Source organism: Anolis carolinensis, chromosome 4, assembly GCF_035594765.1.
Source record: "Anolis carolinensis isolate JA03-04 chromosome 4, rAnoCar3.1.pri, whole genome shotgun sequence".
Lineage (NCBI taxonomy): Eukaryota > Metazoa > Chordata > Lepidosauria > Squamata > Dactyloidae > Anolis > Anolis carolinensis.
Window position 1 is genome coordinate 225,951,734 of NC_085844.1, and position 288,358 is coordinate 226,240,091.

Here is a 288,358-nt window from a genome sequence, read left to right on the forward strand (position 1 = left end):
CATGGTTTCTTTCCCATGGGCGAGCAGATGGCATATGCTCTGTATCAAAAACTAGAGCTGATATGGGGAAACTGGTGTAATTTTTGGAATCAGGAGGATAGATATACTCAGAATCAGGGCTAACATTTGAGGCACCAAAATGTGTGTTGGCCAGTGTAATATACAAAACCAGTACCAAGTCAGCATTTACAAGAAAAGCACAGAAAAGTGCATCTGGAAATGATGTGATGTGTATTCATTTTCCTGATCTGGGAAGGAACTAGGACTGATTCCATAATAGTGTCATGGTCTAATTGTGTAATTGCAAACTTAAGACTTCTTGGATTTTTTAAAGAACCAGTTATGGAATACAAGGTCACACTAACCTCGACTGGAAATGTGTTGATAATAATGAAATGAAAACCTGCAGTCGTTCATAAATATTGCCCTAATTGCAGGCTTGTGATGTTATGATGAAAAACAGAGGCTGCTTTAACTCCTGAAAATCTCTTTAATGAATAGAAAACAAACAAAATGTGTAGGGATTATATAAAAGATATATTTTATGTAATTATATGTTACATTTTAAAGTTTAAATCAATACCTTTTAATACAATTTGACTGTTTTTAGTATTTTGGTGTTATAGTTTGTGATTAGATTTTAAGTTGTTTACTATACTGAATTTTAGGCACAAACCTGTTAAATCCTATTTGGGAAGAAGGATCCACCACTCCATACACTAAAAAGTGGCTTTTGACGTGACTTCATAGTTCAAAATATAGTAGGAGGCAAAAAGGGCCAAGAAGGGGTTGAATTTACATGGAGTTTTTTTTTTTTAAGAATGACTATTTCAAAGAAGGAACCCTTTGTTCTTAATGGCTTTTGCATGGTTCAGAAGGGACAGGGATTTAGTTAATCAGTATAGAACCACAGCCTAATTTTATTATGTTATACTGTACTAATGGGCAATACAAGGATGATATTCTCTGGCTATTGGAATCACTGTTCAACATGTATACTGGTAATTAGATTTATTATTCTTTATCTTCCAATAAGGATTGCCATTTTGCAGATATTATAATATCTGTATTTTCATAATGTCAATTTTTGTTTTAATCATGCAATAATGTATAAACTGTTATAACTGATAATTGTATTATACTGCAATATACCATTGCATATGATTCTTGCAATGTTTCTTTGTTTTATTTTGGTCAGGGATTATTTCCGTTTGTTCTCTTGGTCACACACACAAAGATATTTGCATCTGACATTTCAGTGCAATGTTTTGGGTGCATAAAAGATAAACACAATGACTATTCAGAACAGCCATAAATGGTAGCAGTAAGCACATCGTCTTGCTTTGCTGTTAATGAAACAGCCCTCATGGTTTTACCGCCTCTATGTGGGACAACCTTTTTCCCCTGTGTCAGGAGTGACTTGAGAAACTGCAAGTTGCTTCTGGTGTGAGAGACGTTGCACAGGGGACACCCAGATGTTTTGCTATCCTGTGGCAGGCTTCTCTCATGTCACTGCAGGGAAGCTGGAGCTGACAGACAGGAGCTCACCCCGCTCCCCGAATTCGAACCGCCGAGTTTCTGGTCAGCAGACTCAGTTTAACCCATTACGCCACTGGGGGCTGTGGGACAACTGAAACAGCCATACTGAGTGTTTTTGTTTTGTTTGTTTTATTTTGGAATGTGAAGAAATATGTAACTACTGTACCTATGTACCAACCAAATCAAAACATAACTTTTAAATTTCTTGAAGTATGTGTAAGATTGCCACAGATATTCTTTTAGCAGTGGTCATTATGAGACAGCATTTCCCTAATTAGGTTATATAAAGCACAGAATGTCCCGTTCTCATAGGAATATGGCTGCAGAACTTGTGTTCTCTGAGCAGAATCCTGAGGATTATAATCTAATGCCTTTAAATAATCAGTTGTGATTTTTCTTGACTGACTCATGCAGAGAAATTTTATAATGTACATTTTTCCCCTGGGGTTAGGCAATTTAAAATCACTTAATGCAGAGCTAATGCATTGCCTCTATCTCCACCCAGGTTAGGGCCGTGAATAATTCAAACACACACCATTCATCCTGCTATATTTTGGAATCACAGGGGTAGAAAACTTATGACTTTCCTGATATTTCAGGATGGCAACTCCTATCAAGCTCCAGCCAAGTAGCTTAGTGGGTAGGAATCATGAGCGTTATGAATTCCAACAACATCTGGAGGACAACTAATGTGCAAACTTTAAAAAATTACAGAATTTTGTATTAAGTTGTGTAACCTGAATCAATGCCCAACCATAGGTATCTAGTGTCCTCCACATTTGCTAGGGCTAGAAATGTGGGACCTCCACAAAAGTGGGAAAACTGCTAATAAAATCCCCACTATTTTTTTAATCTGAGAAAACATATCTCTAGAAATCTCTAGGTCCCCCATCATGACTCCACGGTCAACTTCAAGCACAGAATTTAGTGATTCCTAGAAAGAACGTTTTAATAAAATCTGCAAAGGCCTGCAAATATTGAAGGCTGACTGAATATTTCTGGTAGGCCAAAGCAAGCAGCACATCTTTCATAGCTTTTTAGAGAGGCCTGTCCTTTTGTAACTTCTATTTTTCAAGGCGCCGACAATACCTGTCAAGTTGTCTTGGATGTCAAAGCATAAAAGGACTGAACGGCTGGAGCAAGTTGCTCATTCCGAGTTCAGCTTTCCTTATCTCAGGACCAAAAGAGCAAACCTTTCTTTCTTGCATTCACCTTAGTTGTGCTGATATGCAGTATGTTCCACGGGATAGAAACCTGTTCTTTCTTTGTTCCATGCAAGGTATCCAACTCATCAACTGGGAGCAGGAAGGAAAAAGCAAAAAGAACCAAAAAAAAAGGAACCAATCCCTTGCCATGCAGAAATATAGAACTAGACCTCTAAAGCAGAGAAATCTAGTTGTATAATATAATATATTGTATGTATATATACTTGTAAACCGCCCTGAGTCCCCTTCGGGGTGAGAAGGGCGGTATATAAATGTCGCAAATAAATAAATAAATAAATAAATAATAAATCACCTTGCGGCAGTCTATTCTGCTGTTAAACAACTTGCGCTGCAAAGTCTACCTTTTCGTATTTAGGAGCAATCTCTTTGGTTGTAATTCAACTCATTGTCTTAGGATGTCCTACACTGTAGAATTAATGCAGTTGGATGCCACTTTAGCTGCCATAAGACCCTGGAAGTTGAACTTTGGAGGGATACCAGCACACTAGGGAAGAGAAGGCTGAAGTCCTTGTAAAACTGCAACTCCCAGAATTCCAAAGTATTGAGCCATGATGGTAAACATGGCATCAAATGGCATTAATTCTACACTACAGATGCACCTTTAGTCTTTGGAGCAGCAAATACTAAGTCACTCCAAAACCACAGGAAGAACACAGCTGTAGATATCTAGCTTTATTGTGTGAAGTCTTCTCCACCCACATCTCCCTTTTCTATCGTCAACAACACGTTTCCGTATTTGTTATCAGCAGCTAATGTTTAGCTGTAGCTTTTCTAATCAACGGGCAGAATTATTAAACAGATCCAAGATAGTGTGCTGTTTGACAAGATCAGTTTCAATGCTCAGGAACAGTATGCTAAAAACAGTGGAGCCTGAGCTGCACCAAACGTAAGTCGTAAAAATTTTTAAAGTTAATGTCAAAAACAACAAGAAGCTACAAAAGGCCTTTTTTCACTCTTTCTCTATCCATTTACATTTTCCCCAAAGGCAAAGATTTTTTAAAAGATCTTTCCTGCCTTTTCTTAATGGCATCACTCAGTCTTACCTGAATAGGCCCACCCTATACATCATCATTACATTTTGTATTTTTAAAACAAATCCAACAAAAAGCAGTACAGAGTGTCTTGTTCCTCCTCTACCTGCTGGTATTTCAAGATAATCATGGCAAAAACAGGTCTGCAGTGCTCCCCTGCTGTGGACAAAGAGGTCATAGAAGCAAGGCAAAGGGAAGGTTGGGGTTCCTTGCAGTTGCAATAGTATATTCAGTTGTTGGCACCAGACTCATAGGGAGTCTGACCAAGCACGGGATAGAGCTTATTTAAAAGCCTATTCCGGGGCAATGGAAGCAGCAGAAAGAATGTACATAACTGCCAACATTGCATCCGTAAAGAACCACCCGTCCGAGTTGTTCCGAGTGGTGTGGGGTCTTCTGCACTTGTCACTGAGTGGGATGATCTCTGACCTCTTGGTAGCTCATTGTGAGGAATTTGCATGGCACTTTGCGGATAAAGTCGCTTGGATCCGTTCTGAGCTGGATTCCAGTTTAAATACAATAACACTGAATGTGACTCAGGCACCGACTTGTCCTTGTTCAATCCAAGGATGTGGACAGGATCCTTGGAGGAGTGAGAGTCACCACGTGTATCCTAGACCCTTGTCCTTCATGGCTGATAAAACTTGCCAAAGGGGGACTGGCCGAGTGGGTCAAAATGGTGGTCAACGCTTCATTGGCCCAAGATGTAATTCCAACTAGCCTGAAAGAGGCCATAGTAAGGCCCATTTTTAAAAAGCCATCACTTGACCATTCAGACATGAACAACTTCAGGCCAGTGTCAAATCTTCCCTTTCTGGGTAAGGTTCTGGAGCGTGTGGTGGCCTCACAACTCCAGGGATTCCTGGATGACACTGATTATCTTGATCCATCGCAGTCTGGTTTCAGGCCTGGCTATGGGACTGAGACAGCATTGGTCGCCTTGGTAGATGATCTATGTAGACAGCTAGATAGGGGGAGTGTGTCCCTTCTGGTTTCCTTAGACCTCTCAGCGGCGTTTGATACCATCGACCATGGTATCCTTCTGGACCGCCTCGCCAAAATTGGAGGCACTGTTTTGCAGTGGTTCCAGTCATTCCTAGAGGGTCGGGTCCAGAAGGTGGTGATGGGGAACTCCTGCTCGACCCCATGGCCTTTGTCCTGTGGGGTCCCGCAGGGTTCAATTCTGTCCCCCATGTTACTTAACTTCTACATGAAACTGCTGGGAGAGATCATCTGGACTTTGGAGTTCAGTGCCATCTGTACTCAGATGACGCTCAACTCTACTACTCTTTTCACCTGATGCCAAGGATGCCATCCTGACCTTGAACCGGTGCCTGTCAGCTGTGATGGACTGGATGAAGTTGAACAGGTTGAAATTGAATCCAGACAAGATGGAAGTACTCCTGGTCAGCCATAGGGCTGATCAGGGTATTGGGTTGCAACCTGTGCTGGATGGGGTCAAACTCCCCCTGAAGGCACAGGTTCGCAGTCTGGGGGTCCTCCTGGACTCAGCACTGACCCTGGAGACCCAGTGTCGGAGGTGGCCAGGAGGGCTTTTGCACAGTTAAAACCCGTGCGCTAGCTGTGCCCATATCTTGAGAAACCCAATCTGGCCGTGGTAGTACACGCCCTAGTCACATCCAGGCTAGATTACTGTAGCGCACTCTGTGTGGAGCTGCCCCAGAAGAGTGTTTGGAAACTTCAAAGGTCAGCTGCTAGACTGCTCATGGGAGCAGGATAGAAAACTACTCCGCTCCTGAAGCAGCTACACTGGCTTCCGGTTTGTTTCCAGGCGCAATTCAATTTAGCCTACAAAGCCCTATACGGTTTGGGCCCAGCCTACTTGAGGGACCCTATCTTCTTCTGCCAACCCACTCGAGCCAAGATCCGCAGGAGAGGCCCTTCTCTCGATCCTACCACCATCGCAGGCACGTTTAGTAGGAATAAGAGAGAGGGCATTTTCGGTGGTGGCCCCGCGGCTCTGGAACTCCCTCCCTAATGAGGTACGATCAGCCCCCTCCTTAATGGCCTTTCGTTCACAAATTAAAACCTTTCTGTGGAGCCAGGCTTTCCCAGACAAATGAAAATAGGCACTGCCAGTCTGATAATTTTTTGATAATACTTGACAAATAACTTCAGTGGCCAGAGGTTTTAGATGTCTTTAATAGGATGCTTGTTGTAAGTTTTAAACTTGTTTTATTTGATATCTCAATTGGATTTTAATTGGGATATGATGTTTTAATTGATTATGTATTGCTGTTCAATGTATTTGTAGGAATTTTATGTTATATGCCGCTTTGAATCCCACCCACAAGAGAAAAGCGGGATAGAAATGAATTAATAATAATAATAATAATAATAATAATAATAATAATAATAATAGTTCTGGCAATAGTATATTCAAGACTGGCTGGCCTTAAACAAGGGAAAACAAGACAACTTCCTCAGTAGCTGTCCTCCAGATGCATGGAACCACAACTGCCATCATTCCCATCAAGCATTTTCATATATTGTAGAAGGCTGTCTCACAGCAGGGATGAGAGAATATGTCTGTCCACATGTTATATCATTCAGAGCAGGCCTGAACAACTTGCAACCCTCCAGCTGTTTTGGCCTCCAACTCCCAGAAGTCCTAGCCAGCTTGTTCAATGGAGGTCAAAACAGCTGGATAGCTGCAGGTTGTGCAGACCTGATCCAGAGGAACCATCAGTTCCCAAGTCTGTTTTGAATGTGGCCAGCTGATATAATTTAATGTTTGATGTGAAGTAGATCAGACGTCTGAAAGACTGGGAGTATGCCATGTAAATGAGAACCAGCATGGTGTCTGATTTGAGTGTTGGGCTGTAGCTCTAGAGATCAAAGTTATGTCCTGAGTTATATTGAGAAAGACACATTCTCTCAGCTTCAAAGGAAAACAGAGACAAATCCCTTTGAACAGGAAAACCCCACAATAGGTTTCCCTTAGGGTTGCCATAAGTTGGAACAAAAGCCATGACAATTTATGTAAATCAATTCCTGGAAGAAAGGTGGGACTAAAGGACAGCTGGATGCTATGACAAACTTGTATCTCTCTTTTCTATTCAAATTAAATTCTAGAGCAACATACAATGCCTGTTCAAAAAACATATAAAATATTACTTTACTTAGGCGATCCCTCGTTGCTCAAGTATGATGGCTTTCCAAGTGTAGTGTCTTGGCGGTGGATACGCAGGTGACTGTGGAGCCTTATTCTTGACCTGCATGTTCTTCCACCGTTGGGACATCGGTTTCCAGATAGAAGGTGGTCCTACGTAGTCAGGGTTGGCTTGATGCGCCTGTCTCTTGACACATATCTCCCTTTCACCCTCCATTCAAGCCTCTTTGAATTCCACAGCACTGCTGGTCACGACTGACCTCCAGTTAGAATGCTCAAGGGCAAGGGCTTCCCATTTCTCGGTATCTATGCCACAGTTTTTAAGGTTAGCTTTAAGCTCATCTTTAAATCTCTTTTCCTGTCCACCAATATTCCGTTTTCTGTTCTTGATCTGAGGGTATAATAATTGCTTTGGGAGACAGTGATCAGACATTCGGACAAGGTGGTGAGGACAGCAGAGTTGATGGCGTAGGAGCCTTGATTCAATGATGGTGGTTTTTGCTTCTTCAAGCATGCTTACATTTGTCCACCTGTCTTCCCAAGAGATTTGCAGGATTTTTCGGAGGCAATTCTGGTGGAATCATTCCAGGAGTTGAGTGTGACTTCTGTAGACAGTCCACGTTTCTCAGGCATATAACAGGGTTGGGAGGACAATAGCCTTGGTATCCCTACGGGTGTCCCAATCCTCAAACACTCTCTTCTTCATTCGGGAAAATGCTGCACTTGCAGAGCTCAGGTGGTATTGTATTTCAGTGTCAATGTATACAATATTAAGATGTTTCTGAATAAAAAACTAATTTAAAATTAGTACTAAAAAGAGCATTAAAAATGAAAGTTAAGCCAACAGAGAATAATATACCATTAACTCTTTCCAAGATATGGGAAATCATGCTGTTCTCCAGAAACTGTCGTGCTACAAGTCCCAGCAGTCCTAGCTAAAATAACAATAATACAGGGTGCTATAAATTGCAGCTCAACAAATTTGGAGAGATGAATGACCTTTGATATGCTCCAGTCCAAATGCTCTCTGATGCAAACATATCTTTGGAAGTACTGAGAGAGCTCCTCATATTATATCTGGGTTTAACAGCCAAAACATCTACTAGTCAGAAACTATTTAATCAAAAAGTCCCTGAAGACACAACGTTTTATCTTTTGTACTCAACAACTGGCATCCTGCCCAGTCCACAGAATTAAGGAAACTGGACAACATCACACAGTGCATTGCTCCTCATAAGCCCGAGTCTCTTGCAATTCAATTTCTGAAAAATCAGACATCCTCTCTTCCCATTAAGCTCTTTTCCATGCCAGCAATTATCTGCTTTCAAAACAAAGGTTAAAGAGACTAGAAGGCACAGCATGTCCCTCCCATAACTCCAGATTTTTGTTCCAACTTCACAAGAGTTGGACCCACTTTCCATCAATTTCTTTCCATCTAGCAAAGTGGGACAGAGAAACCAGTTGCTTTTTTGGGGTCAACAGAAATCAGTTGCAGGATTGGAAAATGCCCTCCATCTTCTCCTACCTATTCTATCAGCCATTTTTACAAAGAAAACTGTGTTTCGTTTTCTAAAACCACCACCAACAATAATGACAAACAATGTGGCCAACTTCCCCGCCTCTTTTCCACAGAACAAGTCTATCTCAGTTATCAAAGTAGATACATTTCTGCATATTCCTTATTTAGCAGAAAATTTAGTACAAGAGTCAGAAATAATGTGGAAATAATTAGAATAGCTTCTTACATTCCAACAAGAACAGTTTAACGTGCCAAGTGAAGCTATTACTCATAACAAACAACATGCACATGTGAAACGAAACAATCAGGTCATTAAGTTGACAAAAACATATTGAATCTTCTAGTGACCATTTGAATGCATCTTTCAAAATGCAACCAAGGGCGAATTTTTCTTTCACCAGCCTCTACTTTTCTTATGATTTCCATTTCCATTATAAGTCTGTGCTTCTTTAACATGCTGGGGTACCTGGTGATGCAAGTTTATTTGCTGTCTCGTTTTTGCTGTTGCTGTATATTCAGTAAGATATTCTGGAGGAAGTTGGTATCTATCTTGCCTGTTGAAGGCAGGCACACACAGCTACAGTATACCAGCTAGAGCAGAATCCCATTCTTCATCACCTTGAGTTTTATTGCACTGTAACAGACTCATTCCTCATATCGGCCGCTGAAAGTTTTGTCTTTCTCCAGCCTTCTTTTATCATCATCCGAATACCAATACTGATTTAAAAAAACCTCCAGATACAGAGGACAGGGGTCTGAGTGAACATAAAAGATTTTGGAGGAAAAAAGTTTATTTGTTAAACAAGGTATGCATGTATTTAGCATTTCCATAAAGAGAAAGAAGTAAACACAAAATAAATAAAAAATAAGAAAACTGGTATCAACATTTAGAAAATTAAGCAAGATAAAAATTAAGAGCAATAACAAAAAATAGAGCAATAAAATAACAATAAAGACATCTCATTTTAGCCAGAAATTGATCCATAATATCTTAAAGACAGCAGTAAAAACAAGAATAATAAAGCCATAACATTTTAAATCGAAAGCAGATGGTCAGGGTGGGGGGATGGACATGTGTAGAAGGCCAGCGTGTATGAAATTTAGTGCTAAATTACACTGGCAAGTGTTTATTCTCTTTTTCCTTCTATCTCTTTCTGCAAATACTAAATATCCATTTAACAAAGGCACTGACAAATACATTCCTTTTTTTCTTTTTCTTTTTTTTTACAAAGGCACAGCCTTGAATTTTTGCAAGACTCAAGCAGGACTGAAGATGACCGGGATCTTGTTTCTATTGCCACTGGACAATGAAGGACCAAAGTTCTATCTACTGGATCTGTATTAATGATAGCACCCAAGAAAGAGCAAATTCGAGCCATTTTATCTGCAAATGTTCAAAATGGCCTGTTGAATGTGAAAAGGCCAAACCACTCAAAAATGGCTCTGCTGGCCAGCTCCCTGCAGACGCAACTGGGAGAAAGAAGAACAGTAAGCACTGCAACTTGCTGGGATAAGAGCCCCTATGAAAAACCATGAATTAATTTTTTTTTTACCTGAGACAACACTCTCTAGCAATGTCTAGGTTCTCCTGCACAACTCTATGGCCAACTTCTGCCAGACATCGACCACTGGAGAACCCAAAGATTCCTGGAGAGATTTCATGACTTTCATAGGGTTTTCTTGTGCAAGGAATACTCAGATGTTTTTGTCAGTTCCTTACTCTGAAATTTAGCCTACAGCACTTGGCATTTGTTGGCAGTTTCTATTCAAGAACCAACCAGGGCTGATGTTGCTTCGTTTTCAAGATCATATAGGTTATAGTGCCTTTAGGATATTCAGGCCACAAAGCCTACTGCTTCTAAAACACATAGATGTAAGCTTTGACATAAAACTTTGTCCATGTGAAACTGCTGTGTATAAGTAATGCCACAACTCAAATTAATTAGATGACTGTTTCATGGAATGGGAGATGGAAACAAGGGGATTTTTTTTATAATTTGCCTCATTTTAAGTAGTGGCATTTTAATTCATATGCCTTGTCCTAAAAGGCAGAGATACTAATGTGGTTCACAGTCAGAGCGGAGACTGATAACATATTATATACTTGACCGTTGCTTAAAATATAATTAATATTATATTTGTGTTGTCAAAGGTACAGCATAGTCTATCCTTTATATAGCTCACATACTTTATATAGCTTTATATAGCTTTACATACTAGATTGTTCAACAAGTATTCTGACAAATCACACACTTATATACTGTAATGTGCTCAGTGTCATAAATGCATTACTTTCTTCCTCCCTCTAAGACCTTATGAAAAGTTGTGGATGTTTCATAATTACCGAAACAGAAACAACTGAAAAATAGATTTAGATGCTATGATGTGAGGATTTCATAACTGAAAATTCAGTTTTGCACCTGGCTATTTCAGACAGGATTATCATCTTTCTTTTTTAAGGGAAAACACCAAATACCTTATAACAGAAATTCATTTCAATTTATTCATGGTGTGCAGCTATAAAGAGATATGAGCTTCATAAAAAGATCATAATTCCATTTTATTTCATTTTTCCTGCCTATATGTAGTACCCACTGTATTTATTTGTTTCCCTCTAAAGCAAAAGTAGGGCTGTGGTCTTCAACCCTTTCTTAATGCTAATGTACCTACATTTTCTGTTTCCCAAAAGTGATTCCCATACACCTATCAGAGAAAGAACATCTGCAGGGAGTTTACTTGCCCCTCCTTTGTCAGAAACAATACTTACGAGGACTTTATAGGTACCTAATAGATGCATTTGCTTTATTTTACTTGTATCCTCCTGCCACCCAAATCTGTTTCTCCATGTGACGTTTAGGTGACCAGATGCTATGTGAAATGCCAGCAGGAGTTTCTCAAAAACAAGTACTGTAATGCCAAACAAATCTTTTACAAATAAAATGAAAAGCTTGGCGTTGCACTCTGGCCTTGAGACACCTTTTCATCCAACATCACAACAGAGTCCAGTAGTACTAACTACAGCAATTTATTAAGAAAAGCATGTACAAAGGGGGGAAAGGGCATTTTCCAAATGAGCAGTAGAAAAGGAGCTATAAAATAGCAGTAGTCCAAACATGTAATTAAAGATGCCAAGATCCCAGGCATAGCATAAAAGCAGAATTTTCTCAAGGCAAAATTCTTCCATGAATATAGGAACCTGAAGCTTTAGGCAACAATTTTTGCTCTGGGAGACACCAGTAACCAATATTTAATTTAAGCCCAAGCCCAACCAAGAAGCCATGAGATCATGCCTGACACATCTGGGTTTCAAGGACTTCCCACTGAGTCCTTCTGAACGCCTAATTAATCTATCCTTCACTCCCTCCATGTGGAGACCTAATCCGATATTGCGGAAAAACTCCTCATCAATTGAAGGCCGATTCCCAAGCGAAATGGACCTTTCACTAGTTTCTCTTTTCTCTGGTGTTGCTAAGGAATGAGCATAGGAATCCAAAACATCCTGTCTGCACTTTTCTCTGATGTAAAGCCTGCAATTCACCCTGATCATACACAGACTCCTCAGTAGGAAACCCATCATCCCACTCGTCATCTGAGAAATCCCCAGCATCTTTCTGAGCCTCAACACTTAGTAGATCTAGGGAATGCTGCTACTTTTAACAAAGACCAATAATATAGCAAGACCCTCAGAGGCATGAGGGATATGTTTCTGGCCAGACCATGTTTACATGAAAAAGTGGATATGACCAAGGGAGGAGGTGAAAAAGGGGAAATATAAAGGAGGAGAGGAGGAGGGAGAAGGGCAGAAAGAAGAGGAAGGAGGAAGAAAGTGGACCAGAGGAAAAAGAGAAGGAGGAAGATGACAAAGTCCCCATCTGCACTGTCCTGTAGTGGCCAACTTTAAAAACTGTGGCACAGACGCTGAGAACTGGGAAGCCTTAGCCCTTGAAAGTTCTATCTGGAAGTTAGCTGTGACCAACAGTGCTGTGGAATTTGAAGAGGCACGAATTGGGGGGGGGGGGGGAGAGAAAGGGAGATTTTCACTTATCCAAGGTTCTGCCGGCCTGTTTATCTTGGATAAGTGAGACTCTACTGTCCTTTCAAAACTACTGTAATTATATTTGTGAAACGCCTTTTGTAGGTTTCTTTCCAGAACAAGATCATAGTGTCGACTCATATAATGCAGACTGAACTGCATTGAACAAGGTTATGAGTCTACACTTCCCTATAACCTAGTTCATCTGAGCCCTGAAGCTTCATTATAGGGCAGTGTAGATGGGACCAAAGAAGAGGTAGAAGAGGAAGGGAGAGAAGAGGAGGGGTGTTGTATTGTCGAAGGCTTTCATGGGCAGAACCACTGGGTTGTTGTGAGTTTTTTGGGCTGTATGGTCATATTCCAGAAGGATTATCTCCTGACGTTCCACCCACATCTATGGCAGGCATCCTCAGAGGTTGTGATGTTTGTTGGTAACTAGGCAAGTGGGGTTTATATATCTGTGGAACAATGTCCAGGGTGAGAGAAAGAACTCTTGTCTGTTTGAGGGAAGTGTGAATGTGGCAATTAATCACCTTGATTAGCATTGAATAGCCTTGCAGCTTCAAAGCTTGGCTGCTTCCTGCCTGGGAGAATCCTTTGCTGGGAGGTGATTAGTTAGCCCTGATTGTTTCTTGTCTGGAATTCCCCTATTTTTGAGTGTTGTTATTTATTTATTGTCCTGATTTTAGAGTTTTTAAATACTGGTAGCCAGATTTTGTTCATTTTCATGGTTTCCTCCTTTCTGTTGAAATTGTCCACATGCTTGTGGATTTCAATGGCTTCTCAGTGTAGTCTGACATGCTTGTCTTGAAGACAAGAAACAATCAGGGCCAGCTAATCACCTCCCAACAAAGGATTCCCCCAGGAAGGAAGCAGCCAAGCTTTGAAGCTGCAAACCTATTCAATGCGAATCAATTCCCCTGCCTGGGGGAATCCTTTGTTGGGAGGCGATTAGCTGGTCCTGATTGTTACTTGTCTGGAATTCCCTTGTTTTCAGAGTGTTGTTCTTTATTTACTATCCTGATTTTAGAGGTTTTTTAAATACTGGTAGCCAGATTACAGACTCTTTCAACCAGAGAAGTCAGCCATAGCAGAGCACCTGAGGAACCAACCTGGACACAGCATATTATCCGAGAACACAGAAATGCTGGACCACTCTAACAACCACCTTGTCAGACTACACAAAGAAGCCATTGAAATCCACAAGCATGTGGACAATTTCAACAGAAAGGAGGAAACAATGAAAATGAACAAAATCTGGCTACCAGTATTTAAAAACTCTAAAATCAGAACCGTAAATCAAGAACAACACTCAGAAGACAGGGGAATTCCAAACAAGAAACAATCATGGCCAGCTAATCACCTCCCAACAAAGGATTCCCCCAGGCAGGAAGCAGCCAAGCTTTGAAGCTGCAAAGCTATTCAATGTGAATCAATTCCCCTGCCTGGGGGAATCCTTTGTTGGGAGGTGATTAGCTGGCCATGACTGTCTCTTGTCTTCAAGACACTGGCCCTGATTGTAGCTTGTCTGGAATTCCCTTGTTTTCAGAGTGTTGTTCTTTATTTACTATCCTGATTTTAGAGGGTTTTTTTATACTTATAGCCAGATTTTTTTCATTTTCTACATGCTTGTGGATTTCAATGGCTTCTCTGTGTAGTCTGATATGGATTCCCCCAGGCAGGAAGCAGCCAAGCTTTGAAGCTGCAAAACTATTCAATGCTAATCAAGGTGACCCACTGCAACATTCACACTTGCCTCAAACATTCCAAAACAGATATATAAACCTCACTTGTTTAGTTTCCAACAGACCTCACAACCTCTGAGGATGCCTGCCATAGATGAAATAAACGTCAGAAGAGAATGCTTCTGGAACAGGAGGGGTTGTTGTTTTGTTGTTCTAGAGCAGGGGTCCCCAAACTAAGGCCCGGGGGCCGGATGCGGCCCATCGAAGCCATTTATCCGGCCCCCATGGCACAAGGGCAGAAGGGGGTTAGACTAAATGACCCAAGGGGTCTCTTCTTCTCTTACAACCATTATTATTATTATTATTATTATTATTATTATTATATTTTATGACACAGCAAACAAAATAGATATGCTGGATTTCATATCACAAAATCACATTATTATTATTATTATTATTATTATTATTATTATTATTATTAACGTTGAGGCTGGGTGGCCATCTGTCAGGTGCTTTGCTAGTGCTTTTGATGCACAAAGGCAGAAGGGGATTGGACTCAATGGCCCAAAGGGTCTCTTCCAACCCTCTTTTTTATTATTATTATTATTATTATTATTATTATTATTATTATTATTATTATTAACATTGAGGCTGGGTGGCCATCTGTCAGAGGTGCTTTGCTTGTGCTTTCGGTGCACAAAGGCAGAAGGGGATTGGACTCAGTGGCCCAAAGGGTCTCTTCCAACCCTTTTTTTATTGTTGTTGTTGTTGTTGTTGTTATTTTATTGTATGACACAGCAAACAAGATAGATATGCTGGAATTATTATTATTATTATTATTATTATTATTATTATTATTATTATTATTATTATTTCTCGGTGGCCAACTATAGTCCGGCCCTCCAACAGTCCGAAGGATCGTGAACCGGCCCCCTGTTTAAAAAGTTTGGGGACCCTTGTTCTAGAGCTCCCAACCTTTGGCCCTGCAGATCTTTGCACTTCACCTCCCAGGATCCCTGACCATTGCATGAACAAACAGGAGGAAATACCTGCAGGAGGTGCAAAAAAAAAAAAGCTTCCAAGGTGGGATGAGCTGTATTATAATGGGTTCCTCTGTGCAAAACGTTGGCGCGGGAACTTCCCGCCTGAGCTGCATGCAATACATACATAGAGAGAGAGACTCACTCCAAAGGGCCAGTCCCAGCAGAGCCGCGGGGCGGAGCCAGCTTTGCAGCAGCAATAAGGCGGGTCGGCGGCTACAAAAGTGCTGTGCTGCTGGCAAAGAGCAGCAAGAGCTCGAGGAGGAGGAATAGACGGCGGCAGCATGGAGAAGGATCCGCCGGTGTTCAACAAGCCGAAGGTGAGCCAGGCAGCAGACGGAGCCTTTGGCCATCCAGGGAGGGAGAGATCTTTGGGCGCGCCTGCCAGGCATGGGCAAACTTCGGCCCTCCCTCCAGGTGTTTTGGACTCCAACTCCCACAATTCCTCACAGCCGGTAGGCTGTGAGGAATTGTGGGAGTTGGAGTCCAAAACACCTGGAGGGAGGGCCGAAGTTTGCCCCATACGTGAGCCCATTCTCCTTGCCAAAGTAAGTGTCTCAGGATATTCTTGTGCCTGAAACGCTGGAAACAACATGCAGCCCTTCCAAAGTTTTATCATTTGTACTATGTTTATTATTTATACCCCACTTCTTCTCTCCACAAAAGGGGCTCGAAGCGCCTTACAGGAAAAGCATTTCATTACTATTTGAAATCCAAAAATGTACAAACATTAAAAAAGAGGATTAAACATCAATGGGGATCAATAAAAAATTAACATGCTGTCGAAGGCAGATGTGATGTTGCAGAATTGTCGAAGGCTTTCATGGCCGGAATCACTGGGTTGCTGTGAGTTTTCCTGTCTGTGTGGCCATATGTTTCAGAAGCATTCTCTCCTGACGTTTCACCCACATCTGTGGCAGGCATCCTCAAGGGTTGTTGAGGTTTGTTGGAGACGAGGCAAGTGAGGTTTCTATATGGAAGGTCCAGGGTGGGAGAAAGAACTCCAGTCTGTTGGAGGCAAGTGTGAACGTTGCAATTAATCATCTTGATTAGCATTGAATTTGTTGTGACTCTGAATTTGCACATCATACTTTTGTGCATTCTCACCTTTTATTTGCGCTGTTACTTTTGTAGCATTGTGAGCCGCCCCGAGTCCCCACGGGGAGATGGTGGCGGGGTATAAAGTTTTATTATTATTATTATTAATTATTATTGCATTTTCAAAGCCTGGCTGATTCCTGCCTGGGGGAGTCCTTTTTTGAGAGATGTTAGCTGGCCCTGATTGCTTCATGTCTAAAATCCCTGTTTTCAGTGTGGTTTTCTTTATTTACTGCCCTGATTTTAGAGTTTAAAAAAAATATTTGGTTCATTTTCAAAAAATTAACAGTTCAAATCCTTAAAACAATTCAAGGCTTAAACCACTAGGCTATGGGCTGCCATTTTAATGATGCTTAAGAAAATCCTATGAAATTACCATTTTAAAAGGTGATTCAAAAGCACATATAGGTGTTTTATATACATAGTAAAAGTAAAGGTTTTCCCCTGGCATGAAGTCTAGTCATGTCCAACTCTGGGGGTTGGTGCTCATCTCCATTTCTAAGCCAAAGAGCCGGCGTTGACCTCCAAGGTCATGTGGTCAGTATGACTGCATGGAGCGCCGTGACCTTCCCGCAGAAGTGGTTCCTGTTGATCTACTCACATTTACATGTTTTCAAACTGCTAGGTTGGCAGAAGCTGGGGCTAATAGCGGGAGCTCATTCCACTCCCCGGATTCAAACTGCCAACCTTTTGGTCAGCCAAGTTCAGCAGCTCAGCGGTTTAACCCGCTGCGCCACTGTATACATACACTGTATAAAATATAGAGCTGTGTGAGAGAGGTGGGTAACAAATAATCATAATAATGATAATGATAATTATAATGGTTGGAGGTGAACTTTCCTAAGCTGACTTTTTAAATATATATATTTCATCTTTCCCGCTTTAGTGGTCCCTCCTAGAGAAGGAGAAAAAGCTTCACCTCTTCTTGCAATTGCTTTTTTCTTGCCTCAGTTAAATTTCATTTTGCTTGCCTCAGACTTCCATCCTGTTCTCAGTTAGTTTCCATTTCAAACTTCTTATCTGCCAAGGTATTATGTCTCCATTGTACCTCTGTAGACCTGTTATAAATTGCTTCCCTACTTTCCCATCATATTCTGTCAGTGCTCCTGTGCACAAGCTTTCCTTTTACGTCACGGCTTTTATAGGATTCCAACTTAAGCATCCAAGCTGAAAAGGGATTTCCCGCTTCCTCCAAGGGTTTCTTTATATTTTCAATCAATCTGAGGTTCCCCCAGACATGCTAATACTTCCCTTTTGTGCATAGATGGCGTGTTTTCACAATAAAGACAATAAGAGCTTGTTGTTACTATACAGAGTTACAAGCAATATGTTTTCCCAGCCCTGTCTGCTAATTTAATTTTTGGTCTTGTCAGTAATTTAGTAAAAGGTAAAGGTTTCCCCCCGGTATTGTCTTGTTGTGTCCGACTCTGGGGGTTGGAACTCATTTCACTTTCTAAGGCGAAGAGCCAGTGTTGTCCATAGAAGCCTCCAAGGTTATGTGGCCAACATGACTGCATGGAGTGCCGTTCCCTTCCCGCCTGAGCGGTACCTATTGATCTACTCATATTTGCATGTTTTCAAACTGCTAGATTGGCAGAAGCAGGGCCTAATAACAGGAGCTGACCCGGATTCGAACCACCGACTTTTCGGTCAGTAAGTTCAGCAGCTCAGCTGAACTTGCTGACTGAAATTAAACAAACAAAAAGTGGCTGAAATTAGAAGAAACATGGGAAATGCCATTTTGAAGACTGGCTAACTGCTTTTGAGCAGGGATATTAACTAAGGCCCCTTCCACACTTGCTCTATATCCCAGGATTTGATCCCAGATTATCTTCTCATCCCAGAATGTCTGGCAATGGAGACTCATATAATCTATTATTGTTGTTGAACTTGAACTTCCAGAAGTTCTAGCCAAAGTAGCTAAAACGTTTCTGCAAAGTCCAACACCTGGAGCATCATTGGTTGACAGCCCCTTCTCTAGATCACTGTTTCTTAAACTGTGGGTCACGACCCTAAATGGAGTGCCCTTCTCTCAATGTTAGGGCCATGAAAATTTTGGCAACAGCAAAAGCCATTTACACTAATCTATTAGCAGTATTTACAGTGGCCTCTACAGGAAATGCTTCAGCTGCGCTATACAAGAAGGAAAATCAGCCTGTTTAGCAAGCCTTACAAATGCTGATTTATTTTCACTAAATGTTTGATCTTTATACCTATAGCAGTTCGAAAACATGCCAATGTGAGTAGATCAATAGGTACCGCTCCGGCGGGAAGGTAACGGCGCTCCATGCAGTCATGCCGGCCACATGACCTTGGAGGTGTCTACGGACAACTCTGGCTCTTCGGCTTAGAAATGGAGATGAGCACCAACCCCCAGAGTCAGACATGACTAGACTTAACGTCAGGGGAAACCTTTACCTTACTACAGTGGCCTCTACAGGAAATGCTTCAGCTGCGCTTTACAAGAAGGAAAATCAACCTGTTTAGCAGGCCTTACAAATGCTGATTTATTTTCACTTAATGTTTGATTTTTATACCTATTTTATATACCTTGGGTCACGTAAAAATTTCTCAGGTGGAAAGGGGTTGCAAGTGAAAAAGGTTTAAGAAGCTGTGCTCTAGACCAGAGCTTCTTACACTTTTCCCCCTTTCCTTCTGGCCTGAGAAATTTGTGTGACCCTGCGTATGTAAAATTATTTATTTTAAAAAATCGCATTTGCAAGACTTACTAAACAGGCTGATTTTCCTTTTTATGAAGTACAGCTCAGGCATTTTTTACAGAGTCCTCTGTAAACACTGCACAATAGATTCATGGAAATGTCTAAAACAGCCACTCAGTGATGTTCAGAAAAATTTTGGGGAATCCAACATTGAGCTAAAGAGTACCATTTGGGGTCAAGACCCATAGTCTAAGAAGCCCTACTCTTGAGAAACATTCCCCATATTGATTAAAACATCAATATCATGACTGTGGGAGTACATAAGGTTTCAGCAGTGGATGGAGTTCAGAACATTTTGGAGGATGCCAGGCTACGCTTGGTTTGAGGTACACTTGGCTTGTTATTGTGTGCCTTCAAACAGCTTACAGTTTATGGCAACCCAGAGGTGATTCTATCACAGAGTTTTCTGAGGCTAAGATTATGTGACTTGCCCAGCGTCATCTACTGGGGTTTCATGGTAGAGTAGGGTTTTGAAGCCTGGTTTCCTGAGTCAATGACCACACCACAGTGGGGTTAAATCTGTATTCAGATTATGAACATCCACATTCTGTACTTTGACGTGAGTAGGTGGGAATTATGCTAAAATGACATTGTCCTTTTTGTATACTTAAGCAGCTTCTGTTGCATCACACAAAAATATAAGCAATCAACTTTGTATATATAATTTAATGAAATAGTGCAGTATGTGTACTCTATGTGATATATACTCTTCTGTTTAGCACCAGTGACCCTGCTCTATTAAACAATAGCGGTGATTAAACAGACAAACCCTCAGAGTTAAACCCTGTCAGTCTGATTCACAGATGGCAAATATACAGTCTTTTAGATCAGAGCTTTCCAAACATTTCATGTTATTGACACATCTTGTTATTGACACATCTTTTAGATATGCATAATTTCATAACACAGTAATGCAGAGGTCAGACCAATCCCTTAAAAGAGATGCGGATACGTACTTAAATTCTAATCATGAAATGTATGGGGACACAATGTATCTCATAAAAACCTTTATTTATAATTTAAAGAATATTTGATTTGTAAGATAATAACATATATTTACAAGAGTTTTGTCATTTTTCGTTACGTGTGACACACCTACCCACTTCAGACGACTCACTGTTGCAACACAGTTTTAGATCAATGCTTTCAGTTCCAGTCATTCGTGATTATGGATATTGGAAGTTATACTCCAACAATAATATATGGAAAGCCACAATTGCTTTATAGATGGCCTAATCAATAATTGCATGGGTTAAATAACTGATTTGTTTGTTGTTGGACATTGATGTGACAACAAATCTTACCAGTCGTAAGTTTCAAATGTTGGCATGAGAAAGTTAAATATTTAATGCTGACTTAAAAGAATAAAAATTGTGGTAAGGATGTTTGAGTTTCATTTCCTTTAAGAAGCAATGGATCTTCAAGTTTCTACACAAATTGCTGGTTTTGTGTGGGGATACTGATTTATAATTAAAACTGCAGTTATCCTAGTAAGTGGCATAAGTGATGGTATGCTTAGTGTACACAGTTAAACTGCGTGTTTTGTTATAAAAATGAGCAGAAGTGGGACTGTATTCAGATAGTTTACTTCATTCCTGTGATGGATTGTTTCTCTGTCTAAGTGTGAAGTCTGTCTACTACATTTAAACCATATAATCTACAAAAAAAAATGAAACTAATGGAACTTAAATGAAGTATAGTATCATCGATTAAGCAACCGTGTTACTCAATTCCTAAAGGCAGCAGACATCAAAGCCTTTAAATGGCTGTAATAAAGCATGCTGAATGAGCACCCCTTATCTGGAATTCAGAAATATATCAAACTGTGAAATGGTACACATGGGTGGCTGTGGTAGTGTGACCCTTGCTAGCTGATAGTGCAGTGTATACACCCATTGCTTCATGCACAAAATTATGAAAAATATAGCTCTGTATTTAGATTTAATAGTAAATATGTTTTTGTACAGTTGTCAAACTACTATTCATGTTATGTTAAATGAATACATATCCCATGGGAGGCAGAGAGATTCAAGCCTTCTCTTGCTATCCATGAGTTCCCGTAGAATTAGTCCCCACTCAGTTATTGATTTTAAAAAAAATGCTAGTGTATAAAAACTATGTGTTTAGCTGCCTATTTGCTTACTTGGAAGTGTTTGCAAATTAAATGGCAGTTGGCCATATTCACCGGATGCACTAGCTCTTTGTGCTGGCACACAAACTATGGGTGGGATTCCTTGCTGTCCACTCGTGAGTGCCAAGGCCCTGGGTTTAAAGCCAGCAAGTGCACATAGCATCCTGACAACATACTATTGTTGGATTCCTTTTCAAATTAACCGAGGCTCTGTGAGGTAGGCTACGGATGTAATTCTAGTTAAATTGTGCAGTGATTTTTCAGAAACTAGATTATTAGCTGCCTGTGCTCTGGATAACCTAGATAGGTAATGTAAGGAGAAAACACAGAGAAAACATCAAAATATTGTGGAGTACAAGATCTGAAATAACAGACTCTTAGGACATCACATTAGGAAATGATCTGTTTCTCTCAGTATGCATTAAGGTTGTGCATTTGTATGAAATTACTTACAGTTTTTGTTTGTTCCATTCGTATGGCCCCATTTCCATTTCCATCCGCCGCTGATGGAAATGGGCACCTATACAAATGGGCTTTTCCGTCCAAGGTACAAAAAAATATATTCAGGCCTTGGGAAGCAAAATGGCAGCTGTGCGTGCCGGGCCTACGAGCCATTAGGAGTTTGATGGTTCGTAGGCCCAACTCGTAGGGCCTACAGTCAAGCGCTCGATGTCTCATCGGCCTGGATTATACGGCCTTCAAGCATCAAAAGCCTGAAGCTTGGCTGAAGGCCCTGTGAGCCTTATGCATGAAGTTGACTTGCGTAAAATACTTCTGTCTTTTAGAATAGGGCTGGATCTACACTGCTATATAAAATCCAGATTATCTGCTTTGAGTATATGAATATACACTCATATAATCCAGTTCCAGATTTATTTATTTATTTCATGTCAGAAGCATTGCATAATGTTGTAAAGCAATCCTTTTGGGTTGGAAGGATTAGCCCTTTACAAGAAACGTTGCCCAGGACATGCCTGACTGTATTTACTCAGTTTTTGAGGAGGCTCTTTCCGTGTCCCGCAGTTCAAGATAATGTGGGTTATTTGCTTTGATAATTTGGATTATATGACAGTGTAGAAGGGATCTAAGAAAGCACTTATATCGTGTGTTGTTTGTATAAGTCTCAATATTGACGTCACAAAACTGAGGAGGAATCATCTGCTTTCTCCTGATACTGCTCACAGACTGAGTGAATAGTGTTTGAAATGTTTGTGGTCAGTAATGTTCATAAGCAAGAAATTTCCATTATCAGATCTCGGTTATTCCCCACTGCATTTATATACGTGATCTTCTGAATGAGTTTATAAAATTAATCTGATGTCATGATAATCATATGTGATTTCAATTTTATGGAAATAGGCATTTGTTTAGCCAAGAAAATTTAAACAAGAATGTCCTTGCTACTCTTAAAAGTAATTATGTAATATTTTTGAAATTCCTTTTGTGGGTTTCTTTCCAGAACAATATCATAGTTTGAACTAGGAGAAAAAATATATTGTGTGTACTTCAAAACTAAAAGTAAAATAGCCTCTCTTTCACTGTTGTTGTAGTGTGCATATCTTTTTATGAGTATTATTTTTATTTACACCTTTCCTTGGCAAATTATAATTGGTATGTGGCTCTACATCGTTATGAGTTCGTGTATATATCTTTGATGGAAAACAGATAATACTTAAAATGTTTTCAGTCTGAAATCTTGGCTTGTATTACTCTTGTCTGTTAAAAGGGTTTTTACTTCATGTTTAATCTGTATAATATTAATCATACAAACCTTTTAATTTAAATTATGTAGTAGTAGTGTGTATGTATAAAGTGATATGCTGTTTTTTAATCCTTTACTGGAAAGTGTGTTTTAAGCATGTAGTGTGTTTAAGCTTCTTTTAACCATATTTTACAAATGATATTGTTATTTAATATTTTTTAAAAAAACTTTTAGAAACTAATGTTTTAGTTTAATCTTTCAAAAATTATTGAATCCAATCTTAGGAGAAAAGTAGAATATTCATATTCTCTGTATGAATTGTGTAATAAAAACCAACATAGCAATAATGAAACCAGTGCACTCAAGTATCCCTGGTGTTTACATTTTTTCTTGGTAAAGAAAGTAATTAAAAACATTTGTCTTTTCAAAAAACCCTTCTCTAGCACAGAGTGTTTATACTTAGGATTTAACTGTCTATATGTCTGGGAGTGAAGCCAGAATAATCAAGAGCTCTATACATTTGTAATATAGGCAGTCCCAGAGTTATAAACATCTGGCTTACAAACAACTCATAGTTGAGAATGGGACTGAGACAATGGGAAAGGAGAGAGATCTACTCCTAGGAAGGGAAATTCACTCCTGAATGAGTTTTCATCGGGAAAAGGTGTCCACTGAAACTTTATCACCAATCCTCATTTCCACAATAAGCCAAAATGTACAAAATCCTGTTATCACAGGGAAAGAAGGTGAGATGAAATCTTCTGAACAGGGACACAGACAAAACAACCACCACAGGGGTGTTAACACTTCCCTATGCTTGCTTTGGCTGGAAGTTATACTTTAAAAATATACCTGTTCTCTCAGGTCCCTGGCTGCTGGGCACCAATAACCTTACATAGAGGCCAGTCTCTATCTAATATCTTTATTAAAAAAATATATAAAATCAATAAAAACAAGTGAAGAATATAGTTCAGAAGCAGACGTTTCAAATGAGGTCAAATATAGTCCAAAAATGTATTGTCCAATAAATGATATTAGAGTTCAAAGTTTTAATCCACTTGACCGAAACACACACTTTGCCAAGCAATAGTGTGGGGAAATAACAGAGTCTTAGAGTCCAATGAAGCTTGACAACAAGGCTGGAAATAATTGCCACATCAGAGGCATCAGCCTGCACAACAAAAGGGGTTTTAGGATCAGGGTGCTGTAGAATTGGCTGGGTCGTGAATAATTGCTTTAGCTGGTGGAATCCCCTTTCAGCTTGTTCTGTCCAACGGAAAGGTTGTTTCCCTCGGATGCAGCTGGTGATTGGGTCAGACCAGCAAGCGAAGTCTGGGATGAACTTGCGGTAGTAGTTTGCAAACCCCAAGAAGCGCTGCACTTCCTTTTTGTTAGTAGGCGCCCGCCATTCCAATACGGCCGAAACCTTTGCCGGGTCCATGGATAGTCCTAGTGGCGAGACGCGGTATCCCAGGAAGTCTACCTCTTGCAAATCAAAGGCGCATTTTTCTAACTTGGCATATAGTCCATGATCCCGCAATTGTTGTCGCACCATTCTGATGTGCTGGTCGTGTTCCGTCTGTGATCTAGAATACACCAAAAAATCGTCCAAATATATTATCAAGAACCGATCTAGATAGTCTTGAAAGATATCGTTGACAAAATGTTGAAATGTTGCGGGGGCTCCAGATAATCTGTAATTCATGACTAGGGACTCGAATAATCCGAATTTGGTCTGGAAGGCGGTTTTCCATTCGTCCCCTTCTCTTATTTGAACTAGATTGTAAGCCCCGCGAAGATCCAATTTGGTGTAAACCTTGGCCCCTCGGAGTCGGTCCAATAGGTCTGAGATCAATGGCAATGGGCAGCGGTTCCGCTTTGTGATGTTGTTCAATGCCCGATAGTCCACAACCAAACGTAGGTCCCCTGACTTCTTTTTCACAAACATCACTGGAGAAGCGGCTGGGGATTGAGAGGGTCTGATGAACCCCTTGCGAAGGTTTGACTCTATAAACTCCCTGAGAGCTTCTTGCTCTGGTTCAGTCAGGGAGTAGAGATGTCCTCGCGGAATTGGGGCCCCCTCCACCAGGTCAATGGCACAGTCATAGGGTCTATGTGGGGGTAGTTTCTCGGCTTCCTTTTCATTGAAAACATCCCAAAAGTCCGAGTATTTCTTGGGCAAGGTGATGATGGGCTCTGCGTCCGAGGCATGGCAAACCTTGGCTACTAGACAATGATTTTGGCAATACCTTGAGGCGAACTGCAGTTCTCTGTTAGTCCAGGAGATGTTTGGGTCGTGGAGTGTCAGCCATGGGATACCCAAAATCACGGGGAAGTGGGGAATCTCGGTAACGAAAAAGGAGATTTCCTCCATGTGTTCTCTTATCCACATTCTGGTGGGCTCGGTCCATTGGCTTACTGGACCTGTCTTCAGGGGTCGGCCGTCTATGGCTTGCACCACCCGGGCGTTCTTGAAATCATGATATTGTAGTCCTAGAGAGTCAGCATAGTCCTTATCGATGAAGTTGTTTGTTGCCCCTGAGTCTATCATGGCATGGATCATGACGGGTCCTTTTTTCACTGACCACAGCGTGACCACTAGGAGAAATAGGACCCCCGTTTGCGGCTCTTGAGTGGAGTTTTTGACCGGGTTGGCGAGCCCTCCTACGCCCGGTCGCTGGCTTCCCCCGCCGGTTTGGTTCCAGCCGCATCGACTGCCTCCGCCTCCGCGGAGGACGCCGCCGCCAGACGAGCGGCGGGCTTCTTCTTTGCTGGACACTCCCTGGCGAAGTGGCCCCCATTACCACAGTACCAACACAGATTCAAGCGTTGGCGACGAGCCTTTTCCGCTACGTCCAGCTTGGGGCGCACATTGCCCAACTGCATCGGTTCCTCCTCGCTTCCCATGGGGCTAGGGGCTGGCGGTGGGCATCTCCATACTGGACGTGGCTGGACACTGGCAGAAGCGGGGGGTTTCACTCCGGCTCTTCCACTCTGGCCTCGGAGCCACTGTTTTTTGTTGGCAAGCAGAACTTCAGCCCGTAAACACTGGTTGATGAGTCTTTCCAGAGTCCCTGGGGGGTCCACCTTAGAGATTTCTTCCTGCATCTCGATGTTGAGGCCCTCGCGAAACTGTCCTTTGAGGGCTATGTCGTTCCAGCCGGTGTTCTGAGCCAGCACCCGGAACTCTGCTATATACCGGGACAACGGTCTGTCCCCTTGGAAGAGGCGTCGGAGTTTATGGCCGGCCGCCTCCTCGTCGTCCTCGATCCCCCAGGTTTTTCTAAGGTGGTTCAAGAATTGTTGCGCGGTGTTTAGATGCGTGGAACCCGCATCTTATAGCGCCGTCGCCCAAGTGGCCGCAGGCCCATCTAGGAGACTGAAGATCCACGCCACTTTGACATCTTCTTGGGGAAACTCGGCTTGGCGGGCTTCTAAGTACGCCTGGCACTGGCGACGGAAAACATGAACCTTGGAGGCTTCTCCAGAAAACTTGGTTGGTAGCGCTAGGGCAGGGAGATGGGCTCTGCGTTCCTTCAAGTCCCGTATTTTTCCCTCCTGCGTTCGGAGTGTGTCCCGGATCCGATTGAATTCATCTTGGGAAATGGTGTAACTGGGTGGTTGAGCTGGGACGTCCGCTCCGGTTCCTGTAGACATTCTGGCCTTAGGTTGTTTGGTGCTGTGGGTGGCGGAGTCAAACTGTCAGGTCCCTGGCTGCTGGGCACCAATAACCTTACACAGAGGCCAGTCTCTATCTAATATCTTTATTAAAGAAATATATAAAATCAATAAAAACAAGTGAAGAATATAGTTCAGAAGCAGACCTTTCAAATGAGGTCAAATATAGTCCAAAAATGTATTGTCCAATAAATGATATTAGAGTTCAAAGTTTTAATCCACTTGACCGAAACACACACTTTGCCAAGCAATAGTGTGGGGAAATAACAGAGTCTTAGAGTCCAATGAAGCTTGACAACAAGGCTGGAAATAAACTTGATTCTTGACTAGGTCTGTGACTGGAGACAAGGCAAAACATGAAGCATGAAGCAGGGTCCGTGGTAAAACCGCGAGGCAGGGCAAGGCTTGAAGCTTGATCCGGGAAACAAGGAACTGGGGTACGAAGTCCACACACGATCTCTCTCCTGAAGGTGATCAATTGACTCCGCAAAGAATCCCTCGCGCCAAACACCTATATTGGGTCTCGTTTTCCCGCCAACAGAACTCTTTCCCTAGAGAACGAGAAGCGAAACCCAACTCTGTCCAGATGTGTGACTCCTTAGAATTTCCCAAGGGAAGCAGGCCTAATCAGCTTGATGTTTGGCAGCTATGCGTAAACTCCTCCGTTGGGCTTCTCTGACTCCCCTTTCTCTAGAATAAGATTCCTTCCTGGGAAACGGAGGGGAGTTCTGCCCAAGGCCTGTTTGGCTGAATTCTTGAGGGCAAACATCAACATCCTGCAGGTGAAGGGACTCCGGCTCTTGCTGAACCGGCGAAAACCCCATGTTTTCCTCTTCGTCTGCCACAATAGTACTAGGAACAGGACTACAAGGCCCATGAGTCATCACATGTTCTGACTTAGAAATAAATTCAGCTTAAGAAGAAGAAACCTACAGAACCTATCTTGTTCATAACTTGGGGACTGCCTATAGTGGAGATATGTTCAACCTGTCTTTCTTCCATATTTCTGATTGTCATTTCAATGGGCTTCAAAGTGGGAATTTCAACACATTTTTGTTCACTGTTAGCTTCCTCCTTGCTAGAAGCTTCAAAGGTGCAGAGTGTCAAGTTCAGAGAAGCAAACATTGTTGGACTGGTTTGATAAGGTTATAATGATCTTGGATTGCCTCATTTGTGATGAGATGTAATGGATGCAAATGAAGCCATAGCTGTCTTCTTTCAGCCATCAGGTTTCAGGGAGAGCTCTCAATCTAGTATAAGTGTTCCAATTCTTTATGATTACTCAGAAATGACTCAACATTGCCTGTGGATTACTCTTAAGTAAATATGTACAGAATTTTAAGTTCAAATGTGGTCACCTCTCCTCTCTCCAGTAAGAAGACAGGATTAAATTATCTAAGTGGTTAGTACTAGGATGGGAGCCTACCAACAATAACAGATGATATAGGCTGCATTTCAGAGGATGGAGCTGACATAGACCATCTCTTAGTATGTTTTTCCTAAGAAAAACTTAGTGAAGTCACTAGAAATGGTTAGGTGACTTGAAGGTGTAAACACACATTTCATTTATCAGACATTCAGGGAACCATGTCATTCAGATAATCACAATAAAAGGCAGCTTATTTTTTTCCTGTCAGGTGAAGGCAGAAGAACTATATCCTGTACAGAAGCTTAAAACAATATTGTATTGAAAGTCATGTCCAAACAGGCCTAAGGCGAGGGAAAGATGGACAGCATTTTTCCAGACTTGACACTGCTCCTTTAGAGCCAGTGTGAACACGCCAGGTGTAATAAATGGAACTGGTTGAATGGGAGAGCATTCTAGGCTAATAACAGTGTGAACTGATTTGTATAATAAAAGCTTGCAGGCAAAGTAGCAATCTGTTCACATTATAATAGTTAGGGCACTACATTAGAATTATTATCTTGCAGGTTTGTGAAGATGCATTGCGGCTTCTTCAAGCTACACCCTTATATTTCTAAAGCAGGTAGAGTTACTGTCTACATGCTCTATTAGTGCAATAAAAGAATGTTAATTGCAGTGTCTCGTAAGATACAGGTTAATTGTTGTGTACCTCAGAGCCATTTCCAAGTTATGACAACTCTATTACAGTATTTTCCTGGCAACATTTGTTTAGAGGAGGGATTGCCATTTTCTGAAGCTGAGAGAATGTGATATGCCCAAATTCACCTAGTAGGGAATTCCACTCTGGACTCCGAGATATCCAATCCAGTCCTTAAATCACTACACCACACTAGCTTAGGAGATATAAGTTATATTTTGTATGAACTCAATATAACTCTTTCCAGTGGCACAATTTAGGACAATAGGTCCCTTGATGTTAGTTTAGTCCCCAGGATGTCAGCAATATAAGCAAGGTAAAGAGATAGCTTACCCCAGGTTGACCTGCTTTCTTGGTTGTATGAGTCATTAAGTGCATAGATCTGTTGTCTTCCTTGATTGTGCAACATCCTAACCTATTTTTTTTTTTGTGAAAAAGCCTGTTGAGCAGGGAATGATGACAGGATCTTTTTATTACTTTCTATACCTATACCTTTATTTAATCATTCAAAGAGCTATGCAACTACAGTATTAGACACAAGTGGACTTCACATGAACATAAGAAGCTGGCTTCTACTGAGTGAGAGAAATGGCCCCTCTAGCCCAGCAGTTCTCAAAGTGTACTTGGGGAGCTGCAAAGCATATTGAGGGGCTCCATGGTCCCCTCTTCCCCCTCCAAGCATTTCTTGGGGCTCCACAAGAAACTTCTGCTTCAAAAAGGGCTCTACGGCTGAAAAAGTTTGATAACCCCTGTTCTAGCCTAATAACGTCAGATCTGTCCAGCAGTGGACCTCTAAGGTTACATTAGATTCTTCCCAAGCTGAACCTGGAGATCCCTGACCAGGACCAGATTAAGACCTTTAGATGCCTTAAGCACTTTTTAAAAAATTGGTGTCCCCATATATACCTACTTCAAAAAATAAACAGTAGCTGCATTCTGCCCTCAACATGTCCTTCACAAACATCTAAATTGGGGGGGAAAGGCCTGCTCTCTTATCTGAGCACCTTTGTTCTATCTACAACATTCCAGAATAATATCAAAAAGCTATTGTTTATTAGATGCCCACAGAATCTATTTTTCCTGACAAAGGATGTGTCTGGAAGCTTTACTCACAAACTATTACGTAAGTTTCTCTTGTGGCCTCATTATAACCCCCAATTCATTCTATTTACAACACGTTTGGAAGGAGGATTTTGCCCCAGGTGTTTACAGGAACTTGCTAGCACATTGGCAGTGAGTTGTGCAGTTTTGCTATACAAAATTAAATGACTCTAATGACAAGTACTTTCTGGTAGAACAGAAACATTAATCTGACCAGCAGTAAGAATCGAATATGTTTGCGGTTTCCTTCTTTTTCTGAGACCTCTATACATTCCCGGATCAAATTGTTTACTTTGAATTCTTTTTGTTTACTTTTTGCTATGTAAGCCAGTTTTTATACAGAGATATCAGATAGTGCCTGCTTTGAAATAAAAGAGTTATTCAGTTAGAAGTTGATAATGATCAGTGAATACTTGGTTAGTTTTGTAAACAATGACATAGGCACATTCCGTAAGCTAAGTGCAAATAAATGCTTTGTGAGGGGTTTTCTTGACTCCAAACCAAAAAACATAATTTAATCATATGCTGTATTAGATCTATACCCATCTGACTGTATCCTATGTCACTGGAGATCAGTAGGGTTTCCAGACACCAGATGATGGATCTCAGAGCTGAAAGGTATAGGGAGAAATCTCAGAGTGACTGCTAACTTATATAATAATACAGTAATAATAGTAGGGATAATAATGATACTCTCTGCTACTTCTGCTTTAAGATGCATCCAGCATGGCCACCTTCTTCCCGTCTGAAATTGTCTAAACAATGGCAACTGACACCAGGGCTTGGTAAGAGAGAGACATCTTTGCTGTATGCACTACAGTAACTTTCATAGTAATGAAATAATAACTTTATGTTTATACCCCACCACCATCTCCCTGAAGGGACTAATGGCAGCTTACATATTGTGATGTCCCATGGGACCCCGGGCTGTGAACCTGACTCCATTGTGGACAATAGCAATGAGGAAACAGGTTTAGTGCCAATTCAGCAAGACTCTGCCCCGTTCCAGATGTTCCCTATTGACAATTCCAGTTCAGTGCTCATTAAAAAGGACCTTGGAACGTAGTCTTCTCTTCCCAGCTCTCCCCCCTTTGATCGGAAAATGTTTGTGCAAACGGACAGACAGGAGAGAGCGGGACAAAGACGAAGTGCGAGATTAGCAGCAAGGGAATCTCTTGATTAGCCTATTTTCCCCTGAGAACTCTCGGGGAGGATCGCATCTGGTGGAGATGTTTGCTTTAGCTCTTTTCCCTTGGGAAAAGAGTAGTTGGTCACCTGCTCTGTGCAGAGATTTGAAGTTCCTTAAAAGTTCTGTGCGCTTGTTAGTCAGCGCGGAGTCAACAAGTCAGTTCGAAGGGTTAGCTTCGTTTCAGCCAAGTGTGGACTGCGTTTAAGTCCGCTGCCTTCCAGTCTTGTCGTGCCTAGCCTTGCCGTGTTCCTTGTCTTGTTTCTCCGTGTTCCCAGCCTTGCATCATCGTGTCGAGTATCCAGTTTTGTCTTCAATTCCTTGCCTTGGACTTACTTTGAACTCTAGTAAAATCTTGGACGTTTTCCCCACTCAAACTGCTTGGAAGCTTGAGTGTGTTTCGGTTTTGGATTATAACTTTGAACTCTAATATTATATACTGGACAATATATTACTGGGCTATATTTGACCTTCCCTGAAAAGTCTATTGATGAACTATATTTTCTGCTATTTTTTGTTCTAATTTACTAGTTCCTTAATAAAGATATTAGACTGTTATTGGCCTCAGTGTATTGGTTTCCAGTGCTCTCGCTGCCAGGGGCGTGACACATATGGGACAGAAAATCCAACATACATAAAAGCAACAATCCATTAAAACAAAACCACAAGTAAAATAAAATAAGAACACAGTAAAATAAAACAATCCGTATAAAACTCAATTAACATAAAAGAAAAACAGCAGCATTGAGGCTCCATCAGGACGTGTCCAACAAAAACCAATGACCATGATTATAAAATAGGCGTGACCAAACCATAAAAGGGCCGTGTTCATCAAAAACCAATGACCATGATTACAAAATAAGTGTGACTAGGCCATAAAAGGGATAAATTTCATCGCAAAGTCCTCATGAAAATAGAAAACATCAAGGTTTTTGTGACCCAGTATGTGTATTTGTCTTTGTAGCTGCAACGGAGAGTTTATACTTTTCCAAAAGCAAATGGTCTATTAAAAGCAGGCTCAGCTCGGTTAGTACTTGGATGGGAGACCAGATGTGGCAGGATATATTTCAGTAGGAATTAACTGGCAAGCCACTCCGAGTATTCATTGCCTAAGAAAACCTTATGAAATTCAAGGGGTCAGAATTAGTCAATAGGCAATGTGAAGGCACATACATACATGTACACACAGAGAGAGAGCCAAAGTTCCTGAGAAATTGAGAGGGAATTATTTAATCTGCTAGATCTGGGAACACCTCTTTTTAGCTAAGGTCTCTGTCTTGATTTCCAACCAGAAAATAATGTTTTCTCATTTGTTAGTACTTTTATTTATATATATATATATACACACACACACACACACACACACACACACATACACACACACACACACACACACACACACACTCTGAACAACTGTGGTTGTTGCATAACGATATTACAATAGGTTGTGCCTTGGTCTCAGGTTTTGGCTCTGAAATATAGGAGCCTGGGATACTCCTGACCTACGTAGCCCTAATCTCAAGTGTCTGCTTGCTAGGGTTCCAGCTGCTTTCTTCCCTTTCCTCAGATGTTAGGCCTTGTTCTGGACATGACAGCTCTCCCAATACATCTGCCAACTTCCAGTTCTGTAGAAGTTTCAGATAGCAACTGACCTCTAATCCTGGTGATTTTCCAAAATAAGCATGATTTATTCTCAAGAACTTCTTGAGAATACCTCCCTCTTTGGAGACCGTACTTGATGGACGAGAGGATTCTTTTCTTATATTGCGTCCAGATTGTAGTATGTATTTTTATTAAAGTTGTTATCAGTTCCTATCAGTCTGAAATTTTCATCTTCATTTCAATTCTTTTAAAGGCAGTCATAGTGATGATAATTAGCCTCGGTTTTCAAAACGATCAATGTTTGCATCATCTTGCTTTTCTTTTTTAATTTTATCTTACTGCTTTTTATTATGTAGATGGTAATAAAAATACTGTTGGATTTAACTTACGTAGGTATATTACTTCCTTCGCCAAAAATTTTCCAAGACAAATATTCACAATATTATTTTGAATATAAATATAGGGAAACAGTGTATGATTTCTTGAATTCCTTCAAGAGGAATTTTAAGATAATACTGTGATAAATAAAACAATAATAAAGTAAAATTGGTGGAAAACTATATAAACTTTGGGTACAGAAGGGTCCACAATATTTACCCATTCTTGAGAGAGTAAAATCTACATTATAAGTAGTTTTCATGTAAAAAGGTGCCATGGGGAGCCATGTAGGCAAATTTATGTTTATTCATGAAATAGTTTTCTCCCTCTTTCCCCTTTTGTTTGGACTGGATAGTTCTTTATGCTGATGCCCAAGCTGATGTTAAGCTTCGTCAGTTTTCAGATATTACCTTTTTGTTTGCAGGATGGGGAAAGGACAGCACTTTACTTGCAAAATAAATGTGTTTTCTTCCCTTATGGCAATAGTTAAGATATGTGAAAACTATTTTATAAATACATATATATTTCCAACTCTGTTGCAGGTAGAACTTCATGTCCACCTGGATGGGGCCATTAAACCCGAAACTATTTTATACTTTGCCAAGTGAGTAAACCGTGTTGGGTATGAGTTTTCTCCTCTCTTTTTTCCTTGTAACCATTATACATCAGTCAGTCTTTATTTACAAAATCTTCCTTATTGATTATGAGTCTGTTTCCAGTAGAGCATCATATTTATTTTTTTTCTAATTGTTATAAAGGAAATGTGATTTCATTAGCATCGCTATCATATACTGTACATGTTTACTCAGAACAATGCTTCATTATATTCAATGGCTCTTGTTCCCCAAAAAGTCTGTTTAACATTGCAAACTGAAAACCTCTAAGTCATAATTATGACATGGCTCTTACACCAGCATGCTCTTTATAACCAGTAAGCCAGAGTTCTTGCATTCTCTGATCCATTATATTCTCATAATGATGTATGATTGTTCTAAAACATTTTCCAGATGTGAGGATTCATTTGCAAATGCCAACAGCATATCTATTGGATTGCATTCCACTATTATAGCAAAATCCAAATATCATTCATCTGAGAGAGGGCAGGGAGTACAAGGGTCATGCCCTAGTAAATTGCATAATAAAGCAGTGGAAATTAGTCAGTATATTTTACGTAATAAAGTTCCTTGTTCAGTGGAAAAATATTCTGTCATAACTCCAAGAATGAGGAATGCCTATTCACAAAGGAGGACTTCTCAAGTAAGATGGCTTTGTTTATGGAGACATGGTTTCTATAGCCCAATCAAAGTGGATGATGAAACTACAAGAAAGAGTAAGGACATACTGGCATGAACGAGTATATGTAAATTATCAATAAAGCTACTCCAAGAAAGAAAATTTCTATCTCATTTCACAAAGATGACAATTAAGTTTATTTGTTAATGATGACATGTAATCTATGCTAAAAATTCCCAGTATTTCTGAACAAAAAGCCATACTCTTATCCATGTTTTACTTATGTGCCTTCGTGTGATTCAGTATTTGCACAATGCTAGATTTACTTCTCTGTACAGTTTATGTGTATTTAAACTGCCACTTCTCCCTACACTTTACCAATTGAAGATTAATTCTTATTGTTTAAATAGGGATGAGCAATTTGACCAGGTCATGCGGAGCAGATATGGAAAAACACTAAGTGTTATAAACCTGTCGTCAGGCTGTTAAAAACATTTCCTTTAACATGAGGCCAAGAAATGTTATTTTGTGTTACAAAAGTTAAGCTAAATAGGGATCCTGTACAATGGTTAGAATTATATGCTCCAAACCCTACTTATAGACTTCTTTGCTCATGAGATGGAGACAGAGGATGCAGGTACACTATAGAATTAATTCAGTTGGACAACATCTGAACCACCATGGCACCATGCAATGGAATCCTGGGAGCTGCAGTTTGGTGAGGCACCACCTCTTTGGCAGAGAAAGCTAAAGATCTTGGGAAACTACAAGTCCTGTGATTCCATAGCATTGAGCCTTGACAGTTAAAGTAGTGTCAAACTGCATTAATTGTACAAGATAAATGCACTCAATGAGAATGTTTGTAGATCAAGGAAGTTCCACAAGCTGAATCAGGGACTGCGTGGCACGTTATCTAGGGCTCTACTTCTATCATTTCTCTTCTCAGCACACCAAATAAACCTTTGCCAACTGAAATGTTTGCTTAGATTTTATGCTATTATATAATTTTGTTTGACTACATCTAGTTTCATTCATTGATGTTAGATTTAATTTACTGATGTTAAGTTTTTAATGTTATTTTCATATGCGGGGTTTCTTTGGGATTTTATGTCAGTATTAGTTTGTTTTATGGAGGCATTGAATTTTTGCCATTGTATGTTGGAATCCGCCCTGAGTCCCCTCTGGAAGATAGGGCGGAATACAAATAAAGATTTTTTATTATTATTATTATTATTATTATTAGTGTGTATTTTCAAAAACTTCTAGGAAAAGAGGAATACACCTTAATGTGGATACCGTAAAAGACCTGGAGGAATCTATTCGCTGCAAAGAGCCATACAGTCTCACAGAGTTCCTAACCAAGTTTTCTATCTACATGCCAGCAATTGCGTAAGTAAAGTAACTTGCTCCATTTTCAATTTGTCAAACTCAAAACTTTGCTTAGCCTCTTAGAAAACTTATTGGTGATGCTGCCAGGTTGGGGATTGGTTATGTTCTGTCTCCCCTGTTGTCTTCCTTGTTAGGTGTTGGATTAAAAAATGCACAACAGATACTTTCTGGCTTCATGTAGTGTCTTTTTACATGACACAGGGGTCAAATCAATCTCTGTATGTGTTGATTTAGATATAACAGCATTCTCCGCCACTACTTCATAATTTACTTCTGAACACTTGGTAAACTATATTACTGTTTCATCTATTCAGACAAATCATGGATCATGCAAAGCATACCTTGACCATGGACTTAATTTGATCTTGTTTTGTGATCTTGGTTTGGATACAAATTATTGTGTAAATTGGATTAAAAGGCTGAACTGAGAGCAGATTTAAGAAAGCACTGAAAATGAAAGGTAAAGGAACTATGTTGTGTGTGTGTGTGTGTCAGGAATGACTTGAGAAACTGCAAGTAAATTCTGGTGTGAGAGAATTGGCCGTCTGCAGGGACGTTGCCCAGAGGATGCCCGGATGTCTTGCCATGCTTGTGTGAGGCTTCTCTCGTGTCCCCGCACGGATTGCTGGAGCTGACAGAGGAAACCCATCTGCGCTCTCCCTGGATTTGAACTGGCAACTTTCAGGTCAGCAACCTAACCTTCAAGTCAGCAGTCCTGCCGGCACAAGGGTTTAACACATTGTGCCACTGAAGGAACTATGTGAGATGGCCTCATTACATCTGAATTAATATAATTTGCGAATTCTAGTAAGTAATTGGTATAAAGATAGGAACAGATTGATGCTCTGTTTGAGCCCATTGACATGAGATATGATGCCTGCTTTGATAGTGTTAGTCCATTTTGTTATTTTTCTGAGGTCATAAATTAGAACAAGTGTATAACTTAGTGGTACAATTTCTAGAATTTAGATACTCTTAAATAACATGCATGACAGATTTTGATTAATAGTAGGGGAAGTTTGACAAGTAGAAGTACTCTTAATTTCAAAACAAAATTGATGCAAGCTGCATATCCTTTTCTTCTTGTATTCTTGCCTGCCTATTTCCCTGTTTACATTGCTAGATCCAAGCTCTATTATTTTTTCAGTTCCTACAAGCATACTAGTTGTGCAGGAGGTGGACTGAAACTAGTTGTTCCAACACACAGAATGCCAATTGATTCGAAGATTTCCTGCTTCAGTTAATTGCAATTTTCACATTAAACGGAGCACACATAGTTCAAGTTCAAATAGAGAAAAATGTTTTCCTGTTCTGTGTATCACAAGCATGACCGTCACATTTGGGGATGATTGTTTTTTGTATATAATTTAAATTGTTGTAGGCTATCTAAAACATATATGGGGAGCCAAATTATCACTGTACTTAAATACCCTTTTTCTTGAATCTGCAGTCAATATTCTAAATCCATCCAGGCTTTATTGTCTCAGTGATTCTTCAAACCTGAGCTGCAGCAAAGTTCATGTTTTGCTTGCTCTCTTAAGTGTAGATTGTCTGCAACTATTATAACTCATGCTGTCTTGCATTTACAGGGGTGACCGTGAGGCTATAAGAAGAATTGCTTATGAGTTTGTGGAAATGAAAGCAAAGGAGGGTATAATCTATGTGGAGGCCAGATACAGCCCTCATTTCCTTGCCAACTGTGGAGTGCATCCTATCCCCTGGGGACAGAAAAAGTGAGTAACACTTTAAATATGTGGAAGAGCACACATCAATTTAATGCTCACAATAGGGGCAAATACCTGATGAAGTGCACTGACTGGCAGCAGATCACAAAGAGTTTCAGACAAGAAACAATCAGGGCCAGATAACACCTCCCAACAAAGGATTTCCCAGGCAGGAAGCAGCCAGACTCTGAAACTGCCAGGCTATTCAGTTATAATCAAGCTGGCCAATTGAAGCATTCACACTTGCCTTGGGTGGACAGGGGGTTCTTTCTCCCATCTTGAACATTCCACAGATATGTAAACCCCACTTGCCTAGTTTCCAACACCTCACAACCTCTGAGGACGCCTGCCATAGATGTGGGCAAAACGTCAGGAGAGAATGCTTTTGGAACATGGCCATACAGCCTGGAAAACTCACAGCAACCCAGTGATTCCGGCCATGAAAGCCTTAGACAACACAAATATTATATTGCTAGTACTGTAATTCAATTCTGCAATATCACATCTGCATCTGAGTACATTACTAGTGGCACCGTTAGTGTTTAACTCTTTTTCTTGTGACTAAGATCTAAACTACATGTCACAAAGTTGAATTTCTTATTTTTGTACAAGTAAGGCTGGACCTATTCTGCCCTATATCCCAAGATCTGATCCCAGGTTATCTGGCAGTGTAGACTCATATAATCCAGTTCAAAACACATGTGGGATCAGATCCTGGGATATAGGACAGTGTAGATCCAACTTAAGTAACCTTCTGATATGAGATTGGAGCCTCCTGTGGATAAAGGAGGCTAAAACCTTTACCCTTAGCTGCTATATTCCTAACCCCCCCCCCCCCCCACACACACACACACACACACACAAATGTAGGAATCTTTAGAAGGGGAGAAAACTTCATGGAATAAAATCACAATGGGATGAGTAAATATATACTGGATTCCGCAGTTAAAAGTTCTTTTAGTGTAATTGGAAGAGGATTGGAAATTGCCTAGTTCTTCATTAATGATAATCGTACTCAAATATTTTAACTTTGATTGGATTATAGCATGCTGCAGATGAAAACAATACTGTAGGGTAGTGCCATTCAGAGTGATGATAGCTGGACCAGTAGTAATCTGTGAGTAATTGGTTGTCAGTCTGCAGCATGTTTGTAGGAAATCCTGTGGACACAATAATAATTTGGCACAATCATTTTAGGATGTATTTACATCCTAAAATTAATGCCACCACTTTAACTGCCTTGGCCTAATCCTATGGAATTTGTAGTTTGGTGAGGCACCAGCATTCTTTGGCAAAGAAGGCTAAAGACCTTGCAAACTACAATTCCCATGATTCCATAGTATAAGCAATGGCTATTAAAATGGTGTCAAAATGCATTAATTCTATAGTGCAGATTTACCCCTAGTATATACGACTGTATTTTATTTACAAAGGACATGGAGCTACCTGCATTTATTCTTCCCTTCTGAAAAGGCTAGCCATGTAACTAGTCCATCCTATTTCTTCCCCCATCTTTTCCATGGCCAGTTTCCTGAAAAAGGTTCCATGTCAAAGGGACCTCTTGCCCCGAGTGCGTCATCCGTCTTTCCTGTGTGAAGCAGCTGTAAGGGCTATTGGCAGAAGTGACTTTGTTCAAGAAAGAAACCAGAGTAGAAACATATGCATTTTCTTCCTCAGTAACTTTTAAAAACAACCAAAAGAGTTTTGGCTTTATAGCTGCTGGGTTGAGACCCTGCAGGTGATCTTTTTAGCTCTTAATTCTTTCAGAAGGAATTGTAGCTTTGTTCGACATTACATTGCTAATTTATATTTTGTAGGGAAGCTTCAGGAAGGGAGGCTTACTGCTGGCTGTAATTCCTCCCAGGATAGCATGGAGCATGTTAATTAGATGCTTGAAGTCTGGGGAGTACCATTTTGGTTAACAAAATATTTAAAGAAGTACATGTTGATATAGTATGGACCATACACTAACCACTGATAGCTCTATCTGATCTCCTAAAGAAGGTGTGCATTGTTGCTATTTGCTTTCTGAAGAAATAGTAAAATGCTGAAAGTTTTGTCTGTATGAGTTTAATTTGAATAAGAAATATTACACCTAAGCTTTGTTTCTGGTATGCCCATAAAGCAGACATGGGCAAACTTTGGACCTCCAGGTGTTTTGGACTTCAGCTCTCACAATTTCCTAACAGCCAGTAGGCTATTAGGAATTGTGGGAGTTGAAGTCCAAAACACCTGGAGGTCCAAAGTTTGCCCATGACTACTGTAAAGGCTTAAGTAACGTTTTGGAATCAATTGAATTTGAACAGAGGTCTCATCTTGCCCTGAGTTTGACTGATTATCTATCTATCATATTACTGTCTATCTTGATAGTCAGAGACTTTCCAGGATCTCCAGTAGAAGTCTTTTCTAGATCTTTAGATGGTCATCTGGAGATCCTAGAATTAGACTTGGAATCTGCCATTAAACTTGGTTCTTTATGGAGCAGGTGTATTACTCTGATACCAAGCAACGATGGTAGGGAACAATGATTTACTGATGTCTATATTTGTTTTATTCAGGGGAGATGTCACTCCGGATGAAGTGGTTAGCCTTGTTAATCGAGGGTTAAAAGATGGAGAGAAGGATTTCCACATCAAAGCCAGGTCTATTCTATGCTGCATGCGCCACATGCCAAGTAATGTATTACAACCCAACCATAGCTCTGTACCCTAATTTGCCAACTACTTCTTGTTCCTCCCCTTTCTGGCCAAACACATTGAATCTGAAGATTTGAGTTCTTTGTAGTTTTAGTTGTTCAGTTATCACATAAATTAATAAACAGTCCAACTGAAAAATAGGATCAGGGAATAGATGTAAACATATAAACAGATCATGCCTAACTGAACATTTTACCATATAGTAATTATAGCAATTTCACCGGCTTGCTAATACGGGGGCTATCCACAAAGTAGGTTACGTTTTGGAATTAAAAATGAACAAAGTATAGGAGAAAATATTTACCATATGCAGTTGAAAGCCACACCCAAATACCACATCTCACGTAGTCACCATTCAAATCTAGGCACTTACCATAGCAATGAAATAGCTTTGCAAATCCTTCTCCACTAAATTCTGCCACTTGCGCCCTCAACCACTTGTTTCCAACAATGGGGGCGTGGCTAGCAACACAGCGTTTTGGCGACGCTGCGCATCTGCGGAAAGCGCTGACTGGCTGGTTGAGGGTGCAGGCGGCAGAATTTAGTGGGGAAGGATTTGCAAAGCTATTTCATCACTATGGTAAGTGCCTAGATATGAATGCCGACTACATGAGATGTGGTATTTGGGTGTGGCTTTCAACTGCATATAGTAAATGTTTTCTCCTATACTTTGTTCATTTTTAATTCCAAAACGTAACCTACTTTGTGGTTAACCCTCGTAATTTCAGCAAAAGAAGTTTGGTTGTTTTTTCTAGTTACAGAATTAGTTGAAGGTTGTTGACAAATGCAACCCTTTCTACATTGCCATATACTCCAGATTATCAAAGCAGATGATGTCTACTCTACAATATAATCCAGTCAAAAACAGATAATCTCAATTTTATGTGGCAGTGTAGAAGGGGCCCTAGCTGTGTATTGAAAGTAGTCTGCTTCATCAAAACTTGTTTCTACGTTAGTGTGATCCTCTGGAATCATCACCCCCAGTCACCCATTTTCAGCAAGAAACAGAATGGTATAATTGATCAAATAATAATAATAATAATAATAATAATAATAATAATAATAATAATAATAATACATCACACAGTCCTAGACACTTGGGAAGTGTCAGACGTGTGATCCAATGCAACAACCAGCAGAGTGTCTGCTGTGGACTCATCTTGTTGTGTTTCAAATAATAATAATAATATTTCTTACCCACTGCTCCCCACGGCTTGAGGCAGGTCACAGCTCAATTAAAAACACACAAATACTATATAAACATTCTACAAACACACATTAAAATTCTTCTATGTGGCCTTCCATGTCTTTCAGATCTGATTTCTTACCTTTTTTTAATAAAATGCTCACTATACCAACATCTATGACAACCATACACTATTTAGATTTTTAAGGGTTATTATGCTTTGTACCTAGTACTTCCCAAACATATATTCCCCACATATAGTGTGGTGAATTGTTGATAATTTTTCCAGTGATCATTCCTGTACTATTGTTTCCTATCAGGGATAATTCATCACCTACCTTCTATTTCCACTTAACAACAAAAAACAACCCAATATGACTATGACCCCCCTCCACACAGATGTATAAAATCTACATTGAACAGTATTATATGGCAGTGTGGACTCAGATAATCCAGTTCAAAGCAAATATTGTGGATTATCTGCCTTAATATTCTGAGTTATATGACTGTGTTGAAGATCCTGTAAAGATTGTATTAATCAAATTTGCAAACCCACAAATGGAGAGGGCTAACTGCATTGTGTGAATTCTAAGTTGGAAAGCAGGGCTCAGCAACTCCTTAGAACTTTAGTATAGACGTATCCTAAGTAAAAATCAAAGCAATACATTTAACATAGGAATAGTGTAGCTAAACTTATTTTATCATAGAAAAAAACTGTAGTATACATTACTACAAAATATTTTAAGAATTGTTCAAGTATTCTTTATATCTAATTCCTCGCTTATCTTTAAAACACTAAGTTTGTATTGTTGAAAATGATCTATAGAGGTAAAGGTAAAGGGTTTCCCCTGACATTAAGTTTAGTCATGTCCGACTCTGAGGGTTCATGCTCATCTCCACTGCTAAGCCTAAGAACCGGCATTCTCCAGAGACACCTCCAAGGTCATGTGGCCAGCATGATGCATGGAGCGCCGTTACCTTCTCACCAGATTGATCTATTCACATTTGCATGTTTTTGAACTGTTGGGTTGACAGAAGCTGGGGCTAACAGCAGGAGCTCATCCTGCTCCCTGGATTCGAACTGCTGATATTTTGGTCAGCAAGTTCAGAAGATCAGTGGTTTAACACTACATTGAAATGCCAATTACAGTAGAGTCTCACTTATCCAATCTTGGCTTATCCAAGATTCTGTATTATCCAATACAGTCAATGTTTTTGTAGTCAATATTTTCAATATATTGCAATGTTTTGGTGCTAAATTCGTAAATACAGTAATTACTACATAACATTACCATGACTTGAACTGCTTTTTCTATTGATTTTTTTGTAAAACTTGATGTTTTGGTGCTTAATTTGTAAAATCATAACGTAAGTTGATGTTTAATAGGCTTTTCCTTAATCCCTCCTTATTATCCAACATTTTCGCTTATCCAATGTTCTGCCAGCCCGTTTATGTTGGATAAGTGAGACTCTACTGTATTTTAAAATTCACACCCTATTCTGAAGACATCTAAAATTGTGATCTTGGAGCTGTTTTAGAAGAAAGATGGTCACAGTGTAGCATCTTATATTACCTTTTTAAAAACCATTATTTATAACTATCTATATATATAAAATGATAAAGTTGTTTGCGCAGTGACTATAACAACAAAACTAAACATCCCAGAAATACGAAATTTGGCAACACAATGCAAAAGGCTTGCCTCCACGTTACAACAACACAACCACACCACAAAACCACAATCCAGACCCACAAAACTCACAACAACGCATCATGCGATAACAACACAACTAAACGCCCCAGAAATACAAAACTTGGCAACACAATGCAAAAGCCTTGCCTCCCAGTTGTAACAACACAACCACACCACAAAACCACACAGGACCCACAAAACTCACAACAACGCATCGTGACTATGACAACACAACTAAACGCCCCGTAAATACAAAACTTGGCAACACAACGCAAAAGCCTTCCCTTCAGGTTGTAACAACACAACCACACCAAAAAACCACAATTCGGACCCATAAAACTCACAACAATGCATCGTGACTATAACAACACAACTAAATGCCCCAGAAATACGAAACTTGGCACACAACTAAACGCCCCAGAAATATAAAACTTAACAACACAACGCAAAAGCCTTGCCTCCCGGTTGTAACAACACAACCACACCACAAAACTACAATCCGGATCCACAAAACTCACAACAATGCATCGTGACTATAACAACACAACTAAACGTCCCAGAAATACGAAACTTGGCACACAACTAAACGCCCCAGAAATATAAAACTTGACAACACAACGCAAAAACCTTGCCTCCCGGTTGTAACAACACAACCACACCACAAAACCACAATCCGGACCCACAAAACTCACAACAATGCATCGTGACTATAACAACACAACTAAACGTCCCAGAAATACGAAACTTGGCACACAACTAAACGCCCCAGAAATATAAAACTTGACAACACAACGCAAAAACCTTGCCTCCCGGTTGTAACAACACAACCACACCACAAAACCACAATCCGGACCCACAAAACTCACAACAATGCATTGTGACTATAACAACACAACTAAACGCCCCAGAAATACGAAACTTGGCACACAACTAAATGCCCCAGAAATACAAAACTTGACAACACAACACAAAAGCCTTTTCTCCCAGTTGTAACAACACAACTACACCACAAAACCACAATCCGGACCCACAAAACTCACAACAACGCATCGTGACTATAACACAACAAAACGCTCCAGAAATACAAAATTTGACAACACAACGCAAAAGCCTTGCCTCCCAGTTGTAAGAACACAACCACAACACAAAACCACAATCTGGACCCACAAAACTCACAACAACGCATCATGACTATAACAACACAACTAAACGCCCCAGAAATACAAAACTTGGCAAAACAATGCAAAAGCCTTGCCTCCCGGTTGTAACAACACAACCACACCACAAAACCACACCGGACCCACAAAACTCACAACAACGCATCATGACTATAACAACACAACTAAACGCCCCAGAAATACGAAACTGGGCAACACAACACAAAAGCATTCCCTCCCGATTGTAACAACACAACCACACCAAAAAACCACAATCCGGACCCACAAAACTCACAACAATGCATTGTGACTATAACAACACAACTAAACGCCCCAGAAATACGAAACTTGGCACACAACTAAATGCCCCAGAAATACAAAACTTGACAACACAACACAAAAGCCTTTTCTCCCGGTTGTAACAACACAACTACACCACAAAACCACAATCCGGACCCACAAAACTCACAACAACGCATCGTGACTATAACACAACAAAACGCTCCAGAAATACAAAATTTGACAACACAACGCAAAAGCCTTGCCTCCCAGTTGTAAGAACACAACCACAACACAAAACCACAATCTGGACCCACAAAACTCACAACAACGCATCATGACTATAACAACACAACTAAACGCCCCAGAAATACAAAACTTGGCAAAACAATGCAAAAGCCTTGCCTCCCGGTTGTAACAACACAACCACACCACAAAACCACACCGGACCCACAAAACTCACAACAACGCATCATGACTATAACAACACAACTAAACGCCCCAGAAATACGAAACTGGGCAACACAACACAAAAGCATTCCCTCCCGATTGTAACAACACAACCACACCAAAAAACCACAATCCGGACCCACAAAACTCACAACAATGCATTGTGACTATAACAACACAACTAAACGCCCCAGAAATACGAAACTTGGCACACAACTAAATGCCCCAGAAATACAAAACTTGACAACACAACACAAAAGCCTTTTCTCCCGGTTGTAACAACACAACTACACCACAAAACCACAATCCGGACCCACAAAACTCACAACAACGCATCGTGACTATAACACAACAAAACGCTCCAGAAACTCATCCACCTCCCCAATCCCTACATTCACACTTGGCCTCCAAAAAAACAATTACAATAATAACAATGACAACAACAACAACAATAAGAATCAACACCATCACAGGCAAGAAAGAGCCAGGCACTGAGGCTGAGAGGCCAGTCAGTGCTACACTGGGCCTCCAAAAAACAATACAGTAGCATCTAACTTATCCAACCTTCATAATCACTACAAGAACAATAATAATAAACACCTACACAGGCAAAACAAAAAAAAGACTATTGTACCACAATAAAAATATAAACCGCACTCAGCAGAATCAGACATTACAATTAACAACAAACCAAAGACAACAGGGATCTCAAGCAATTATCAATCAACACAAAAATTGAAGAAGGTAACAGACTTCAAATACTACTACTAATGTGAGTATAAAGAAGGGTGGAGGTCACAGCATCAATACAACCTAATGTAGACTGACCAACACCACCAGACTAAGCCACAGCAACGCGTGGCCGGGCACAGCTAGTTCTTAATATAATTTTATCATGTTGGAAATAAAATACTTATACTAAGACATGAAAATTCATCTAATTTTTGGCTATATGCAAACTATAAGAAACAAGTTTCAGCTGTTGTTCTAACTTTGTATACATAGCTATTCAATCATGCAAATAAGTACTTTGTATTTATTATAGCTACCTAAAACTTTACTGTGCTGTTTACAATGGGCTTACACACTTACTTACATATGTACAGTTGGCCCTCTACGTCCATGGATTCAACCAAAAAAATCCATACATAAAATTGATTTTGCCATTTTATATAAGGGACACCATTTTACTACACCAGGGGTCCCCAAACTACGGCCCGCGGGCCACATGCGGCCCATCGGAGCCATTTATCCGGCCCGCACGCCTTTTCCTCCCCCCGTGGGCAGCTTTCCCACTGCTGCCGCTAAGGAAGATTCACAGGGGGTGAATAAAAGGCTTGCACCATTCCTCCCTCCCCCCCGGGGGCAGCTTTCCCACCGCTGCCACTAAGGAAGGCAGCGGGAAAGATGCGTGCTGGGAGAGGGAGGAGAGAAAGGTGCATGCCTTTTCCTAACCCCGCGGGCAGCTTTCCCTCTGCTGCTGCCGAGGAGACAAGCAGGGAGACAAGGCAAGACAAGCAGGGAGTCCGCATGTGCCTCTCTCCCTCCTCAGTCATTCCAATGTGAATAACTGAAAGAATACTCTGCAGCCCTGTTGTGGATTCATTTTTCTTGAAGGCTAGCAATCTTCCAACGGTGATTGTTGTTGTTGTTGTTGTTGTTGGTCAGGGGTTCTTTATGTTTTGGTGCACAAAAGCAGAAGGGGGGTTGGATTAGATGGCTGAAGGACCATGCTAATTCCAACCATGTTAATTGCAGTATTATTATTATTATTATTGTTATTATTATTATTATTATTATTATTGGATGGCTATCTGTCAGGGGTGCTTTGATTATGGTGTGGTGCACAAAAGCAGAAGGGGGTGGAGTAGATGACCCAAGGGGGTCTCTTCCAACCCTCATTATTTTTATGATGATGATGATGATTATTATTATTAACATTGAGGCTTTATTTGTTCCTTTTTGTTTGTTTTTTACTTCAAAATAAGATATATGCAGTGTGCAAAGGAATTTGTTCATAATTTAAAGAAAAACTATAATCCGGCCCTCCAATGGTCTGAGGGACCGTGAACTGGCCCCCTGTTTAAAAAGTTTGGGGGCCCCTGTACTACACTATAGTGTATAATGGTATCTGATCATCCACAAATTTGGCCTCGATGGTGGATCCTAGTACCAAAGCCCAGAGGATACTGAGGACCTACTGTATTTGATTATGCGCTGTCTCATGAAAATAGGTCTTCAAATTGAAATTTTTGATTTAGGATTACAAGAACTTATCAGGCATCCAACCCTTTGCTTCCTGAATACTTTATGAAACAAGATACTTTCGGTGGTAAACTAATGATAACAAACTTTCTAAAACTTAGGAAATAATGTACTGAGTTTTAATTGATATGTATTGCTTTTGTATAAAAGACAAAAAGTGACATCTGAGAGACTAGTTTGTTAGGGTGTATGGAAGTAGTGTATATCCATTGAGTATATTTACAGACATTTAATGACAAATCTGGCCCTATCTTTGGTTTAGAGGAGCATGTACAGTAAGTCTAAGTTAATTATTAATTTTCTATCTTATCTCTGTCTCTTGCTTTCCGCAAAGACTAAGTGTACCATTGCTTTAGGATTAATCATGTCCTAACCCATGTTCTGCATTCCATCTTAATCATAGATCGTTTCAGGCTAATGAGAATTTTTTGCCTCTGAGTTCAGTGAATATAGGAGTAAATTAGAAATAGTGTTAATGAAACTTTGCCCATGCAGTGAGACCTTAGCAGATACTGATCTTTGTGGGATTTGAAAATACTATCTTGCACCTAGAATGATCTCTTTACACTACAGTACTTGGCATGCAGTTTAGTTAACAGTGCCAAGTTGTGATAGAATTTCTGCTCAGGACTTCATTATTTAAGAAAATATGCATCTTAAAGCTATCTTAGTATGCTATCTGGGGGGCAGGTGATGGGTGGGAGCTTCTAGGTGGAATCAAGTTGAGAATCATGTTTAGCTCTTGAACATGGTTTTGAGCTCAATATTACTTCTAAAATCCCAGGTACACCAGCTGTTTTCACTGCTGACAGTGATTGCTCTAGTGACTTCCAGATAGACGACTGAATTGTGCTATATGATGCTGACCTTGACATTCTGGAAATGTAAAGGGGTTCAAAATAAAGCTGACCTTCCTGGGTCTTTCTAATCTGAGGGAGCATCATATTCTCTCTGAAACCTCTTCTAGGCACCAAGGTAACTGATGCCTTATGTTAGGTTCAAGTCACCTGTCAACATATGGTGACTTCATACATTTCATAGGGTTTTCTTAGGCAAGGAATAATCAGAACAGGTTTGCCAGTGCCTTCCTCTGAAATATCGCCTTCAGCACCTGGTATTCATTGCTGGGCCTCCATCCAAGTACCAACCAAGGCTGAAACTACTTAGCTTCCAAGATCAGGGTGCCTTTAGAGTATTTGGAACATAGGGCTATGTTTTTCTACTACACACTACAAGCTAAACTTTAAAAGGTATTTGAAGCTGTTTTGAGTTTTGTTAAGATTTAAGAGAAGTAATCCCATTTCTGAATTTGGAGAAGAAGCAGAACTTCATTACCAGTTTTTTATGGAGAGAAGTCTAAAATCTCTGATGCTATGATTAGCTCAGTTGTTGGAGGAAAACTAGTCGGTGGACCAACTCCAATCTGAAAAGCAAAGTACAGTCCAGCAGAGCAAATAATAATTAACTCAAAACAAATTTACTAATGAATATTAGTACAGCTTTCAAGTCAGCAATAGAATTTTGTGATGAAAAGCATGTGTAATAACTAATTATTTATTTTAAAATGTCAACTTGAGGGTAGGCCCTTTAATGAAGTATAGTCCAAATAAATCAGAATTGCAATTATAGCATGGTTTTGTAATGTGGCTTTCTATCGGAACTTAACTTTCTTTGTGTTGCTAGTAGGTTGCCTAATGATTGAACCTCTTTCATGAGTAATTAGTTTTCCATAGTAGAAGATTTTTATAGGAATATATTGATTAAAAATTGTGAAGCATATCTTTTGTTCTGTAATAAACTGGTTTTGCCTGAGAATTATTGATTTCTGAGGAATGTAATTGTACCATTGTTTTGCTTTCTGCTGACCTAGGAATATGCGAAAAGAACCTTTGCAACTAGAGATTAGATAATGAAATAAGCACTCCCTTGTTCTTTCAAAAGTCAATTATTTTTATGTATGTATATGCATACACACACACACACACATGGATTTTGCATCATATAGATATAATGCACAGCTGGAAAACCATATATGCTTTGTTACATGAGCATTTGTAGTTTTTCTTTAAAACAGAAGAACTTCTTGTTGACTATATATTCTGATTGGCCATCAGATATAGGCAAAAATATGTTGTTGTTTTTTCTGGTTGATCCCTTTTTGGTTTTTAAGGGCCTGTCAAAACCTAGGCACTGTTTCAGCTGTTAATTGATATCCTCTACTGCAGAGACAGAATAGCTAGTTTTAATGTATTTTTTATTTCATTGGCATTGGTATTGTTTGGATAATCTTAATTGTAACAAAAATTGATAATTGTATTGCATGTGAAAATGTTTATTCATTTTCCATAGTAAAGGAGATTCTATGGTTTTACCTATACCACAAAGGGCTACACTAAAGCAGCTTGAGGAACAAGTGGCTCTCTGGACATGACTGACCTACAGTTCCCATTAAACCTATAAAATATAACCAATGATAAGAATCAGTACGAGTTGCAAACTGGTAACATCCAAGTTTATGCACTTTCTGTTTCTGTCTCAGGCTGCAGTTTTGAAGTACATATCTGAGAAATGTCTATAATAAGGAGTCAAAGGTGGGAGCTCCTCCTGGTTGTGTCATAGTCTTCTCTAAACATTAGATTGGCATGCTTTTACAAGGACTCTTTCCTGTCTATTCCAGTGACTAATTTTTAAAGAGATTAAAGATAATTTTAAATGTTCTTTGTCTGGAGGACCAGTTCACTGGAAAGTAGAAGTTACAACCAGTAAGAAGTTGAATTGGTGCAATTTACTAAGAAAATAATGTTATTGTGAAACTTCATAGAAAGTTAAGATCAAATTTTGAGGTCTGTGTACATAATGCTGACAGTTACAGTTTTGCTGAGCAGATTATATGAAAACATAGTTTTTATGCATTCAGAAGGATTTTGTTAAATATCGTTGGTAACTATCATCAGTGTATACTCTACTAAATGCAGTGGAAGAATAAAACAAACAGACCTTTCGTTTTCAGTAGACCAACTGCAGAAACCCAAGGGAAAATTTGTTCTAAAGAAGTTTTTGGTATGAACAAAACAATGTTACTGATGAATCTTAGAAATTAGGAATTTGCATATTAGGAAAAAAAGGAGTGGTTTTGCATTAGACCATGGGCTTGGCCAAATTATAGGCCTGGTTGTCTCCATGATCTAGCCCAGTAAAAGTCTTGCTTAGCCTTAAAGGCAGAATGCAATAATGTTTGTTGCGATCAATGGAAGGTGTTCTCCCAATCAGTTCTGAGGTAAGGGTAAGCTGCTCGTCCCTTTGTTTTTCTAGAGAACTCACATGCACCCACACTCCCCACTTCAGTTTTTTGGGGAGAGGTGTTTACTTTTTGGGCAGCAACAAATAGCCAGAGACATGAAAAATGGCTTCATGGACTTCATAGTGGTTTTTTTTCCATGCTGTAAGCCTTCTAAAGCTCTTCTAACAAGAACTTTATTTTGTGTTGTCAAAGGCTTTCATGGCTAGAATCACTGGGTTGCTGTGAGTTTTCGGGGCTGTATGGCCATGTTCCAGAAGCATTCTCTACTGACGTTTCACCCACATCTATATATAGCAGGCATCCTCAGAAGTTGTGAGGTCTGTTGGAAACTAGGCAAGTGGGTGGAAGGTTCAGGGTGGGGAAAAACTAATGTCTGTTTCATAGAATCATAGTTTCCTCATGTTTGAGGAAATTGTGAATATTGCAATTGACCACCTTGATTAGCATTGAATGGGCTTGCAACTTCAAAGCCTGGCTGCTTCCTGCCTAGGGGAATTCTTTGTTGGGAGGTGATTAGCTGGCCCTGATTTTTTTCTTGTCTGGAATTCCCCTATTTTCTGAGTGTTGTTCTTTATTTACTGTTCTGATTTTAGAGTTTTTAAATACTGGTAGCCAGATTTTGTTCATTTTCATTGTTTCCTCCTTTCTGTTGAAATTGTCCACATGCTTGTGAATTTCAATGGCTTCTTTGTGTAGTCTGACAAGGTGGCTGTTAGAGTGGTCCACCATTTCTGTGTTCTCAGATAATATGCTGTGTCCAGGTTGGTTCCTCGGGTGCTCTGTTATGGCTGACTTCTCTGGTTGAAATAGTCTTTAGTGCCTTTCATGTTCCTTGATTTGTGTTTGGGCGCAGTTTCTGATTGCATGCCCAGAGCTGAAGTCAAGTGAATCATCTTCCTTAGGTTTTTGGGAAGCTAATGCAATAGTTTTGTTGTCTTCTTAATTATAATGGCAAATTTAAAGCACCTCTCAATTGGGCACTTTCCACTGTCAAACAGACTTCTAGAAACTAGACAGGAAATACTTTACAATTTACTTTCATATCTATTTCCCCTAAAGAAAAAAAATCCTCTTTTGTATATTACACTCCTTATAAAGATAAATGACCTCTGAATTGGTTCATTAAGGAATGTCATAATGAAGGGAAGCCAAAGATAGGTGTCTCAACTTGAAGCCCTTTAGTTTGTTTAGCATAGCAGCACATGAAGGTTGGACAGCAGCCAGGGGCACTTGCCAGAACACTTGCCTCCATTGTCCTAATGCCAACCTTTAATGAAAACCATGTGTTTAACACACAGCTTCCTAATGTTCATTTGAGTGATTAGAAGGATAGACCCATAAAAGCCAAAGCAACCATTTTTCATTCTTCACTCTCTGTTAAATGTATATGGCCTACAAGAACCCATACAGAAACAGTACAACGATGTAGAAGAGAAGAATGTCCAATGAAATATGTTGTAGTCTGTTTTAGTTTCTTTGCACGCCGATGTTGTTGGCTTGGATTCAAAGCTCGCCTTTCATGGACAGAAGGGCTCTGCTCACAAAAGATGCCTTTTCCTGATATTCAAGGATATCTCTCTCACACACCACTTCTGTACCACAGTTTACTCCATTAATTTATCCCAGTTGGTCTGTGTAGTATTCTCAGATGGCTGTTCTATGGAAGAGGAAGCAAGAAGCTCACCTTCTGCCAATCCAGCTCCATATGCTTAAATTGGATCCAATGAAAACATAGTTTGTGTTTCTAAAAACCAAGCAGTAAGAGTATTATGAAAGAAATTTCCTGGAGAAAGTTTTTCCAACATTGTACCCTAACAAGACCTGCCAAAGTATTTTAGGATAATTTTTTGTACTTTCCACTCCATGTATTCCCTATTTGATCTGGCAACCTATTGCTTTCATAACAAGATTCCCTGAACCACTCAGCTCTTAACATTTCAACTCTTTCCTCTTGTAAAAATTAGTTCTCTAAAGGTTTATGCTTAACACCATGCGTTGCTATTTTTAAAACATTTCCTTGTGTCATAAGGAATTGTTTTAAAGTTTGTTTTGTTGTTGGATTCTGCATAAGTAAATGATGGTATGTATAAAGTACTGATAGACTATTTTACAATTCCTGTAAAATGGAAAGAATATTTTTCAACTTGTCTGTTTCTGTGCTTTTCCTCTGCACATTGCATTAGATGTCAGTCCTTATTGTCTTAGCATTGGGAAAAGTCAACAAAATATTGTAAAAGAACAACAATTAAAAACCAGCTGACCATGAATATATCACACACTCTCAGCCTCAGAGGAAGGCAAATCCTAACCCTCTCTGAACAAATGTTGCCAAGAAAAGCCCTTTGCCTTAAGCTCACCATATGTAGGTGCAAACAGAGTTCATACTACTTGATCTCACTGATCTCAATGGCATGACTCAGTGCTGTGGAATCCTGTAAGTTATTATTTGGTGAGGCACTAGCGAAGGCCCTCACCTCACCAAACTACAACTCAAAGGATTACACAGCATTGAGCCATGGCAGTTAAAGTGGTGTAAACTGCATTAATTCTACCATATGGATCAGGCATGGGAAAACTTTGTCTCTCCAGGTGATTTGGTCTTCCAACTCCTAGAGAGCCCAGCCAGCTTTCCGGGTGTTAGGAATTGTAGGAGCTGAAGTCCAAAACACTTGGAGGGCCGACGTTTGCCCATGCCTGATATAAATGCATCCCTTGAAGGCAAAGAACAACAGTGCAAGTTGTTCAGATTTAACTTCTACCAAAAGGTATTTATGTAGACAATGTACAACATTTCACTTCATTGGGATTGAAAGTGAAAAAGTAACTGCATGACTACATTACCATGCAAATAAACTTGATGTGCTTCCAAGGTCATATATTGGGCTTATTCACACAACCTCTGAGTTTATAATTCACTGCTTGTTTGTTTATGTGGACTGATTCCGATGGACAGAAACTGTGTTCTGTCCCAGTTGGGTCAGAGGTGGGACCAGACTTTGATTTGGCCTGCTCCATTTAAAATTCTTCATATGCATTGATTGCAATTTGTGTTTGTGCTGAGAGTGCTTTGCCTTGGCTTACCCGAAATCTGGCACAGATAGATGCAGCAAAGGATTGTATGGGTTAGCATTGAGTCAATCCTGAAAGAGGAAAGGGGAGGAGGGAGAGATTCTTAATTTGTGACTTCAACTCTTGCATGTGAGTGCTTCTTTATTACCTTCAAAGTTCAATGTTCATTTCCTAGCATCTACAAGGGCTCTTGCCTGAGAGCCAGGATAAGTCTTTCTGGTCACTGTTTACTGCAGCATTTACATAGAACAGCCTGGAATGATTATCTACTTACAGACATTTCGCCTTGCTGTGTGTGCGTATCTAATTGGTATAGCAGTGGATTTACAGAGATATAATCACATTTCATGTGTCAAATGAAATAGACTCTTTGCTATTTAGTAAGTCCATGAAAATAGACTTTTTCATTTATAAACCAGGATGTTTAAGGCTTATACAGTAGAGTCTCACTTATCCAACACTCGCTTACCCAACGTTCTGGATTATCCAACGCATTTTTGTAGTCAATGTTTTCAATATATCGTGATATTTTGGTGCTAAATTCGTAAATACAGTAATTACTACATAGCATTAATATGTAATGAACTACTTTTTCTGTCAAATTAGTTATATAACATGATGTTGTGGTGCTTAATTTGTAAAATCATAACCTATTTTGATGTTTAATAGGTTTTTTCTTAATCTCTCCTTATTATCCAACATATTCACTTATCCAACGTTCTGCCGGCCCGTTTATGTTGGATAAGTGAGACTCTACTGTACTATAAATCTGTCAATATCTGACATCCTTTAAACAGAGCAGGGAAGTTATAGCTAGGATAATATTTTGCAGTATGTGTAGGTACCCCAAACATAAATATACACCTTGTAATTCACGTCTGGAAATTTAATTAACCCATAGCTGGAGTGTTTTATGTCCAGAAACAAGCTCACTTATAGTTTCTGGGCAGTATTCAACATTTGTCAAATTTTGAAAGCCCTTTTCAGAAGGAAAAGCCTGGGAAAACAACATGATGTTTTTGTATGACAGCTGTTTTCCTGTGAATGACACATGTAATTCAAGTGAGACTTTGGGTGTTTCTGGGGAAAATCTCATCCTTATCGGGTTTTTCCTTTCTTTCCAGGCTGGTCACCAGAAGTAGTAGAATTGTGTAAGAAGTATCAGAATGATTCAGTGGTTGGTATAGACTTAGCTGGGGACGAGTCAATATGTGCCGAAACCTGCTCAGAACATCGAAAAGCTTATGAGGTTAGTTCAGTTGAGTCAATGTCAATCAAGTATCACTGTTGTGTGGCTGGAGAATATTGGCATACGGCCTCCCTTCTAACATTGAAACCAAAGGCAAAAAGCACAATAAACTACCTCTTTACATTTTAATGCAATAATTATGCAAAAAATCAACAAGGAAATTGGGGCATTTGGGCTACAGACCATGTCATTAGGCTGTTTTTCAGAGCCCTGGGCTCTGACACTCCATCTCCACATTTTTCATTCACCCTGTCTGGGCCTAAAATGAGGTTCCCTGAGCTCCCTGTTGGGGGCCTGAAAAATTTGGCAACAGTAAATGTTTTCTGAACATTACCTAGTGGTTGTTTTAGACATTTGCACTAATTTGTTGTGCTGTGTTTACAATGGTCTCTGCAGTCGTTGCTTCAGCTGTACTTTCCAACAAAGGAAATCAACCTGTTTAGCAAGCCTCGCAAATGCAGATTTTTTCATTAAATGTTTGATTTTTATACCTATTTCATATATTCACGTATATACCCAGGTCACGTAAATATTTCTCAGACCAAAAGGGGTCCTAAGTGGAAAAGTTTAAGAAACCCTGAATGTACCAATAGTGGCGGGTTTATTGTAGGTAAAACTGCCTAACTTTGCATCAGTAACAGAGAAAAGTTCAGATTATCCTAGGGTGGCTTGTTTTTCATACTAAAGACGAGAAATTGGTATCTTTTGCTTTGAATATATTTTAATATCTATTCTGATAAAAATAGCAATGCTAGGCATTTTATTAATTTATATGAGCTAATTTTTTCTAAATTCAACAGCAATGAAAAAGGAAGTTTGCAAATTCCAATTTTAACTGTGTTAATGCCTCTCTGACAGCAGTCAGTTACTTCAAATCTCCTGTTCTGTTCTGTTCAGGAAGCTGAACGATGCGGCATTCATCGGACTGTTCATGCTGGTGAAGTTGGAGCTCCCCAGGTCATCAAAGAGGTAAGAAACTGTATTGAAGAGCAATAAAACTAGGTATTTTCAGGAATGCTGCTGATTGACAATGATATCGAAGATGAAGACACCACAAGGGCCATCCAATCCAGCCTTCTGTCCTGCAGGAATCAAAGCAGTCCTGACAGATGCCCACCCTACCTTGGTTTAAAACTTTCCAAAGATGGAGACTCCACCATGCTCCAAGGCAACACATTTCACTGTTTATCAGCTCTTTCACTGTATGATTTCATTAGGTCAGATCCAAAAAGTTGTGTGAAGTCTTCTGGATGAGCCAGGTATTTCTCTGCGCTTACTCCAAAGTTAGTAAGGCCTGGGCTGTGGCGCAGGCGGGAGAGCAGGCCAGCTGCAATTAATTGCAATGAATCACTCTGACCAGGAGGTCATGAGTTCGAGGCCCGCTCGGAGCTATGTTTGTTTGTCTTTGTCTGTGATGACTCATGGGCCATGTAGTCCCGTTCCTAGTACTAATGTGGCAGATGAAGAGGAAAACTTGGGTTTCCCACCGTTTCAGCCAGAATTGGAGCCTTTGCAGCTGCAGGATGTTTGCCTTCCAGAAGTCAGCCAAACAAGCCTTGGGCAGAAATCTCCCCCGTTCTCTCGCTGGGATAATTATAATCGAGATAGAGGCGCTAGGGAGGCGAATCGCCGAAGCGCCAGGATCGCTGCCAGACAATTAGCTGATTAAGCCTGTTTCCCTTGGGAAATCTTAAGGAGTCATGCATCTGGACATAGTATGGGTTTCACTTCTTGTTCCCCAGGGAAAGTGTTCCTTGGCGGGAAAACAAGATCCTATATAGGTGTTTACCCGCAAGGAGATCCTTGCGGAGTCAATTCGTCAGCTTCAGGAGTGAGATCGTGTGTGGACTACGTTACTCCAGTTCCTTGTTTCCAGGACCTTGCCACGGACCTTGTTCTAGTTCCAAGCCTGCCTTGTTCCCCGGACCTCGCCACGGACCTCGCCACGGACCCTGTTCTTGCTTATTGCTTCTTGTTGCCTCGTATCAAGCCTTGTTTGCCAAGAATCCAGTTTGTTTCCAGCCTTGTTGTCAAGTTCTATGGACTAAAGGACCTTGTCATTTCCCCACACTTTGCAAGGCAAAGTGTGTGTTTCGGTTATTGGATTATAACCTTGGACTCTAATATCTCATATTGGACATTGATTTCCTGGACTATATTTGACCTTTCCTAAAAGGTCTACTTCTGAACTATATTCTTCACTTGTTTTTATTGACTTTATATATTCCTTTAATAAAGATATTAGATAGATTCTGGTCTCTGCATGGTTATTGGTGCTCTGCAGCCTGGGTCCTGACATTGTCCTATGTTAAAAGGCATTGAATGTTTGCCTATATGTGTAATGTGATCCGCCCTGAGTCCCCCTTCAGGGTGAGAAGGGCGGAATATAAATGCTGTAAATAAATAAATAAATATTGGGGGTTTCTTTTGAGAAACATTGTATTAATTTTGAAGAGTTGTTATTAGAAAGAACAATTGGGGTGGACATGTGTGTTTAGTTTCCATCCCATCTTTATCCTTATAAGAAACCTTAATTTAAATACAAACTACAACTGAAACAATGCAGAATACAATAGTTTAAAAATAACGCAACAATACTATTAAAAATTAATTTACATGTTCATTTAAAAGCATTAAAAAGATAAACTATGACACAGCCTATTTCAGTTAAAAGTTAAAGACCTGCCAATATATATAAAATATTTGCCTGCTGATGAAAGAGAGCATAGAGACTTTTGTAACCATACAAAAGTGTGTTGTGTCTTCACATAGGCCTTTTTTAAATCCTTGTTTTATTCTGCAAAATGTATTTTTTCCAAATACCTGTGCATTTTTGGTTGTAGAATTCAGATACTTCATGGCAAAGGTATAGACACTTTGGAAGCTATGCTCATTTTTAAATGGGATATTGTTACTATAACAAAAACATGGGACAGCAGTGGCAAACTATCAGGCAGATATACTTAGATTCTTGGATCTGATTTTACTTATTACTGTGGACATTGGGGACTTGCTGTTCAGACTGCCCTTGAAAGATTGATTCAAAAGTAGTTTTGGACTTACGATGATCCTAAAACCTATCACAGGATATTTTTTTAGGGCAGTGAGTATGTGACTCATCCAAGGTCACCCAGTGGATTTCCATGGCTAAGCAGAGATTTAATCTTGACTCTCCACAATGGCAGTTCAGTGCTCAAACTGCTACACCACACTGGCTCTCATAATTTGAAATTACATGAGCAAGCATCAAACCCAGACATAATCTGAGGTTCTTGTTTGGAGTGCAAACAATAGAGTTTGCAATCCCAGAAGTAAGGAAAACTGGTTTGTAGCCTAAAAAAAAAAAGAGGTATGGGAAACCACACAGAAGAGAAATAATGTGCAAACTCAGTACTTATTCATACAATGCCAACCCATTATTTCTTCTATTAACCTGGAAATAACCCTAGGTATGTCCAAGAGGCCTGTGCCAAGTATAGTCGAGCTGTATTTCAAGCTTTTCACCAGCACTTGAAAAAGTTAGATAACAACAACTGCAATTTTGTAACCCTGAAAACTGCAATCTTTTAATCCCGCAATTTTATAAGTCTTAAAAGTTTTCCAGGCTTTGTATTTTCACATATTATGATTCATATTTATTAAAAATTACATTTTTAGTTCTGGATCTATTAATGAAGTTTCGCTAAGTTTCATTTTGTTGTTGCTGTGCTAAGTGCATAATTCATATCAACCTGGTTTGCTAATCTTCATACTTCACCCCCATCCTATGAACCTTTACAGGCCATCAATATCCTGAAGGCAGAACGAATTGGCCATGGCTACCATGTCTTTGAAGACGAAAGTCTATATCAACAGCTTTTGAAAGATGCTATGCATTTCGAGGTAATGAAATATGTTACACCTAGAATCTTTCTAGAAATTATTTTGCATAAGTTATGGTTCACAGGAAGCTGCCTTATAACAGCCAAAGTACTGATTCTTCTAGGTCTTTAATATTTATAACTGGAATGGGTAGTTGGTTGGGGTGGAGTGAAAGTCTTTTTAAACTCTTCTCTGACCAACAATGACACTGAAGCATTTGAGAAAGTTTTTTTCTGCGCTATCTGAAAATGCCAGGGATTGAATTCATGATCTTTGCATGTAAGACACGTGTTCTTGTTGCTAAAATGCAGCTATGGGAATTCTGTGGCAGCAGAACATTTTGGAATAAACAAATTAGACTCATATTAAGAGTCTAATGTTTAGTGAAATCACAAGATTTAGTTATGTTAAGTTTGACTAGATTTGATTCCCCACAACTAACCAGCAGATATAGGATATACATGATGCAGTCTGTTTCTTAATAGTTAATATTAAATATATGAAATATATATATGTTTCCCTGCATATATATGGTTAACTGCTATCTGGTGGCCAAGGGGGTAAAAACCTTGTGACTTGAAGGTTGGGTTGCTGACCTGAAGGCTGCCAGGTTCGAATCCCACCCAGGGAGAGCGTGGATGAGCTCCCTCTATCAGCTCCAGCTCCATGCGGGGACATGAGAGAAGCCTCCCACAAGGATGGTAAAACATCAAAACATCCGGACGTCCCCTGGGCAACTTCCTTGCAGACGGCCAATTCTCTCACTCCAGAAGCAACTCCGGTTGCTCCTCACACGAATAAAAAAACTGCCTGCTCAACCTTTTAAGAAATAATTACCTGTACTGCTGACATTTACTGTTTTATATTTTGTTCTGGTAATCACTGAGACAGCCCAAGACCTACTGTATAGTAATAATAATAATAATAATAATAATAATAATAATAATAATAATAATAATAATAATAATAATTTTATTCTTATACCCCGCCCCATCTCCCTAAAGGGACTCGGGGTGGCTTACATGGGGCCATGCCCAACAACAACAATAAAACAACAACAGCAAAACAATAAAAACAAATATCTCAACAATAAAACATCAACATCAATAACACAGTCATAAAGTCAATATACAGTATAAAATCTTAAAAACAGAAGACGAATGCATGGGTCTGGGCCAAAGTGCAGAATAAGTGCTTAAATAATTCTGAGAAGGCATCACCGGTGGGGCTATTTTTAAGTAGGCAGATAATAATAATAATAACAACAACTTTATTTTTATACCCCGCCTCCATCTCTCCGAAGGACTCAGGGCAGCTTACATGGGGCCAGGGCCAGGTGGTTACAGACAATGTAAAAGACACAACAATATATAAACAATTCAAGAAAACATATAAGAATCACATTTACAATAAAACATAGTTAGATAAAAATCTGGGTCGGCTCCTAAAAATGAACTGGGCCAGAGAAAGTGCATATAGTGAAGAATGTAAACTGAGGGAGAGGTAAATATACTCATGTAGTAGTCAAGGGCAAGTTTGGGACCAAAATTATGGATTTTAATATGGCCCATTGATGTATAAAGGGGTATTTTGCGGATAAAACACTGCCCTTCACCACCACTGCCACCCTTTTCCTGCATAGGTATTGAGAAAAGCCTTTGACTACTCAGAGAAGGAGATGGTATGTTATTTGTGGTAAAGGTTAAGATACTGTATTATGTGCAATAAAATAAAATTAAAGGAACCATCTTTTTGGAGTAGAATGGAGAAAGGGAGAGCTTAATGAACCTAACAAGCACTAACCAGTTCCACTGTCTTGGTGCTCCTTTGAGGGGAAATGTCCTCCCCAACTCACTGAAGAGCAAATCCCAAATTCAGTATAGGACTGTATTTATCTTTGTCCTCATTCCCCTCTCCCCCATAATACAACTCCTCCACTCAACATAAACTTCGTTAAAGAAACAAGTTTGGTTCCTTGATTTTATCCTAATGAGCATGAAATCTTTACAACAGCTATAGAAAGATGTATTGCGATGTTGCGTGTATGTCATCATCTTCATGTGCTACACATACACTCAAATATAATGTCTGTGTTGTCACAGTCTCGCCAGTTCATCTTTGTTTAAAGGGCTTCAATTTATCTCAGTGCTTTTCTGTCCTAATTTTGCCGGATTAATTGTGCTAATATTAATATTTACTTTTCAAAAATGTTTCATTATGTTTGTACTGTAAACAACCACTGTCTTCACAAGCACATTGTTTCACATTGGAGGTAAAGAGATGGACTATTAGTACTGGAAAAATAAGAATGCAGTTGCCATGTGATAGCAGCTTATGTATAAGAACTGACCTATGCATCTGGCACAGTATTGTTTGTGTGTGTGTTTGCAAAACAGAAGCATTTTTATAGGAATCTATATTGATTTCTGTCTTGTGTTCTTCTTTTTAAAAAATAATAAACATACAGCTCTGCCCTTGGTCTAGCTATCTCACTGGTGCATGTAAAATGGAGTTCAGCAATCATCCATGTATAAGGTATGCTTGATTTTCCTTTTATATATTGTAATTTCAGAGTAAGTACTGTAAGACCGCTCTGAGTCCCCTTCAGGGTGAAAAAGGTGGGGTAAAAATATGATAAAAATATAAAGTAATCATTCCATATTTCATTTCATTTCAGCTTCTTTATTTTTGAGTACTTGAAGCAAATTCTCCACTCAGTTAATCAAATATCTTGGGTTTTTTCTCTCTTTACCACTGAAATTGATTATTAGCAGTTCAGGAAATATGCTTCGCCTGTTTGGTTTGCAATAAGATGGTCTTTGTTCCACCTTGTCAAATCTGACTGTCAAAAATAGACTTAAGACCCAAGTTTTGTCTCTTTCTTTGCACTACCCTTCATTTCTGCCCAGAGGATGTTTGGAAGCTGTTTGCCTTTTTAACTCATTGACAAAAAAACATTGCCTGTAACTGTGACACCGAGACAATAGCCTTGGTAAACATGAAGTTGAATACTGATGAGTCGGAAACCTAGATTTCTACCCGTAAGAAAATGCAGAATGGCAACCTCTTAAAAATTGTTTCATATCTGATTTTCCAGGTTTATGAAAGATCGTGCAAATTATTCCTTGAACACAGATGACCCGCTCATTTTCTGCTCCTCAATTCACACTGATTATAAAATAGCTCGGGACTCAATGGGCTTCACTGAAGAAGAATTCAAGAGAATTGTAAGCTGATCTTTTTGATCCACCACCATTTGGATTAGGTTGTTTGCTCTTTAACTGCAAACAAATGGAAATCTAGGGACATGTTGAGATTTTTACCATAGCATAGTACTTGCTATTTGGTGAAGTACAGGGGTTAATTACCTTCCGCCATGATTAGAAAACATTATAAGAATATGGCTGGATAAATAACCACCAGCACTTACTTCTTTACTGTATTTCTTCTATTCTAAAAGGCCATTGAATGTAAGATGCACACTAATTTCATTACCACCAACAAGAAAAGTGTGTGTGTGTGTGTGTGTACACATTTCTACAATTGTAAGACACACTCAATTTTTAGAGCTTTTACATGGGGGGGAGTGTATCTTAGAACTGAAGTACAATAGCTTCACAGTCAAACGTAGTGTTGAAAACTGATGCACCTTTCTGATTGTTTTACTCTGGACCTTTTATATTTGAAGTAACTAGGAAGTAGTGTTTCGTTCAAGGAATTGGTGACAATCAATTCAGTAGTATGCAAAATTATTCCATTATTGAGCCCTTAAAATATTTGAAGTTGAATTTCTTTTTATGTGTCCATTCAATCTTTCTCCATTATAAGTGCTGAGATTTTCTATCTAGTTCTGTAATTGTTAAATGTGTATTTGTGTGTTGTCACTGTAGGAAATCATGTTGATTTGAAATAGGAGATGATTATTATTATTATTATTATTATTATTATTATTATTATTATTATTTTATTTCTTACCTGCCTCTTCTCATGTCTCGAGCCAGGTTACAAAACAGTTAAAGTACAGCAAAAACGCTACAACTACACACACTAAAACATACCTCCATAAAAATTACACTTCAAAATGTATCTCTACAAAATACATACTAAAACACACAAAACAGATCAAAGGGCACATAATGTTCATGTTTAAAGACTGTCTGGGTAAGTCTGCTGGAAGAGATAGGTTTTTACATGGTTTTTAAATTCAGACATCTCTTTTTGCTGTTGGAGCTCTTCTGGCTAGTCGTTCCACAGCTTTGGGGTGGCTGATGAAAAGGTCCTCTGGATGGTCGTTGGCCAGTCGGGTTCTGGCTGGTTGGTGCAGACGTCCCCAGAAGACCAAAGTGTGTGGGCGGATTGTATGGGAGAAGGAGATCCTATAGGTAACCTGGACTCAAACCATGTAGGGCTTTAAAGGTCAAAACAAAGACCTTGTACTTTGCCTGGAAACTAGTTGGCAGCCAGTGGAGTGATTATGGAATTGGTGTGATATGCTCTCTCCTAGAAGTTCCTGTAACTAATCTGGCTGCTGTATTTTGAATCAACTGGAGTTTCTGAACTTGGTACAAGGGTAGCCCAATGTAAAGCACATTGTAGAAGGTCAACCTTGAGGTTACCAGTGCATGCACTACCATCTTCATATAATGGTGTAAATAAACACAACTTAATCTATAGAAACAAAACATATATGTTTACAGTGGGTCCTTTGTATCTACAGATTCTGGGTTATCCATTGATATCCATGGATTCAATCATCCAAAGCTTGAAAATATTAAAAAAATCCAAAAAGCGTACTTTGATTTTGCCGTTTTATATAAGGAACCAACTTTATTATTCCAGTCTATCTCTATGGGATTGGAATATCCATGAATTTTGGTATCCATGTGGGGTCCTGAAACCAAACCCCAACAAATACCGCAGGCTGTATATAAAACCATGAAAACTAATTCTCATGAAAAAACCGCAAATCAGTGAATTCTTCTTTCTTCTGGATTTGTAATTAAACAATTTCATCTTGGAGAAATGCTGAATCATCATGTTGGCTCACAAAGAAAGGAATAAATGCTGGGTCATCTTGTAGCCAATTCGTGAGTCAGTTGCTATTTTAGAACTATTTTGCACACTCTAAATTTAGAAGGCAGGAGAAAGCCAGAGACTTACCCAGTCTGGTCACCTGAAATGACTTGTAGCACTTGGTCCAATGGAGCAGGATCTAGGTGAATAGTACCAAGTCAATAGAACTTAATGGGACTTAGGCTGAGGTATTTATAGTTGTATAACGATTTTAACGATTGTTTTTATTGATGTTTTACTGGTATAATTGTTTTATAGTCGTGTTACTGATATTGATTGTTTTATCGGGCTAGGCCCCATGTAAGCCGCCCCGAGTCCCTTCGGGGAGATGGGGCGGGGTATAAAAATAAAGTTATTATTATTATTATCAACACAACGACGTTGTATGGCACAGCAAACAAGATAGATATGCTGGATTTCGTTTCGCAAAACCACAAGTCGAACACTTCCCAAGTGTCTAGGACTGTGTGATGTATTTTCTGATGATGTGTGCAGATCCCGCAGGTGCCACCTTGACGTGGTGGGGGGGCTTAGCTGCTCCAATGATGACTGAGGGCTGTGCTGGCGGTAGTGTAACTACCGGCAGGTCCAACCAAGCCAGAGAGGCCTCAGCTGAGGAGCACAACCAAGAGCACCTAACCCATTAGCATTATGGAGAATCAAACCCAAACGAAGTCTATACTGGCTCGGTCGTCGCCCAGGATAAAAAGGACCGCGGTGGATGCTGCTGATTCTGGACATCCATCGACAAGTGGGCTACGGAATCATCAAAACCCAAATGAACAGTCACAGAAGCGGCAGAAATACACAATGCCAGAAAACCGCACTATTATTATTATTATTATTATTATTATTATTATTATTATTATTATTATTATTATTATTATTATTATTATATAGTTGTAGCAAAACCTGTTTTATAAAGCTTTTCTTCCCTTTTTTAAAAAAAGGGCTAAAATACAGAATTGGGGGAAAAAACACTTCCAACTATTCATTGGTTCTACCTAAGTTTGTTTAGCCGTTCATAGAATAGTAGCAAAATCTTAAATTTTTGCTGTGATTGAATCAACTTTTTTCCATGTTCATTTTTCCTTTTGCAGAATATCAATGCAGCCAAGTCCTGCTTCCTGCCAGAGAAAGAGAAGAAGGAGCTTCTCTACAAATTGTATGAAGCATATGATATGGTAAAAAGCACAGAGTTCTAATCTCTTCTGTGCTAAACAGCTGTGCCCTCTTGTATGCACTTTTCTGACCTCTGTTTTGTTTCTTGGAAGATGACACACAGTGTTATTATTGTGTTTACTATTCTCTACAGGGTGGGGAATCCACTAGGTAAAAAGAACAGTATTTCTATGATGTTTGTCTCATATCTACCTGTAACATGATTCTATAGGTAGAATGTGGAACGTAAGTTAACCCTATTCATATTTTAGATTGAAACAGTTGTTTTAGAGAGGCCTGAAGTTTCAAAGCTGGATTGATACTCATTGAGGCTACATTCATCTCATTTTCCACTCTATTATATACATTTAACCAAATATAATAGTGGGGTAAAATACACACAAGAGAAACAAAAACTTTCTCAATTAGTTTTCTCTCTTAAAAATGGAAGATTTTACTCTGACCTTAAACATTTTAATTCACCTATGACCTTACAGATTGTCCCCTATAATTGGTCTACATTCTTTGTGCCCACATATGTGAACGAGAGGATAAAATCACACACTTCCAACTGAACATTGTCTAAGAGTTCTGATCTACCTACTAAAGATAGAATCGTGTACAAGTCAAAGCATTTCTATTTTGCACTAACTCAACATTATTTTAATATCAGATTGTATAGAATTCTTATCTAAAGATAGAAAAGTTTTGACTTGTACATGATTCTGTTTAGCCTTAGCACTAGCTCAACATTTTTCATAGCATCAAAATGTACAGAGTTCCTATCTAAAGCTAGGGCTTCAGTCCAAAGATAGATAGTTGTATGCACATGGAAGACTGAATTTAAGAAGCCTGGGAAAGTATTATTGTCCAGCTGCACATTTGCATTTGATTTCTGGACATAGGTCCCTGTGTACAAAGGATTCATGTATGAAATGGCTGTATTTAGTCCCAGCTTCAGCATTTGCCTTTCAAAAACCAACTCCCTTAAGATGTCTTAAGGAACTGTACCTGCATTTTAAAACTAATAGATTTAAACTGATTTTAAAGAAGAACTGACCTTTTAAACATTGTCTAGTATATTTGCTGACACAGTTGCCTTGTCCCCCTACCTGTAATATAGAAATAGCTCTGTTAGACTTCTAGTTCTGACTTAAGTTGCTCTCAATCTTTTTTTTGTTTAACTTAACATCTAAAGATGCTAGGTCAGTGTATGTTAACTGTGAGTAAGGGCTTAATAGTCTAATACACAAACTAATAGTGCTGAACGACTAGAACCAAACTAGAACTTCTATTGATTTCTTTTGCAGTGGAATAAGCGTAGTTGAAATGCGAGTACTTTAAATATACTTTATATTATGCAAAGTAGTTTAAGTAACATAGTATTTCAAATAATAATATGGCTTCAGAATTCTGTTTTGGGCAGGAACATTGAATTATCAAAAAGCAAAAAGCATACATTAAATGTAAAGGTGCCTCATTCTAATATAAATATGTGATGCTTTCTTCAGTTATTGCGAAAATGTAATATTCATGAACATACCATTGTTCCCAGACTAGTGCTTTTCCTTCTCTTCTTACCACTACATTTTTTCAGCAGCCACTTATGTCTTTGAAAATTTGCTCCTTGGAGTTCAGGGACTCTTAAAAATAGCAAGAAATATGATGTGAAAAGTTACAGGTGTTAAGAAGCAATTGGTAGGAATTTACTTAACCTGTTTATCAACAGAGAAGAAAGCATGGCATTCAAGCTGCTTTGTTTTTTTTATTAATTTTTTTCTAGTTTCTTGATGTGGAATTCACATTTTTATACCACTGGGGAATATACCTCATATTATGCCTATTTTAAAAATCTATTAAAATAGCCTAGTTCTTCCTCTTATTTCTTTCATGGTTTAATGTTGAAAACAGTGACTGAGGTCCCAAGGAAACTTGTTGTCGAAGGCTTTCATGGCTGGGATCACAGGGATGTTGTATGTTCCGGGCTGTATGGCCATGTTCCAGAAGTATTCTCTCCTGACGTTTCGCCCACATATATGGCAGGCATCCTCAGAGGTTGTGAGGAAATGTCAGGAGAGAATACTTCTGGAACATGGCCATACAGCCCAGAAAACATAGAACAATCCTAAGGAAACGTTATAGTAAGTGCATAGCTCCTGCAAATCACACAGTAATTCCTCCTCCCTAACATCAAAAACATCCCTACTGGGATTATAATGTTTTCTATTTCTCTGCTAACAGCACAATAGTGAAGGATATGAAATGGGCAACAAGCACAAGTTCAGTTCTTCTAGGTGTTGTCAAAGCTATTTGTTTTTTGTCATTGCAGTTGTCCATTTTGCTCAACATCTAGTTTAAGCATGACATTCTAACCCAAGAAAATGGATCCATACAATCCTTTTTCCCTATCAACAAAATCTGATGATCCTGGTTCAATCTCTTTAGATCCTGTGATTTCACAACCTGTTTAACTCGTAGTCAATACATTAAACTCAATATTATGATTTTCTAATATACATTGTTTGGATAGTTAATTAAAGACTTGAAAAAAAATGAATGTTACTCTAGCAGTACTGTGAAACACTTGATTTGGAATACTCCAAATTCAGCAAGATAACCTCAAAATGTAAATGTGTTATTCAAATTCCTAGTCTTTTTATCATTTGGTGGTTGTCTTAATGTAAAGCAGGAATTATTGTTGTTAGACTACAGTTCCCGGCATTCCTCACCATTGGTTTTGTTCATTATGGCTAAAAGTCCAAAGAGCTCTTGGAAAGGCTCATGGTTTTCACTCATGTCCTAAAGGTAGTGTAGATCATAAACTGCTATTTGTTTTTAGAGAAGGCATGGCAAACTTCAACCTTCCAGGTGTTTTGGACTTCAATTCCCACAATTCCTAACAGCTGGTAGGCTGTTAGGAATTGTGGAAGTTGAAGTCCAAAACACCTGGAGGGCTGAAGTTTGCCCATGCCTGTTTTAGAGGAATTACAATGCTGGAGGTTCATTATATACCTTTGTGGAGGCTGAACCTCAGTCTGAGGCCCTATAGGATACTTGTTACTATTATTGGAAGTAATATTTTTCAAGGAGCCAGACTTGCTTTAACAGCGTCAACTACAGTAAAGTTCGCAGGCTTGATCTCGTGTTTCATGTCTCCACTGGCTCTGAGTCCTGCTTAAGAATGCTTTCCTCTTTTCTGCTTAAATCTAATTGTAAAGCCTTAGTGTTTTTGAACGCACACAGTTTGGGCTGTTTTAACTGCTACAAACATGAATCACAACACTTCTGGTTTCCTTGCAAATCAAACGGCTTATTCCAGATCATGAGTATATCCTCAAGCTGCTTTCTATGGTGCTTATTGTCATAGGAAATCTGTGACACAAATCTTTTGAGTCATCTTGACCCAGGCTCTGTCAAAATACACTCTGATTGTCTGTTGCTATGTTATGTATATTGAAAAGTTTGTGGTTATTTTTTTTTTATAATTTGTCAAATGTTCTATAAAGTTGTAAAAATTGTTGTGGAAATCATATAAGCTGGTGCTTTCACATTTCATGTGGTTGTAAAGTCTGGTATTACAAAACTTCAAACACCAAAATCCGTGCTTAATGACTGACTTTGACATCAGTGTCGTATGCAGGGATAGAAGACTGAAGGCCCTTCCACACAGCCATATAACCCAGAATATCAAGGCAGAAAATCCCACAGTATCTGCTTTGAACTGGAATATATGGCAGTGTGGACTCAGCCCAGTTCAAAGCAGATATTGTGGGATTTTCTGCCTTTATATCCTGGGTTAGATGGCTGTGTGAAAGATCCCTGAGTCTTGGCACCATCTACATAACCATATCATGCAGTGTCAGATTGCATTATATGTTCAGTGTGAACCATGAGGTAGTTTAAGTGCATTGAACTGCATTATATGAATCTTCACTAACTTCATACCACATTATATGGCACTGTAGATGGGGCCTTGCATAGCACTTATCTTAGAAAACAGTGAGCCAATGAATAAACAGCTTGTAGAAGTGAAAAATGTTTTTAATGTAAATGCAAATGTCTGTCATATAGATAACTTCCAGGGCTATGTGTAGAGGAATTCTGTTATTTTTGTAATGCTAATGAACATTATCTTGTTTGTCAATGCTTTTTAAGCAATCATCAACTTCTTGTTTTGTGATGACTTTTCATAATTTCGTTTTGAGGAGACAGTTCACCTCCTGAGGAACAAAATATGTTAGGTCTCTTCATTTCATAAAATAAAGTCAATTTTAACTTCATGAGTATTTCTTTCTTTTTTTTGACCATGTCAGGAGAAAAAATCCAAATTGATACACGAGGAGGTGCAAAGGGATCATAATGTGTTTGTTAATACCATAAACTAAGGCAGGGGAGGGCAAATTGCTATGCTTTACCTGGGCTCTAGTGATTAAAAAGTGGGGCTCCTGAATGGGTGAAATAAATCAACAAAATGGGGCAGGGGACAAAGTGAAATAGAGGAGATTGCTGCTTAGAATGCCAATGCTACAGGAAATGGGGACCAAATTAGATGTGATACATTAGTATGTCATTTTCAGAAAGCAATTTGCATTTCTTGGCTAGCTGCACATTTTAGTGGTATCACTGGGTCTTCATAATGCTTTCCTTTCCTCAACTTTGCACAGAATCGCCTCTTCCTAGTAACTGCTCCCGTTATATCTTTTCGCCAGTGAAACAGAGTGAATGGACTGAGAAAGAGAGAGGAAAGGGTTAAACCATACCCCACATCATTCTTACATAATTGCAGCCACTCCGGACTTTTTCCACCAAAAAACAAACAATGGTAGTAGGGAATAACCCTGGCATATTTAGTTCAAAGACTGAGGAGTAATTAATGGGAAAGATCATTTTCTGGCAAAGACTTAATCTCTACTGACAGGAAGCCACGAGAAGGATTCATTTGACTCAACGTAAGTAGTGTGGGGACAAACAGGGAAAATACCCTCAAAGATGTCTTGTGGTTAGACTATAGCAAGGACCACCGAATTATTAGAGGAATTCAGTATTGAGTTTTAGGCCATTTAATAATGGCTCAGTTCTCTGCATCAGGAAAAAAGAATATACGATAATTGATCTTTCAGTACTACCGGTAATTGCATTTAACATGTTCACTTTACCAATGAAACTGCACATTGACCTGTATAGCTTGTAACCAGCTCACAAGGGGATTTTGCTAAATATAATCCCTCGTGCAGGCATACTTAACAGCCTAGAAGCACTAAGTTTAGAATGTCACCTATGATACTACAGTTACCAACAAACATTCGACTGTCTTGACCTTTTTGCATGTATGTAGGAAATGGAAAAAAGAACACTCCTTTTTGAAAATAGAACAGTTACTGATGGTTAATGCTTTACAAAATGCATCATTAAATAGGTTCTCAAACCTACTCCAGTTTTTGAAAGAAGGTTAGAGAGCAGAAGACATAAAGAGGGATTCAAAAGTGGCAGAGAAATATATAACTTTAATAGAGAAGATAAGCAAAAGGAAACTTACCTCTTGAGAAGGGACACTGTTTCCTTTCTAGGAGAGAGAAAGTAAAGCTGAATGGTTCTCCAAGAGGGGAGGGATAAGAACAGGACTGGTTTCTCACTATCAGCTTTGTCAAAATAAGTTAATGTCACAACATTAGAACACCTACTTGAAAAAAATATATTCCTGATTCTTGGGAGCACCAGGTTTTCTCAGCCAGACTTGTTGCCATAGGTCTACTTACTTCATTTATGTGATGAAAGTTATTTTAGTTGCTAGTGTGTTGTTTCCAATTTTGTATTATTTCTGCGTAGTGATGTTGACATACTGTAGACCTTAAGATGATCAATGGAATAATGGGATGAGCATGAAACCTTGGGTGAATCAGTAACTAAGGTTATGAAAGCCATGCTTGATAAGCTCAAAGGACTATCGAGTGCAGAGTATCAGCCCTGGGAAGTCCCCAGGCGGGCAATTAATACAATGCCCACCAGTAACCAAGGCACTTGTTGAAACTGAGTAGCAGAAAGTAGGAATTAGTGGCCAGTTCTCATAATGTGGATTCTCCAAGCTGCTGTATTGGGACCCAAGCTTTTGCTATACAGGTGTCTCCACATTTGTGATTTTGATTATTCACAGATTTGATTTCTAGGAATCTCTACATCAGTAGTTATCAGCCTGTGAGTCCCCAGATGTTTTGGCCTTCAACTCCCAAAATTCCTAACCAGTTGGTCATGTGGCTGGGATTTCTGGGAGTTATAGGCCAAAACACCTGGGGACCCACAGGTTGAGAACCACGGCTCTACATCCTCCGGTGTGATTCTATGGTCAACTTTCTTTGTTCATGCTGGAGGACTTTGAGGTTTCTAGAGAAAATACATCTCTAGGAATCTTGAGGTCCTTTAGTGGAATTAACCAGACCTATGCCTGAAATCCTAGAATTTCCAAAATCCTAAAATTTCCTATTTCCAAGTTCAGGTAGAACAATAGCAAATTTGTTGTGTGTTTTTTCCATTTTCACTAGATTCCCATGGCTCTAACCCCAATGAGGGTGGACTACAGATGATTTGGATTTGGAGTGAGTGGTGAAGTGACCATGAATGCTGACAAATTATCCAAAGTAGTAAAAGCAAAAAGGGGTCATGAGCTCCTAAAGCAGTGGTTCTCAACCCCAGATGTTTTGGCCTTTTAACTCCCAGAAATCCTAACAGCTGGTAAACTGGCTGGGATTTCTGAGACTTGTAGGCCAAAGCACCTGGGGACTCACTACTATCCTAAAGGATATCTAAAATCATGATAGATGGGCAAAAAAATGGCACTTATGTTTCAATGTGTGTGTAAAGTGAACCAGCTTGGAGGAAATGTGTGTGTATCTTTGGAAAGATTTACAAATTATTTTTGTGGACAGGGAAGGCAAGTAAGTTAGGAGATAAGATACTTTAATACAATTATGCCATGGTGGAGAAAGTAGGCAGGAAGCATTTTTCACTCATAAACCCATGTAACTAAATCTGAATAGACAAAAGGAAATGAAGATAATACGTCAGTGCATGCTTATTTTTTTTCTTTAAATTTGTGTCTACCTTTAAAAATGTTTTATGGCTGGATGGCCATCTGTCAGGAATGCTTTGATTGTGCAAGAGGTTGGATTAAATGGCCCTTGTCGTTTCTGCCAAATCTGATTCAATGATATTCTACTTTTTGTTGTTTTGGAAGTCACTCTGTGTCCTACTCTGGAAGAAAGGTAGCATACTATTGCATAACTTAATAACCACTACCATGTAGGGGTGAAGTTTCCACTCCAATTGTATATCAACTGGTTTATTATGTCCTCCACAATCAAGGTTGCGAACTGGACTCTATTTCATGCATAGATGAGGGTGATTATTCCTAAAAGTTCGTTTCCACACCAGTAATTCAGAACTTTTACATAAGACTAACACTGAAACTTCCAAGCCTAGAGATAAAGTGGCAAGGGAAAGAGAAAAGGTATCAACAGCAACCAAAAAAACTTAATTTGCTTTTAATTGTTGAAAAAACAAGTTTACAAATTTGCATGCAAATTTCAACACAAGTTATATCTGTTAACAATAGGCACAAAACCTTGCTAGGCAGTTGAATGCTATAGAACTTAATGAGTTAGTTTGAAGATGGGCTGCCTTCCATTTGTATTATTAAAACAATTTTCAAAATGCACCTCATAAGCAATGCTGAACCATTTGTTATGGATGGTGGATATCTATAAACCTCAATCCTTTATTCTGTGCCAGAGAAGAAAATTACTAAATTGTTGAATTAGAAATAGGTGAATGGGTACATCAATGGGGAAATTTCTGTTGCAACCCCTAGTTACTGCATTGGAGTTTCCTGCGAGCATGGCTACTCTTATGTATCTTCCAGTGGCTTCAGTATCTTCATCCTGGAGAAGCATCTAGTGAATTATATCCTATAATCCCCATGTCCACAGCCACCAAATATTAGCTGTGTCACGTGCATGGAGAACGGGAACAGAGAAATAATTTAGGGGTGTAGGAATAAATATCTTGTATTTACTATATGAGCAAAATGTACCTTTTACAATAAAATCTGAAGTGTATATATTATTACTAATGTGTTTTCCTGTACAGGAAAATAACTGCTAAAGGTTACTGACTCAAGTCATTGGAGTAGATCTTCCTTTGCTGTTACAGAAAGAGAGTTCTTTGAAGGTACCGGCTGCTTTGCCACAGAAAGTCATAGTTAAGATCCAGATGTTCATGGCAGAGACCTTTAAGTGAGAGCCTCCTTGTTGCAGGTTGACTTCTTGCAGATGGAAGAGTCCCAACTTTTTGCAGATCAGAAAACTTACAAAGTTGGGCTTCTGTCTTGAATCTTAGGAGTCATTCCAGGTTTTTTCTCAGAATCATCTGTTACTTGAGTTTCTGTGGAAGAAATAGTTAAATGGGCGTGGAGGAAAGTACTACATTGAATCCAATAAAATGTATTTCTTTGGCAAGGACAAAACAAAACCGACAAAACAATATATTAGGCCTAGGTGGTTGGCTCCATGGCTTCTTTGTATGGACAGAAATGAGATGGAAAGAAAGATCTTTGAACAAACTGAAGTGCAAAGCATACTGAAATATGCCATGAATCTACTATTCTATGATTCTATGAATGTTTTTTAGTTCTCTAGGTCCTAGGACTTTAGCAAAAGACAGTATTTTTACTCACACAAATAGGTTGATCTTGAAATTTCCATAGGAATCCTTTTGAATAATATTGGAAAACCAAAAAAATATGTATTCCAGTGGTCCCAGTGATATTTAAAGAGGAAGAATCCTATATTGTGATACCTGTTCCTGGAAAATGGCTATCTTTCTCTTTTTTGCTTTTGGATGAAACCATGTTTGTACTTGTTACCAGGGCTGTTGTTAATTGAGTTTTGGCTCCTTTCCTAGAGTCGCTACAAAAAATCTCTATTGTATATATCTTGTTTTTAGTGTACACCCAGATAAATGCTTATCCACACATGTATTGAGGCTATTGCGCAGTTCAAAGTGAGCCATTTTGTGTAGTATTGAACTTTTGAGAGCTTGGCCATGAAATCAAAAATCTGGAGAGATGGGCATCAATCTTGGGAGTGAAAAAAGTGTGTTAGAAACATGTCCCTTGGTTATCTGTGAAATGTTGGTGGATATAGCACTTCTCAATAGATATATCATGGGGATACACTTTCATGAACATTCAAATCAACTCCCATGTAAATTATGCAAAACATTTCCATGTGACCTTCCTGAATTACCTTGACTACCTTCCAGGTTTCAGTTTGTCTGGGGTGCAGACTAACTCACCTTCCGCAAGGGCAATATCATCCATGGTGCTTGCCAGTTTCTCCATTTTAAGGGCAGCTGAATCTCCTTGAAGATCAGGGATTGCATTTCTTCGGCCACTTCGGTCACAACCGATGAACTCAGAGTAATCTGCCTCAGAATCCATATCACTTGCATTCTTTGCAACAGTATCCCTGTGTAACAGAGACATGAATGGTTGAGAGCGTATCAAGGGCCACAGGATATATTCTCATTAAAAATCTATGTTGATCATCTGAAACTGTTGAACCTGATCACCATTAATAAGGAATTATTGCAGTAGCTCGGGTTAATAGATGATATAAAAGCAGACAGATGTGCACTGTGAGGCAAAGAGTCCAATAATTTGGTAGAAAATGATACCTTATGAAAAAGAAAATGTCTCATTTAAGATATTAAATAAAGCAAATCCAGTTCTGTACATTGGAGCAGAAAATTGGCATTTCTAGGATTTGCTTCTTAACATTTCTCTCCTAATGAAAATCACCCAGCAAATTTAAAGAAGCTGCCAACAAAATTAAATTACTGGTAAATGAAACACTTTAAAAAGAAATCCAGTCTCCAGTTTAATTGTTTGTGTCTTGTCACTGAAGAAAGGATTATTTTCCAAATATATATATATATTGTTTATTTCACCTTTTCATTCCATGACACAATATCTCAGGCTGAAATATGTGCCATGTGAAGAGATATAGTAACAAGAGAGAAGGTAATTAATAAAGCTGTTACCTAAAGGTTTGTCCTTTGAAATGTTCTTGTGTTGCACCTTTATTCTTTTATGTAGAGAAATAGATTTACAGTATGGCTTATTGTCTGATTAGGCTTCTCCATTAGGGTGGTGCAAAAGGCAGGTGGAAATGGTTTGGAGAAAAGGCTTTATTTTGCAGTTATGAACGTGTAGAAAGTAAAACTAAAACCAATATTAGCTCGTGCTTAAGTAGTTATGTGGTGGTTACATTACACAGCCCTTCTACTGCAATGTACAATCAATTGCACTATCTGCAAAAGTTTCTTCATTCTCCATAGTGATACACTAATGGCACTTATGCACACCAAGAATGCAGAACTCCATATGGAACAATTAGACTAATGAAACTTTGCATATGCCATTATGAACCAAATATACATGGCCAATAAAGTGCAACCCCTTCTGTACGGAAATGTATGTACATGTACATATATGACTATCAGGATGCTAACATTACATTTTTATTTCATCTGGTAGCTGTGTGGATTGGTGGTTCTTGGATCTAAGAATTGGGTAAACAGCCTGTTTTGGATGGGGTTGCACTCACTCTGAAGGGACACATGCATAGCTTGAGAGTTTTTTAGATCTATGCCTACCACTAGAGTAGGAGACACTGTTCTATAGTAGTTTTGCTATTACCTGCACCCAGTGGTTCAGAGTGCTTGGCAACAGTTTTGACTGGTGTGCTAGCTACAGCCTTTCTTGGACAGAGATATCCCAGCCATAATAGTCCATGCCCTGGTAACCTCCCGATTTGAATATTGTAATGCATCCTACTTGGAGTTGTCCTTAAAGAAGACTCGAAAGCTGCAGCAAAATGTCATAGCTTGAATGCAGACTGGAATATGATATAAACAGCATGTAATGCCAGCCTTAAGAGATGTACACTGGTTGCCAATACCTTTCCGGCCTTATTTCAAAGTGCTTGTGGTGACATTGAAAGCCCTAAACAACTTGGAACCTCGGTATTTGGGGGAGTACCTCTCCTTATATGTGCTTGTCAGGCGTTTAAGATCTGTTTTCTCAACCGAGCCATCTCCCTTTGAAGGCCTAACAATCATGTCAAACAGATGCCAAATTAAAATTTGGCTGTTCACTAAAGTGATTAATTCAACTCAAAGACTGTTACATGCCATTATAAAAACTTGTACATTTTCAAAAACGGTTTTTATCTCATATTGTTTAATATATTAGCATTTAATTATCTATCTTTTTCAACCTGTTTTAATGCTAGTTCTAAGCCACCCTGAGATGTCTTGATATTGTGCAGGATGCACATATTATATAAGTTCTGTTCTTACAAAGGTAAAGGTAAAAGTTTCTCCTGACGTTAAGTTCAATCTTGGCCAACTCTGGGGGTTGGTGCTCATCTCCATTTTTAAGCCGAAGAGCCAGTGTTGTCCATAGACACCTCCAAGGTCATGTGGCTCTCATGACTGCATGGAGTGCCATTACCTTCCTGCTGGAGTGGTACCTATTGATCTATTCACATTGGCATGTTTTCGAACTGCTAGGTTGGCAGGAGCTGGGGCTAACAGTGAGCGTTCATTCCGCTCCCAGGATTTGAACCTGGGACCTTTTGGTCCGCAAGTTCAGCAGCTCAGCGCTTTAACACACTGCCACCAGGGGCCCCCTGACATTAAGAGCCAAACTAGTCTCTGGAAGATTTTTTTTTATAATCAAGCCACCCAGAAAATGGTGCTTTAAGCTTTAAGACATCTATTGGAATGTGAGACTATTAATATACATCAGGTTCTACCACTATATTTGTAAACAAATGCAAACACTACAAAAAGCTAGTGAGTCTCCAGTGAAAGAAATCAAAGGAAAGGTCAGCACTGGAGCCCTGAAATCTTGCTTAAGTGAACACAACAATATTCAATGTACATGTATATGAACAAGTGCTGTGCAGAAAACTGCTTGTAAACTCAGATGCTTTGTCTTTACATCTTCATTATTTACAAAGTGTAGCACAAATATAATGTTCGGATCAGAGAAACTAGGACTGCCACTCTATTCTACTGTCATTTGGTCAAACCTCACTATGTCCAGTTGTGGCCATCTCAATTCAAGAAAGATACCATATTAGAAAGCTGGACATATCCAGAGGAGAATAACAAAGATAGTAAAAGGTCTGGAAATCAAGGGCTATGAGGAATGACTTGGGGAACAGGGTATGTTTAGTGTAGAAAAAAGAAGATTGAGATGATATAATAGCTACTTTCAACTGTCTGAAGGGAAATCATGTAGAAGGGGCCCAAATTGCAAGAAAGAGCTTTCACCTAAACACTGGGAAGAATTGCTTAAGAGCTGTTCAACAATGGAATGTACTGCCTTGGACTTTGGTGGACTTTGCTGCTCTGAAGAACTTTAAGCAGAGATAGGATTGGGTGTGATTTAGTTGTGTATTTCTACATAACAGAAGGTTTGACTACATGGTCCTTGTGGCCTCTTCCATCTCTAAGATCATATGATTTTATGAGGGCTCAGTTGACAACTCTCACAGGGCACATGATGCAGCTGATTATTCTTCTAAAATGCACAAAATAGCAAGAGAGCCTTCAGTTCATGTCAAAATATGCTTGTTTCCTTTCTCCTTTTACTCATAAATCTGGAACCCTGCCCTTTAGCAATGAACTCCAGAAGACGGGTGAATCCCTTTTGCACAGATGTGCAAAGTCAGACTAGCAACTTCTAGGCATCAGCTGTATTCTACTTTCCCGTTTAACAGATTGGCTACAAAACTATTCCCTTTTCTTGGCCATGACAATCTCTCTCCCCTCCAATCTCTTATCAACACATCTACAAAGTCCCATGATTGATGAGGTGCTAAAGAAATTCAATGCTAAAAACTGTTCACCCTTGAGAAACATTTTCACCTTCTGCACTGTAAAGATACCCCTTCCTCCAGCTGGACAATTCGTCTTCTCAAGAACTGTCCTCTATTAACAATTCAGAGACAACCATATTGTAAAATAAAATTACACAGAAAATAGTATGGCTTTTTTTTTGTAACACAGAGAAATTACAAGATTTCAGCCTGGAAGGGGGTGTCTATTTAGAGCAGACATGGGCAAACTTTGGCCCTCCAGGTGTTTTGAAGTTCAGTTCCCACAATTCCTAACAGCCTTCCAGCTGTTAGGAATTGTGGGAGTTGAAGTCCAAAGCAACCAGTGGAACGAAGTTTGCCCATGCCTGATTTAGAGGCCTGCTAACCAAAACAAACGCAGAAATAGTGACCAAAAGGGAGAGAGACATGCAAAATAGTGGCTCAGGATGGAACAAATTTCTTTGCACAACCACACACATCAGGAGCCTGAAAGATAAGTATACATTTAATAGATCAGGGATTTACAACAGCTAACTCAAAAACTGACAAGTTATGCGGAGTTAAATTGGCAACCAATTAATATATTTTGCAGATAAGGAACTCTGAAATGAATTAATAAAGATCTCTTATGGTAGGGGGTTTTATTTTTGTAGCAGTAATTTTCCTTAGTTTATAAACCTGTGGAAATCAGAAACCCTTGGAGAACTGCAAGTAGATCCATGGCTACGGTACATCTATCCCTTTAATGCCGTGGTTCTCAAAGTGTGCTCCGCAGAGCCCTTGCGGTTTTGTGAAGCATACTGAGGGGCTCCACAATCCCTTCCTCCTCCTCTTTCCTCCCCTCCAAAATTTCCCTCCTGTTTCCTGTTCCTCCACCGCCTCCCTTCGCCAAAAGCCTTTTCCCCTCACCTTCCTTGCTTCCGAAACCCTATTTCCCTCCCACTACTCCGGAGGTGCTTTGAGTATGCTTTTCCTGCATGGCAGAAGGGAGTTGAACTGGATGGCCCCTGTGATTGCTCCTATTACTATTATTATTATTGCAAAGGCTGGATGGACATCTGTTGGGGGTGCTTTGATTGTGTTTTTCCTGTATAGCAGAAGGCGGTTGGACTGGATGGCCCCTGGAGCCTTCTACTGAAATACTGTTAAATTTATGTTGGTTAAAATTGTTCTTCAAAAGTTTTGCCATGCCTGATATATGTATATTGTATATAATATAATACAATATAATAACATTTCTTGGGGCTTCACAAGAAACTTTTGCTTCAAAAAGGGTTCCGGGGCTGAAAATGTTTGAGAACCCCTGCTCTAATGTATACTGTTGAGAGAAAGAAAAGGTTTTGCTTCTGCTTTTCTTGCCAGATACATTGACAGGATTCTGTGTTGCATTGGGGGATGCATTTATGAAATATTCGGTATAATAGTAGCAGGACAGAGAAGCCTCTAATCTGAAATCCTGGCTATAATTTTAAAACTGCTCAAGGGAGTGTCTGGTGTGCTGGATTCACAACTTTGTCAACCAGTAGATGGAGCCCTTAAGTTTTGTAACTTGCCCAACACAATGTGCTATGCCCCAAGCAACATAGCTGACTTGGCTGAACTGCATGGGAAACACGTTTATATACAGATTCCAACATGAAATGATGCCCATGTGTTTTTGTTTTTGAAGCATTTGATGTATTAATCAGGACTGGTGACGTCAAGATGCCAAGAAAGCACCAGTGTGTCTTGTTCTTCTGTGGTATCATCTGACCACTGGAAGCATTGCAGGAAAAGTTATTCTTTAGTTAGATAGTTAGATAGTTAGATAGATAGATAGATAGATAGATAGATAGATAGATAGATAGATAGATAGATTTTGTAACTTTTGTGTGTGTGTGTGTGTGTGTGTGTGTGTGTATGTGTGTATATATATATATATATATATATACACACACACACACACACACACACACACACACACACACACACATATACACACCCTGAGGTCAGAGGTAGTAACACATAGTATTGGAATGTAGAGATAATGACAAGTTGGTCTTAGAGAATGAAAAATAAAAAGTAAGCATAATGGTTTATTTTCACTCATGGTTTTGCCGCTAAAAGATAATATGACTGCCGTGTTTATTTCTTTTATGAAGTCCAGAAAGGAAGTTGCAACTTCATTTTTCTACTGAGAAATAATCTTTGTCAGTAGAATAGTGATCAGAGATTAAACCTTTGCCTGTATAGCCAAGGTAGGTGTGAGCTCTTGTCAGAACATCCTTTCAACTATGCATGACTATACAGATATGGACAAACCAACAATGTTTTGAAGAGAAAAAACTTAGACATTTTTAGAGAAGAATGGAGTTTAGTGATTGAATATATGAAGAATAAGTGGGGCCTGGCATTAACATTAGTCTTTGATTAAATTAAGCAGCTGTGCTTATATGCAGAAGTAATACTTAAAAGTAGAAATATCAGTGTTATAAACATTTGTTTTTTTTATAACGGCACAGTAGAAGGAGTTAGTATATTATATATACAGTAGTCACAATCTGGTAAACTGGAAGCAACCTATATGGTTTTTGTGTTTATTTTTGTATAGTTATTGTAGACATATTGTATCAGTTGTACTATATGCATATCTATGTAAATTTTTGTTTATGTTTTGTATCTTAATCCATATCTTGCTGTTCTACCTTGCCTTACCTGTTGTCTTTCTGCTTCTTTTGCTGCTCCTGTACTGCCTCAGCTTTGCAACGAGGACACACACCTTGTGCATCTAACATGTCTCCATTCATGTCGACATGGCATTTCTGACACTCTTTGAGATAGGTTCCCTTTCTGCTCTCAGACATTTCTAAATGTTAAACTCGCCAGCTCAGCAGTCCTGGACTTAACTGTAATGAAGGGGAATTTGAAAAGCAATAACAGCTTTACCTTAGGGCTTGTAGCAGTACGGTATTTCTAGCCAAACCACCCATTTCACGTTTTAATAGTAAGGCACAGCAAACCATTACAGTTCACCAAGCTTCTCCCTGCGACAAAACCAAGAGTGCCACAGCGCCACATCTGAAGCACTGGCTTTGCAATCCAGTGACATTTTTCTCCTCAAATCGTCCCTTTTGGAGGGATTCATTCAGCTTAACAATATCTATAAATAGCACAGGCCAACAAGAAAAAAGGTTTTATTTGCTGTCTTGGTTTTTAGGACTGTTCTTGGGGTTATTTGGGGTGCAGATTCAAAAAAATAAATTAGATAGACCACATGAGCTTTAGTTTCTTAGATATGGTTATTATGATTTTTATGGCCATGCATAAGAAGACTGGTATATGGCATATGTTTTGTATCTCCAAAACTAAAACTGATAGGTAGAAACTGTTGCCATTTTTTTGAATCAGCAGGTCAAATACACCTGAAACCAGGTCTAGCATTGGAGGGATCAAAATGTGTGTTGGCCAGTGTAATCCTACAAGGTAGATCAGTATTATGAACTGCATATTTCAGCAGCTGGGTTGCTTAGGTTAAAAGACCTATAGCAGGCTATATCTCTTATACTGTAAAATTTGAAATAAAAATGGAAAACTTAAAATTAAAATCAGAAGTTACATTTAGACACAGTTGCTTCTTTCCTCCTTTAGTCAGCCAATGGATGTATGCCTGTGTAAAAGAGGCTCAAACCCTTGTACACTTCATATATTAAAACACAGATGCCCTTGTAACAGCTGCTTTTTTAAAGTAAGGGCTACTGCCTAAATAGCCTTCCCTCCCATCAGTTGTTTAAAACTACACCTTGCATGTAATCTATAAATCCTGCAATAATTGCCATAAAATATTTCAGAACAGACCCTCAGCAAATGAGCCTCTTCAGTGAGTGACTTTGGCATCTTATGGTTTCTAGGCATCCATTTACCTTTACATGTGCACAAGGGAAAATGTATTCCCCCTGGAACTGTGAAAGAAGACTAAGGGAAGAGAATAAACAAGGTCTGGTGCAATTGGCTAACATAGAAACAGAATAAAGGAGCCCCTGTTGTGTTCAAACATTACCCAGCTATTAATGTACAGCCTTTTTATTCAGCTCCTAGACCTGAGTCCAACTGGAATACCTTTCCTATAAAAAATCTTGCTTGCTTTCTTCTCCCACCTCCAGTCTTTACCAAGGTTGTGTATGCAAACCAACTATTTGTAGATGCTCTCCTACAAAAGAAAATGTTGCGGCAATTTTTCAAAGAAGCAACGGCTGCAAGACTCAAAATATATAACTACCATTGACTTCTTAGCAACTGAATATCTGAAGAAGCGGTATTCAGGCCTGTAGCCGGGGGTGGTGATGGTTAGGGATTCACCCCCCGCCCCTCCCAAATTTTTCAGATTTAAAAAAAAACCTGGTTTACTCATGAATTTTAACTGGTTAACCAAATCCCCATGCTAAGTCTATGAGACGCAAAGAATTAAGAGTCCCTCCAGGCACTATCTCAAGCAGATATTGACAGGCCTGTAGCTGGGGGGGGGGGGGGGAGGGTTGGGGTTCAACCTCCCCCCCCCCATTTTTAAAACTCCTCCTGAAATTTTTTTCTGGCTACGGCCCTGGCCGTATTAGTTCCTAGAATTCAGTCCTCCTTTACCTAATTTTGGCCAGAGAACAAGAACCCCCCTCCCATTTCCCGATGTCACACGAAACCATTTAAAATGACCTGGCAGTTAGGATCCAACAGCATCAACTGTGACACTGTCTGAGGTACAAGTTCCTCTCGCATTGGAAGTTCTGAATGGAATCCTTCACCATCTCATCTTGACAGTGGCATCTACTGGCACCCAATCAGCAAAGTGGTGAATCTGCTTTTAGTTCTGGTCAGATTTGTCAAGGAACTCTCCAAGGTGGTGACTCTGTCCTACAAACAGGTACATCACTTTAGATTGCTCCTTTAAAATTCTGACTAAAATATGGAACAGATTGTCCACTAACATGAGAGGGACCACCACCTATATCAAAGGAAAGTCTGAGGACAAGGGATTGTGTGATCTCCAAAGCAAGATAAGTGTTATGAGGGAGAAGTAATAAAGCAATGTACCTATCCATTTGTGAGCTGTCTTCATGTGAAGAGTAGAGGTTATCCAAAAATGATTCTAAAATGTCAATTCTATGTACATTTGAAATTCTAAAGACAATTTCTGGACACCTTATACTTGCCCTGTACAGTTACAAATTTTAAGTGTCATGGATCCATGTTACAGAATCCTGGGAACTGTAATTTTATATGGTACTTAGAATTCTCTGTTAGACAATTGTATTGCACTCTTCAGAACTACCAGAGGATGAACAAAAGATTAAATCAGGAGACCTTAGAAAACATAGTTCAGGGGAGTACAGTCAATCTATTAAGCGGAGAATTCTAAATCTAAACTAAGTCTAAATTTAGGACCCCATCAAATTGATGCAGTCTCACAGGGTGATTTGCCAGCCTCCGAAGTGAATCAGCAGGGCAGCAGGACAATCCCAGTGCCCCGTGCCCTGCCTCACCAGCAACGACACTTCCCCATCACACACTGGCCCTGTTGTTTCCAATGGAACATGGGAAGCCTTGCCAGAAGTAAGCATGTGTCATGTAATGGGTGGCATGGAGCTCCATGGATCAACTCGGGCAAAAGCGTCCTATGATGCTGGCGAAGACACATATGATGAAGTCCTAAGTCTAAGTCTATATCAAAGTAAAAATCCCAGGATCCCTTAAGGTTGAAAACTTATAGTTTAAATGGTATGCTATGCGAGTTTCCTAAGAGTGAGGACAGTTGCAAAATTACTATGAAAGGTATTTTTCCTCCCTAACATATGTTGTTTCCAGTCAAAACTTCTAATATTTAATTGCATTGGTTCAAGAGGTTTTCATGACCGTGTTCTCAACTTACAGCCTCCTTGAGTTTTCCCATTTCACCCCTCACCCTTTACCCTTTTTTTTGGTCTTTATGCTGTTTAGGCTTTTGCTGAAACTTCTTGTCAGACTAAAAGCCAAAACCCTTGTAAAGAATGCCACAGAGGTTTTAAATGTTTTAAAAGTAAAGATTATTTCTGAGGTCTTATTTGACAGTAGAGTACAACATGAACATTTTTGGCTTTTCCCTTGTGGCCACTGTGAACATCCCCTGCTATTATGCAAAGCAGAGAGGCATATGGGCCTGGTTTCAAGAATTTCTTGGAACTGTTAACAGAATTGCCATAAATTTTCCTCCATCATTTTGTAAGAAATGAGAAATCTCAACTTAAGCTCTGGGAGTCCTACACAAACACATGAAAATCCTCTGCTGGACAAAATTTTGCAGAGATGTTAAGGATTTCTGCTTGTAACGGGGGAAAAAAAGAAGAGTAGGAGGATGGAATGGACAAAATAGTGAAAGAATAAAACTAGATCAGTGTTGCTCGCTGATGTCCAGGGAAAGCTCACAAACAGGACCTTAGAAGAGTAACTCTTGCACACCTTATTCATTGAAACATAGAGATGAGAAGAGCCATATGGTCCATCAGGTGCAACCCTCTGCTCAGTGCAGCACCGACAACAGGTAGCCTCTTTTTGAAGACATTCAGAGAAGGAAACCTCATCACCACTCTAGGCAATTGATTTAATTGCCAGACTGCTCTCCTTGTCAAGAACTTGCTTCTAACATTCAATTGAAATCTACCCTCCTGTAACTATAATTAGACCTAGTTCTACCCTCTTTCACTAGTATTTCCCAGCAATTGGTATTCAGAGGCATATTGTGTGTGGTGGTGTACGTTATGAATAGCTTATGAGACTGATGGTAGATAAAGATGTTGCTTCAGTTGTTTCCACTTTATCGGACAACTTAAAAGAGCAAGGTTGTATCTTGGTTTTGCTTGCAGGACAGGAGTCTTCACAGAGAGAAGAAAGGAAAATGAAAGGAAAATGCCCCATAATGCTACTCGAAGATTCTCTAGATTTGGGGGTCTTTTTGCCCTACAAAATTAGAGTACTGGGTAGCAGCTCTAGATATGAAATTCTACAGCAGTGGTTCTCAACTTGGGGTCCCCAGATGTTTTTGGCCTTCAACTCTCAGAAATCCTAACAGCTGGTAAACTGGCTGTGCTTTCTAGGAGCTGTAGGCCAAAAACATCTGGGGACCCCAAGTTGAGAACCACTGTCCTACAGTTTGTAATCTGATAAGGCAAAGGGCTCTCTGGCTGACAAATACAAGGCTTATTTCTAATCTGGAAATCCCAAGATTTCCACAGCAGTTAAAGTGGAACCATGTTTCTATAATTGTGTAGGATGAAGACAAAACACTTGTGTACAGTCTGTAGTCTTTATACTAGAAACATGGGCAATGCAGATATTTTGTTTGATACCTATTCTACCCCCCAATAAATGTGTTTCTGTGAATGTTTTGCCATTTTAAAGGAAATTTGTTTTTAAATTGTAAAACGACTCCAAGAGATTGTGGAGAAAGGGTGTCTTGGTAACTTTGGACACATCAGATTTGCAGAATTGTTTTCTTCTCCACGATTTGATCTGGGAGAGGAGCAGTACAGCTAGAAAAAATAAGGGGTGGGTCCCTTCCTGAATTGCCCCTCTGTGCTAAAAGCACCATGTCTTTCCTGCCACTCCTTCAGAACACACCCCATAACTCTTAGCTGAAGGCAAGCAAACAGACTTGTCTTTGAGATCGCTGCATGCATAATTTGGCTTGCAGACTAGATCTTATATTCTTTTGTGGGAGTTACTTGCAGCTTACCAACAGTATATAGGCAGTCCCAGAGTTACAAACACCCAACTTACAAACAACTCATAGTTAAGAACTGGAGTGAGACAACAGGAAATGAGAGAATCATAGAATTATATAATCACAGAGTTGGAAGAGACCTCATGGGCCATCCAGTCCAACCCCCCACTAAGAAGCAGGAAATCTCATTCAAAGCACTCCCGACAGATGGCCATCCAGCCTCTGCTTAAAAGCCTCCAAAGAAGGAGCTCCACCACACTCCGGGGCAGAGAGAGAGTTCCAGTGCCGAACAGCTCTCGCAGTGAGGAAGTTCTTCCTAATGTTCAGGTGGAATCTCCTTTCCTGTAGTTTGAAGCCATTGTTCTGTGTTCTAGTCATCAAGACAGACTCCTCCCTATGACTTCCTCTCACATATTTATACATGGCTATCATGTCTCCTCTCACCTTCTCTTCTACAGGCTAAACATGCCCAGCTCTTTAAGCCGCTCTTCATAGGGCTCCAGACCCTTAATCATTTTAGTCGCATTCCTCTGGACACTTTCCAGCTTGTCAACATCTCCCTTCAATTGTGGCACCCAGAATTGGACACAGTATTCCAGGTGTGGTCTGATCAAGGCAGAATAGAGGGGTAGCATGACTTCCCTGAATCTAGACACTATGCACCTATTTATGCAGGCCAAAATCCCATTGGCTTTTTCTGCTGCCACATCACATTGTAGGATCATGTTTAACTTGTTGTCCACGAGGACTCCAAGATCTTTTTCGCACGTACTGCTATAGAGCCAGGCATCCCCCATTCTGTAACTTTGCATTCCATTTTTTCTGCCTAAGTGGAGTATCTTGCATTTGTCCCTGTTGAACTTCATTCAGCCCATCTTTCTAATCTGTTAAGATCGTTTTCTTGAGTATTGGCTATCCCTCCCAATTTGGTGTCATCTGCAAACTTGATGATCATGCCTTCTAACCCTTCACTAAGTCATTAATAAAGATGTTGAACAGAACAGGGCCCAGGACAATGAAATCTACCTCCTTGTAAGGGAAATTTACTCCTGAAAGAGTTAATGCCTGCATTTAGTTTTGCATGGAAAGTGAATTTGACAGTAGCACAGCAGGAAACTCCTTTCACCCTCTACAACTCTCTGTAAACAGAAATAAGATAGGACCCAAGAGGATATCACTAAGGAACAGGTTATTGTTGAATGGCAGCAGGGACATTTCTTTTCCCCCAAAGCAATATTGTTTATATTCTTCCATTTTATTTGCGGTATTTCATTAAAAAGAACAGCAAAACAATGCCTTTTCTTTTGTTTGTTTTTGAAGTAGCTGGGTGCTTCCCAATTCTTTTCTTGGGACATGCAGTTAGAAAGTCCTCCAAAGGCAGTACTGTTGATATTCACGGCAGGAATGCAATTTGATCCCAATCTTGGAGAGGCTAGATCCAATTACTCCAGTCTTGCCACATCACATAGTAGACTATTCATGAGGCAGAGAATTCAGTGCTATATTTAGACACTTAGCTTCCTTTCTGTTAATGGGGTAGAACTGTTTGAAGCATTAGGAAAGAAAGGATAGGCTATTTATTTTGTTTGTTTTGAAGCATCTTTTAACATACCTTGGTGCCAAATCAAACTGAGGGCACATACCACACCTTGCTAAGAATAGAGTAGTCGGTAGATACGGATCCTATTGCAACTAAATTGAGAACCCTTGCCTTGCTTCAGTCTTGAGCCCATGGCTTGGGCCAAGATAGAATGAGAAAATGAAGGGCTGATCAAGAAGTGCCTCAGCTAAAGCAATGACTGTTCTGTAAAAACAGCAGTGCTTTATCTTGTAAAACATTTACAGGTTGAGTATCCCTTATCCAAAATATTTGGGACCAGAAGTGTTTGGTTGTTTTTTTTTGGGGGGGGGCATTTTTGAATACCTGTATTTGCAAATATGTACTGTACATATCTTGGAGATAATTTTGCGCATAAAACAAAGTTTGGCTACATTGAACCATCAGGAAGAAAAGGTGTCCCTAAGCAACCTATGTGGACAATTTTGGGTTTTGTAGTACTTCAGAATTCTGGATAATGGATGCTCAGTATTACCTTTCCTTTCTATTGTGTCATTCATCCTATATGAAGGGTAGTCTCCCCTCTGGGAGATAGGGTGGGGTAGAAATAAAGTAGTAGTAGTAGTAGTAGTAGTAGTAGTTGTTGTTGTTGTTATTATTATTATTATTATTATTATTATTATTATCTGATTCACAAAATTAGTAATATCCAAGACAACTAGAGATCCTGATCCAAAGATGTAAATAACCCATGTTGTTATTTAAGCCATTTTTATTATTAAACATTACAAAAACACTTAGGAAGATCATAGAAGATGCCAACATTATACCTCAAGGACTTGTTCTTATAATAACTATATCTACAACAACACATACATTAGGTTGCTGTGAATTTTCTGGGCTATATGGCCATGTTCCAGATATATAACCCTACTTGCTTTGTTTTCAACAGACCTCACAACTTGCCTGCCATAGATGTGGGTGAAACGTCAGGAGAGAGAATGTTTCTGGAACATGACCATACCAGCCTGGAAAACTCACAGCAACCCAGTGATTCTGGCCATGAAAGCCTTCGACTACACATTAACACATACATGATACAGTAGAGTCTCACTTATCCAACATTCTGGATTATCCAATGTATTTTTGTAGTGAATGTTTTCAATACATTGTGATATTTTGGTGCTAAATTCGTAAATACAGTAATTACTACATAGCATTACTGCGTATTGAACTACTTTTTCTGTCAAATTTGTTGTATAACATGATGTTTTGGTGCTTAATTTGTAAAATCATAACCTAATTTGATGTTTAATAGGCTTCTCCTTAATCCCTCCTTATTATCCAACATATTCGCTTATCCAACATTCTGCCGGCCTGTTTATGTTGGATAAGTGAGACTCTACTGTATTATATTGTTAGATGCAGCCACTGACTGCTGAAAATTGTCATTTATAAAGTTATAATTTAAGTAGCTCACATAAAGAAAACATTTACTTGCACTTGAAAATGTATTGCTGTTGGTTTGTATTTGTATGAAGTAAGAAAGTTAAGCAGCCATGAATGGGAGGTTAATTGTCCCATTTTATTTATTTTATTTATTTACAGCATTTATATTCCGCCCTTCTCACCCCGAAGGGGACTCAGGGCGGATCATATTACACATATAGGCAAACATTCAATGCCTTTTAACATAGAACAAAGACAAGACAAACATAGGCTCCGAGTGGGCCTCGAACTCATGACCTCCTGGTCAGAGTGATTAATTGCAGCTGGTTACATATATCACCTTTGGAAGCCTCCCCTCCCTGGCCCCAGAGGACTGCTTGCAAAATGCAGCCCATATTTTGCACAAACCTGTCCCACCAGATACTTATAAACAAGCTTGGCACCTCTCTATTTGTTTGACTACAACCTATCTCACAATCAGTAAATAGTGTGTCATAATTGTCTATAACATCACAATACAGTGTGCGTAAGTAACACAGTGGTTTTATATGGTTTTGTATGCATACACTGTACATTGAAATGCTCTAATCTGTCCCAAGCAAGAGTCCCCAGGTAAGTCTCAGACCATTCACCTACAGTTTCAGTTTTCTACTATTCCATACAAATGGACTATCCAGGGTTTGTCTGCAAAGACTAAAAAAATATGCTCGCTTTGTAGACACTGCAATTCTGACATATTACATTCTTGACAATTTGCTTGGAATGCTGTTTTTATTCCAGAAATACCAGGGGTTTTTCATACGTAAGGTTGGTTTTTCAAAATAATAATAATAATAATAATAATAATAATAATAATAATAATAATAATAATATAATAACTTTATTTTTATACCCCGCCCCATCTCCCCGAAGGGACTTGGGGCAGCTTACATGGGGCCTTGCCCGATAAAACAATCAAATATCAAAACACAGCAATAAAACAGTTATCCAATAAAAACATCAATTACAGTAAAAACAATTGTTAAAATCAACATAAAACATACAATATTAACACTGGAGACTAATTCATAGAACCCAGGCAAAGTGCAACATGTGCCGAAATGGGGAAGGTAATTTCACAGTTGAAATGGACAAAGTGCAATATAGCATTGGCAACACCTCGAGAATGGGGCTATTATAAAATGGGCAGATAGATCAGTCCGACACCAAATTAAGTATCAAAGGCCTTTTGAAAGAGCCAGGTTTTTAAGCTCCTACGGAAGGAGAGGAGGGTAGGGGCCTGCCTGATCTCTCTAGGGAGCGAGGCAACATTGTAATGCTGTGTAGTTTTGGGGAAGTGTTAGTGATAGGCAGAATAGGTTGATGAGAAGTAATATGTGCTAGGCAGTTAACTGATTCGCGAGGAACTGGTTCCTTCAAGTTATGATTTAAAAAAAAATATTTGAGGAGGAGAGTGTGTGCAGATATTTGCATATCAGTATTAGTGCACTCCCACTTAATAGGAAATAGGCATATTCAGACACAAGGGAGGGGAGGAAGCGGAGCACCCAAGGCCGTGCCATTGAAAACAATACAAAGGATTGGAGATTGTGTGGCCAGTTATGGCAATCCCACCACAATATATATGATGAGTGTTAAGTAAAAGGGATTACTTTAGGATCAATGCAGATTAGGAAGTTGTTGTTTTTCAGCAGTGTAGACAAGCCTTCAGTTTCCTTGCAACTAGCTGCATCTGCATGAGTTTTTTCCTTACCATGCTATGTGCATCATTATACCTTTGTAGTACAGCTCTTCCACACAAGCAAAAGCACTACAGATGCCCTGATGGCAATCACTGGATCGGACGAAGCCAATCAGTTCCATTCTGACAAACCCCAACTGTATAGCACCCAATCTTTTTACTGTAGCATCTTGTGCATCTGGGTCATTTTTACTTTATTCCAAAGAAACCCCAACCAATCTGCTATATACCATCACCATGGAAACAAACAAAAACTGAGATGCCCTAGATTATATTATTGAGGAAACAGCTACAGCAATAATTTAACACCTACCTGACTTAATTTATTGCCCTTCTGTGCAAGATGGTTCATAGGCATCCATATATGAAAAGGCACCAAGTGGTTCTGGGAAGTGAGGAAGGAAAGGAAGAGATAAGCATGATTTTTAAAAAGTGTCTGGTCCTTAATTTGCTTTTTTTCTTCTGGGTTCTTTAGATTTTTGGTGAAGACAAAAGGTAAATGAGGCTTCATTTTAAATGGCAAGTGTGTAAAGTAAGGTTTAAATCAGTGTTGGCAAAGTACAGCCTGCTGAGCCCAAATGTGCATCCCATGAAGATCCCACACCATGATACTGTATTTACTTCTCCAATCTGCAAAATAAGTCAAAACCAATGTAAATCAATATCTCAAACTGCCCCAACTTATCTCAAAATATGGGGGAAACCACTAAAAATTGAACTGAAAGTAAAGAGATCCCACTCAGCCACCCCCCACCCCCCTCCAATGGAATAACATGCTTACTGTCATGCCAGGCATTCTAGTGTGGCCCATTGATGGCTTATGAGAGGGCAAAATGCCCTATGCTTCTTTCACAGTTGCCTACTTCTGGTTTAAAACAAACATCATTAAATTGACTGGAATCTTATAATTTAGAAAACTATTTCTGCAGACTGGTAAAATAAATGTTTATTTTATTTGTTGCCTTCCTTGTCCCATGTAAGTCCAAGACTATTGGTTTATCTAGCTCAGTTTTATCTACAATGTCTTAGCTGAAGCAGATACTCAAGCTCTTTGGTAGCAATTTAAAAAAAAACTGTAGGTGATATGGCTTGAAACTGGATCTTTTTTCATATAAAGCATTGAACCATAGCCCTTGCACACAAATTTGTATGCACTGTATATCAGGTGTGAGAATCACATACATTTATTCCTCCCTCTGTCTAATGCTTAATATATATAGTAGTATCTATTCCCACTTATCACCTAATCAGTTGATATGTATGTATTGTCGAAGGTTTTCATGACTGGACTAACTGGAGCGTTGTGTGGTTTCTAGGCTGTATGTCCATGGTCTAGCAGCATTTTCTCCTGACATTTCACCTGCACCAGTGGTTGGCATCCTCTGAAGATGCCAGCCACAGAGGCAGGCAAAATGTCAGGAGAAAATGCTGCTAGAACACGGCCATACAACCTGGAAGCCACACAAGTAAAGGTAAAGGTTTCCCCTGACGTTAAGTCCAGTCGTGACCGACTCTAGGGGTTGGTGCTCATCTCAATTTCTAAGCCAAAGAGCTGGCGTTGTCCAGACACCTCCAAGGTCACGTGGCAAGGTCATGACTGCATGGAGCGCCGTTACCTTCCCGCCGGAGCGGTACCTATTGATCTACTCACATTTGCATGTTTTCAAACTGCTAGGTTGGCAGGAGCTGGGGTTAACAGCGGGCGCTCATTCCGCTCCTGGGATTTGAACCTGGGACCTTTCGCTCCGCAAGTTCAGCAGCTCAGCGCTTTAACACACTGCGCCACCGGAGGCCCCGGAAGCCACACAACACTCCAGTTAATATATATTTTAAAGGAATATGTAACAAAAAAGACATTCTTGTTTTCTTCACCATAGCATTAACTTAATTGTATATTGCCAGAGAGAGAAAGGCACCCTCTTTATCACTGTGCTTACTGAAACAAGGGAAAGCAGAACGTATTTTACCTTAGGCTGGATCTACACTGCCCTATAACACATAAGAATGCAGATTAACTGGATTGAACTCAATTATATGAGTCTACACTGCCATCTAATCCAGTTCAATGTAGTTAATCTGCATTCTTTGGCTGCATTATATGGCAGTGTATCTCCAGCCCCAGAGAACACACCCTTAAGTCTTCCTCACTCTGGTAATGTATTGTTCTATATAATTTGTGCGCGTGTGTTTTGCTTCTTTATTGCTCTACTTCAGCCTCTGGGTTTATTTACAATTGACATTGACTTGTATTCTAGGGAGTGGAGAAACTGCAGATAAGTTGAAAATGAATCAGCAGCTCTAGGCAAGACCAAAGACCCTTGACTCAGAAGACACAGCGTATAATTCGACAAAGAAATGCTGAACAGTAAAGACCCCTGATGGTTTACAAGAGTGTATAACCTTCTAACATTCCTGCTGATATAGATAGCAGTTGCTATCTCAAGATAACAAGCCTACATTCATAACCTGTGGGAAATGTGTGAATCTGTATTGTACGGTATGTGTAAGCCCTAAGGTTCTGCTTACACCGATCTCTTGCTCCGCCATCGATTTCTGTAGGGCTGCTCTCAAATGAAAAGTTGGAAGCAGGGTTACATTCACTCTACTTGCAGCCAACAACTTGCAGCCAACACCTACTAGCATAGTTCTTGCTTATCTGAGCGCTTTTGCAGAGTGCAGTATAGTAAGATGGTATAGTAAATTATAGAAATGTTGTGAATACTGTTCAGAATGTCAATGCTCAGCCTCCCCTGGGTGTTCCGCATGAATTTTACTATAACCTCCATCACCTCATACAACCCATTCATTTGGATTGATGACGGTTAGAATTGTAGTGAAACACATTGGGAGGTCATCCAATTGGGGAAGGCTGGTCCCTGTGGCATCATTAATATAAAGACACCAAGGAATGGAAGGAATATTCATAATTATTTGTTTTCTTGCCTTGAAAGTCATTAATGTTGGCTTAAAGGGGGGCTTCTCTTCTCTCAATTATACAATTTAGCCTTATCAAGTGATTCTCAAGCTTTGGGTCCCCAGATGTTTTGGCCTTCAACCCCCAGAAATCCTAACAGCTGGTAAACTAGCTGGGATTTCTGGGAACTGTAGGCCAAAACACCTAGGGACCCACAGGTTGAGAACCACTGGTCTAATTTGGCACAGCTAAAAAATGATCTTCCACAGGTAAAGTTTGCACATATGCAGAAAGGAGGCCCTGTTTTTGGAACTACTCCTGGATCCCAACCATCCCAATCTAGGCTTCTCCCTATGCCAAGCTTTCACCATTTGATTATTTTAAAAAGAAAAATATTTGGAAATGGCATATTCCCTCACTGTATATAACTACTGCATTTGCCCTGCCAGAGAGAAAAAAGGACAGCAACATTAACAAAGGATTATTCTTTTTACTTTACAGTTGTTCTGCTCTAAGTCTTTGACGTCTGTGCACTCCTCCTCTCCAGTACAGAGCAAATATATTTAATTATCATCCCATCTTGCATCATTATACCTATTTTTTTCCTGCTTTTAAACCAATGACCTCAGGGCAGATGTTCCATTCAACAAATGCAGTGTAGACAATTTGTTCTGCAGAGGAAATCCTCTTGTCTTACATGCCAAGGCAAAGGCAGTTGTTGGAGATAATATCTCTTGTTATTATTGAGCAAACCATAGGAGCCAGGCTCCCCACTCAGCCATGGAAACCCACTGGATGATAGTGGGCAAGTTACACTCTTGCAGCCTTAGAGGTAGGCAATGGCAAAACTCTAGAATAAGTTAGAGTTGACTTCAAAGCACATAACAAGAACAGACATGGTTTTCTGCAACAGCTATACCCTCTCATTTGGGATCTTTGGAAGATGTAATAGAAAATCCTCACTCTCATCCCTCCAATGAACCAACATTATTTATGCATTTATTTGGCTTATCCCCCTGGTTTTCTCCCAGAAGTAGGCCTCAATGCAACTTACAAGACTGAAAATTACAGTTCCCAGCATTCTTTTAGGAGAGCCAGAGATGGAACCAATACAAGTTTATACAGAAATCCTGTAGAAAGGTGGTTATCGGTCACATGGCACTTCTATCAATGGTGGTAGCCCAGAAGCAGTTTCTGCTGGATGCAGGCTTTCGATAATAATTCATAATAATTACTTTAAAATGCACTCTCAGTACCACATTGCCATCCAAATGCGATATGCTGGTTCCTACCTACCCTTTCAGCCATAGATTATCTATCAGCAACCTTTTTGCATGCAAGTAGTAACACTGGACATTCAGCCTTCCTCCTAATCCTACTTACCAACTTGCCATAAGTGATACATAAAATAACAGAAAGTCTGCAAACATACTAGTGTCATTCCCAGAAGAAGTATGGATGTTCTCTTATTATAGTGGGACTCTTGGTAGAATGATCTATAAGGGTAATGGCTGCTACTATGCCTTTCTGATTGTAATGTTAATTGGTCCAGTTATTTAACAGACTTGCAGATGCATGCAGGAAATTACACAGAAAACTGCTGAAATATTAGACTTGAGTCTAGTACTCACAATGAACAGGTAGTGTGATCCCATATGCATCATCAAAAAAGGACACAAAAAGCTAACTGTTAACATAACCATTATCTTTGCTATTTTAGATGTTTCGAAACAAAATTAGATACAAACATTACAATATAAATAGAAACACAATACATCTCACTATCATGAAGGCTATGAACCAGTGACTTACATGATTGATCAGTCTACTCTTTATGTGCTTCTAATGTATAGTGGGCTACTTTAAGAAATGTTCTCTCTGCTTACGGTTCTGTCTTTAAATCAGCCCTGGGCTGGACTGTTTTGAATAGAGGACATCTGGAGATTGCCCCTTAACAACCCTTCAAACAGAGGACTGCTTTCTGTAACTTAAAAAACATTGCTGCAGGTCAGGACTATAGTTTCATGGCAAACTACATGCTGTGTATGATTAAAATTTCAAGTTAAATGCCAGGAAGTTAAGAACATCTCAGATTGAAAGGTTGGGAAGAACCTCCATATGAGAGCTTGGTTGTTGCTGCCACACAGAGATGGATCAATGCCATAAGTATGATGGTTGAATGAAAGGTAATGCCTCCACCTTCGTAACTCCTCAACAGATGGCAGTACTGGTGTGTGGCAGGTACTGGCTTGTTCAGTAGACTCTCCTCTACAGTTCCATCTGGGAGGAAGCCTTAGCATTGAACGGTTGTGTTGTTAAAGTGCGAAGTATGAAACCCTGCACAGACGGTCGGTCAATGCGACTTAAACAACGTGCAGTCATTGATTTCTTGACGAAGGAGTTACGAAGGTGGAGGCATTACTTTTCATTCAACCCTTGTATGATAGAATCTATGTCCATATATGAAAATGTTGTCATTGGAGGCTGAGATTGTGCATTGGGGAAATGTAGCATAATGTTCCGAAACTAGAGAACCAATGTGGCATAGTGGTTTGAATGCTAGACTAGGACTTTGGAGTCCAGGGTCCAATTCTCTACACAGGCATGGAAATCCACTGGGTGACCAAGGATGAGTAACACATTCTTAGCACCAGAAAACACAATGATATATTTGTCCAAGAGTTATTCTAACCAAAAAATGATTTGCAGACACACAACAAAAACATGAAACTATGCTGCAGTTTCTGTCCTTCCCCACCCTCCTGAAAAGCCACATTTTCCATGCTGCATCCCCCTCCACCCCAGTGAAATGGCCATGTACTGGCCAACAGAAAAGAGGGTGAATCTGAGAAATGACTGCATATGCACCTGCCTGTTTATCTATAGTCAGACATGCAATGGTGAAAGTAATATCCATGACTTCTGAAACACTCAAGCTGGTGTCCTGTAATTGATATATACAGATGTAAGTCCCAATTATGTTCACATATGTTGTTCTTGTAGCAGAGATTGGACATTTCTACTGCTCTCATGCAATGACTCGCCTCCCTGAAAACCCACCTTCTTCATATTGTTCTCCCAACATGGCCATGCACTGGCTGGTGAGAGAAAGGGGAGAGTTCAGAAGATATAACCAACCAATTGACCTTTAGGAGAGAATTCCATAGTGTATGTGCCACCACTGAGAAGACTTGTTATCTCTAGTGCCTGTCAATCTTATAAAACCTGGCTGGACGGTCTCCAAAACAGGATATCCAAAGATGATGGGCAGGTATGGCCCTTCAGATACCTTTGACCCAAGCCTTTAATAGATTTAAGCAGCAAGCTGAATTGGACATACAAGTGAAGCTAATATAGGATTGGTATAGCATAGCATAGCATGACACTATGTAACAACATTTTGAAAAAAAAATAGGTTCCTGGTTTGAAAGTGTTATTTCTTGTTTAATTGTGCAGTAGTTTGAAAATGGTTAGTCTACTCTAGAAACTTCATTTTTGTGGCTTTTTTGTGTGTCAGGGGTGACTTGAGAAACTGCAAGTTGCTTCTGGTGTGAGAGAATTGGCCATCTGCAAGGGTGTTGCCCAGGGGATGCCTTGGATGTTTTACCATGCTGTGGGAAGTTTCTCTCATGTCCTCACATGGGAAGCTGGAGCTGACAGATGGGAGCTCACCCCACTTCCTGGATTCGAGCCACCAATCTTCAAATCAGCAGTCCTGCTGGCACAAGGGTTTAACCCATTGAGCTACTGGGAGCTCCAGGGCTTTTTTGACTGCCACAAGCTATGCTGAATTATTGAAGACACTATGAGATATTCATTGAAAACTATGTTGTTGTTGTTGTTGTTGTTGTTGGTATGTTTATTTATACCCCACTTTCTCTCTCCTGGAGGAGACTTGAAGCAGCTTATAATTAAAAGTATGACCACATAATTTAAAATATACAAATATGCAAACATTAAAACACAATTAAACACAACAGTATTACAATTCAGTTAAAAACCATGAAAAACATATCCAAAGCTAAATGTGCTGTAAGATGTCCCGCGTAAACAAAGTTTTTGTAGTTTAATAAGCCTTTTCCATGTTTTTAATTAGGAAATTACATTTATAACACAGGAACAAAAATAATGTTGCCTAGTGCAATCAGCCCTCTACCCCCCATGAAGACTCCAGCAATTGCATTCTGTGCCATCTGAAATTTTTCAAGTCATCTCACCAAAGCCTGGCCTGCTGTGATGGACAGTACTTTGAAATCAGTCCTTAGCAAATGTACTCCACTTGACCTCAAACTATCAAAATGTTGTTTAATACTGTAAGAAACATCATCTCGAGTCCAGTACAAACATCATGCTCTCTCTGTGTGTGCAATCAATCCTTAATTAAAATATAAATTAAGCAGTGCATTTGGAATATTTATAAGATGTGAATCAGTTTAACAGTCAACCATGTTAATAGTCATAAAGTTGAGTAGCTCCTGTTTCTCTAAGTCCTCCAGCTACCAAAAACATGAAGAAGCATTGTGTTAAATGCAATGGCCAGCTTATAATACTGAAAATACTGTAATAATGAAACAGGTATCTAGCAACGCTAATAGTTGCTGCATTCAGGTTATATAAAAACAATTCTTTTTATTTGTCTTTGATGGCTTCCAGTAGATTTTTCATCTTTTATGTGAAAATTGTCCTCCTAACTTAATTACTAGTTAAGAAGTTGCCATTCTTTACGGTAGAAGTAATAAATAATTTATAGGTGAGGGTGAAAGCCCACAATATATATACATTTACAACAAATATATTTTCACATTTCCATGCAACTGCTCCAATCTGCCTTTATTTGGAGCAAGTTGGTCCATCATAACTGTGTACATTTTGTGGCTTAGTGCTCTTTGCCATGCAAAACTTTACTTACGGAATATGGATCCAACAAGTGGGTGGACCTGGGCTGCTAAAATTCAAGGCTCCAGTCTGGCTCGAACTCACATTCACCCAAAGCTATGTGGGTTTGGAATGGCAAACAGCCAAAGTGGTCAGCTGAGTCAAACTTTCGGACACCCAGTTTCCTTGCCTGAACAGCAGATAAATGAAGTTGCGCTCCTCCAAGGGCTCGGGAGGCGGTTCCCCCACTCCCTTGCCAAGTAAGTCCCTGCTTGTTGTAATCCAATGCTCAGCCTTAGTGATGTCAAAGAGCTACTTGCTTGGCTCCCATCTCACTGTGCACTATACACAAGAGAGATCTGTTTCCTTTCCTTCCTTTTGTTTAGCTTCACTTGTAACCTCATCTCCTGGCAGCTGTGCTCATCAAATACATCCTTCCTCTTGTTTTTCTGTTGTTCCAAAGAGGCTTCCTACTTTAACGGCAGCCCACCTGTTTTTTAGGTGCAGCAGGCGGACAAGAAGTTTCCTGCAAACTAGACTGCTGTGTGTTGTGTGAGAGTGTTGAGGATGTACGTGAGTCACACAATTTAGTGTGGCAGGAATTCGGCTCAGACGTTGGGTGATGTGATTATTGCTCGGAATCCTTCCAAGGGGAATTCCTGCCTTGCTCTTCTCACTCCCTCACCGAGTAACAAAATCCAAAGCAATGCTACAACAACTGTGGCGAGCCCAACGTCCCATGGAAAATGTGCTGAGGCTAGCCCCTTGCCACATGGCCACAAAGCCTACTGCTCCCCACATGTGATTTCTTTGGATAGCCTCTATTTGGTTGCAATCTCTTCATGAAATGAATATTTAAACTAAATGTTTCACATGACTAGCAAACAGATGGAGTTCAGCCTTGGCTGCGCTCCAGCTGCATAACTGGCTCCCAAATACAGCTAGAATCTAAAAGTAGTAAGTTAGCCGAGATCATATTGCAGTTAATTGTTCTAAGCTTTTTGTGTGAGAGCTGGTATAGCAAGGAGATGACAAATGAAAACGAGTGGGGTTCAAATCTCACCTGAGAAGCTTTTATCTCCCTGCTTTTCATCTGTGCTATAGCAGACATAATTCTTCTTCTTATTTATTTATGTATTTATTTGCAGATTTTATATACCGCCCTTCTCAATCCCGAAGGGGACTCAGGGCAGTTCTGTTACTGCTTATACATTGCTAAATGCATATACAGTAGAGACTTGCTTATCCGACATAAACGGGCCGGCAGAATGTTGGATAAGCGAAAATGTTGGATAATAAGAAGGGGATAAGGAAAAGCCTATAAAAATCAAATTACTTTATGATTTTACAAATTATGCACCAAAACATCATGTTTTTCAACAAATTGACAGAAAAGTACACAGTAACGTTATGTAGTAATTACTGTATTTACAAATTTAGCACCAAAACATTGTAATGTATTGAAAACATTGACTACAAAAACATTGACTACTAAAAGGCACACTGCGTTGGATAATACAGAACGTTGGATAAGTGAGACTCTACTGTATTTGAAATGCTAATCCTGCTCTCAAACTACTATATGTATAATCATTTAAAGACCTATAAACAGCAGATAGGCAGCATATTATGCTTCTTTACAAACACGATTTAACCCTCTTTAATGCAGCTTTGCCTATATCTATATCTGTCTATAGCTTAAAGGCTTAAAGAGTTCCACATAGTTAAGACATTGATATACTTTGTATATCATAGTTTGTGTTTTCTATGTTCAAGTCAACTTTTGAGTTTTAGTGACCCCATCGTATTATCTCCTAGCCTGCCAGTGTTGCTGGACTGCAAAGTGAAGTTTCACATGTAACCAGAACAATTTTTAGAAGAAAGCATAGCCCATGCTGTAATCTGCTGCTGTTGTTTTTGTGGTGGTGGTTGTGTGCCTTCATAAAATCATAGAATCATAGAGTTGGAAGAGACCCAAGGGCTATCCATTCCTACCCTATTCTGGCAGGCAGGAACACTCAATCAAAGCACTTTAAACAAAGGATATGGAGCCTCTGTTTAAAAAATCTCCAGAGAAGGAGACTCCACCACACTTCAAATTAACTCCAAATTATTACTGCCATTATTTGGCGGGTGGGGGTTGTTACAGATTGTTGATGATAAATGGAAGCTCTTACGTGTGCCCGCGATCCAGAGTCACCCGCAGAACAATAACATGCCATTCAGGTTTGCAGAACAAAAACACAGGAACTTTACTGATTCCAAGAGATCAAAACAGTATTTACAATGGTCCCTCTGATCACTTGCAGAAGTCCACAATTATAAATAGTCCTTTCTCAGTCCACAAATCTGCTTCAGAGAAGAATACAGTCCTGGTTCTTCCTCTTTTCTCAGCAGCAAACAGGCCTCAAAATAGCAAGGCCTCTCTGAGTACACAGCTCTCTCACCAGCAGTACTCAGTCAGCACTGAAAACTTATCCAAACTGGTTCTGCAGCAGCAGAAGAGAAAAAGTATCAAATCAATCCCCAGGTCTTTGCAGGTTCAGCCAACTGGCTTCATGCACTTCATTTTCCAGTTAACACACACAGCACAGTGCCTTTGCAAACCATGATAGGGGTAATTCTGCTTCTCCCCATTGTTAAACAATAAAGTCAGAAATCTTTGCTGATCACCGTGACATTTGCCTTCCACCTATTCTTTTATTTATAGCTCACCTTTCCCCCAAATTGGATTTACAAATTACAGAGATTTACAAGTAAAGCACATATAGTTAAGACACCTGCAAAGTTGTGATTAAAATAGTCTGTTTTGATCTGCTTTCAGCCCACCGTTGCCCCATGGAGAGTCCTCCAGTATGATAATAAAAATGCCTTTAAGGGGCACACTATCTCAGTCACTGGATTTGCAGCTTTTAATGAGGATGTGTGGACGTGTTAGGAGAAAAGACCCTCGCTTTGTATGGCACTGCAGTACAAAGCAAAGCATACCCCTCAAAATGTTTACTCCCAAAGAGCTATAAATAGCATGAGCAATCACTGCTGAGATAATAAAGCCGGGGATGGAGATGAGAGAATGGCTTTTCTTTCCGTCTCTGGGATTTCAATCTATAAATGCCTCCCAGCTATTTCCAAATGTGAGCCTTACTATGTTTACAAAGCATGATCCTAAAATGTTAAAAGAGAGAACAAACTTCATTAGTCTCTCTTTTTCTGTATCATTCTCTCACATTTGAAACACCACCATGCTTCATGAATTTCAGTATTTACGAAATGTATGTATAATTTCTCTCTGTAAAGGAGTATAACATGAGACGGTTTATGCAAAACCCTTCTACATGCTTTTAAATATATCTTTAATTCAAATGCAGTATTTTTCCAAACATGGGATCCAAAGCAGTTTCTAATATGTGTTAAAACCAAAAAAACTAGAAATATAAAGGTAAAGGTAAAGGCCTTCCCCTGACATTAAGTCTAGTCGTGTCCAACTCTGGGGTTTGGTGCTTATCTCAATTTCTAAACCGAACAGCCAGCGTTGTCCGTAGACACCTCCTAGGTCATGTAGCCGGAATGACTTCATGGAGTGCCGTTACCTTCCCGCTGAAGCTGTGCCTATTGATCTACTCACATTTGCATGTTTTTTAACTGCTAGGTTGGCAGAAGCTGGGGCTAAAAGCAGGACCTCATCCTGCTTCCTGGATTAGAAATGGAGATGAGCACCAACCCCCAGAGTCAGACATGACTGGACTTAAAATCAGGGGAAAACCTTACCTACCATTTATTTATGTATTTATTTATTATCCTACCTTTTGCTTATCACAAGGCTCACGGCATCAAGTTAAAACAAAACTAGATAAAATATACACTTTCTATTTGAAGCAAAACATATGTGCTATTTGCTGCCTGCTTTATAGTTTCAGCCTCATCAGTTTCCCATTGGTTTTACATGAGTAACCAAAGTATTTTTAAATGGCTCATTTGTCCTTCAGTCCAGAAAATACAATGTTTGTATAACCTAAATAAATTCTATGAATGTGCTTTTCACATTTTGAACATGGAGAGCAACAGGAAATTACAGTTATACAGTACTTAATGTTGCTCAGTTTTGTACCCCACAGATGGGAGAAGGTTTGAGGAATGCACATAGGTAGGATACTGTATATACCAGGTATGGGCAAACCTCAGCCCTACTAGCTGTTAGGATTTGTGGGAGTTGGAGTCCAAAACACTTGGAGGGCCCAAGTTTGCCCATGCCTAGTATATACTTATGCATAAGTCTAGAATTTTGAGTCAAAAAAGTCCCCCCAAAAAAGGAGGAAATAGTGTGTAAATGTAAATGTCAACAGAAGAACCAATCAAGTAATACAAATAAGAACAAAAATGTGTTCTATATTGGTTAGCACTAAACTGCAGTTTGGGAATAAAATCCCTGCCCAGCTCATTTTTGCTTAAAGTATCCCGTATCAGGCTAGATGTGCTAGAGGGCAGTGAAAACCATCCTCTAGCATCAGGTTCATAGTGCAATACTTTAGCAATTACTACTATTAGTAAATTCCCTTTCTAATTAAGAGTCTATTTGCTAATTACAATCATTCTATTTGCTTCCAGTTAAGAGTAATTTCCTATCTAGGTAGGAACAGCAAATAAAGTGAGGAGGGTGGAAGATATACATTTTAAACAAATGTTGCAAGTCCCTTCTGGTTGTGAGAGAATTAGCTGTCTACAAAGATATTGCCCAGGGGACGCCCAGATGTGTTACGAATCCTGCAGGGAGGCTTCTCTCATGTCTCCCATGAGAGGCTAAAACCCAGAACCTCAAGCCATGGCTGATACCGAATGAGAGACTCCCTCCTGGGTACACAGAAGACTGGGTGACTTGGAAGATGCTGAACAGACTACACTCTGGCACCATGAGATGCAGAGCTAACCTTAAGAAATGGGGCCATAAAGCGGAGTCCATGAAATGCAAGTGTGGAGAACAGCAAACCACAGACCTCCTAGTACAATGCAGTTTGAGCCCTGCCATATGCACAACGGAGGACCTTCTTATAGCAACACCAGAGGCATTCCAAGTGGCCAGCTACTGGTCAAAGGACATTTAGTATAATGCCAAGATTTTCACTTTGTTCGTGTTTTTAAAAAATACATTACAACTGTACCCTTGGTTCCCTTCTGACACAATAAATAAATACATTTTAAAAAATTAAACTTTGGGAGATGGAGATGAAGAAAAAAGGTGTTCAGCAGTTGTCCTGTTTTTGTACTGATAGGATACAGAACAATATTTTAGTCATTTAGTTGGAATTAGATCCAGGGACAAGTGTTTTGTCCCAAAGATATATGTATTAAAATTTCTAGAAGTTTCTAAATAAAAGAACTAAGGGAAAAGGCAACCACTTAAGTTAGTTTATGACTCTTTTCTCTGACAGATATGTTACATTTACCAATTAAAAAACAGGAAGAGATTTTTTTCATGGCAAAGATCATGTGAAACTATTTTTGAATTAGGGGGAAGGGGGAACCAGCTTAGATGGAGGACTCATTTGAAACACTGTAAACAACATAAAATGTTCCCTAACATTCCTATAAAAATCTGGAATCTATCTAAAACATCAGATGTGATGCCAGAAAGAATGTACAGGATTAGATTAAACAAACAAACAAATAAACAAATTACCAGTGGGGAGGAAGGGGAAAAGGAGCACAGTGGAATAGCAAACAAAAGAGCTTGACTGTCAAGGAGCAATGGCAATCAATGAGCCGTATCCAAAGTATGTTAATCTCACTTTAATTCCCTTGGAATCAGGCATGACTAATTTGTCTCATAGTTTTCAGTACAATTTAAGTATGATTGACTTTGGCCCCATCTACACTGCCTTGTAAAATCTAGATTGTCTGCTTTGAACTGAATTGTATGGCAGTCAGGATCAATGCCAGAAAAAAAAATTCTGTGCGGAGGGTGGGGATGTGTGAAACTTTAGCAAATCATGAAGAGTAGTTTCATAACGCAAAGTAATTTAGAAATCAGGCTCCATCGATACATTTCAGTGGACACTCAAGACATAAACTTCAGTGGACAGTCATGGAGATTTAGTTAATCAGTTAAAATTCATGACTAAACCTGGTTTAAAAAAACGGAAAAATTTCGGGAGGGGGGGTTTGAACCCCTAACCCCCCTCCCCAAGGCTACAGCCCTGATGGCAGTGTAGACTCACATAATCCAGTTCAAAGCAGATAGTGTGGATTATCTGATTATATAATCAGAATTATATGGCAGTGTAGAAGGAGCCATAGATTTACAACTGCTACGAGAACTAGACCAAAGGTTGTTATGTTGATTATATTGTGAACTGGATTGCATATGTTTATTTTTAGGAGCTACAAAAAGGGGGATTAGTACACATTTTTGTTTAGTATTTACGTACGAAAATGGGAAGGGAATTAGCACTTGTTGGATCCCATTGGACAGGAGGGTGTGATCGAGGTGACCACCCTCCCCCCCCCCCCCAGGACTTTGTAAAAGATAGTTCAAAAGTCAAGAATTTATGTTCTATATTCCATATATTTATAGTAGAAGGTGATTGAGACTTTTTTACTGGAGTTTACTGTGGATTATCCCTGCACTCTGAGGCAAGAGATAATAACTTCATGAATTGTGAAATCATGCTGCTAGAACTCCACTCCTATGACTTTCCATATTGGGTTCCCCAGATGTTGTGAACTTCGTTCTTATCAAATGTTTTCAATTGTTTATATCATTCATGATTCCCCTTTATGCAATGTAACCCACCTTTATGGATTCTCCCTTGCTTCCTTGAAATCTATCTATCTGCCTATATGTATTTGTACTCTTTGGGATCCCCGGAAAATATGTGTTTTTCCCAGCTGGGTTTATGTTCCAACTTTATTTTAATTTTCATTCTATTTCATATAATTGTCAAATCATGAAATCAAATGGGAAATATTTTGACCCCAACATGAACCCCTGCTCCTATGACCCAGGCTTCCTTTCCCAAAAAAACAAAAGGATAATCTGCCACAGCTTAACCCAATCTAATTCAGATTGCATGGACAATATAAGGCTTGAGTCACCAAATTCGGAGTATAGTCCTAAAGGTGATTCAGCCCCCAGAGCAAACATTGTCATATCCCAGGAAATTCCAGGACACCTCAGGAAGGCGCCCTGTGGCTCATCAACACCCATCACCACTTCCCCTCTGACACCCCAAGGCATATCTAAAATCTGTGAACGTGACAGGAACCCGGACATCCTTGATGGGTGCCATTAATTCCTTTAGAAATCGGTCTGGCAGGAGTTAATCTGATATTTCCTGCCCTGGCACTTCATTGTTTCAATAGCTCCCGCCTCCTCCTCTCTGATTGGCCCGAGTGGGGACAAAAAGCGGCTCCCCATTGGGCCAGCAGAGCAAGGCGGGAAACGAAAGCCCGCCTCGTTCAGCCTTCTAGCCTATCCGCGATCAGATGGGCGGGGGAGCGGGGCGGGAAATTCAAAGGGCTGTCAGACTGAAATTTTGTATAAATATGGCTGTATTTTGATTATATGGTACGCTAGTAGACTGAATGATCGCTACTAGTGTCCTTTTCAGCTGAATCGCTCAATAAAGACTCCTTGGCGGATTTTCCTTCATCTTTGGCGGACCTTCTTCATTTCGGCTCCAGGTTGTATTGCGGCTCATATTCTCTTATTGGCTCCGCCAAGGTCCGTTCTCTCAGGACCGGATCGGCTCTCTCCTTAAGGGGCCCGATCCCCTAGAAACGCGGTCGACAACATAATTTGGCTTTACCACGAAGGGACTTGCTTGGAAGTTCCAAAGATCAATTTCTAGGCTAAAATTCCAAGCGGCGACCTTGGTCCAGATATTCTGGAACAGGTTGGGGAGAGAAACGGCTGCAAGGAGGGCCCTCCGACCAACAATTTGACCTCATTTCACATCTAAATTTCTCTGGCAGTCCCTTTCTCTCTCTAGATCTGATTCAGGGTACTGAACAAAGGAGCCAGATAGGAGGAAGCAGATTTTTAGCTCCTCGAAGGAAAGGCGCCAACGTGAAACAGGGGACGCCCTGAAAAAAAGGGAACTGGCTCCGTTGTTGAGACCCAGGTGGGCGGAGCTCTGGAGGTATTGCACTTCGGATCAGGGCTCGGTAACAAATTCCTGGTGAAACGCGGGAACATCTGGCACCTGGAGGCGTGTGAGAACAGTCTGGCTTGCAGATTACAGGTTCAAGGATCGTGGGGTAGGGGAACGGTTGTGTTCCCGGGGCACCTGCGGATTCCACGAACGCCAGCCATTCAGCCTTGGTGGAAGGAACTCTTGGAAGGACGAGCTGCATCTGGCCGGTTGGGTGAGTCTATACTCCATTAACTGTCAGTGTAGGCAGGGGCTGAGCCAAGGATGGGTGTTTGTTCAGCACGACTAGGGTGTCCCACCCCAGCAGACATCCCCAGGGATTCTCCATTGGGCAAGATCCTGGCCAATTGGGGTGGGCTTGCATCGAAAAGCATGGTGCAGGCCAGGTTGGGCTAACTCAGCGCGCATAAGTGGCCCCTTGTGGCCCTTGAAGGGGGAACAGCTTGCCCCCCCCCCGCTTGAGTCGCCGAATTCGGAGTGTTGACCTAAGGTGACTCGCCATGGGGAAGGCAGGTGGTTCCAGCTTGCTTATGCCGCAATGTTCATGGCCCTAAAGCCAGGGAGAGAATTGGAGGGGGGAGGGGGTCCACGTCTTCCCATGCAGAGATTTGGACTCCAAAAACAACCCCCCCAAAGATTCCTCTCTAGACCCTTTCCCCTTACCCCCTCCTCCAGAGGATTTTCTGGACACATTTGCTTGCCCTCTCCCCCACCCCATCAACCCCCCCCCCCCCAAGAAATTCCCCTCCAGAGAGTTCAGCCCAGACTAACGTGGAGGAGGGCTCCCAGCTCCCTCCCCTCGCATCCCAAAAACACACTCGATCCAAAACACTGTTCCTCTTCTCAACACACACACACTCAACTATTCTTCGCCTCTCCACCCCCCCCCCCCAACCGAATCCCTCTAAGCCTTTTCCCATTCCAAGACTCCTTCCCCCTTGCGGCCCCCCTCCCTTAATCTCTCCCTCTCTTCCTCTCGCTCGTCCTTTTGGCCAGAGGAACAGGGGGAAAGGAGGGGCCGTGGGGGGGATGAGGACCATCAGGGGAAGGAGGAATTGACTGTTCAGAGACCATAAAACATCCATTGCCATCCTCTGTTTTATCTGAAGCCTGAATATTGGGTCAATAGTTTTCCAAAGAATTATTTTCCCCTCTCTCCCTCCTTTTCAAAGCAATCTGCTTCTGAATTTTTGAGTCACAGTTCAATCCCCTTTTTCCCTCTTCTTTTCTGTTTGTTTTCAAAACATTACCCATAACTCCAGAAACTCCCCAAAGATCCCAGAGGAACATAAATTTTTGGACTGTCAATTTGCATTTTTGTTGGTTACAAATTGCAAGTGGGACCTTTGATCTGGCATTCTTTCAAAATCGTCAGGTCACATCTTGAAATTAGCACAAACTAAAGGATCCTGTGTCCCCAAAGACTCCTTTCCCTTTTTCTCTTTTTTTTACCTAATCCCTTTGGGCAACCCTGCAAAACCCCTCCCCTTTTTGAACGCTCTCTCTCAGCCTCACCCCCCTCCACTCCCCAACCTTCTACTCTCTCAGCCTCATCTCTCTCTGGGGGTTATTGTGTATTTATGGAAAACCTTCCATCTTCAGGGACTGGCTGAGTCCTGCCGGGGGCTCCCCTGTTCTCTGAGTAATATTCTTTGTTTGTTGTCCTGATTTTGGAATTTGCCTGTCTTTTAAATGTTGGGAGCCAAGTTTGGTTCCTTTTCATGGTTTTCTTCCTTGATCTATCTTTTCTGTTCCTGTCTCTCTCTCTCTCTCAGCCCCCATCCCAGCCGTTCCATTGAAGCCTGATGCCCCCCCCCCCAAAATTGTATCTGCCCCTGCCACTCAACTCCTGCCACATTCAGAGTTTTCCTCAGATTGGAAGAATCGCCCCACCATCCCCCTCCTTCTCTTGCCCCCACCGGGCTCTCTCTCTCTCTCTCTCTCTCTCTCTGCGCTCATTCCTCTCTTGGAGAGAGAGGAGAAGGAGGGGCCGCGGGGAGATTGTGCAAAGAGGACACTTTTTTTTCTCTTCCTGTTTTTGGAGGGGCAAAAGGGGGGAGAAGATTCAGTCCTGAAGCCTGCCACCAAGATCTATAGTTCTCCAAGGATCGCTTCCTTCTTTCAAATCAAATCTTCTCAAACTTGATATTCTGCCTTGCCTACCCTCAAATTGTACCCTTTTTTTCTTTTCTCTCTCTCTCTCTTCCCCGGCCTGAGTGAAAATCTCTCTCTCTCTCTCAAATCTCAAATCCATTTCTCCTCTCCTTCCTCTCTTCTCACCTTTTAAAATCCCTTATTTCCCTTTGTTCCCATTTTCTAGACACTATCCCTAAGATTTTACCTCAGTGTTGTCTTATATTTCCTTTGGTCCTTACAAAAGGGGGGAGGGGGGCCATTCCTTTAGCCGCTTCTGTTTCTTAATTTCCCCTTTTCTTTCTCTCCCATCTGGGAAGCATGGCAAAGGATTTGGGTGGGGGAGGGGGACTCCCAGAAAAGTGTTGGTTAAATTTTGTGTGTTTATGTAATGTGTTGGCTGTAAACTCTTCTCTACTCATCCCTTTCCCTTAAAAGCCACCAGTGATATATAGTTTTCTGGGAAGGAGGGCTGGAATGGACTAGCTTAGTGCTATGCTCTCTCTCTCTCTCTCCCTTTTCTTCTGTGCCATCTCACCTCCCTATTTTCAAAGGTTCAAGCCCTAATATTTTGTGACCCCCCCCCCCCAGAGAAATCCTGCTGCTTCTGTGGTTTTAACTTTTTCTTGTCTCTCTCTCTTCTCAAACCTCCCTTATCTTAGGGACAAAGGGGGGTGGAAGAATGCATGTATTTTTCTATATGTGAGTTTTTTTTTCTCTCTCTCTCCCTTCCACTTCATGTTTTCCTAGGCCAAAATGCACTTCAACATTCTCCTTTTTCAAAGCTTTCTCTCCCCCCTTCCTTCCCCTGTGAAGGGAACTCCCAGCATCCCCATTTCTCCTTATAAACATACAGTCAAAATCCTGGTTTACTTTTATAGTAAAGGCACTCTTTCACTCTCTGCAGTTCCCCAACAATCTCTTTTCTTCCTTTCGGGTCCTTCTCCCTCCCTTTCCCTGAGTGCATGCGTGTGAATGTTTTAAAAATCCCTCTAACTGCCTTTAAAATATGAGGAGGGCATTAGAAGTCCAGGGGACCTTCCAGGCACAGCTGAAGAGATCCAGAGGACCGGACCCAACCACCTGACTGAGGACATCAGACCAGACTGCAAGACCCATAATCCATACCTGCCACCATGAACAGTTCTAAGACCTGGGTAAGGGCTCTCGGAGTGCGCTGTGGATTTCATGCAGCAGCTAGAACCCGGAGGCCATTGGAGATGGTCCTGTGAGGGTAAGCCCGGACCCCCAGTCACCCAGAAGAGACAGCCCCACCTGTGGCTGATCTGAGACCCCTACGGGGGAAGCAGCCCCATCTGCCTGGCTCAGGGGCTAGAGACTAAGACACTGCTGAAAGGATTCTTGCGCATGGCAGGCTTTTATGGCCAGACCACCGTATGGTGCCCTCCAGCTGGCCTGGTTCTGCCCTGGCAAAGGGCTACTGAGTGCAGGTCTGCCTTTGACGCTGCCAAGGAGGCCCTCATGACATCACCAGGGGACAGAATTGGCCGCCATGGCAGAAGATGTCCCAGAAGAAATGAACAGGATTCTACCAGTGACCACCATGAGGGAAGGATGTTCCACTTTCACCAGAGCTGTGCCAAAGAAGGACCCCAGGACTGCTGGAGCCCTCACAAGGTATGAGTGACTTCCCTGACTAACCCCACCAGGGGAGGGAGGGGGGCTTATAATCTGTCCTTAGTTTCCCTAGGCACTCTCTCCTTTCTGTCTCCTCTGTTGGAGTGCTGGACCTGCCTGCAGTCACCAGGAGGCGCCGTGCTGTGAGGCGCAGAAGCTGTGCCCAGTTGCCCCCAGCTGCCAACTACAAAGGGGGGCCCAAGCTGCAGCCAAGAAAAGGCAGCCAAATGGGAGTACTGCATCACAGCCTCCATCATCCCCAGCCCTCACCACCTCCACCTTCATGCTCCATTTCCCATGACTCCAGACCAAGGGACATCTGCTTCAACACCATAGGATCACCCACCACTGACTGAACCTCAGCTTTCACCTCTTCAAGCTCCTGCCCTCCAACAAAAAGGCACAACCTGATCTACCAAGGCAGAGGCCCTGCATGCAGTGAAATGTCGGGGCTTTGGGAAATGTTCATAGCCATTTCCAAGCCCCGAAGGGGGGAAAATGTGATCGAGGTGACCACCCTCCCCCCCCCCCCCAGGACTTTGTAAAAGATAGTTCAAAAGTCAAGAATTTATGTTCTATATTCCATATATTTATAGTAGAAGGTGATTGAGACTTTTTTACTGGAGTTTACTGTGGATTATCCCTGCACTCTGAGGCAAGAGATAATAACTTCATGAATTGTGAAATCATGCTGCTAGAACTCCACTCCTATGACTTTCCATATTGGGTTCCCCAGATGTTGTGAACTTCGTTCTTATCAAATGTTTTCAATTGTTTATATCATTCATGATTCCCCTTTATGCAATGTAACCCACCTTTATGGATTCTCCCTTGCTTCCTTGAAATCTATCTATCTGCCTATATGTATTTGTACTCTTTGGGATCCCCGGAAAATATGTGTTTTTCCCAGCTGGGTTTATGTTCCAACTTTATTTTAATTTTCATTCTATTTCATATAATTGTCAAATCATGAAATCAAATGGGAAATATTTTGACCCCAACATGAACCCCTGCTCCTATGACCCAGGCTTCCTTTCCCAAAAAAACAAAAGGATAATCTGCCACAGCTTAACCCAATCTAATTCAGATTGCATGGACAATATAAGGCTTGAGTCACCAAATTCGGAGTATAGTCCTAAAGGTGATTCAGCCCCCAGAGCAAACATTGTCATATCCCAGGAAATTCCAGGACACCTCAGGAAGGCGCCCTGTGGCTCATCAACACCCATCACCACTTCCCCTCTGACACCCCAAGGCATATCTAAAATCTGTGAACGTGACAGGAACCCGGACATCCTTGATGGGTGCCATTAATTCCTTTAGAAATCGGTCTGGCAGGAGTTAATCTGATATTTCCTGCCCTGGCACTTCATTGTTTCAATAGCTCCCGCCTCCTCCTCTCTGATTGGCCCGAGTGGGGACAAAAAGCGGCTCCCCATTGGGCCAGCAGAGCAAGGCGGGAAACGAAAGCCCGCCTCGTTCAGCCTTCTAGCCTATCCGCGATCAGATGGGCGGGGGAGCGGGGCGGGAAATTCAAAGGGCTGTCAGACTGAAATTTTGTATAAATATGGCTGTATTTTGATTATATGGTACGCTAGTAGACTGAATGATCGCTACTAGTGTCCTTTTCAGCTGAATCGCTCAATAAAGACTCCTTGGCGGATTTTCCTTCATCTTTGGCGGACCTTCTTCATTTCGGCTCCAGGTTGTATTGCGGCTCATATTCTCTTATTGGCTCCGCCAAGGTCCGTTCTCTCAGGACCGGATCGGCTCTCTCCTTAAGGGGCCCGATCCCCTAGAAACGCGGTCGACAACAAGGGGGTTTAGGAACAAGAGTTTCTTAAGATCTCCTTGTGGCTTTTCAGCTCCTATTGCTTCAGTATTAAATGTACTTGCCATTATGACTAAACAATTAAAGCTAATAATTGCCCCCTTTCCACACAAATATTTTTCAGGAACTGACTCACATATAAATAGAAGGCTAAATCCAAAATTAGTTTTATGTAAGACCAATATATTGAAATGAATGTGGTTTATGAGTTCCCATTAATGTCACGATTTTAACGGATTTACAGCAGGTAGGACTAATGCTGGATTTAATTTATGGCATGTACTTTTCTTTATTTACATTTTGCTATTTGCAAAGTGCATGCTGCCTAATAATTATAATAATGTAACATTCTTTCTTTGAGCAACATATCTTATACATGTATTACATTAAAACTAATTCCTCTTAAGAAGAGCAGTGCACTTTTTTTGGTTAAAGTGAGAGGGATACAACAAGTGCTAATTCTGCATGGTACAGATTCATCCAGTTTCTCATTCAAGTAATTTCACACCATGATAACCATGTGACGGAACAGGATCTTCCATGGATCATGGGGCTATGCTTACCATGGGATTTCTCCACACCATTTTCTAACTTCCTAGGCAGATAGACTGGGCAAAAAAGTGCTGTGAGGTTATCATGTGGCTTATGATACAGTTTTGAGCAGGCTATTCAATATCTGTCTTCCTATCCAAAATTCAACTACCCTGGAAGTCCTCAATAACATATTTTGAATACACTTTGATGCAAAAATTGGTATATATTCAATTCTTTTCAAATGCACTAGCTACATCCAATACAGATTTCAAGGCAATAGAAGAATAGTGGTAGACAATTCCAATGTTTCTACAGATACTATGGATTGCTGTTAATTTCATTTTGTCAAGGGGGATTTGCAACTGACAAGCTATTTATTGCAGCCTGAGCTGATTGGGATAACCTCTGGCACTCTCTGTTTCTTTTCCCAGAACAGTCAGGGAGCTGATTTCACCCTTATCTTGAAGCCCTTGTGGTTTAAGATGATGCTAAACAGAATCACAATGCTTCATGTTGGGAAAAAATTCCACCAAATGTCTCTTGTAACACATCCAGACAAATGAATTATGTTATCTGTGCAAGTAACTTCCTTTAAGCCATTCCATTCAAGCATTTTACAAAAATATTTCAAATTTCCAAATACATTATGAGACACGATTAATCTTGTATCTCTCTGCTCAGAAAGACAAATGGAATCTTGACTAGTAGGAGTGTGGTTTGGGAATCACGGTGGCAGTGAATGTGATGGGCATTGTAGTGCATTGCTGTGTTTCTCTTCCCATTCGCAGAACTCTCCACAGTTTCAGTGGAATTCAGAAAGGGCAGGAAGGCTGGCCAATGCTGGCTATATGTTTAAATTCCTTTTTGGTGACTTTACCCATTTTCCATTTCTTGTACATGCCTCTTGTAAACCTTAACTCATTTGCAAGTCCATTAGTGATATATTTGGGCTACTTTAGACACTTTCAATTTTTCTTCCTCATTGTAACTGTCAGAAGTTGTGCCTCCAATATCTCACTGTTCAGAAACTCCCATCTATCATGAAATCCTTTCTCTTTTAGTATTCCTGCCTGTGGAATCACACCTAGTACTTTCCTAAGTTTAGTAAAATTACATTTCTTAAAGTCTAGAGCAGGGGTCCCCAAACTTTTTAAGCAGAGGGCTGTGGAGGGGCCAAATTATCATATGAAAAAAAAATACAAACAAATTCCTATGCATACCGCACATGTCTTATTTGTAGTGCAACAACAACAACAATGAAAGAACAATACAATATCTAAAAATGAAAACAATTTTAACCAACATAAACCTATTAGGTTTTCAATGGAAAGTGTGGGCCTGCTACTGGCCAAGTTATTTAGGATTGTTGTTGTTGTGTGCCTTCAAGTCATGTCAGACTTTGGGCGAACCTAAGTCCAAAATTATTTATTCATTCATTTACTACATTTATTTACTACATTTATATCCCACCCTTCTCACCCCGAAGGGGACTCAGAGCAGCTGTATGTACATACAATATATTATATTATATTATATTATATTATATTATATTATATTATTATAACACAATATTAGCATTATATATTACTATATTGAACGATACCACTATACTGTAATATTATATGTAATATATAACATATAATTAATATTATATGGTATTATTATTAATATTATGTTGTATAACATATTATTATCAATATTATATGTATATACAATATATTATATTATTAAAACTGATATAAAAATATTATATTATAAAACTGAGGGCGGGGGCCAGGTTAATGACCTTGGAGGGCCGCATCCGGCCCCCAGGCCTTAGTTTGGGGACCCCTGGTCTAGAGTGTGTGTGTGACTAGGCTTGATTTCTCCTTTTCACTGTATAACAAACTCAGGGAGAGCATGGTCACTCCCACCTGAGGATCCCACCATTTCTGTCCCATTAGCCAGTTCATTACTGTTGTTTGGATCAGATCTAAAATAGCCGAACCCTTTGTCGTCTCTTCCGTCTTCTGGATATGAACATGTGTTTTTATATAATAATGCCCTGCCCAGATAAGAGTTGGCATACCGATCGGATTTCATCATCATGAGCAATCTCAATTGGGCAATATTAATAGTTTATTTATATTCACTGCCATTATTAAACATGACACACACAATTTTACAACAAACAGGGGGAAAATTCTTACAATTTCCTATCCAACATTCTTACTGCATAAAATATATGACAATGACAACAGAGAGGGGTCAGGCCACAATATAGGAATAAAAGAACAAATTAAGTTACTTGCACTTTAGCTTGAGATAATTTCAGAGTGAACGCAAGGCTACGCTACAGGGAGGCAAATAAGTGGCTTGTTTATATTGCTGAAATTCCATATCTATTTTTAATTTCATGATTCATGGAAAAAGTTTCTGACTCCCAGTAACTGGACAAAGGCAGATACAAAAAGTAGTCTATTTTACTGTCAGAATAAGAAGCTGAAATCAGTTATGTACCAGGGGAAAGAAAGCAGGAGTGGAACTGAATTTGTATTTTTTTCCTTAAACCTTGAACATAACTTTCCAGGCTCCAACATTTTCATCCACTGGTTCACCTTCTCTTCTGCATATCATTTCAGAGAATGGAACCTAGGATTTTTAGCAGAACTGAACTGAAAGAAGAGAATCATAAATAGAAATATAGAAGACAATACAGTAGACTTACAGTAAATTGGCATCCATGGGGTTGGGAGATGGCAGATAAATGTAATTTCTGGCTGCTTGAAAGCAAGCTAGTAGCTAGAAAAAAATGCCGGGGGGGGGGGGGGGAGGTTGAATTTTTTTTTAGCAAATCATGAAACAAAACATAAACAAAACAATTTTAATTATATGATTCATTCTATATTTTATATACTTACAGTAGAGTCTCACCTATCCAACACTCGCTTATCCAACGTTCTGGATTATCCAACGCATTTTTGTAGTCAATGTTTTCAATATATCATGATATTTTGGTGCTAAATTCGTAAATACACTAATTACTACATAGCATTACTGTGTATTGAACTATTTTTTCTGTCAAATTTGTTGTATAACATGATGTTTTGTTGCTTAATTTGTAAAATCATAACCTAATTTAATGTTTAATGGGCTTTTCCTTAATCTCTCCTTATTATCCAACATATTCGCTTATCCAACGTTCTGCTGGCCCGTTTACGTTGGATAAGCGAGACTCTACTGTACTTAAATCAAATTTCAATTTTATTTACAAAAATCCAAGTCTTTAAAAAATGAAAATTACTCTTAATTGGTAATTTATGGTTACAAAAAATACCACAATGTCTGTTGGAAACACTTGGAAACTGTCAATACACTTTTGACAGAAGTCAGGCTCTGTCGATAAACTTCAGTGGGCACTCTTGATGTTTATTAGTTCATTTTGTATTTGAGGATTAGTATATTGGGCATTCATAGCTGGAGTTTTGGAATGACTTTTCAGGTCAGTGTCTCCTAATCTGGCATGAGATCTCAACAAGGCCCTGAAATTACCATCAATGTGCAAAGGTTCTTCACAGGTAATAAGTCCTGAATCATTTCTCCCTCTTAAAGCCAGTTCTTGTTAGCCACAAAGGACAGTAGTTTCCACAATAGGCAGAAGTTTCTTTCTGCTTTCTTCTGCTTTCCTTTATTGTGATGACGGGTTACATCAGGACATTTTCCACTGTGAATTGGCAAGAAGCTTTCAGTCAAGCACAAGTTGTTGTAATGATACTGTTTTTGGTGTCCATTGAAGACTTTTATTGCATCTTTCCATCACACAAATGGTTTAGCAACCAATGTACCAAGCTACTGATGGCCACCTTTACCCCCAACTTCTCCTAGAAACACAACACAGTACTTACAGAGTGCACTTGTAGATGAAATGAGTAGGCTAACCAAGGAAATCTGTTGATCCATTTGGGTTGAAAACTTAGATGCTTCTTCTTATCCACAGGAAATACATATCCTGGCAATGGAGTTTGTGGATTTTGCACTAATTGAGCATTCATGTGGTCATTAGAAACAGTCCTGTTCATATAAATTTCAAGGTCAATGACATAGCTTCTTGTCTTTGCTCCTGTTCCAAGGTTTCTTTGGCAGGGCTTGGATTACATGAGCCAGTTTCCAGTTTCCTCAGTTTTCACCTGCAGTTCAAGTGTGCAAGTTCTGGGGTCTTCATCAGTACCAGCTGCTGCAACGGTTCCAAACCTGCTGTCTTCTTGATCTTCAATATTTGAGTTTTTCTTTTTTGCCATGAACTCAAAAACATTCAGTTGCTTTGATAGACGTTTAGGCATCTTCTAGAGTCAGGTGGATGACAGGAAACACTAATAGCAGCTAAGGAATAACCCACAGCTGCTTTGAAGAAGGTAGACATAAGAGAGCTCTGAAAGGGGGAAGAGCAAGAGAGCTCTTATATGTGACTAATTTCATGTGCTTTTAAAAAATAATATTTTGAAAACTATTAAAGATAATTCCATGGGTAACTACATAATAAAATTTATAACTGTGTTCAAATTTCACAAAAAATGTTGATTAGTATAAGAGATAAATAATTTTGAAATATGGCATATATATGTATGTATATACTGATATTAACTTTAAATTGACATATCTAAAAATCAAGAGCAATGATCCATACATATTATCAATTTTTTCAGAACCTACATAAAATACCTTTAATCTGGTACCAAATTATTCAAAAAATACTTGATAGATTAGAAGAAATTAAATTATAAACTTTTAAAGCAAGCACAAATGATCGTAGTTGTTATATGCCTGGACACATCATACATTGCATTTTTTTCGTGTCAGGAGCAACCGGAGTTGCTTCTGAAGTGAGAAAATTGGCCGTCTGCAAGGACGTTGCCCAGGGGACACCCGGATGTTTTGATGTTTTACCATCCTTGTGGGAGGCTTCTCTCATGTCCCTGCATGGAGCTGGAGCTGACAGAGGGAGCTCATCCGCGCTCTCCCTGGGTGGGATTCGAACCTGGCAGCCTTCAGGTCAGCAACCCAGCCTTCAAGTCACGAGGCTTTTATCCCCTAGGCCATCGGAGGTTCCTATAAATTGCATTTAAACTTAAGTTTTTCTTATGGAATGTTTTGGGATTACAATCCCACAAATGGATGAGGCTTGGCATAAGACAAAACACAGCTCTGAAAACACTGCCAGGATATTCATCATGATGAATATAAGTACAGTAGAGTCTCACTTATCCAACACTCGCTTATCCAACATTCTGGATTATCCAACGCATTTTTGTAGACAATGTTTTCAATACATCATGATATTTTGGTACTAAATTTTTAAATACAGTAATTACGACATAGCATTACCATGAATTGAACTACTTTTTCTGTCAAATTTGTTGTATAACATGATGTTTTGGTGCTTAAATTGTAAAATCATAACCTAATTTGATGTTTAATAGGCTTTTCCTTAATCCCTCCTTATTATCCAACATATTTGCTTATCCAACGTTCTGCTGGCCCGTTTATGTTGGATAAGTGAGACTCTACTGTAATATATATTGAAGATTTATATTCAATCTGAGTATGCGTACCTTACTCAATGGTTGAGAGATTGTGATGGCTTAACTTCTGTGTCTTTCAGGGGGCTAGACTATGAGCCTGAGCAAGCAGGACCTGGCAGCTCTTCTCAAACACTGTAGAAAATGGCACTTCCTGTGGCAACAAAGCAAACAGCCTCTTCCAGGAAGGGCCCAATATGCAGCCTAACGTGAGGTGAAAATACAGTCTTGAAGGCCACAGTCACAGACACAGGGGAAGACGACACCACCTCTTCCAGAATGGCCCCATCCTGGGGCAGCAACAAAATTCCCAAAGGCATGAAGCCAGTCAACTGCCCCCACCAAGTCTGGTCTCCTTCATGGGGGCCTTCAATTCCCCATTGCGCTTTAGGCTTTGCTTGCCAGATGTGGGTGGGCCAACTCGGTTGCTTCCACTATATTGGCTCTTGCTATGTAAATTGGTGGAAAGGTAGGTAATGTCAGTGTGAGTAAATTGTCAAAATTTGGTTGAGATAGTGCTTGCAGTTCTGGAGAGATTCTTAATTTTTGCTTCTCATAGACATAGAATGGGTATTTGGTTAAGCAGTGAAAATTTATGAGTAATCTGAAAAATGGATGGGTAGTAGTGGTGGTGGTGGTGGTGGGGTTGAACAGCACTCTCAGCCAATCAGGGGAAGGAGCAGGAGTTTTGAATACCTGTCAAACTATTTAAGATGTCTTTCCTTCTCAGTATGTTTTATGCTTGTACACTTTAAAGTTTTAAAAGCGTATGGCACTTTATCACTGTTACTCATTTCCATGATACAGCACTTTATGAAACCTGTCCCTGCTGGTTTGCTTTTAATTACTCTGATTTTATCTGCTTGGATTTTAATGTGTTGTCCATTATTTTATTTTGTGTATCGTTGGAATGTTTTAAGTTTTTGTCAAATATGTTGTGTTGTTGTTTCAGGCTTGTCCCTGTTGTGAGCCGCCCCGAGTCCCTTTGGGGAGATGGGGCGGGATATAAAAATAAAGTTTATTATTATTATTATTATTTAAAGCTTGTACTAGCATTCCTTTTGGCCATATCGAATAAACTTCTGTGGCTTGTCTTCAACCTGGTGAGTGCTTCTTGATCTTGGCCCATTCGGTTCAGCTTGCACTTGCTGGTCACGGCTCCTTTTATCTGCAGTCCTAATTATCCACGGTAATTTGACTATGACTCTGGAGACCAGTGTTCAAATCCCTGCTTGGCCACTGAAAGCCACCAGGCGACCTTGGATGAGTCACAATCGCAGCCCTAGAAAACCCATGGTAGGGACACCTTAGGGTCACACTTGAAGTCACACAACAGCAAGGTGAAGAAGCAACTAGAAAGCCAGAGTGGTGTAGTGCTTTGAGCACTGAACTATGACTCTGGAGACCAGGATTCTAATCCCTGCTCAAGTCACACTCTCTCAGCCTCAGAAAACCACAGAAGACCGCAGCTGAAGAAATCTGCATAGTAAAACATTTGTATAGGATGTCAGGCCCTTTCCACACAGCTGAATAAAATCTCACATTTTCTGCTTTGAATTGGAATATATAATATAATATAATATATTGTATATAAATATAATGTTGATAATAATATTATAATGTAATACAATATAATACTAATAATAATACAATATAATAATATTAATTATATATTTTATATTATATGTAATATTACTAATAATATTACAGCTTGATGGTATAGTACAATATAGCAATATATAATGCTAATATTATGCTATGCTAATAATATAATATATTGTATGTACATATAATTTGTAAGCCGCAATGAGTCCCCTTTGGGGTGAGAAGGGCGGGATATAAATGTAGTAAATAAATAAATAATAAATAAATATATGGCAGTGTGGATTCAGATAACCCAGCTCAAAGCAAATATTGTGGGTTATTCTGCCTTGATATTCTGGATTATATGTCTGTGTGGAAGGGCCCTGGGTCCACACTGCCATATAACCCAGTTCAAAAAAGATAATATGGGATTTTATTAAGCTGTGTGGAAGGGGCCTCATAGGCTCTCCTCTCAGGAGGCTGTTCCCATAGCAACTATTTACCTTAGGAAAACTACGGGCGGAACCCTTCTTGTTTGTCCCGCCCCCTCAAAGAGATCCGGCTCTGCAATTGGTCTGACCCGGACAATAGCCCTGTCGCTTCAAAATATTTCATCCAATCAGCGTCCTCAGTGGCTGCTTGCGTCACAGTTTTGGCTCCTCTCGGAGAGCAAGGGCTTTTTCGTTTTCCGGTTGAGGGCGAGGCCGTCCAATTGGTCGGCTGGGGAAACCCCGCCCCCCTTTTCCCCATGGCAGCCTGAAGCGGGGACCAATCAGGGCGGCGTCGCAGGGCAGAGACAACAACAGCTAGAGAGCCGAGGCAGAAGGGGAGCGGAAGTGGTCTTGGGGGGAGCCGAGCTCTTGCGGTCGCTGCCATCGCCATGGGGGCCGTGTTGGGCGTCTGTTCCCTGGCTAGCTGGGTGAGTGGCGGCGGGGAGAGGGCTTTCCGAGGCGAGGTCTGGCCTTTGGGGCCTCCCAGATGGCGCCACGCATCTTTCGCTTTCTACGGACGTCGCTAAGCCTCTACACCAGGCAGGGGCAAACTTGGGCCTTCCCTCCAGATGTTTTGGACTTCAACTCCCACAATTCCTAACAGCCGATAGGCTGTTAGGAATTGTGGGAGTTGGAGTCCAAAACACCTGGAGGGGCCAAGTTATAATACAATATAAATAATATATAATAATAATAGTGTAATATAATACTAATATATTTAATACAATACTACTGATAATATAATTTATAATGACACACTGTTTTATTGTTGTGAACTTATGCTGACCCCATGGATTTCTTCGGATTTCAGAGGCGGTTTTGCCTGCCCCTTCCTCTGAAATTTAGGGCCCTTCCACACAGCCATATAACCCAGAATATCAAGGCAGAAATCCCACATTATCTGAGTGTAGACTCAAATAACCCAGTTCAAAGCAGATATTGTGAGATTTTCTGCCTTGATATTCTGGGATGTAGGGCTGTATTGAAGGGCCCTGGGTTATCCGAGCCCACACTGCCATATATTCCAGTTCAAAGCAGAAAATGTGGGATTTTATTCAGCTGTGTGGAAGGGGCCCTAGACTATAGCCCTAATATGTATTGGTGAATTCCTATCTAAATACTAACTTTACAGTATTGTAATTCTTGTTGTTGTGTGCCCTCAGGGTGTTTCCAAACTATAGCACCCCTATCACAGGATTTCCTTGGCAAGATTTATTCATGAAGATGTTTTCCATTGTTTTCCTCTGAGGCCTCCTTCACAACATTTTCTGCTTTGAACTGGGCTATATGGCAGTGTGGACTCAGATAACCCAGTTCAAAGTAGATATTGTGGGACTTTCTGCCTTGATAATTCTGGGTGATATTGCTGTGTGGAAGGGCCCTGTGTCTTAGAGAGTGTGATTTGCCAAGGTGATCCAGTGGGTTTCATAGCCAAGTGGGGATTTGAACCCTAGTCTCCAGAATTGTAGTTAGGGGGTCAAACCACTTCATTATAGTATACTGTATCCCTACCCACAATGTCTTACTACCCTGTTTCCCCTAAAATAAGATATCCCCAGAAAATAAGACCTAGTAGAGGTTTTGCTGAATTGCTAAATATAAGGCCTCCCCGAAAGTAAGACCTAGCAAAGTTTTTGTTTGGAAGCATGCCCGCCAAAGAGAACACCAGAGCATGCAGGATTGGTAAATGTACGTACCATAAAGTGTTGTACATGGAAATATTGGTAGTAATAAGAAATTCTTGATAGGATTCACAGTTTGTCTGGTTATGCTGGTTTATGATGACAACTACTGTACTGTATATAATAAATGTTCATTTTTTTGTTCAACAATTAATGTGAATAATTCTTCATGGAAAAATAAGACATCCCCTGAAAATAAGACCTAGAGCATCTTTGGCAGCAAAAATTAATATAAGACATTGTCTTATTTTCGGGGAAACACGGTAGTTAAACTTAGTTGCATATTTCTCATGTCTTTCACCTGTTGCTATTTAGCTTTTTTTTTTACTGGATAATATAATAATTAAAAATTTTAACCCGCCCTTTCTCCCTGAAGGGACTCAGGGCAGGTTCCAAAAAACAAGAATAAAAAAACATTCAATGCTATATACAATTATCTAAATAAAGCATAAATTTACATTTACACATGCCTCTGTGCTTGCAATCCTAAACATAGAATTACTTTCGCTTTTAATGTTTTGCCCAGTTTTTATGAATGATGCATCCAAAATTGAGAACGTTGCTCTCTTTGGGGTTGTTGTATGTCTTTCGGGCTGTGTGGCCATGTTCCAGAAGTATTCTCTCCTGACGTTTCGCCCACATCTATGGCAGGCATCCTCATACTTCTGGAACATGGCCACACAGCCCGAAAGACATACAACAACCCTGTGATCCCGGCCATGAAAGCCTTCGACAACATGTTGCTCTCTTTCCTTCATGTTTCTAGGGCTTGTGGTTTCGTTTTTAGGAATGTTTTTCTTCAGGCAGGAAGTGACTGCTGAGTCGCTCATACCCTTGGCACTCCAGTTATTCCATCCAAGTTTATCTGTAATTACCATTCACAAGTATTACAAACCAAATCTTAAATGGCAGTCCTTTTGTTTTATCCCTATTGCGCTAACCATTGTGGTTTTCTGAATATGCTTATGACTTCATGGAAGAAAGAAAAAACAGACTGCTTGGATTTGGAATGATTTTGAGCATTTTAAAGCTGTGGCATGTTCTGAAATAATCTGCATTTATTTCTCTTTTATGACCTTGAGGCATTTAGGGCAAGAGAGCTTAGTTCAGATTAGATGGCAACAGAACTGGCTATCTCTCTTTAAATGGAGGAGTTAATGAAACAAAGAGAGCTTTCATATTTTTACTCTTCAGAGTAGGCATAGTGTTTCAGAGTAACACTTAAGGTGTTCTGGGCTTGTTGGTTTATCTGCTTGAATATTTACAGAGTGCTTGTGCCATGTTTTTTTTTAGCCAAAATCCTTTTATTGATATGACTTTTCACTAGCATGGTTTCTTTTATAATAAATAAAATTTGTCATGTGACCATGCTACAGTTTATGAAGGAATTTTAAAATTTTATAATGAAACGTCACCACATTCCTTTGGGTAAAATTTTGAGAATGATTTGTTGTTCTCTCTTTTTGAAAACTTGTCAGCTGTTGCATGTTTATGATACTTTTATGTTCCTTTTTTGTTTGCTTGCTCCAAGCCCAGAAATTTTTGTCTTTCAAAAAGAAATGAAGCTTGCTTTGAGGAGCTGATGGCTACAAGGTGTTTCTGTATGTGTATATATGTATATGTTTATAAAAAGATAAAATCAAAACAGTTAACATAAAATCTTACCGCTTGACCCCTTTCTTTTGCAGATTCCCTGCCTGTGTGGTGGTGCATCATGTTTGCTGTGTCGCTGTTGTCCCAACAGCAAGAATTCTATGGTGACTCGGCTTATTTATGCCTTCCTTCTCCTCCTCAGTACTCTTGTTGCTTGCATCATGCTGGCACCAGGAATGGAGAAGCAGCTGAAAAAGGTACTGAGAGGTTTCATAATTCTGTCTGTGTACTGATTCACCATCTTAATATGTAGCATGCAAAAAAGACTGGAAGCAATAGCATGCTACTTCTGTTTTCCTTAAAATACGTTAGAGGGAAGAGAGAAACTTTGTTTTATGGGGTTCATTCTTCTGAGTGCTATCTCATCCTCACAATTTCTACAGAACTCTTCTCCAGCAACACATTTCTTCTTACCTTATTTCTTGTTCAGCTTTCACAGCTGTATGTAAAAATTAGAAATATGATAGCACAGACAGTCCTAGCTTTAGTGCTCAATAATACATCTGTACACTTCAAGATCTTAGATGATTCCTTCATAGCTGCCCTCCCAAGGCTTCTAATTTCTTGATTGCAGTCGCCATCCTGATTAATAACTGACCCAAATTTCATTTATTCACTGCCACAGCCTTAGCATCCAAGATCAGCGTTGGACCCAGAAAAATCCCCAAACTGTGAGCCCTTCAAGAGAAGTGCCACTCCACCAAATATAGATGGCATCCCAGTTCATCTGGACAGGGTTAAAGCATTTCTCTTGGATTTGTTATCCCACTTCCAATCTGTTAATAGTCCACAGAACTCTAGGGAATTTGCAGCTTTTGGGAAATGATATCAAAAGGAGAGAGCACTGAATGTCATTTCCATATTACTCATACTGAATTACCACATTCAAATAATCTCCCTTAATGGTTTCATAGATGTTTTGAGTGGCACAAAGGACAAGGTTGAACCCGGAGGAAACCCTAAAAGTTAATACTTAAGTGAATGAGCAAGCATTTTTACCATCACCTCATCTAGGAAGAATTTTAACTACTGTAACAACAGGGCCCTAAGTCTTATACTTGAAAAGCAAGTTAATCCAGAAAAAATATGCTGGTCTGTGTTATTAAACTTCTGAGATGTCCAACAGAACTATGAGTGATGTACTTCCTCATCTATATAGATCCTTCACCAATTTTCTCTTGATCTCTAAACGAGGCCTAAAGCTAGATCAAAGTAGAACTAACTTTCCCACAAAGAAGCACCTATCACTCCTGTTACCTACTTGACCAGTCTATCTCCGGCTCCTTTTATTAGCCAGAATGAGTAAGGTTCCATTATGCATGTAATTAGTTTTATCTCTTAAAAATGATATCCACTTCTACAGAGAGTGCAAATAGAAACACACCTGCATTAACTGGACAAGTTGTCAAAGATACACCTACTGTACTGTGATAAATGTTGCTTCTGTGTTGGTAGCAAATGAGTGAGCTTATCTGTAAAATACCTCATAGAATAGTTGTAGTGGATTACTATTATTTTCTTTCAGTGCACCTTTCCTCTGTGTGGTGGTTAGACTGGGAGGTGGTTTGATTCTGAGGCCTGTACTTGCTAATTCTGTTATTCTTGTATCCAAATACACACATCTGTTTGATGAACTTTGTCACTGCCTCATAAAACCTTGTCTGCCTGACTTAACTCACAATGTGTGAGCTCCAAATACTGGTGTTGCCTAGCTCAATATTGATACAAAAACCTTCAGCTTTCAGTTTTCATTTAAATTCATATCTGTTAAATCTGAATATCTTGAAAGATACTTTAAAATGTTATGGAAACTAATTTTGACTGTTATGTAAAAAAACATTAATGTTCACTTATTGTGATTTCCCCATTCATAACGGTTGTCTTAAGTTTTTGTCATTTGGCTGATGGGTTCCACATTTCCTTGCAGCAAGTGATAGAAATGTTTTTCAAACTTTTATCAAATATTTTCAAATATTCTTTCCATCTGTAGAGGGCAGTGAGGAGAAGGGATGTACAGGGAGAACATTTTGGAACTTAAATCTGTGATGTATCATGGGCCTTGTAGTCCCGTTCCTAGTACTATGGTGGCAGACGAAGAGGAAAACATGGGATTTACACCGTTTCAGCCAGAAACGGAGCCCCTGCACCTGCAGGATGTTTGCCCTCAAGAAGTTAGTCAAACAAGCCTTGGGCAGAATTCTCCCCCGTTTTCTCGAAAAGACAATTATAATAAAGATAGAGGCGCTAGGGAGGCGAATCGCCAAAGCGCCAGGATCGCAGCCAAACAATTAGCTGATTAGGTCTGCTTCCCTTGGGAAATTCTAAGGAGTCATGCATCTGGACAGAGTTGAGTTTCATTTCTAGTTCTCCAGGGAAAATGTTATTCTGGCGGGAAGCGAGACCCTATTTAGGTGTTTTCCCGCGAAGGAAACCTCGCGGAGTCAATTCGTCAGCTTGAGGAGTGAGATCGTGTGTAGACTTCGTACTCCAGTTCCCTGTTTCCCGGACCAAGTTTCAAGCCGCCTTGTTTCACGGACCTTGCCACGGACCTAGTTCTTGTTCTTGTTGCCTCGTATCAAGTTTTACTTAGCCAAGTATCTAGTTGTTTTCCAGCCTTGTTGTCAAGCCTCCATGGACTAAAGACCTTGTCATCTCCCCACACTTTGCTTGGCAAAGTGTGTGTTTCGGTTATTGGATTATAACTTTGGACTCTAATATCTCAAATTGGACATTGTTTTCCTGGACTATATTTGACCTTTCCTGAAAGGTCTACTTCTGAACTATATTCTTCACTTGTTTTTATTGACTTTATATATTTCCTTAATAAAGATATTAGATAGATTCTGGTCTCTGCGCATGGTTATTGGTGCTCCGCAGCCTGGGTCCTGACAGTTTGACTCCGCCATCCTAAGCACCAATTAACCTAAGGCCAGAATGTCTACAGGAACCGGGGCGGAAGCCCAGCCACTCAGCTACACCATTTCCAGGGAAGAATTCGACAGGATCCGTGATACCCTCCGGACACAGGAGGGAGAAATACGGGGCTTAAAGGAACGCGGTGTCCGGCTCCCTGGCTTAGCGCTTCCAACCAAGTTTTCTGGAGAAGCCTCCAAGGTCCATGTTTTCCGTCGCCAATGCCAGGCGTACATAGAGGCCCGCCAAGCCGAGTTTCCCCAAGAAGAAATCAAGGTGGCGTGGATTTACAGCCTCCTAGAAGGGCCTGCGGCCAATTGGGCGACGGCGCTGTTTGATGCGGCTTCCATGCACCTAAGTTCCGCACAAAACTTCTTGAATCACCTTAGAGCGACCTGGGGGATCGAGGACAACGAGGAGGCGGCCGGCCATAAACTCCGGCGCCTCTTCCAAGGGGACAGGCCGTTGTCCCAGTACATAGCCGAGTTCCGGGTGCTGGCCCAAAACACCGGCTGGAACGATATAGCCCTCAGAGGACAGTTTCGTGAGGGTCTCAACATCGAGATGCAGGAAGAAATCTCCAAGGTGGATCCTCCAAATTCTCTTGAGAGACTTATCAATCATTGTTTATGAGCCGAAGTCCTGCTTGCCAACAAAAAACAGTGGCTCCGAGGCCAGAGTGGAAGAGCAGGAGTGAAACCCCCTGCTTCTGCCAGTATTCAGCCACGTCCAGTGTGGAGACCCCCACCACCAGCCCCATACCCCAGGGGAAGCGAGGAGGAGCCGATGCAGCTGGGCAATGTGCGCCCCAGAATAGATGTAGCCGAAAAGGCCCGCCGCCAACATTTAAACCTCTGCTGGTACTGCGGGAACGGGGGCCACTTCGCCAGAGAATGTCCAGCCAAGAGAAAGCCCGCCGCTCGCCTGGCGGCAGCGTCCCCCACGGAGACGGCCGAGGCGGCTGGAGCCAAGCCGGCGGGGGAAGCCAGCGACCGGGCGTAGAGAGGCTCGCCAACCCGGTCAAAAACCCCACTCAAGAGCCGCAAACCGGGGTTCTATTTCTCCTAGTGGTCACGTTGTGGTCAGCGAAAAAAGGACCCGTCATGATCCATGCCATGATAGACTCAGGAGCAACAAACAATTTCATCGATAGAGAGTATGCCGACTCTCTGGGATTACAATATCACGATTTCAAGAACGCCCGGGTGGTGCAGGCTATAGATGGCCGTCCCCTAAAGACAGGCCCAGTAAGCCAATGGTCTGAGCCCACCAGAATGTGGATATGGGAACACATGGAAGAGATTTCCTTTTTCGTTACCGAGGTCCCCCACTTCCCTGTGATTTTGGGAATTCCATGGCTGACACTCCACGACCCAAACATCTCCTGGTCCAACAGAGAACTACAGTTTGCTTCTAAATATTGCCAAAACCATTGTCTAGTAGCCAAGGTCTGCCATGCCACAGACGCTGAGCCCATCATCACCTTGCCCAAGAAATATTCAGACTTTTGGGATGTTTTCAATGAAAAGGAAGCCGAGAAACTACCCCCGCATAGACCCTACGACTGTGCCATTGACTTGGTGGAGGGGGCCCCGATTCCGCGAGGACACCTCTATTCCCTGACTAAACCAGAGCAAGAAGCTCTCAGGGAGTTCATAGAGTCAAATCTTCGCAAGGGATTCATCAGACCCTCTCAATCCCCAGCTGCTTCCCCGGTGATGTTTGTAAAAAAGAAGTCAGGGGACTTACGCTTGGTTGTGGACTATAGAGCATTGAACAATATCACGAAGCGGAACCGCTACCCCCTGCCTTTGATCTCGGACCTATTAGACCGGCTTCGAGGGGCCAAGGTTTACACCAAGCTGGATCTCCGGGGGGCTTACAATCTAGTTCGCATCAGGGAGGGGGACGAATGGAAAACCGCTTTCCAGACCAAATTCGGATTATTCGAGTCCCTAGTCATGAATTACGGATTATCCGGAGCTCCCGCAACGTTCCAACATTTTGTCAACTATATCTTCCAGGATTATCTAGATCGGTTCTTGATCATATACTTGGACGATTTTTTGGTGTTTTCTAGATCACAATCGGAGCACGAGAAACACGTCAGGATGGTGCTACAACGATTACGGGATCATGGACTATATGCCAAGTTAGAAAAATGCGCCTTTGATCTGCAAGAAGTAGACTTCCTGGGGTACCGCGTCTCGCCACAAGGACTCTCCATGGACCTGGCAAAGGTTTCAGCAGTATTGGAATGGCGGGTGCCAACCAACAAGAAGGAAGTGCAACGCTTCTTGGGGTTCGCGAACTACTACCGCAAATTCATCCCAGACTTTGCCCGCTGGTCTGACCCAATCACCAGCTGCATCCGTGGGAAACAGCCCTTCTGCTGGACGGAGCAAGCAGAGAAAGGGTTCCAGCAACTAAAGAAGTTATTCACGACCCAGCCAATTCTACAGCACCCTGATCCTAAAACCCCTTTTGTTGTGCAGGCTGACGCCTCAGATGTGGCAATTGGGGCTATACTCATGCAACCAGTGGGAGAGCATCTCCATCCTTGTGCCTATTACTCCCATCAACTAACAGCCCCAGAGAGAAATTACACTATTTGGGAGAAAGAACTTTTGGCCATAAAGGCAGCCTTTGAAAATTGGAGACATTGGTTAGAAGGGGCCAAATTCCCCATTGAGGTTCACACTGATCATCGAAATTTGGAACACCTAAGGACCGCACGAAAGCTAAATCAAAGGCAACAGCGCTGGGCTTTATTCTTTGAACGTTTCGACTTCCAGATCCATTATGTGACCCCGGCTCAGACCAAACAGGCAGATGCCTTATCACGGAAACCCGAGTATGCTGCAGGACGCAGAGAGACCTTCGAATCTCGATTGCTGCAGCCCAAGAACTTTGCCACGCTCACAGTGGGAAACACCAAATCCACTCCAATTGAACCAACTCCTTCTAACCCAGAACCCCTTTGCGCTCAAGAGATTAGAGCCAGTCAGCAGGCAGATGCCTGGGCTCAAGAACAGATTCGCCAAGGACTACGTTTCCCTTTTTCACTTAAGGATGGGCTACTGTGCTACAGGAATCATGTTTACATCCCTCCAGGCCCCGGCAGAGAAAAGACACTTCGTCTGTGCCATGACAGCAAGCCAGCAGGGCATTTTGGACTTTTTAAAACCATGCACTTGATTCTACGAGATTTCTGGTGGCCCAAGATCCGCAAGGATGTAGAAAAATATGTCAATACCTGCCCTGTATGTCAGCACTCCAAGGCACGAAGGGAGAAGCCGACAGGGCTACTGCATCCCCTTCCCACTCCTTCTCGCCCATGGGAGATAATTTCCATGGGAGATTTTATCACTGACCTACCACCTTCCCTTGGATTCACCACGATCCTAGTGGTGGTGGACCTTTTTACCAAGTTGGCCCATTTCATTCCCTGCGATGGTCTCCCCACGGCCAAAGAGACTGCAGATTTATTCCTTCAGCATGTTTTCAGACTACATGGATTGCCCAAGAGTTTAGTCACGGACCGTGGATCTCAATTCACCTCTCGTTTTTGGAGGGCACTACAGAAACTATTGGGCATAGACTCGTTCATCTTCAGCTCATCATCCCCAAACGGATGGACAAACTGAGCGCACCAATGCCACTTTGGAACAATACCTTCGCTGTTATGTAAATTACCAGCAAGACAATTGGGCTTCCCTGTTATCTCTATCAGAATTTGCTTACAACAATGGTGTCCAAGCTTCAACTAAAGAAACCCCGTTCTTTGCAAACTATGGTTTCCATCCACGTTTCTTCCCTTCTGTCATTGAAACCTCAGAAGTCCCTGCAGCGGAGGACTGGCTGCAAGAACTCACAGCGGTGCAACAACTCTTGCACCAGCAACTGGATCAAGCCAAGGAGGACTATAAACGCCACGCTGACGGTCATCGCCAGCCCGGCCCTGAGATCAAGGTAGGAGATCGGGTTCTATTGTCCACTCGCTTTTTGCCCTCCCACCGTCCCTGCCGGAAGCTAGATGCAAGTTTCATTGGTCCCTATCCAGTGGTGGCGCAACTTAACCCCGTGACTTTCAAGCTCCAACTTCCGCGCTCCATACGCATTCATCCAGTGTTTCATCGTTCCCTGCTCCTTCCGGCGGATGGGGTACGCCCCGATGTGGACCAGCCGGCCCCCGCCCCTGTTTTGGTGGACGGGGAGGAGGAATTCGAGGTTCAGGACATTTTGGATTCTCGCTTTCATCGCCGCCGCCTTCAGTATCTCATTGACTGGGTGGGTTTTGGGCCCGAAGAACGCTCTTGGGAAGACGCTTCCACAGTCCATGCCCCCGATTTAGTCCGCCACTTCCATCAGGCCTACCCTGCCAAGCCGCGGCCCCGCTCCTCGGGAAGAGGGCCCATTTTTGAGAGGGGCCTTGAGGAGGGGGATAGTGTGATGTATCATGGGCCTTGTAGTCCCGTTCCTAGTACTATGGTGGCAGATGAAGAGGAAAACATGGGATTTACACCGTTTCAGCCAGAAACGGAGCCCCTGCACCTGCAGGATGTTTGCCCTCAAGAAGTTAGTCAAACAAGCCTTGGGCAGAATTCTCCCCCGTTTTCTCGAAAAGACAATTATAATAAAGATAGAGGCGCTAGGGAGGCGAATCGCCGAAGCGCCAGGATCGCAGCCAAACAATTAGCTGATTAGGTCTGCTTCCCTTGGGAAATTCTAAGGAGTCATGCATCTGGACAGAGTTGAGTTTCATTTCTAGTTCTCCAGGGAAAATGTTATTCTGGTGGGAAGCGAGACCCTATTTAGGTGTTTTCCCGCGAAGGAAACCTTGCGGAGTCAATTCGTCAGCTTGAGGAGTGAGATCGTGTGTAGACTTCGTACTCCAGTTCCCTGTTTCCCGGACCAAGTTTCAAGCCGCCTTGTTTCACAGACCTTGCCACGGACCTAGTTCTTGTTCTTGTTGCCTCGTATCAAGTTTTACTTAGCCAAGTATCTAGTTGTTTTCCAGCCTTGTTGTCAAGCCTCCATGGACTAAAGACCTTGTCATCTCCCCACACTTTGCTTGGCAAAGTGTGTGTTTCGGTTATTGGATTATAACTTTGGACTCTAATATCTCAAATTGGACATTGTTTTCCTGGACTATATTTGACCTTTCCTGAAAGGTCTACTTCTGAACTATATTCTTCACTTGTTTTTATTGACTTTATATATTTCCTTAATAAAGATATTAGATAGATTCTGGTCTCTGCGCATGGTTATTGGTGCTCCGCAGCCTGGGTCCTGACAAAATCAGAAAACTGTTCTGTAACACAAATCCAGCTCCATATGGGAAAGAAGAAAAAAGTCTTAGAATGAAATAAGAATGGGATGCTGCCTTATTTCGCAGAAGCCCAAGACTCCCAAACAGCCAAGGTCTTTTCAGAATGTTGTCCTATATAGAATGGACCTGTGTAGAAGAAAGGTGTATGGGACTTTCTGGGGTTAAGGAGGAATGCCTTGTGAGACTCAGTAGTAATATCTCCTATGCTTTTGTATTCCAGACTGGTTTCTATTGTGTGTTGCAGTATAATATTAAATTATTATATATCATACTGACAAGATTGTAAAAGACATAACCTGGAGCAATGATATTGTTTTTGATAGAACCAAGATAAATGCACTGCCTTCCGATGCTCTAAGCTTGCACAATAGAGCATAAAAAAAGATGTGGATATGATGTGATCCATACATCTCTGACAAAGTTTTGGGAAATTTGTATGTATTCTCTTTCAGGTGCCTGGGTTTTGTGATAACGTTGTTGACTGTGAAGCTTTGGTTGGATATAGAGCAGTCTACCGAATCAGTTTTGCCATGGCTGTATTCTTCCTCCTCTTTGCCCTTCTTATGATACAAGTGAAATCAAGTAAAGATCCAAGGGCTGCTGTACATAATGGGTAGGCTATTTATTCTACCTTGATTATATAATCCAGATGTATTGGAGCAGGTGCTTTCATTTTTAGTGATGTGTCTTAAGTTGGATATAGAAATGTCTTCGTAGTTGCAGACTTGTATAACTATGTTCCCATGGGCAAAATGAAAAAAACAACCACTAATTTCAGCTTCTAACTATGTTCAGAATTATTTTTTTCCATTAGCTGTGGAAGAATTTCATGAACTTCCAACCCATTGGTTAAAACTGTGTGGAAAATGAATAGCTTGCTCTAACCCCGAGTTAATGAATAATAATCCTTTTTCAAATTCTGTACTGAAAACTTATAAAGTTTGTGTTTTTAAAAATAAAATAATTTATTATGTAATAAGAATTAAATGTTGTGCTACAAATAAAACATTGGAAAACCTGCTTGCTTATAAATACCATCTTCGGCTGGAGTTAATCTTTGAATGCTTTTCCTGTCTATCTAGTCTTGAGCCCAAGGTAAAGAGGTTTAGCATATACAGTGTTCCCTCACTTATTGCTGGGGTTACGTTCCAGGACCACCCGCAGTAAGTGAAAATCCATGAAGTAGGGACACTATATTTATTTTAATATTTATACATTATTTTAGTAATTATACACTATTTTAAGTCTTTATCAACCAATTGTGTGTTGATAAATCGCCTCCTTTTCCTCCTGTTGCCACTTGGGCCTCTTTTCTCTCTTCGGCTCCTCCTTCCTCCCTTCCTTAGGCTGTAAATTGTATTTTTTTATGATTTATAATAGTATTTTAGAGTTTATTGAAAAACTGCAAAACACCGAATCCATGAAAAGTGAACCGCGAAGTAGTGAGGGAACACTGTATACTAGATCTGTACTCAGCATATCTAATTGCCAAGTTTTGAGTTTTCTTTTATTTTAAAGGACTACAGTATAGTGCAAAGACTTTCATATATTCATGTGTCAATTTTTTCATTAAATCAGACTTGTTTTGTTGAGATCCTTTCCTATAAAGTGTTTTTTTCCTTTCAATTGCTGCTTAGTTTGATGCAAATGCACATAATTGTTAAGGGCCAGTAATTACAGCCAACTCTTCACATTCACTGTACTTAAAAGCACAGGACTTATGTGAAAATGAAAAACACTAATTTTCTAAATGGCTATTTTTAAAATTTGAGAATATACCTCTTTAGGAATTTCTAGATATTCCAGCACTAATCTAAGCTGGCACTAAAATAGGACTAGAATAGAGATCCCTAGAATGAAGGTTATAATCCAATCCATAAATAATCAAATCCACAATAGTCAAATCTTCTGACTGTACTATATTCAGATGTAAAAGTAAGCCATGGATTACTAATATAAGCACAAGCAGCTGTGTGACAATTCAAATGATTGAGAATAAGACTGCAAGCTAAGAAAGTGCGTATGCATTTTTAACCTATAACTGTTAGATAATCTTAACACTTAGCTTTGTTAGGTTTAGAGGATTTATTGTAGAAAAAAAATACTAATAAGTCAACTTTTGTTTTTTAAAATAGATTTTGGTTCTTCAAGATAGCTGCAATTGTTGGCATCATGGTTGGAGCATTTTACATTCCAGAAGGGCCTTTCACAACAGGTACGATCTCATGGATAAGGAAATAAAATCATTTTTGAAAAATTGAAATCATGTTTGTGTGTGAATGTGTGGCTTTTTTTCTTCATAGACGGCATTCAATTGATGCCATCCTTTTGCCCTCTGGAAAGATGTCATTAAATCTCTACTAAAGGTGAAATCAGATGACTGTTAGCCACATGGTGGTGGCTTCTAAACTCTTCCTAAGTTCCACCATGACTGTATCTTAACTGCATGGCAAGGCAAAATGTAACCATGCACTTGCTGAATTGCATGTTTAATGAGATGAGGTGGGGAAGATGTAGTGGCATAGGCTTCAAAAGGCCTAATTTCCCAGTTGTGTACTGCAGATGACCTCTCCTCCACCCACAAAATTGTTTAAAAGCTATTTCCTGCATGTTGTCAATCATTAACTTTAAAGCCAATGTGATGCAGGTGGAAGTTCAGGATGTCAGTTCAGGATGGCAGATGGAAGAGACCACATGGGCCATCAGTCTAACTCCCTGCTATGTAGGAAAAGCACAATCAAAGTACCCTTGACAGGTGGCCATCCTGCTTCTGTTTAAAAGCCTACATAAACTACATCTCTTGGTGATTTCTCACAATTGATTATGCTGGCTATGGCTTCTGGGATTTGCAGTCCCACTACATATGGGGGACCCCTGATCTTTGACATGAGAAGTAGGGTTTTTTTTATTTTGCTTAATCCTAACTGTGAAACACAGTGGATGTATTAGAGCTAGTCACCATTTGTCAGCCTAACTAAACTCACAGAATTATGAAAGCAAAGAGAATGGAGTAAAGCTACTATATGATTGAGGGAAGAGTGAGGCAATTATGTAATAACTAAATGGATGAGATATTCAAAGTAAAGTTATTAAGACATCTGCAAAGTTGTTGTCTTGTTTGCCTTTTGGTTCATTTGTTTGGTGCCTGGGCATGCAGTAATCCAATGTGTGTTTTGTGCAAAAAGGAAATGATATATATATTCTGTTTGAAGCTTTTGGTTTTGACTAAACCCAACATAGCTACCACTCTGGAATGTGTGCAGATCTATTTATGAATGAATTGATGGGTGTAGGAAAGTGACAGGAGACAGGCATGCACAGGCACATACAGTGGGGGGAAAAGGTATTTAGTCAGATACCAATTGTACAAGTTCTCCCACTTAAAAAGATGAGAGAGGCTGTAATTGACATCATAGGTAGACCTCAACTATGAGAGAAAACATGAGAAAACACATGACTAAATACTTTTCCCCCCACTGTACACATTCATACATACTTATTTTGCTGATCAAGAATCAGTCACTTTCCTACTTGATTTAAATATATTCAGCCAGAGGCTGTCAAATTCTAAAGGCTTTTGCTTTAACTCTCTCTTCTTCTTCCCTCTAGTGTTATTTGTAATTGGCACCTGTGGTGCCTTCTTCTTCATTCTCATCCAACTGATTCTGCTTGTTGATTTTGCTCATTCCTGGAATGAATCTTGGGTCGAACGAATGGAAGAGGGAAACCCCAGGTGCTGGTATGCAGGTAAGTGGTGTTTATTTGGTGAGCAGTGCAAGAGGCAGGAAGCATATTGTGTTCTGCTTCAGTAGAAAACTGTGCCTGAGATCTTTCATTGGGAGTTGTAGCTACATCAGTGTCTTCCAGTGCTACCCTTTAAAACTCTATCTTAGAAGGTTTGCATCCCCCTCCTTGAATACAACCATTTCTGAGATTCTATAAAGTGGAGGAGTGAGTAATGACATACCCAGCCCTCTTGCAACCACAACATACTCAAGTAGATGACTGAAGACGGGTGAATGACCTTCTCATAATTCTATCACAGCTGCCTGTTTCAGTGCTCTCTGAAACTGGGAGAAGGCTGGGAATATCATTACTTATAATCCCATTCTTCAGCACTTCACGAATAGCTGGGTTGGAGTACGGTGCTGTTAAGCTTCAGAGGAATATCTTGGGGGATACATTTTTATCATAATAGTGCAGAGTGCATTAATGTGCTATGGAATGATTGACATGTCATAAGCTAGGCTTTGCTATTGCTGTGTGTCCTCAGATTGTTTCCGATTTAAGGCAAGCCTGGGTTTTCTTGACAGGATTTGTTCAGAGGCAGAGAAGGGTAACCACTGAGAAAACAAAGCAGGGTCTTGAACCCTGGTCTCCTAGAGTTCACCACACTGGCTCTCAAGCCAGGCTTTAGCTGAACAGAAAGCCAGCCCCTGTGTTAGACCAGCTCATTGTTGTAGTGACAATCAGTTTATGTTTAGTAATTGAAATATGATTGCATAGCATCTGAAGCTACCATTGCTGAAATACCACAACTGCAGGAATGAATCTTGATTTTCAATATGGAGAAGTTGGAAATGCAGCCATATAAGTATGAATTTTATCCAGTAATTTACTTGTAGCTTAAGTAGACGTTTTAGAGTAGAAACCCAAGATCTCCCTTCTAAAAATTAATAAGTCTTAATAGGTGCTCCAGAAATCTGAGTAAAAAAGATATTGTGTATAATATGTTTCATTTTGTAATTGAGATATGCTTTTTCTTCAGCTCTGCTGTCCTGCACTTGCTTGAACTATATCCTGTCGTTCATTGCCATTGTGCTCTTCTATGTCTTCTACACAAAACCCGAGGGTTGTGTTGAGAACAAGTTTTTCATCAGCTTTAATATGATTTTGTGCATTGCTGTATCTATCACATCAATCCTTCCTAAAATCCAGGTATGAAGATTTTTTTCAATGTGGTTCTTGTGTGGGATACAAAGGAGAGAAGTCACTGATTTGCTTGGGCTTGTACATTACTAGATGACAACTTTGTCTACATTGATATGATACTTATCTTCCAAATACATGGGTAGTGTCTTCTGCTTTTTGTAGTAAACCTAGTTGCAAACTATTATTTTCACTATGACTGTACCAATGTGATGTACAAGGCATTTAGATTTAGTGGTCATACAGTCTGCTATTTCACTGAAATATGAATAGCTAAAATTCAATACAATTTTAACAGAATATGGATTCTAAAATAATAATAATAATAATAATAATAATAATAATAATACTTCTTTATTTATTTTGTTTATAAATTAACAAAAATAGCAAACATTCAATGCCCAAAAACAAATAGACAGTCAAAGCAAAACATAAGATAACATGAACTCAATATAATTGATAAACAACCAAAACAAAGGATTAAACTAAATAAACGTAATAGACACAAAAAATCAAACCAATTAATACAAAATACATTATAAGGATACTGTAATATAACAAGCTGAGGTAAATTGTTGATGCTCAGATGTAGCATGACAGCAGATGTTGGATTTAGTTGTGTGAGGAGGGCATGGCACAAAGGAAACAAGTGGTTAGACAGTAGTTGTTCTGGTCAGGGTAGGGATTACTAAATAAAAGGAAAGCAGATCTGAGGATTTTGAAAGAGCAATTTTTTGCATGCATTAAAATATATAGGATTAATATTTATTTATTTACCCTATTTATATCCCGCCTTTCTCTACCCCGAAGGGGACTCAAGGTGGCTTACATATGGCAATTATTCAATGCCTTAAAAACACATACAAAACATAAGTTTAAAATATTTAAATTAAAAATTAACACATACAGTAGAGTATCACTTATCCAACATAAACGGGCCGGCAGAATGTTGGATAAGTGAATATGTTGGATAATGAGAGATTAAGGAGAAGCCTATTAAACATCAAATTAGGTTATGAATTTACAAATTAAGCACCAATACAGCATGTTATACAACAAATTTGACAGAAAAAGTAGTTCAATATGCAGTAATGCTATGTAGTAATTACTGTATTTACGCACCAAAATATCACGATTTATTGAAAATATTGACTACAAAAATGCATTGGATAATCCAGAACGTTGGATAAGCAAATGTTGGATAAGTGAGACTCTACTGTATTTACATTTAAAACATTGCATTCAATTAAAATCACGCCATCCAAAAATTGTAGTCTGTAGACGTTCTGTAGTCATTGCACATAATTCCACATCCATTATTGCACTGTGCTATTATCTGAAAGCCTGATCCCAGAGCCAGGATTTTACTTTCCTTCTGAAGGCTAGGAGGGAGGGGGGATCATCTAATGTCGCTAGGGAGTTCACCTATTTGTGAGCCATAGGTGAACTTAATGTTTGCACACTGCTCATAAATTCCCCAATATTGTTTTATGTTTCTTTTCCCCCCACATAGAACTAAAGTTGCAGTAGAACTGAAATATTTCCAATCAAGTTTTTAAATGTTAAACTGTTGAGAAACACTGGGACTTATATTAAACCACTTATTATGATGCTTTCATTTGATTGCCTTAATAGGAAAATCAGCCTCATTCTGGCCTCCTCCAGTCTTCTATCATTACTCTCTACACAATGTACCTCACTTGGTCTGCCATGTCCAATGAGCCTGGTAAGCTTTCCCATATGTAAAAATATGTGTATTCAAAATAGTAGGTCCAGTGGAGATAAGGAAGGATCAAAAAAGGACCCTTTAAATGGTTTTGAGAACTGGAGCAGGACATGCTTCGCAAACTTTCACAGTTCATAGCAAAGTATGAGATTAGTACTTCTCTAGATAATTACAAACTACTTGCACATTGGTAGATTAGGGACTTGAAGTAGTTGTCTTGGAAGAACATAGGTATTTGTAGATCAGGTGTGGGGAAAATGACTATGCCTAAAGGATTTCTCATCTTCTTATGAGCTGTTTTCTCTTTCATCTATATTCAGCAATGAACATAAGGGAATATTTTCAGAATATTTACATTAATCTCCTTCAGTAGGCAGGTAAAGATCTGAACTGTGCTTTGCATGTTGCTCTGTACCTTCAAATCCTTTCCAACTTACGTTGACCCTATCATGAGTTTTTCTCAGCAAGATTTGTTCAAAGGGGTTCGACTTTGCCTTCCTATGGTTGAGAGAGTGTGACTCACCTGCAATCACTCAGTGGGTTTCCTCGACTGAGCAGGGCTTTGAACCCCGATCTCCAGAGCTCAGTGCTGAAATGATTACACCACATTGGCTCTCTGACAGTGTTGCAATATACTTCTGAAGCCATTCTCAAATGGGAATTTAGATCCTAGCTTGAAGATTTCCTCACTCACATTGTTAGAGGGCATTTGCTATGACAAACATAGCAATCCTTAGTCTATTCCCAAGCAAAAAATGATTGTTTATAGAGATGGTTTTGTTTTATGCGTGGTATGTGGAATTATTTTCCAGACCGCCACTGTAATCCAAGTCTTCTGAACATCATCAGCCAAATAGCTACACCTACTGCTCTCCCAGTGAATGCCACTGCTATACCTGTCACTCCCTCTCCTGCACCACTGAAATCCCCACAGTGGTGGGACGCACAGAGCATTGTTGGGCTGATTATCTTCGTACTTTGTCTCCTGTATTCCAGGTAAGATCTGAGATTGGTATTTACTATTAGCAAGTGGCCACACATGATTCATCCCTAATTTAAGTGAATATCAAATTGTGTAATGCATGATTGCAGAATTAGTGTAGGACATAACTTTAATGGCAATGATAATGCAGTTGAGTGAGATTTCAAATTCTAACTGCATTTTAGTTTAACAAGTGTATCAATGCAAATAATTTTGTCCAGTAGCCTTATTCATTTCCACTGTTGGTAAAAAAAATGATTGTTCTAAAGGTTTGTTTGAAATGCTCTTGTTCCACTTGTAATCTATGTTTCCCTTGAAGAACTCAAAGTAGCTTACATCCGGTTTACAGCAGTCTTTTTGCCAAGCAGCTTATATGGTCAGGGCCAGTTTGGCTTGGCTGGTAAAATAATATTGTGCTCATGAAAAATTGGGGCATAGTATATTTTGGAATGCTGATGAAGCTAAGCAACTCTGGTTAATTACAGCTTTTTGCAGTTCGAACATTTTGAAAGCTCTGTTGAATGTTTTGCAGCATCCGCTCTTCTAGCAACAGTCAAGTAAACAAGTTGACCCTGTCTGTAAGTGACAGCGTCATTCTGGATGACACTCCTGGTGCAGCTGGAGGTGATGTGGAAGATGGTGAAATCCGAAGGGTATTGGACAACGAAAAGGATGCTGTCCAGTATAGCTATTCCGTCTTCCACCTCATGTTGTTTCTTGCTTCCCTGTATATCATGATGACACTTACCAACTGGTACAGGTAAGAAGGTTGTGGGGGCATTTTAATTGGAGATTGTTGTCTTATCACGAGTACATTGGTCTGTGGCATCCATTTACATGTGGTGGAAATGTGTTGCGTAGTAAGTCCTTTTAAAACTTACCCTATTAAAAAAACTGTAGCCATCCAGATGTTAGGCACAGCAAGCTGCAAGCAAAATTAATTGCCACAACCAAGGCACAAATCTAGAACAAAACATTGCCACTTTGGAGAAAATTGAATAATATTGGAATCTGAGGCGCCTCAGTCCAAAGCCTTTGATCTGTCTTAAAATGTTGTTTTCTAAGTAATTATACTTTGGGATTTCTCTACAACTCTGGTGTAGAGTGGTTTCATTCTATGATTGATAACTTCACTTTTTCATCCAGCACACCATGTTTGCAAGGGAAGTAGCTCTGAGTTGGGTGGAGACTGCAGCTCCTGGTTGGCAGTGTCTTGCAAGGCAGCCTGAAGTGAACATGGCTCCACTCCTTATTCTTATTTGTGGATGAATTAATCTCATTTTTAATAAAAAGTTCTCACTACCCTCAGCAATTATTTTGTCAGAGGGAGTTCATCCAATTCAGTCAAAAAAATTATTAGACTTGTCCCCCCTTTGTCTATTGTCGATAAATAGTGGGAGACATCAGAGCGTTCATAAAACAAAGCAACCCTTTGCGTCAGATTAATTCTAAAGTCCCAGGTCTTCCCAAATTAAAGACCTAGGAGGAGACCCTGCAGCAGAGTCACAATGTCACAGCTATACTCCAGCTCTCAAACTGACCCTCAAAGCCCTTCTTAAAATTTAGCCAGCTGCACTTGAGGGCAAGTGGGACACTGAAGCATGGCACACCCTCCTCTGAGCAGCAATGAGGTGCCAGTAAAAAATAAGGGTCCCTGTAGGGTCCAATTGTAAGTCATTGGTGCACTTGCAATAACTGTGACAGGGACTGGTGCTCACCAGTGCAGCAGAACTTCATCCCTTGTGATGTCTGGCTGGATTTTAAGATGTATTTGGGAGCATTCAGTATTATTAACAATAATAACTCAAAGTGGCTAAAAATAAAAACCATAATAATGTATAGATTGCACATGTGACTAGGAAAGAATTATGAGGACTCAAGTCTAATAGGATGCCAGTTACGTGTCTTAAGATTTTTTTCAGTGTAGAGTTCCAGTGCTTTACAAATAGCAGCCCTAAAATTAGACACCTGTGTAATTTTAAAATCAATTACTACCTTTTACCTTTTCCATTGTGCAAAAAAAGAGGCAGTTTTTCTTTTGTGTTAATGAGGTTTCCAGCTATAGGTTTATACATTTACTACTTTTATTCATTATGCAGCCCTGATTCTGAAACCAAAATTCTGACAAGTAAATGGCCGGCTGTCTGGGTGAAGATCTCCTCAAGCTGGGTTTGTCTCCTCCTTTACCTCTGGAGCTTAGTGGCACCTCTCGTCCTAACCAACCGGGACTTCAGTTAAATGATTTCTCTGAAAGCATGGAAACATGACGTTTCACCCTGCTGAAAGCCAAATGTTCTGTATTGCTTCTTGGAGCAAAGACTCCAGTCGTCTCTCCTGCAACATACAGATGAATAGAAAGCTGCTCGCATATTTCATGCTTAATGCAAGATCTAAAACGTGTACATCTTGATATGTTTAAATCAAAGCTAGCCTTTACTATTAATTATCTATTACAGCTTTGCTGTTTAAAGTTTTGTAAATGCCTATACTGTAAACACCAGACATATTATTATTATTATTGGAAGAAGTCTTGAGCTGCAAAGTAATATATTTTAAAAGTTCTAATGCTTCAGTATATGGACATGAAAGACAAGCTGCAAGTGTACATTCCACTCCAGGAAGTGTGTCTAAGAGTGCTCTTTTTAGTGGGTAAAATTTGCTTTTCTCAATAGAGAACAGTGTGTTCAATGTTGTGAGTTAGAAATAGCAATTTTAAATCACTGTAAGAAACAAACTGTCCTATCTGCCAGTTGATTTCATTGTATTCAGTATGCTTTAAACAAATTATTGAAATGAAGTTTCTTGAAGTGCTGTTTTCTAATACGACCAATGCTTGTAAAAGACAGTGACCATTTGTCCATCTTGACATTTAATATTTGCACTATAAACATGTTTGATTAAATTGTATTCAGTAGTGTTTTTTTAAAGTTATACTTTCCTTTTGCCCGCTACCTCATTAAGAGTAATACATAACAAAATGTATGTGCTGTCAAGCTCCATCAGGCAAATACGTTAAACAGTACGTTCCTCTATGCTACATTGAGCCTGTTCCTGTTGTTACTATTCTTGTATATAGTTTTGGGGGCTGAGCTGGAACTCCATGATTTCTTTTTGTTACTCTCACTCCAACCCCATTATTTCCTTGGGAAGGGTTTACATCTAGTCCTTAATGTGCTATGTTTACCATTTTCTAAAAGCAACAGTGAATAGCGCTAACAATTTTGGATATCTTATATTGTGCTTATTGCTACATTTTTGCCAAAATCAAAAATGTGTTTGCTTACATAACTTAGTGTTGTATGAGAGTACTGAGGAAAGGGGTATTTGATACCTCCTACCAAAATGCCCTGGCCACTAGCTGAAAGGCAGCTTGCAAGACCTGGAGCGCACTTCCTTCACCATTTAATCTCTGGGTGAGAAGGCCACAACTAGCTGGAATGCTACAGCTCTCCAGCAACTACGAACATGTAACAGCCATCAGAAGGTGCCTGCTGCCATGGGGAGAAAACAGCTGAAACTGACTGTGCAAGTGAACCACTTGCCCTCTGCCCACGCCTTGCAGGGTCACATTCTTGGAATGTAAAGCTGATGAAATGAAGGAGCACCAAATGTTCCTTTGAAGCCACTGGACAGAAACGGCTTCACGGTAGAATTGTTTAATATCCACACATGCATACAGTTACACTGAGAACAATAATTGTATAAAGTGCAATATAAAAATAAATTCTCAAAAGGTGTCTGCTTCAACCAAACATCTGAATTCTACATACTGCAAAAGACGAAACCAAATTTATACGGAATAATTACTGAGAAATATGCCAAAGCTGACTGACCAGTAGAAACAAAGGACCTCAACAACCTCTGGAAAAACATCCGGCTTTAGCTGCTAGTCCAATCCACAGTATAAATTCAAGTATTTTATTTATAGTATTCTTGTTTATATTTCCTAAGTTAATACACTTAGAAGGCAATTTGACAATTATGGTTAGTTATCAATGTCTCTTGCTTAAGGCCTGGTATTCCTTCCAATACCCTTGCTGTGCTTGGAATGGTTTTTTTTTTTTTTTTTTTTAGAAATTTCAATACTATCAAAGAATCTTTAAATCAAGGATCCAGAGGATGCATATGATATGTTCAATCTTGCAGTACACCTTTAAAATAAGTGTGCCTTAATTGTAAAACACCTAAGCATTTGTTTTATAAGTTTATCCTAACATGTCTAAGCTAATGAATATTCCCAAGGGTAACTTGTATATTAGATACTACTGAAGTCAGTTAAAACTTCTCTGACTTCTGTCAGAAGCGCTGGGAGGACATTGTATGTACTGCAGAAAAGAGCCCACTGGAAACTATTTCTATGACTTTACAAATGATTAGTCCAGCCATGATAGGAAAATACAAGAGGAAAAAAGTGAGAAATGTAAATCTCAAAACTAGCAACTTAGAAGTTTGTTTTTGTTGAATACAACTCATCAGAAATTCCACATATTTCTACCTGAGAGCATCTGCAGTGGATCATCTATTGAAGATTTAAGAGTGCATGAAATGTAACATACTTTTTTCTCTTTTGCACATGAACAACCTTTGCCATTCAGTACTATTTGAAGCTTTCTCATTCCCAAAAGAAATGGCTCAATAGAAGTGTCTAAAGCAGTCTCCAAAATACAGGAAGCAGCTGGGAAAAGCTTGTTACAACTATTCAGGTAGGCTAGAGAACCCCAACCTGATTTCTAGAACTTCTGACGAGTGAAACCTCATTACAGAACAGTACACTAATTTTTAGAACTATGATTCATAATGGCTATTTTAAACAGTACACTTCAATCACAGCCATGAAATTCTATATAGATATTACTTCACTACAAAGCATATACGGCAGTTTAAGGCAACATGTAGCTTTTCAGATTACTGACTACAATTGCCATTAGCCATGTCTAGAGACTGGGAACTGTATGCTCTAAAACACATCTTTCTCAACTGAAAATGATACACAGATGGAAACGAAAGCAATGTGCCCCCCTCCAGTTGTGTTAGGCCAAGATTCAATAAATACATTGGCAAACCTTAAGTTTCCACCAGTTCACTATTGCTTGGGAGTGGAAGATGTTCTTTTCTCCACTTCTTCCCCAGCTGCATAACAGAGAAAAAGCTCTTGGGTGCAGTTCCATCACGCCAGCCCATGTCTAGCTGGTTCCTGGATATATTCAGCATGACTAGTGTACCCTGGAAAGACAGTGGGCAAGTGAACCTGCTGAGCACACATCTGCAGCCCCTATGTAAATGTGTATATATGTGGAAGGGGAAGATGGAGCTATACCAGCAGTTGCTGCACAGCTGGGACGGGATCTTGTGCAAGGAAGTACGAAATACCTTCATGTGGAATACCCCCCAACATATACATTGCAGAGTAACTAAATATTATGCCCCTTGCATGATTCTAGCCTTGGACTGCAATCCTTACAATTCTTGTAATCGTTACAATTTTATGCGCCTCTAAGAAGTCTTATTCCACCAAGTATCTCTCGGGTAAATTATTTTTCCTAAGTATATCCATGTAGTACTATGCAGTGCAGGTGTATGAAGCATGGAAAATATATACGGTTTCCATTCAACCAATACAATGGAGACCTGTAGTGGGAATTAAGAAATAGGATTCATGGCCTTCTGGATAGTTACAATACCATACAAAACACCTATTCAAAGGGGTATTATACTTCAATGTAGCAGTCCTTTAGGTTTGGCAATACAGAGGCAGGTGGTTGTTATTAAAAATAATAATACAAGTTTGGCACTGATAATACAACGGTACATCTTCTGAAGACCTTAATATTTCATATTTACAATAAGCACCAGTTTCTGGTCATAGTTGGCACCAAGCTAAAAACCTCTACAAATAGCTCCAGCTGTTTAAAAAGTGATATAAAATCTCATTTTGTTCAGTGCTGACTTGTTCCAGTATTGGCATTGGAACAATAGACAACATGTGTAGGTTTCCAATCCCCATCAAAGTTTCACCCTTTCCAATCCCCACCAAAGTTTCACTGGAAGCATGGAAAGAAAGGGGTCAAATGCTTCATCTGTAACTTGAGAGGATGAAGTGGGGATGAACATTCAACTGTGAACATAGAACACACCTTGAAACTAAACCAACAATAAAGGAAGATGCATGGGACTTCAGAAACAAAATAGAAAGATTACCAAGACCAAAACAACATGAACAAAATATTGCACAACGAATGTAAAATATTGCCATTTACAAATCGCAAATTGTGCTTGTACAACACCCTGTCTACATTTGGTTTGCGCAGAGATTCCAAAAATGCTATCTCCCAAAAATAAAGGTATCTAAGCAATTATATTTTCTCTTATGGGACAGATATCTAGAACTATTTACAATTTCTCTGTCCTTCCACCAAGATGTAAATTTAACAAAGGGGTACAAACTGACAGCTGAACAATTATGCAAAATTATCTATTTTCCTTTCAATTAATTTCCTATCTATTTTACAAGTTCAAGTATGGGTATTAAATACAGCCATAGACTGCCTGATGCTTTCTTTTATGCAAAATGAGCATGTGCTTCCATTCAGTCATAGTAACAACCATTGCATCTGCCAATTGCAAGATTCAAGTAAAGGTAATATGGGATACCATATTAGAAACAAAAATCTATTATGTTTGTATGTGGAGGGAATGTATAAGGAAGCATTGCAACCAATATAAAAGGATGACAGTCCAAAAAGTATCTCTCGGATTAGAAGCTTAACTGGCATCAAATAACTAACTAGCCTTATATATTACATTTGTGCCTTTCTCCACAGAAAGAGGGGCAATATGAAAGGGGAGGACAAGTGTAACCCCCTCAGTTGTTTTTCATCTGCAGCTCCCATAATCTCTTGACATTGGATAGTCTATTGCTTGATGGGACTGCTAGACCAAAACACTCTCATTGCACAGCCTGGCCCAGTCCCAAGATATTCCCTCAACGGTAAACCATTTCTTCCACTTTCACTTTGAGCTTTTTGATCCTAACAATATCTATTTGGAAATGCATTCCTTTAATTTTAGTGTTTCTTGCTTTCAAGTAATTGTGCTTCGAACCTTAACAATATTACCAAATTAGCCAATCATTTGGAGCAATTCATTTCAGAGAGGCTCCTTTGCAAATGGCCAACAAATGACAAAAACACTGACATTGGCTCCAAATGTACCCTCTTGCCAGATTGACACAGAGCCTCACCCTTCCTCCACAGTTTCTTTTTAAAATATGCTTTGGTTCCAATATAAAGTGCCTCAGCTGTCTCCACATCTGGCTACAGCTTAAGAAACAAGGCAGAATTCATAATCCCTTTGCAGACAGTAGAGTGACCTTTCGGAAGCTTTTACAGCTACATTAATAGCAGGAATAGAGTTGTGTTTTCAAGCTTCGCAAAGAGTCATCACATTGCTTCTCATCAATCTCCCCACTCATTAATGGGTCATGAGGCATATAGTCACTGGGAATAGCCAGGTGAGACACGTCATACAGAAAATCATCTTCTGAGGCAAGCAGCAGCTCATTCCAGGTAGAGATATCCAGCTTCCCTGCAATGCCTCCATACTCTTCCGGAAGGATCCTTGGAGAAAGGTTGCGATGGAGTGAGCTCTGATCTGACCCATGAAGAAAAAACTGAGAAAAAGAAGAGACATTTCAACTCTGAAATGGGATTTATGAGCTGAGATCCCTAGATGGTGAGCTCAGAGTGTTCATTTTCCCTGCATGCAGCTGTGCCCAGCTTCCACCCACACAGCCGCCAAACCTATAAGAGCATTACAATGGCAATTACATTATTGTGAATTTTGAAACAGGGACGGAGGCAACTGGGCGGTTTGACTACCTCAGATGCCCCATGCAGTTGATAAGAGAGAAGCAGAGGAATAATGCTGTTGTTCCTCTGCCAGTTCCGCACACGGGCCATCAGGGGATCCCTCCTGCCCTCCCTTCCTTTCTGGATGGAAGCTGGCTCTCCAGCACAACAGTAGTCCCAGGCTGCTTGTCAGCTTCTGGGGCAGGAGTTGATGGGACACAAGAACAGCCTTTGGTGCTTCAGTCAAAACAGGATGTACACACACCCATCATTAATCATGGTATTTCTGAAATATGCACTCAGTGTTGGTTTCAACGTCAGACAATGGTTGACATGAGCAACATTAGTCTCCAAGGACTGATCCTCAGGAGTTACAAGAGCTCCCAATCCTGCAATCACCTCCACCACATTTAAAGGGGTGATTTGAACAGTCCCTGTGAACATTAAAATTGTTATATATCCTATTTCTAAACAAATCAGCAATTTGTATGAATAAATAATTCATATAATAAATTGATAATTATATTATGAATCATGAAATATATAAATAAGGTGAAATAAGGGCGGAATTCAGGACTTGACAAATCCAAAAGTTCCGAGGAAAAGATAGGAACAGGACTTCCAAAATAGTATGAAGGTCCAGAATGATGACAAAAAAGGGTTGGTGAATGGATGCTGAAAGGCAGAGGATATACAATACCCTAATTATTGTACATCATTCTTGGAAAGGAAAAACTGAATTGTATGCTGAAGGTGAGAAGAGGTACACAGAAATAAGGAAGTCTGAAATTCATGTGCATCATCTAGTTCTTACAAAAATCTGCACCCCGTGGTTGTTCATTTCAGCTGGAGATAGAGGGTGGATCCAAACATTTAAGTGATGTTGTGCTTAGGAAGCACTTCTAGGTGTTTTTATACATTCAGTGGATGGAGTGGGATAGTGAAACACTGCAGCAAATGAATTCAGAGCAAGGCTGGAAAACCCACAGGCCAATGGTACTCCTCCCCCTCTTTTTTTGAAGCCATAATTCTATGCATTAGCAGTGGTTCCCAAATGTATTTGGCCTACCGCCCCTTTTCCAGAAAAAATATTACTCAGCATCCTGGAAACTAATTTTTAAATTTTTTAATAGAAATTAAACAGAAAGATATATGTACCTGTGGCCATCACCGCTCCCCTAGATTGCTGCAGCACCCAACAGGGGGCGGTAATGCCCACTTTGGGAATCACTGCATTAGCATATAATACTGGAAACAACACTGTTTGAAAGAAAAACTGTTTCCAACACAGATTTACAGGCAAGAGCCCTACCTTACTTTAAGCCTTAGCAGATCCAGGTAATATGAAGATCACTCACCCGATTTGCTATTTTTTCCTTGAGGAAAGGTTTTATGATAGCAAAAATGCCCTTGAATATGCGAGGTTCATTTATGATATTGACAGCTTTTATTCGAATAGGAAAACCATCCTTAAAAAAGAAAAAAAACTGGTTTAGAGTCTTGTGTGTCCCTCAATTGTAGTCTAAATACTCTAAGGGCACAGGTACTGATATTGGAAGCTAAGTAGTCAGCTCTGGTCAGTACTTGGAAAGGAGACCACCAATGAATGTCAAGTGTTGTAAACTATATTTGAGAGAAAAGAACTGACAAAACCATCTCTGAATATTCCTTACCTAAGAAAACCCTATGAATTTCATGAGTGCCCATAAGTTGACAAGCTACGTCACCCACATCATAAGCCATTGGCATTGTGGTTGTAACATACAAACTTACCAAACAAATGGGACATGCAGTTTAGTTTACAATTACCTATTGGTAATCAACCACTAGAAAATGCCTATCAACCACTAGGAAATTGTATGTCCCGTGTATTTCAAGTGTGCACTGCTTCTATGTAAAAACATTCTGGTGATATTACCATACAGATGTACTATACATATATCCTCTTTACTTCAAGGTTTTCTGTAGAAAATTCTGAGATTGTTTTCTGCTCCCATTTTACTGTTAGCAAAGTCACCAACTCAACAGATACCCAATTTCCAAACACATAACTGATATTATCTGCTTTTTTCTTTTTCTTCTCCCCCCTCCCCCCCGGGGGGGGGGGGGTATCTCTTTTATCACAAAATCATTAATTTTTCAGCTGAAACCTCTGCCTAACAGGAGGAGGTTCATACTAGCTACAGGCTCAATGAAAGTCAGCAGAGTACTAAAAGAATAACCTGTCTGTACCCATTAGCAAATGAAGTAGTATTATCATGATGAGCAGAACTTCAGCTGCAGGCACTACAAAGTAATCTTGGCTATACATTTACTGGCTGTTTAGTCTACTGTATCAAAATCGGAACCAGCATGCTGCTGTCATTTCAATTTTCGGCTCTGGTTTTCTTTTGTCAGACTATGACCTCAATTCAACATCCCCTGAGCACAGTGTAAAACATCTGCATGCAGACCTTTTGCTATACTGACCCATATACCACCTCCCAACTAACTGTAAAGCACCAGAACCACCTCCTAAAGGCATTATGCACTTCAATGTGAGCAGATAAGACAAAACTAGGTGCACAACAATTACATCACTGCTGAGATCTGAGCGGAGGGGGGTCCTCTAGAAATTTCTGTGATTCTGTAACTGTTGTATTTCCCATTTTCTGGGGGAAATATTGCCTGATGCTTCTCAGATCCTACCTGTTCATGTTGAAGCACTGAATGCCTGTATGATGCGACTCTGAGGCTTGAAAGTAAGTGGGAGGTATCATTTTTATAAATATAGCAAGGAGCACAGATATATGTTCCCCTTCCCTTTGCAAAACTATGCTAGCATTCGGAAAAGTCTTCCTCTAAAGAAATGTCTTTTAGAGAAAACAAACAGGACCTAGACCACTAAGAGACAACAAGTAGGAAGATTCAATCAATAATACTACACATATATTTTCACCCTCTAGCAATTCAGATCTTACCTGAAGAATTCCAATCACTTTTTTGGCTATAAAGGGACCAAAATGAGACGCCTTAGATAAGCTGACTCCTTTGTAGTCTGCAAGGATTACAATTCCATTCACCTGGGTCTCCTCAGACTGTATGAGCTTTTCTAAGGTTAAGTATATGGCACGAATGTTTTCAGTAATCGGGTAGTTACTTGGTGTCCATCTATCTATGGTTATAAGACAGAGATGGTAAATTACAAAGCTGAACAGAAATCCTACAGTACATTCCCAGACTACATGCCTTATAGATGCTAACCATTTTTTAATCATTGATGTACTTCACATTAGTTTTCTCATTAAAAAAATCCACTGCCATCTGTATATATTTTCAAATTCCTATGCTTGAACTTCTGAAGTAAATACCAAACATATCTTTAAGGTGATGAAGGCTGAAGTTTATAACAATTTATTGCATTTATCATGTCTCAAACTTTCAGAGAGCCCATGATGATGTACAACAGATATTTATTTAAAACATTAAATATAAACAGATAAAACTTTTATTTAAAAATAGCCTAATGTTTTTTTTATGGTGAGAAAATAAGGGGGTGGAAAAGAGGTTAAATCTTAAGCAGGGGGGGAGGAGGAAGAGATTTTATTGACCAGTATTCTCAGATCATATTCTGCAATGAAACCTCCATCAAATTTGATTGGAAATTCCATTATACAACAAAGAATTTGTAATACTGATCAAGACATCAGAATCATATGAGCAGTTTATTACAGATACTTGAGCAGATACTTTCAAGAAATACTGTAGAAGGATAACATGTTAATCAGTTAATCATACCTGGTCGAATGCAGACAACATGGCGCCCTTCATCATCTAAGTGAGAAAGCACAGTGACAAAACCAGAGTCTAAAACTGGCTTTATAGCAGATGGTTTCAAGTTTGTAAAAACTTCCGGCCAACTCCTCCTACAACTGTGGTAGTTCACAAGAAGCTGAAGGGCTCGATCATAGTCAAACTTTCTGGCTCTAAGGAACCTGAGCAAGAAGGCATCATCTAGACAGGTTCCCAAGTTAGGATAGTCTTTGCACACCATGTCTCTGAGGGCTTGAACATCTCGAAGCCGCCATTCAGGTTTTTCCTGTAGCTCTTCCCGTGCTTTGGCAATAAGCTCTGCAGACAGTGTGCAAACATACTTTGATTCATCCGGCAGGATGTCAATTCCTGATAAAGATCCCACAGAGGGACTTCTAAGGGCACCATCACCATCTCCTGACATTGGTTAAAGGAAAAATCTGCAAGGATAGAGGGGAAAAATAAAACACTACTAACACATGTGGGAGGAAGACAGCAAGGGGGATGAAAGGACCCAACTGGTCTTACAGATATCTCTTGAGAGATCTAAAACAGAAAATATTGTTTTTCTGGACTAAATATATCAGCTACATTATTTTACAACTTTCCAGACCCATCATAGCTGACAAGAGCATTCACCATGACAACACTTGTTGATATCCATTAATCTTTTTAACTAAGCTGGCTATAAGTCTTCTGTTGACAAGCAGTAGAAAAAAAATGTCTACTCAGTTCTCACCGTTCCTTTTGATAAGTGATAAATGTTAATCAGCTCTTACGTACCTATGCAAAATGCACACAAAATATTTTCTGCCAGATTCTGATTGGATCTGTCAGTGTCTCTTCCCTACATAAGGAATAAAAATGAGGAATTTTCATTTATTTTTTGTCCTCAAATAGACATCTATGTTGGGCAACTAGGTTTATCACTGTCTGTAAAGGGCTGACTGTTTCCTTGCTTGCTATTTTCTGATTCCTTTCCCCTTTAATTTCATTAATCCCTCACCAGAAATTGCTTGATCAAATGGTAACAAGCGGAAATAGTGTGAGCTCCCTCTAGCAACACTTGAGTATTTTATTTAGCAGTTAAACATCCACTTGTCTATGGATAAAACAGAGTCACCAAAGAATAGAGCAGATTTGAAAGGAGCAGCATATACCTCATATCAAGCTGATTCAATCTGACCATAACAATCAGTTTTAAGAGCTTCTTTAGCCGGTTCTGAGACAGAACAATGTCCTATGCAATGTAAAACGTAATTATAGCTCTGGTTATAACAGTATATTACTCACCTGGAGTGATTCACAATTTATTCTGTGCAAACAAAATTCCATTCTGACTACAGCAGGCAGCTTCCTTGGAGCCATAACTACTCATAAGTACTTCAATGATGTATATATTTCATTCTGGGTTGTTTCATTATTAGGTTGTCAAGGCAGATGGCTCTAGGAGAGATTTACCATTGCCTTCGTCTATGTAACACTAACAAGTATTAGTTATGGTGACCTCAGAGCTTTAACCTTTGTGTTAGTCTTTACTGGTGTTACCCCTCAAAATGTTGCTCCCCAGTAACTTTTTCAAAATCGCTGTATCTGTTTCATTAGTATGCTGAATTTATCATATGCAAATCTGGATTAGTTATTGAGGGAAGAGCTGTGAAAATTAAAGGAACGAGCATCAAGAATTTCAGGGGGTTGGACTAGATGGCCCATGTGGTCCCGCTTAAGCGGTTGATGGGGAAAAGAAGGGGCTTGAGGCTGTTAGGAATGGTGGGAGTTGAAGTCCAAAACACCTGGAAGGAAGGCTCAAGTTTGCCCAGGCCTCCTACAGATTGATGTAAACCTGGACACTGATGAAGGCTGATAGGAAGGAAATCAACTCATCTAAAAACAACAACCAAATGAGAGCCGCCTCTGCCATACTCACCCCAACTCCGGCGCGACTGAGACTGAAGAGAAAGAAAAGGGAAGGGGAAACCGGCCGTGACCTGACCCGGAAGCACTCCACTGGCGTTGCTAAGCCACCGTCGCCCACGGAGAGGCAAAGCCAACCGGTCCGACTGAGCATGCGCGGAATTCCCAAGGCGAAGGAGCCATAGAGCCACAGACTCTGTTGACTACAAGCTATACTTCCGGTTCCCGATGTTTCAGCTTGGGAAGTTCTGTGTTGGTGAGAAGGGAGGAAGAAAGAAGCTGGGTTGCTGTGAGCTTTCCGGGCTGTATGGCCATGTTCCAGAAGCGTTTTGCCCACATCTATAGCAGGCATCCTCAGAGGTTGTGAGGTCTGTTGAAACTAGGAAAGTGGGCTTTATATATATATCTGTGGAATAATGTCCAGGGTGGGAGAAAGAACTCTTGTCTGCTTAAGGCAAGTGTGAATGTTGCATTTGGCCGCCTTGATTGGCATTGAATGGCCTTTCAGCTTCAAAGCCTGGCTGCTTCCTGCCTGGGGGAATCCTTTGTTAGGAGGTGTTAGCTGGCCCTGATTGTGTCATGCCTGGAATTCCCCTGTTTTCCGAGTGTTGTTCTGATGAACCAACCAGGACACAGCATATTATCTGACAACGCCGACATGCTGGATCACTTTAACAACCACCATGTCAGACTACACAGAGAAGCAATTGAAATCCACAACCTCGTGGATAATTTCAACAGAAAGAAGGAAACCATGAAAATGAACAAAATCTAGCTATTAGTATTAAAAAAAACTCTAAAATCAGGACAGTAAATAAAGAACACTAAAAAACAGGGGAATTACAGACATGAAACAACCAGGGCCAGCTAATACCTCCCAACAAAGGATTCCTCTAGGCAGGAAGCAGCCCGGCTTTGAAGCTGCAAAGCTTTTCAATGCTAATCAAGGTAATTAATTGTAACATTCACACTTGCCTCAAGCAGACAAGTTTTCTTTCTCCCACCCTAGACAATCCACAGATATATAAACCCTACTTGCCTAGTTTCTAACAGACCTCACAACTTCTGAGGATGTGGGAGAAATGTCAGGAAAGAATGCTTCTGGAACATGGCCATACAGCCCGGAAAATTCACAACAATCCACTCTTCATTTCTGATCATCAATGACTCAGTCGTGCATTTCAAGTGTTTCGCCAGCAGAGGGAGCCAAATACACTTTTCAGATTGAAGCCAAGCTGGCAGATACCTTAATGAAATTAAATACCAAACATAACATATGGATGCATAGAATACATTTCAATTCACTTTTAGGCTCCAAGGTTTTGATTTTATAGAATGTATAGAATGATTGTGCCATGTTGGAAAGAAACCAAAGACGTAAAGAGAGAGAGAGTTGAACTAAGTTGGAGGAACAAGCTTTGTATATACTTGCAGCACAAGTTCCTAGAGCTTTGCGGGAAAGAGCTCATTTAACAGGGAAGACCAAACAGGAGCATTTCAGTATCTACTTATGAATACTGTACCAAATATGGATGGTGAAGGAGCCAACTTGCAACAACTGTGCTATGCTTGTGTTCTTGCCCGAAGATGTAGCGGCTACACCTGCAATAAGGCAAAGCTGGTTGCCCTGTTGGAAGAGAAAGTCCATCAGCTTTATGCCCCTGTAACTACTCTAGAGACAGTAGCCAATCAGAATTCTGGCTCCTGGCTGGCTCAGCCAATCGGCTGTCGGCACATACTGTAGCGGAACCTTTGTGCTACGGTCCTTGTTTGAGCGCAGTGGAGGAATTGGAGACGAACAACTGAAGGAATTCCAAGAAAGCAGTTTTATTTCGCTAATGGCCACTAGGGTTCCCCCTCGCACAAAGTAAGTGCTTCTCCAGGGAGAACCCCCAGTGGCGGGCTGAGTAAATATTTATACACACTACAGGGTTCGGGTTATGCCCGCCCACAAGCAAATTCATTGGCTTAGAGTTGTGACGCTGTCTGACTTGGACCCAATCAGTGCTGACCAGCAGGCCGGCTGCACTCTTTCTGTGCCGTGCTCACAAATCATTCAGAGCGCCTGCGTACGCATGCGCTGTTTGTTTATCTTTAGCTTTCATTTCTTCAGAAACACATGATTTCCCAGAAGTCACATGTTTCTGTGAGTTTATGCACCCGGGTCGCTAGCTGTCGCCATCTCTGCCCATATATGGTATTTCCTGGGGTTCTTTAACCTCCCGCCTCACTCCCCCATTTTCTTTTTGCGAAGCGCATGTACAAAAGCTGAAGCAAAGCATTATGGTTCCATCCAATCCCGCTTGGTTTGGAGTATGGCTATCTTTTTTCCAGGTAAAGATTGTGTGACACACCTAGTACACATTTGCATCATTATTGGAGTGCAGCACATAACTATGAGAACAATGAACAATCCTAAAATCCCTACCAACAATATGTTCTTCAACCATTCTATTGAGGGTAACCAGCTAGTCACCCAGGAGAAGGGAGACCAACCTTCTATCTCCTGGACATTATTGTAAATTAACTTTTGTAATGACTCGATGTCATCTTCAATAGTACTATTCAAGTTATGAAATTTCACTACACAACGCCCTCTAACCATGGCGCATAAACCCCCCCTGGCCGCCAGTAGGTAGTCAAGGGCCAACTTATGCTGTAGGGCCATCTGGCTGATTTCTTCTACTTCAGACTGGATTTCCCGGAAAATTTTACCAGTGGCATTTATGGACTTTTCAAGGCGGCAAGTCAGGCCTAGAACACTTCTATGATTTGCTTGAGCTACAATCCCTGGGTAAGCACCCAGGGTCAACAAGCCTGTGATCAGGCCTCCTCCTACACGGGAGGCTTCTGAACCTGACAGGGCCTTGTTAATAATGACCTCATCCGAGCATTCTGGTCCTAGAGGGCCTGTTTGCACAATGTCCCGTTTCAGGCGCTGATGCCTTTTGTGTAAGACCTGAACTGGGAATGTCAAATAACCCACACCGACACACTGGTAGTTGCCGGGGTGATAATTTGTGGCCCATTTATCAAAGAAAAACCATAGATTTGGATCCCTAATTTGCCATAACGGACAGAGGCTTTTACCTAGGCTCAGTTGGGTTAATTGTTGCAGTATGTTCATATAAGATTTTAGGCCCTCAATAGAATCATTCACACTAAATGTAGGATAATCTGGATACATGCTAGCCCACTCGGTTGCGGTTAGATTTAATCGTGAGACATAAGATATATTAAATCGTCCATGTAGATAGAACCGGTCTCGACAGTGGGAGTAATTGCCTAATCGGGAAAAGAACGCCTGCCTAGTTCCCCAGTGTTTCCACTCAGAATTCCATATTCCCGATCCTCCACAACAGAAGCACAAACCCCTGGTGGAGGTATGGTATCTAAACCGTCGAAACCGAGTTTTATTTATTTTTTGCGGTATGCTAGAAAACACGGTAGGTGGACCCTCCTGAGCCTTGGACAATCCCTCCAACACAATCTGTGGTTCATCAATTAAATCGGGAAGAAATGAAAAATCTCCTATGGTGAGGGGGTGTTCATATATTAATGCTACCTCTTTCCCGTGCTGCTCAAACATATAATTGGCATGTTCTTTTATCCAATTCCCATGTGCTCTTTTTCCAAAAGAGAGAATAAAACTCAGCACAAATAATATACCAAACACAGTGCGCTTTCCTCCCCTCCTCATAACTTGTCTCCCACTTTTTCCTCTCAAAACGTCTAGCCACCATCTCCCGGAGAGCGCCTTTGTTGGGCCATGCTGCGACATACTTGACCACCGACGCTCCGTTGCACCCGAAGGGATCAGCTTCATGGCCTTGTTGACCCCTTAGGGAGTTGCCGGATGATCCTGAGTCTCAGGTCCTCACCAGGAACTCGCTCCGTCCGCCACTCCTCAGGTGCTAGTTTTACACGGGTGTAATGTATCCACGGCTTAATCTCCTTCACCTTCACTGCAGTGGGGGTAGACAGGAGCACAACATAGGGTCCTCGCCACTTGGGTCCCAATGGCTCAATCTTCCAATCCTTGACCAGAACCTCGTCACCTGGTGAAAAACAATGTAGAGGTGTGGTAGGGAATGGTGGGTTCAATTCAGAAATGTATTTTTCTAACTGCTGCATTTGTCTGCCCAAAGCCTGAACCTGGGCCAATGTCTGTTTCTCTCCTATGAGGTGTTGCTCAGCTCCTGTCTCTAAGGCTCCCTTCAAGTTCAAAGGGGGTCGTCCATAGAGTCTTTCAAAAGGGGAGAGTCCTGTCCGTTTGTGTGGTGTACATCTGATTCCTAATAATGCCATGGGCAAAACCACCGTCCACGGCAATCCTGTCTCTTGGCAAAGTTTCCCAAGCTGAGCCTTTAATGTCCTATTCATTCTTTCCACTTTTCCAGAAGATTGGGGTCTATATGCACAATGTAACTTCCATTTTATGCCCAAAATTCTACATAATCCTTGCACAGCCTGTTGAATATATGCGGGGCCATTATCTGATCCAATTTCTAAGGGTATGCCAAATCTGGGAATAACATCTTTCATTAGAGCTGTTGAAACCTCTACAGCCTTCTCAGTCCTTGTAGGGTAAGCCTCCACCCATCCTGTGTATGTGTCCACGAACACCAGTAAATATTTGTATCCTTTGTATGGGGGCATTTCTGTAAAGTCAGTGACTAAAGCTTCAAAGGGTACCCCACCCACATGTTGGACTCCTGGTGGCTTGAGGGGTCCTTCTCTGGGGTTATTTTTTATACATGTCCAGCATCTTCGGGCTGCTGCTGCCGTTAGGCTATGTAATCCATCGATATACAACTGTCGTCCTAGCAGATTTGCCAATGCCATTTTTCCTAAATGTGTGTTTTGGTGCATGTGTTGGACTAAGTGCCATGCCAAGTCCTTAGGGACGTAGACACGGGCGTCTGGCATCACTATGAGTTCTCCTGACCACTGACCCTTCTCCTTTAAGGCCCATTCTTCTTCCTCTGGTGTATATGTAATGTTATGTTCAGTTAATTCTACCTGTAGGGCCATTACCTGATGTTCAATATAGGGCAGCCTAGCTGCCTCTTTGGCTGCCAGATCAGCCTGCCTATTTCCTTGCACTACGGGATCGTCTCCACGTTGGTGCCCTTTACAATGCATCACAGCCACCTGCCTTGGCTTCCAAACCGCCTCCAGGAGATCCACAATCTCTCCAGCATGTTTCACGCACTTTCCTCCAGACGTGAGGAGCCCGCGCTCCTTGTACAGTGCTCCGTGTGCGTGGAGGGTAGTGAAGGCATATTTTGAGTCTGTGTAAACGTTAACCCGCTTTCCGCTTGACAATTCCAACGCTCGGGTCAGGGCAATCAATTCGGCCTTCTGGGCAGAAGTTCCCGGGGGCAGTGACTCTGCTTCCAGCGTCTCTCCCCCCCACCGAACAACCGCATAACCTGAGTGTCTTTGATTATTTTCCATAAAGGAGCTTCCATCTGTGAACAGAGTGTCGTCCACCTTAGTTAGTGGCACATCCTTCAAATCCGGTCGACTGGAGAATACCTCATCCATCACCTGGGCACACTGATGGATCGTGGTGTCTCCTGGAGTCGGGAGCAAGGTGGCCGGATTCAGAGTGGAGCAAGTCTCCAGGGTCACCAGTGGGTTGTCACACAACAATCCCTCATATTTCATTAACCTCTCACTTGTGAGCCAGCGCGGTCCCTTAATGTCTAACAGTGCCTTAACGCTATGGGGCACCTTAACTGTCAGTGGCTGTCCTAGGGTCAATTTATTCGCTTCTTTGATTAAATCTACTGATGCTGCCACAGCCCTCAGGCAAGGTGGCAATCCACGAGCCACTGTGTCCAATTGCTTTGACAAGTAGGCAATCGGCCTTTGCCATGAACCTAGTGGTTGGGTCAATACTCCAACCGCTGTTCCTTCCCGCTCTGCAGCGAACAGAGTGAATGGTTTTTCCAAATCGGGCAGTCCTAATGCTGGAGATGACATCAATGCTTCTTTTAATGCCTTAAATGCCTGTTGACATTCTTCTGTCCACTCAAATGGATCTTCTCTTCCACCTCTCGTAGCCTGGTACAGCGGCTTAGCCAACACGGCGTAGTTGGGGATCCACTGTCTGCAATATCCTGCTGATCCCAAAAATTCCCGCACCTGTCGCCGGGTACTGGGAGTGGGGATGGCACAAACAACTTCCTTTCTTTCAGCTCCTAACATCTTCTTTCCTTCGGTCAGATGGAACCCCAAATATTTCACTGTGGGACAGCACAACTGGGCCTTTTTCTTTGACACTTTGTAACCCTTTTCTTCCAATGTCTTGAGTAATCTCAAAGTCTGCTCTCTAGTGCCCCCTAGTGTCCGGCAAGCGATAAGCAGATCATCTACGTACTGAAGCCAAATTCCTTCTTCTTTAGGTATTACAAAATCCTGTAAGTCTTTGGCCAGGGCTTGACCAAAAATGGTCGGGCTGTCCCGGAACCCCTGAGGAAGGCGTGTCCAAACATACTGGGTCCTTTGCCCTGACTGCTGAGATTCCCACTGGAAAGCAAAGATCGGTTGGGATACAGGGGCCAATCGAATGCAAAAGAATGCATCCTTTAAATCCAATACAGTAAACCATTTGGCAAATGCTGGTACTAGACTCATCATGATGTATGGATTTGGCACTACCGGGGTTAGGGGAACGGTGACTTGATTTACAGCCCGCAAATCTTGAACTGGGCGATATTCTCCTTGTCCTCCAGGTTTCTTGACTGGGAGCAGGGGCGTGTTCCACGGGGAACTGCATGGTATCAATATCCCATGCTGCAGAAGTCGCTCTAGATGCTTTCTGATCCCCTGCACCGCCTCTCGACTGACGGGATACTGTGGCTTACATATGGGTCCCATTCCTCTTTTCACTTCCACCACCACCGGTGGAACATATTTAGCTAATCCTGGAGGATTATCTTCTGCCCACACTAAAGGAGTCTCATGCCATGGCCATTGTATTTCTTCAGTAAAAATCCTAACTTGAAACAGTCTCCATTCCTCTTCCATGGGAAATGATAGTTCCATTTGTCCATTCTTCATGAACTGGAGTTGTGCTTGTAATTTTGATAAAATGTCCCTTCCCAATAAAGGGACTGGGCAGTCTGGGAGATATAACATCTTATGCTTGGCCTGATGTCCGGCCAGATTGCAGGTGCGTTCCTTAAGGAAGGGGCACTTCTGGGTCTTCCCAGACACCCCTATTACTTTCGTAGTTTCCCGAGTTGGTGGACTAATTTTTGTATTTACTACTGATTTTTCGGCACCTGTGTCCACCAAAAAGTCCAATTGTTGGTCCCCGATTTCAAGTGTGACCATCGGCTCCCCGGGGTCCAACAAAACAAGAGCCTGGCTTCCTCATTCCTCTCCTCCATCCATATCTTCCCATTCTTCTTCCATCACAGCTGCTGCAGCTATCACCTCTCTTGCAGGAAAAGGTACGTAGTTCCCACGTCCTCTTCCCCTTCCTGGGTTTCTTCCTCTCTCAGGCCTTCCTCTTTCTCTCGGTCCTTCCTGACTTCCTTCTCTTCCTTCTGGGCATTCACCTTTCCAGTGTCCAAACTTCTTACATTTAGCACATTGGTCTCGACCTAACCTCCGAGCGGGCCCTCTTCTTCCTCCTTGTCCCCCTCTGGCATATCCTCCTCTTCCTCTCTGTCCACTTGCACTTTGTTCCATCATGGTAACTAATGCTTGGTATTCCTGCTTCTTCTTCCTGTCCTTCTTCTCTTCTTCTACCTGGTCCCTCGCCATATAAACTTGATCTGCGAGTGCCAACAATTCATTCATAGTCTTTCCTAGAAATCCTGGTTGCTTTTGAATCTTTCTCCGGATGTCAGGAGCCGCTTGACTGATAAAAGACTGTTGAATCGCCCTCCTACCGTTTTCATCCTCCAAATTATACGGGCTATACTTTCTATATGCTGCCTCCAGCCTTTCCAAAAAGGCTGTTGGTGACTCAGATTTTTCCTGTACCACTCCCTGAATTTTTACAATGTTGACGGGTCGCGGCGGGCCCCTCTTTACCGCTTCTACCAATATACGCTGGAATCCTCTCAGTCTCTGCAAATGTCCTTCTTCTGCGGTGTCCCATTGGGGATCTATTTCCACAGGAAACCTCTGTGCTCCCCACTCGGCTGCATCACCATCTTGTGGGGCCCCCACCTGGGCTATGGCTACCCCATTATTCAACACTGCTCTTCTCTCTTCTGATGTGAACAACATATTCAACAATTGTCTGCAATCTTGCCAGGTGGGATTATGGGTTGCCATAATCCCTTCCAATAGCCTAGCCATAGCTTGGGGTTCTTCACTATAAGGTGGAGTATTATTTTTCCAGTTCAAAATGTCACTACTACTGAAAGGCACTACCTGGTATGCTTGAACTATCTCATTCCTGTTGTTTATCACAGGCACCGTTCTCAAGGGCATCTGGAGGGCCGGTCCGGTCGGTGAATCACCAGGCCACACCGGAGCTCCATGTCTCCGAGTTTGTGCCGGAGAAGCATCACTGGGCATCCGTTGTGACTTCTTCTTTTCCTTTGTTTCCTCCTGATATTTTTCTAGGCTAGGGTAGTGTTTCTTGGCTGCTTCGGTTGACTCTGAAGAGTAGGGTGGGGGTCTCGTTCCTAGTGTAGGTGCACCGGGGGCTGTTCCCTGGGGTGGGGGGGGCGGTGGCAAGGGTGGCGGCAATAATTCCTGTTGTCTAGCCTGTACACTCAACTGTAAATCTGGGTAGTCCTCCTCATTGGATTGGAAAACTTCCTTCTTTTTCCCTTCCTTCTTCACCACCATACATTTGCCATTCCTGCACTGTCGAACCCAACCTGGATCTTCTCTAACTACCCGTTCCCACGTAGCAATATAGACCCACTGGTTCGGATGATTCACAGCACAACATTCTTCCACTGTTCGGATCAGTTTCAGATCCCACGTTCCTTCTACTTGCCAACCTAACCCAAACTCTGGCCATTCTCCCTGACACAAATTCCTCAGTCTATAATCTCTCAGGTCCCTTGGATTCCCTGCTACGGCTCTGATAGCAAAAGAGCCAAAATTATCTAAGATGCATTGTAAGGGAGTGGAGCTCTTTGAATTTTTCCCTCCCATCCTGCCTAATAGAGGGGACTGTCCTGGCCTGGGCACCCGGCCACTCACGGCATGCGTCAGGAAACACAAGACAGAGCCCCTTTCTACCTCCCTGGGAACTTTTTTGTGTCCCTCCCAGCGCTGGTGTTCCCTTAATGTCTCATGCAACCACTATACTTGCCAGATTTCTGTAGACGTCGGACCAACCTTCGCCCCTGGACTTTTCCCTGGATCCTTTTCCTCCCGGCTGGTTTCTATGGAACCTCGCTGGTGTTGCAGCTCCCACCGTCAGTCGGCGTTGGCATCAGAGGCAAGCACCGCAGCCGGTCTTGTAATATTCAGGGGCCCCTTCTCGTCTCACGGTAGTTGCCTCAGGCCCCCACCGCTGAGTTGAGGCCGTCCCGCCAACGGGATCCGTCTCCAATCTCCTGGCCCGTCTTATAGGAAATCACGTCGGGGTCACCAGAAAATGTAGCGGAACCTTTGTGCTACGGTCCTTGTTTGAGCGCAGTGGAGGAATTGGAGACGAACAACTGAAGGAATTCCAAGAAAGCAGTTTTATTTCGCTAATGGCCACTAGGGTTCCCCCTCGCACAAAGTAAGTGCTTCTCCAGGGAGAACCCCCAGTGGCGGGCTGAGTAAATATTTATACACACTACAGGGTTCGGGTTATGCCCGCCCACAAGCAAATTCATTGGCTTAGAGTTGTGACGCTGTCTGACTTGGACCCAATCAGTGCTGACCAGCAGGCCGGCTGCACTCTTTCTGTGCCGTGCTCACAAATCATTCAGAGCGCCTGCGTACGCATGCGCTGTTTGTTTATCTTTAGCTTTCATTTCTTCAGAAACACATGATTTCCCAGAAGTCACATGTTTCTGTGAGTTTATGCACCCGGGTCGCTAGCTGTCGCCATCTCTGCCCATATATGGTATTTCCTGGGGTTCTTTAACCTCCCGCCTCAATACCTTTCCAGTCAACCCATTTGTTGTAAAACATGTTTTGGTGCTTAATTTGTAAAATCACAAAGTAATTTGATGTTTAATAGGCTTTTCCTTAATCCCTCCTTATTATCCAACATTTTCGCTTATCCAACGTTCTGCCGGCCCGTTTATCTTGGATAAGTGAGACTCTACTGTATATTGATGTATCTTATACCTATTTTTAAACTTCATAATTTTACCTTTTATTGCTTTTATTTTACTGTACACGTTTGCTTAATTTAAAATACAGTAGAATCTCACTTATCCAACACTCACTTATCCAACGTTCTGGATTATCCAACGCATTTTTGTAGTCAATGTTTTCAATACATCTTGATATTTTGGTGCTAAATTGGTAAATACAGTAATTACTACATAGCATTACTGTGTATTGAACTACTTTTTCTGTCAAACTTGTTGTATAACATAATGTTTTGGTGCTTAATTTGTAAAATCATAACCTAAATTGATGTTTAATAGGCTTTTCCTTAATCTCTCCTTATTATCCAACATATTCACTTATCCAACGTTCTGCCAGCCCGTTTACGTTGGATAAGTGAGACTCTACTGTACATTGAATTGAATTTAAATTATCTATAGAAACACCTTAAACATTTTCCTTAAACATGATGCTTAAAATGCAACTATAAACAATACTGATTGCAATAGTTTCGTAATTCTGTCCCATTTACCATGTTATTTTTAAAATATAACTATTTTATGCCCATATTACAAGAAGCGAGGGGAAATCATAATTCATTACAGGTAAATGTGTTTCTTGGTGTTACTCCCAACTTCTTTTCAACCCTATAATTTGGGGGAGGGGAGCAGACCAACAGGACTGAGGGAATGAGGGAGAATATGCTTGGAAATGTTTTCTCAAAAGGCACACAGGAAAATGGCTTTTTGCTCGTCACATATTGACTTGTTAACTTTCTGAGCCAGTAGCTACCCAGCTTCCTTTGGTGTGGTACACAGCATTCTTATGGCCTGGTGACCCTGCCCTGGAAACCAGACAGAAATCCAAACTTTTCCAAAACACGGCAGCAGCAACCAGCAGTTTCAGACTCCTTTATTGACCACAGAAAGGTTTCTTGAGTGCCGCAGCAGAGACCTGACTTGGTTGCAGCTGTGCCGCCTCCTTTTAAATAAACAGGGATCGTTTAATGAGGTTTTGCAGAGTAGCCTCAAACAAACTCACAGCTGTTTCTGGTTTTCTTTAGAGGCTCATATTTTATATCTATACTGTGCTTAGAAAACAGCACAAGATTTCGTCAAATACCTTTGTAAATGCATTTGTGTATTCATCTGCGATTCACGCAGCAGCCACATTTCTATCCCGCCAGAAAATAACTTCCTATAAAAATACCAAAAGCAATTTAACTGTTCCGTCCCCTTTTTCCTTTTTTTCCCTATCGTCAAGCAAAATTCAAAAATCTGACTACAACTAAGTAACAGTTAAATTAAAACAATTTGAAAGTAGCATTTAACACTTATTACACTACATAATGATGTAATAATAAACACTTTTTATAGTACACAAAATTAATAATGCATTATCACAAAAATGTTGGAAACAGTATAGGGGTAAAGATACCTTGGAACAGTAGTGAGTCTTTTCATTATGGAATACAGTATGCACAGCCTTGCCTATTTTCATATGACAGTATGTGTGAAAAAGACCTTGGAGTCCTCGTGGACAACAAGTTAAACATGAGCCAACAATATGATGCAGTAGCTATAAAAGCAAAATGGGATTTTGGCCTGCATCAATAGGAGTATAGTGTCTAGATCCAGAGAAGTCATGCTACTCCTCTATTCTGCCTTGGTCAGGCCACACCTGGAATACTGTGTCCAATTCTGGGCACCACAATTGAAGGGAGATGTTGACAAGCTGGAATGTGTCCAGAGGAGGGCAACTAAAATGATCCAGGGTCTGGAGAACAAGCCCTATGAGGAATGGCTTAAAGAGCTGGGCATGTTTAGCCTGCAGAAGAGAAAGCTGAGAGGAGACATGATAGCCATGTACAAATATGTGAGGGGAAGTCATAGGGAGGAGGGAGCAAGATTGTTTTCTACTGCCCTGGAGACTAGGATGCAGAAAAATGGCTTTAAACTAGAGGAAAGGAGATTCCACCTGAACATTAGGAAGAACTTCCTCACTGTGAGAGCTGTTCGGTCCTGGAAAACTCTCCCCCGGAGTGTGGTGGAGGCTCCTTCTTTAGAGGCTTTTAAGCAGAGGCTGGATGGCCATCTGTCGGGGGTGCTTTGAATGCGATTTTCTGCTTCTTGGCAGGAGGTGGGACTGGATGGCCCATGAGGTCTCTTCCAACTCTATTATTCTATGATTCTATGACAAAATATCCCCTCTAGGTATTTTTCTGGTCCCCCAGGCAACTTTATGGCACGCTTCTGCCAAAAGTTCTCATAGAATCAACCTAGAGAGCCTAACAGAAGCCCTTAATTTCAACAGCGTTCATTATTATCCATGATTTCTCATTTCCTTGTTAAATTCAGAAACATGCCCTCCATGGCTATGGAATTCGTACTATATTCCCAATTAGTTAAATCAAAGAATATGGCAAAATATTGTGTTTTTAACCATCTTTATTAATATTGTAATTATTTGAAGGGAAAAGCCAAAACTACCACATAAGCATTTGGCTCGCATCCTAGTAAATATATTTACAAGACCACAAGCAGGTCTCTTAATTTTTGGAATCCATGTTTATGATTTGGATTAAATGTTACACCAAAAACTCATCTCTTAAATCAGGCAGTACCTCAACCGAAGAGTTTCAAGGCACTGCAAATCAGGACATGGGGTTTATGAATGCTATCCTCTCCTGGCTGCAAGATAGGAAAAATGTTGTTGTGATAAGACACCAAGCTGTCTGTCTCGATGCACCCTGCAACCAGGAGAGCATCTCAACTATCATTTCCCAGCATCTCAATCTGCAATATTTTGGAAGCCATTCTGTTGGTTATTGAAAAATCATCTCTAAAGAAAAGGAAAGAAATGAGAGATTGAGTCATCTGAACACAACCAAGAAACGGTTCATTAAGTTGATAAATGGACCTTGAAAACCTATGTGATTACTTTTGGGGAGCAGATGGTCTGTAAATGTCCAGTGTGGGAATTAACACATTTAATGATGCCCACAAAACATGTATGGAATGTGTCAGCAATCTTCTTTTCAGTTTCTACAAGTACACATAACTAGAAGGATCAGGGAAGGTTCTACAATTCAGATCTAATAATAGCCCCCAACACCTTTTCTTAGGCAATCAAAGATCTAGGTAGCAGCCACAATTACAGACCAGTAGCCTGATCACCCCCATAGAAGCATCTCTTTACCTTCGTATACACTGGAGAAGCCAATCAGTGAACCCACACATATACCAGCAGAGAACCATGTGTGGTGGAGGCTTCTTCTTTGGAAGCTTTAAAACAGAGGCTGGATGGCCATCTGTCAGGTATGCTTTGAATGCAATTCTCCTGCTTCTTGGCAGGGGGTTGGACTGGATGGCCCACTAGGTCTCTTCCAACTCTGTGATTCTGAGGAAGTTATAGATTTAATCAGACTTTCAGTGATATAACTGTTGACCTTCTTGAAACCCAGATAAGTTCTTTCTCAAACAGTGCCATCTCTGCATCTAATCCAGAGGCGAGAATCCTGAAGGCCACAAGAAGCCCTCTACCATTTTTCATGTGGCAAAGGAGATTGTGTATATTTATGTCTCTTCATGTTGCCTGTTGACTTATGGTAATTCTACTGAATTGCTATGGAAGGGTGTCAGAGTAATTTGCAGCGCAGCAGTAGTTGGATGGAGTCAGTGGAACGCAGAACGAAGTGACATCCAGAGACTTTGGTAAAACTATATACAAAGTTTTACTGTACAAGACAAACAGACTTGCAGACAATAGCCACAGGACTTAACACCTAGGCAGACAGCACTCAACTCAACTCAGAACAGAACAGATGCAATCAGTAATGCATACACACTTGTGTCTGGATACTCCCCAGCTCCAGCCACACATCAAGGTCATCACAGCTTCTTAGTAATTAACTCTTTCCAGACTATATTACACTCTGGATGATGCAATCAGTATGCAATACAGGAAAGACACAAATTTCATTTAAATACTATCAATACACAAATCCCACATTATCAAAGGGTAGCATTCAGCTTGGAAACAGCTAGGTTGAATTCAAAGAGACGGAGAAGACACATAACTAAATCTGGCAAAGCTTCACACTCTGCTAGTAATGGAGGAGAGACCATGATCTTGGAATTATGAATTACACTGACCATCACACATTTTGATGCCTCAAATGTTAAACCTGTTTCTGGGTATATTTGATCTGCTGATTCCAAAAATGGTATCAGTTTTCCATTATCTGAGATACAAACATATGCCATCTATCAATCTTAATCTACTCACCCATAGAAAATCATGATAACCATATGTAAGAAACTAGAGCTGATGCAGCCTACCAATACAATTTTCTGAATAAGTACCCCCCCCCCAAACCCCTTAAAACCAAGACACCAAAAAAATGGTTAATCAAACTGCATTCATTATACCATTTATCTAAAGGTGTAGCTAGCTACACTGTGGAATTCATTCAGTTTGACAGTACCTTCATGCCATGATTCAATGCCATGAAAACATGGGTGCTGTCATTTTAGAAGTCTTTTCCCCTCCCTCCCAAAGAGGTCTGGTGACTTATTAGATTCCAGATCCCAGGATTCCATTTCATTGAGCTGTGGCAGGGTTAAATCTGCAGTGTTAATACACCCTGAAATAAACTACAAGGGAAACCTGAGATAAATTTTTTGCTGCCTAACTTGAAGTATATCTTGTAGACCATGGAAAGCTTTGGGTAACTACAGCTTTCTCTCTTTCAACAAGGCCTGTGGCTAATCTGCTCCTCTCTCATATCCACCATCGGGGTCACCTTAAGTGGTAGCAGTAGAGCAGCAAATAACATTTCCAAGCTCTGCTAATTAGGGCAATTCTACATCTTACCCTGGGATTTTAGCCAGGCCTCTGAACTCTCGGCAATGCATGTCAATTATCTTTATTACCTGGCGATTATGTTTGTTCAGTTTAGAAAGCTTTCTCTACACCCAGAATTATTTGAAGTTGTTCTCAGCTTTGCAGCATTATTCAAACCACAATAAAAGTTTATTGTTAATGACATAGAAGCCATTTTCCTAAAAGGGAAGAAAAGAAAACCCCACAATAATTTCCCCAGACTTTGACATACAGAGTGAAGATCATTAAATGGAAGCCATTAAATATAAACCAACTCCAGTTGCCTTCATTTACAGCACAGTTTGTCCATATGCTCAAGAAAGATGTATAGCCCAGAATGGTGAGCTATACTTTATAAAGGCCTGACAAGTGAACAGAGGGAGCAAGGAAGATTTAGAAGGTTCACCTTTTGGATTTACAACCATCATCATTATTTGTCATAAACAGCTCCTTCAGCCATAGCAAAGTGATTTTGGTGCAACTGAAAAAAGGAATTAATCTACCTTAGTAAATTGTTGGAAATCTCACATTCTCCAACCATCCCAATTTACAGGAATAAACTTGGAAAATACTATGTAACAAAATTTGAAGATTTTCTGTTCCTGGTTTGAAAGTGTTGTTTCCTGTTTAATTGTGTGGTACTTTGAAAGTAGTTGTTATTCTCCAGAAATTTCATTTTTGTGGCTGCCACAAACTATGTTGAATTGGTTAAGACTATCAGATATTCATTGAAAAACTATCATCATCATCATCATCATCATCATCATCATCATCATCATCATCATCATCATCATCATTTATATTCCACTTTATCTCCACATCTGGGAGTCCCCTGGGCAATGTCTCTGTAGATAGCCAATTCTCTCACCAGAAGCGTCTTGCAGTATGTTCTCAAGTCGTTTCTGGCACGATTAAAAAGTTCATATGTGGAACTGTGGATAATAGTGAATCGCATTGAAATAAATGATTTCAGACCTTGAACTGGAGGACCTACAAAATGCCTAGAGAGGATGTATTTTATTGGATGTGGATAAATGAAACTATAGCAATTGATCCCGTGGATAAAGGGGCCAAATCATCATCATCTTCATCATCAAATATTTGGAGGCAGGATGGCGGTATCCATGCAAGGCTATTCAGAATCACGTTCTATTCCAAGAGATATGACGCAGTAAGACGTGTATAATACACTAAAGCTGGCTTCAGAGATGCAGTGCTGGCCCTTCCCTTGCAGAATGATAGTTTTGGCCAGCCATCTTAAACAAATCCAAATAACAAACTGTTTGGCAGGAAGGGTCTGCTTTATTTATCTGACATTTTATGGCCTACTGCTGCAGCATCAGAAACCAAAAAACATATAAAAACATCTTGTAAAATGTGCCAAAATCACAGATGGTGCTGACACTTCTAGAGGTTTCTTAAGACAAATCTCAGCCCTTGCAAATTTTGCTGCCAACCTCTGTTTTTACAGTGTTGTCATTCAATGCACTCACTGTCTGGTTTCCTTTTCAAAAGGCAGCATGATCCTTTCCCATCTGAAAGGCCTGGATTTATTTCTTGACAAGACAACACTATGAAGATGATTATATTTCCTTATGCAGTAATTTGTAATAGTAAAGTTAACATTTCTGCTCTTAGCAAATTAGAATACTGTATTGTCAGTAATAACATGTGTCCCCACAACTCTCACATTTAACTTGCTTCCTTTTCCTTATGTGTTTTTGTATGTTCATGTGGGTCAGAGCTGTCATTATTACCTAGTTACAATGATGCCGTTTCTTTTGTTTCTGCTAGTTTTTTTATAATCACTGCTCTCATCATGTTTTGGGTATTTTAGTTACAATATTGTGATATGGTATGATACAGGAGATCCATGGGGTGACAGCATGAGTTACAGGACTGCGTGACATCAATCCTTGTGATGCCACTTGGATCATGTGCCTTGCTTTTAAGCAAATGCATAAAAATCTAGGAGGCCCTTGGAAGCATGACTTGCACTGAATATAAGGCATACTTTTCCTGTGTATACTTGCAACTACGTTAGTTTTTTATCTTCTAAAGAAAATCCAGCAGTTGCGGCAGAAGAAACAGGTCTGTGGCTGGAGGCTCTAAGATGGGCACACTCTGCCCATCTCTGAAATAGAGGTGGCTTTTGCAGAGTAGAGCCCTCTAACAGTCTTTGAAACAGTCCTTTGCCAAGTAAGATACATTGTCCCCCCCGCAAACCCATCTGAGTACATCTCAGACCAGTAGAGGGTGCAGTATGGTTTTTATGCAAGGCTGTAATGCCATTTGCTCTGCCTAGCGGTTTTAAAGAAAGCATGTAGTGATTATTTAAAATCTTTTAAGCACAAAGTTCTTGAAATGAGATATTTGATATTATGGGAACAGCAGCCTGATCTAACTATAGTTCTAAGTGAAATAGATTATGCGGAAGATATTCTATGCAAAGACACCCTTTGGCAGAGCTTAGAGTAATTACCTGCAAACAATAAACTGTTACTTTGTGCCTTCAAGTCATTTCCGATTTATGAAGAACCTAAGGCACATATGTCAGTTTGAAGTCCCACTGGCCAAATCCTACCCACCATGTTATTGTATGTAGCCTCCAGATGCTGGACTACAACTGTCGTATTCCTCATCATTTGACATCAAGACTAGAACTGATGGGAGTTGTGGGGCCGTGATGGTGCAATGGGCTAAACCATTGTGTGCTGACCTGAAGTTCGGAAGGTTGGCAGTTTAAATCTGCGGGTTGGGGTGAGCTCCCGCTGTTAGCCCAGCTCCTACCAACCTAGAAGTTCGAAAACATGCAAATGTGAGTAGATCAATAGATAGGTACCGCTTCGGCGGGTAAAGGCAATAAAAAGATGCTCCAAGCAATCATGCCGGCCACACGACCATGAGGTAATAACACAGACTACTTGGCTTGAAAATGGAGAAGAACACTTCCTAGAGCCAGAGATGAGCACCACCTCCAAAGCCAGAAATTAAAGGAGAAGTCTTTTCCTTTGTCTGTGTTGTGTGTCTCGTTGTATGTTTGCAAATAAGGCACTGAATGTTTGCCTTTGTCTGCTCTATAGATACCGTAATTCACTCGGCGTCCCTCTGGAGAGAAGGGCGGAATATAAATAAAGTTTTTTATTAATTAATTTATTATTATTATTATTATTATTATTATTATTATTATTATTATTATGCAACATCTGGAAGTTCTGTATAGCCAGAGTAGTGGGGTTTGACTTTGTTACAAGGCTTCTGGATATGATGTCTGACTTTAAAATGCCCTTTAACCTTTCCCCAACCTCAGAGCCACCAGTGCTGTTGGGTTGTAAGTCCTACTATCTCCAGTCCTCGTGGCAAATAATCAAAAGTGATGGAAGTTGTCATTCAATAACATCTGGGACCCAAATTAGGTAAAATCTAAAGAGCACCAACTGCCATTGAGATAACTATAATTTTAATGGACATTTTGATAGTAGCATTTGCTTTAAAAAAGGATGGAGGAGGAATATCACATGGTTCAAGTGCTGACTCTTGTTCTGGCATGTGCTCTATTGAGAGAGAGAGAGAGAGAGAGAGAGAGAGAGAGAGAGAGAGAGAGAGAGAGGGAGGGGGACCTCTTTTATAGGAGAGGTCAGTAACTTGTATTATTCAGATTTTTTAAAATGCAACTGTTTTAGTGACTAATCATAAACATGATTTTAAAGCACACCAAAAAAACCTTTCTGTGTCTATGACTGCATCTATTTACTTTATTGGACCTTAGAACATGAACTACATAACCTTTAACTATCATATTCTTGCATAGACAGTGCCAGTTAATCCTTTATCATCTCACGTGCTTACATGAAGCTGTAGATACGGTAGAACCACACTGAATTACCTTATTCCCTATCCCTGCGTACAGCACAGTGTTCTTGAAGGAACTAGTAAATCCCTATAGAGCAGAGTTTCTCAAACTATGCTCCTCCAGATGCTTTGGATTTCAGCTTCCACAATTCCTAACAGCCAGTAAACTGGCTGGGATTTCTGGAAACTGAAGTTCAAAACACCTGGAGGAACAGAGTCTGAAAAACACTGCATAGAGCAGTGGTTCTCAACCTGTGAGTCCCCAGGTATTTTGGTCTACAACTCCCAGAAATCCTCGCCAGTTTTTAAAATATATCCTTATTGATATTATCTTATATTTTGTATTGTGAGCACCCACTGTTAGCCCCAGCTCCTGCCAACCTAGCAGTTCGAAAACATGCAAATGTGAGTAGATCAATAGGTACCGCTCCGGCGGGAAGGTAATAGCGCTCCATGCAGTCATGCCGGCCACATGACCTGGAGATGTCTATGGACAACGCCAGCTCTTCGGTTTAGAAATGGAGATGAGCACCAACCCCCAGAGTCGGTCACAACTGGACTTAACGTCAGGGGAAACCTTTTCCTTTACCTTCATTGATATTATCTTATATTTTGTATTGTGAGTAGATTTGCACATTTAATACATACATATACATTGTTTATCTATTACCACATTTCTCCACCCTCTTCCATTCTATATTAGCTACTCACTTATCTAATATACAGTAGAGTCTCGCTTATCCAACCTTCACTTATCCAACATTCTGTATTATCCAACTCAGTCTGCCTTTTAGCAGTCAATGTTTTTGTAGTCAATGTTTTCAATACATTGCAATGTTTTTTTGCTAAACTCATAAATACAGTAATTACTACATAATGTTATTGTGTATTGAACTGCATTTTCTGTCGATTAGTTGTAAAATATGATGTTTTGGTGCTTAATTTGTAAAGCCATAACGTAATTTGACATTTAATAGGGTTTTCTCCATACCTCACAACCTCTGAGGATGCCTGCCATAGATGTGGGCGAAACGTCAGGAGAGAATGCTTCTGGAACATGGCCACACAGCCCGAAAGACACACAACAACCCAATAGGGTTTTCCTTAATCCCTCCTTATTATCCAACATTTTTACTTATCCAACGTTCTGCCAGCCCATTTATGTTAGATAAGTGAGACTCTACTGTATCATCATTCTATTCACTTTTTTTTCCCTTCCCTTCCTCTCCCGCCACCCCTACCACATACCACACTTTCCACTAGAACTTTAACTCCATCCATGAGCTCAGCTTTTCCCATCTCGGTACAATATTTACATTGACTTTGCCTCTTTTTATCCATTCCGAATATATCAACCATTTCTCTTTAATTTTCTTCATTTTATCTTCCCTGTTATCCTCACAGGTTACGTTTGCAATGATTTCTGATTGGACCTGATCAAACGAGTAATTGTTCCAATTTACCATATTCCATTTTTTTAATCCTTTTAATCCCAAGCGATTATGGCCTTTCCTGCCAGAATCATCGCTTTGAATAAATCTTGATATTTTACATAGATCTTATTGTTTTCCACTATTCCCATCAACATCAACTCCATATTTACTTGAAGTGGTATTCTAAATATTTTTCCTTTTTTTCTGTTATATGTTCCCAAAAATGTTTTTGCCTTTGGACTTTTCCACCACATGTGAGCGTACCATCCTTTGCTTAATCCACAGTGCCAACATGTTGAACTTTTACGGCTATGTATTAAATATAATTAAACATTGTATTATGTACAATAAATGGATATAAATTTCAGATAAATTGTTACAAATTTGTATCAATTTATCTGAAATTTATATTCATTTATTGTACATAATACAATGTTTAATTATATTTAATACATTATTATTCCATTAGTGGACACTTGTTAGTTTAAGCCCTTATGAACCCATTTTTTTCTTATAGAAAAAATCATATTTGATAGTTGTGCTAGGGTACGGTACCATTTCCATATAAATTTCCTTTCCATGTATTCATACTTCTCTATTTTGATTTTCCTGGCGCCTCTTTTTAAGCTGGTCGAAAGTGAAGATCAAGACTATTGACTGGCTTCGTAGAGACTATCAGTCCTGGAACCGCTCCATATGTCTTCTCATTGGATTGGAAGACAGAATGCTAACGGAGGAATTGTTTTTGTATAGGCCCAAACTACAACAGTGGGGCATTACTCTTAGGAGGGTACTAGTAGACCCATTGATTCGCCCCTTGGACATCGGGCTGAATCTCGGTATACAAGATTCCCCAACTTTAAGCCATGTCTATTCTACCTCTCAGTCCCGCTTTCAGACATCATTCGTGCCTAGCCCCCTTCCCACGCTAGATGATGTTATGTTGGATGACTCCTTTCCTCTCACACCAGCGGAGATAGGCTCCTCCTTTAAACAATCAAGTACTGCTGGTGATTTCCCATCTCAGGACAACTGACTATCCCCTTTAAAGGGCAACTTCAATCAGCCAATTCTCCAGGGGGAAGAGGGTCTCCATGGGCAGGGTCTCATTGAGGTGGTTTGGGGGAGAAGGAAGAACGGTCACTTATGACCCAGGGAGAAGCGCAACAGAGTTTTTGCGACCCTGGAGAGGAATAGGTGTGGTAGTCTTCAGGACAGACCCCCCAGCCTTAAGGTCCTGCTTTTGAACGCCAGATCCGTCAACGGTAAGACAGCTGTTATCCAGGATTTGATCCTGGATGAGGGGGCGGATCTGGCATGCATCACCGAGACATGGTTGGATGAGCTGGGTGGGGTGAATCTCACCCAGCTGTGTCCACCAGGTTTCGGAGTGCATCAGCAGGCCAGGGTTGGGGGGCGGGGAGGAGGAGTTGCGGTGATTTTTCAGCAGTCCATCGCCCTGATCAGATGCGCCGTTCCGCAATCTTCGAGGTTCGAGTGTGTCTTCCTGAAGGTGGGAGCCCGAGACAGTTTGGGGTTTCTGCTGGTGTACCGTCCACCCCGCGACCCAGCAGTCTCCCTGTCCGAGCTAGCAGAAGTGGTCTCTAATGTGGCCTTGGTCTCCCAACAATTTATAGTTTTGGGGGACTTTAACATTCATGCCGAGACCACATTAACAGGTGCAGCTCAGGATTTCATGGTTGCCATGACAATCATGGGGCTGTCTCAAGTTATATCTGGGCCCACACATCAGGTGGGACACACGCTGGACCTTGTTTTCATTGTGGACGGTGGGACAGTCAGAGTGGAAGAGCAAAACATTCTTCCATTGTCATGGTCTGACCATCATCTGATCTGCTTAAGTTTCGCCGCTTCTTCTAACCTCCGCAGGGGTGGCGGACCCACTAAGATGGTCCGCCCCAGGAGGCTGATGGATCCGGATGGACTCTTGAGGTCTCTTGGGGATCTTCCTGTTCTGGAGACTGGCGATCCTGTTGATGTCCTGGCTGATCGTTATAACAGCGAGTTGGCAAGGGCACTTGACGCGATCGCTCCCGAACGTCCCCTCTCACTTCGTAGAGTCACGTCGACTCCTTGGTTCACTGAGGAGCTGGCTGTGATGAAGCGTGCGAGGAGGGGACTAGAGTGCATCTGGAGGAAATCTCAGGATGTGTCTGACCAAGCACGGGCTAAAGCCGCTATTAAGGCTTACTCCGTGGCTCTGCGAGCAGCCAGGAAAGCTTTCACGACTGCCCACATAGCGTCTGCGGCCAATAGGCCTTCGGAGTTGTTCCGAGTTGTTGGGGAGCTCCTGCGGCCTGCCGAGACCCAGGAGCTCCCCGATAACTTGGCAACTCGGTGCAGCGATTTCGCGCACCATTTTGCAGGAAAAGTTGCTCAGATACGTCATGAGTTGGACTCCAGCTTAACTGTAGTGCCAGCGGAGGTAACCGAGGCACCTGTCTGTCCGATTTTGTGGGATTCTTTCCGGCTTGTTCTTCCTGATGACGTGGAGGGGATTCTTGGGTCTGTGAGGGCGACCACTTGCGCTCTGGATCCTTGTCCATCTTGGCTGGTTAAGCTGGCCAAAGATGGGTTGTTGGAGTGGTTCGTAGCTATAATAAATGCCTCTCTGGGTCAGGGGTCAGTTCCATCTTGCTTTAAGCAAGCGGTGGTAAAACCGCTATTAAAAAAGACCTCGTTAGACCCATCTGTTTGTAACAACTACAGACCAATCTCCAACCTCCCATTTCTGGGCAAGGTTCTGGAGTGGGTGGTTGCCACGCAGCTCCAGGAGTTCCTCGATGACACTGATTTTCTGGACCGCTCGCAGTCTGGCTTCAGGCCTGGGCACAGCACCGAGACGGCTTTGGTCGCCTTGGTGGATGACCTCCGCAGGAAACTGGACAGGGGGAGTGTGACCCTGTTGGTTCTCTTGGACATCTCAGCGGCTTTCGATACCATCGACCATGGTATCCTTCTGGGGCGGCTCGCCGGGATGGGGCTCGGTGGCACGGTTTTGCTGTGGCTCCGGTCCTTCCTGGAGGGTCGTTCCCAGATGGTGAAGCTGGGGGACACCTGCTCAGACCCCTGGCCTTTGACCTGTGGGGTCCTGCAAGGGTCTATCTTATCCCCCATGCTATTTAACATCTACATGAAACCGCTGGGAGAGGTCATCTGGAGTTTTGGAGGGTGTTGCCATCTCTATGCAGATGACACGCAAATCCACTACTCGTTTCCATCTAATTCCAAGGAAGCCCCTCGGATGCTGAACCAGTGCCTGGCCGCTGTGGCGGACTGGATGAGGAGGAATAAGCTGAGAATCAATCCTGACAAGACAGAGGCCCTCCTGGTCAGTCGCTTGTCGGATCGGGGTATTGGGTGACAACCTGTGTTGGACGGGGTTGCACTCCCCCTGAAATCACAGGTCCGCAGCTTGGGGGTCCTCCTGGACTCAGCGTTGACGCTTGAGGCGCAGGTGTCGGCGGTGGCCGGGAGGGCCTTTGCACAACTCAAACTTGTGCGCGAACTGCGACCATACCTCGTGAAGTCTGACTTGATCACGGTGGTCCATGCCTTAGTTACCTCTAGACTGGACTACTGTAATGCGCTCTACATGGGGCTTCCCTTGAAGACGGCCCGGAAATTACAATTGGTCCAACGCTCGGCTGCCAGATTAATAACGGGGGCAAGTTACAGGGAGAGATCTACTCCCTTATTTAAGGAGCTCCACTGGCTGCCGTTCATCTTCCAGTCCCAATTCAAGGTGCAGACCATCACTTATAAAGCCCTAAACGGTTTGGGACCCACCTACCTTCGTGACCATATCTCCCACTATAAACCTGCCCGATCTCTCCGATCATCTGGGGAGGCCCTCCTTACGCCACTGCCTATATCCCAGGCCCGCCTTGTGGGTACTAGGGAGAGGGCCTTTTCTGCTGTGGCCCCTCGACTATGGAATTCACTGCCCATTGAGATTAGGCAAGCTCCCACTCTATTAGCTTTTTAAAAAGATTTAAAAACATGGCTCTTCCGCTGCGCTTTTGGAGAGTAACTGTTATTTATTCCTTTTCTTGCTCCTCTCCAACATCTTTCCTCTAGACAGTTCCACTTTCGTATGTCCCTGCTCCCCGTGGTCTCCATTCCCTTTATCTTTCTCACCCGAGTTTTTATCTTTGTATTCATGCGGCCGGCCCTGTTTTTACTGTTTCTTTGATTTGCGTTGTAGTGTATATTGTATATTATTACTTATTGTATTGTTTAATTGCTCTATGTTATGTTGTATTTATACTTGTTATATTGTTTGCTCTGGGCATGGCCCCATGTAAGCCGCCCCGAGTCCCCGTTGGGGAGATGGTGGCGGGGTATAAATAAATTATTATTATTATTATTATTATTATTATTATTATTATTATTAGTCCTCTATTATTTGTCTTGTAAGTATCCCCTCTTTTTGCCATTTATCTTGCAATGTTCTTGTGATATATTCCTCATCTTTAATCATCCCTTTGTATATTACTCCAACCAGCCCTTTCTCTGAAATTTATGCTTTCTTGATTATATCTTCCATCATAGTCTCCTTAACTATACATTCTCCATATTTCCTTGTTTCAATTTATTATATAATCCTAGATCCTTAATCCAATGTTCATCTCCTATTTTATCTATTATTCTGTTTATAGGAATGAGATGGCCATTCTTATCCTATAAGTCTTTAATCCTATAGTATCCTTTGTCCTTCATTTCTCTTCACCAGTAAGAATCAACCTCCTTCTTATAGAGACTTTCGATTGGGTCCATTTTGATGTTCCTGGCATTCATTTAGGTTTCCATTTTTTCCAATTTTTTAATGCCAATTTTCTGGGGCCTCTTGTTCTTTTAATGCTCATGTCCAAATTCCTTGTAAAGATTCCGAAGCTTGCCTCTCTCTTATTAACTCCTTCTTCTATCTTAAACCATTTATCTCTTTTCTCTCTCATATTTTCAAATAATGGTTTTAACTGGAACACTTCATAGTATAATTCCAAGTTTGGAATTCCCCACCCCAGCTCTTCTTGATGTGTAGATTATATTTTATTTGGTATCCTAGATTTCTTTTCTCCTAAGATCCATTTCTTTATAGTCCTTGTTTAATTTCCAATGGAAGAACTTGGAATAGGTTTAATAATTTTGGTATCAGGAACATTTTAGTCACTTTTATTTTCCCTAAAGTGCTCAGATTTTTCTTCTTCCAATTTTTCATATTGTTATACATTTTCTTCCATGTCTGTTTATAATTGATCTCAGAAATCCTAGCCAGTTTACCAGCTGTTGGGATTTCTGAGAGTTGAAGGCCAAAACATCTGGGGACCCACAGGTTAAGATCCACTAGCATAGAGGATAACTGCAAGGGAAGTATATCAGAGACTCACTTGGAGAACCTAACAAGTTTCTAGAGATACGACATACACACACATGCAGGTATATAAAACTGTGGATATACGTAGGTTTTGCAGTTATGGGGTGTTGCTTTATATTGAGAATACTATGACACATTTCTCGTCTTACCCTGAATAAACTGCAGTTTGGAAATTGCCATGAAAAAAAAAAAGATAAATAAGCCATTATATAGCTATGTCCTAAATTAAAGGAATGGATGTGTTTTGTAATAATTGTAAACATGAATGTGACAGTGCTGTGCAGTTTATAATGAGTGACTCCTTGACAAAACATAGAATTTTACACTGTGGGTTTTATTGGTCTGGATTGCAATCTGCTTCTTCAACAACAACATTTGTCTTTCTATGAAACCTGAATTTAGACAGGAGCAAGCCTTCCTGGAAATGATTCCTTAAGGAAGGAAAGTTCTTACACCAAGTGCCACAGAATGAGATGTACAGCGGTGAACTGTGTTCACCCTTGAAGGAATGGAGCCGCCTGGCACACGGAAACGCCTGCCTCAGCACTGCCACGTCTCCAAGTTGTCCATAAAGCCTCTTGTTTTATGACTATCAGGCCTTGGAAGAGGTGTGGGTTTTTATAGCAGTAATAGCTGCTTTTTTTCAAGGGAGATATATGGGGCTATAAAATTAGCTCACCACTACTACTTTCTACAGAGAAGATATTAATATTTAGGGTGGGGTAGGGATGGAATAGATACGGATAGTTCTGGAACGTTTTTGACTAACAAAATAAAACATAAAGATTGATTGTTACACTGTGGAATTCACTCCCAAGTACTATGAGCACAATCCAATTAAAAATCAACCCTTAATTCAGCTGAATTGGGAAGAATGAGTTTGGCATTTACTTTACTTTTTATTAAAATGGAAGGAACTTGCAAGTGTTTCACTTTTCTGTGAAAAAAAGACATAGATGTCAAGATGGATTAGCCGGAAGACATTATCCCACACAGTCTTGTCCCGTCTGAGTTTCTAAATACTTCCAAAACATTAAGGAGACGAAGTACAATTGAGCTCATCACACAACGCAGGGAGACTTCCTCCTGCCATCTGTGAGGCTTTGTTAGTGAACTGTTTTAAAAGTGTGAAGAAATGGAGGAGGGGGCACAGGAGATGGGGAGAACTCATCTTCTGAGCTCAGGAATCACTATGAAACAGGAAAAAACTGCAAAAAACACGTGGTATGGGATCTGTCAGATTCGCTCGCATTGAATTGATTTGGTGACATTTGGGCATGGACATTCCTATGGCAGTGTCCTACGAAGCAGTGATGCCCCAGTAATCTCGCAAAATCCAGGCACCTGATCATTGCATGGTAGTTTTTATTAAACATATTCATTAGAAATTGTGCTACTTCATGAGATCGATACTTGGCTTTTGCTTGATTTTAACCTTTTGAAATTGTCTTTTCTTTCCTTTTTAAAAAATGTTAGCGACCCATAAAAAACTAATTGAACAATAAGTACTGTAATATTACATCTAAAAGAAAACATTAATGCAGCTGGATAAACACGCTTTCCATTTAAATTATTCTCATTAAATTGAATGCTCATAAATATAACTAATACTAGTAATTGTCATCCTGGTTTATGGTTTATGGAGACCCTAAGATGAAACTGGTGGTGGCGCAGTGTGTTAAAGCGCTGAGCTGCTGAACTTGCAGACCGAAAGGTCCCAGGTTCAAATCCCGGGAGCGGAATGAGTGCCTGCTGTTAGCCGTAGCTTCTGCCAACCTAGCAGTTCGAAAACATGCAAATGTGAGTAGATAAATGGGTACAGCTCTGGCGGGAAGGTAACAGCGCTCCATGCAGTCATGCCGGCCACATGAACTGGGAGGTGTCTACGGACAATGGCAACTCTTCGGCTTAGAAATGGATGAGCACCAACCCCCAGAGTCGACTGGACTTAACGTCAGGGGAAAACCTTTACCTTTTACCTAAGATGAAACTATCATAGGGTTTTCTTTGCCTTCTTCTGAGGCTGAGAGTAGGTTTCCATGGCCAACTGGGGATTCAAACCCTGATCTCTAGAGTTGTAGTCCAACATTCAAACAACTACACCACTTTTACTATGTTGTTGTTGTTTTATAAACAGTATCACGCACTCTCAAAAGCCCTTTCCCTACACGCAGAACTTTTAACAGCTTGCCGGTTTGTTTTGTTGATTTGCAACATTGTCTTTTAATGAATTTCAAATAGTTTAAGTCTACAGAATAATTATTTTATAAATAACACACGCCAACATCATTGATAGTTTTATGTGCTATTTAATCTGCGCTACTTGTAAATTTGAAAGCCACGGTAAGTCCCATTATTGGGAAAAGTTGGAATGCAAACCAATCAATAAAGAACAGGTAGTTCCCAAAGGTGGGTCAAAACAGCTCCCGCCACTACCCATGCTGACAGGGGGATTCTGGGAACTGGAGTCCAAAAACAGAATCTAGTTCAACAGAAAATCCAAGTGCACAGACAGTAATAGAGCACCAACTCTTGCTTATCAGACACCATTGTTTTTATGTGCCTTCAGGTTGACTCCAACTTATGGTGACCCCATCCTAGGGTTTTCTTGGCAAGATTTCCTCAGAGGAGGTTTATCATTGCCTTTCTCTTAGGCTGATAGAGTTTGACTTGGTTAAGGTCACCCAATGGGTTTCCATGGCTGAGCAGAGATTTGAGCCCCAGTCTCCTGAAGCCTAGACCAACATTCAGACCACTACACCCTTCTGGGTTGTGATCATAGGTGTGTGAATTTAGCTTATAGGGCCATGCTGAACAGTAACTTAGGGATACTTAGTCCATTTCCCATCTCACTCACTCCCTGTGCCCATTTGCTGCATCTCTATCACTCCTGCACATGTCTTGGCATGTCTGGCTGACACACAAAAGTCTCATGATCAGAGAAGGGGAAAAACTGTTGACAACGTTTCCTAATCTTCAGCGTATTTCTTCACTTTTACAACCAGTAACAAATTAACTTTCACTTTATCTTTCTTTTGTGCTTCGGTGGCTCTATCCTGCCTTTGGCGTCACCCATTTACCCCGAGAGCTCAGCAGAGGATTAGAAGAGATAGAAAACCTACTTGGCTTGGATCAGCATTTCCAAAGGAAAGATTCTCATTTCTGCTTTGTGAGCAGAAAAGTCCTTGTAAAAGAATAGGATGCATTACATTCATATCCCCCTTTCTTCCAAGGAGTTGAAATGGATTTCCAGGTGATCTCATTCAGGAACTGACCCAAACCTGCTTATCCCTTTAAGCGCACTTAGGGGCCAGAGCATATACCGTAGTCTCGATCCAGTCAGCATAATATAAGCCTCAGAGAAGATATTCATTATGGCTGTCTTTTTGACACTTCAACAACACAGTGTAAATTTTTTTTTGGAGACAACTTCTAGAGTCACCTGGCTCCTGTGGCTTGTTGATCTACCCACATTTGCATGTTTTCAAACTGCTAAGTTGGCAGAGGCTGGGGCTAATAGCAGGAGCTCACTCCGCTCCCCAGATTTGAACTGGCAACCTTTCAGTCAGCAAGTTCAGCAGCTCAGCAGTTTAACCTGCTGCACCATCGGGGGCTCCAATACTTTTATGAAAATATTAAGTCTGCATCTTGATTAATGGAGAGCACCTTTCTAATATACAAAGGTATCTAACAACAATTTTGTGTACTTATTTTTGAAATAACAAACCCTCTCTTTTGAATTTTATGGCTTTTTTTATCTGAGTCTTGGATGTATGCAGAGCAGACCGTGATTTCATTGGGACGGTGAATGTTCTGGGTTGTAGTTTAAACTTTAAAGAAGTCATTTAAGGTGCTGTATTTAAGACAGGTTATTTAACTCAAACTAAAACCAGAAACAGATTCACTGTCTCACTGTTATTGCAGCAACCAGCTTCCAGTGTGTGTGTGTGTGTGTAAACATAGCTTTAATCTCCCCAGTTTAATCCAACACGTTTCATCTCGTTATAGTGGCTCACAGTCTGAGTGTGTGCAACATACAAAATTACAGATCCCTACTTTTAACACGGACTGATCTGAGTTGGTTTACTGCTTTTACATTAGAAACAACACCATCTGTGAAAGGTTAGAAAATATTTTTGTGTTTATTGTTTTCTTTAAAACACTAATAAAGCAATACAGCTCTGTTTCCATTGGAAGGCAGTTGTCAACAGAAATTAATGTACCTTAATGGGAGACTTTTCGTGTGTAGTTAACATCTACTTGCCAAAATACCTTCTTCCAAACTATCCCTAGTCACAGAAAATGTTGATGCAGTTGGAGAAGCCCTCCTGCAATTTACATTATTCACATTGCATTTTGTGATTAGATGTAATCAATATGACTTACAAAATAATTTAGGGTAAAATTATTCAACCCATTATTGTAATAAATTATATAGCATAACACAGTCATGTTTGGCAAACAATACAATATGTTGACACTCACAGTCTACCAGCAGGTGTTCATTTTTTGCATCTGATATGAAATGGACTACATCCTAAATAGCTGCAGTGAGATGGACTTGACTGGTACCAGCAGGTTGGTTGCTCCATCAAGAATGGCATGAGGACTTTTTGGCAGTGATAATGTTAGCTGTCATTGATATTCCTGCAAGGGGAAAACACTGTTGCATTTATGTTTGGGGTCAGGATGAACCAATTTCTACATGTCGTCTAGTCCTAAATGGAGGGAGATGTCACTAGTTTATTATCATATTCTTTGAATCCGTGTGTGTGTGTCTTTCTAGCTGGTTCAAGAATCTGTCTTCAAAGATTCCAAATTCAGTCTCTGGCATCTTCTGTTAAAATACTTCACTATTAGTAGTTGAGGGAAATAATATCTGTCTCAGATTCAGTATCAATGTTCCTGTTTATTAGTTAGAAAGTAACATATATTATCTACAAAATCACTAGAATAGGTTGAGTATCCATTATTTGAAATGCTTGGGACCAGAAATGTTTTTGATTTCAAATTTTGGGGAAGAACTTTGGAATACCTGTATCTGGATTTTGGGATGTCTGTGCATAATGAGATATTTGGAAATGGGACCCAGTCTAAACATGAATTTAATTTATATTTCATATATAAACAGCCTGGCGGTATCTTTATACAATATTTTAAATAACTTTTCTGCATGAAACAAAGTGGTATACACTGACAGTTTTGTGTGCATCACTGAACTGTCAGAAAGCAAAGGCATCACTAGCTCAGCTACCCATGTGGACAATTTTGGATTGTGGAAGATTGGAGGTTTCACAATTCTGCATAAGGAATTCTCAGCTTGTACTACATTTCCACCATTTAGCACATCTAGGGAGTGTTAGAGTCTGTTGTGATCTTTCTTGTGTAGAGCTCTGAGTAATTTGTAGTATTTATGACATCCAAATGATTAGCACTAACGGTGACTCCCCCTCTCCCCCAATCTAGTCTTTGAATTTTCCTGCAGAAATGAAGAAAATGTAAAGTAAACAAGAACAGCTTTTTGTTTAGGACTGTGAGCTCCTTTCATTTCTGGTACTTGAGACAAATTGCTGAATTCAGGGGACAGCATGAGAAATATTTAGCAGAGAATTCTCCATGTCTCACCAAGCCATAAATCCCAGGATTCCATGACAGCAAAGGTGGTATCAAATCACTGTAACAGTGTAGTGTAAATTCAGGCACATTCTTGGGATCAGCATTCTTTTATTCTAAATAATTACTTCTTTAAAGTAATAGTGATTGTATGTCAGTTCACCAAAGGTGACTGGTACAATATGTCCTGATCAGCAACTCAGTTTGATCTTAGTGTGTACTCTAGAACAAGGTACATGGAAGGCATATTGGGTTAATTGGCAGACAAAGTATTTCTGTATCCTAATTGTTTTGCAATAGAAACGACAAATGTTTCTTGGGTTATCCTGATTATGCTACTGAAATGAAGAAAGTTTATGGAAACCAGAAGTGGATTTTTGTATATGGAAGGAACTGTGAGCTCAACTCTGCTTAGATCTGGTAAATTATTTGGTTCAGAATATTTAGTATAGTGTCATCTAGTAAGTGCTGAGGGGAAAAGTCACCTTGTGGTGCATCTTGGATCTTAAAATCATCTGGTGAATTCAGCCTATGTTGCTCCACAAATCTTACTCATCAGAGAGAACAATTTGACTATTGTTGTGTGATCTCTTATCCCAGGACAAAAAAAAAAGCAAATCAAGAGACCCTGATCATCAGAACAACAAAGGGTTGTACGGCATTCTGATCTCTTGAGTGGGTTTCAAATCTCTTTCAGCTTCAGTATCTGATCTATCCCTTTCATGTGTCAAATAAATCAGAACTTGATGTGAAATCAAGGCATGTTAAGGGAGAATAACAAAGATGTTAATATTCCCCAACACACAGGGGGAAGCATGAGGAAAAGCATGCTAATTCTGCCTCTGAGATGTCATTCTGGTTGATCTTCATGTTAAGGACAAATGTCTTCACTAGGAAGGCCCATTCATCCAAGAAGGCTATATATCTGATTCACAGACCATGTGCAGAGAATGACACCTGTGATGAAAGTTGCCCTCTGTCCTTGTTATTGCTGAGAATGCATACCCGACAACATTTCACAGATGAAAACTGGGGCAAAGAATTCTAAACAACATCAGATGTGGTCAAGGGGCAAAAAAATATGAGAAAGAAAGAAACTAGGAGATGCGCCTGAGCCAACTAGGAAGAGCAAGATGGCACCCCCATCTTCCTCCTGCAGAGTTTATTGAATTTAAAGTTTTTTTTTACTTTGAACTCAATTTGCAGTAATTGAAATAAGATAGGCACATAGGGAGAATGTGAAGGAGAACAGAGGAACTGGAATCTTTAAAAAGTAGCTTAAAAAGTGGAATTACATAGTTAGGACCATCTCTGATAAATCAGAGGACATGATCATGGCATTGCAGTTATGAACCTAACATGCATGTCCTCAATCTTTCCACTCTCAGCTGTTTTCAGGAAATATTTTCTTAACATGATGTGAGTCAACATGACTTCCGATAAAGAGTACAACTGAATCATGCAAGGATTGCTTTGGGGATCCTTTTGACAGCAGTGAGGCCTGAGCTTGATTTGTTGACATTAGTCTAATAACTGCAACCTTTTCCACACCAGTATCGTCCCCTCATTTGTTCTCTGTAACACTCAATATAGTAGCACCTGGAATAATTGGGAATAAGGATGAGAAACAGATGGGTCTGGCACCGAGTTACTTCATCAAGATATTCAGTGAAGCATATTGTTCTACCACCATCAAATTATATTGAGTCAAGACATTTTGTCTTGGGTGGAGGTGGAAGAAGAAAGTCCCCAAATCAGCTTAAGTGCAGCACATCGCCAGAGAGGCAAGCCTGTCAAAGGGATAGACTTAGTGCTCTTCCAGCTAGGCAAACTTTATGGTACCAAAACCATTCAACAAATTCATGAAAGACAGGTGAAGCAACAATGGCAATTAGCTATGGTATCTCCATGAGCAAAGGCAATGCAACTGCTTGCCAGATAATGAGGTTAACCAGGCAAAGATGGACAATTCCATCTCCTGCCTGTAGTCTTCCCAGAGACCTATTTGGTTAGTCACTGTTGGAGGAAGAGAATGTTGGATGGATGGGTTTTGATTTGATCCAGCAAGAAAACTCTTTGTTCAAACAGACATCATTAAACAGAATATAAGTAGAGCATCATCATACGAGAACTGGAAGAGAACATAGGTTTGCCTCTGAATGGTCTTTTCTTTGTTGCTGAATTTCAGTGGAAGCATATAGGCCTAGCCTTCACGTCTGGAAGTGTTCCAAGGCAGCGGAGGAGGCAGTAAAAAGGCTGTGCTTCAACAGCAGCTGGTCCAAATTCTCTGCATTTTTCTCTATCAGAATTGTGTCCATTCAGGAACATGCAATTCAATTATGTCACACAAGAATTTTGGGATATTTTGAGCTGATCCAACCAAAGTGTGTCCTTTTCATTCAGATACCTTTCAGCTTTGTCTTCAAAAGTCAGATTTGCAAATACAACATCAAAACAACAGGTAACTCTGGCAGTGAAGAAACAAGTGAGTCAGTGCAATTTTTGAAAAAAGGCGTTTGCAGAACAGAAGTCTGGGATCTGGATCTAAAAAGGAAAAATAAGGCTTCCAGTGCAGCTTGTCTGTATGTTCCACAGCACTCAGGTTCTCCACTGCTATACCTGGAGAAGCTTCTGCCCCCATATATATTTCCATCAATACTCTACCTCCAGCACGGTCAAAATGAGGAGGGGCTTTTCTTCATTGCCCCCTGCAAAAATGGCCATTGTAACACAGAGAGTATTAATTCCAGTGGATGCTAGATGACCTCTTGCTTTGTGATGGTGGTTTGAGGGATTGAAGTGGGCTGTTTGGCTACGGTTGCAATGGCCCCAGGAAGCAGTTTGTATTGTTCAACTCCAGAGCCAGCTGGTGGGGAAGGTTGTGGAGTTTCAGGAGTAGCTGTGCAGGAGAAAAGACTATGTTACTAGGTAAGGTATTGCACAAGTATGATCAATAACAGTTTCAAAGCATGTTGCCTGTACAGATTTGTACAAAATTGTTAGACTCCAAAAGACTGTTATGTTTTAACTTGGTGACAGCATGAGTGTGCTCAGTCACCCACAAATTCAAAATACATGTGCCATTCCTAAAGTACTAGATTTCTTGGATGGGAATACTCACACAACTGCCCATTGTGGATCTGAGCAGACATTGTGTTGGCCACTATGACATTAGTCCCCAGGTTCTCCTGGATCAGGTGAGGGTGCAGAGCATGGTGATGAGTATGAGGTGTATCATTTGATGATCCTAAAATGATATAAATAGGTAGATATTATTCTAAATCTTGTCCAATGTTCAGTACACAAAGTGATGTGCAGTCTGAAATGATATTAGTGTTAGAAGGGACAGTATTTATATTCTGCCCTTCTCACCCCAAAGGGGACTCAGGATGGATCACAATGTACACATACATGGCAAACATTCAATGCCATATGAACAAAGAGAGAGACGCAGAGGCAATTTAACATTCTCCAGCTTCCAGTTTCCTGAGGGGATACTCGATTCCGGCCACAGAGGGAACAGCTGCTTTATCATCCACTGTGACATCTTGATGGATACTTCCTCATTCCAAACGGCAGCTGGATGATTTTTATGGTGTCATAAATTAGTTAAATTAGCCTCCCCGCAAAGCGGTACCTAAATTCCTACTTGATAGATGCAACTATCTTTCGGTTGCTTAGGTCAACAACGAGCAGGGGCTATTTTCTTAATGGCCGGGTGCTCACTCCAATATGGGCTGGCCTCGAATCTTAGAGGAGAGGGGTAAAGAGCTTAGATAAGTCATGCCTTTCAACTACATTGGTCATGTTGCCTAGGGATTCTAGGAAATATAGTCCAAAAGAAGTAACTCATTCATCTTCTGGAGGAAAATAATAAAGAGTTACAGTGGGTTCCACATTCTCACTGCCCATACACAAGTAATATTCTGCAAATCAATATTGGGTATGGAGTATTGGACAAAATTAAGACTTTGGATTTTAGCCAGTCTGTGTAGGAGGCACGCTGGGGGAAAATGGCTATCTCTAGGTCTGGCTACCCAAGCGGCTTCGGTTTACCTTATAATTATACCTCAAACCCCAAAGTAAATACTCTAGAAGCTGATTAAAGATAACTAAAAATATGTTTATTGAAAACAGGAAACAGTCCTTTTAATGTATTAGAAATAATATGAGGTAAAATCACTGAAATTATACAGAAATAAAACTATATTGATTGAGAATGAAAGCTATAGAGACTATAAAGGATAAACACACAAGCTATGAGGAAACTATAAGGTAAGGACTATAGGGTATGTACAAGGCTATGATAAGCACTATCTATAATGACTTTAGTGATAAATACCAGCTATAGTGAACTATCTATAATAACTCTGAGGTAAACTATAAGGTGATAAGCTATAAGGTAAGTACATAAGGTAAGTACATAAGGCTATGAGGTAAGTACCAGCTTTGCTATATAGGAGGTAAGTACATGAGGTAAATACTATCTATAATGACTATATGGTAAGTACTATCTATGATGGTAAGTACTTTACTATGAGGTACACTATCTAAGCTATAGGTAAGTACAAGGCTATGAGGTAAACTGTAAGGTAAGTACAAGGCTATGAGGTAAACTGTAAGGTAAGTACGTGATTTATGTTGCCTGTTTGAATTTGCCAGGTCAAAGAACCCAGACCAATTCTAAGACCTATCTCTAAGGTTTTTCTCTGGAATGGCAATTGGAGGGAAAAAAGCCTCTAGAGATTAGCTCCCAGGCTGAACCATCTCATCCAAACCTAAAGGGGAGTCCCAAGCTCCACCCCCAAAACAGGAGCCAATGGAACATTCCTCCCAAGAACAGCAACCAGGAAATAAGCAAGGGAGGGAAAGCCAAGTAGGACAGCACAACTTGTAATCCAATAATATCTGGAAAGCCACATTATTCCCACCCCAATGTACACCTTGGCTGGGAAGGATATCAAAACAGTTATCTATTAATTGGCAGACACAGCAATGTGCCTATTGCATCTGGTGTCTCTCCAGAACATTTAGCATATAAATGATAATTGAGTTAAAGCTACTGGATCCCTATCATAGATGGAATGGGGCAATTTGACAGTGTCTCTCTGCTGAAGAAGAAGTTATTAAGTTAGATACATCAAGTTCTCTTGGGTCTCTTTCACACAATTATAACACTTTGGTAATACTTTAACTGATATGGATATATTCTATGGAATCCTGGATTGAAGCAGTTTGATAAAACACTGTAACTCTCTGGCAGATAATTAAAAATGCCTCACACAGCTAAAAAAACCAGAATTCCAAAGGATAATTGTGCAGTGTGAAAGGAATCTCAGTCTCATCTCTCTCTCTGAATCACTACTGGGAGCATGGAAAAAGCATTATTACTCATCACCAGACAATAATTCTTCTGTCATGCACTTGTCCTTTCTTATCCGTGGAGTCTATATTCACAAATTCATCCAATTAAGATTTGAAAATATTCTGAACCTTTCCTCCCTAAAAAACTAAACCATTTTATATAAGGGACACCACTGTATATAATGGGATATGAGCATCCATGGAATCAAACCTCAGCAGATACCAAGGCCCCAATGTACATGATTACAATTGCTGCTCTCTAAAAAAAATGTGGAGGTCAACTAGTAACTCAATATCTTCGAAAGGAAGAACAACAAAAGTCTGCAGCCAAATGAACTCCAGATGTTCATTTCTTCTTGGTAGGAGGTGGAGCTGATGTGGTGCCTTGCACTTGTCCCTCAGTCTGCAGTCAAGGATCCTAACACCCAGTGGAAAAGAAACTTTCTAAAGAGCCCCAAAGCAATGCTCACCTCCCAGCAACATTTCTTGCAGCAAGTTGTCAATCTTGGCCATGCCGAAGAGCTTGACAAACTGGATCTGCTCAATCATCTGCCAGGTGATGCTCTGGAGAGTGGGGAGAAGGAGAAGCAGCTCCCCAAAGCGTCCCCTGGAATCGTATTGCCGGTCATTGATGTAGTCCTCCAGGCTGACCTGAACTTGATACCTCATTCGTTTGATCTTGATGGGGTCACTCAGGCCCTTAGCATCTGGAATAATTTGCAAGGAATTACATGCTGTGCTATTTCCCAAGAACAAACCATCACAGCAGGGTCTGCATCTTTGTTTCAGAGCAGTTTGGATAGGATCTGGCAGTATAATGTTCAGAATACTTTGACATTAAAGAGAATATCTACTCCTTCAGTTCCAGATGTGTAAGAGTGCTAGACAACTCATGGGCACACTTGTGTGGTCAATCAATAACTGGGGAAGGAGACAGAGCTGAAGCCAGAAGATTCCTGCTGCACTTGCACACCCAGAAGTGAAGGAGTTGAACAAGGAGGAACAGTTTACCTCCTCCTGCAGTGGAAAGTACTGACAGTGGTATAACTCAAAGTTTTACTCTAGCATAAGCAACCAACTGGTTTTTGGCCAATGTGTTTCTTTTATTTTACTTATTCCAAATTACCGGTACTCATTCGTTCATTTTATTCCTTTATATCCCACCTTTCTCTCAACAAGCAGATTCAGTTTGGCTTACATACAGTGCAGATTAAACTATAAACAAAAATGTCATCAATTAAGCTAGCTTTTGTAGTCTTATTTTTTTTCTGCTGTCAACCTATGTATTTTTAGATCATATTTATGTCCTAACAAGCATATACATTAATGATAACTGCCCTCTGAATACTGCTGTTATGTGCCTTCAAGTTGACATTGATTAATGGTGAACATCTCACAGGCTTTACATGGTGAGATTTATTCAGAGGAGTTTTACAATTCACATCCTCTTAGGCTGTGAGTATGTAACTTACCTAAGGTCACTCTGTAGATTTCCATGGCTGAGTGGTCTCTTAGAATAAGAGCAATCCAGCATTTCTCTCCTGCACCTTGACTATCCCCATCTCAACTGCTTTGTTAATGTTTCTTATGTTCCTAATTTTTTCATGAGTTTATAGAATATGCTTAGAGTGTTTATCCAAAAAAAGGTTACTTCCCTAAGTTCTGATGAATGTGTACGACCTTTGCTTTAAGTTCACTTTTAATCAATTCCAGAAAAAAAACCCTGGATAGCTTTCATAGTTGCTGAAAAGAAGAACAGTGTCTACCTGGATCAAAGAAGATGATGGCTTTTAAACAAGCATATTCATTATCATCGATCTGAAGCTCTTGGAACGTCAACACTAGTTCATCCAAGATCCGCACGGCCACACGGCTGATCTCCAGCAACTCTGGACAGTTACGAGGGATTATGTGGTCATTTCCTGCAGGGAAATTAAATTTTATTTAACATCTTTAATGCTCTTTAGTTGCCTTAAAGAGCATTAAAGATCCAACCTGAAGCCTCCAAATTTGGGGTGGGGGCTGATTTGGACTGTTCTCATATACTAGTCATGCTGGTTGGGTATAATGGGAGATATAGTCCAACACAGAGAGAGAGAGAGTGAGTGGCAGGTTGAGGCAGGCTGATGTATAGGACCGCCCTGTAAGAAATATGACTAACTATGGCGCCTTCCACACAGCTGGATAAAATCTCACAATATCTGCTTTGAACTGGGATATATAGCAATGTGGACTCAGCTAACCCAGTTCAAAGCAGATATTGTGGATTATTCTGCCTTGATATTCTGGGTTATATGGCTGTGTGGAAGGATCCTACAATGTCATTTCCTTCCTTGGTTGCAGCATTTCTAATGGGAAGACACAGAAGTATCATGGTAAATAAAGCTGTTTACCTAGGAGTAGGATGTCCTTGAACACCATTGACCGCTTGGCTGCTCCCAGTAGTAGGTGTTCTCCAGCATGAGCCCGGAGCAAAGCCACCTGAAGAAATAAAAGCCAGTGATGATGGAAAGGGCTGTAAAAAGTAAGATGAAAGAACACTCACGTACCAACATAAGGGAAACACTGAAAAAGTAGCGCAACCTACTACCTCTTAGGAGGACTAAATTAATAGAAGGAGTGAAACAGGATCGAACCATGGCAGTTAAAATTGAATCTTAGCACTCTAATGTTATAGGGCCCAAAATATGTCCCTCCTTCCGTCCCATATAGAGATACTGGCAGCTTAATCTTTTTCCCCCCAAGACTTGGTGATGGAATAAGGTCTTCTGCCACATCTGAGAGAACAGCATGGGCCATGAGACGACACATAGTCCTATTCCCCAATATCTTGCCATCACTACCCACTCCACACAATCTGTCACTCAAGACTGCCTCACTGTGTTTAATGGTAGGGCTTGATCTGTTTTCCATAATAGGCCAAGGAAGGAAGAAGCGGCATCAACCGAGGATTGTATTAAGGCTCTCTTGTTCACATACACAGGGGCAAATTGAGTACAATGTGATAAACAAGTATAGTCACAGCCGCTTCTTTATACAGCAGTGTTTGGACACTGTGAGAGCCATAGTTTCACACAAACATCTACCTGATTGGCTACTCTTCATAGCTCTAGCATCACCCCGGATGAGAAGGGCTGGGTATAAATGCTGGAAATAAATAAATAAATGAAAAAAAAAACCTCCGATGAAGATGAACATCTTCCTGTGCTGAGAAACCTGAGGTTTTTTTTAATTTATAAAAAGGGTTATCTGCTTGTTCTTTTGTTAATTATTGCATTGTATCACTTTATACCCTTCAGTAATCTTCAAGAATGTTCTGACTGATTCTCCTGTCCCATTTCTATTTTTTTTTAAAAAATCTGTCGACACAAAGGTTAACGCTTAAGACACAGCGTGTCACGGATGCTTCTTAATGTCCGACTGGGGCTACAGCTATGTAGCAAACAACCACTAAACATTAACCAAAGGATTTGGGGAAGGGTGTCTTTTACAGGGATGGGCCAATCTGTATGCACTGAACAAACATGGAGAAATATCTTGCAATGAAATTGCTGAAGGGAAGGGAGAGAGAACTGTTTCCCATAGCTTTTAGTCTCAGCAAAACAACACAAAGCAGAGGCAGCCCGTGTCTGAACTAAATTTTGATTTCAAAGTGCCCTACTTAACTGATTATCAATCTTTAGCTGGTTCAAGAGCTTTTAAGATTGTCATGTCAGAATCATCCCGGACCCTGAGGTTTCTGGGCTAAAACCCGAGACCTAGGTATGACCCTTGGTGATGTCATTAAGTCATAAGCTTTAAGTCCCAAACACAGTTGCTCAAACATTGTCATTCAGACACCCACGTAAAGAACATACTTTTCTGTTTGGAAAATAAGAGAGAAATCTTTGCTAAAGATGAAGTGGGGAGGTTATTCTTTTTTACTTAGGAAGACAGGGTAAGGAACTTTAAATCTGGCATTTTGCTTCTATCTAGAAAAAGTCAATACAAAGCAGAAGGTGAGCCCTGAAGCTGCAACAGCTGACAGGGAAGGGGGAAGCAGGATGTGGGTGCATCCAACCTATAGATTTAATAAAGTTTGACATCACTTCAACTGCCATGGTGAGGTATTAGCAATCTTTGGCAGAGAAGGCTAAATACCTTTTTTATGTAAAATGACAGCTACCACAGCATTCAGCCATGGCAGTTAAAGTGAGGACAAATTGCATTATTTATTTCTACAGTTTAGATGTAACCTAAGTAAATGTAGAGACCTGCTGGACTGTCTGCAAGTTGCAGTAACAAATGAATGAAGCCTTGAAAACTGTACCAAGATGCTGGTGTCCTATCTGAGCTGGAGATTTGTACCTCAATCTTTTCCTGAAATTGAGTCTTTCCCCACAACTGAGCCCCCTCATCCCCTCCACCCTCCCCAAAAAATGTCCTGCTTGGAGATGACACATGAAAAGTGGAGACTTAAGGCCTTGAGATCTAGTAACAATATTTTGCCCAGTTTTGTGTTTGAAGATGTTCAGTTCTGACACTGCAATTTTAATGTTAAAGTGGTCACCAAAATTTTATATAGCTTTGAAAGCTATCATTTTGAATGAAGGTGTTGAACAGAAATATTTTTTTTAAAATCATAGAATCATAGAGTTGGAAGAGACCTCATGGGCCATCCAGTCCAACTCCTTGCCAAGAAGTGGGAAAATGACATTCAAAGCACCCCTGACAGATGGCCATCCAGCCTCTGCTTAAAAGTCTCCAAAGAAAGAGCCTCAACCACACCCTGGGGCAGAGTTCCAGTGCCGAACAGCTCTCACTGTTAGGAAGTTCTTAAACTAGCTTTTAAAGAAATTGAGTAGGGAAGACACAATAGATCTTACACATTAAAATGTTCTTTAAAAACTGGCTCACCTGATCATCTAGAGGAAGCTCACAGAAGGCTGGGATGTACTTGGCCCACTCCACCAGCACCAACAACTGCTGCTTCATGGACTCACACACGTCTGCAATATTTGCAATTTTCTTTCCTCTGATATCCCCAGTGATCACTGACATTGGTGATGATATCTGCAACAATAATAAAGAGAAGTTTCATTTAGCTTACTAGAGGTACAGAGGTAAAGAAGCTGTGCAATGGACAACAAATCATAATCATAGTCACAGCATATGAAATTTTGATACATCTCTTCTTACACCTAATGTGAAATCTCAAGGAATCTCAACCTCTTACCAAGTGTGAATCAATTGTCCACCAAATGCTGCTTTTAAAAATGTGTCAGGTTTAAAGAGACCCCTTCTCCTCTCTGTTATAATTTATTAGCCTCATTGGCTATGAAATGACTGCATTTCCATAAATAAGATTAACATTTGTTTGTTTTGTTTATCTTGATCTCCCTATGGCTAAGTAAAGGTAAAGTTTTCCCCCTGACATTAAGTCTAGTCATGTCCGACGCTAGGGGTTGGTGCTCACCTTCATTTCTAAGCCAAAGAGCCAACGTTGTCCATAGATACCTCCAAGGTCATGTGGCTGGCATGACTGCATGGAGTGCCGATACCTTCCTGCCAGAGCAGTACCTATTGATCTACTCACATTTGCATGTTTTTGAATTGCTAGGTTGGTAGAAGCTGGGGCTAACAGTGGGAGCTCACCTCACTCCCCGGATTTGAACCACTGACCTTTTGGTCAGCAAGTTCAGCAGCTCAGTGGTTTAATTCGCTGCGTCACCAGGGGCTTTTTCTCTATGGCTCCATCAAATCAAATGCAAATACTAAAATATAAATGAATGTATAATCATTTTGTGATTAGTAGGGTAACCAGGTCAAGAATATCCCAGGCAGGGTCAAAACCTACTGCTTAGCCATGACTCCTAGTAATATCCTAGGGGAAATCCCCTGGTGAAGTCATTAAACATGCAGTTATTAATTACAGTTGAACAGAGAATGAAATTCAAATTAAAAATAATTCCAAAGCTTAACATGCACACATTCTTTCAAGGCAGCACACTCTGCCTGAGATTCCCTATCCCTGTCATGAGAACTGGGCATGTTAGACTCTGGGATTTTTGATATGGGAACACTAGTGATCTAAGAACACTTCAGTTGAGAGAAGCTGCAAGAGCTGGGCATGTTCAGCTCAGTGAAGAGAAGGTCAAGGGGTGATATAATCATACTCTGTAAATATATCAAGTGTTGCCAAAAAGAAAAGAATGTAGGCTTTTCCTCTTCCGACTCATACGGTAGAACTAGGTCTAATGATTTCAAGTTACAGTAGGGTAGATTTTTTTTTTATTAGAATGAACTTCTTGACAGAGGTTCAGCAGTGGAACCAATTACTTAGAGAGTGGGTGGGGTCTCCTTTAGGGGACATCTTCAAAAGAGTCTGGAAAACTACCTGCTGGGATGCTCTAGCTTAGTGGTTCCCAACCTTTGGACCTCCAGATGTTTTGGACTTCAACTCCCAGAAATCCTAGCCAGTTTACCAGCTGTTAGGAACTGTGGGAGCTGAAATTCAAAACATCTGGAGGGCTAAAGGTTGGGAACCACTGCTCTAGCTGGAAATCTTGCATTGAGCAGGGAGTTGAACCAACTTGATGATTCTATGAACTATGTCTTCTTAAACTATCTATATTCTCAGGGTACTAAGGGTAATGTTACATGTGCAAGTTCCTCATGAAATGAAAATAGAATCCAACGTTGAGGATATGTGTGAAATGGTTACTACATACCAGTTATAACAGACCTTTCTCATTATCACTTTACATCATCCCAGACCTTATATCTGTATCTTTATTTTTGGTTATTGTACAGGTTTCCGTATTTTACAATAAACAGAGTCCCTCGAATCTGTGGTAGCTTCCTCCCTCCGCCACTATTCCATTGCTGGCAGACTATGGAGATGATTAGAGAAGCTGGGTTGCTGTGAGTTTAGAGGAGCATATGAATATGCAAGCCAATGACATCAAATGCTCCTATCTCCAGAAGACAGAAATTGATTTTGTTACAGACGTTCTTGTTCTGCACCTGACTACTGGAACATAGCCAGATCCTTCTCTTACCCCATGCTACCCAGCTCTCCAAAAGCAACACAATGTCAGGGAGGAGGCAATTGTGACTTCTGAAGGTGGTGACAGGGGAACCACAGTGGAGTCTTGCACGTGGAACTCTATATTTAATCACGTGAAATTGTGGCCAATATTTTCGAGTAGGGCAGTTAACATTTAGATGTGTGTTGTTATTAGTTAAGAGAAGGGTATATAGAATTCTCTGCCAGAGAGCAATGGTGCCTCACTAAACTACAAATCTACAAATCTTAGGATTCTATTAAAAGTAGCCATTGTGGTTAAAGTGCTATCCAAGTACTACAAAGAAATCATTCCCATAGTTCCTCACCAATGGTCATGCCGGGAGACGCCGATGGGAGTTGTAGGCCATAATATCTGGAAGGCAAAGGCTTTCTGCTGTAAACATAATACTACACTCCCTTACATATAGAGTGCTACCAGCCATTACTGTTATTGTTCAATGAATTTTTTTTTACAGAAGCATCAGATAATGTCATCTTTTGGACTGCTGTGAGTTTTTCAGGCTGTAGGACCATGTTTCAGTAGCATTCTTACCTGACATTTCGTCTGCATCTGTAGCAAGCATCCTCAGAAGTTTGTTTAGACCTCTGGACAGACCTTTGAGAATACTTGCCACAGATGCAGAAAAATTAACAGCAACCCAGCGATTCCGGCCATGAAAACCTTTGATAATATAATACCATCTTTTGTTTGCACCTTGCCTATATTTTCCATAGAAAAAAATCTGCTAAGGATGAGAAAGACTGAATAATTTCCTAGTGCCTTTTCATTAAAAGACAAATAAATGTGTCATACAGCAAATTATACCTCAACTCCTCTTAGAAGACAAGATAACTAAGCTGAGACTATCATTATTTGAATATATCAGGGGAAGACAAGACTCAGTAGACAATGATGCTTTGGTAAGATAGGAAGACAGCAGAAAAAGAGGAAGACTAAATTACAAGTGGATAGATTGAATCAGGAAAACTATAGTCCTGAGTCTGGAAGTTGCTGTTGATAACAGGGCAATGTGGAGATCTCTCATTCATAGGGTTGCCATAAAAAGAGGTGGGTTTGATTGCAATTAACAAGTACACTTTTGCCAGCCTGGTTGTGCACTGAACAGGATTCCAGTGTAAGAGATCTGTTTCCTTTTACAGATATTAGCCGAAAACACCGTAGAAGCAAGTACCTGTTGGGAAAGTACTTCTGCTTGCAGTAAAACGTTAATAGAAGGCAAGCTGCTGTCTTCATAACTAGATCTGCGGGTACTGATTCGATCACGTTCATTTTGCACAGCTACAAAGGAAAGACAAAAAAACCAGAGATAATGCTTCCTGTGTATAAGAGGGAACAAGGTTCCCAGGGGCTAATTTCTTTCAAACCTCCCTTTTCTGGGTGGTAATACAATGTATGCTTCAGTCTGTCCTGAGCCCTCTTAAACTAGCTTTAAATTGGGTGGAGGATGCAATCCCAAAAATTGCCAATCCAGTCTGCTCCTGTACATAAAATGGGGGAGATTGCTACCATCTTGCCCTTTAGTTATGCAGTAAAATCTCTTGGATGAACTATGAAACTATGGAGCATTTTTCTTCCAAAAGGCATATAGGTGTACCACCAGCACTGCAGTGCATCTTTATTTTTCTAAAAAAAATTAAACTACTTGACTTAATCTCCATAAAGCAGAGCTTGGAAAAGTTACATTTTAAAGGAGCTTATCACATGAGGTAGGTAAAATGCAATTACAGCAGGATAACAGCATCATTCCTCCTCTGTTGTTCTCCTGGGAACGTGATTGCTTTTATTTAGTGTCAAATTTACATTAATTGTTATATTCGTATAGGTCATTTAATTTTTTATTGTTGGTTATTTTGTCTGTTATTAAGTTTAAAGTTAGGTTGCTGTTATATTGTCTCAATATGATTTGTCCTGATATAATGTGTTCTGAATTATTTTCCCTTTTCGACACTGAATGTTTGCTGTACATGTTGGAGACCGTTCTGAGTCCCTTTGGTGAGATAGGGTGGTCTATAAATAAAGATTATTATTGTTGTTGTTGTTGTTATTACTATTATTATTATTATTATTATTATTATTTCTTTTACTACCACACACATACACAAAATAAATTAACAACTTCCTTTTGTAAAAGAAACACTTTCCAGCACTGTCCCACTCGGAAATAACAGACATCTTATGAAAAATCCTGCTTTTATTTTGCTGTAATTGCAATTTATCTCTCTTGTATAATAAGGCCCTTAGACTCTATTTCCAAATATCCCCTAGAAAAATACAGCCAGTAACGATGGTGGCTGAGAGAGGCTTGGAATGAGTGTCCAAAACAGTAACTTTTCCAAACTTCATGCAATACATGATATTCCAACCACTTGATTTGTTAGGATAGATCCTTCTTTTCCAACGGTCTGCGTTCCACTCTCTTCTATATTTGTAACAGCTCCTAACTTCCTAGGAGGGCAGGTTGGTTGCCAAGCCATAGAATCACCAGAGCTACCAATTGCAACTGAGCAGCTATTGATTTTCTCAGTGGTTAATTGCATGAATATCTGCCTCAAACAATATCAGAGTACTATTATTACACTTGTGCCTCTCCAGATTTATTTTCTAATCTCATAATGTCACTTGATAATAAGGCTGTAATGAGGCTGTACTGAAATGAAAATCCTGCAGTCAGTGGCTGTTAATAGGACCGCTCAAGGTTACTCCATGTGTTATCAGGATCCCAGGAGCTCAGTCACGGCATGATGTGTTCCAAATGTTTACTCAGTATTTAGCTGGTCATGGACCTAATGTAACTTCTATTGAATATTAACAGACAAATACAAAATGAGTGAGTGCTGGAGAGACACACACACACAGAGAAAGGGATTCCTCTATCCTTTGGGCAAAACCTGAACCACGTTCTCAGAAATGCCAGGACTGAGGAGCGCAATTGGGGAGAAAGAAACATATAGGTTCAAGATCTTACTGTATTACTGTTAGTGTTAACGGTATTATTCCGTTGTAATAAATACAACAAAGATTTTGAGATCATTTAAAATAAAGTATTTTAAAAATACTTACTGGTGCTTATATATTTAAAGACTAGAGCCCATCTGATCTACAAAAACGTGTACTACATTAAGGGGTGTCGTGACATATCAAACTCTGGTTCATTCATAAATGGTACAAGGTATTATTTATTTATTATCCTGCCTTCCTTTTGTTACAGTTATCTTAACATTTCCCTAAGTTGCTCAGGCTGTTATATATGGCTTCCCTCCTCTTCACTTTCCAACAAACCCACGTAATGAGACGATATCTTCCCTTATGAGCCTGCCTGGCTTTGAGATCTTTAGAGAAGGCCTTTCTCTTGATTCCACAGAAGACAACCTTTTTGGTGGCTACTCTGTTTCAGTGACTTCCTTTTTAGGAGGGACAGAACACCTCCTTCCCTATTGTCCTTCTGACAGCAGGTGTAGAACTTTTAATTTAAATGGGATTTGGGATTTGGAACTGGATTCTTTGGTCTTAAATCATATCTCTTTAAAAGTCCAGAAATAAAAACAGTACAGCACTCTATTAACAGCCTTTTTCTTATCAACGTTCTTCACTCAGTGGGCTTCCATGGTTTAGCATGGATTCAAATCCAGGCCCAGGAATTGAGTTATAGTTGTGTAAAATTGTGCATCAGGCAAGCTAAAAATGAACACCGAGCATCTGACTGCAGCATCTATGATGCTAAGCAGATATGGACCCAAGAAAGAAAGGAATATCTGGCCCACATTCTGGATTAGGCCCATAAGAGATTCCCATCCAACAGGCAGGCTGCTTCTGAAGTTATTTCTGATCAGAGTTTGGAGATACCATATAAAATGTTACTTTAAAGCCCAGGGAACTGTTCCAGAGAAATGAACTATTTTACAGTCTGGGGAACTGTTGATTCCACTTCCTCTCAATTAAACATGCACAGAATTGAATGATACTGTGCCTGTTTGATGAGAGAAATGTCCAGTTTGGTAAGAATTACACTTTATCCACCTTGAGTCCCTTGGGGAGATAGGGTGGAACAGAAATAAAGTTTATTCAGAGCCGGTCCAACAATGATTGGATTTGTTGTAAAACATGATGTTTTGGTGCTTAATTTGTAAAATCTTAATGTAATTTGATGTTTAATAGGCTTTTCCTTAATCCCTCCTTATTATACAACATTTTCTCTTATCCAACGCTTTTATTTTTCAGTGATTGGTTTTGGGGGGGGGGGGATGTGTGCCAAAATTCTGTTCGCCTACACTTGAAAATTACCTAGGGCCGGCTCTGAGTTTATTATTATTATTATTATTATTATTATTATTATTATTATTATTACTACCCACTTTGGTTTGACTCTACCTGCTATCCTTAGCCCCACTCACTGTCCTTCAAGTTTGTTGGGCTCTCTGACTATGCTGTGTGGTTATATGAGAAGAGTGAAGCCTCAGTCAGCAATCTATAGAGGGCACTTACCTTCTTTCTTCATTCCAGCTCGAAAACATTTCTTTAGCCTGCAATATCTACACTGGTTTCTTTTGTCCTTGTCTACAACACATTGTCTGTTAAACCTGGGAAGAGAAGGAAGAGTGAGTTAAGAAAGGAAGGATTGAAAAGCATAGAGAATGATCTCAGGGCACATCTGCACTGACACTATAATGCAGCTTGGAGCCAGTTTGGGAGAAACTAGTTTCACTATGTGGATGATTAGGTGATAGGTCTGGAACTGGGTAGATGATTACATTCACCATGGAACCACTTTGCAAGGTTTTTTTTCCCCCATTTCCAGGAGATATACTCATCAGCACACCAGAGACACACCGGGTGAAAAAAGCAAGGGAAAGTAACACTTCAGAACAGAGATAGTCAATTACCCACTCCCAAGGGGTCAGTCAGTCACCTGCTGCTCAGCAATGTCCTTGGGGTGTTTACTGGCAGCCCTGTTTGTGTAGATCCAGCCACAGACACAACAGTTAAATTTGAATGATAATGTTGTAATTCTGTAATGTGAAAGGACCAGTTGTCTTTTTCTTTTTTCGCCTGACAATCATTCAGGTGTTTGAATGTATGTGTTGTTATGTATGAGACAATATTACCATGGGAGAGTTACCCCAAGGGTGAGGGAAGAAAGAAGAGATAAAGGGAAAGAAATAAGTAGTCAACAATATTTTAAGAAATAGAATGGATGCAAATCTATTAATATGGAGGTCAAAAAAGAAGTGGAAATCTTAATACTTCCTGAGATTACTTTTTGTACATATCTAGAGGCACCCTATGGGGGAACAAATGGAATAACTGTATGGTGTCTTTCAGTCAGAGTCTTGGGCTGCATCTACACTGTAGAATTAATGCAGCTTGATAACACTTTTAACTGGAATGCCTCAATGCTGTGGAATTAAGTGAATTACAGTCTTGTGAGATACTAGCACTCTTTGGCATTAAAGACCTTATCAACGACAACTCTAATGATTCCATAGCATTGAGCCATGGAACTTGTAGTGGTGTCACATTGTATTACTTGTACAGTATAGATGCACCCTTTTTTTGGTAGACTTCCACCTGGAAGCATTGTAACACATTTATCTCTCAGCTTTAAACTCCCCAGTATCCTTTGCCAGCTTTACCTGCAGGAATACATATGGTTCTTTCTGACGCTTCTCCTGAAAAACCCTTTGCAGCCATCGCAGCTAGAGGCCCCATAGTGTTTCCCTGTTGCCCGATCTCCGCAAATGGCACACAGCACACTGGCTCCGATGCTGTTGGAGGCATTGAGATTGGCAGCTTCAGATGGAGAGGTATCTGTCAGGAAGGAAGGCAGGAAGGAAAAGAGTTGCAAAGATAGGTGTTTGATGCTGACATTCATACAAAGTCCGTAAAAGGCAGTGGAAGAAGGGAGCACAAAGCTATATGGTGTGGCGATCTCATAATAATTGCCTACAACTGTCACATAACAATTGTAGATAACTGAACAGTTTTCAGATCTATTCACACTATTGATACTGGGCATTTCTACACTGACTACTTAACTTGAATTGAACACATCTTGAAAACACAGTGTTTTGATGACACATGCAGGAGCATGCATTAGAGGTCTTAAACTAGGATGAGCAAAATTGTGGGATATTGCAAAAGAGTCTCTGTAATGTGCATCAACATGCTTAGATGTGAACCACATTGCATGGTGAAACTGATTATATGACCAATCATCATTCAGATTTCATAACACAACACAACTGACCAGTCTTCATATCTCTTCTGTCTTTGCTCACTATTGGCTCTGGGACCCTGAGAAGGCATACCTCCTTTTTTTAAAAAAAGAAGTATACTCTGCAAAAAAAAAAAAATCTTGCTGCACTATTGTAAGGAAACATATGCCTCCACTTCCATCAGAGAAATGGAAAGGGGAGAATGAGGAGTAGGAACACAATTGAATTGCTAGTAGCGAGCCATAAGAATCCTTTGATTTGGGGCTTTTGCTGCAATTTATCCTAGCATTAAAAAAAACTCTTCTCAGTGGAAATAAAATATTCATGTTGGGAATTGTCACTGAATGCTCTAGAAAAAAATGCCATTGGTCATTTAGTGCCCCCCACCCTGCAGACAACAACAAATGCAGCAAACAACAGCATATATTGGAAGATCTCCAATATTTCTGTTGTCCTGAATTATTTTCTGGAATTTCCCAATGCTGGCAGTAACATTGTTCCCATTTTAGTGGGTTTATTTTTTAATTCCAGAACATATTGAAACTCACAGTAGCAACAATGGCAATATTTAACATATCTACAGCTTGAGCCCTAAGGTGACCTAGTATATTGTAGAGTAGTTTGACACCACTTTGCCATGGCTCAATGCTCCATTATAACCCAGTCAGCATATGAGCTTTCAACTATTCAAGATGTTTCTTTTGCATTTATATAGTTATATCCTTTGCAATAATCATGTGAAATAATAGTCCTGTTATTATCCCCTCCAATTGCAGATGGAGGAGTTGAGGCTGACAGTATGAGGTTTGAATGATGATGAGACTCAAACTCTCCTAAGCCAAATGCATCTTGAACTACAGAAGTCTCATTGAGCCAATTACTGAATGACAACCCAACATTTGCATATATGCCATGAATATACTACATACCCTCCAACATTTCACATATGAACATTGGGGCAAATTGTAGTGTGACTGCAAGTTATTTCCAACTTAGTGAGACACAAACACTCTTTGCTTCTAGAATTGCTCCAATCACTACATCATGCTGGCTCTCCAGAATTAGTTTTTGCATTCTGAACTCAGTTTAGAGAAACTAAAGTAACCTGAGGCCAAAGGGAGAAAGTGGGAAGAGGAGAAAGAAAGTGGGACATTTAAAAAGTAGCCAAAAAAGTGGGATGGCACAGGATTAATCGGGACTATAATTGTCAAAATGTGCAACCAGTCATGTCCAGGTAGAATTAGCAAATGGATTCATGTGCCTATTTTTAAAATACTTTTGCCTATTTTTCATTACCTGTATGCAGACATTTTGGATATTGTTAGAATTATTGTGACTGATTTCTTGAATATCATATTATGTTGGAAAATTATTAATTGTACTGGCAGTTACCTTAAATAGCGTACACTACTACAAGCTACCTTTAGAATTATATGCATAGTATGGATTAAGTAAACAATACATTCATTTGAATTTTTGGACAGCTCACATTTCACATGCATCATTAAAACAATCTTGCAAGTTAGAACAATACTGTGAGATATTGTGGGGTCTCGAGAGCGAGTGAGGTTAACAGAAAATTTTGTCTTGGATTAATTGGAAAATTCATGACAGATGTGAGATCTAAGTGTGGGATTTTCTGGTCCACATCCTTGTCTCTTCCAATATTAGTCTTTGCCAAGTTATTCATGCATCTCATAGGATTTTGGCTTTTCCTACTACTATTCAGAAGCAAAATACACAAAGGATTAATATTAGAGTGGTGACCCTATTCCCTTCAGATTCAGACCACATAGCTAACAAGAAGAGGTTGTAGTCTGACACAAGTGGACTCATGTGACTAAACAATTAATTGCCATTACGTATTTACTTAATTTTATTGTTACTCTCTCTTTCTGGGTTGTAGGGAAAAAAAATGAACAATAAAATTAAGAGCCTTTCATGGTTCATCTCTCTTTCCTAGTTGGTTAGCTTGTATCAATTTAAGGGCTCTTCTATACATGTCCTAAAATGCGGAAGAAACCAGGGCTGGTGACTAAATTACGTTTCACAAAAATGCGCGCTGATTCAGATTAACAGCTGAAAAACACATGTTAAAAAGGTGCACTTAAAACCTGATTTTGGCCAAAAAATGTGATTATTCACATGACTGTCTATCTCTGCAGTCAAGGTGATTTCATTCGTATACCCTGGTGTGGATTGCTTCAGCACATGTGCACATTATAAAATCTCGAAACAGCTATTCTGGGCTGTCAACAAATAGGGCCACAGACACACATGTGACTAAATGGAAGCACAAATGGAAAGCATTTACAATGAGAACAGTCTGTGAGCATTTCTTTGTTTTGATCTTTATGAAATTAAACAGAGCTTGAATTTACAGTAGGGTGAGGAGAGATAATAAGAAATCTGCTTGTATGTACATTTCAAAATGCGCATGAGCACATATGAGGTCTAGTGCAGCTCAGAGGGTCAATTTTTTAAAAAGTAAACTTAAAAAAATATTTTTAAAAAAACTTCAGTCGGATGTCCCTGTTCCATTTTGAGGATTTCTAACGAAGGTGTCAGGATGGCGGGGGACCATTTGCCAGGACTGACAGGTCTATGTTTGGACTTGCTGTCAGGTCCCGTAATTTTTGCCCCATTTATTTGTCCCACATTTTGATGCTGTCTGGAAGTGCCCTCAGAAACACACTGTGACATGTTTTCTCCTATACATAACAACTAGTGGGGTGCAAATTTGTTCATGTAGAACATAACAATGGATTATAAACTGTAGTCATCTGCAAGTATTTGTGAATGTGGTTGATAACATTTCTTAATTTGGTGCCATATCATAGTTTTGTTAGACTAGAGTAAATTTTGAATGTATGAGCCTTTGAATGAGCCACTAAGAAAACTGTCTGACTGTTAAATACAGACATATCATTTGTTTGCCAAAGCTATCAGGAAAAATGCTCCCATGTACTATAAAGCAAAGCAACATATTTTCTGGCCCAATTTGAAGCATGGCACAAAATACTTGCAGTCATCAGTACTGTGGGAATTCAGTCACAGTCACATTCACTTCCTCCAAATAATTTACAATCGGATTTGCCTTACAGGTTTAAAGACAGTCACATATCAACTATTTGCCAAAATTGCCTTATCAGGGCTAATTAGACTATTCTCAAACATAGTCTGGACTGAATGAAGTCTTCCCAAGCCACAAATCTTGATCCAGAATGAATAGTTTTAAACTACATTGTTATTTACATTTCTCAGACTCCTGGTGCATTAGGTGAGGCTTGCTACAGCTAACTTCTGTCTTTTCCTAGTAACATCTAGTTGAATGGGAACTTGACAGATGTCATCATGTTGTGACATTATATGGAGTGAGAATATCTAGGAATACAAAGAACTACATAAAAGTTAAAATGGTTGCATAAAACTGGCCAACAGACATTTTGGTGCTTCAAATGTTAGACCTGTTTCTCAAATATTTCACCTGTGTATTAAAAAAATGGCACCAGTTTTCTTCTATCAACTCTAGTTTTTGGGATACAGAACATAAGTCATATACCAGTCTTCATCTGCTAGCACAGGCATGGGCAAACTTTGGCCCTCTGGGTGTTTTGGACTTCAATTCCCAAAATTCCTAACTGTGGGAGTTGAAGGCCAAAACACCTGGAGGGCCAAAGTTTGCCCATGTCTGTGCTAGCCCATAGAAAATCATGATAACTAAGAAACTATCTAAGAAACTCGAAATGATGTGGTCTAGCCAATGCAATTTTCTGAATCATCACCCCAAATGACCCTAAGAACAGGCCTAAAACCAAGACACCAAGTGGTGTCAGAAACCCTCTGGAGAGAGTTCTCAGGTACCATAGAAGATGCCAGGGAAGATGATCCTGCTGCACATATAGAAACAATACCAACTCCTCTCTCACAATGCTTTGATTGGGCTAGAAACACATGTGTCAAACTCAAGGCCCGTGTCATTTTGTGTGGCCCTCCAGAAGCTTGAGTACAACTCCTGTATTCCTCATAATTAGATATTCTGACTAATGGGAGTTGGGATATAGTAAAATCTGGGAGGCTGCAGTTTGTTTTGTTTAGTCAGGATACTGGGGTTTGAATGTAGACACAATGCTTGTGCGTACAATGTCAGACTAAAATGCCCTTTAACCTTTCTCCAACCTCAGAGCCACATGTGCTGTTGAGTTGCAATTTCCATTATCTCCAGTCCACATGGCATTTAGTCACAAGTGATGGGAATTGTCACTCAATAACATTTGCAAACACGAATACTAAAGAGCACCAACCACTATGTAAAAAAGAATCATAATTTGCTCTCTGTATCCACTGATGCTCTGTCCACAGATTCAATGGCCCTTTGAAGGCAATCTTAAGGCTGATGTGGCCCTTAATGAAAATGAGTTTGTCACTCTTGAGCTAGAGGCAAAAACGTATAGTAATGGCTTCTGGAGCTAAAACTGACCAAACTGACCTGCCAAAATAGACTGGGGGATCTTGGGAGTTGTAGTCTGCTGCAAAGCACACTGAGTATTCTCAATGTGGGCACTTCCTATAATAGCCACAGCTAAATTTCAACATTTGCTTTGTACAGAGTGAGATCTTTTGTTAGAGAAAATGAGGCAGTTGCCTCAGTCAGCAAATATTGAGAGGGAACAACAATATTGATGGGATTGCTGTGTGCTGTGCCACAAGGGTCACCCAGTCCATACCCTGCCATGCAAGAATACATAATCAAAGCATCTTATAAACTCATAAATATCTCAAGGATGACATGGCTGCTTAGTTACAATTTGCCTGGTTTGGCTATATTTTCATTGCTTAGAGGTTGTCATTCTTATTGCTTGCTTGCCTCTATGGTTTTTTTAAATGACTTATTGTTACCTGCCAATTGTTGTTTTTGAAAATAAAAGGAGTTAGCATATCTAAAACACAAAGCCCTACTATCAATCACTAGTTTGTTTGACCCTTCAATGCTAGCCCTTGAACATCTATGGAGAAGAGTCAGAAGGTGACAGTTATGGTGATGACTGCAATTAGGTTGGCTCCTGTCTTGGTCAAAGGACACAGGTTTAATTCAGTGGAACTGTAATTACAAAATGCTTATTCCTTTGAGTTTAATGAGACTACCTTAAGTATAGGCTGCATCTACTCTGTAGAATTAATGCAGTCTGTCACTACTTTAAATGCCATGGCACAATGCTAGGGAACCATGGCAATTTTAGTTTTACAAGGTCTTTAGCCTTCTCTTTGCTAAAGAGTGTTGGTGCCTCACAAAACTACAAATTCCAGGATTCCATAGCATTGAACCAGAGCAGTTAAAGTGGAGTCAAACTGCATTAATTCAAGTCCAGACGCAGTCATACTAAGTCTGTTTATTGCTCATATGCTGGTTTGTTTGTTTTTCCCTTCAAAAACTATCAGCCCCTTTCTAAATTTGTGATATATTTAGCATAAGAAAATAGATTTATGAGAATTTATCACAGGCACAATAATCAGGTGATATTCAACAAACATACTCTACAAGAACATTCATTATTTAAAAGAAAAGATGGTATTGTGCTTATTAACGAGATACAAGTAAACAGTACTACTTACACACTTTCTGTCTGCCTAAGCATTAAGACTGAAAGGTTTCCAGAAATTGAGCTAAAGTAGCCATCCTTTCCCAATCATATGTTTTGGAGGACAATTTTTAGAATTGCCGTCATTAGCCATACTGGCTGAAAGTCAATGAAACTGATGTTCAAAACAATTGGAAGATGTCACATTGGGTACATCTGGATTATGGGATATACATTTCTGAGTTAAATTGAGTTAAGCAGTGTACCACATGCTTCCAAATTATACTTAGCCATTTTCTGGCTCTTTTGTAAAATAAACATTCTTCAATCATGTTAATTAAAACATTTCTCAAAATATTTCAACAGTGGAAGAAGACAACAACTTTTGAGGGAAAAAGAAAGCTAAAGAGGCACAAAGGTTGCCCGATGGTATTTGCCCATATCTATCTCCCTGCTACAAAACAGTTTTCTCCAAAATTGGCTGGGGACAATTGTGAGTTTTACAATTGTGAGTTTTAGATGTATCGAAAGGTTGTGGAAGTCTACTAAGCTGGTAATTGAAAACATCACTGGGGAAAAAATAGCTTTTCTTTCCACAAAATTCTCCAGACATATTTTGAACCATGTTAGCCTAAGGCAAGATACAATATTCTACTGAAAATTTGATCATTTCAAAATACTGCACCAGTCCATCCACAAAACAGGCAAGGATATTGAAAACTAGTGGGGGAGTGTCACTCTAAAGGTTGATTCTGCGAGCCTGAAAAGTCTGCAAACAGTCTCAAAATGGTAACGGGGAGTTCAGAAGGCAATATTTTTAGTTCCACAGCCACCCATCTACCCTATCAGCTCCATAACACAAGAATAATAATCTAGATCTACAGTATAGGGCTGTTAAAAGCGTAAACAATATTCACTATGTTAATTCCTCAGCCCTTACCACCATAAGAAACCAAGTAACAAAATTTATATAAATATGCAATTATCACTATATCAAATCAATAATTAAAAATAATATAGGTATAAATAATAATTGGTACAGATACAGTTGGCCCTTGGTATCTGCTGGGGTTTGACTCCAGGATCGCCACCACCTTCCCCTATGGATAACAAAATCCGTGGATGCTCAAGTCCCATTCTGTACAATGGCATAGTAAAATGCTGTCAATTATATAAAACAGCAAAATCAAAGTTTGATTTTGGATTAAAAAATATTTTCAGGCTGTGGATAGCTTAATCCACAGACGAAGAATCTGTGGATCTGAAGGGCTAACTGTATTCAAATTTTCAAAATAGGTTTTTAATTGTATGGCAATACTAGTATGGAGGAGCAAAAATACAAAGGTTTGGTAACGTTTACAAACATGACACATGCAACGCTCTCGGCACTCTCCAAATGTGACAGACATGTAAACATTAGATGGTATTGTGTGAAATCATTATACAGTGCCACACATCTTGTAATACACAGCCTAATCTTATAGATGTTTAACTTGGAATTAAGTCCCACTGTACTCAGGGGATCTTATTCCCAGGACAACACACATAAGATTGCAATCACACGTCTTTCCCTTCTTTGATCCTGAAGCAACTGCCACTCTCACTGCAGCCTCCCACGGGGCAATGTAGCAAAAACATGTCTTTGATATAGAGGAAATGTGCGTACATAGTCAGACCCTGTACTTCAGAACTCTCTACACTGAGAAGGCAACAGTGCACATTTTTCAGCCCACTTGAATAGCGGTCTTAGAAACAAATTAGTTGTTGATGTGTGCCTTCAAGTCATTTCTAACTTATGGTGACCTTAAAGCAAATCTATAATGGGGTTTTCTGAAGCTAAGATTGTGTGACTTGCCCCAAATCACCAGTGGGTTTTCATGGCCAAGTGGAGATTTGCATTTTGTTTGGAGAACAAAATCGCTAAACCAAGCTGGTTCAAAGACAAGATATAAATATGATAATCTAGCCTCACAATTATTACAGTCACCATCTTCTTCCCAAACCCTCTCAGTGGATACAATCACGCATTTCTAAACAGCATTCATTTCCCACATAAGCTCACCATTCATTCTACCTTCTCTGCCTTCCTCAGCCAAGTATGTAGCATGGAAGAAAAAGCAGTAATATCCTTGAGCGTTCTATACCGCACCCATCCCTTGACGGTCATCCAGTCACTGCTAAATGAAATGCTGGTCAAACAAAAACTTGCCATATAAAGAGGTAATAGGCTCTGGGGTAGTCAAGAAGAACTTCCACCACTAGGAAAAGTCTCTTTGGGTCAAGAAATGAAGGAAACAAATCAAGACAGCCACCCCACCCCACCCATTCCGTTGCTGCCATTGCCCGCTGTATGTTGATGGCTCTCTAAATTCTGACTACCTCACCGCACCGCAACTCAAATATTCATAGAGAAGGGCAAAGCCCTGACTTGACTTACCATTGCCGATGGCCAGGACTTGCATGTTCTCAAACTCTAGAGTTGTGTATGCTGGGTCTAAAGCTGCGCTATAATCTGCCATCTCCATGTCTATCAGGGCTTTGGAAAGGCGCATTATCATCAGCAAACACCGCCGAGATTGCAGGGAATCTGCGGCCAGAGGTTATTGGCCCCTCCACTTCTCCAACTGATTTAGCCGGCGTCCCCTATCTGTTGGCCTTTATTTCAAATAATTCTCTGCAAGATCCGCTGAGCTTCAAGGCCTATTCTACCCAGAGGGGTGGAGGCAGGAGGCAAGGGGGGTTAATCTTTAATCGTCTCACCCACTAGTGCATACTGCTTTGCTGCGTCCTTTTTTCCCTCTTCCTGTCTTTCTCCCCCTTCATTTCCATGTTGTTTACTGTTTATTTTTGGGCTAGTCAGCAGTGCATTGCCGATTTCAGCTCTGGGACAGGTGCAAAAAGTGTGCAATGGGGCAAGGAATCCGGACAAAACCTTCCCAGGACATGCTGTACCTAATGCACAGTTGTTGGGACAGACCTATTTCTAGGTAAAGCTGGAGCGACTCAGACAAATTGATCTGCAATATAGAAAAACCCAACACCACATTTCCACCTTTGTTGCCATTTCACTGCTCTTACTCCATTTATTTCTTTTTCACTCTCTTCTCCCACACCCTGTTGTCTCTCTGCTTAGTGAAGGTCAGTAGCATTGTAATTTACACACTGTCATACATGGGAACAATGTGAGATTTTCATTTTACTTCCCCATAAACCCATGATTTTACAGGCGCTGACTTCACTATAAACAACTCACTCCGCAGCATTTACCTAAAACAGATCTTTGAGGGTGAGGCACGCAAATGCAAAATGGGTTAACTGTACATTTGGTGGATTCCTTGCTGCACTGACACCTTGTGTGGCCACACAACCTCTTTCGTGTGGTTCTACTCTGCTGTGGAGATGTGGGCCAAATAATGCACGAGGCAAGACATTTACAACCAGGTTACTCAACCTTTTTTAAAGCTTTGAAGTAAGAGTGAGAAACCCAAAGTGGCTCAGGACAGTAGTACTTGAGGAGAACCATAGAATAATAAAATGATAGAGTTGGAAGAAACCACATGGGCCATATAATCCAACCCCCTGCCATTCAGGAAAAGCACAACCGAAGTACCCCTGACGGATGACCATCCAGCCTCTGTTTAAAAGCTTCCAAGGAAGAAGTTTCAACCAGATTCCGAGGTAGCGAGTTCCACTGCTGAACAGCTCCATTGCTGAAGATCACTAGCCTGCTCTGTAAAACATTTTCTCAATTGCAATGATATCTGCTTAGCTGCAAAAAGCCTTGGTATTTTTGTTCTTTCATGGCACATAAAATCTGCTATCATATTTTGTCTCATCACCATAGTGTCAGCATTACGGATTCATCAAGACACAAGTTGGATCTCGGAAATGGCGTAGGAGAAAGAGCTAAAGCACTGTTTGTGATGTACCAAGGAAGACTTTTTCTCTCCCCCTGAAATGTCTTTTCACTTCTCAAATTTCTAGCATTTCACTACTGTCTAACTTCAGTTGAGAATTCAAAAATACAGTTCAGGCATAAAAAAAAAAATGATATGGTAGAATTTCGAGAAAAACCTCAACACTCATACTTCATGGTTGAACTAAAACATTGTACATGTACAAAGAAGCCTTTCAATGTATATATACTTCGTATGCTGCAGTATTCATCAGTTTTGTGTGTGAAAAATAATTTTCAACTTCAATGTATGTGCTGACACCATACATGAGAAATATTTAGGGAGGCATATTGCATTATTTATCGAGATAGCAGATTTTCTCTAGTCCAATGCTGTATATATTATTGGAAGTGCCTTTCATTGTCCTATAGTTCAGTGTGTTGAATTGTCAAAGAAAACAAACAAGCAAGCAAAAATAGATGTTCTGTACCATCAGTTTCCCGTGGGAAGATGGAGGCAGGTTATAAATAAAGTATTATTATTATTATTATTATTATTATTATTATTATTATTATTACTTTCCAACTAGGGCTTGTTTTCTGCTCTATTTTGATTGCCTTACTTTCCCCTAGGATGCATTTACACTTCCATATAATCCAGTTTTAGAATGCAGATGAACTGCATTGACTGCATTATATGATTCTCCACTGCCATATAATCCAGTTCAATGAAATTAAGCTGCATTCTGAAATCGGATTAAACGGCAGTGTACATCCAGACCTAAACAAACCTAAATGATCTTGTTAATGTTGCCTACTGAACCTCATCTATTCGCATTAACAATGCTTCTATCTTACCTTATTGAGTGGCCTTCTTGGTGCTGAATGCCCTAACAAGATTTGTTTACTCCAAAAATCTTTGCTGTTAGATTGCAGCGATAATTTTAATTTCTCCAACTAATCTTTGTGGCTGGGTGGCTCTTGTATCTCGTATCACAAAGCAATACACACTTTATAGCTGCAATGTCTATTTTATTACTTTGTGGCACATTAACGGCTGTTTATTATTACTGGCTTTTCAGCTGATACTATTAAATGATACATTGCACTTAACTTGCATTTAATACTGTTACTGTAGCATAAGCTTACCATAAAAAACCAACTTCATCAAATGTGACAATAAAGAAGAAAAATCTTTGGTCTTTGACTTGACTACTATTAACCCCTAATGCATTTAACATAAAACAGAAGCAGCTTCAATACCATTACATGTTGGTAGGTATCATTTTTATATAGTTTCTGCAATGCTGTACTTCTCAAACTGATCTAGTTTACAGAGCTGTTCCAAATTCCACCAGAGTAAACAGGAGGTTTTTTTCTTAGTTGATTGATCTTTGGTGTAAATCCCCAAATTGCAGCTACACACAAGTCCTGTAATGCTATTTCTCAGTCTCCTTTCATTTCTAGTTCTGTAATGCCATATTTTCTGTAGCAACATGGACACGGTGAGTTGGGCTAAGGTGAGGTTTTATGGTCCCCCATAAAATTCTGTTGCGTAAAAAATAAAGATTAATAACTATATATCAATTTATTATTTTGGAACAACACTATTTCATGGCTTGCAGCCTTTATGATCCAAGTCTGTAGGTGGTGAATTCTAGCCTTAGTTTGTATGAAATGTTTCACTATAAATCAGCCTCAGAATTAAACTTCCAAGTCCAGCCTCCCTAGAGCTACTCATTTTCCCCCCTAACTTCTAAATGCCACCCAGAAGCAAAAGTAGTATGTAACTTCAGTAATGGGGTTGCCAGCTGTAGTTTACAAGGTCTTCAGCCTCCTCTGTCTCAACAGACTATAAATACCAGGATTCCATAGCCTTGACCCATGGTGGTTAAAGTAGTGTCAAACTGTATTAATTCTATAGAGTAGATGTACCCTGGGTTACAGTGATGTTCTACCTTTTAGATTTATCTACTGCATTTTTACCCCACGCTATCTCAACCCTGAAGGGGATTCAGAGCAGCTTTGAATGAAACACAGATGAAACACAGAAAGCAAACCAGCAATATAGTAAACTTTGCAGCACAACCATGAGCTCTGTAGGATTGAACTCTCATGGAAGTGAGCTGTGCTTCGCTAATGGGTATAACCTGCTCATTCCAGAACACGCCACTCTAAATACTTTTCAGGGACAGCTTACAACAATATATGATTACTGGGAAATATGGCTAATGTGAGGACTGCAGAGGGAACTGGCAAGAGAAAGTATCAAGAGAAAGTAGATGATCCCAGTCTCACTGATAATAAAAAAGTCCCAGTGCTCTGGCCCTGTGAGCCCTGGATCCCACTAAACTACTAGATTGAAAAGGGAACCCCGGTGGCGCAGTGGATTAAACTGTTGAGCTGCTGAACTTGCTGACAGAAAGGTCAGTGATTCGTATCCAGGGAGTGGGTTGAGCTCCCAATGTTAGCCCTGGCTTCTGCCAACCTAGCAGTTTGAAAACATGCAAATGAGAGTAGATCAATAGGTACTGCTCTGGCGGGAAGGTAACGGTGCTACATGCAGTCATGCCGGCCACATGACCTTGGAGGTGTCTACGGACAACACCGGTTCTTCGGTTTAGAAATGGAGATGAGCACCAACCCCCAGAGTCGGACACGAATAGACTTGATGTCAGGATAAAGCTTTACTTTTACCTAGTAGATTGAGGAGTGGTTTAATAGGATCATTTGCACCATTGAGTTATAGTCACTCTATAAAAGCAAGGTGTTCTCAGAGAAGAAAGATTCGGGCTGAAATCATTACTCAGGCATGAAGGTTGGTGAGGCTTTGATTATGTGTCGTGATTGATGTTTTAGCCTTCACTTTCTCACAGGGTTGTTGTAACAATCAAATGGGATGTGCCCTTTTGGACCACACCAATTCCTTGGAGGAAGACAAGGATTAAAACACTCACCAATAGCAATACTATGTTTTGTTTTCTTTGCGTTGCTGTCTATAGCTACCTTCTCCAACCTGCACCTTCTGGCTGTCCTGGACTACAACTTCTATCATCTTCTAGCCAATGGTATATTGCGGGCAGAGTACCAGAGTTAGGGTCAGCTGGGCTAGAGATCACTTTAATTTAAGCAATGAGAGATACAGAGGCAAAAGACAACTTTTTTTTGTTGTTGCACAAAGCATGCTTTGTGCCTCTATAGTGTGGTGATGGGGAAAAGGACCAAGCTTCTGCATGTGAACATTTGGAAGATAGCCATGGTTGCTTCTTGAAAGAACGTGGCCCTTCTACCAAGATCCTGCTGAGTCAGTAACTCATTTGCCAGATAGAAAGAAACAATGGGACACAAGAGGGTCAGGAAGGTGGAGAAAGAACCTTAACAGTCCCATTGAAGGATCTTCCATCCCAATCCCAGCTTGGATAGAGTGATCCCTATGATTAGATAAATGCGTACAGACATCAAGTTAAATATGCGTAGGATTTGCCGCAGTGTCTGGTACAATATCATAAACCACTAGCCTGTTTTGTTCACTTCAGCAAAACAAACCTTTGCTCAAATAAAACCCCTAACTAAGTAAGGAAAAAATTAGCTTCTTTCTCCCTGACAAGGTCTAAGGGGACTAACTCCGGAAGGATTAAAGGATGCTAGAAATAGCAAACGAAAGAAGTGTATACACAAGGATAGCTGGGTTGGGGAATTTCTTAGGGGGAACAGAAAGGTTACATGCCTGGAAATTGTCAATGGATCACCCAGCCTTTCACCTCCAATGGTGATGAAATGGCTTAGATGTACCACTGCTAGCCTTTTCTGGTCACCTCCAGGTTACTGTTGCTAGTACTGTATGGCAAACCAACATCAGGGAAGGAAGTTCCTTTCTCTTGCTTTGGGTTCTACCTTTGTTCCCAGTTTCAAAATAAAGAAGTTTGGGGGCTGCACATGGCTGAACTGAGAAAACAAAGTGTCCATGAAATAGGAGGACAGTTCTCCAGTGTGGGTATAGGGTGGGGAGAGATAACTTAGTATGTATCTGTTTGTTCAGGCACCCCCACACCATTTTCATTCAGATTATATCCTCTGAAACTAGATAGGCATAAGAAAGGCAGGGAAACTGTTCAATAGTGGAACCAAAGTTTGGAAAATGTATTATTTGGCTGCCAGTTTTCGGAATCCACTATAGTAGTGCTGGATGACAATTTTTGATAGTTCAAAACAGTCAATTCATCCATGTTATCTTCAAAATATTCCTTCTCTAAACTTCTGTCTAATTGATAGCAATGTACGTAACTATGGGAGAAGAGCAATAAACAGCCTTTGCAGAGGCAGTAATGGTTCCATGTATTTGCAGAGGCAGTAATGGTTCCATGTAAGAAACAATTGAAAACCTGGATGTTTGGGCTGGCCTTTGGAGAGACAGCTATTGGATGACCAGCCTCATTATAATTCTATTCTGAATGTTATTATGTTCTTTTCATCTGGGTATTTTAATCTAATGGTTTTATCTTATATTGCTACCTTAGTCCCCCCCCCCCCCCCCACATTGCATTGGTGGTTGTTTAATATTATTGTTGTATAAACCTTTGTTTCTGTTTTATCATTTTCTTGTGTTTTAAACTGTGTATATTGTTAATGTATTTGCGCTGTTACTTTTGTAACATTGTGAGCCCCCCCGAGTCCCCAAGGGGAGATGGTAGCGGGGTATAAATAAAGTTATATTATTATTATTATTATTATTATTATTATTATTATTATTATTATTGTTGTTGTTCCCACACTGCATCTGTAAGCACATCTGCATTTCTGGCCATCACATATTTTTGTCACACAACTTTAAAGCGGAATAAGGCATATGCATGGAGAGCCATGCATAACATGCATGCATTTAATGTAGCTATGTGGCACAGATCTAACAGTTTGATGCCATGGCTCTGTCCAATGGCTCCCTGGGATTTGCAGTTTGATGAGGTACTTATACCTCTCTGCTAGAGGACTTGCTAGAGCTTTCTACTTCAGAAAACTACAAATACTAGAATGTCATGGTATAACCATGTAGTTTGCTGCTTTTGCATACAGGTTGCTGGCATGCAAAAGTAAAAGGGGGGTCAAAATGTTTGATGGCATTTTGGGGGCTTTGTGGAAGGGTCCAGTTAGGCTTTAGTAACTGCCCAGGAAACTATAGAACGCAGAGCGAACAGGGCTAGCCCAAGAGATTTTGCTATCAGAATGGAAGGCCCTGACAGAGAATGCAAATTCTGAGATATCCCTGAATTATTTGCATTTTCTCTCATTTTTGTAAAGTAATTCTTTTTGCAATATTTATCACATATTAACATAGTATGTACATAATAGCCAGAATCTTGTTTCATTATATATACTAGTGCAGCTCCCAATTACAGCAGCACACTTTTGGAGCACTGTGGATGGAGGCATATAGTACCTCTTTACTCGTTGTCCTTTCTCTGGATGTGCAAATACAGGGTGGGTGACATAGTCACCTCTGCACCCCAAAGCTGCCCATGGGGAAAGTGAAGTATTATGTTTGGGATGCTAAAGAACAACCCCCCTCCCTATATCCCACCACACTCAAGCAATGAAGGTTACTCTCCCAGCTGCTGTTACTGTCCAAGCGAGGAAATGTGGAAGAAATGGACAGAATAAATGCACAATGAACACTTATATTTTATTAGTGGTCTGAATGGATCTTGGCCAACACCCTGTCTTTCACTTCCCAGGCCGTGAATCAGGAAAGCTCGCTTAGGCACAGCTCCGAGTGACAAGATTAAGAACTAAAGTCCCAGAGAAACCATGCCAGGACAATCATCTCTCAAACCGTCTCTTCTGCTTTCCCCCCCTTTGAAATTTCAAATTCCAGTTTGTGGACAAAGTCCTGCCTATCTGAGAATATAGATCTCCGACCACTGACCAAACTCCATTTCAAGTGACTAACCAGTTCTGCCTTTTCTCAGTCTCTGGCATTCAGTGCTGAGAGCCACTAGGAAGACCACAAACCAGCCTTCCTGGCCTGAAGAGCTTCACATCTTTTAAAAACTGGATTAAAAAACAATTTTGGGGATTTCTGAGACAAAGATTCGGGAAGAGGACCCTTTCTGATCGCCAATAACAAACCAGGTAGGAAGATAACTGTCACCTGCAGTTCTTGGAAGCCTTCATTTCAAAGGAGACCAGTGAAAACTTCTATTGTGGCTGGAGTAGTCATGTTGGGCCATTGCTATAGATTGCAAAAAGGAAAACAATGCAAAGTGGGCAGGGATCCGAAAGCCAAAGTGATAGGAGGAACTAACTCTTCTCCTTGGAGAGACTTCATGCCGTTAACAGATAACTCCCGGCTAGCCTTCTCACTCTCATCCTTAGTGATTCTGTCCAGATTAGTTTGGACTTACTTTTGTGCTAATCATTCGTTGAGCTGTTTGTCTTGCATTAAAAAATTAACAGAGAATAGTTTACTGCATGACTTGCTCACCACTGCAAGAAATGGGGCCAGAAGCTTTCAGGCAGAATTTCTAGCTCTTCTGCAAGATCCTGCCATGGATCTTGGCACCTAAGCTTGAAATGCTTTTTTTTTTTTTTAAAGGGGGTTGATTCTGACATATCTATCCCTCTAAAGTCAATATTTTGCTCCTGCCCCTTTTTCCATGACCTGAGTGTATATTTGCTCTTTCCCTGTTTCCAAATGGGGATGAGGCTTGTATTTTGTCAGACTTTAGTAAACAGGGATCTTCTTTCCACACCATCAAATCCCCTTCGCCTTTTGCCTGAATTCATGCCTGAAATGATTACAGAGCAAGTTTCCCCTTCCCCCAAGTGTTAATAAGCATTCAAGGGGAATTCAGCTGAATCAGATAGAAGCAGAGCATTTATGGATTACTAGCCACCTGAATGAAAAAAGAAAGGAGAAAGTGCCAAATATAGACTTCATGGAGAACTTCTTCATTTCAACTCAGAGAGGATTGATCAATACTTGGGAGGGGGGGGGATACATTTTTGGGCTGTCAGTTTTCCGAATCTTCAGCTATCATGTCCAGTAGCTCTAGTTTAAAAAATGGTCTTGCTCAGATTGGGAAGTGGTGCACAAATTTAGAAACCCAGACAAATGAAAGTGGCAACTGCATTGATTACTGACATCTTGACATATGACAAGCAGGCCCAAGGCCACAGGGAGGCCAGTATGAATCATACAGTCTTTATCTCTGGTTTCTAGAAGTGGCTGGGTCAAGACAATTGTTGGCAGACCTACAGTTCTCTTGCTTGGGTGCTTTCTACACAGTCAGTTTAAGTGCTACGGTGGTATATTGTAAAGCTATGCCCACAATAAGAAGATGACCAAAGGATAATGCGTTCCTCTTGTGCAAACAATTTCAAACTTTTCATGATATTAAAACAAAATTGCTAGCAATTTTTATCTGACAGGGCTGTTGTACCTTTAACACGCTGACATATAGATTGGGTAGAGGAGGGAGAGCTACCTGTGATTTCAGGAGAGCCTGACAAATAGAACGTTTGAATTTATTTTTCTACTGTGTTCAATAAACCTCTTCTTGTTGTTGTTTTAAGCCTTCTCTGGCTGGCTGGCAAGCCTGGATTGGAGTCAGACCATGCATACAAAACGAAGGATCCCATACAACATCACAACAAGTCCATTTTGAAGGGGTCACCCTGGATTCCTAAGGGTTGGGGTTTTGGGACCAAACTGGGGAGAAGGTATCTACAACTGCAGTTTAACACCTCTTTGAGTGCATGGCATCATGAGAGTTGCAGTTTTATAAGGTCTTCTCTGCCAAAGAGTATTGGTGCCTCATTCCAAGATTCTATAGCATTGAGCCATGCAAGTTAAAGGGATACAAAAACTGCATTATTTCTATAGTGTAGCTGTAAAAGGAACTGTCATGCCTAGCTTTTCACCAGTCCAGGATTTAAGGTAGTTCACAAAGGTTCAAATTGATACAGATAAAATAATCAATGTATAATTCTTAATGACATAATCATTGATCTTCTTGCAACATCAACCTTGTATCATCACCAGGATCCTCCTCCTGACAAATTTTGGGTTTTGGCCCTAAAATCCCAGGGCTTGGGTAGGTCCTGCCCTGACAATTGTACAGCAGGATAGTACACATTGACCCTCTTCTGTCCACCAATCCCTCCAGATTTTGTCAGTTGGTGCCAGCAATCCCACCCACTTGGAGCCATTCTCAATTATGTTATTGATTGAGTGGTAGCATAGGCATATTTGCTCTTTTGCAGTCTTTTTGTTCCTAGACAAATAAAAAATATTACAAAAGCAAACAAAGCTGATAAATGTCCAGTGCTGCCTTTTATCCAAAAGGGAGTTTTTTTAACCACTTCAGAAAGTGGAAAGTGATTAATAATGTTTTTAAAAATGTTTTAAATTTCAAATGTTTTGCACACATTGTCTAGCTGCAATCCTTACAGCAAGCCTCTGAGGGCCCTTCCACACAGCCATATAACCCAGAATACCAAGGCACATAATCCACAATATCTGTTTTGAATTGGCTTATCTGAGTCCACACTGCCATATAATCCAGTTCAAAACAGATAATGTGGGATTTTATACAGCTGTGTGGACGGGGCCTCAGATAACTCTCAGTATTGTTGCCCATGGATAGACTGGGGACTTTATCGCAGGAGGGAGGCAAATTAGCATTGAAGCAGGACCATTACAATATGTGCATCCCTGTGATGAAACCATCTCCCACAACTGATGGACAAAACTGATCAACCGGGTACTGAAATGACATCAAGGGGTGGAAGTCTCCTCCTCTCCTTCCATTTGTACCCAAGCTTTTTATTTGTGATTTACAGTAATATTTGGGTTTTTAATGGCCGGAGCTGTGACACTACTTTAAATAACAACAACAACAAAAACAACAACAGTACATTATCAGATTGCAGGAAGGCAGTATTATAAGGATATGGACAAGCACTATTGTAGGACCATGGATCAGCAAATTGGTGCAATTGCACAAATGGAGACAGGTGCAGTAATGAGGATGCTCAAGCTCATGCTTCTGGAATCAGTGATTGCATGACTGCCATGAAAGAACTGCTTCATGCTATAAAGTCCTGAAGCTGAGGGAGTGACTTGACTGGTGACCTCATCACATGGGGTGAAATCAGCTGCATGTGCCAGTTCGCCTTCTCCTTTAAAGATGGAGCCTGCCAGTCCCCATTATATGATGCATTGCACCTTCCAGTGGGGCTCCATCTTAAAGGAGAAGGCAGCCCAGGGCATGCCACCACTGTGGCAACATGTGAGCCTTGGATCAATGGGGGGAAACTGGGTGGTGGATGCTCCCCCCCCTCTGTGGGATGGGAACATGGATGAGTCGGACAATGCGGGGCATGGGGCGACTGGTTCCTCATGTCCCCAGACATGCACCATTGGAATTGCCATGATAATTCCAAAGACAAGCCTCCTTTGAAGAAATCTTGCCAAGAAGATCATAGGAAACACTTGACATAATTTGGAGTCTACTTCAAGGCACATAACAACAAAAATGAGAAGGGTAATGTTAGACATTGGAGCCTCTGATTATGACATTAAGTACACCATGTGAAGCATCAACCATAGTTGCACACAATATGCCATTCAAATAAAAAAAGATGAGGCTTTTTCAAGACAGCACTCTTACCTTAACACCCCCCCCCCCTCTGGTACTGGATAATTGGGACCAGATTCTGAGATGTGATAGACCTTGTCTTAATATTATATCATATCTATCTATCTATCCTAGTCTAGTTCAAAAGTCACCAAGCTCTTTCGTATATATCAATTTGAGTTAGGAGACAAATTATGCCCAGTGGATTGAGCTGAGTAGTGAAATATGAAATAGAGCACTGAGTCTTGTATCTATCTATCTTTCTCCTACCTCTATAATATTATATGACTGGTCAACTAGAATCTGATTTACGGTAGTTGTTTGTTCCATCACTGAGTTCCTCTGAATTATCTGTTCATCTAACCTTGGCTGTCTAGACCAGTTCTTTCTATGTGGTTCTTGTTTACTTCAAAAATGTAATCTTTGGAATGCATCCTTCATACATAGTGACAAGGGAAGCACCACTGCTTCCACAACAAGGTTTATATCTTAGTTACTACAATTTTAAGCCAGTTTTAAACCTATTTAACGGTTATAGCTTCCACAAAGGTTTATAGAACTTAGATTCCAAAGACACTGCTCCTGTCTTGTTAACCGGGAAACAGAAATGTCATTAAAATACTGAAATATCATATATTCATTTACAAAATCTTTTGTAGATCAAGATTTGTTTTTAATATTAAAAAAACAGTAAATTAACCCCATAAATATAAATATATTTACTTTTTGTACATTGGGCTCAAAGTTAGAGCAGTGGTTCTCAGCCTGTGGGTCCCCAGGTGTTTTGGCCTACAACTCACAGAAATCCCAGCCAGTTTACCAGCTGTTAGGATTTCTGGGAGTTGAAGGCCAAAAACATCTGGGGACCCCAGATTGAGAACCACTGGTTTAAAGACAGGGAGATACATTAGTTAAAATATCACAGTAAGAGATCTGAAATCTGCAGATTGATTTCTTTAAACGGTCTCATTGTGAAGATTGAAAAACAGATGACAATGAACCATGACAATCACCTTAACCTCTTTGGTGGGTAGTGATATGAACTAAGTAATTAAACCCATTAAGCTAGAAATTTTGTTTGACAATTTCTAACCAAAAGGGCAACTTAATTAAATAGAGAGAGACCATATGGTATAGTGGTTTGAGTACTGGCTATGGCTCCGAAGACCAGTTTGAATCCTGCTGGGCCATAGATATCCATTGGGTGGTCTTGGGCAAGCCCCACTCTCTCAGCCTCAGAGAAAAGCAAATGCTATCCCCAAATGAAAAGATATTGTGACAAGAAAATCCTGTAATAGCATCACTATAAGCCCAGAATGACTTGAAGGCCCACAGCAACAAATTAAACATATCTTTAATTTCACTGAGTGAATTAACTTGGACTTTCAGCATTAAAAAAATTCAGAATCAGTGAATTATTCAACCGGTCTATCTATCAATCATAGGTGATACTAAATAGCCAAATGGAAATGTTACATTTGACAGCTGGTTCTTTAATTAATTCAAATGGCTACAGAAATCCTTATTTTTATTCTTGACTAGAGCATAATAGGTGATGATAATGATGATGATGATGATATTTATTTATATCTCGCTTTCCTCTCTTAAAGGAAAGTTTATTCCAAGTTTTAAAATTTCAAATGAAGAAATTCTAAGGGCAGATTGAAGTTTCAAACTGGATTATATTACAGTGTAGATTCTTAATGAGACTACACTGACCATGTAATGCATCTTGAAATTGCATTATATGACAGTATAGATTAGTGGTTCTCAACCTTCCTAATGCAGCGACCCCTTAATACCAGTTCCTCATGTTGTGGTAACCCCCAAACATAAAATTATTTTTGTTGCTACTTCATAACTGTAATTTTGCTACTGTTATGAATCGTAATGTAAATATCTGATATGCAGGATGTATTTTCATTCATTGGACCAAATTTGGCACAAATACCCGATACACTCAAATTTGAATACTGGTGGGGTTGAGGAGGGGTTGATTTTGTCATTTTGGAGTTGTAGTTGCTGGAATTTATAGTTAACCTATAATCAAAGAGCATTCTGAACTCCACCAACAATGGAATTGAACCAAACTTGGCACACAGAACTCCCAATGAGCAACAGAAAATACTGGAAGGGTTTGGTGGGCATTCCAGTTGGAGTTGGAGTTGACCTACATCAAGGGAGCACTGTAGACTCAAACCATGATGGATCTGGACCAAACTTGGCATGAACACTCAATATGCCAAAATGTGAACACTGGTAGAGTTTGGGGAAAATAGACCTTGACATTTGGGTGTTGTAGTTGCTGGGATTTATAGTTCACCTACAATCAAAGAGCCCCTTGAACCCCACCAATGATATTATTATTATTATTATTATTATTATTATTATTATTATTATTATTATTATTATTATTTACTTCATTTCTATCCCAGTCTTCTCACCCCGCAGAGGACTCAGAGCGGCGTACAACATACATTTAGGCAAAAATTCAATGCCACATTATACAAAGCAAATAAAACATAACAAAAAATCAATAAAACCAATCAACACATAAATACAATTTAAAACCATTAACATTAAGGTATTAAAACATAAAAATATAAATACAGTATCTAGGTACACCTCCCCCCCCCCCCATGATCTTAAGGTCTTCTTTGGCTCTCATGGCCCCAATATCATCACCTTTGTGCATCTCTAAATACACTGAATGTCTCCCATCTCTATTCCTGGTCATTAAATCTGTAATTAAGTTGCATATAGGCAGCCAGTGGTTCTCAACCTGTGGGTCCCCAGATGTCTCGGCCCCCAACTCCCAGACATCCCAACAGTTGGTAAACTGGCTGGGCTTTCTGGGAGTTGTAGGCCAAAGCACCCGGAGACAAAAAGGCTGAGAACCACTTATAGAAGCAAACCAATTAAAATCTTTGCCTTCCTTAAGAAGCATCTCTCTTGATTTAAACTTCTTGGGCCAAACTTCCCACAAAGAACCCCCCATGACCAACAGAAAATACTGGAGGGATCTGGGAGGAGTTGACAGTGATTTAGGGGAGATGTAGTTCACCTACCTCCAGAGAACACTGTGAAATTATGTCTTTTCTGATGGTCTCTGGCGACCCCTCTGACACTCCCTCCCAGGGGTCCCGACCCCGAAGTTGAGAAACGCTGATATAGATGGTGCCAAAGTGGGCTGGCTGGTCTTCCTTGCTTCCAGTTGGATACTGTATAGATCAGGCATGGGCAAACTTTGAGCCTCCGGGTGTTTTGGACTTCAGCTCCCACAATTCCTAACAGTGTCAGGCCTCTTTCTTTTCCCCCTCAGCTGCTTAAGCAGAAAAGGGCCTTAGGCTATTAGGAATTGTGGGAATTGAACTCCAAAACACCTGGAGGCCCAAAGTTTGCCCATGCCTGGTATAGATATTAGAAGTATGTGCCAGAAAAATTCCTGTGACTTCTGCTGAGACCATGCCGTAATCATTAAGATAATTAAGGTAATTAAGGAGATGGGATAATAGTAAGGGAGAAAAGGAATCCAACAAATAATTTGGGTGGGATGGATGAGAAATTGGGTTTCCTAAAAAAATTCATGTCGATCACAAGACAGAGAGAAAGAAGGCAGGAGCAGGATGCTTGAATAAAACCATTCATGGCATTTCTGAGCTTCATTCTAGTAAGGGTTTTAGGGCAGTGTTTTAAGTTAAATAGCAATGAAACACAAACAAAGTAGTTGGAATTATCACCATCTAATGCAAGGTAATTGAATTAGATTTTCTAGCTGATTAATGATTAGCTAACATGTGAATCCTTTTCTACTAACTTTCCAGTCTCTGCTGGTGGGAAAGTGGAATATAACTGGGCAGGGAAGGAATCAGTGGTGCAGCAAAAATTAATAGCATTTTTATGACATTGGAGTAACCCAGAAAGCAATCTGCAGGCTGTGCACCTCCTGATACATACCATGGAGGGAAGCAGATAGAAATAAAGATATTTCTCTTTTCTAACAGAAAACTGAAACATGCAACAGGACAATGGCCAGGAAAATGAAAAGGGGGGAAAAGAGATCACGTTCTTACACTCCACAATCATAGCAACTTCATGTTATTTTAGCTGTCATGGCTGCATCCTACGAAATTACAGTATATGATTTCTACTCTGGTGATGCACCTAGGGCATATCTACACTGTAGAATTAATGCAGTTTGACACCACTTTGGGCCCTTCTACACAGCTTTAAAACTTGGCTACAAAACGGATTAGCTGGAGACATTCAGATGATATTTCAGGCTGATTGGTATCAAACTAGAGTAAACCAAATTTACTCGGTTTATTCCAGGTTTTGGAGTCACCGGTGGTGCAATAGGTTAAACCCTTGTGCCAGCAGACTGCTGACTTGAAGGTTGGGTTGCTGACCTGAAGGTTGCCAGTTCTAATATGAGAAAGTGTGGATGAGCTCCCTCTGTCAGCTCTAGTTCCCCATGTGGGGAGATGACAAAAGCCTCTCCCAAGGATGGTAGAAACATCAAAACATCCAGGGCAACATCCTTGCAGATGGCCAATACTCTCACACCAGAAGTGACTTGCAGTTTCTCAAGTCTCTCATTACACAAAAAAATCCACATTTTAAAATCACCTGTAAAGATCAAATAGGGCAGCATAGATTTGGCTTAAGGCCCCTTCTGCATTGCCAAATTGCCCAGATTATCAAAGCAGATAATCCACATTATGTGCTTTGAATTGGCTTATGTGAGCCTGCACTGCTGTATAATCCAGTTCAAAGCAGATAACCTGGATTTTATATGGCAGTGCAGAAGGGGCCTTAGGCAACAACTTCTATGAGTCCATAGTCCTGAGCCCTCATAGTTCAAGTGGACTCAAACAGCACTAATTCTACAGCGTAGATATATTCCTAGTGTTCTTTCACAGAGAAATCTAAAAATCTAACAAAACTATAAATCCCTGTATTCTATAGGATGCAGCCATTGCATTGGAAGTGGTATCAAAATGCTCTAGTGGTGTGAAAGAGACCAGGGGCTCAGAGGACAAGCCTTAATAATACTTAAATTCAAGATTTTAATCCCAAAATGAAAGAGAATTCACCACTTAAGGCCCTTCCACACAGCCATAGAACCCAGAATATTAAGGCAGAAAATACCACAGTATCTACTTTGAACAAATAATGTGGGATTTTTGAGCAAATAATGTGGGATTTTTATTCAGCTGTGTGGAAGGGGCCCTAGTTCCCAAATATACTGTGGTGAATAAGAGAGAGACAGCGGATTGTGTGTGGGACAGGATGATGGGACATGGAAAGGAAGGTGTTTGGAGGCCCAGAAATGGGAAGCTATGACAAAAACAGATAAGCAACTCAAGGCCCTTCCACACAGCCATATATTCCAAATATAAAGGCAGAAAACCCCACAATATCTCCATTAACTGGGTTATCTGAGTCCACACTGCCATATATTCCAGTTCAAAGCAGAGAATGTGGGATTTTATTTACCTGTGTGGAAGAGGCCACAGTTGTAGAGGAATAATAATAATAATAAAACTTTATTTATATCCCGCCACCATCTCCCCACGGGGACTCGGGGCAGCTTACATGGGGCAGTGGCCCAAACAACATAAGAACAAAATATAAGCAACACAATACAATCACAATATAAAAAGATAAAACAATAATACAATATATCAATATAAACAACAATACAAGATAAAAATTTCATTTAAAACACATAAATGGAAAGACCATAATAAAAACAGGATAAATTATTAAAAACCCACTGGGGCTGATTAATTAATGACTATCTCCGAAGGCCTGCCGAAACATCCAAGTCTTCAGTTGCTTCCTGAAGGCAGGTAGAGAGGGAGCCAACCTAATCTCCCTGGGGAGGGAGTTCCAGAGTTGGGGAGCCACGGCCGAGAAGGCCCTCTCTCTCGTCCCTACCAAACGCAGTTGTGAGGAGGGTGGAAGTGAGAGGAGGGCCTCCCCGGAGGATCTCAGCGATCGGGTGGGTTCATAGGGGACGACGCGGTCACGAAGATAGGCAGGTCCTGAACCGTTTAGAGGTTTATAGGTAATAACCTGCACCTTGAATTGGGCCCGGAATATTATCAGAAAGCATTGAAAGGGGAAAAGACTGTGCAGACACATAGTGTTCCTAATGTATTTCTGTGATCTTTTTTTTAAAGCAAGGTAGTTGAAATAAGTATAACATTGTACACGTCAGCAATTTTCCTATTTTTGGGGACAGCTTGGTTTATTTCCAACCAGACAGGATTCAAGTGAGGCTCATCTTTTCTTGCTTGGTTTTTGCTCTTGCTGCAAGAGACCCAGCCCAGTGAAATTAAAAATCAGTTAAATCACTTCAGAACTGTTGGTCATGAACCAAAAGGAGTATAACATTGTACACTTCAGCAATTTTCCTATTTTTGGGGACAGCTTGGTTTATTTCCAACCAGACAAGATTCAAGTGAGGCTCATCTTTTCTTGCTTGGTTTTTGTTCTTGCTGCAAGAGGCCCAGCCCAGTGAAATTAAAAATCAGTTTAGATCACTCCAGAACTGTTGGTCTGATAGGATTTCAGCCTATCAGAAATTAATGAAAAATGTTAACAATTGCTAAAACAATCCTTTCCTACATAGCACGGCTATATAGTGGTGCAATGGGTTAAACTCTTGTGCTGGCAGGACTGCTGACCAGCAGTTTGAATCCTGGGAGAGCGCGGATGAGCTTCCTCTGTCAGCTCCAGCTCCCCATGCGGGGATATGAGAGAAGCCTCCCACAAGGATGATAAAACATCAAAACATCCGGGAGTCCCCTGGGCAATGTCTTTGCAGACAGCCAAATTCTCTCATACCAGAAGTTTCTCAAGTTGCTCCTGACACAGAAAAAAAATTCCATAAACTTTTAAAATGTTTTTTTTAATTATCAAAACTTAAATCTATGCAATCTAAATCACCAAAGTTTTATTCTTCTTTCTAGCCACTCACATGAAAAAGACCAATTCAAACAACTTGCAGTGGCCCAGGTAAGAAAAACCTTAATGAATTATCATCTGAATAGAAGAGCATTATTATTATTATTCCACTGTTTGATTCTCCCAGCAACCACCCTTAGCTGACGCCCTGTTCTGCCATAAAATAATTAAATTATATTATAATCATAAACAGCCTAATTTAAGTCAACCAAGCATTTCATCAAATTGGATCATGGTGGTAACCCAAAGCCATGAACTTTATAAATCAATCATCAACTGATAAACAATGCAATGATTAACTCCCAGAGCTGGTGTCCCCAAAGCTTTTTTTCATGGAAACATGCTGAAGGTAGGTGATATTGAGTAAGGTAATTGGAGGAGGGGGAATGACTGGTGGAGCATGAACCTAGTTTGTATTTAAAGATTGCTGGCACAATCAAGAACATGTTTTAAAATTACGAAAATACCCTAAGATGGCCAGTATATAGTTTCCTCTCTCTATTGTGAGTTCAGTGAATTTACTATTACTCACAGTACGTGCAAAAAAGATCTTGGAGTCTTCATGGACAACAAGTTAAACAGGAGCTAACAATGTGATGCGGCAGCTAAAAACGCCAATGGGATTTTGGCCTGTATAAATAGGAGTATAGTGTCTAGATCCAGGGAAGTCATGCTATCCCTCTGTTCTGCCTTGGTCAGGCCACACCTGGAATCACACTGTGTCCAATTCTGAGCACCACAATTGAAGGGAGATCTTGGCAAGTTGGAATGTGTCCAGAGGAGGGCGACTAAAATGATTAAGGGTCTGGAGAACAAGCCCTATGAGGAGCGGTTTAAAGAGCTGGGCATGTTTAGCCTTCAGAAGAGAAGGCTGAGAGGAGACATGATAAATATATAAGCAGAAGTCATAAGGAGAAAACTACAGGAAAGGAGATTCCACCTGAACATTAAGAACAACTTCCTAACTGTGAGAGCTGTTCAGCAGTGGAACACTCTGCCCCTGAGTGCAGTGGAGGCTCTTTCTTTGGAGACTTTTTAAACAGAGGCTGGATGGCCATCTGTCAGGGGTGCCTTGAATGTGATTTTCCTGCTTCTTGGGAGTGGCTGGGCCATAAGGTCTCTTCCAACTCTATGATTCTACGATTTTATGATTATATGATTATTAGTAATATAGCCCATATGGACATTACCCACAGGGGAATGAATGTGGTGCAGTAGTTAAATTTTTGATCTAGGGATGGGTGATTTAGAACTAGTAATTCTCTCTTCTCTTTCTCAGAACTTTATCGCACAAACCCATTATTCCACCACAGTTGTGCTATCATTGATAGCAGATACATACCAGGTTGGGGCCCTTCAATATCGCTCCTTTTTTCAATAGTGAAATTCCACCAATTAACCAAGTTGTGGTTCTCTGCAACCCCACTTTCCCACACTAATACTGTTACTTAATCATTTTTTCAAGCAATCTTACAATTCCAGTTTTGAAAAACAAAAAAGTCAAATATAACTGTAAAATATAAAATAAAAGGAAAATGAACAGATTGGAAATGGGGTGATGGTGGAGGAGAACCCTGTCAGCTTGGTTCTACACTCATGTGATTCTGGTTACTTAGCACCATTACAAATATTTTGGGAATTAACAAAAATGGACAAATTGATTGTGCTGATCAAGGAGAAATCTCTGGCCAACTTTAGGAAAGATTGGAATCTATTTATTACTTTTTCATAAAGCGATGGAGTCATTTATCAACAATAGGATTCATAAATTAGAAGAGTTTGGTTTTAAATAGAAATTTGATTACATTATTGTTTAGCAGGAGTAGACTAATAAGAGATACTAACCATCAGTTAGAAAGTAAGGAGTTTGTAATTTTTATAGTTGTTTAATTGTAGTAGTGTATATAAATAACATGTAGCTCTGTAGCCAAGACAGTTCTATATATCTTTATTATGTGTTTTCCTATAATAAAAATATTTATATAATAAGTCGTTTACTTTCACATTTCAGATGGAGGAAACTTTTAGTGGCCTCACTGTTCCCATGAGAGAGGTGTCTACAGGTCCTTCGACACTGCCATATAATCCAGAATACCAAGGCAGGTGATCCACTTTATTACCTTTGAACTGGATTATCTGAGTCTACACTGCCAGATAATTCAGTTCAAAGCAGATAATCTGGATTTTATACAGCCGTGTAGACGGGCCCTAAAGCAGCTATTTCTCTTGATTCGCTTGATTAACCTTTGGGTATACACTGCACAATTAACTAACATTGGGTTTCTACACTGCACAACTACAGCAGTTTGATACCAGTTTCACTGCTACAACACCTTGCAATGTTGAATTTGTAGTTTAGAGAAGTACTTTAAATGCTCTGCTGTCCCCTGCACTAGAGCTCTCTGATAGAGAACTTTTAAACATTTCACCAAACTATACAACCCAGGATTCCATAGGATGGACTCACAACAATTAAAGACTGCTATATAGTTGACCCTCCACAGTCACTGGGCCTTGATGGACAGGGCCACTATGAAAGTGAAATATCATGAATACCGAAATTGGGGTTTTTTTTAAACCTGAGAGTTTTTCTCTAGGAATGTCTAGGTCTTCTAGTGTAACTATGATCAATTTCCACTGGGAGCTGGCCACAGAACCATTTTGGAGGACTGAGGGCCATATAATCCAGACTATCAAGGCAAAAAATCCCACAATATCTGCTCTGAACTGGGTTATCTAAGTCCACACTGCCATATATTCCAGTCCAAAGCAGATAATGTGGGATTTTATTCAACTGTGTGGAAGGAGCCTTAGAGATCAAATCAAATCTGTGAATAATCAAATCTGCAAAAATCAATAGCCACAAATGTGGAGGGAGAACTGTAATTGTTCATTGTGGATATACCTATTCGGCAATATTTGAACATCAGGACACTGTTTTTCCTCCCCAAACAGGCTACTGGTCAAACTTTAAAGTCCTAATACTACCGAATACCTGGTGTGTCCTGAAGCAAAGCATAGCCATTCATGTTCCAGATGGACCTGCTGGTTCTCCCCCAAAGAGGAGCTAGAGGTGCATCACACTCCGAAGGGGACATCTGCCCAGCCAGGCGCACTGGGCTTGTTGTGAGCGGGGAGCCATGTTCTCTCTGAGTAAGCAAAAGAGAAGCCCTCTGGGTTGCAGGCTGCAGGGAGAAGCTAATCCCCTTTAATGCCAGTCACAATGAGATTTGATTGGAAGCAGGAGTTCATGCAGCAGGGTTACAGGCTTGAAGGAGTTCTGCAGAATCCTGCAGCAGGTTTTATAGAGCTGCCCTAGAAGAGCCATAGTCCCAGGTCAAGGCTATTGGGAAAGTTAGGGTGTGGTGTGGTTTCCAGGCTGTAGGATCATGTTCTAGCAGCATTTTCTCCTGATGTTTCCCCTGCATCTGTGGCTGGCATCTTCAGAGGATCTGGGAAAGTTACTTGTTTGGAGAACAACTTTCATGGTGCCTCAGCCAGTATAGTAACATTTCCATTGCCCCCCCTAAAAAGGAACCTTTTCAAGATCTGTCGAAGTTTGATCAGGCCACTTACCTAAATGTGTGTATGTCTGGTTGTTACCGAACATGTGGAGTGTGCATACATGCATATTGTACTAGGAATGCGTACGTACATCATGGGGACATTCAGAAATGGATTAAACCAGAAATGGATCAAACTATGCATTTCAGATCTTTTATCTGAGCTATACTTTTACAACATTCATGCAAAGGGACTCAATGTTACACTTTCTGTATTTGATTAAATTTTTGTAAGCTTTAAGGGTTCCCATTCTGGGGGAAAGACAGGGTAGAAACGAAAAAAGGAGGAGAAGTACGGTATATCTATACAGAGAGAATGTGTTTCAGGAAGCTATAGTCCAGCTAAGTCATGTTTCCATATTCAGTGTCTGGTGTCCTGTGTTGGGTGGAGAACTGAAATGATTGTGATGGTATTTACTTGCTTGCTTTTGAGCCAGAAGGCTTTGGCTGAACTCTCTGAGCAAGGCTACATCCAGAGTGAGTTTTACCACTAGGTGGCTACCCAGGACAGCAAACCACAATCCAGGAAAATAAAGCACTGCACCAACAAAGCCCAAAAGACCCCCTCACTAGACTTGAGGGGCCTATGTCTTCTGCTGCTTTTTCCATTGGTTTCTGGAACCAAACTATCTTTTTGATTTCAAACCTGGAAACTTCTTAGCTGGAGCAAGAGAGGCTGAGTTGGACAACTTTTGCTTTGCACAGGATGTTTGGGGAGGGCCTTGCAAGTTAATTTTTTGGACTACAGTCTCTCAGGATCCTCAGCAAGCATGGTAGTTGACTATACTGGCTGGAAGATTCAGGGAGTTGTTGCCAAAAGGGAAGATAGTGTTTGTTATCTCCTGTTTCTATATAAAGATGAAACTGTCTGAGAGTTTTATCCAAGAGGGAGCAGACAGTGATGATTTGCGTTGTTTTTACTACATCCGTTCCAGAGAACGGGAGATGACATAGGCAAGGTAATCTGTCATTGAGTCGGCTTTTGTTGGAAAAGAGCTTTCAAGCTTTAAATGTCACAGACCTAAATTCTGGTAAAGGGAAAAGATTAAAGTTGATCCCAGGTTGATATCTGATCCAAAGACCATTTAACGATCTAGGAAGGCACACACTGTCATTGTCAATTTTTGATTTGGAAGTCATTTGCAGATGCTGGGAAGCTATTGTTATGTGGAACTGTCCTCAAAGATGGGTTAGAAATCCATAATCTTACTGGGAATATAGGTCACTCCTTATAGAAATGGTTGTGCATGCAAGCTTTTAATGAATGAGAACATGGACTTTACATGACCTGCACCAAGACTTATGTTAAGGATTCTGGATGAATGGATTTTAGTCTTGGATATGTTTAAAATTTTATATAATGTGATTTTATTTTGTAATGGTATCTGCTTTTATATGAATTGTTGTTTTGTACACTGTTTTTAGGCATTGAATTTTTGCCTATTTATTGTAAGCTGCCTTGAATCCCCCCAAGGAGAAAGGCGGGATAAAAATGATGTAAATAAATAAATAAATAAATAAATAAATAAATTCTAGACTAGTTCACTGGTGGGAGCTGTGCCCCCAGGTAATGAATCTCTCAGTGATAAATCTCCAAGGGACATGAATAAGACTATTTGCTTTTCTGTACAGGACCTATCTGAGTCTCGAAAAAGCTTTTCTTCAAGGTGTTGTTGAAGGCTTTCATGGCTGGAATCAATGGGTTGCTGTGAGTTTTCCGGGCTGTATGGCCATGTTCCAGAAGCATTCTCTCCTGACATTTCACCCACATCTATGGCAGGCATCCTCAGAGGTTGTGAGGTCTGTTGGAAAACTATGCAAGTGGGGCTTATATATCTGTGGAAGGTCCAGGGTGGGAGAAAGAACTCTTGTCTGCTTGAGGCAAGTGTGAATGGTGCAATTGTCCAGCTTGATTAGCATTGAATGGCCTTGCAGCTTCAAAGTCTGGCTTGGAAGTGACCAGATGTTGTTGAACTACATCTCCTAAGAGCCCTTAGCTTGATTGATCATGAAGAATGCTGGAAGTTGCAGTCCAACAAGATTTGAAGGGCTGCATGACTCCCTGTCTTGGTGTATAGGATCAGAGCCTTAACAAGCAAAAGGGTTTACATTCAGAGTACAGACAAGAGAGCTTGTCAGGTGAATATATTTGGAAAAGTTATGCTACCCTTAAGAACCAGCATGATGTATTGCCTTGAGTATTGGACTAGGACTCTTGGAAACCAGTGTTCAAATTCCTACTCAGCCATGGAAATCAATTGGGCAAATTACACGCTTTCAGGCTCAGAGGAAGGCAGTGGTAAGCATCTTAAGAACAAATCTTGCCAAGGAAACCTTGTGATAGACTATAAGATAGAAATGATGTCAAGGTACACAGCAGCAACAACAACATTCATATGAGAGAAGGCAATTTCTTGAGATACCTAGATCCAGTGCTACTGTGTTATTCCATTGCATTTATGAATCTTGTGGTAGCACATATGTTTGTAGATCATAGATAGACTTCTTGTGATGTATGCCATGTGAAAATCAATATAGGTTGGAAATATTATAGAGTTGTGAAAATAAAACTTCATAGTTTACCTAAGCATGGAAGACAACAAAACTTCTCCCAAATCACAAGGCATTCAAAATGATTTGTTAATATTAATCTCGCCATTTCTATTTGTTCGCAATGAATATTTTAATCAAAAATAGATGGACATCTTTTCTTGTTTGCCTATTTTAGATTAACAATGAATTTTGGACTGTTGAGTATTCATGTTCAGTGAACCACAATTAGAAATAAATGAAAGAAAACTCTCAGTCATTTGCTATGCACATGTCTGCATGTTGTATTTTGGTCTTCACTGTGAGTGCATTGTGTGTTGCAAGAAAGCACCCTCTCATTGGGAGGACAAACCAATCTTGTTAAGGCTTGGAGGCTTTAATGACCTGATCTCACAGTACAGATCAGTGGTTTTCAATCTTTGCTTTCCAGTTGTTTTGGACTTCAACTTGCAGAAGCCTTAGCTAGCTTGACAATTGTCAGGGATTCTGGATGCTGAAGTCCAAAACAACTGGAAGACCAACATTTGTGAACCACTGGTTTAAATAATTTCAGTTGATTTCTTCTCGTCATTCAATTATACATGTGTACAATAAAAGTATTCTCTCTCTCTCTCTCTCTCTCTCTCTCTCTCTCTCTCACACACACACACACACACACACACACACACACAGCCATAACCTGCAATGGTCAACTATGGGAAAATCTATCGTAAAGTTGGGTACAGAAGGAAAGAAGAAAAAAAAAAGTAGTTTTTGAGAATGGTCTAAGTTTCTTTGTAGAGACTGGAGCTAGTAAACATCCAGTGATGTAGACCTCATTTTGACTGTAGAATTCCTCTTTCCACATCCTCAGAATTTCCCACTGCTGCAATTGCAGCATGTATTTTGTTGCAGTTCCCCTCCCCTACTTTGAAAGGGGGCAAGTGGGGTGGGGAATGGGATGTGTTTGCCAATTAAAAGGCATGGGCACTTCCCTTTTGTGGTGATATATAATAATATTTGCAAGAGATAAGGCACTTCCCTTCTTACATACTGGAAAACATTTTTGTAAAGTGATTCAGGGATGTAATAACTCGACTAAGCATGTGTATATTTCTACCTGTATTCATGTGTGCGCTCCCTCAAGTCACCTGTTAACTTATGGTGACTTTATTTCATAGGGTTTTCTTAGGCAAGAAATACTTAGAGGTGATATTGCAAATAAGTGTGGCACACGCCAAAGAGTAGATTTAAAAATGCCAATGTTTGCATGATCTATACAAGTAAAAGAATGAGTAACATATACTGAAATACTGATGGATCCACAATTAGCAGAATGGATATGCCCCTAGTCCCTGTGAAAGTTTATTAATTAATTAGTTATTATTTGAGTTTCAAAGTCTTCCAGTTTTCAGGCCTGGCCACAGTAAACTTTGATTGCCTTGGTGGATGACCTCCACAGAGAACTAGACAGGGGGAGTGTGTCCCTGTTGGTTCTCCTGGACATCTCAGTGGCTTTCGATACCGTCGACCATGGTATCCTTCTGGGGCGGCTCTCCGGAATGCGTCTTGGGAGCATTGCTTTGCAGTGGCTCTGCTCATTCCAGGAGGATCACACCCAGATGGTGAAGCTGGGGGTCATCTGCTAGGACCCCTGGCCTTTGTCCTGTGGGGTCCCACAAGGTTCTGTTCTATTCCCCATTCTCTTTAACATCTACATAAAACTGCTGGGCGAGGCCATCCAGAGTTTTGGAGTTCGGTGCCATCTTCACGTAGATGACACCCAACTCTACTACTCCTTTCCACTGAATTCCAAGGAAGCCTTCCCAACCCTAAATTAGTGCTTGATAGCTGTGATGAACTGGATGAGGGCTAACAAGTTGAAGTGTAATTGAGAGAAGACAGAAGTCTTCCTGGTCAGTTGCGGGACTGATCGAGATATCAGGTGGCAACTTGTGCTCGACGGAGTTGCACTCCCCCTGAGGATGCAAGTCTGCAGCTTGAGGGTCCTCCTGGACTCAGCATGGACGCTTGATGCTCAAGTGTCGCAGTGCCTGGGAGGGCCTTTGCACAATTAAAACTTGTGCACCAGCTGGGACTGTACCTCAAGAAGTCTGACTTAGCCATGGTGGTCCAAGACTTGGTTACATCCAGATTGGATTATTGCAATGCTCTTTATGTGGGGCTGCCCGTGAAAATGGCCCGGAAACTTCAGCTGGTTCAAAGATCAGCAGCCAGGCTTCCAATGGGAACTAGCTATAGGGAGCACACAACACCCCTACTGAAACAGCTCCACTGGCTGCCGATAAGCTGCAGGGCCCAATTCAAGGTGCAGGTATTGACCTATAAAACCCTATACGGCTCGGGCCCTGCCCATCTCCGTGATCTCCCCCTATGAACCGGCCAGGGGAGGCCCTCCTCTCGCTCCCACCGCCGTCCCAAGCACAACTGGTGGGGATGAGGGAGCAGGCCTTCTCAATGGTGGCACGCTGGCTTTGGAACACCCTCTCCAGAGAGATCAGGCAAGCCCCTATATTGCCCTCTTTCCACAAGGAACTGAAAACCTGGTTGTTCCTGCAGGGCTTTGAGCAAGATTAGTTATGCTGTTTAAGATGCTGACCTTGCTCTGCACACTATTCACCCCCAGGCCCTATGATACGCTGATGTACAAGTCTTTATCTATTCCTTATAATTGACTGTGTCTTTCTCGCAGCCCTGATTACTGGTATTTGACTCCTTGATGGAATATACTGATTGTAACTGTGTCCATTTTAATTGAACTGTTTTTACTGTTGTCTTATGATGTTGCTTTTATTATGTTTGTTATGTTCATGCTGCTGTATGATGTTTTGATTACTGACTGTTGTTTGCACACATGTGGGAAACCGCCCTGAGTTCTCTTGAGGAGATGAAGTGTTATATAAATAAAGGTTTTTTATTATTATTATTATTATTATTATTATTATTATTATTACTCAGTGGAGTTTGGGATCAGCAATGTTTCAGGTGCTATCCAAGAGTATAGGAATCAATATGATATCATCAGATAATGGGGCATGCTCCAAGTAGTGTTACCTTTTTTAATTGCGCTATTGTCATGCTATCCATTCTGATTGCATTCCAATGTTTTGTCAGGCCTTTTGGAATTGCTACTAAACCACCTAATGCATTTAAATTTTTATTGATTGAAATGTACTGCATTATTTTTATATATGTGCTTTTATTGTAAGCCGCCCTGAGTCCCCTATTGGGTAAGAAGGGCGGGATACAAGTACGGTAATAAATAAATAAATAAATAAATAAATATTATCTATTAGCCAGCCACTGACATTACCTTTTCCTGGCAGATGTTCCCATGAGGCAAAAGATTATATTTACAATAGCATTGCTACTTGCAGAGTCTCCCAAATAAAATAGGCATTTGTGAAGGGGCTGGACATCAGATAAAAATGGACAATGGGATACACAGTCTTTTTTACTAGGCAATCTGAGCAGGATAACGTGAAACTACTGAATGGCCAACCACAGAGAAAGATATGGACAGCAGCACAAAACAGATTATTAATGGAACATTTTTGCTGTTTTTCGTTGATATTCTTTTTCAGACATTCCATATACCAGAAGAGAAGAAAGCCAGGTATTAAAAACTTAACCTGGTGCAACGTCTTTTGCTTTTCACATTCTGTACTATGACTATATAAGAAAGGCAGGCAGGAAGAAACCACACCAAGGTCAACAGAGAATACTCACAAATGAGGCTCAGCACAGTAGCTGTATTATGAAGCTGTAACTTCCCTAAACATTTACACGAGCATTGCAATACCAAGAAATATTCTATTGAGCCCAATCTAACAGAGAACAATATCTTTGTAGTCTGTAAAATACCATGGGCCTCTCTTGTTCTCCCACTCCATTGGTCTAGAAACATTTGCACTTTGTCCTTGGCCCCAAGCACTTTAGAACTATATTTTTGCACTTTAGTTCAAGTGGCCCCTCCATGCTATCCCCTCCACCAACCTGGTTGATCCATTATTCTATTTTATTTTAATCTGATTTTAGTTGTTAACTGAGTTTTGATGGTCTATTGCATTGTTTTGCTTAAGGTAAATGTTTGAATAATTGTCGATTTTACTGTATTTTTATTGTAACATGTTTTAACTGTTCTACCTTTTTGTATTTTCAGGCTTTTGTCCCGTGTTAGCCGCCCCGAGTCCCAGCCAGGAGATGGAGGCGGGATAGAAAAATAAAGTTACTTACTTACTTACTTTTTTCTACACTAGTATTTATATAGACAGATAAATGAACCATTCAAGATGGATTAGAAGGTATCAGCTAAATCAGAATTTGAAATACAATTGTGTACAGATGAGGAGCATTTAATTGCTAAGATATATAGGTTATTGTTGGAAATGAAGGATAAAATGTGCTCACAATATTGATCATAACATACACATGGATCAATGAGAGAAAATGTGGACAAAGAGTTAAAGTTTACATGAAATTATGGTCTTAGAGACAACTTTTATAATGTGATTATTAATAGCATTTGATACCAGAAATATTCTCTAAGACAATTAAAGATTCTGCTAATATTTGTCAGAAATGTAACCAAAAGTGGGAAACTTTTTATCAGATGCGGTAGACATGTATTAATGTGAAAAACACATTAGATTCAGATACATTTCCTGATGGATGATATTTTGAAATAGCTGTCAGATAACATGCAGAGGTGGAAGAATACAACTATTCCATCACAAGAAGTCTGGCTGAAGAAACTGTATAATTTTCAGAGTTGGAAAAAGAGGCACTTTTGATTAGAGAAAAGACATTAAGTGGTTTTCATAAAGATTGGGAAGTAATAGTTGTTTATATGGGGGAATGATGGTGGTGATTATCAGCAGTAGGATTTGAAGAATACTATGTTCAAGTATTATATAGAAATTTATACAGGGTATTGACTTAAAGGAAATTAGATATGTTGATAACTATATCCATTAGCTGGAGGGTTGGGAGTTATTTGTCTTTTATCTTTGTATTTTGCGAATGTATTAGTGTAGTTTTATAGTTAAGGCAGCTTTTAGTTATAGTTGTAGCATAATGTAGTGTTAGGATAGGCTATTTGTGTTTTGTAGTTTTTGCCTATATATTGTTTTATATCCTCCTTTTGTCTGATGAGATAAAGTCAAATTAATTAGGATTATTGTTCAAGTTGTTTCAGACTTAGGGTGACCCCTAGTCTATACCATAAGGAAACATTATTGTCTGTATTACATTGTTAATATTTAGATAGCTCCAGTGACCCTACCTAAAAAGGTGTTTGGAGGCTGAACCTACTTAGATGTTGAAGACAATTAGGCATCACACATGTTTACAAATCCCCAGCTGTGGAAATAATATTTTATGGTGATTTTAAGCAGAGATTAGAGGCAGATTAGAAAATGTGCACAAACCAAAGATTTGGGAGGAAGGAGGCTGTGGCTAATTCTCTCCATTAGTGGTTTCAGGCTTCAGTCATAAACTTGGTGAACCAATCTGCAGTGGGTGCCACTTATATGTCGACAAACACTCTTAGCAAGACCTCATTATTGATTTGGGCCAGATAAAAGGGCTGTTCTACCACTTGTTTAGGTTTGTGCAGGTTTTATGACTCTTGTTCCGAGGAGTTTCAATGTGTTTGGTTTTGCCTTATTCTCCCAGGTCTCCTATTGACATTGGCTGTGCTAAGTGATGTGTGTGTCAATGCCACTCCAGGAAGCACTAGCGTCTGGCAGCCTTATGACCTAATCCTACTTCTCCATTTTCCTATTTTCATTGTTGTTACCACCTCTGACACACCCAACCCTCAACCTCAGGCTTTTCATGCTAAAGAAATATGAGCGTAACCTTTACCTCAGAGTATGAAAATAATCCAGAGGATTCCTTTCAGTGGTAGCTGATAAAGTGAAGAAACAAAGGTTAAGCTTTGTCTCATCCCAGATCTGCAAGTGTCAAGTGAAGGAAGCAGAATCCTTGAGCCAAAACATAGTTAGGAGCAGTAACATGGAAGTGAGGGGACCAAGCCGAGATAGAGAATGGGGAAACATCTTGGTGAAATTTGTTTTTGTTGTATTATATATTGCTTTGTTTAATTCACAGTAACAAATTAATGGTGCTCTAGGCAGTCATGCTGGCCACATGACCTTGGAGGTGTCTACAGACAACGCCGGCTCTTCAGCTTAGAAATGGAGATGAGCACCAACCCCCAGAGTTGGACACGACTAGACTTAATGTCAGGGGAAAATCTTTACCTTTACCTGTATATAATACTAGCTGTGCCCAGCCACGTGTTGCTGTGGCAAAGTGGTGGTGGTATTGGTTAAAAATTGTTGTGTAATTTTTATTTGATGTTATTTGCATTTTTTAATTAATTTTATTGTAAGTTATATTTTTATTTATTATATTTCATTATTTTCTTGTATTATTTTTAGTTATTTTCTGTTATTATAGTATTTTATTGTATCAATTTTTAGTGTTTTTTATTATTTTTTATTGGGTTGCTAGGAGACCAAGTTGGAGGAGCTTAGCCTTCTAACTGGCAGCAATTGGATAAAAGCAATTATTCCTCTCTCTCTAATTAGGACTTTATTTTTCTTTTCTTTTTGTTGTATCAACCTAGAGGCATGGATGATGGGTTGTGTTGTCAAATTTCGAGGTTGGGGGGCCTGTAGTTTTGTTGTTTTGTGGGTCGCCGTGATGCCATCACTCTTTTATATATATAGATGATACGACATTCGCAAAAGCATTTGCAACCATCACAGTCTGAGCCCTTTAGGTGACTGTTTTTTCAGAATACATGCATATGTGACCAGAGGCAAATGTATTTGAAATATGGTGAGAGCACATGAAGCACTGCCTTTCTCTGAACGGGCTTCATGCTGATGTTATGTAGACAATGATGATATCAACTGCTACATTTTGCAGTGTTTGCAAAAATACCACTAGTCAGTTAAAATGGCACTGATTGTAAAAGGAAGAGAGAGCAAGTCATATCAGAAAGGCTGTGTTCTCTGTTCAATATCTGTAGCTTTTCTCTTTCTGTAGCTAAGCACATGCACACAGAAAGCACAAAAAGGTTGTTCAGAAAAATCAAGCTGCCTCTATAAGAAGAAAGGTGGGATATACATGTGAAATAAATATTGAAACTATCTGATGTGACTCCTTTTAACAGCTCAGTCAGCCAGGCAATTACAGAAATGTGCAAAATTATCCAGAAAATGTCAAGTTTTCTTGAACACCACTCGCTCTTCCTCAAATGATGGAGAAAAATCACTAGGGAGAAAAATCTTCAAATTTTCTCATTGACTTTACAAGGATGGACACAGTTAGGATTTTACCTTCCTAGATATTTGCTAGGAAATATGTCCAGTTAAGGAACCATTCTACCATGCTCTGTTTTGAAAGCATCTTTGCCAACAGGATCATCACTTGTTTTGAAGTTTCTTGCAATTATGGAGTGCTATTAAAAAGCCTATCCTTCCTGTGCCATTTGCGTATGTATCTATGGATTAACCTACAATAGTCACTGTATAAGTACTTTATCGACAATTGTTGTAGGATTAACAACATTTACTCAATGCACCAATTGAGCAAGTCAGAAGGACATGTATAATCCACATTTTGTGTCCTGTTTGTTCCCTTTCCTTGAAGAATTCAACTTATTGCAACAAAAAAAGTTTTTGCTCTGGAGACATGGTGATTTTGGCCATCTCTCCCTTACCACCAGGCAGAACTAAGAAAGCTACCTTTTTACTGTTAACTCCCAGAATTCCTCACCTAGGATGGGGAATTGTAGTGCAAAATAATACATTTTGCATATGCTACATCCTAATATAAAAATAGCTTGAAAAATCCTATAACAGCCTTCTGAAACCATAATTCCACCAAAAACAGCAACTGCACAGACATTGTTAGGCCAAGAGCATGATATTTTAGCATCTGCAAATGGCAAATTAGCCAGGCAACTACAGTAAACCCTCCACAATTCAAGATTTGATTGTTTGCAAATTTGATTATTGTGTTATCTCTCGGAATCTCTGGTTCCTTCAGTAGAAATCTGTGGCTGACTTCCAATAGAAGCTGACTATATAGTTTTGCTGAAGCATCTACAGATTTCTGGGGAGAGCACTTCTCTAGGCATTTATAGGTCTTCCAGAATGATTTTTTTGGAAGGTGGCCATAGAGTTGTGCTGGGGGACCTGGAAATTCCTAGAGAGGAGTTTGCCTCTGGTTAAAAAACATTCTTATTTATTTGTTCCACTTTCACAGGAGTACTATGTCCCTTTCTTGTGCCGCTAACCCCAGCAAATATTGAGAGATTGAAGTAATTTGCCAAAACACAGAGAGGAAAAACAGCAGTTTCCTTGGACAGGGCAGTCATGTGCCTTGACTTTCTCCAAGAGCTGTCTAAGGGCCCTTCTACACAGGCCCAAACCTGGGAGGAACTGGGTTTTTAAAACCCAGTTCCTCCTGGGTTTCTGTGTCCAACCCTAACCCAAACCCTGGGTGTTCCCTCAGGGGATGGCATCCAGCCCCTCACCACAGCCTCCTGTTTTCCCCTCCAAAACTTACCCAAGGGGCCTGCCAATGGTGAAAATGACATGTCAGAAGTTGGTACAGTCAACCGTCCACATTCGTGCATTTCATTTTTGTGGATTTGATTAATAGGTTCTCTTTATGAATCTCTAGATTCTCCAGGGCAAGTCTGTGGTCAACTTTGAGGGGCCTAGAGATTCTAGGACTGGATCTACATTGCCATATAATGCAGCTCAAATTACATTATATGGCAATGTAGATCCAGCCCTAGAGAGGTGTTTTCTCACTTTTGGAGGAATAAAAAAAACAACAACTCTCTTTTGCAGTTTTTTTTTTTTTTTGCGGGAGTAAAAAATAGTGTTTTTGTTATGGTTTTTCCCCCTCCATTTTTGCAGGAATGCCAAAAGAGGAGAGTCTATGTAAAAAACCCCTCTTTAAACCACTCTGGGAGTTTGTTTGGATTAAGCATGGGAAAATGTTGGGGATGGGAGAATGTTTTTAGTCAGACAGAGGCAACTTGTAGCCCTAGTCAACAGACCTTCAGGTAAGTGGCTATGGGAGTCATCAACAATTGAAGAGCAACATTAAAAAAATAGATTCTGTTCCCATAAAAACCTGGTAAAAAGTCTTTTCTCCGTTACTGAAAGGAGAGCAATTCTATCCTGATGGTGGTAGCAACAATTGTTGCCTTAATTCTTCACAGTCCATCAAACACACACGTGTCTTTGCCTTCAAATTGCCTATTGATTTGTGGAGACTTCAAGGATTTCATTGGGTTTTCTTGGACAAGAAACACTCAGAGGTAGTTTTGCCAGTTACTTCCTTTGAAACATAGGCTATGGCACATGGTTTTCATTCTTGGCCTCCTATCAAAATATAAACCAGGGTTGACCAACAAACAAAAACACACAGTCCCTCATAAATATAATCATTATATAATGTAATGTACATGCCCTCAATGATCTAATGTAATGTACGTGTCTTCAGCTGTCAGTTTTTGCAATCTTTGAATTTCATAGGGTATTCTTAGGCTGGATCTACACTGCCATATAACCCAGTTTCTGAATCCTGATTATCTGCTTTGAACTGGATTAGATGGCATTAGTCAAAGTCATCCAGAAAATCATTAGGCTATAAATTTAAACAACAGGTGCAACCATTTCCCTGATGCTTCAGTGGCAAATGCTTAGCCGAAAAGTAAGCGGTAGAAGCAGAACTGAGAAGATTTCTAACCCTGAGTGGTTTTCATAAATGAAATAGTTAAGATCCAATGTGGTGTAGTAGTTTGGATTTAATTGTCAGAGGGACCATGATTTAAATCCTCACTCAGCCATGAAAACCCACTCGGTCACTTTGGACAACTCACACTGTCTGGTAACGATGGACAACGGAAAGGCACATATAAACAACCACAATTGAAGGATGATAACATAATAACACCGCCCTGAGTCTCCTTGGGGAGATAGGGCATGGATAAAAGTAAAGTTTTATTTATTTATTATTATATAAGTGCATCAACTTGAAAATCACTTAATATCTAAAGCAGCATTAGAGGCATCAATGTCTTGGGGCTATAGAAGATGGTTACCATGCCATCACTATGCTTCAGGATACCATGCCATCACTATGCTTCAATTACTCTATATTAGGAGGTTTCCTCCACTAAATCTTACCTTAGCTTGGAAAATAAATTTGTGGATTTTCCCAACATAGAAACAAAACCAAAGCAAAAAGAGAGAGACTTATTCAGGAAAAACACTTAAATGAAAGAAAACAGATAAATCTGAACTCCAGTTCTTGAGAAAGAATAGTATATTTAACATAGCTCCATTTATCTTACAATTAAAAACATTAAATGTAATGCTTGATAGCTTGGAGATTGATTTCATAATTCTCCATATTAAACAGATAGACATGAGAAAAGCATTCAGCAGCATCCATCAAAGTTTTTCCTATGGCAAAGAAATTAAATATGTTGAGTTTATGTTTTCATTTTTTTGCTCTTCTGAGAGAACTCCCTAACGCCTTTTGTGGGAAACCTGCTTATCACAATTATACCTGCTGCCACTTTTGACTAGTTGCAGCTTAGGTGTGAAGGAGAGGGTCAATGAACAGAGAAAACCTGATGTTTATCATTACCAACCCAACCCTCCCATTGAGGCAACCCTTGGCCTGAAAAGTTGCAGGGCTCCCTTTTTGCTTGGGCTATGGGCATGTCATATTTTCCTTGACAACATCTGTCAGAGAGGATAATTCACAACCATGCTACCAATCTATTGGTGAGATCCTTGGACTGCTGACATAGGGAAGAAAGAAGACAACCTCTGAGGATGCCTGCCATAGATGTGGGCGAAACGTCAGGAGAGAATGCTTCTGGAACATGGCCGTACAGCTCAGAAAACTCACAGCAACCCTAGAGGATAGCTGATTGCATACTTGCTCCAACAGACACTTAGGTTGTAGATCAAGCCATACTTATCCATTCAAAGCAAACCTGCTTTAAGTATGCTAAGCAGTATATTGAACTTTACACTGGGAACATGGTATTTTTCTTCAAGAGACTTATATGAGGAAAAGAGACTGTTGACTTTTGGAGAATAGAAGCGTGGCCCTAGAGTTCATGCTTGCAAACAAGAACAAAATATATAAAACTGAAGATTATGCCTTTCATTCATTTTCAAAGATGGGCAAGAGAAATGTACCTCATATAATTGTGGATATTAACTGGAATGGCAAGACACAGAACCAAAGGGATAATTTAATGGTCTCAATCATCATCATCATCATCATCATCATCATCATCATCTTTTATTTATACCTTGCCTCCATCTCCCATGGTGCCATACAACATATAAGGTGCAGTACAACAACGTATAAGATCCATAACACAGTAGATAAAACCAACATATAAAATTAATGAAAGTAACCTCTAGGTTTGCAACTATCTTAAACAATGTCAAAATCCTACTGAAACAACCAAGTTTTTAGCTCTTTCTGAAAGTGCTGTAGTGTAGAGGCTTGCCTGATAATGAGAAATGAACGTTTTATGAAAATCTGTTAAAAACGACATATGAACTAAACTTACAAAATTGAATTTACATGGACAATTGGAATGGAGTCATTGATCCCAATAAAGATAAATATTCCATTATAGGTATTAAATAAGATCAAAGAAACCTGAACTTCATTTGACTATATAGCATATTTTGATTTAAGAAATGGTTGGAGGCATCTGCAGCCAAATTTCTAGACATTACACTTTCTTTCAGATCATCACAAATCTTTCTCCAGAATAAATAGGTTCTGGATTTTTAAGAATATGGCTTACTTTAAAAAGTGCATGGACATTTTACCATTTAAAATAATAATAATAATAATAATAATAATAATAATAATAATAATAATAATAATAATAATAATAATAATAACAAAATAAATCAGATCATAACCCTACCATGATATCCTTAAAAACTGAACAAACGCAATTGAGATGGAAACTTAATGAATATTTATATTCAAAATGTAAATATTACAAAAATGTAAACAAAAATTAAGGTTTACATTTCTGTACTATTTGAGCTGAATGTAAACAGGGGTACAGGGCAAACAACTATTTAGGGTGCAAACAAATTATAAAATATGAATCCAAACCGAATAAGGAAAGGGAAGCTAAAAGGGGAGAGTTTTGATTTCACAAAATCTTAATTTGCTCCAAGAGCATGGCCAATCTAGGATTCAAACTATGGACTCCGGAGCTGTAACCCAATGTTGAAGCCACTCCACCACATTAACTCTGTGACATATGAAAGGAATACATCACATTACCTCCTCTGACCTGCTCTGAATCTCTAGGCTATTTCAAACTCTTATAATTATAGATTTCAGAGAATGAACATGGATCAGCCTTCATGCAAGACATTGGCTTTGCTCCTGAGCTGTAGCCTCCTTCCTATGAGGTTCAGATTTTGAAGTTATTTTAATGCCTATGGTACATTAATGCCTATGGTGCATTAAATTGTTGTTTTTAACTGCCTAATGTAATTAAGGCTTCTTCTAGTGCTCTTCAGCTATCTCTCTTCCCAAATACACATACAAGGAGTTCAGCCTTATATCAGTTCATGCTGAACAAAGATCTTCCATAATTCCTTTCCAGTCTTCCCTTGGCAGTAGGCCTTTTGGATGACCTGAGCCCATCCTCTGCTCTCCTTCATCTTATATTTGGATAACTTCGTAACCTATCTGTTTAAGAGGACTGTTGTCCTTCTGCCAGCTCTGCTGCCTTTGCTCCTGAAGCATCATCTCAATCTCTCTGTTTTTTTGTTTTTTGTTTTGTTTCCTTCTGCAAGTCCAGACTCAGCTAGACTTGGCAGGCTTTCCTCATGACCAGTGTTTAAATAAGAAGAGCCTGCGGAAGAAACATAGAGAGTGCTTGCCTTTTTAAATCCCTTGAAACAGATGGCAAAGAGATGGAGCTGGCTGCTGGGATGTCAAGACTAGAATGAGGATTTGAGGCCCTTTCACACTACACAATTATAGTGTCATTATCCAATTGAGTCCCATATCACTCGCCTATAGTTTTTTGTAGTTTAGGATAGGGTATTTAAATTTATTATCTAAAGACTTCTAGCACCTTGCTAATCCACAAGACCCAGGATTTCATAGGATCTATAGATAACAGTTGCTATAAAAGCAATTATAATATAGTGCCATCAATATGCATGGTACATCACAGAATAAAACAACAAAAAGACAGCCTTCCTAAAGATGTACTACCTACCTACCTACCTATCAGTCTATGTATGTATCTATGAATAAGAAGGATTGATACAAATATAAAAGTAATACAATCTGTGAAACAAATTACAGTATATGAATATACAGTACATTCAAAAACCCACATGATACACTATAAAACAAAATATATAAGAAAATGAAAGTCAATTAAATTAAAAGCTTAGAAAGGCAACAAATGAAGTTCACACACATTCAAGGAGACAATTCCAGGAATATAGAGCAGCAAGTGAAAAAGACTGAAACAAAGCCAAAACAGAAGGAACTCTTGCTTGAATTAGAAGCCTAAAGTTCCTAGAACAAAGCTGGTAAAGAGAAACAAAGGCTGAAAGATAGGGGAGAACTGGGTCATGTAGAGTTTCAAAAAATAAAACAAGAAACCTGTGTATATGTGTGCCTTTAAAAAAAACTCCATGATTTTCATTTCAAGTACACCCAAAAGTCATTTTGCTCGGTCTCTTCATGGAAATACAGCCTATAGCATCTGTAAAGTGGCAAATATATCTCTTTTACAAGATCAGCTATGCTGCAAAACTGATTTTCTTCACAACCTCTGAGGATGCGTGCTAAAGATGTGGGTGAAATGTCAGGAGATAATGCTTCTTGAACATGGCCATACAGCCTGGAAAACTCACAGCAACTTAATTTTTCTAGTTTGATAAGAGGTATAGGAACCTTTCTTCTTTTTAATCCAGGTATTTTCTTGTGGCAAACTGCGAAGATACTGATGTTTTTAAATGTATTCGTAACTCTATATTGAAGTCCTCCTTAAAAAAAACAACTAATTCCAGTACAATCTGAATGTCACCACTGTATTTCGTAATTAAGCTTACACTCGCAAACCTTTTCAATGGAAGAACGGTCCTGTGGTCAGGATTTCTTTACAAATATGCTGCCTAGAAGTTAAACTCAGAAGTTCAACTAGGCTTATTCTCAAGTAAATCAATGATGGATTGTGCATGTATATATCTGACTTCATATGTTACAGCGATATTTACAAGTTGAATATTCCTTATCTGTAATACTCGGGACCAGAAGTGTCTGATATTTTGGATTTTTTTCAGATTTTGGAATGCCTATATTTGCACTTAAATACCTACATACTGAGATATCTTGTAGATGGGGTCCAAGTTGAAAAACAAAATTCATTTATGTTTCGTATGCACTTTAAAACCCATAGTTGGAAGTTAACTTTATACAATACTTTTGATAATTTTGTGCATGAAACAAAAATGATGTGTTCCGAACTATCAGAAAGCAAAGATATCATTACCTCAGACACACATGTGGACAATTTTCATTTAGTTCACATTTCAGGATTCTGGATAAAAGATTCCCAACCTGTACCAATTTTAAAATCTTCCTTGAAATCTTAATAATTATAATAATAAAGCTTTATTTATATCCTACCCCCTCTCCCCAAAGGGACTTGGGCGGCTTGATTCTGCCAGTCTCCTATGGGGTCACACAAAAATACACACAAGCTGAACCTCATTGTTAGTCCTGACTACAGCATATCTATTGAATCAGTGGTGTTGACTTACATGTTGCAATTCAACAATTCATTCAGCGAGTCTATGCTAGTTGAAATGAATGTATAGGATTCAGGAATCCACTCTAAGATTGGAGGATCCCAGACCGATCGCATGTAATAATTATATTTTGTTCTGCAAACTTTTCCTAACACAGAATTGGAAAAAAAGATGAAAAACTTTGACTTGTTGTTTCAGATAGTTCACTCTTATTTAGGTCAACAGACATGGCCCCTGTTTCTTCAACTGAAGAACTGAAGAAAGCAACATATGTTGAAATCCACCACGTGTACAGCCTACAAATGCATTTTGGACCAGGGCATAAAGGTCTTCATGCCAGATCCAACCCTCATGTGTGTGTGAGATAGTTATGCCCTCATTGTAGACTGCCCTGCCCACATCTCAATTTCTTCTGTACTCTTTCTCATCGGCAGCAAGAAAAGGAGAGAGGATAATAACTCATGTACTCACCAAACGGTGCTTCCATCTTAGGACTTAGCGGTGTAGTTGCATTGACCATTTCTCATTGGTGTTATTTTAGAGAAAATGGAGAAAGTGTAAAATAACAAGAAAAAGAAGCTGTGTGAAGGAGGGAGGGAGGGAGGAAGGGTGAGGAAACCTGCCTCGCCTGTTATCTTATTGATTCGCTTAATCAGGCCTAATGTGGGTGGAGATGTTAAATAGTAACCAAACTCATATGGAAACCAACTTGCAAGGTGCCGTCTGCCACGGTAGCTATAGTAACTGCTAGCAAGCTTGAAACTCAAACATGACTTTATGGCACACTTTTGGGATGTCCACTGACACCAGGTTTCAAGCCCCAGGTGACCCTTGCGGCCACAGGTTTGCTTCCCTTCTTATTCTTCTAAACAGATCCAGGACTCCATAGCCCGGCAGATCCAGGAAACCGCCAGTCGGGAGGTGTGAACTAGGTCAGTTTCACAGCAGCTGAGACATGGGACGTTTTATTGCCTCTGCTGAACAAACACAGAGAACAAAGACTATGTGTCTGTGTGTGCAAATGCTTGAGGCCCCTCACACCATCCTTGTCAATGTTCTCTGCACATACACCTGAGTATACATTTGCCTATATGGAAATGCATAGATGTCTGTACATTCATTAGTGTTCATGTACAGAATAACTCGAGTCATCTGGATTTGAGCAATTGGAATGTGTATATCTGGGGGCTAGTGGCTCTCATGGTTTCAACATTTAGGGACTGCCTTTCAGCCATGTTTCCAGGGCAGTCTTACATAAAAGCAAATAAAACAAATGTACAGTACTTCTCAAAACTAAAATCAGTAATGATATCTAAAGAAAATGGGATGGAAGGTGGAATGGGAAAATGGGATGGAAGATGTTGGCATCAAACTAATAAAATATAATTCATAATATACATTGTGAAATTCATGGTTCAAAAATGTAACTTTTCCAAAAATGTAACTTTGCAACAGTCTTGGAAAGTTACTTTTTTGAACCACAGTTCCTCTTATTTTCCAGCCAGCAAAAACAGAATTGGATAGCTGAAGTGCTATCCATCTAACATAGCAGAATCTCAGAGAAGTTACTTTTTTAGACTACAGCTCAGATACAACTGACTGCAAGTAGGAAGGGGCTGGAACCATCATTTTTCAGTACCTCATCCACTAGTAACACAGATCTTTATCCTTCAGTGCCATGGCTGCATTTTGAGTTAGATTTGGGGGTGAATTTTTCCAAGTTCTGCATGCTCTCATCGCTTCCAATCACCGAGGCAATTTGATTCAACTACCTGCAAGGAAAGAAAGCACCAGCCATAGATGTGACATGCTTTATCACACTGGAGCTGAAAGAGTTGGCAAAGAGTATGCATTCCATCTGAAATACTGTGGTTGCCTCCTGCAGAATTCTGGGGCTTGTAGTTTAGTGAGACCCAGGACCCCTCAGGTTGAGCATTTAAAAGCCCGTCCCCTAAGCTACAAGCCCCATAATTCTTCGGGGGCAACCACAGGATTTTAGATGGGGTGCATACTCTTTGCCGGCTCTTTCAGCTCTAGTGTGATCTCATCAACAGTTCTTTAGATCTGCTACCTAAAGTCACCATGGACTTTGTACTGTTTTAATGATTTGTTATTGTTTTTACTGATCCTGTGTCAGCCACTCTAGGAGATTCTGTGGATGAAGAATGTGGTAATAAATGCTTAAAAGAAATGATGAGACTGTTGGATTTGGATGACAGACACCAAAGTTTAAATCCCAATTTGTCTCTAAAGTTCACTGTTTGACACTCAAAATAAATCTGTCATCCTAACCTTGTGAAAACAAAGTGAAGAATGGCCATGTATGCCACCCTGAGGTGTTTCATGAAAACTAACAAACAAAAGAAGAAATTCTCCCACATGCTCTGGAGACTAGAACATGGAGCAATGGATTCACATTGGAGGAAACAAGATTCCACCTAAACATTAAGAAGAACTTCCTGTTGGCAAGAGCTGTTCAGCAGTGGAACTCTCTGCACCGGAATGTGGTGGACTCTCCTTCTCTGGAGGTTTTTAAGCAGAAGCTGGATGGCCATCTGTCGGGGGTGCTTTGATTCTATGCTGCTGCATGGCAGGGGTTGGTCTGGATGGCCCTTGTGGTCTCTTCCAACTATGATTTATGATTCTATGAAAAAATACTTCAGAAACTTCTTCCAAATAATTGTCACAATCTCAGCCATTCATATGGAGGGAGTTCCATTTCGGAGTTCCTCGATTTCTGGTTTTGGCAATATGAATAAGAGATACTTAACCTGTGCAAGACCAGCACAAATAACAACAACAACAACAACAATAACAACTTTATTTTTGTATCCCGCCTCCATCTCCCCGAAAGGACGTGGGGCGGCTCACATGGGAACAAGCCCAACAACACAAGTTAAATCACAGAACAATCCATTAAATATATGGAATAGTCAGGAAGGAATTGTAGGCTGATGTAAGAACATTTTGACGGAACGTGTCTGAATCTGATATGTACAAGTTCAAACATGGTTCTGGCAGAAGGCATAAATAGGAAACTATTTTGGAAGAGTAGCAGCCACCAGAATATGTAGCTTTGAACAAACTCAGGAATCAGATTTGACTAGGTTAATACACTGCATTTTTATTAAAAAGAAATTGGTCAAGTATTCATGAAATGCTAAAAAATATTTGACTAGTGTTAACAAGTAATGCAAAGAGGTTCAGATGACTCATTGAATGGCAGATAATGAATTCTGTCCTTGAGAACATATCACATGCTTTAAAAATGGTACAGTAAATGCAAGAAAGGTATTTAGAAACAACTCTTGCCTGGAAAATGATCTACTGGGTTCAGCAATGACCAAATTTGCTTTGAAAATGAGTTGCTTTTTACTACATACAAAAAACATGTAAATACAGTATCAGAGACATAACAGGTATAATTTAAATGAAAAAGGCTTCCATAGGTAGCTGTATATTTTAAAACACACACAAACACACAAAAAGCAGTCCCATAAGGGATACACAAATCAGAATTGTGGCCTGCAGTGCAATGAAGTTTAAAAACCTTTTTCCATTCCAAAACTATGGGAACTGCAGGTGTCGAGGAGAAGTGTAAAAGGTAAAATGAAGGAGAATCCAAACCAAAAGGTCAAGAGAAAGTAGCCTAGGACTTTGTGTGAATATTTATTTCTATATTATCAGAATTCACTGTATGCTGTGCCATGTGGCTTCTGTCGTTTCCAGCTATGAGTCCTGCTCCCAAGTCCTCCAGCTGTCGTAGAGCTCAGAATCAAGGTGGCAGGCTCAGAACCAGCTCACTCGATTGGATCGGAGTCCAGCGGAGCACATGTTGTTGCTGCAGCTGCCTCCATAACTCGGCGGACAGGCTGAGCAAGGCCTCCCCATTTTGTAAGGGGCTTCTCCTACCCAGTTTCCCCTGGAAAGAATGAGAGAAGCAAAACATGAGGTACGTTTCATTGTTGCATGGGTGGAGAGAACACTTACTTTTCAAAATACGGGCAGTCCCCGAGTTACAAACATCCATCTTGCAAACAACTTGTTAAGGTCTAAGACAACAGGAAGTGAGAGAAATCTGCCTCTCAGAAGGGCAATTCCCTCCTGGAAAGGTTATCATGGGAAAAGGGTGGTTCCACTGATGTTTTATCACCAATCCTTGTTTCCACAATGAGACAAATTTTTCAAAATCCATTTGTCACAGAGAAAATGAGATGAAATCTTCTAAACAGGGGCAGAGACAGCAAAACAGACCCTTCCCTATGCTATCCAAAGCTATATAAGGTAAAGGTAAAAGTTTTCCCCTGACATTAAGTCTAGTTGTGTCTGACTCTGGAAGTTGGTGCTCACCTCCATTTCTAAGCCGAAGAGCCGGCGTTGTCCATAGACACCTCCAAGGTCATGTGGCTGGCATGAAGGGATGGAGTTACATTTAGAAATGTATCTGTTCTAACTTACATACAAATTCAACTTAAGAACAAACCTACAGAACCTATCTTGTTCGTAACTTGGAGACTGCCTGTATTTACTCTTGAAGGAACTTTTCTACATACTAATGTCATTGCTTTTATTCTAATGTTTCCTCTTTCATATTACTTGTGTCAATCCCATTGTTCATCACTATGTGGTCTCCAAAATGTATAGATTATATATTTATAAATTAATACATGATAACAACCTTCCAGAGCTTGGTAAATATGTTTTTGTACTGCTGCTCCCAGAATCCACTAGTTAATGTGCCTATTGGTCTAATTGCCTGGGATGGGATTCTGGGACATGTACTTTCATTGAAGTTAGGGATGCAGGACTTCTACAAAAGTGGGAAAATGCAAATACCGATCCCTTAGATACACTATTTTTTTATCTGAGAAAACACATCTCTAGGACTCTTTAGATCCCACAGTGCAACACTATGGTCAACTCCTGCTGGAAGTTGACCATTGAATCATGCTAGACGACTTATGAATGCCTAAAGAAATGTTCTTTCTAGGAATGCCTAAATCCTCCAGCACAACTCTATGACATAAATTGATTATAGGGTCACACTGAACGTCCTAGAGATTCCTAGAGCAAACATATTAATCAAATTCACCAAAGGGAAAACTGCAAATGTAGAGAGATGACTGTAGTTTAAAAACCACCTTTTCCCAAGCTTGAGTTCACAGCAATAGCCTATCTAGTCCAGCGCCATTTTTTCCATAGTGGCTAAGCAGATGCATCTGGGAAACCCATAAAGTAATAGCCTCTCCTCTGGTGCTGCCCAACATATTCTCCTTAGAGTAATCTGCTTCAAGCTCTCAGAATTTTACACTGTTCTGTATTGAATTTCTTCAAACATGTGCATTTTTGCTTACTTGACAGCATAGTTGCACACTAAGTAGACTGCTCTCCGCCATGTGCTGCCCCACACATTCATGTTGTTGCAGGTGTGGATGGCACAGCCAATTCTGTTGCTAGAAGCCCACACCATCTGTTTTGGAAACAACAGAGTTGCTGTTAAAATAAACAGTTTGGAAACAAGCAGACACACTCCTTAAGGCACGCCAGATTTTTTCTCATTGGTTAACTAGCTGAAATGTACCAGGCACTCAATACCTCCAAGATGGAGGAAATTTCTCCTCTTCCATTTTAACCTTCAGAAATCATACCAGGAAGGAAACAACTTACTGCCCTGGGGACAAGGGCAAGAAGAACAAATTCTCACACTAGAGTTAGTGTATGATGGACATTGTTCAGCAACATTTCAGACAAGGCTTTAATGTGCCCTGGGATTAATTGGTCATCACAGTTTGGAAGAAGACCCTAGCAAAAACAAAAATATTTGGGCTTCATGGAAGCACTGGGTGGTACAAAGATGCCTAGAACTGATACTGCTGTAACTAAGAATCTCACATGACAGCAACTTTTAATTTCCGGCAGACTTCCCTTCTTTTGAATATCAACATCATAGGAAACATTTATCAGTTCTTTTCTTTATGCATCTAGCAATTCTCCACAATAGGGAAAGTCTCACCATATTACTTGTTTCAAGAAACTGAAGTTTGGTGGGGACAAGGGGGGGGGGGGGGAGAGACATTCTAAAGAAAAATACATTTTTCCTAGCATCCCTCTCCAACCGAGAAACTCATAAAACATTTAAGGGGAAAGCTGAAAAAGACCAGATATGTAACATAGGTAGATCACTCCAAATGACAACACTTTAATTGCTTTGAATCCATCTCCTAGAACAAACATGGGCAAACTTCGACCTTCCAGGTGTTTTGGCCTTCAACTCCCACAATTCCTAATAATTTACCGGCTATTAAGAATTGTGGGAGCTGAAGTTCAAAACACCTGGAGGGCTGAGGTTTGCCCATGTCTGTCCTAGAACCTTGGGTTTTATACGTAGTTTGGTGGGATACTTAGAGTTCTTTGTTAGAGAGTTGTAGTGCTATTGTGCAATAGATTAGCACTCTCTAGGGCCATGCTGACATGGGCCAAATAATACAGACTGCAGGACTGGCAGCAGAAGTGATGCTTGTAGCTGTTAACTTGAAACAAAGTGAAATGAAATTTTCTCTGAAGCTTCCGGGAGTCTCCAGAGTAATGCTGGTATTTTTGAGGTATGGATAGCCCAATACAGTATCACATGTCTAACAGATTGATCACTGTATCAGCAACCAGATACAGCTGTCTGGCAGAGGCTTGCTGGGAATGTTGCTTCTGATGAGGTCACAGCAAGGCACTGAGCAGAGGCGTCATTGCCACCAAGCCTCTGCTACCGAGCTTCTTTTGGACGGTCACAATGTGTTCTCAGCCTGACCAGCCTTCTGGACACAAAAAAGACTCTGGGGGTGCTCCTGTGTTGCACTGGGACAGCTTTGGAGCACACTACTCTGAATTCATTGGGTAGGTTGGAAGCCCCCAGTGGTGCAGTAGGTTAAACCCTTGTGCTGGCAGGACTTATGACTAGAAGGTTGGGTTGCTGACCTGAAAGTTGCCAGTTCGAATCCAACCCAGGGAGAGCGCAGATGAGCCCCCACTATCAGCTCCAGCTCCATGCAGGGACATGAAAGAAGTCTCCCACAAGGATGGTAAAAACATCAAAATATCCGGGCGTCCCCTAGGCACTGTCTTTGCAGACAGCCAATTCTCTCATACCAGAAGTGACTTGCAGTTTCTCATGTCACTCCTGACATGAAAAAAAATGAGTAGGTGTAGCTGCTGCATAGCAGAGCGCTTTAAGTACCTCCCCAGACTACAAATCCCAGGATTCCATTGGAAATTGTCATGGCACAGTGTATATAACCACTGCAATTATGCACCACGGATGGACCCTATGTCTCCAAGAGGAGTTCAAGAAAATGAGCACCAAAAAAACCATTTCACCAAGGGAAAAATGACATGTGAGTGACTTCATCTGAGGATAGTTCACACTATTCTGCTGCCAGGAAAATTCCTTACAAAAAGTGTGGAGAAGAACTGTCTGAGAAAATGAGTACAATTCTCAATTTTAAAAGATGCTCATTTTTGTTCCAATTTTCCTTTCCTCTCTCTTTACTGTTCTTCCTCCAGACACAACATTGTAAAGGAGACAGTTTAGGTTTCTTTCAGAAGGTGGCTATAAACAACACAGACACCCATGCAAATACAGGGCTGGATATTTTGAGAAGCCAAACTGGCAGGGCAGACATGGATCCATACTGAAGTGGTGTAGCAGGCCATTCATTATGGGCTGGAAATGCCTTGCCACAACTCAACATAGGACCAGGAGGTGTTCCACCTCAGGCTGGCTTAACACCTACGGGGAGGAGCAAATGAAGGGGTTGTATTCACAGACGTGCCAGACGCTTCAGCAAAGTCCTGTCACCACCACAGGGATGATTCATGGGCGGTGAGGAGGAAAGGAGCTTTACCTTTCCTTAAGAGGCTGCTCTTGGTACAATACCAAGTGCCCTGTGGAAAGCTGGTAAGGAAGGTTTCAGGAGCCCAGAAGATCTGTCTCATCTCCCCATGAGACCAATAAACACCAAGCTGACGATGGGATAAAACTGAGCTTAGACAAGTAGCATTTTTTAATTGCAGTTTTAAGAATCTCCCAGCCAACCCGACCAGCATGCCTCCTGGTGGATTCTGACAATTGCAGGCTTAAAAGTGACTTTTCTAGGGTCTGGAAATAAACCTGATGATTTGTTATATTTTAATACTACAGTAGAGTCTCACTTATCCAAGCTAAATGGGCCGGCAGAAGCTTGGATAAGCGAATATCTTGGATAATAAGGAGGGATTAAGGAAAAGCCTATTAAACATCAAATTAGGTTATGATTTTACAAATTAAGTATCAAAACTTCATGTTATACAACAAATTTGGTAGAAAAAGTAGTTCAATACGCAGTAATGCTATGTAGTAATTACTGTATTTAGGAATTTAGCACTAAAATATCACAATATATTGAAAACATTGACTACAAAAATGGCTTGGATTATCCAGAGGCTTGGATAAGCAAGGCTTGGATAAGTGAGACTCTACTGTACTTAATGGTGACTTTCTTAATGTATTCTGATTTTAATTGTAAGGTGCTCCAGGAAGATTTGAATCCTGACAACAAAGCTTCGATATATCCTTTTAAAAAGTCACCATCTTCTTTATTTATATACTGTCCTATTTCCCCAAGAGGACTCACAGCAGTTTCCAACATATACAAAGTATTCAATTGCCAATAGAAGACCATGCATAGAAGACCAATTATGATTCTAAAGACCTCAAAAGTAATTGACTACTATTATAGTCACTTTTTAAACATTAATTTATTTTTTTCAACATAATTTTATTTAAAATATTACAGAGTTACATGTTTCTGGTCTGTGATGCAAAATACTAAGAAATGCTGTAACTATCAACATAACTGAAGTTATAGTTGCATCATAAAGGGAGGAACCTCCTCTCTAGCAGAGTTACAAACATAGTCTATTTTTTTCTATGTGTTTATTATTTTTAAAAGGCATTAATTGCAAGTAACTGGTTGTTTTTTAAAGCTTACTCCCAATTTCTGATTACATATGTGATTTTTCAATGAACAAACAAAAAAAGAGAAGAAAATGTAAGGCCTATGTAAGATTATATTTCCTTTCCAAATGTGGATTCAAGTTAGTTGGCCAACATTTGATTTAAAAACAGCCTTTTCTCTGTAAAGTAGTGATTCTAACTGTAACTCACACTAGCCATCCTTTAGTAGAAATTCCTTGTGCAAGTATCAGATCCAACATTCCTTTTGTCTCGTTGTCGCATTTTAAATCATACTGTCTCCCAGCATTGTCAATTTTCTGTCTCTTACTTCTTCCAGCCACCTAACTGAGCTGGAATTGATGACTGCTTCCATGGCAGATGGTGCAGTGGAAAAAACAGACAGTGCTTCTTAGGAAGAAAACAAGATTCAGTCAGTCTGCTTTAATGGGGGGGTAGGATTGGTATCTTTGGAGATTATACAAATCACAGATTTCAATCAGGGATAGGAATCCTTTCACTTTTCTTATTGTCGGTCTACAACTCCTATCAGAAATTCCAGTATAGCTAATAGTAGAGTAATGTAGAAACTGTAGTCAAACACAATTTAGAAAACCATAATATCCCTACATGTTACATAGAGTGAATCTACACTTTAGAATTAATGCAGGTTGACACCACTTTAATGGACATGGCTCAATGCTATGAACTCCTGGGAATTGTAGTTTGGTGAGGCACCAGCACTCTTTGGCAGTGAAGGATAAATACTTTGCAACTCCCATGATCCCATAGCATTGAGTCAATGCGGTTCTCCTCCCTCTTATTAACATTTGCCTTAAAGGATTTCTTGTTTCTGAGCCCCATGCCACTTAATGGGTAATTTTTTTTAAGTCAGGTTGCATTCTGATGAACAGCAAGAACTTCAGGCTGAAAAGAGTCAATCCTATACTGGCTGGGGGCTTCTGTGAGCTTCAAGTTCTTGTCTGGGGCATATGAGACATCTTGCGAGATCACATGGATCATTAAAGAAGGTAATAATACTAGATGAGGTGGAAATCAGTAGGAAAAGAATATTACAGGTGGATGGCTTCAATAATGGAAGCCACAGCCCTGAGTTTGCAAGATCTGAGCAGGGCTGTCTGAGATTTTTCATTCATAGGGATGCTATAAGTCAAAGCAAGACTTGACAACAATATGTGGTGGTGGGTGGTTGCTTCTAAATTGTTGGAGTAGTAGATCACTGGATTTTAGTTTGAACTTCAAGCAAACTATTCAACGTGTCAAGCTTGATCTCCAGACTCGGTCCAGCACCTTGGATAGCTCCTTTCAATTCAAACTGTGAGTACTGAAAAGGACAGCTTAAATTCTGCAAAGGCCCAATTTCTGTCTAATCTTGGAAGCTAAACAGGGCAAGGCACACTGCAAACAGTGCTATAAGTTATATTCCAGAGGATGTACTGGAGAAAACCATAGTTGAGTATTCTTTGCTTAAGAAAACGACAGAGAATAGACCAAAATTCTCCCTGCCATAATGGGATAGTTGAAGGAAATGTAAATGTTAATTTAAATAATTACAGTATTATAACTCAAAACTACTGGTATATACCTGGGTGTAATGGCTGCAGACAGAGCCACTGCATTTGGAAGGGCAGCTGGGCTTGCATTCATAGGGATAAGGAAAGGCGTAGTGCTGCTTTTCATAATACCAGGATTTCACAAGGTCCACAACTGAATTATACCTGCAGAGAGTCACATACAAAGCACATATTATTCATTTAGCTTTCAAAAAGATATTCCAGTTAATACAATCTGCCAGTATATGTCTCCAATTCTCAATGCATTTGATTTGTTGCTGGTAATGTGGAGGTATTGGGGAAAGCTTCAAAATATTCCTGAAACTCCAGACCTGTGTTTTCGGGGCAACGTAGACAGCAGAATCAGGTCTGATTTGAACAGGTCCATCGTCGTTTTGAAGTACTGCTGCCTTCCCCTTTCCCCTGTACTCATTACCACAGAGAAAAGGGGACAGATTGTGCTTTGTGTGAGCTTCTGGCAGTTGCAGGAGCTGTGTGCTAATATTAGTAGAGGCACTTGTGCAGGAGTATTGGCCCTCTACTTCTCCCTGGTCACCTCCACTAATGTCAGCATGAGGTGTCCATGATGACCCCAAGCTCATATGGAGCTCTGCTGCTCTCTGGGCATGGTGATGGCAACATGGATCCACAAAAGTTAAACCTGCAAATGTGGAGGATGAGCTGTTTTTTTTCTTCCAGGCCAGAAAGAATGTATTTGAAGGGCTCTCCAGTCCAGCTATTCTGATTACCAGGGGACACTGCTTACCTGCCAGAGTGGATGGCAAGGTTTTGACCAATGTATTTCATCAATTGTGGAGGTCCATGCTCCCATATACACTGTTTTGCCCATGCTTCGGCAGATCTGGCAAGTCTTTCATCCCACACCTAGTCATGAAAAAGATCAAGAACAAAGATGAGACAAGGTACAAATAGCGAATAGGCTGCTGGTCAAGTACAGTAATTCGTTCCATACTGTCAAACAAATATTTGTCAAACAGCAATAGAAACATCATTTGGCCCTAAAGAATTTGTTATTAATAATTAGAGTTGTACTGATGGCTGGAGAACCTGTTGTTGTTGGTTGTTATTAGCAGTGGCCAGTGTATTCCTTGAAACTACTGTTCCTAGAATCATCCAGATACAAAGCCAGGTAATCACACACTGACTGGGAATTCTAATTCACATAAGTAACTTAGTTTTGGTAAATGTTTAGGGCTGGCAATGGTGAGCAAGAGCCAAAAAGCAGTCTTTTCTTTCTTAATATGTCTTTCCTTACTTTCTGATTCTCCTTTCCCTCTTTTGATCCATCTCCCTTTATCCAACACTTCCCTGTTTCTTCCTGTCCATAAAATTTGGTCTTGCCAGATGTCTAATTTCACTGCTATATGATCAACAGATGTCTTGCTGCTCCCTTGAATTGGCTTAATCTAAAAGCATTGAGATAACATTTAATGATATGACAATGCAATGCTTGATATTTATAACTGGTCCTCCACATCTGCAGATTTTACTTTTGCTGATGTGATTATTTGCAGAGGTGATTGAAATGTTCTCTCCAGGATTCTCTAGGCTAGTGGTTCTCAACCTATGGATCTCCAGATGTTTTGGCCTTCAACTCCCAGAAATCCTAAGCTAGTAAACTGGCTGGGATTTCTGGGAGTTGTAGGCCAAAACACCTGGGGACGCACAGGTTGAGAACCACTGCCCTAGGCCCACCACAGAGTCATGCTGGAAGCTCACACAGAGTCATGTTAGATGGCCTAGGCATAACTGCAGAAGACTAACCAACCCCTCTAACAAGGTTTCAGCAAAGTTCTACAAGACACAGCCAGATAACATGGTGAAAAATAAGACAGAGCAGGGAATTGTATCTTGCATGACTGGCCGTGCCTGCTGGGATGCTCTGTCTGCTGAACATAATTTTGATGCTTTACCCTTCCTTCATTTCCATGGGATACATTTTCAGAATTAGCAATGACAATGTGAGGTTCCTATGAAGACACAGAAACTGAATTATATTAGACTATCCTTCTATTTAACGTAACTAGTGATTAGTTTCTTGGAATTACTAAATTTTTCCTGTGGGTTCCTGCAGTTTTAATAGCTGTCTGACAGGCAGAAAACTAGTGAAGATTTACACAGCACAGAGATGCAATAATGGAAAACAGTGTACTTGCTGATTCTGCCAAACCCCTAGTCTCCTTTGGCGGAGAGATTTGGTTGGGAAAAAATTGTATTCTATTTTGTAACCTCAGTTACAAAATAGAACACCACTATTCTCCAGAGATACCCATGAGGTGAATGCAGAAAACAAAATATATAAACCACAGAGCCTGTTCTGGCCTATGAGCTATATTATCAGAGGGCAACAAGAGGAGTCCTTATCTTATTGATAAAGTGTCATCAGCCTGGTAGAACTTTGCATTCCAAATCAAAGGAATTATATATATGAGAGCCATATTTATAACACTTTATGTCTTCCCAGTTCCTCCCCTCCCATTAAGAGCTCAAGAATTTTAGGTTTTAGACAACAAATCTCAGAATCCCCCAGAAAAAGGATTCAAAAAACTAGTCCAAACAGTAGTCTAAAAGCTAACCTTTTCAACCTCAGTCTTTACCAGGAATAAGTACAAATAGAACTCACCATATACTCCATGTTGGCGGCAGGTGGAGACACCTGAGCCCGCACTTGATTGTGGTAGTCCAAAAGTGCATTCATGTCCCTGGCGGAAATATAGCGCTTCCTGCGAGTCCTGGGTATTCCAAGGCCAGATGTCAAGCCTGCCTCAGGGCTGCTGGATGGATAAAGGAGTTCAGTAGCATTGGGCAGCAAGAAGGAGTTGGATTTCTGTATCATCCAGAAGATGGAGCCAGCCAAATATAAGTGTGCATGGAAGAGAGTCATTTTAGGATTCGCATACGTTTTTCTCCTGAGCCACTGAAGGTTGGTTTTTAAAAATGTAATCAATGTGGCAAATCTTCTTTTTCCTCTCCTGGATTATGTGTCTAAAAGAAGAAGAAGAAACAATTAGACATTATTTTATTTTTTTGTCATCAATGGCAGGGAGGGACTGTAACTGGAAAGAGAAGATTTGAGCATATCAAGGGGAACTTTGCTAGCCGCATGAGAATAAAAGAGCTTGGCTAAGCTGTATTTATAAAGTACAAAATTCCTAAGCCCAGCTGCGAAATCTCCAGCAGTATCTTATTTATCACTTCTGTCTGAAAAGAGGAAAGCTTTTCCCCTCATTGCTTGTCCAGAAATCATTCCAAATGTTCCCATGTACCTGCCAAATGGGACACTAATTAATAATATGCTGCCACAGTGGCAATACATCAAACAAAGCTGCCCAGTAAATTGAAATATTCCTGTGATAAGTGAGCAATTTCTCACCAAAAAATGTAAGCTCTAAAAATGATTTAATAAGAATATAGCAGCTAACCATTTTTATTTTATTTTATTGCTAGGATTCTTTTCATTTATTCTAAGATATTTTTTTTTTAAAAAATCCCCTTCTCATTCTTTTCCACTCCTAGAAAAATCTTCTAAGATATTCCTTGAAGCTGCTCAAGAGATATTTCCCAGACTACATACCTTGAAGGCTGGGCCAAGAACAGCTGAGAAATGATGCTGCAGCCACAGTAAACTCACAGAGATTGACCTTTACAAACAACCTGCGCTCAGGAGCATGTGGCAGAGAGATTTAACACCGCCGAGTCCAAGGAATCTTTGAGGACGATCTGACGCAAAAACTACATCAAAACTCTTCCCTTGAGGAATGTCCCAAAGCCTGAAATGTGTACAACCGGACAATTTATGGCCTTCCCCTTATGTACACATGTCTCCATCTCTACCAAGTATCTCTGCTTGTTTTCAGCAATGGAGTAAGGACTGTGAAAAACACCAGATTATGACGCTAAAGGTTATTCACTTGAAGTTAAGAGCTACTTATACATACATTTGCATACTCTAGAAGATCTGATTGAGAAAATTATAGCTGTGACACATGAGATTTCTACCTTCTTGATGATTAAATTGGGAAGCAGAAGAAACTACAGTTCTCATAATCTCTAGCATGAAAGGGCATTCCTGATTCTGAACATGTTCAGGAACAATCTCCCTATATACAACCTCTTCTACATATTTAGGATGTCCCATTCACTACTGGTTTCTTCTTCCCTCTACTTTGGAAAGGAGGAAAAGAAGAGCTGAGGAGCTGCAGAGAGAAATCCTGTGCTTTGACATCATATAATAAGGCTTTTCAGGGTGGATGAATTTGTATTTCAAAGTACCCTGCTTCCAAAATCACAATGTTTTGCTATTTGTCCTTGATTCCAAATTGTGTCTGAAAAGAGGAAAAATAAATCACAGCGCTAATCAGTGATCCCATTATGTGCTTGCCTTCTTTGGAAAAACTATGTCTCCTTATCCTTCTCTTGATGGTTTTGGAACTCATGGTTATAGTAAACCCCCCATAACTGTGGAATCTATACCTGCAAATTAACTTATCTGTCCCTGGGTAAATATGGTCTCTCAAAGAATTTGCCAGATCTTCCAGGCAACCCCATCATCATCATCATCATCATCATCATCATCATCATCATCATCATCATCATCATCATCATCATCTTTATTTATACCCTGCCCCATCTCCCTGAAGAGATTCAGGGCAGCTTACAACATAGATAAATATAATAAAAATACATAGAAAATAAAAATTAACAAAATAATAACACATCCAATTAATGTAAGACAAAACAAAATAAGCCAAAATAAGCGTATGGTCTGCTTCCCCTGGAAGTTACCATATAATCACTTAGCAAATTCCTGGAGAGGCTACCCTTGTAGGAATTTCTACCCTGTTTCCCCTAAAATAAGACATCCCCAGAAAATAAGACCTAGTAGATGTTTTGCTGGATTGTTAAATATAAGGCCTCCCCTGAAAGTAAGACCTAGCAAAGTTTTTGTTTGGAAGCATACCCGCCAAACAGAACACCAGAGCATAAAGGATTGGTAAATGTACGTACCATAGAGTGTTGTACATGGAAATATTGGTAGTAACAAGAAATTCTTGATAGGATTCACAGTTTGTCTGGTTATGCTGGTTTGTGATGACAACTACTGTACAGTATATAATAAATGCTCCTTTTTTTGTTCAACAATAAATGTGAATTCTTCTTCATGGAAAAATAAGACATTCCCTGAAAGTAAGACCTAGTGCATCTTTGGGAGCAAAAATTAATATAAGACACTGTCTTATTTTCGGGGAAACATGGTAGGTTTTCCGAAGTGATTTTATAGTAACATCCAGGGGAAGCATACCATAGGATTGCCTGGAGGACTTAGCAAATGGGTTCAAATTACAAGAAAGAAGATTCACCAAAACATTAGGATGAAATTCCTGCTGTTTAAGGGCCCTTCCACACAGTCATATAACCCAGAATATCAAGGCAGAAAATCCCACAATATCTGCTTTGATCTGGGTTATCTGAGTCCACACTGCCATATATTCCAATTCAAAGCAGAAAATGTGGGATTTTATTCAGCTGTGTGGAAGGGGGCAAAGAACTGTGTGACAGTGTAATGGACTGCTTTGTAATGTGTTGGAGATCTTTGAGGTGAGGTTGGATGACCATATCTCAGAAAGTGCTTTGGAAGTGTATTCCTGCATGGCAGGGGTTAGATTAGATGGCTCTTATTGCCCTTTCAAATTGTATGTTTCCATAATGGTTTATTGTATTTATTACAAGAATAAGAAATATTTGGCCCTTTAGATGTTTGGGATTTCATCTACTAGAAGCTCTACCCAGTATCACCAGTAGCAAGGGAAAATGGGCAATTAAGGAGGGCCCAGTCCTTTCAAGAAACTTAAGGGCTATAAAAGACAGAACATCATATGAGGGTTAATGTGATGCAGTGATTTGAGCATTAAACTATAACTAAGGAGACCAGGGATCAAATTCATCTTGGCCTTGGAACTTGGCCTTAAGCAAGTCACACTTTCTCAGCCTCAGAGGAAGCTAAAGATAACCCCTCGCCCCTCGAACATATCTTGCCAAGAAAACAATGATGGGTTTGCCTTGAAGTTTCCATATATCGGAAATAAAGGCACACAATAACATCAACAATTTAAAATGTTTGGAGGGCCATACATTCCACACTCTCCTCCACAATGGAAGGAGAAAGAATGAGATCCAGCCATACATTATCTCAAAGGTCTTTGCACTATAATATCCGTTTACTTTTTAAACCACATATTATTTCAGAAGAGACTTTTGCTTTCTATCTGGCAGTCTTGGATCCAGAGCAGCCCAGCTGTGGTTGCCAGTGCCACAAAGGAAGTTGGCCTGCAACCATCTTATGATGAGCCTTTGTCTTGGGCACAGATTGAAAGAGCTACTTAATCAGCACCCAGCCAGACAATCTACAGTCTAGGAACTGGTAGGTTTTGCATCCCTGCCAGGTGCAATATCCTGCAGCCCAGACTATCTTGTTTGCCAAAGCACACAGTATCTGCAGCGAGGATCTAACTGTGAGCCAAAAGGCACACACAATTGGACTCAAGTCATCACAGCAGCAGTCCCAACAAATTGTCTTTTTTAATTACTGGAGGGAGAGTGAGCAAGTGAGGAAGGGAAAGGAAGAGAAGATAAATCTTCAGACTAACCATATCCTTTCATGCCAGGTACTCAACAGCATTTGAGAAGCTGCTACATAAGCAAAGCAGTCTGCTCCTGCTAAACAGAGTTGTCTCCACTACAGAGTTGGCAAGGCTTGCAGGGAGTCCTCTGTCTGTCTGGTTAAAAATGTGCTTCCAACTGCAGCCAGTCCAGATGCTTCTGGGAAGCCCTTAAGCAGCAGAGCACAAAAAAGCAAAGGACTGGTTGCCCCCGTTCTTTGTTCTTAGCATCTGTTAGCACAAATCTATCCTCTTTACAACCCAAACATAATACACTCATCTGCTTGTTTATGATAGATTATGGGACATTTTCCTCCCCCTCTTCCTATATCTTGGTTTGAAAAAACACACAACTTTTTTGGCTTTTAGAGGCTTTTAATTGAGGAAAATAATGCCAATCAACAGATCACAGGGCAGGTAACACAAGTTTAACTGCTAGTCAAATACCTTTCAACTAAACAAACATTCTGAAAATTAATTTATTTGGTACAAGTAGCTATATCAGCTTCACAAGGTTAGATAGATACTCCAAAATCAGACCTTTGTCTCTTTTTCAGGAAAGTTGAAAAATCATGTCCCCATATTAATGTCCATACAAAGATATCAAGGGTGGATTCATTTTGGAAATTGATAGCAATTTAATGCCACTATAACTGTTGTGGCTCCAGGGGTGTAGCTCCAAGCAGAGGCAAATGAGAACGTTGTCCTCCAATAAGATTTCTATCGCCTCAAAGGACATTTGCATCTTGAATTCTTATATTTGTTGTGTGTGCATTCCCTTGATAATTTTGCCTTCCTCATTTCTTTGAATGCTTGAATTGCACTTTATTATAACAATGGAATAGAATATAAAAGGTATACACATTTAAAAAATAATATCTGTAAAATACAGTTACCCTGTGAAACCTGTATGCAATCAAAAAACAGACTTCCTGTGTCTTATGAGAAATTTACTAGTTCTGCATAATTTCCACCCATTTCCTGCCAAATGTGTGAGAATGAAGAATTGGTACATGGCGCCCTGCTGAGAATAAAAATTGGGAAGAAAATGTTAAAACAGAAAAAAAACCATTAATAAGGAGTGGAGTTGGGAGGAGAAAGCTGTTGTAAGTGTTTCTAGTGGAATGGGTATTTTCTGCCTGACAGAAAAAGCACAAGAGTGAGAAAACATCAAAACAGTGTTGGTTCAAAGCTTCAAGTGACAGAGGATGAGGGAGAAAGAGGACAGAACTTAGTCATGCAAAAACAGTACAAATGGGAGAGCCAAAGAGAAGGACTTCATTGGTGAGATGCAAAGCACAAAGAATTGTACTAGAAACAGTATGTAGAGACTGGAATAGCTTCATCTAAAGGGGAGACTGGAGTTTTAAAAGTTTTGGGTCAGGCTATAGCAAAGTTAGGGGGAGAGAAAGCAAGAAAAGGAGAAAGCATACCTTACCATGGATTGTCTTACGTTTTCTCAGGATGGTTGAGTGTAGCATGCCTTGTTCAATTCTCAACTGCAACATAAACCATCCTTCTGGACAGCCCTCTTTATCCTATTTTTTCTGATTGGTTACATCTGATGTTTGCATCCTACTATCTGTTTTCCTATCTATGTTAATTCTGAAGTCTAGTCTCTGATTGTTTGCTCTTTTATCTACCACCTATTGTGTCGCTAATCTGAAGAAGGAAAATTGCCTGTCTTCATTAACACAACTGAAATTTCCTCTGAAAGGATTTTCCAACAGTATGTCTCATGATTTATTGGCCAATATGACCATCTCAGACTTATAGTTGCCATCTTTCTCATTCCCAAGTTGGGGGTGGGGTGGGAGCTGTGCAGGGCTTACTAATGGTTACTCCAAGCTACATCACTATTACTTTAGTACCATGTTTTTCAGATTAATAGTTGGGAGTGAGGATGTGCCATTTTGCCCACTTATTGTTGTCATTGTTGCATGCCTTCAAATCATTTCTGGCATATAGCAATCCTAAAACCTATAATGGGGTTTTCTAAAACTCAGACTGTGTGACTCGTCCAAGGTGATCCACTGAGTTTCTATGGCTGAGTTGGGAATCGAACCCTGGTCACACTCCAAAGCTTAAACAACTACACCATGCTGGCTCTCAATTTTGCCCATTGCCTCGATAAAAAACCTTGTGTTAGTCCTACAAGTAACTAAAAACTTCTCGATGGTTTGTCATATCTACAAATTCAGCACCAATCAATGATAATGGAAGATCTGAAATGCCATGTCTTTTTGACTATGCACAATTAGCTCATATCTTCAAGGGCCATCTTACTGAGTTTAGCCAAACCATACTATCTCCTAGATACTGTTAGTAGGTAGCAATATATCTTTTGCTTTGTTGGGTGTCTTCCCCTACTCCCTGCTTAAGGCTGGATTTACACTCCCATATAAAATCCAAAAATATCTGCTTTAAACTTGGTTATATGGCAGTGTAGACTCATATAATCCAGTTCAAAGCAGATAGTTTGGATTATCTGATTTGATAAACTGGATTATATGGCAGTGTAGATCTGGAGGCATACTCCAGAAACACATTATTGTGCTGAATATACCCACATTTATAAATGTATGGGTTTCAAACAGCAATATCATAATATGAAAATAATATTCTCAATGTGGTCTCATTTCTCATGTTCTTTGTATAAAAGAAAAATATTCCCCTCTTTCTTTCCAATGGATTTTTATTTAAACAAAATTCCTTACAGCCTTTTTAATGGATTTACTCTGGGTAAACTTGAAGTGTGTGGGGTTTGCGCATATAAATAAATATGTCTGAGGAAGGAGAGCTTGTTGGGAGGAGAGACAGCAGAAGAACCAAACTGTTAAACTACAAATGAAGCCCTCATGGATTGAAGGCAGATGCTTCCTTAAATAGTCAGGGACTGTGCTGAAAATGGCTACGTTTAGTGTTTTTGTAAAACTGCTTGCTAGGAAGGTGAGCCAAGATGTCCCAAGGTTATTTGCTGTATTTTTCAAGGTTATTTTCAAGACTTATGTTTATTGATTTCATGTGCTTTTTTCCCTTATCCTCCATCTCTTTTGAATCTTAAATCATGTTAGTGGTCAGTGCCTCCCAAACCATCAAGACAGGAAAATGGTGTTTGCTAGCCAATGTTTTTGTTGCTCAGAGCCAACTCAGAAACTGTGATGTGGCATGTCTTGTATGTAAGCAAATGCCACTAAAGTGAACATTTCACCTCTGCTGTACCTGTGACAAAGAGCAAAGGATGTCAGAAATTGAGCCACAAATAAACGTGAATGTGAGAGGGGCTCTGTGAATTTGCCAAAGATCGCCACCCAACACCTGAAGGCAGATTTACAAGGGAGAACTCCGATAGACTCATAATAATATGTTGTTCCTCATTATGGCCACTATTATATATACAGCTGAAACAATACCACTAACAAGAGGGAGGTATCAGCAGGCTGGGGGGAATCCCAAGGTGTACAGAAGTCACCAACCCAATAATGAAACAGCATGCTTAGTTGGCATGGAAATCTAATGTGTGTCTTGCTGTGTGGAGGGAGACAGTGAATCCAGAGAAGAGGTTGGTGTAAAATGTCAGTCACTCAAATGGAAAACTCTGTGATGTAATACTTTACTGGGAGTCCCATCTGAATCCAATGTAAATACTTTGTTTGCATTTTGCTGCAACTTGACAGAATAATAATAATAATAATAATAATAATAATAATAATAATAATGCCAAAAGTGAAAAGTCGATGACAGATCCCAAGTGTAGACTCTGCAAGGAAGCAGATGAAACAATAGATCACATCCTCAGCTGCTGCAAGAAGATCATAATACCGTTGCTCAAATGATCCATTGGAACTTCTGCAACAAATACCATCTGCCTGTGACAAAGAACTGGTGGGATCACAAGCCTGAAAAAGTTACAAAAAATGAACACGTCAAACTACTCTGGGACCTTACTAAACCTCCCCTCCCCCTTTTTTTTCTTTCTTTTTTTCTTCTTTTTCTCTCCTTTTGTTTATATATATATATTAGTTTCTATATTTACTACTTTTCTATTTACTTAGATTGTTCCCCCACTTTTTATGTAAAAGAAATCTATTCTTATCCTAATAAAAATTATAATAATAATAATAAAAAAACTACTCTGGGACTTCCGAATTCAGACTGACAAGAGTTTTGGAGCACAATACTCCTGACTTCACAATCGTGTTAAAAAACAAAGTATGAATTGTTGATGTTGCAATCCCAGGTGACAGCAGGATTGAAAACAACTGGAAAAGCTGACACGATATGAGGATTTAAAGATTGAACTGCAAAGACTCTGGCACAAGCCAGTAAAGGTGATCCCAGTGGTAATCGGCACACAAAGGATTGGGAAATCATGTAAGCCATGTCATAGACACTGAGCAAATTAGTAAATTACTTGTCAGGAAGTTGCTTGGAAAATTGGTCTCTGTCATTTTCCTCACTCCCATCAAATTATGCCCATATTCTTTGTTTATTCTCACTTTTTAAAGTATATCACACTTTAGCTAAGAAGGTTTTCAAAATTATGCTCTACCGAACCTTTAAAAATCATTGATTTTACCCAAAGATCTGCACTTAAAACATGACCCCACCACTTACTTGTGGAAAGTTTCTTCCAAGAAATATTACTTTTCTTTTTTTCAAGTCTTCATTTCACTTTTTTTCTATATTTATTTTTAAACCTGTATTTTATTTGCATATTATCCTGCAAATATTTATATACTATGTGGTGTGGTGGTTTGAGCGTTGGGCTATGACTCTGGCTACCAGGGATCAAATTCCTGCTCAGCCATGGAAACTCACTGGCAAGAGAGGGTAATCTGACCAAGGTCACCCAGGGGGTTTCCAGGGCGTAGTAAAAATTCAAATTCTGGTCTCCAGAGTCATAGTCCTACACTCAAACCACTACACTGTGGTAAGTTGGCTCATACTATGAGTACAGCTAAAGCGAGATTGGAGCACTGTCTCTAAATATCTCCATGCTCCTGGTCGGATTGCATGCAAATATCTGAAATAAGACTTGTAAACATGTTCAGCTAAACATGCCTACATGGTTTTCAAGGTCATGAACCAAACCTTTATCCTATTTCCAAATGCAGAAGCTTTGTAAGCATGTTGAACGACTTCACTTGCATAATGCCATTCTCAGAACATGAATATTTTTAACATGGAGGGTTGAGGACATCTGGGAACAAGGTTTGCATTGTTGCCCATTTCTTTTCGTAACTTTAACTGTATGCATCTGATGGTGCGAAAATGTATCTGAAATCAGGTGTGTCTAGACCACTTCTATGCTGCCATATAAAATCCAGAATATCTGCTTTGAACTGGATTATATGGCAGTGTAGACTCATATAATACAGTTCAAAGCAGATAATTTGGATTATATGGCAGTGTAGAATGGGCCTTAGTTTTCATTCCTCACATGTTCTGGGGTCTTACTTTATGGCCTTCAACTTCAGGGGATTTGCTTCATGGCTTCATTCCTTTGATCCTGGTTCCTAACACACTTCAGGCTGTTGCCAATGTTCCAGCATGATGACTGTCTTAAAAGGAGCACATTGTTTGCCTATCATTGCTCTGTACTCTGACCAGCAGCAGTTCTCTACCATATTTAGCCACAGACATTTGGCTACCTGTGAAACAACAATCATTGCCCACCAATCTCACAATACATAATACCCGTTGTTCTGTCACGCGCTGGGCCTGTGACTGACTGTCTGTTATATAGGACATACGCTTTACGCCCAGCGGGAAGGGTCGTCGAGGAATTTTCCTGAAAAGATGGCCTTGAAGTCTTTAAAGAAATAACAAAGTCTTTATTGACGAACAAATAATAAATCTTCAAGGAGTCTTGTCCCACAGGACAGGCTATAGGCTTTGAATAACTGTGAAAACCCTCTTATAACCCCTCCCAGGCTATCTGTTATCTGGGCCTAGCTAGTCTGGGACCCACTGCCAACTCCAAGTGCGTCTGGTAGTTGAGTGGACCTACCAGCCAATGGCTTGCAGATGTTTCTGTGCTGTTGTTCTGTATCCCTGGACAGTCAATATCCCTGGGGTTCTTTAACCTTGGTGCTCTTTATCCCTGGTGGCCTTTATCCCTGGTGGGGAGTTGCACCACAGCACCTGAAGCAGATCCCGGATTTCTTGAGGATCTCGACTTTGTCTGCGTGAGGCTTTCTGGCAAACTCTCTGCAGTCGGCCAAACTGTGGGGCTTTGCATGCAGTGGGCACAAAACCTCTTTTGGTGTCATCTTGGCATCAGGTAGAGATGGGATGGTCTCTGTAGTCTTGTTTCTTTCAATGCCACTGTCCTTCTCAGGTTTCTTGGCCTCTTTGATGGGCCTATCCGTCCTTGGAGCCCCATAAAGAGTTGGAAATCCTGTCTGTGGGTCGTTAAGTTGCATGGCAGCATTTGTAACAAATTCCACAAGATGGGTGAATGGTGGGTAGACCTGATGATTAGCCTGCTTGTATCTGAAGACTTCCCTGCCCCATTCTTCCTGCAAGAAAAAGGGCAGTCTTTGAGTGATGGCAGTTTGGGACAAGTGCTGGTCCAGGCAGGCAAACCCTGGAAGCTGTGGGTTTCCCTTAGCTGACTGGAGCTCAACCAATAAGTCTGATAGGTCCCAAAGCTGTTCAAAGTCCTTAGGTTTGAGCACCGGGAACTTATGAAGTCTGTCCATCAGCGAGGCTTCAATTTGGGTGCTGGACCCGTAACACTGGTTAAGCCTTGTCCATGCAGTGTCCAGTGCTCTTTCTGGTTGGTCGATGAGGGCTGAGAAGATTCTTCTCACCTGGTGGGCTGATGTTGGACCAAGCCAGGCAACCATAAGAGTTAGTTCCTCCTCAGAGGTGAGTCCTAAATTCTGTATGGCACGATGAAAGGTCTTCTTCCAAAGTAGGAAATCTTCTGGCCTGTCAGAGAATTTCTCCACACCTTTGTCCCTCAAATCCTTCTTCGGGTTCCTGAACAGAGACTCGAGCTGTGACTGAGGAATCTGAAGAAACGGAAGGGGTATTTGGTCAGGGGTAAAGGTGAAGTTCTTCTCAAACCTAGAAGGTCCCTTCAGAGGAACATCTGTGATCTCAGGTATGGGTGAAACCCTGATTTCTATTGGCCTTGCAACCTGAGTTGGTGGCTGTGGGCTCCTGGCCCTGGATTCTTCGACCTGCCTGCGTGGCACGATGACGCTGTCCACCTGCACCAGCTTGTTGTCTTGGAAGCCAACGTGGGCTGGCAGAAGAGGTGTGCTTGGTGGTGTCGGTAGGCGGTTGACGTTTTCCTGAGACAGCTCTCCTTGCAGCGCCTTCGCCAGGATGTTGGCACAAACCCTCTTCTGAGCTGCATCTTGTTGGACACGTGTGAGCTTTAACTTTGCTTCTAATTCAGTTTGAGCCTGCTCGAAGTTCAGGCTTAGCTCTGCTGCTGCTGCCTCAGCTTCCGCCTCGAGGATCTTCTCCTGTAGCTCCATGCGCTTGGCTTCCTTGTTGTAGAAGGCCGCCATCGATGAGGAGCTGCTCCTTGAAACAGAAGATCCAGGCGCAGAGTCATGTCTGCTGCCAAACTTCTTGCTGGGGTGGCTGTGTTTGCTATGGGCAGACGTGCCTCCCTGACTATCCTTCAAACATAAGGCCTGTAGGGAATGTTTAAGGAGCTCAGGGCTCGCGCTACGGGTGGGAGAAGCTTGATCATCCCTTTCCCTTCTGGGGGAGGGGCTGAAGTCAGCTACATGAAACAGGTGTGCATAACTAGATTCCCTATGCTTAACACTATTTAAAAACTGTAGAGCTCTAAGATCTGATTCCTGGCTGTTTATTTTGCCAAGCACCTGGGTGATGCTATCCACTAGGGCTCTCCATTCGTTAACCAGAACCTTGAGATTAGCCCTGATACACTGAGACTCCCTAGTGTCTTTAGAACCTTCTAGTTGACCATCAAGGTTAACAATAGAAAGCCAGATGCTTTCAGCCTTATTTGTCAGCTGAGCCTCTTCTAGCAAAAGCAGGTCTAAAGCCTTTTGGGTAGGATGAATTGAACCCTGAGATCTCAAACTATTAGCTTTTCCCTCTGATTTTGCAGAGCCTAGAGTATGAGCCATAATCACAAATTAAGCAAACAAAATGGCAATGCAGTTACAAAAGCACACTCAAAACTTATTACTTTAAAGCAAGAAATAAGAACACAGCAATAAATCAGTTGCAAACAAACTCCTGCAAGCACCAAGGAGTTTGCAAAACCCCTTTTGCAGGCACCTGGTAGATGAAGTAGCAAGCACTGTGCAGACTTAGTCCTGATGCTACTGGAACAAAATGTTGCAATTTGCTGTGGAAAGCTTGCTTCTGCAGAGCGAATGTAGCAAATGCTGTGCAGGACTTGCTTCAAAAAGGGCGGGAAAGGCTTGCTTCTGTTGCTGGATCAAAATGTTGCAAACTGTTGTGGAAGGCTTGCTTTTGCAGAGGCTGCTGCAAATGTAGCAAACTTGGAAGAAAGGAGGAATGCACCGGCCCCTCCCTTCTGGTCACATGGGCTGTCTTCCAAGATGGCCGAAAATGCAGGAACACATTCACATGGATAGCAGGTAATGGAGGCTTGGAATGGCCCTGAACTGGCTCCCTTATGCACTGTCTTTTAGCTTTTTCAAGTCCTTTACTTTACTCCCGGGTGGCAGAAGCCACCAGCTACCTATTTCAATGTTCTGTCACGCGCTGGGCCTGTGACTGACTGTCTGTTATATAGGACATACGCTTTACGCCCAGCGGGAAGCCAGGGGCCTAAAGAAGGGTCGTCAAGGAATTTTCCTGAAAAGATGGCCTTGAAGTCTTTAAAGAAATAACAAAGTCTTTATTGACGAACAAATAATAAATCTTCAAGGAGTCTTGTCCCACAGGACAGGCTATAGGCTTTGAATAACTGTGAAAACCCTCTTATAACCCCTCCCAGGCTATCTGTTATCTGGGCCTAGCTAGTCTGGGACCCACTGCCAACTCCAAGTGCGTCTGGTAGTTGAGTGGACCTACCAGCCAATGGCTTGCAGATGTTTCTGTGCTGTTGTTCTGTATCCCTGGACAGTCAATATCCCTGGGGTTCTTTAACCTTGGTGCTCTTTATCCCTGGTGGCCTTTATCCCTGGTATTCTTTAACCCTGGTGTTCTTTATCCCCGGTGGTCTTGAATTTCTCCACACCTTTGTCCCTCAAATCCTTCTTCGGGTTCCTGAACAGAGACTCGAGCTGTGACTGAGGAATCTGAAGAAACGGAAGGGGTGTTTGGTCAGGGGTAAAGGTGAAGTTCTTCTCAAACCTAGAAGGTCCCTTCAGAGGAACATCTGTGATCTCAGGTATGGGCGAAACCCTGGTTTCTATTGGCCTTGCAACCTGAGTTGGTGGCTGTGGGCTCCTGGCCCTGGATTCTTCGACCTGCCTGCGTGGCACGATGACGCTGTCCACCTGCACCAGCTTGTTGTCTTGGAAGCCAACGTGGGCTGGCAGAAGAGGTGTGCTTGGTGGTGTCGGTAGGCGGTTGACGTTTTCCTGAGACAGCTCTCCTTGCAGCGCCTTCTTTATCCCCGGTGGTCTTGAACCCTGGTGGTCTTGAACCCTGGTGGTCTTGAAATAGGAAGCCTTTTATGGGACGAGCTGGTCTATGTCCTACAGCTGAATTTCCCAAGAGAAACTAACTTAAAAATGGCTCCTTCCCTCCCAGAGCCCTGAACAGGGGGCGGAACCAAACTTAATGGTGATTGACAGGTGGCCTGTCCTATGGCTGCAAACATTTGCAGCAAGAAAGTAAAATAGAAGGTTCTGGTACAGCTGTACCAGCACACCCGTTGCTAGCCATGTTTGTGAGGGGGAAGAACTTTTTCTCATTTACCCCAACAATTGCTTTCATGGCACCCCCAAACGACCCAGATTTCTCATTTGTCTAATGTTAGAACTGGCCTTCTCCAAAGTTTAAAATAGACTCTTTTGCATCATCATCTGATATGTCTAGCTTGAAATACCGGGGAAGAAATATGGGATCTTCTGCATACAAGGGATGGGGTTTACACCTGAGCTTTGGTCTTTTCTGCTTTCCTAGACAGACAAAAAGTAGAAACTGGAAAAAAATGTTGTGTGACAAATTCAAGCCAAAACAATAGTCATAGCCATAGCCAGATGTTTTGGCCTTCAACTCCTAGAAATCCTAACAGCTGGTAAACTGGCTGGGATTTTTGGGAGTTGTAGGTCAAAACATCTGGGGACTCACAGCTTGAGAACCACTGCACTAGAGTTTGGATCCACTTTAAATCCACTTTAGGGAGGAGTCTTTAAACAGCACAGCCAGGTCCTGGGCTTCACTAAACTACAAACCCCAGAATTCTGCTGGAGGCAGAAACCAAATATAAAGTGGATAAATGCTCAAGTGTGATGAGGCCCAAAGAGATTAATAACAGCAACATAAAATATAATACACATAACAATGTCAGCAAGTAGGAGACTTCTTGGTATGTGGCCCAATCTCTTAATCCTTGCATATGAGCAAACAAACTAGTAAGCAAGCAAGAGGACTTTAAATTTACATAATCCTATCAAGCATTTACTAAACACCATTTTCGCCTGTTATACTAGTAACAGAGATACTACATCGTAGATTTCAAGGGGTCTCTCCATGTACATTAGCTTTCAACATCAAGCCTTGGGGCAGTTTTAAGATGAAGAACCCTATCCACAATGTGACTCTTTTAAGTTTTTTGTGCATCCACTATGCTGCTTCAATTACAGGATGTACCAACTCCTCCTGCTTCCTTCTAGGTAGAGTAATCCATTCTAAATATATCCCTCTCAACCAAGCACATGTTTTGCTTACTATAGTGGTTGTGTGGGCATATGAGCCAAATGAAAATGCTGCAGCTCTTTATTTATTGTCCCAGATGTTATAGCTATACCATCTTTCACCGGAGGTATAAAGAAAACTGACCAAGAAGATGGATGAAGATACCTATGGGAAGTTTTACAGCATTTAGACTACCAAAATATATTTTGAAAGCTGAAACTTTCTCTCTGTAGCATGAAGAAATTAATACTTGCAGGAACTGAACATAACATTTCACAGCAACAAGAAAATGCTTTTTTGAACCTAGAGCTTGGCTGCTCTTATGCTGCTGCATGTATTTTCCCGTATGTAACAGGTCCCAATTATGACGATCCTGGTGCATTCCACCAGTAAGAGAAAATCCAACAGATCTATAAAAATCATGAATCATTCCAAAGTTTTAAATGTGTGAGCAAGGGAAAGGAAATTTTATGGGGCTGGAACGTTATTCATGCTATCTATCTATCTGTCTGTCTGTTTGTCTGTCTGTCAGGAAGTCACATATTACTTCAGTATTTACTACATACATTACATCTTTCCTACATCTAACCACCATGTACAAACCCATGAATCCAGCCATTTCTCAGGTGATATTTTCAAGAGCTTTCCAGAAAACAGTAAACTAGATTCATACATTTAACAATGACTATTTCTGTGCATGCTTAATCCAAAGTATTTCAGATCTTGGAGAGCTCAGTAAGATTTATTTGTGATAGAGGTGGGTGGGTGGGGGGGGGGGAGTGATTTTTGATCAATTGTTTTGTATGTTCCTTATATACCACCACTTTCTCACCAATGCCTTGAGTTCCTGTCTTATATGACAAGGATGTGTAAAAAGAATGGTTTGTAGCTGCTCCACAAATTGGCATTCCTTCACTTGACCAAATTCTAAGAAACACATTTTTAATGTCAAGTTGCAACAGTAAGGTTGTTGTGTGTTTTCCGGGCTGTATGGCCATGTTCCAGTAATACTTCAGGAACAATGCCATACAGCCCGGAAAACACACAACAACCCTGTGATTTCGGCCATTAAAGCCTTTGACAACACATTGCAACAGCTAGTTTGCAGTAAGCAATCCAACAAAGCGTGAGCTGGAAAATAATGGGATTGTGCTCTAGCTGATCTTACTATAACTATTGGTACCTACCTATAACAAGTAAGGGAAATAACAGGTATCTCCAGAAGCCCATACTGAGCATGCATAAACAGGAAAACAAAAAGAAAACAAAAAGAAAAGAAAAAAGCAGAATTCTGCCCAAGGCAGCGCAGATATCTAAGTCTAGCCACCAAAATAGAGATCCAAAATAAAATTGGATGCTGGTGAAAGGTGCATTTTCAAAATGTTTTCAAGTCCACACTAGAAGGGTTTCTATGTTTCTGTTTACAATTCATTTATTTTATTTAATGACTTTATTAATATCCTGCTTTTCTCCTTGTGGGGAGCCAAGGTTGCTTACAGCCACACAATTTGGTCACAATTAAAACAAAGTGAATACAAAAAAAAAACCCAACTGAATAGTACTGCGTGGATTTATATTAAAATACAGTTAAATATAATAGATACAATCAAAATTGCATTTAAAATTCACAATCCCCCCCACCCACCCAAGAATCCCACTCAAAACCTTCCTTGACCTGGTTGTTTCACTTCCCATATGCGTATTGTTAGTTTTGGATAAAAAGTTTGCTCAAATATGTTGAATATTGCTCTTTTTTCTGTGTTATAAGAACTTACCCCTATTCTTTCCATGTTGTTTACACCTCTGGTGACATATTTTCAGTTTTAAAAAAGTAATGCTCAGGAACACATCTTCTTTCTTAATTAAGGTACATCTGTATACAATATATGATGTTTTAGATACTTTATGAAAAATTATATATCTCCAGAATTCTACAAGGTTAATTTGCTCCATTCAATACCAACTGTTGTCATGACAGCTGGAAAACCAAAAAAAAAAAAAAAAAGGAAAGGAAAGGGGGAGAGAACATACATCATACCCAAAAGGGATGGAAAGTATGATGGGCCAACTTGGAAAATAGTACAAAGCAGATGTGTGAGCCCATCCAAACATGATCACTAGCTGACTCAACTGATTCCATTTTTATCTGTTTGTCTGAAAAGCTGATAGATTTCTATAAGGAAAAGCATAAATATTTTAATCTATTCCCAAATTAATATTTTTTTATACCCAGTGGCACTGTAATACAGTTCTGCACAGAGATGTGGAAGTCATGCTTTGAATGCAATACAGCATTAGTTCCTCCTTTGAACCAACCTGATCAAAGGCCAGGCTGCCGTTCTAACAGAGACCCAAGGAGTGAAATCAGGACACCCTGGCAGCCCTGGACATGCAATTTTCATACTTGAAATATGCGTCAGCTGCACTGTAAGCCCTTTGTGTTTAATTTGCTCACTTTCTTTCCAAACCCAAAATTATGATCAAAAATGAGCAGCTGGCACCAGATCTTAGCTGCTTCACAGTATGCTTTTGTTATCATCTACACTATTCTGGTTTCGCTTGGTACCCATGGAGTCTTGCCTCTTTCTGAAATCCCCTTGACTCAGCTCTGTAGAGGCTTAAATCAGCCAGAAAAGTCTAGCAAGTCTTAGTATTGATGGCACTGTGATCTGTGCTGTCAGATGTACATTTTACTTATATTAGTAGCTATTGCTTGAGTATATTTTAATGTATTATATGTTCTATGATTTTATGTTTCTATGTTTTAAATGTGTTTATGTAATTGTATTTTATTGTGTATTGCTCGGCTTGGTCCCTATGTGAGCTGCCCCGAATCCCTTTGGGGAGATGGGGTGGGATATAAGAATAAAGATATTATTATTATTATTATTATTATTATTATTATTATTATTATTGACACAACGACGTTGTATGACACAGCAAACAAGATAGACATGCTGGATTTCGTTTCACAAAACCACAAGTCGAACACTTCCCAAGTGTCTAGGACTGTGTGATGTATTTTCGGATGATGCGTGCAGATCCCAGCAGGGTGACCTTTTGCAGTTGACAGATCGCAATTTTGTCAATGTCTATTGTTTCCAAATGCCGGCTGAGATCTTTTGGCACGGCACCCAGTGTACCCATCACTACTGGGACCACCTGCACTGGTTTCTGCCAGAGTCTTTGAAGTTCAATCTTGAGGTCCTGATAGCGGCTGAGTTTTTCCTGTTGTTTTTCATCAATGCGACTGTCACCTGGGATGGCAACATCAATTATCCAAACCTTGTTCTTTTCCACAACTGTGATGTCTGGTGTGTTGTGTTCCAGAACTTTGTCAGTCTGGATTCGGAAGTCCCACAGTATCTTTGCGTGTTCATTTTCCACGACCTTTGCTGGTTTGTGATCCCACCAGTTCTTTGCTGCTGGCAGGTGGTACTTGAGGGATAAGTTCCAATGGATCATTTGGGCCACACAGTTGTGCCTCTGTTTGTAGTCTGTCTGTGCAATTTTCTTACAGCAGCTGAGGATATGATCAATGGTTTCGTCAGCTTCCTTGCACAGTCTGCATTTTGGGTCATCAGCTGATTTTTCGATTTTGGCCTTAATTGCATTTGTTCTGATGGCTTGCTCCTGGGCTGCAAGAATCAGGCCTTCTGTCTCCTTCTTTAGGGTCCCATTCGTGAGCCAGAGCCAGGTCTTCTCCTTGTCAGCTTTTCCTTCAATTTTGTCAAGGAACTTTCCATGCAATGTTTTGTTGTGCCAGCTGTCAGCTCTAGTTTGTAGTGCAGTTTTCTTGTACTGGTTTTTTGGGGTATAGATATTATTATTATTATTATTATTATTATTATTATTATTATTATTATTAGGTTCACCCATCCCCTGTAGTACAGAGCCTCCTTCTCTTTCCTCCCCCCCTCCCCTAAACAGTATTGCCATAAAGTTGCCACTCTTCCTCCTTTGAAGACTTCAGAAAAGCAGGGGAATGTTTGGATCTACAGTGACAGTACTTTGAAGCAAAAATCTTGAGCCAAATAGAAATGCTGTCCAAAGTCTTTCTGCTCCATAAGGAAACTGAACTTATTAATTTAGATTCATTTTTTCACTGCTGTTAAAACTAAGAGCTGACTTCTGTAGATTGGTGAGCTTCAATTTCAATGACCCTTCCCACTGATGATGTTAGCTGGGTATAATAGGAATTACAGTCTACATCTACAGCATTCAGAAGGCACCATCATGGGGGTAAGGTGACTTAGAGACTTCATTTCATATTTATTTATTATTATTATTTACAGTATTTATATTCCACCCTTCTCACCCCGAAGGGGACTCAGGGCGGATCACATTAAGTACATATAGGGCAACCATTCAATGCCCATAAACACATCGAATCGAGACAGAGACAGAGACAACAGACAGACAGACGCAGAGGCAAGTTAACCTTCTCCTGTGGGGATGTTCGATTCTGGCCACAGGGGGGGAGCAGCTGCTTCATCATCCACTCTGATGGCACTTCTTCACTTCCAAAGTTGTAAATTAGTTAAACTTGCCTCCCCACTTTTTATAAGTGGTACCTTATTTCCTACTTGATAGATGCAACTATCTTTCGGGTTGCTAGGTCAGCAACCAGCAGGGGCCATATTTTATTTTTAATTGACGGGTGCTCACCCCGCCACGGGCTGGCCTCGAACTCATGACCTCATGGTCAGAGTGATTTATTGCAGCAGTTGTTTACCAGCCTGCACCACAGCCCAGCCCAGTTCTGATCTCTGCTGGGTATGAAAATACTTAAGGTTAAAATAACAGATTAATTGCTGCATTGAACCATTCTGCTCTTTCTTACAGCTTGTCATTATTTTATGTAAATGTCCCCCCCCCCCGGGGGTTTTATTGTTGTTTTGCTGCATTTAACCAAATGATGATACGTGTGGAATGGAAATCTGAGAAACAGACAATTACACAAACAGAAGACCAAACATCTTTCGACTCAAAAAGGGAAATGCCATAAAAAATTAAAATGCATTCACATAATTTAACAATCTTCTTCATTCACACAGTCATTTCTGACTCTTCGTGACCTCATGGACCAGTCCACGCCAGAGCTCCCTGTCAGCCGTCGCCACCCCCAGTTCCTTCAAGGTCAACCCAGTCACTTCAAGGATACCGTCCATCCATCTTGCCCTTGGTCGACCTCTATCCCTTTTTCCTTCCATTTTCCCCACCATCATGATCTTTTCCAAGCTTTCCTGTCTTCTCATGATGTGGCCAAAATACTTCATCTTTGCATCTAATATCCTTCCTTCCAGTGAGCAGCCAGGCATTATTTCCTGGAGGATGGACTGGTTGGATCTTCTTGCGGTCCAAGGCACTCTCAGGATTTTCCTCCAGCACCAAAGTTCAAAGGCATCTATCTTCCTTCACTCAGCCTTCCTTATGGTCCAGCTCTCGCATCCATAGGTTACTATGGGGAATACCATTGCTTTCACTATGCAGGCCTTCTTTGATAGTGTGATGTCTCTGCTTTTCACTATTTTATCGAGGTTGGCCATTGCTCTCCTCCCAAGAAGTAGACGTCTTCTGATTTCCTGGCTGCAGTCTGCATCTGCAATGATCTTCACGCCTAGAAATATAAAGTCTGTCCCTGCCTCCACGTTTTCTCCCACTATTTGCCAGTTATCTATTGGTCTGGTTGCCATAATCTTGGTTTTCTTGATGTTTAACTGCAGCCCGGCTTTTGCGCTTTCTTCTTTCACTTTGTTGATAAGGCTCCTCAGCTCCTCCTCACTTTCAGCCATCAGAGTGGTATCATCTGCATACCTAAGGTTGTTAATGTTTCTTCCAGCAATTTTAACTCCAGCCTTGGAATTGTCAAGCCCCACATGTCGCATGATGTGTTCTGCATACAAGTTGAATAGTTAGGGCGAGAGTATACAGCCTTGCCTTACTCCTTTCCCAATCTTGAACCAGTCTGTTGTTCCGTGATCTGTTCTTACTGTGGCTACTTGGTCTTTATACAGATTCCTCAGGAGACAGACAAGGTGACTTGGTATCCCCATACCACCAAGAACATGCCACAGTTTATTATGATCCACACAATCAAATTTAACAATACTCTTCATCATTTATTCATGGTTACTTATTCCTGCATCCTCTTTTTCCACAAGTGACAGGTTGCCCTATGAACAACATAAATTTTACCCATTTACCAGATCAGGTCACTATAGCTACAATCCCAGATATTACTCCACATGTCACTGTATGTATAACTGCATAAAAAAACAAGGTGATATAACAGTACATGGAGCCAGCTAGTAGTTAGTTCCATGATTTTCGCCAACTTTCCAAGCAATAAATTAAGGCAAATAATTACATGTACAACCCAGAGTTCATTCTAATTTTCCATTTATCCATTCACATGGTCTAAAATAAACAGGTATGTCTTATATGTATGTATTGGCCTTTGCACCTTCTCTAAAGACCTTTCTTACATAAACATTTTGTTTCTGTGACTTGAACCATCACTTTGTAGCCCTTAGCATACGGCAGGCAGCCTGATCCTATGAATCAAATAAGGAGCAAATAAGGCCCCCTTTACTTAATGAGGTTTATTTTCATGAAGCTGTATAAGATTGCAATCTTAAAGACTGTATCCTTTCCTCCACAGTGCTTCTGGTGTTTGCAACTTCACAGACATGTCATCATAATGGTTCTAAGCCAGGATTAGCACTGGATAGTCTTCCCTGGATTGCAACATCTGCACAGTTCTGGAATTCACCTGAACACACATATTTCTGGTCACAAAATATTGAGCTTAAAATCTCTGTCCAGTACTGAGAGAGAGAATGAACTGCATAAAAAGATGGGAGGAAATTTTATGGGATATACTTCTTCTACTATCCAGGGAGCGATGTATATAGAATCAGAATCGTAACATTGGAAGAGACCTCATGGGCCATCGCCTGCAAAGAAGCAGGAAAATCACATTCCAAGCACCCCCGACAGATCACTATCCAGCCTCTGCTTAAAAGCCCCCAAAGAAGAAGCCTCAAGGGAAGAGAGTTCCACTGCTGAACAGCTCTCACAGTTAGGAAATTTTTCCTAATGTTCAGGTGGAATCTCCTTTCCTGTAGTTTAAAGCCATTGTTCCACATCCTAGTCTCCAGGGCAGCAGAAAACAAGCTTGCTCTCTCTCCTCCCTATGACTTCCCCTCATATATTTATACATGGCTATTATGTCTCCTCTCAGCCTTCTCTTCTACAGGCTAAACATGCCCAGCTCTTTAAGCCATTCCCAATGCTCATTTTTATTATGTCATAGTTCCAGAATTGCACTCAGTTCCTTTTTGTAGAAATGAAAGTGATCTTAAAATGATCTATGGTGGAGAGAAGAGGGACAGAGAGGTGTCCTCCACACCCTAATAATACTAGACCTCAAATAGATCAATTAATATTGAATGGTAGAAACTGAGGATAGACAATGTACTTTATCATGAAGTACATTGTTTAATACTGCATAGAATAAATTACCACAAATTGAAGTAATGTCCATGAACATGGACTGTTTTAAGATCAGATTAGACAAATTTATGAGAGATAAGCTATCAATGACTATGTTTTACAATGGCTGTATATTTAGTGTAGTATCAGAGGTGGTTCCTCTGAATATGTTGCTGGGGAACTTGAGAGGGAGTATGCTACAGCTCTCATGATCAACTTGTGGGTTTCCTATAACCATTTGGCTGGTCATTGTTGGGAAAGGGCATACTAGACCACATAAAAGGTTGGATCTGGTCCAGGAAGGTCTTAGGCCCTTTCTACACTGCCAAATATAGATTATAAAAGCAAATAAAGAGATTATCTGCTTTGAACTGCCACATACAACCTGGATTTTATATGGCAGTGTAGAAGGGCACTTAGATGTCCCTCTCAAGTCAAACTGATTGTTTATAACAATAGGTCAACAGAGTATAGATCTCATTAAAGGTGAAGGGAAAATGAAACTAAAATGCAGATGAAACAATAAAATACTTGGGGATAACAATAAAAATAAAATACTTGAGGACATCAAGTAACAGTGAATTCATGTTATTATGCCAAAGATCAAGATATAAATCCACATAAATGTGGTAACAGCAGGCATAATTTAAGAATTAGAATGTCAGATTTAAGGGTTTGATCCTAAATCTCCAGTTATCATGAGTTGTCTCCAAGAGACATATATGGGTGCAGTTCTTCAGTCAAGAAGAAAGGGCTATATGAAAATCTCCAGCGCTCCAAGTAGAGCAGCACCTTGTTACAATTTTTTTTCTCAAAGAGCTGCAGGCTTATGAAACCCTGTACCTTTAGCCCTGTACCTTAATTCCAAGTGTGCAGTGTTGAAGGGGTGGGGGGAGGGGTTACCTTTTATATTTATTACACAGAGTATGGGAAGATGACAACAAAGTAGCTTGCAACAGAGGGTGTCATTGGATAAAAGTTATTAATCAGTAAGCCTCCTTGGTTGTGGTCATGATTTGAGATTTCACTTTCTTCAGTGGTTTACATGTGCTGAAATCTGACACATTTCTCCAGACAGAATGTAGAGGCAGCATTTTACCAGAGATAGGTACTAGAAATTAGGGAGTGTCACTTTTTAATAGGGTGCATGCAGCTTGAATTGTGTTGTTTGGTGAATTATCTTTTTTCATTGTGCTTCTGTAGGTACTAAAAAATTGGAAGGTGTGGACACATTTCAAACTCTATGACCAGTGGACCACGTATGCTTTCAACAAAATCCCTAGGTCAGCATAATGGTTTTGTTATCTGTGTACCCGCGACATTTTATATTTTGGAGAGAACCACTTACTTTTCCTAGGATCTCAGAGGTGCTGTGGCTCTAGACTCCACTTCAAAGCTGGGAACTAGAATTAGATTTTTAAATTTACAGGAACACAGAGGTGTTTACAAATGATTGCTAATCCTTTGTCAATTGAGTGAGCCCAGTTTGAAAGATACCGCAGATTAGCAACTAAAATGGAGTTTTGCCTTCTTAAATCAATCACCAGTCCAGAAAAAGCTTTGGGTATTTGGCTTTGGTTGTAGTCCTGGCAGGCTTTTATTATTATTTTCAAAAAACCACACTTGAAGAAATGAATGGCAAAGGAGGAGCTCACATTTGTTTTAGTGAGAAAAGTGTTTTCCCCTTCACTTTAAAGACTTAATACTGACCTATTGTTATTTAACATGCTATTATTTCAGTCTGCAATATGCAGAGAATAAAGATAAACATGGAAGTGTTATATTTGGCTGTCAAAGACATAATCCACTATATAGAAAGGGACAAACAACTCCACTATTTCTCTTATATTTGAGTATGTGTGCACCATATGGTATGAGTCTGGCTCACTGTTTGTGTAACTGCATTTGATGGTATTCATTGCTTTTTGTTTCCCTTTCTCATGTTGTCTTCTCCTCCCTTGACATTTACATTGTGAGTTCCTCAATATGTCTGGCTGCCTAAAAAGCCATAAATGTTGTTGGCATCATATAAATGAAAATAATCCAGTACAACCCTAGTTTGATCTTTGTTTGCTAAAACAAGACAAGGAAAGCAACAAGGCCAGCACCCACCTTCCAAATGCTAAACTATGTCTGGGGCTGTTCCTCAGTTGTTCTTCATTTCTGTCTGGGTCATTGAGGCACCTGTTTTTTTCTGTGGTTTTAACCGGATGGTTGCTGGTTTTCCATTAAAGTTGTACAATGTTGGACTCCTATGATAGTACAGTAGTCTTGCTTATCCAGCGTTCTGTATTATCCAATGCTGTTTGCCTTTTAGTAGTCAGTGTTTTCGTAGTCAATGTTTTCAATACATTGAGATGTTTGGGTGCTAAATTTGTAACGTTACTGTGTATTGAACTGCTTTTTCTGTTGATTTGTTGTAAAACATGATGTTTTGGTGCTTAATTTGTAAAATCATAACTTAATTTGACAATTAATAGGCTTTTTCTTAATCCCTCCTTATTATCCAACATTTTCACTTATCCAACATTCTGCTGGCCCGTTTATGTTGGATAAGCAAGACTCTACTGTATATGCATGTAATTTAACCATGATTATTGTGAATGCATGCAAAATGTTATACCAATGGCTTGTAAAGTTACTATGACTTGTACTACACTATGTGATGTATTTGATTTCTAAATGGAAAAGTTCAGTGAAAGCATGGAACTATATGAGGGAGGGAGGAAGGGAGAGAGAGGGAGAGAGAGAGAGAGGGAGAGAGAGGAAAGTGCCAGCACTGTGGATTAAAGGATGGTATCCACCTGTCATGTGGGTTGGAAAAGCACAGTTTTAGACATCAATTCCCACTTAAACCAAATATTAAAAAAATATTTTTGAAAAACACAAAAGCTATTTTAAAAATCAGAAAAAGAGTGATATCTGTCTGAGGAAATATTCCTCTAAACCTCTCACCATGTCACTTGCATTTCTGTAATGTCCAAACCAAACATCCAAATTCAGATATCATGCACCATTGAAATCACCAAAATTTGCCTGTAAAGACTACATTTCAGGAAAACCTGCCATAAAACTATCCAAGATCATCACATTTCTTTC

At 40.3% G+C, this 288,358-nt stretch overlaps 6 protein-coding genes and 4 long non-coding RNA genes across 15 annotated transcripts; 5 read left to right on the forward strand and 5 right to left on the reverse strand.

Annotated features, from left to right (window-relative positions):
- The first annotated feature begins 15,381 nt into the window (after positions 1-15,381).
- Positions 15,382-68,932, forward strand: ada (adenosine deaminase). 2 transcript variants are annotated; one of them, XM_003220632.4, is made up of 11 exons: positions 15,382-15,526; positions 33,408-33,469; positions 35,365-35,487; positions 37,077-37,220; positions 39,770-39,885; positions 54,433-54,557; positions 55,455-55,526; positions 58,338-58,439; positions 60,886-60,953; positions 61,516-61,645; positions 64,592-68,932. In XM_003220632.4, the coding sequence occupies exons 1-11, from the start codon at positions 15,491-15,493 to the stop codon at positions 64,694-64,696; spliced, it is 1,083 nt and encodes a 360-aa protein (XP_003220680.2). In that variant the 5' UTR covers positions 15,382-15,490; the 3' UTR covers positions 64,697-68,932. The 2 variants fall into 2 exon arrangements, with proteins under 2 accessions (XP_003220680.2, XP_062834958.1); XM_062978888.1 differs by lacking the exon at positions 15,382-15,526 and adding an exon at positions 18,983-21,372.
- On the reverse strand, positions 15,729-70,395 carry LOC134298484 (uncharacterized). Its single transcript, XR_010005586.1, has 4 exons — positions 70,189-70,395; positions 66,196-66,295; positions 63,579-63,630; positions 15,729-16,214 (listed from the first exon to the last, which is right to left on the reverse strand). It is a non-coding gene; the product is annotated as an uncharacterized LOC134298484 (long non-coding RNA).
- On the forward strand, positions 68,944-118,726 carry LOC134298486 (uncharacterized). The gene is made up of 2 exons (XR_010005588.1): positions 68,944-69,601; positions 117,775-118,726. It is a non-coding gene; the product is annotated as an uncharacterized LOC134298486 (long non-coding RNA).
- On the reverse strand, positions 72,172-114,861 carry pkig (cAMP-dependent protein kinase inhibitor gamma). 3 transcript variants are annotated; one of them, XM_062978891.1, is made up of 5 exons: positions 114,844-114,861; positions 90,378-90,449; positions 80,288-80,478; positions 73,998-74,170; positions 72,172-73,085 (listed from the first exon to the last, which is right to left on the reverse strand). In XM_062978891.1, exons 3-5 carry the CDS (start codon positions 80,434-80,436, stop codon positions 73,009-73,011), a joined length of 399 nt encoding a protein of 132 aa, XP_062834961.1. In that variant the 5' UTR covers positions 80,437-80,478; positions 90,378-90,449; positions 114,844-114,861; the 3' UTR covers positions 72,172-73,008. The 3 variants fall into 3 exon arrangements, with proteins under 3 accessions (XP_062834961.1, XP_062834959.1, XP_062834960.1); XM_062978889.1 differs by lacking the exon at positions 114,844-114,861 and adding an exon at positions 97,888-98,569; XM_062978890.1 differs by lacking the exons at positions 90,378-90,449; positions 114,844-114,861 and adding an exon at positions 81,689-81,791.
- On the forward strand, positions 88,854-92,453 carry LOC134298485 (uncharacterized). The gene is made up of 2 exons (XR_010005587.1): positions 88,854-88,935; positions 92,320-92,453. It is a non-coding gene; the product is annotated as an uncharacterized LOC134298485 (long non-coding RNA).
- A 1,275-nt stretch (positions 118,727-120,001) lies between the features above and the next one.
- Positions 120,002-141,890, forward strand: serinc3 (serine incorporator 3). The gene is made up of 10 exons (XM_003220606.4): positions 120,002-120,194; positions 123,137-123,298; positions 131,799-131,959; positions 133,482-133,561; positions 134,956-135,093; positions 136,115-136,284; positions 137,911-138,001; positions 138,814-138,997; positions 139,516-139,743; positions 141,083-141,890. Exons 1-10 carry the CDS (start codon positions 120,156-120,158, stop codon positions 141,219-141,221), a joined length of 1,392 nt encoding a protein of 463 aa, XP_003220654.2. The 5' UTR covers positions 120,002-120,155; the 3' UTR covers positions 141,222-141,890.
- A 704-nt stretch (positions 141,891-142,594) lies between these two features.
- On the reverse strand, positions 142,595-152,701 carry ttpal (alpha tocopherol transfer protein like). The gene is made up of 5 exons (XM_003220633.4): positions 152,550-152,701; positions 150,608-151,062; positions 149,791-149,984; positions 148,189-148,299; positions 142,595-146,652 (listed from the first exon to the last, which is right to left on the reverse strand). Exons 2-5 carry the CDS (start codon positions 151,044-151,046, stop codon positions 146,377-146,379), a joined length of 1,020 nt encoding a protein of 339 aa, XP_003220681.2. The 5' UTR covers positions 151,047-151,062; positions 152,550-152,701; the 3' UTR covers positions 142,595-146,376.
- Positions 152,702-182,476: 29,775 nt separating this feature from the next.
- On the reverse strand, positions 182,477-250,265 carry hnf4a (hepatocyte nuclear factor 4 alpha). Of its 2 annotated transcripts, none has more exons than XM_062978893.1 (10): positions 250,161-250,265; positions 202,038-202,212; positions 200,890-200,984; positions 197,579-197,685; positions 194,234-194,389; positions 191,731-191,818; positions 191,104-191,259; positions 189,808-190,044; positions 187,095-187,220; positions 182,477-186,872 (listed from the first exon to the last, which is right to left on the reverse strand). In XM_062978893.1, exons 1-10 carry the CDS (start codon positions 250,207-250,209, stop codon positions 186,730-186,732), a joined length of 1,332 nt encoding a protein of 443 aa, XP_062834963.1. In that variant the 5' UTR covers positions 250,210-250,265; the 3' UTR covers positions 182,477-186,729. The 2 variants fall into 2 exon arrangements, with proteins under 2 accessions (XP_062834963.1, XP_003220655.2); XM_003220607.4 differs by lacking the exon at positions 250,161-250,265 and adding an exon at positions 210,636-211,612.
- On the forward strand, positions 217,220-264,631 carry LOC103278774 (uncharacterized). Of its 2 annotated transcripts, none has more exons than XR_010005589.1 (6): positions 217,220-218,219; positions 228,709-228,754; positions 238,979-239,120; positions 253,419-253,641; positions 259,568-259,703; positions 263,784-264,631. It is a non-coding gene; the product is annotated as an uncharacterized LOC103278774 (long non-coding RNA). The 2 variants fall into 2 exon arrangements; XR_010005590.1 differs by lacking the exon at positions 263,784-264,631 and adding an exon at positions 260,946-261,024 and having other exon boundaries at positions 259,564-259,703.
- r3hdml (R3H domain containing like) lies at positions 252,794-263,978 on the reverse strand. The gene is made up of 6 exons (XM_003220634.4): positions 263,842-263,978; positions 262,891-263,252; positions 261,013-261,131; positions 260,279-260,411; positions 255,044-255,159; positions 252,794-253,611 (listed from the first exon to the last, which is right to left on the reverse strand). The coding sequence occupies exons 2-6, from the start codon at positions 263,149-263,151 to the stop codon at positions 253,479-253,481; spliced, it is 762 nt and encodes a 253-aa protein (XP_003220682.1). The 5' UTR covers positions 263,152-263,252; positions 263,842-263,978; the 3' UTR covers positions 252,794-253,478.
- Positions 264,632-288,358: the final 23,727 nt, after the last annotated feature.

Coding starts and splice junctions, on each gene's coding strand:
- ada (XM_003220632.4), top strand. CDS start 15,491: ATGGAGAAGGATCCGCCGGTGTTCAACAAGCCGAAG. Junction 35,488..37,076: donor ATCTACATGCCAGCAATTGC/GTAAGTAAAGTA, acceptor TTGCATTTACAG/GGGTGACCGTGAGGCTATAA. Junction 61,646..64,591: donor AAGAAGAATTCAAGAGAATT/GTAAGCTGATCT, acceptor TTCCTTTTGCAG/AATATCAATGCAGCCAAGTC.
- pkig (XM_062978891.1), bottom strand. CDS start 80,436: ATGTCTGAGAGCAGAAAGGGAACCTATCTCAAAGAGTGTCAGAAATGC. Junction 74,171..80,287: donor AAGAAGCAGAAAGACAACAG/GTAAGGCAAGGT, acceptor TCTGTTACACAG/GGATACTGTTGCAAAGAATG. Junction 73,086..73,997: donor TGATATTGCCCTTGCGGAAG/GTGAGTTAGTCT, acceptor TTTCTTCCACAG/AAACTCAAGTAACAGATGAT.
- serinc3 (XM_003220606.4), top strand. CDS start 120,156: ATGGGGGCCGTGTTGGGCGTCTGTTCCCTGGCTAGCTGG. Junction 120,195..123,136: donor TCTGTTCCCTGGCTAGCTGG/GTGAGTGGCGGC, acceptor TTTCTTTTGCAG/ATTCCCTGCCTGTGTGGTGG. Junction 123,299..131,798: donor TGGAGAAGCAGCTGAAAAAG/GTACTGAGAGGT, acceptor ATTCTCTTTCAG/GTGCCTGGGTTTTGTGATAA.
- ttpal (XM_003220633.4), bottom strand. CDS start 151,046: ATGTCAGGAGATGGTGATGGTGCCCTTAGAAGTCCCTCTGTGGGATCT. Junction 149,985..150,607: donor TGTTGTCTGCATTCGACCAG/GTATGATTAACT, acceptor TTATAACCATAG/ATAGATGGACACCAAGTAAC. Junction 148,300..149,790: donor AAGTGATTGGAATTCTTCAG/GTAAGATCTGAA, acceptor TTCTTTTTTAAG/GATGGTTTTCCTATTCGAAT.
- hnf4a (XM_003220607.4), bottom strand. CDS start 210,756: ATGATAATGCGCCTTTCCAAAGCCCTGATAGACATGGAGATGGCAGAT. Junction 197,686..200,889: donor AGCTGGAATGAAGAAAGAAG/GTAAGTGCCCTC, acceptor TTTCCTTTGTAG/CTGTGCAAAATGAACGTGAT. Junction 191,819..194,233: donor AGCTTCCTCTAGATGATCAG/GTGAGCCAGTTT, acceptor TTATTTCTTCAG/GTGGCTTTGCTCCGGGCTCA.
- r3hdml (XM_003220634.4), bottom strand. CDS start 263,151: ATGACTCTCTTCCATGCACACTTATATTTGGCTGGCTCCATCTTCTGG. Junction 261,132..262,890: donor CCGCCAACATGGAGTATATG/GTGAGTTCTATT, acceptor TTTCATGACTAG/GTGTGGGATGAAAGACTTGC. Junction 260,412..261,012: donor CTTGCCATCCACTCTGGCAG/GTAAGCAGTGTC, acceptor GACTCTCTGCAG/GTATAATTCAGTTGTGGACC.